We start from the raw sequence: 288,358 nt of genomic DNA on the forward strand, positions 1-288,358 counted from the left end.
CACCCCACAGGGCCTAATTTGCGATAGCCCTGTCCCCACAGCTGTTGCAAGCAAATAAGCTAAACCTGGTCACAATGGAGATCAAAGAAAACTTGTGCACAACCTCCTCTAGTCTCCTTTCCTATGACCCCTTCATCTCCGAGGCTCAGAAGGGTCCCCACTTGGCATTTTATGCTCTGCCATTATTGTCCTGCAATTCTTCATAATTTCTTTTTTTTTTTTTTTTTTTTTTTGAGAGTCTTACTCTGTCGCCCAGGCTGGAGTGCAGTGGCGCGATCTCAGCTCACTGCAACCTCCACTTCCTGGGTTCAAGGAATTCTCTTGCCTCAGCCTCCCCGGTAGTTGGGATTACAGGCACGCACCACCACGCCCAGCTAATTTTTGTGTTTTTAGTAGAGACAGGGTCTCACCATGTTGGCCAGGCTGATCTCGAACTCCTGGCCTCTGGTGATCCGCCTGCCTCAGCCTCCCAAAGTGTTGAGATTACAGGTGTGAGCCATCACACCCGGCCAATTCTTCATAATTTCATCTTTGAATTTGTGTTTTTTAAATGAAGTCTGATGGGACAGTGGAGCATGCCTAGAGGATTTAGAGCCTCAGTTTAAGTGTGTGCCAGCTCCGTGGCTGCTCCCTGCCTGTTAGCACCTGTTCGCCTCCTATGCCCAGCCCCACTCTGCAGCTGTGCTGTCTCCTGTGCCAGGCAGGACCCTGGGCCCGGGCATGGGGGAGGGGGGATGGTTTGGAGTCAGGTGCACATGCCCTTCATCATCTTGGGCAGGGCATGGCAGCAGCTCTCCCCACCCTGGGCTGGCAGCACCATGGCACATCTGGTGGGTAGCTGGCTAGAGGCCACATCTCAGTAGGGGAAAGACTCTGATCTAAGGACTCAGCACATCCTGGCATGGAGATTTAAAGACCCTTGGGGCCGGGCGCGGTGGCTCAAGCCTGTAATCCTAGCACTTTGGGAGGCCAAGACGGGCGGATCACAAGGTCAGGAGATCGAGACCATCCTGGCTAACACGGTGAAACTCCGTCTCTACTAAAAAAATACAAAAAACTAGCCGGGCGAGGTGGCGGGTGCCTGTAGTCCCAGCTACTCGGGAGGCTGAGGCAGGAGAATGGCGTAAACCCGGGAGGCGGAGCTTGCAGTGAGCCGAGATCGCGCCACTGCACTCCAGCCTGGGCAACAGAGCGAGACTCCGTCTCAAAAAAAAAAAAAAAAAAAAAAAAGACCCTTGGGGGTGGCCCATCTGCCAAAGGGTTGGGGCAGTGGACCTGTGGGAAGGAGAGGCCTGGTTTGGCTTCAACACACCCCACTCACACCCGGCGTACCTTGCCTCAGTCCGGTGTCTGACTAGAGGGGAGCCTGGGAGAGTTGAGTGCTCACAGTACGGGTCACGTAGACAATTTGACCATTGTCAGGCTCCAGAGAGTGGGAGTGTCCTCCATTGGGGGGTGGTGCCCCTGGGCACCTATGAGGGTCTTTATGAGTCTCCCTGTGCCCAGAAGCACTTTCTCACCTGTGCTGAGGGGATGACCTCTTCCTCCTTCCAATCTTCCTGGGTCTGACTTCTGTCTGTCTCTTCCGGCCGGCTTGAGGCATCCTCAGGGATGAGTCGTGAAGTAAAAATGGAGTAATTTCTGTGATTCCACACACAAGTTAAAGGCTCTGATATTTGCATTGTAAACTGACATTGCATAATACAAAGATGAATGGTAAAATTCATGCTAATAATTTAAATGTTTAATTTCTCCTTACTTAGAACCACATAAATAGCAAATAAAAAACACAGTGACAAGAGAAAAACCTCAGAAGAAAGAAAAAATAATTATGCGTGTACCTTCTTTTTTCTTTTCTTTCTTTTTTTTTTTTTTTTTTGAGACAGAGTCTCGCTCTGTTGCCCGGCCTGGAGTGCAGTGGTATGATCTCAGCTCACCTCTGCCTCCCCAGTTCAAGTGATTCTCCAGCCTTAGCCTCCTGAGTAGCTGGGACTACAGGTGCACGCCACCACACCTGGCTAATTTTTTATTTTTAGTAGAGACTAGGTTTCACTATGTTGGCCAGGCTGGTCTTAAACTCTTGAACTCAAGTGATCCACTCGCCTCGGCCTCCCAAAGTGCTGAGATTACAGGCGTGAGCCACCGTGCCTGTTTTTTTTTTTTTTTTCCAAATAGAGACAGGATCTTGCTTTGTTGCCCAGGCTGGTCTCAAGTTCCTGGGCTCAAGCGATCCTCCTGCTTCGGCCTCCCAAAGTGCTAGGATTACAGGCGTGAACCACTGCACCTTTACCTGCCCACATGTACCTTTAATGGCCCCTTTTGTCTGCTTTTTGAACAACAGGCCCACACACATCTTCATCTGGGATTGGGCTTTGTAAATTATGCAGCTGGCTTCCTCTGGCCACTCCTGATCCCTCTTAGCCTGTGGTTGATTTGTTTTAAATAGCATGTATTGTATCCTGACACTCTGTGTAACTGATTTACTTTTTAAGGTTGTTGTCTATGGTCTGCTCCTGCCACCGGAATGTGGACCCTTAGAGGATAGGGTTTTGAATGCTGGGTTCAGGGCATAGCCCCAGGGCACAGAGTAGCCCAGTACACAGTAGGTGCTCAGTAAACATCCTGGGAGTATGGCATGATGAATGCTCTCCAGCCTGACTTTGGTCCCTCGTCTTTCCACTCCCCAGCTGTCCAGGCTTCAGTCCCTCCCCTTGTCCGTTTCGCCCATTTTGGTTCCGATATCTCACATCAGAACTTGGTGGTTCCAGCATTCTTTTCCAGACCTGAGTGATTCAGCCCTTCTGCTTCCTGCCAGCCCCAGAACTGTGGGTTTGAATGACGACTGCCCAGCAGGCTGCAAGGCACTCAGCCTGGACCTCCGGGCTTCCCTCCTTCCTGGGATTCCTTAGGTCATTTCCATCGATTGTCTTTGGCTGCAACTTCTTGAGTTAATCTCTCCATGTTGGAAAGCTTCCGTTGCTGGTTTCCCCATCTGCTTCCAGCTTCAAGTCCTTTTTGGCTCCGAAACCACATGCCTGTGGTCCCAGCTACTCAGGAGGCTGAGGTGAGAGGATCGCTTGAGTCCAGGAGGTGGAGGTTTCAGTGAGCCGAGATCGCAACACTGTACTCCAGCCTGGGCAACAGAGTGAGACCCTGTCTGAAAAAAAAAAAAATCAAGAAACTTGGGTTCTGCTCTGTGTATTCCACCCAGGGCAAGTCCCTGCCCCTGTCTAATTTCCTCACTGTGTCTACAGAGTCACCACTAGCATATTTGATACCCATGTCAGAACTACTGATAGGTTCCCTCACCAATGGATAAAACACAAACAGGTGTCCCTTCCCCTGTGCTGAGACATCAGCATGGAGACAGGCTGTCTTTCAGCCACCCTACCCATTCACTTTATGCGCTTGTGCAGTGCACAACCCACACAGCTGTGTTCAGGCAGCAGTCTTGCCAATCAGCCTCCCTGAGACGTATTTTTCCAAGGCCGTAACTACTATGAGAACAGGTCTAAGCATCAATGACCCCCAGAAAACCCTTCGTGTTTTTTTGAGATGGAGTCTTGCTCTTGTCACCCAGGCTGGAGTACAATGGCGCAATCTCAGTTCATTGCAAACTCCGCCTCCCAGGTTCCAGCCGTTCTCCTGTCTCAGCCTCCCAAGTAGCTGGGATTACAGGCACCCACCACAACGCTTGGCTAATTTTTGTATTTTTAGTAGAGACGGGGTTTCACTATGCTGGCCAGGCTTGTCTCGAACTCCTGACCTCAAGTGATCTGGCTGCCTTGGCCTCCCAAAGTGCTGGGATTATAGGTATGAGCCACTGTGCCCGGCCAACCCTTCTAACCAGCAGGTTTTCTTTTTCTCGGATTCTGCAACAGGGCTGGGACTAGTGTGGGGCCTGGGGTACAAAAATCAAGACTCATATTCAGGGCTCACTGAGGATGAGAGTGCCTCCGTAAACCTTGCACACAAGGCACCTCGCTGGCCTCACCTTCACCCCGGTCTGTTCTATGGATTCCCAACAGCTATAGGAGGTGGTGGCAGTGTTTTAAAGGAAAGTGCCAGAAAACCGCCTCAGACTCCCAGAGGGCAGCTTCTTTCAGCAGCTGGGAGCCATGGAGGAGGCTGACTCTGCAAGAGGAACCCAGGGCAGGAGACAGAGTCCAGGGAGCTGGGTGCCAGGGGAGGCGCTGTGCCGGGAAGTCAGCCTTGCCTAGAAAGAGGGTGACCTGACGCCCATGGGAGGGGAGCAAAGGGAGGGCTGGGTAATCAGCCCCCTTGCTTGTGATCGAGGAGTGAAGGGAAGGCCGGGTAATCAGCTGTGATCGAGGGGTGATCAAGGGGTTTATAGGAAAAGCTGTGGGGAAGGGGGTGGGGAAGAGAGAAGGCCACGGCAGACCTGGGCTCTGCAGGCTGGGCTCACACTCTGGGGTGGACACACGGTCCAGCGAGACAGCCCGAGCGAGGCCGGCCCCCACCCAGGAGTGGCCTTCTTGGCCCCCAGTACACTTCCCTCCAGTTGCTTTGGAGACCCGGAGGCTGACACCCTGATGCTTTGAGATACAAGGCCACCTGTGAGTCAGTTACCATTGTCAACACCCGGAGAATACCAGGACGACTGTGTCACCTCCCAGATCCCAGAAACCCTTTAGGCTGTGTTTCCCAAATCTCTGACATCCAAAATCACTTTCATCTTTGCCTGTACTGATAGCTATGTGGTGTGTTTTGGAAAACCCACTCCTCTTTACTTAAATAATTATTTTCAAAGGAAACTATGCAAATAGAAAACAACTCGGTTGCCATAAACAGATGCGGATATTTTTCCTTCTGGCTGGATTCTGGTGCCCCCAGGGCTCTGAACCCAGGGCCAGCCTCTGTTCAAAGAGGAGGCCCGCAGCCCCGCAGAGGCTCTCCCCTCTCACCAGGGATGGAATCACTTTCTCCCTTGATGTGGAGGCTGTGCCCACATGCCTCATGAATGTGTCTCCTCCTCGTGAAAAACGTTCCCAGGGAGTCCTGGGCAGTGGCTGGAAGAACTACCTTTTGCGGTTGGGGAGGGGAGACCGCTGGTTCTGGGAATGTCTGGGCCCTGAACGCTCCCCCAGCCTCAGCCTTGTTCCCCCTGTCTCAAGTGAGCAGTGGCTGTCGTGACAGAGGTGTTCAGAGGCTTCACATGAGATCCTCTGAATCCGGCAATCCCGGGATCCACCCTGATCACAGGTGCAGCCTCCACCAGGCACTGCAGGAACGGGAGGCTGGAGGAGGCCCAGGCCCTGCCCTCTGGGTCTAGTTGGGGCTACGGGACACTGCAGGTCCCTAGAGATGGCATCGCTAAGGGAAGGAACAGGAGGACCCTGAGCGGGTGGGAGGGCGCTGGAGGCTGGCAGGTGGGCTTGGGGGGCTGGGCAGGGAGGGAGGGCAGTGGAATGAGCCAGGTGTGTGAGGGGGTGTTCAGGGGCCCTAGGCAGAGCAGAGGGACCAGGCCCCCAGGGTCTCCCACACCACTGAGAAAAATTAGGACTGACTCCATCAGAGGGCACCAAGGGATTCTGAAGAGGAAAAACTAACGAAGGCAGTGTTTTCAGAAGAATGCCCCGCACCTGCAGTGCGGCGTGCCCTGCGCACTCCCCTCTTCTCCGCTATTTCCTGGGGCAGATGCCGTAGGCGCCTCCATCTGCAAATGAAGAAAGGGACCCCCTGCTGATGCCCATGGTGGAGCCAGGGTAGGAGCCCTGTGGCAGGAGCATGGGCAGCACTCCCATCCCACTGCAGACGGGACTGGGCACCCCTTCCTTCTTCTGCTCTGGTGGGTGAGGTGTGCCAGCAGCAGGGCCGGCTCCTCACAGCCCCTCCCTGACCACCAAGCCACTTCCCCTGCTGGGAAGGGAGAGGAGGGGAGCTGTCTCTGCTGTCTCCTTGCACTGTGTAAAACACAGTGCACCACAGCACACACAGTACACACATGACCCACAATACACACAACACACAACACATATACACAACACACACACCACATATACACAACACAACACACACGAACACACCATGCATATACACACAAAACAGACAACATACACATACACACAAGACAACACACACATTCGCACACCACATATACACAGCACAACACATACATACAACACAACACACATACACACAACACATATACACAACACACAGACACAACACATGCACACATACCATATATACACAACACACACACACACACAACACACATACACAACACACATACACAACACACAGACACAACACACATGCACACATACCATATATACACAACACACACACACATACATACACAACACACATACACACAACACACATACACACACCACATATACACAACACACACAACACATACACAACACACATATACGTACACACAACACAACACACACATACAACACACACATTCACACACCACATATACACAACACATACAACACACATACAACACATACACAATACACAATGCACACATAACACACGACACAACACAACTCACACATACCACATATACACAACACAACACACATACACACAGCACACATACACAACACACACCACATATACATAACACACACATACACACATCACAACACAATTCACACATACCACATACACACAACACACATACACAACACACATACACACATCACACACAACACACATACATACACTCATACATACACATAACACAGACATACACACACCACATATACACATCACACACACACCACACATACCACATATACAATACACATACATACAACACACATACAACATACACACAATATAGACACATAACAAACAGCACACAACCTAAATACACACACAACACAAACATGCATGCAGCACACAACACACACAACACACAGGCACAACCCATACATACAATACAACATACACATACAACACTCATGCATACACAGAAACAACACATATGCACAACACACACACAACACACCACATACAACACACACAACACATACCACACACATACATAGACCACACACAACACATATACAGAACACACTCGTATGACACACATACACACAACACATACAATATATACACAACACACAGCACACAACCCTCATACACACAATACAAACTTGCATGCAACACACACACACAAAACATACACACACACAGAGGCACTATACACACAATGTAAAATACACATACAACACATGCACACAACATACACATACACACAACACACACAAACACACAACACATGCACACAATAAACACAACATACAACACACTCAACACATATATACAGACACACCACATAGGCACAACACATACATACACACAAACAACACATATTCTCAACACAACATACACACAACACACCACACACAACACACACACCAAACACCACACCATACACATGCACATACTATAGACAAAACCCACAGACTCCTCATCTAGTCGCTGCCCAGGAGCTACTCCACGGAGGGAGGCAGCAGCCTGGGAGAGCAGAGGGAGGGGCTGCCCTCCACACTCCCCACTCCCCCATCCCCCCTTCAGGCCCCACTTCCTCAGAGAACTCCTCTGTGCCCCCAGGCCAGGGCAGGGCTCCCACACGTGGCTCCCTGTGTGTCCACAATGACCAGTCAGGGCGGTGGCGATGGAAAGTTTGATGGTGGGATTGTTGGATCCTGTCTTCCCATCAGCTGTGCTCTCCATGATGGCAACGCCTGTGCCAGTTTTGCTATCCCCTTTAACCTCAGCCTGTGGTATAGGAGCTGGCACACAATGGGTGCCCAATAAATGCACGAACACAGAGCCCTTGGAAGAGGGGATAGGTTGGGCCTCAGGGAGCTGTGGTCCTGGTTGCCGCAATGGCTCCCAGAGGGCTGGTTCATCTCAGTGTCCAGCCCCATCCCTGACTTGGAAACCCTAGTTCTGTGAGCCTGGAGCGGGAGGAGGGGGAACATGATCAAGGCTGGGAGGCAGGGGTGTTTGCAAAGGGAAGCCCATGAGGTTGGCATGGCTTTGGCCTCCCGATCCCAGCAGCCCTCTGTCCTTCCACATCCTCATACACCAGGCGGGCCTGGTGCTTGCCCAGCCCTGCGGGCCTGTCCTCCAGCATGCCACCAGCAAGGAGGACACTGGGTGCCTGGGCTCTTGGTCCGTTCTTGCTGTGTGACACTGAGCATCTCTCTGTCTGGACCTGGCTTTCCTCATCACTGAATGGAAGGGAATGGATGCTTGGTGGCCACGGGCTTCCCCCGCCAAGGCATCTCATGGGGTCCTGGGGGCAGCAGTTGATGGGCCTGGGGAAACCCAAGAGGGGAGGACGTCCCTGTCATGGAACGGATGTGAGACAAGTTCCCCGTAGGCTCCAAGTCCAAGCTGCACACGGAGGGCACGGGCATAGCTTTGGGAGTAAGAGCCAGAGCGCACGGGCCGGACACATGACGCTGCCTGCCCGCCAGGGCCTGGGACTGCAGAGAGGAGCAGAAGTAGCCCGGCTTTGCCCTGCCCTCGAAGGGTTCCAGGGCCGGGGAGACAGACCGGCCCACAAGAAGTGACAGCACAAAGCCTCTAGTGGGCGGCTAGTAGTGCTTGCAGGGGGCGAACAACTCTGTAGCGGGGAAGGGATATTCCCCATCGTTTCTTTATTCTTTATTTTCTGTGGTTTTAGTATTATTGAGATATAATTGACATGACATAATGTTACTATTTTAAAGTGTACCATTCAGTGGCTTTTCATACATCCGCTGTGTGCTGCAATCATCCCCTCTAGCTAATTCCAACATCCACATTGTGCTGCGACCATCCCCACTAACTAATGCCAGGACAGTTCCATCATCCCAAAAGGAAACCCTGTATTTTGCAGTGGTCACGCCCATTCCCTCCTCCCTCTAGCCTCTGGCAACCACTAATCCACTTTCAGTCTCTAAGGACTTACCTATTCTGGACATTTCATATGAATAGTGTTCTATACTATGTGGCCTGTTGTGACTGGCTTTCCACTTGGCATGTTTTCAAGGTTCATCCATGTTGTAGCATGTCTCAGTGTTGTTCTAGGCCACCAAGATGTGGGGGCTCTTGGTTACCACAGCAGAGCCTGGTCCCCCTTCTAACCAGCCTGGCCCTCGGCGGGCTGGGCCCCACACAGCCTCCGTGCACAGGAGCGAGTCCAGGCTTGCATATGCACAGACACAGCTTGGGTATATTTTTAAAACAATTAGTTATGTGCCAAATTGGATAAAAACCGAGATCAAGCTGTGCGGCTTGAGTTTCCAAATGATCGGCATGTACATTTTGGGAGCTGATTTTCATGAGAAAAATCTGTCTGCATAGTGGCTGAAACTTTACCAAGGCAAGGCTCTCTCCTGGATCAACCTCATCTTTGAGAATATCCATTCAATCGGCAGATAATCGGAGCCAACAATGAGTATTTATAGAGAACTTACTAGATACCATGTTGAGCGCTTCTCGTATATTTTGTCTTCCTAACCATCCTACGGGATAGGCACCGTCATCATCCCCATTTTTCAGATGATGAAACTGAGGCTCAGAGAGGTTAAGAGATTTTCCCAAGCTCCCACAGCAAGTAGGTGGAAGAGGCAGAGTTTGAACCCAGGTGGGCCTGCCTCTGAACTCACACTCAACTCACCATATTTGGCCTCTGAGGTCGTCTTGACACTGCAACTGATTCAGCATCTACCTGTGTCTTGTGCTGGATTCAGCAGCCAGATCCTTTAAGGTGAGACACATCGTACTTTGGTAGACAGAACCCAGGATTAAAAGCTGGGAGTCCTGGCTTTAAGTTTCAGATCCAGCTTTAACTTACTTCATGACTTATGGCAAATTCCTTCCCCTACCCTCAAGGTCAGTATCCACATCCACAGAATGGGACATTTGGATGAGATCAGTGGTTCCCAATGTTGGCTGTGCATCTGAACTCCCTAACGAGCTGGTTGAAAATAATGATTTCTGGGCCAGGCGCGGTGGCTCATGTCTATAATCCCAGCACTTTGGGAGGCAGAGGCGGGTGGACCGCTTGAGATCAGGAACTCAAGACCAGCCTGGCCAACATGGTGAAAACCTCTCTCTACTAAAAATACAAAAATTAGCCAGGCCTGGTGGTGCGCGCCTGTAATCCCAGCTACTCTGGAGGCTGAAACAGGAGAACTGCTTGAACCCAGGAGGGTTCATTCATTGCAGTGAGCTGAGATCATGCCACTGCCCTCCAGCCTGGGTGACAGAGCGAGACTCTGTCTCAAAAAATATATAATAATAATAATGAATAATAATGATTCCTGGCTGAGCATGGTGGCTCATGCCTGTAATCCCAGCACTTTAGGACGCTGAGGCAGGAGGATCACTTGAGTCTAGGAATTCAAGGTTGCAGTGACAACAGAGCAAGACACTTGTCTCTAAAAACAACAACAACAAAAATAATGATTCCTGGACTCTTCCCCAAACCTGAAAATCAGGCCTGGGAGCCTTGAATCCACAGGTCGATTCACACCCGAAGCAAGCATTAGGAACCTTGCCTCCAGGGGCCCTTCAACAGCTGAGCCTCTGTGAGTTTATGGAGGCAGAAGAGACCAACCCAGTAACCATTCCAGGCAATCTGAGTCAAACACTAAACTAAATTTTCTTTAGTCAAACACTAAAGAAAATCATCTCTGAAAGAATCCAGAAGATAAAGGTTGGACCGTGGATGTTGGGGAAGTAGAAACTGAAGCTGGCTTTGGTTTATTTTCATGGCTTCATCTCTCCCTTGGAAGAAAACCACATTTCCAGCTAAACCACACTTCCTGGCCCCTTTGCAGTTAGGAGAGGCCCATAAAGTAGGTAACTGATGACCAATAAAGTAGGTAATTGATGAGCATCAGTTCCAGATACGGCCATGAAACTCCTGTGGTATCCTCTATGCTCTCTTCTTTTCCTCTTGTGTGGGGGAGGATTCCAGAGTCCCCAGGGATCCACTTCCCCAGAAGCTTGGAAATGAAGTGTTGATCTTGGTAGCATTTACAAAGGGAAGGAATTGGGGTTCCTGTGGCTGCAAGGAGCAGAACACCCCTGCTACTTGCAGTGGACTGCAGGATGAGTGAGCAATAAACTTAGATTGTGTTAAGTCACCGAGATTATGGGGCTGTTCATTATAGCAGCTAGTGGTACTCATCCTGACTAATACAGTCTGGAAGAAGTGGGACCACAGCAGGCTCTAAAAAGGCGAGTAAGATTTGGATACATGGAGAAAAGGAGTAAGATCTGGATACAGAGGGAAGAAATAGCAGGAGCAAAGGGGTGGGAGTAGGAACAGGTGTGATGTGTTTGCACCCTAGAGAGAAATTCAGCCTGATTGGCACAGAGGGCTACACTGGGTAGGAGTTGAGATCAAATATGTTCCAACTAGTGGGGTGCTAGAGCCAGCTCATACTGGCTCATGGGAGCCAACTGTTAGCATCTTTGCCCAGCTCTGTGTTCAGTGACATTGCTTTGGTAGCTTAAAATTGGCCATGGTGGGAGTATTTACACCATGGCAATTAGCAAACACCCAAGTCAGGGCTTTTTTCCTCCCTTAGTTAACCATTTATCAGCACACTGCTGACTGCGACCCACACAAGGAAAGATTCTGCCCGTGTGGGAGGTAGTGAAAAAAAGCAAAGATCCAGGAGCTATGTCTAATCCTGCTTCTTCTGGCCTCGGGCAAGTGAATGTCACTTCTTTCTGCCTCAGATTCCTCATCTGCAAAGTGGATCTAATAGTACCTCCCTCATAAGGTTGATGTGAAGACAAATAGGATCACGTATGCGGATTGCTGCCTTAATCACTTCAGCATTGATCCTGTGCACGTGGCACCCTCCTACTCCACGTCCCTGGGACTCTCCGGGGACCTTCTCTGGCCTTGGGGCAGGCCCAGCCTCCTTACAGAGAATGTCGGAAGGGCAGGGGAGCTGCTGTCTTTCAGAGCAGTCCTCAACCAGAGATGGGTGGGAATTGGTAGATAAATGCCCCAGCTTTCTCAGTCCTTGATTAGGATAATCTGAGGCACATCCCGTCCAGTTCCCAGTGAACTCCAGCAGGATTGAGCCCCAGCGTCCCTGGCCATAGCCAGTTCACCAGCACAGCCTGAATTGGTTTCTTCCTTCCCTGCCTCACTTCCCCACTTCCCACCTTGCTTCTTGGGGTCACTGCCCAAGGGAACTACCTGCTCGCTCATCCTTGTCTCCAAGGGTCAGCTTTTGGAGGACCCCAACCCAGACAGCAGCCAAGATGATCAATAACCAGAATTGCCTCTTAATGCTACTGAAATGTACACAGTGAGGCCACACCTGCTCAGTCCCTGCAGTGACCTCACAGGCAGCAGGACCCATGTACTCCACTTTACAGATGGGGAAACTGAGGCTCAGAGAAGAGCAGTGATTTGCTGAGGTCATCCCATGTCAAGCAGAAGGGCTAGCACTGGGCTGTCTATTTCCCATGGGCTCAGCTTTGAGTGGCTCTGGGCCCCTGGAGGGCCCTGAGCTGGCTGGGCAGGTGGTCCCTGCCCCTCTGATGCTCTCCCTGATGTCGGGCTGACTCTGGCCCCTACATGGGCCTGGGACAGTGAAGGGCAATGGGCTGGTAGTAAGAATGGCTAGTTATTAAAACCATCTATCACTCAGAAGGCCTGACCTCATTCTGTCCCAGGAAAGCCAGTCCTGCCTGGGCTGGCCGGGGGTTAGGGTGGGGTGGGGTGGGGCTGAGCCAGGAGGAAAGGGTGGGCAGGGGCTGTGCAAGGCCAGAGAGCAGCTTGGGTGGGATGAGGTCAGAGACAACTGCTGGGTATCTGTGTCTCCACAGTGTGAGGGTAGCCAGTGCCCCGGGGACAGTGAGAGGAGACAAGGCCAGTGCGATGCACCTTTGGGCCGTGGCCTGAAGAGGGGGCTCTTGCTCAGAAAGAAGGCGGGGGTCTCTGCCTCTAATTCCCTCATCACTGCCTGAGCCATGCAAGTGCTGAATCCACCAGATCCAGGTTCCCAAGCGCCAAAAGACAGGGATCGGGGCAAAATGGTGGCTATGACGTGAACCCTGAATGTGCCAGCGGGTGGCCACTATTAGTGAGTACCAACAACGTGCCATGCACTTGTGTTGGGCACTCAACACACATCTCATTTCACTCTCGGGTGAATGGTTAGGGGCCTGAGTCAGAATCCAGGCCCCCACCATGGCTGGCTGTGTGCTCTGGTGAGTTGCCTCACCCTGCTAGCTTTACTTTCCATTTCCACATCTGTAATGTGGAGTAACAATGGCACCCGCCTCATGGGAGGGATGTGGCGAGGATTTGGTGATGGATTGTGTTCATCACACTCAGCTTAGAGTCTGGTACGTGCGACACTTATTAATTGGCAGCAGAGATGATGACAGGGGACCCTCCCGTGTCCAGGGTGCTGTGCCGAGTGCTTTTCATGGATTATCTGATTTAAACTTCATAACCACCCTGAGGCGGTGGGACTGTGATTGGCCCCCCTCTTACAGGTAAGGAAGCCAGCTCAGAGGGATGAAGTCTCTGGCCCAAGGTCACACAGCTGCTGGATGGCAGAAGTGGGATTTGAATCTAGGTCTCTGCCTTAGAAGCCTGATTAGCAAGAACTCCTCACCCTTCCTCTTACCACCCCATACTCTCATATGAGGCTAAGAACTCACTACAGTTCATCTCTCTGGTCCTTTAAGAAACACTTCTGGGCTGGGCGCGGTGGCTCAAGCCTGTAATCCCAGCACTTTGGGAGGGCGAGACGGCCGGATCACGAGGTCAGGAGATCGAGACCAGCCTGGCTAACACAGTGAAACCCCGTCTCTACCAAAAAAACACAAAAAACTAGCCGGGCGAGGTGGCGGGCGCCTGTAGTCCCAGCTACTCGGGAGGCTGAGGCAGGAGAATGGCGGAGACCCGGGAGGTGGAGCTTGCAGTGAGCTGAGATCCGGCCACTGCACTCCAGCCTGGGCGACAGAGCAAGACTCCATCTCAAAAAAAGAAGCAAACAAACAAAGAAACACTTCTGGGTGAGGCTTTACTGGAGGCTCAGAGAGGGCAAGGGACTGGCCTGGGGCTGCAGAGCTAAATGGTGCCAGAGCTGGTCCTAGGACCCAGGCCCTCTGGCTCTCTGGCCAGGCCTCATGCCCACCCATAAGAGATCATTCAGGACCCTGGATGTCATTTCCATCTCTGCTCTGCTCTCTTAAGGTGGTGGCTCTGATCTTCCATCCCTGACCCCGCCTCACTCCTTGGTAGAAAGGTTCCAGGCCCCATGGGAGCTCAGGAAGAAGCTTCTGGGCTTTTCTTCCTAAGACCACTGAGCTGTGGGATTGAAGCTTCATTCTTTTCTCTTCCACCGATAGGTAATTTGCCTGGAACATGTTGAGCACTTTAAAAATTTGGTCACATTGCAGTGTCTGGGTTACCATGGTGACCTCACTTTGAATTTGCTTCCCAGGGGAGGCTGGTAATAATTAATACAGCACTTAGTGCTGGCTGCCCGCAGAGTGTGGGGGAGGATTCTGGAGTCCCCCGGGATCCACTTCCCCAGAGCGGGCAGTGCCTCCTCTTCTGAGCAGGATCATGGGGTTCTCCAAGGAGCAAGTGGGTGGGGGAGAGGACCGGACTGTGCTGCCCACTCCTTCGGCAGGCCCAGCAGCTGTGCTGTCAGAGCTGGTCTGTATTGGGATGGGGAATTCAGGGCTGAAGGGAGAGTGTGTGACTTGACCAGGGTCACACAAGATCCAGACAGCATCACCATTGGGCGGAAAGCTGATTTCCTAAGCTTTAGGACGGAGCTCTGGTGATTGCCAAGTTTGAGGAAGTCCAGTTCCAAAACTTCTCCCCTTCCAGAATGCCTGGAACACCGTGCACATGCCCCACGCTGGGGGTGGGGTGCAGAGGTCAGGGTGGGTGGAAGGCAGTCACTGCCCATTCAATGTGAAGTGGGTTCTCAGATGACCCAGCGTGTTGGGAACCAGGCTCAGAGGAACTTTGGCGAGGGAACTGGAGAGGATGGGATGGGGAGAGGAGCCTGAGAGGGAGGTCCTGCAGGACAGGCCTTAGACATTTCTGGCCAAGGGTGGAAGAGCAGTGAAGGGGCATTCTGCTTCTCGAGATCTTCTCCATTCCTCTCCTCCCCAGCATTTCTTGGTCTCCACCCACTACAGCTCTTGTAGAAAGAAGAGTAGAAGGGCGTGTAGCAGCAAGAACAAGAAATCTCTGTTAGGGCCGGGCACAGTGGCTCATGCCTGTAATCCCAGCATTTTGGGAGACTGAGGTGGGAGGATCTCTTGAGCCCAGGAATTCGAGAGCTGCCTGCGCAACATAGTGAGACCCCATCTCTAAAACAAAAAACAAATTAGCCAAGCATGGTGGTATGTGCCTGTAGTCTCAGCTACTTGGGAGGCTGAGGCAGGAGGATCACTTGAGCAGAGGAGAAAGGGGCTGGGTGACAGAGTGTAACTGTCTCAAAAATAAATAAATAAATAAATAAAATATAGGCCGAGCGTGGTGGCTCACACTGTAATCCCAGCACTTTGGAAGACTGAGGCAGGTGGAACACCTGAGGTCAGGAGTTCGAGACCAGCCTGACCAACGTGGTGAAACCCCGTCTCTACTAAAAATACAAAAATTAGCTGGGCGTGGTGGCACATTACTGTAGTTCCAACTACTCTGGAAGCTGAGGCAGGAGAATCACTTGAACCTGGGAGGCGGAGGTTGCAGTGAGTCAAGATTGTACTCCAGCCTGGGTGACAAGCTTGGGAGCTTCAACCATGGAAGTGGGTTTTAGTAGAGGGTTGGGGAGAAGGGGAAAGGGGAAAATGGCTTTGGTATCTTTGCTCACGTCCAAAAACAACTGAGCTTGCGATGTACCCTCAGTCTCAAAGGAAAACAAACCTGTGTCTTTAGTATGCTGCCACCAGGTGGCGGTGTAATGTGGCTACTCAAATCACAGATTAACCGCTATTAAAATATATGTCACTCATTTTTCAAAAGGATAAAAGAATTAGATTTATACATTATTTCACTTGATTTTTTAAAAACTAAGGTAACATTTTAGGGGAAAATGCCTGAGATACAGTTTGGTTCATTCTTCCCTGACCCTTAACTTTCGTCTACCTACGCTAAGCCTGGGCTTTCTGGTGATCTGTCTGTATGGTCATAGTCAACAGCCAGTGAAGCCCACCCCAAAAGTTTTCATGCCAACTCGAGAAGCCAGAAAGAGCAAGGGACACAGAGTCAGCTCTCACCCTTCCCCTTAATTAGCCCAATTCTGGAGATAGCTGCCCACCCCCCCCCCCCCCCAGGCTGCCTAACTTCCACATAGACTTGACATATATTGTGGCTCTCCCACTGGGTTTTAACTCTTTTTTTTTTTTTTTTTTGAGATGGAGTCTTGCTCTGTGGCCCAGGCTGGAGTGCAGTGGGTTATCTCGGCTCTCAGCTCATTGCAACCTCCACCTCTGTGTTCAAGCGATTCTCATGCCTCAGTCTCCCAAGTAGCTAAGACTACTGGTGCACACCACCATGCCCGGCTAATTTTTGTATTTTTAGTAGAGACAGGGACCATCTTGGCCAGGTTGGTCTCGAACTCCTGATCTCAAGAGATCCGCCTGCCTCAGCCTCCCAAAGTGCTGGGAATACAGTCATGAGCCACCGTGCCAGACCTGAGTTTTGACATGACTGTCCGCCACACCAGAAGGTTAGTCCCTCCAAGCAGAGACTGTGACTCATTCATCTGCTGCTGTTCTAGGTCTTAACCACAATGGCTGGCACATGGTTGAATGAATAAATGAATTGCTATTTCACAGCTGAGGAAACTGAAGTTCCTGGAGGGAAATAATACCAATAGTAATGATAATAATTGGCATTTGTACCTACTATGTCCCAGACATATATGAACTCTAGTTCCCACAACAATTCTAGGATACTGTTACTATGCGCCTCATGCAGATGAGGGAACTGAGGCTGAGAGACGTTTGAGATGGGGGAGGGAGCAACTGAAGGGGACACAAGTCCTGTTCAGTAGCTCATTTGGGAGAGGAAGTTGAGGGCAGGCATCACTCATCCTGCTGTTCACTTATTCAGAACAAGTTTACTGCAGTTAGATGCCCGTGTTAGAGCCTGTAGTGGGTGAGTACATAGAAGGGATGAGTGCTCATCACTGGCTGAGGCAGGAGGCAGCCTGAGTCCAAACCTCAGTGCCTTGGGCCAGGCCTGGTAGCTCACACCTATAATCCTAGCAGTGCTTTGGGAGGCTGAGGCAGGGGGATTGCTTGAGCTCAGGAGTTATGAGACCAGCCTGGATAACATAGTGAAACTTGGGCTCTCCAAAAATAAAAAGTGAAAAATTAGCCAGGGGTGGTGGCCCACACCTGTAGTCCTGATTACTTGGGAAGCTGAGATGAGTGGACGGCTCGAGCCCTGGAGTTGAAAACTACAGTGAGCTATGATCACGCCACCACCCTCCAGCCTGGGTGACAGAGCGAGACTCTGACCCTAAAAACATCAAAAACGGGCCAGGCGCAGTGGCTCACGACTGTACTCCCAGCACTTTGGGAGGCCACGGCGGGTGGATCACAAGGTGAGGAGTTCAAGACCAGCCTGGCCAAGATGGTGAAACCTCGTCTCTACTAAAAATACAAAAATTAGCCGGGTGCGGTGGCAGGTACCTGTAATCCTAGTTACTCAGGAGGCTGAGGCAGGAGAATCGCTTGAACCCAGGAGGCAGAGGTTGCAGTGAGCCGAGAGCGCGCCACTGCACCCCAGCCTGGGTGACAGACTGAGACTCTGTCAAAAAAAAAAAAAAAAAAAAAGTCAAAAACACTGTAATCCCAACACTTTGGGAGGCTGAGGCGGGTGGATCATTTGAGGTCAGGAGTTTGAGACCAACCTGGCCAACATGGTGAAACCACGTCTCTACTAAAAATACAAAAATTAGCCAGGCGTGGAGGTGGGCGCCTGTAATCCCAGCTACTCGGGAGGCTGCGGCAGGTGAATCGCTTGAACCCTGGAGGCGGAGGTTGCAGTGAGCCGAGATGGAGCCATTGCACTCCAGCCTGGGCGACAGAGGAAGTCTCTGTCTCAATAAATAAACATAAATACATACATAAAAACAAAAAACCGCAGCACCTCGTGTACAACCTGAGAGGCGGCGCCCCCAGCAGCTTTCAGCAGCTCTGTCTGCAAGGTCTCAAAAACTGCTGCCACCATCTTAAACTTAATATCCTCGCGCCACGTGGTCCAGGTATGTTTGTTGGAGGAAGAGGGAAACAGCCCTGGCAGAAGGCCGGCGAATGTCTCCTTGCATCCCATTGGCCCTCATTACGTCAAGCAGCCACCCCTGAACCAATCAGGGGCCTGAAGCATGGCCTCGTGGGTTGGTTCTGCCCCCACACGCGGGAAGCGTTGATTGCAGCTGCAGGCAGGTTGGCAAAATGGGAGGTGACGGGATGGAAAAGAGGGGGTGGATACGGAGGTGGCCACATTGTGTACTTGCTCCCTTTGCACAAAGCTGCGACCTTCCCCACCTTCCTCAAGGGAGCTGCTGGGGGGAGACAAGCCAAGAGCTCCCGGTGCAGGAGGCCCCCTTTCACCCAGCACCCTGTAGCTGTGAGAGCTTGGCCCAGGCCCAGCCTCCTCACCTGCACGGTGCTAAGGTGAGGGTCCCACTGAGGCAGAGCACGAGAAGGCACCTCGCGCACGGTAGCCCCCTGTCCAACCTGCATGATGTTCTGATTGGCCTACATCTCTCTCCACTGCCAATCCGTGCACACAGCCCCTCTCCCTAGGCCTCTGCCAGCTGCAACATGGCAAGAGGAGTCCCAGAGGTGTGGGAGACTGGCCGACTGACAGCAGCCAAAGGCTGAACCTGCTGCGCACTTCCCTGGAACGGTGGCAGGGGGCGTGTCTCTGAGTGGGTGGGGACGGGCCTCCCCCAGGTGTCAGCAGCATCTCTTGTTTTTCATGTCCAGCACCTGCTTACCATTGTGGTAACCGTATCCCAGGTTTTTCTTGGGCATGGGGTGCCCAAGTCCAGTTCCAGCCATAAGCCAGTCTGTGTCATGTTCCACAGTGACTGGTTCAGGGGTGGCCAGAGCCAGGCAGAGTCAGTCTGAGTGGCTCTTAGGACTTTTGCTTTTTTACCATTGGAGGGAACCTGGCTGTAGAACTAGAGGCTGCCAGTACCTTCTTACCACCAGGCAGAGAGTGACAATGAAGCCAACACTCAAAGGAGACATAGCTGAAGCAAGACTGGGGAGAAAATAGGTCTGATAGTGACACCTGAGCCCCTTTGTCCACCCTTCCTGAAGTCAGCTGTACCCTCTGGAGTTTTCAGTGATAAGAGCCAATTAACTTCCTTTGTTTAATCCCATTTGATTTGGTTTTCTGTTGCTTGCAACCAAAAGATCCTAACCCTAACCCTAACCCTAACCCTTGGTGATACCATCTCAGCTTTGGGGTACAGAAGAGACGGTGGAGGTGGTAGGGAAAGATTGAGATTCAGGGTCTCCTCCAAAGAGCTTCCAGGTCATGAGGACAGAACTGGACAGAGACCCCTTCCTTACAGCCAGGCTGAGTGTCAGCCCCATAAGGCCCTGGTACAAGCCTTGGAGGGTGAGGCCTCCCAGAGTGGGTGGTGGGTGTTGGTCATGGCAGCTGCAAGTGGTCACTCAGGTTCAGATGCCTTCCTGGACAGCTGGGGAAGGCAGGTGTCAGTAGCTGTGCAGACAGCACTCTAATGGAATGGGGCAACTGCGTGGCCAATATCAGGAGCAAAAACTGGGGTGCAGTGGGGGGAAGAGGCTATTCAAGGGTAGCATTAGGGACTCCCCAGAGTGACCTCTTTCTCATAGCCCCTTCAGCCCCCACCTCAGAGCCTCAGTGTTTCCTGCCCACAGGATACTATAGCACACTGGGAGGGGGTGACATCCAGGCGGCCCTGACTTCCTAGGCACCCTCAGCCAGTCTTGGGGACTTGTAGGACAATCTTGTGATTAAAATACCCAGGCCCTGGAGCAGACCAGCCTGAGTTTAAATCCCAGCTTCTCCACTTCCTGCCTGTGTGACCCTGGGTAAGGTTCCTTGCCTCTCTGAGCCTCAGTTTCCTCACCTGTGAGGTCACAGCAACTCTCCCAACCCCCAAGGATTGCTGTGAGAGTAATGAGAAGGGCACGTGGGGTTTGGCACGAAGGAGGAGCTTTGAAAACTTTTCTCTTATTGGTGGCTTCAGGACTGGGCAGGCTCTGAGGAGGAAGAGAGGCAGGAGTGCAGACTATGGATGGAAAAAGGATCCAGAAGCTGCCAGTCAGATCCTAGTGCTCCTTCCCTCATTCAGCAAACATTTATTGAGCACCTACTATGTGCCAGGCATGATTCCAAGTGCCAGGGATACAGCAGTGAAAAGAGATAAAAAGCTCTGCCCTAGCTGGGTGCGGTGGCTCACGCCTGTAATCCCAGCACTTTGGGAGGCGGAGGCGGGCAGATCACGAGGTCAGGAGATCAAGACCACAGTGAAACCCCGTCTCTACTAAAAATACAAAAAAAATTAGCTGGGCGCGGTGGCGGGCGCCTGTAGTCCCAGCTACTCAAGAGGCTGAGGCAGGAGAATTGTGTGAACCTGGGAGGCGGAGCTTGCAGTGAGCCGAGATCGTGCCAAAGCACTCCAGCCTGGGCGGCAGAGTGAGACTCCGTCTCAAAAAAAAAAAAAAAAAAAAATTAAAAAAAAAAGCCCTGCCCTCATGAAGCTGACTTTTCTGTCAGGGGACACAGACAAACTACAAAGTAAGAAAGTAAAAATAGGCAGCGAGTGGTGGCTTACGCCTGTAATCCCAGCACTTTGGGAGGCTGAGGCAGGCGGATCACCTGAGGTCAGTAGTTCCAGATCAGCCTGGCCAGCATGGCGAAACCCCGTCTCTACTAAAAAAAGAAAGAAAGAAAAAAAAATTAGGCAGGTGTGGTGGCGCGCACCTGTAATCCCAGCTACTCAGAAGGCTAGGCAGGAGAATTGCTTGAACCTGGGAGGCGGAGGTTGCAGTGGGCCAAGATCGTGCCACTGCATCCCAGCCTGAGGAAAAAAAAAAAAAGAAAGTAAAATTAAAAATACGACAGATGGTGATAACAAATAATATAAATTAAATAGAATAAAAATATGATAGTGCCAAATACTGAGAAGAGTAAAGCAGAGGAGAGGGATAGAGACTGTCTGATTAGCGGAGATGGTAACATTTGAGTGCAGATCATAAGGGGTGAATGAATGAGTGAGGCATTCTAAAAAGAGGGAACAGAACTGTCACAGCTAAAGGGAACCTAAGGAAACATGACAACTAAATGGAATGTGGCATCCTGGATGGGATCCTGGAGCAGAAGGCTATTAGGTACAAACTAAGGAAATCCGAATGAAGTATGGACTTTAGTTCCTAACAATATATCAATATTGGTTCATGAATTGTACCAAATGTACCTTTAATGTAAGATGTTAGGAATAGGAGAAACCGGGTGTGGGGTTTATAGGAACTCTCTGTACTATCTTCTCAAATTCTCTGTAAATCTACAATCATTCTAAAATAAAATGTTTATCCAAAGTGGGGAGGCAGCAAGTGCAAAGTCCCTGGGGCAGGAGTGTGCCTGACGGAATGAGCAAGAGGCACGAGGGAGAGTGGGAGGAAGGAGGTTGGAGAGGCAGGTGGAGAATGAACTGTGTTCAGGCTGCTGGGACATTCTCAGGACTCTGTCCTTTGGATGTGGAACCACTGGAGGCCTTTGAGCGCAGGAGTGACACCATCTGACTTGTATTCCAACAGCTTCCTCTAGCTGCTTTGTTGAAGCTGTGTGGGGCCAGGGACAGTGAGGAAGGCTCCTGTGGAAGTCCAGGCAAGAGGATGGTGTGCAAGACCAGGATGGAAGCCATGCAGGAGGTGAGAATCGGGCAAGTTCTGGAAACATTTTGTAGGTGGAGCTGACCGTATGCTGACAGGTCAGATATGGGGTGTGAGAGAAAGAGAAGAGTCAAAGAGAACCCAGGGACAGTCTGAGCAACTGGAAGGATGGAGCTGACATGAAATGAGACAAGGAGGATGAGGGAAAATGAGGAATGGGTTTAAACATACTGCCCCTGGCCGGGCGTGGTGGCTCAAGCCTGTAATCCCAGCATTTTGGGAGGCCGAGGCGGGCGGATCACGAGGTCAGCAGATCAAGACCATCCTGGCTAACACAGTGAAACCCCATCTCTACTAAAAAATGCAAAACATTAGCTGGGCGTGGTGGCAGGCGCCTGTAGTCCCAGCTACTTGGGAGGCTGAGGCAGGAGAATGGCGTGAACCTGGGAGGCGGAGCTTGCAGTGAGCCGAGATCGCGCCACTGAACTCCAGCCTGGGTGACAGAGCAAGACTCCGTCTCAAAAAACAAACAAACAAACAAACCAAAAAACCATACTGCACCTGAGACACCCATGAGCTGTGAGTGGAAAGGTCAGGAGTTGAGAGATCAAAGCTGGAGATTATGAATGTGGAGTCATCAGGAAAGAAACGATGTAAGCCCTGCCACCTGGGATGTGGGGTGGAGTCAGCTGGCGGAGGGGTGAATGCAGACAGACACATGCACAAAACACCATGTTATGCACATAGAGATTTGCATGCATTCGCTCACTTCATCCTTGCAAGAAGCTCCCCAGCGCACTCCTTGTCTGTTCCTCCTAAAAGACCCAGGGAGGATGAATGAAGTGGTAGGTGAAGTACTAACCAGCCCAGCGCCTGGCAGGTCCCAGTTCACGGAGTTCTTACAGTAAGCCTGTGACCTTTGGGATGTCATCATCTCCACTTGACGGATGAGGAAACGCAGGCATTTGGCCCAAGCTCTGTCCACCTAACAAAGCATCCCGGGGTTCACATCACACGCCCTCTGCTCTCACAAGGAACTCAGTTTACTGGAAGTCAGGGCCAGTCAGTCCGCAGAGCAGCGCAGCCTTAACCACAGGATTTGTGGCAAGGCTTGCCACTAGGCCTGAAGTGACCCTGCGGGGCCAATTCCTTTGGCTCTTGAGGACATTTTTGGCTTCCAGTGGGCTGCTAGAATGATGAACTCTCAGGAGAGGGAATATATTAAGTTGTCGCTTCTCACCTGGGGGCCCAGACGTATAGAGGCCTGGGAAGGCGTTAGTGTATACTCCTAGGGCTATTTTTGGTATTTCAAAAAGCCATGATAAGGCTGCACAGGTGACTTGAAAGATTGACTCTGTTTGCAGCTCCACTGGCCATGTCGGTCAATCAGAAGTTCTATGAGCAATTATACCCTGGACTAATACAATATTAGTAATGAATTAATGCATATAGTTAGTTTTGTTTGTTGGCAAAATCCTTAAGAAACTGAGCTTCTGGAAGAGAAAAATTTTAAAAAAAAAAAGGGCCTTTGTGGCAGAAAGGCTAAACTTCTTTGCTTTGAGCTTTGGCCACTGGAACTGTTGGTGTGGTGAACATTTGTGGGGTTCTTGGCCCCTCCAGCCCAGTGGTACTTTGATTTCTTTTTTGTAAAAGCTACCAGTTTCTGGCCAGGTGTGGTGGCTCACACCTGTAATCCCAGCACTTCGGGAGGCTGAGGCGGGTGGGTCACCTGAGGTCGGGAGTTCAAGACCAGCCTGGCCAACATGGTGAAACTCCATCTCTACTAAAAATATAAAAATTAGCTGGGCGTGGTGGTGGGTGCTTGTAGTTCCAGCTACTTGGGAGGCTGAGGCACGAGAATCACTTGAAACCAGGAGGTGGATGTTGCAGTAAGCTGAGATTGCGCCACTGCACTCCAGCCTGGGTGACAGAGCGAGACTGTTTCAGAAAAAGTTAAATTAAATGTTTTAAAAAGCTACCCGTTTCTGTGTGCAGCCTTGGAGGGGCCACAGCTCTGTCTCCTGCCATGAAGCCAAGGGGGCCTGTCTTGGTCTGTCCAGGCTGCTATAACAGATACCATAAACTGGGTGGCTTTTAAACAACTAAAATGTATTTCTCACAGTTCTGGAGGCTGGGAAGCCCAAGATCAAGGCATTGGTAGATCTGGGGTCTGGTGAGGGTGCCTCCTCATGGCTCACATGGTGGAAGGGGCAAGGTAGCTCTCCTGGGCCTCTTCCACAGAGCCACCCTCATGACCTAATCACCCTCCAAAAGGCCTACCTCCTAATACCATCACCTTGGGGTGAGGATTTCAACATAAGGATTTTAAGGGTACACAAACATTCAGACCACAAAAGGGCCCTGAATCTCCTTCCCTCAGCTAGTGTTCTCCAGCCCAAGGTTCAGCCAAGGGGAGGACATATGACTCAAGCTTGGACTCTTTGTCTATATCAGTTTTTGCTCTGGTGACAAACAGCCCCTGATCTCAGTGACTGAAGACCAGTAACACATATTTTTTGCTCCCATGCCTGAGGGTTGGCTTTGACATGGCTCACCTCTCATCCAGCTGTGGCCCCTGTCCCACAGAGAGAAGCAAGAGGCTGATCTAAAGCACTCAGGTGCATTTCAGGCTGCCCACGCCTGGCACACGTGATGCCCACTCACATTCCATTGACCAATGCAAGTTATATGGCCAACTCGGATGCTGAGTAGAGTGGGATGGATCAACCTCGCTGTAGGGATGGAGTGGATAATTGGGAGCAGTAGCACACATCTACCACCATCCCCCAAGACTTTGACTCGAGAAGCTTGGACACGGACTCACTCAGCCCTGGGCCCTGCTGAGCAGCTCTTGCCTCCAAACTGCCCATGCTGGCTGGCTCCTGTCTTTCCCATATGGCTTCTTCAGCCCTCTCGACAGCCCCATATGTGCATGCCCCATCCCTTTTCATTCAGTTCCTCTTTGGGCTTATTCTGGCCGCAGTCAGCTTCTGTGCCTTGCAATAATAATAATTAAAAAAAAAACCTCATAAGAAAACACATAATAACCACAAATTGGGGTGATGCTAACAGAATTCCTTTTTGGAAACGAGAGGGCTAACAATTTATATTTGCAGACAGTGTGATAAATGTGGATGACAAGGGGAATCTAGGACAAGAGCCTGGAAGGAAGCCCAGGGGCCAGAAGGAAGAAGAGACACTAGGGTCTCCACAGGGGAGGTGGGAAGACAGCAGAGACCAAGTGCTCACATCTCCACTTGGCCAGCTAAAAACATTTGAAGTCCTAGCCCCAGCTCCAGCCCCCAGACACCCGCATGCATCCTCTGAGGTCCCAGGCCCCAGCAGGATGGAGGCTTCCTCTTACTACCCTCTGGTTCCCAGTTTCTCAATCCTGACTGCACATTAGAAACCTCTGGGGAATTCAAACAAACAAAGCCTGGGTTCCTCCCCAGTCCAGTTAAATCAGGCGCTCTCAGGGTGGGCCCTGGCCATGGGCATTTTTAAGAGCTCCCCAGATGACTCTAATGAGAGCCAGGGTTGAGACCCACTGCCCTACTTCTCTTGAACTCTGCAGTGCCTGGAGAGGGATGCCAGTCCTAAGATGCCAGAGCTTGAGATTTTTCAACTGAAAACAAAAAGAATCTGGATAATGTGAAATCTTCCAATTTTTAAATGTTGGCTCAAATGTATTATCTGCAGATCAAACAAAATATGTCTGGAAGCTACTAAATAGGAACCTAAGGCTGTAAAGTGCCTACATTTTCCTATTTCTGGCTTTGCTCCCACTCCCTTGGCCTCTGGGAGTCCCGGGGCAGTGAGAACATCAGCACTGAATGTGGCTGAAGTGTTGTACTTGCGTTGGGCTGCCTGAAGCCAAACAGTTGGCCACAAGCTGCAGCAACACATGACTTACACAGAGGACAGGCTGCGTCCTCACAGGCGACCATCTATTCCTTGGTCCTAAATCACTTTCTTGAGCACTTGGCCAACTGTGATCCCACTAGACCCCTACCCCTAGGCAGATACCTCAGCAGGACCAACTGAGGGACAAGTGCCAGCTGGGGGCTTTCTTCTCACCGCAAGCTGCTCACTCCAAGTTCCTCTTTGGGTTTGTTTTTATTATTTTTGAGTTGTTGTTTTGGCTTTTAGTTACATTTAAAATGTGTTTTAAAAATCATTTTTTGTTATAAAAGTAATATTAATTTTAGATAATTTGGAATATAAAGTGTAAAGAAGAAAATGAAAATCACCTATCATCTTAATTGCCTTTTGGGTTCTGAATACACAAAGATTCTACGATATTCTGAAAGGAAGTCCCCACTTCAGTGTGATGGAAGCCCTGGAAGCCTCCAGTGGGAACCATTTGTTCCATTTCTTTTCTTTTCTTCTTCTTCTTCTTTTTTTTTTTTTGAGACAGAGCCTCACTTTGTCACCCAGACTGGAATGCAGTGGTGTGATCTCAGATTATTGCAGCCTCGACCTCCCAGGTTCAAATGATCCTCCCACATCAGTCTCCCAAATGGCTGAGACCGTAAGCACACTACCACACCCAGCTAATTTTTGTATTTTTAGTAGAGATGGGTTTCCCCATGTTGCCCAGACTGGTCTTGAACTCCTGAGCTCAAGCGATTCGTCCACCTCAGCCTCCCAGAGTGCTGGGATTACAGGCGTGAACCACCACCCCCAGCCTGTTCCATTTCTTAAAAGTCAGGACATTCAACACCTTCAAAAGGCTGATCCATCTGACCTTTAATATTTGTCAGAGACAGACTTTGAGAACCCGCCTTATTGTTTAGATCCATGTTTCTTCTTCCTAATACATAACAACAAAAATTACAACTAGAAAGAAATCTTTCGGAAAGAACCTCTGCTGGGTGGCGGGTGGGGAGCTGGCAGCTGGAGGTGACACAAGACCTCTGGCTCAGGCTGCATGTGCCCTCTGGTGGCAGCTGGGGCGTGGCTTCGGGCAGGGCTGTCAGCCCTCACGCTCAACCCAGGGGTTCTCAAGGTGGGGCCCTTGGGAACGTGTTAGAAATGCAGTTTTTCAGGCCCTCCCCCAGACCTCGTGAATGAGAAAATCTGGTGTCGGATCCAGTAATCTGTTTCCACAGGTGACTTCAGGCTGTTCTGGTGAACAAGTTTGAGAATGATTGTTCTGAGGAAGTATGGGCCTGGTACTGGAGAAATGTGCCAACATGGCCTAGGGCTCCAGGAGCAAAACCCTGTCCTCCATGCAGAGGAGGACATGCTGGTGCCAGGCCAAACGTGGCTCATGGAGGTCCCTGCCCGCACTCACCTGCACCTCTCTCTCAACCCAAAGGCTGCAGAGCTCAGAAGCCGGCAGAATGGACCTCTCAGAGCAACAGGTCCAGGCTCCTTCGAATGGGGTTTAAAAGGCCCTGCCACGTGTGTGAAGCTAAGTCTGGGATTCTTAGGAGAAAATTCAAGGTATCACAGCAGAGTGGTTCCAGAACCCTAGAGAGCCCATCCTGAGGGGAATAAGACTTGAACCTCAGGAAGAGACAGGAACTAAAAGCAAACGTTGAGATAGAACAAACAAACACCTAAAATATGCCCAAGGACGGAGGAGAGAAAAGAAGTGTGGCACCCTTGGTCGGATGGAAAGGAATTCTCTGAGACATTCAATCACCCAGATGCCTTCCAGGAGGAAATGCTTTATAATTCAGTGACTGTCGACATGAAAAACCCCCACACTGACTCACAACGCAGCAGTACTGGCTCTTGGGGAAGTCAATCTAAGGCTCCAGAGGGGTGAAGCATGGACAGGCCCCCAGCAGGCCCCTGCTGCGAGGCTTCCAAGAGAAGTGATTGTTTGCAGCACATCTAGCTGGTAAGGAAATCTTGTTGCCACCTGGCTAAATCAAGCAGGAGTTTGTAGAGAAAATCTGACAGAAAAGCAAGGTTTGAGACAGGCAGATGGGAGACGTCATAGTAAATATGTTACTTCAAATGTATCCCTCTCCTTCTAGAAACAATTCTGTTTATGCTCATCATTCTAATAATACTATTACAGAGATGCTTTGATTCAATCAAGACATGGTATTTCAGATTACATGTCTAATCTAAAACCTTAATCACTCAATAAGTATTTATTGAATAACTACTATGTGGCAGTCATTGTTCTAGGTCCTGGGTTACAGCAGTAGATAAACAAAAATCTTTGCCCTCATAGAGCTTACATTCTAATGGTGGGGAAACATAATAAAATAAGTAAAAAGGGGTAAGGCTTAGAGTTCATCTCCTGCATGGCCCCTCATCATTAAATTCTTTCTTCTTTTTTTTTGAGACAGAGTCTTGCTCTTGTTGCCCAGGCTGGAGTGCAGTGGCGTGATCTTGGCTCACTGCAACCTCTCCACCTTCTGATTTCAAGCGATTCTCCTGCCTTAGCCTCCTGAGTAGCTGGGATTACAGGCACCCACCACCATGCCCAGCTAATTTTTATATTTTTAGTGGAGACAGGGTTTCACCATATTGGCCAGGCTGGTCTCGAACTCCTGACCTTGTGATCTGCCCACCTTGGCCTCCCAAAGTGCCGGGATTACAGGCGTGAGCCACCGAGCCTGGCCCAAATTTTTAATTCTAAATTTTCAAAGCCTGTGTATCAGCTTTTTTTTGGACCAGAAGAGAGGGGGTGACAATGTTTAGAGTCTTCGTGTTAGGAAAGTCAGCTCAGGATGGGGCTTCTAAAACAATATGCAACTGAATTATCATTGACATCTTGTAAAATGCAGATTCAGATGGGTCTGGGCAAGAGCCAGACGCAAGCTCACACAGGCCACCAGTGCTGCTGGGCTGCAGTTGCAGACCACGTTTTTGAGTGTCACGACTTTAGGAGTCAGGCTGTTAAGGATGGAGGAGCCCCACAAGCAGGAATTCTTCGCCAGGTCCTGGCCTCCTCATGATTCCTTGCGGCAGGTCTGCGCTTCCACCTGGGAGTGTCCTGGATGGTTTTCAGGGTACTCTTTTGCATCATGTCACCCAATCTCCATAGCAACTCTGTCAGGTGAGGAAACGGCATCCTAGAGAGGTTAAGGGCAGTCACAGAGCCTGTGGAGGCAAAGCTGGGAGTTGACTTCCATCCCTGTCTGGAGGGCTTGGCTGGGCCCTAGGGCTCTGCATGAAAGACGAGGGGGATGCCTTTGGGTAGGTCCTGTGAGGCCTGGGAAGAGGCCAGCTCAGCAGTAAGCATCTTTGAGAGTCATATATAACCAGGCATTTATGGGGCTCAGAGGCCCTTTAATCTAAACAGGCCTAGCTACTCTGGCCAGTGGCTTTGGGGTAGGCTTCTGGTTTACCTCTTTAGTTCCCTCTGCTGTGGTGTGAATTTCAAAAGCAGCAGTGAGGGCAGCTGTTAGAAATGTTCAGCCCTCCCAGGTGGCTCTTCATAGACCGGATTAACACAGGCAGGGGAGAGGGATGGCAGGAAAAAGGATTATGCCCTTCCTGCAGGCTGGGAGTCATGAGTTGTTCATTCTCATTCCACAGGATCTCTTGGAAAGATTGCCACAGGGAGAATGAACGTAGACAGCTGTTTCCTTATGTAAAGTTGGGAGATGTCAATAGAGAGAGGTTATTCGGCCAGTCAAAACACACACAGCCCATTCTTCCTCTAAATATTTAACCATCTAGAATGGCAAACACTGCTTTATAGCATGTAATAAATTATGTACTGAGATGTGGAGCTGCTCTATGATGGTGTGAGACTCCATCTCAAAAAAAAAAAAAAAAAAGAAAAATTAGCAATGAAACTTGAAGATCTGAGTTTTCTCTCTCTTTCTCCTAGTCTGTCCCCATTAGTTCATCACGATTACAGCCTTTTGATTTTCATAGCTAATTGCTGCTTTATGATGGGCCTAAAATAAAGACAACAACTGAAGATTTTGTTGGTAGAAAAGAACGTGCCAATGAGAGTTCTGTAGGCAGACACATTCCTTCAGGGAAAGCAAAGGCAAAAGCCAAGGCAAGGCAACGTGTTCCCCTGGGGAATTCTGCTCATGATATTAAGTGTGGAGTGTCTGCAATAGCCTTGATGGCCAAGACTCAGAAAGGCTATCTAGCAATAAGGACAGAGGGTGAGGTGCCAAGAGCAAAATTTTCCAAAACTGGAGCCAAGATCAATTGTAACAATGGCCAAGAGAGGCAGTTGGCTTCTCAGAAGATGAAAACAGACAAAGCCTCTAAAAACAAGGGAGGATGATAAAAGTGGAGGTTAGTTCAGGATCTATAGCAGATAGGAAACCCAATAGGGTATTGGTCACTAAGTGGCCAAATAAGATTCTAGAAAATAGAGGGCAAGGCATTGGTGAAGGAAATTTGCTCTCAAGATTTTCTCACCAACTACCCCCCAACTCCACCCCTAATTTTCTTTCTTAGGAAACGAGGGCTGTACCAGAAAACAAGTCAGCCTTGGTTCTAATCAGATGCCAGAGAAGGGAGAGAACAAATGAGAATGGACATGTCTTAAGTACAGAAACCAAACCAACTTGAGATCCTGATGGGTCTCCCCCAAATCCTGTGTCTGCCCCCCACCCAGGGATCGGCTGTGTGTGGGGGGGCCCCCACCTGACGCAGGCTGAGATGAGAAGATAGCAACCCATTAAGCCCCACTCAGAGCAATCTACCTTGCTGTGCTCTCCTGAAAGTTAAAAAGGCAGAAAACTAGTTTTATCTGTAAGAAAATGTTTATTCTTTTGAACCCCACAGGAAAAAAAAAAAAAAAAAAAAAAAAAGAATGCAGCCAAGACCAGTATTTAACGAAGTGTCCCAAAAGGCAGCAAAATGGGGGAAACCTCAACACAAAGTCAGTGACAATTTTCCATGTTTTTGCACAAAGATGAGAAAATCTATGACAATTCTGAGTAACACTTTCATGGTGACACTTACACAAGATGATTCAAAAATGCAAAATGGCAGCAACATGCACACCTGGCTAAAGCTAGAAGTATTTTTTTAATCTCAAAATAAGATCTGTGATTTAAAGGATGATTCTTTTTAATACTTCTATTTTACTGACTTGCTTGTCCTACTTAATTTGCTTTAAATGAGACGTACATGCCAATTAACAGGAAATTTTAGAAGAACTACGTCCTTCCAGAATCCATGGCAAGGAAGCAAAACCAATTTATTTGGTTTCTTAATTTTTCCTAGTTTCCAAATACAATTTTGCATTGCCCCCCGCCCCAGTCCCTCCCCCCACCCCCACCCTGATTCTTAAACACTTCCAAAAGTTGCCTGTGCAAACACTTTTCTACCCATGTATAATACACATTTGAAACTGAAATCTTTGTGCAGAGTTTTAAGAGTCTTAAAAAAAAAAACAAAAACAAAACCCCTCCTTGGCACAAGAGCTGAGGAATAGTCAAGCTTCTTTTAAATTATCAAACACAAGATGATGAAAAGTGGAGAAAGCACAGTTAAATGAAATGAAATGAAATGGAAAAAAAAAAAAAAAAGCCTAGACCCGCAGCTTTTATTAGCCATCATCACAGTCTCTCATCCACAAACACTGCCCGGCTCCCTTCCCAGGGCGCTTTGCTGGAGGCAAGTGCAAAACACTGTGGTGCTTTCTATTCAAAGAAACAGGAGATGTGGCCGTGGTGGTAACGGACAGCCCAGCTACCCACCAGTTTTACAGCAGGATCCGCAGTGAGCTTGATACAGATAGAGGATAGATGACGGTAATGGGGAAAAAGAGTTTAAAATTATCAAGTTTCCTCTTGAAATGTCTTTTCCCAAGGCACTGTGAAGAAGACTGCTGCTAGCAATTTTCTAGGACTAAACACACTGATGGGAATATAAATATTTCAAACACAAGCCCTGTTATATTCTTACAGCTAGTTTCATCACTTGGGTCTCTTCTCAGCTTAAATGATGCTCCTTGAATCTGTCTTGTCCTTGGAGGGGCAATCCATTTTTGTTTTCTGTAATATTGACAATCACCTTCTTTAATGCAGCTATAACATCAAAGCTCTGTTAGGTTACTTAACCCTTCACCCTTAAACTAAAAGTTTTCATTATCATCTCATGTGAATCCAATGTGCAGGTTTTGCTTGCTTATTTAAGAATAAAACTAAACAAACGTAAAGGGTTGAAAAGCAAAAACTCTTCTTTTTTTTTCCTTCAAGAGGAAACTATGCAAGAATACATAAAAGGCAAAGTTGGCTACTTGAAATCCAAGAATGGTTTTAATGTGTTGGCCGAGAAAAATAAACTGTAAAGTTCTGTGAGGTCTTCTAAAAATTTACAAGAAAAACTGATGGGCAGTTCTAATCAGATTTGGATGTTATCCTTTCCCCCCTTTTTAAAAATGACAACAGATACAGTCCCACAAAATACAAGAGAAACTGTTTTTGTTTTTTTTTTTATCTTGACTGCCAGAGACGCTCCTTTGCAATGCCTTCCGGTAACCGAATGTTTGGGCACAGCACACAGCTGGCCTTCATTTCTTCAGGGGCTGGTAAACAGAGGCATTAGGGTCAAGTCCAGAGGGGCTGGTCTCCACAAATTTGGAAGAGTAGTGGGGGGAAACAGGGCTCAGGGGGCTGGTGGCGGCACTGTATGTTATGCTGGGCATGACGGCCATGACTTCGGCTATCTTCTGTTTTAGGTCCTTGATTTCCTGATCTTTCTGAAGGATTTGTCCTGTAAGATCAAAGACCCACCATTAGTGAAAAGGGAGGCCTCACCCAACACAATGCCCCCAGGGGCCAATCCCTGAGTAGTTTCGGCTCAGTGTGAACAGCTCCAGGTTCAGTGATTTATAGGGACAGGCAAACTTGTCCTATAATGGGACACACAGTACATATTTTAGGTGTCATGGGCCATATATAGCGTAATATCTTTGTCATCTTTTCTTCCCAGCCATGGAAAAATGTAAAAACCATTCTTCATGGGCACGCAGTACAGGCACAGGTGGCAAGCCAGATTTGGCCCATGGGTCACAGTTTACTGATTCTTGGCTTAAAGCTAAGAAGGGATTCTGTTCATATAAGTGTGATTGATGTAAAGAAGTCAGTTTCCAGGAACCATGTTTTGAACATGGCAGTTACCTATGACAGCGTAAGAGGGCCAGTAATTATGAACTCCGGCTCCGCCTCTTGAGCTGAAAGTTTTTTGAGAGGATAGACTATCTCTGAGTGTCAGACCAAGGAATATAGAATAACCAAGGCCTCAGACTCAGTCACAGTGATACGCTTCTGCCACCAGCCTCTCTGACAGGAAACAGAGGAAGCTCTGTGGCTGCTGCACTGTGGGAGCACGGGTGGGACCCGCATTGCTTGCCCTTGCCTTAGCAACATCACCCCATTTAGCCTTCCAGCACACTTGCCCTCACTACGCTTCAGTTTCTTGATCCAGTCAGCTCCTGCCTACCTCAGGCCACTTCCTGTCCTGTGTGTCTCCTGCTTTCTTTGCGAAGCTAGCTAACACTTGAGGATTCTGTTTCTGCTTCCTCAGCAAAACTGTCCCTGAGCCTCCTGTCTAAATTAGCTTCCTACAACTCCTAGATTCTTTTTTTTTTTTTTTTTTTGAGATGGAGTTTTGCTTTTGTTGCCCAGGCTAAAGTGCAGTGGCGAGATCTCGGCTCACTGCAACCTCTGCCTCCCAGATTCAAGCGATTCTCCTGCCTCAGCCTCCCGAGTAGCTGGGATTACAGGTATGCACCACCACGCCCGGCTAATTTTGTATTTTTAGTAGAGACGGGATTTCTCCATGTTGGTCAGGCTGGTCTCAAACTCCCAACCTCAGGTGATCTGCCTACCTCGGCCTCCCAAAGTGCTGGGATTACAGGCGTGAGCTACCGCGCCCGGCCTAACTCCTAGATTCTTAACACACCCTAAGCTCCCTTTCTGTCACTTACAATGACAAAAACTAACACATAGAGCTTCATATATGCCAGGCATGCTAAATGCTTATATATACTAACTCATTTCTTTCTTACAACCCCATGATGGGGGAATTATTATTATCCATTTTATAGATGAGGAAACCGAGGCATAGAGAAGTTGAGTGACTTGCTCAAGGTATACAGCTAGCAACAGAGCCAGGATTCAATTCCATGCAGTCTGTTTCAAGTGTACACTCCTACTTACAGCATTCTTCAATCTCTGGCAACTATTCATTTGGTGATGATCTGTGTCCATCATCTCTCTGCTGGACCATGAGTTCCATGAGGGCAGATACTGTGTCTACCTTTCTTTTTTTTTTCATTGCTAGCTCCCTATTGCCCAGGCCAGTAGAAAGCTGGAGTTCTACAAGTTGTGTATCTTGCTCAAAGTCATTTAGTTATCAAAAGGTAGGGCAGGATTTAAACCCAGGATCACTTTGTTCCAAAGCCCCACATAACTTTCATCATGCTATGTAGCTTCCTGTCTTCTAGGGACACCAGAAGAAAGACATGGTTAGTATATGTAAAAGCACCTAGAACACTTAGGAGTAGTCTTTCAGAAACTTAAATGCTGGCCAGGTGTGGTGGCTAATGCCTGTAATCCCAACACTTTGGGAGGCAGCAGTGGGTGGGCTGCTTGAGCCCAGGAGTTCAAGACCAGCCTGGGCAACATGACGAAACCCTGTCTCTACAAAAAATATAAAAATTAGCCAGGCTTGGTGGTTCACACCTGTAATCTCAGCTACTCAGAAGGCCGACGCAGGAGGATCACTTGAGCCCAGAAGGCAGAGGCTATAGTGAGGCAAGATCGTGCCACTCTACTGCAGCTTGGGCGACAGAGACCCTGTCTCAAAAAGAAAAAAAAAAAAGAAAACCACAAAAATACATAAAAAAGAAAAAGGTTGCATTTCAGTTGCATTTATTTTGAGATTGCTCATGGGTCCTATAGAAGACAATAATCCATTTGGAATATAAGAAAGCTTGGTGGTATATTTTTTTAAAGGATGTAGTAGAGATGAAAGCCATTTTGGTTTTGTTTATTATTATTATTATTATTATTTTGAGATGGAGTCTTGCTCTGTTGCTAGGCTGGAATGCAGTGGCGTGATCACTACTCACTGCAACCTCCACCTTCCAGGTTCAAGCAATTCTCCTGCCTCAGCCTCCCGAATAGCTGGGATTACAGGCGCGCGCCACCATGCCTGGCTAATTTTTATATTTTTAGTAGAGACGGGGTTTCACCATGTTAGACAGGATGGTCTCGATCTCTTGACCTCGTGATCCGCCCGCCTCAGCCTCCCAAAGTGCTGGGATTACAGGTGTGAGCCACCGCGCCCGGCCTGAAAGTCATTTTGGAACCAGGATGTATCAAATGATATAGAAAGTAGGAAGGAGAAAAGCAACGAGAGGTTTGATTTAAATTACAAAGTTGGATTCTTATTAGAATATCCTGAGCACATCCCTGGAGGGAGGGAGTGGGGAAGACAGCAGTGAAAGCAGCAGAAAGGAACTGCCCCCCTCACTTCCTTCAGGTCCCCTAAGCTTCAAGGAAGCATCAAATATCCTCCTTCTCTTTGAACAAAATAAGCCTCAGATGAATAAAATACCTAAAAGCATCTGATATATGAGCCACGTGTCTTTCCCTGCAGATTTAAGTTTGATTTCTTTAATCAGTAACCCAGAAACATACCCAGTGCTTTGGAAAAAGTTCTTTTTGCTTCTTTGTCACTTTATGAGGATTTCTGGGCTGACAGCAGAGCACACAGTCTGAGCTGGGAAGCCAAGCTCTGCTGGCTACTCTGAGGCCAGATGCTGTTTCAGTCCAGGGGGAATCTTTTCCAAGTTTGCAAAACCAAGTAAACAGGGTTGAAGCAGAGAGGGGTGGCCACTCCTCAGGGAGCTAAGCCGGGCAGGCAAAAAAAGTGAGTGTAAAGTCAGAAGCTCAGCTTCAAAGCAGGATTCCTGGGAACCTTCTTAAATGCCTTTCCTTGAGTCCACAGATTAAAGCAGTGTGACTCTCAAACTCCTTCTCTTGCTCAATCACCAGTGCCATCCCAAGCCACTCCTGCGCTTCACTAACTTCTCACGACTTCTAAATCCAACCCCTTACTCCCAAGGGTTTGGGCCTCTGTCTTTGGTTTAGGTCCAAAGTTCCACTGACTGACGAATATTTCCTACTGGGTTTCTAGGGAGTACCTTCAAATCAAAACATCTAAAACCAAACTTATTCCTTCCTTCACTCCTTCAATCTGTTCTGCTCTCCTTCCTTGCTTCCAACAACCCTGTCCTTCCAGAATTCTCAGGCACCTCCACTCTCCACTCATCGTCTGGCCCGTCTGCCCTCCCCATACTTATCAATCTCTTAGAGGACAGTGGTAGCTTCCTCACAGTCTGTCTCCACTCAGTCTCAACCCTTCCATCGGTACTTTCACATTGCTATAGGAGGGAGATTTCCCACCTACCCAGCCTGAACACATCCCCTCCTTCTTCCCTCAGGAAGATCTAGGGAATACTCTCTCTAGTATGGCTTTATTCATGGTCCCCTACCCTCCCACTCTTTCCTTCCCGGCCCCCAGCTTAAGGCTGCTGGACTGCTCACCTGAACATCCTGGCACCTTCTTTTCTTTGCTTATACTACTTCCTCAGGCAACATGTTCTTTCTTGGCATTCTCTGCTCTTGAAATTCATTCTCAAAGCCCACTCAAAGGCCCCTCCTTCACGAGGCCTTCCCTGATCTCTCTCTTCTGGCTGTTCTAGCCCCCTGCCTCTACCTCAGGCCTCTACTTTTCTGCTGGGCTCACCCTAGTTCAGCAATTCTCAAAGTACAGTCAGGGTCCACAGGCTCAAAACTACCTTCATAATAGTACTGAGATGTTATTTCCCTTCTTCATGCTCATTCTGTCACAAGGGTAAGTGGAGTCTTCTAGAAATTAGGTGGAGTGTGAAATCACAACAGAATGAATATAGAAACAGAGATAAGAAACTATCTGGCTGGGCACGGTAGCTGACGCCTGTAATCCCAGCAGTTTGGGAGGCCGAGGCAGGCAGATCACAAGGTCAGGAGATAGAGACCATCCTGGCTAACATGGTGAAACCCTGTCTCTACTAAAAATACAAAAAATTAGCCGGGCTTGGTGGCGGGAGCCTGTAGTCCCAGCTACTCGGGAGGCTGAGGCAGGAGAATGGCGTGAACCCGGGAGCTGGAGATTGTAGTGAGCAGAAATCGCGCGACCGCACTCCAGCCTGGTTGACAGAGCAAGACTCTGTCTCAAAAAAAAAAAAAAAAAGAATGGAACTATCTTTTATGAAGTCAGACATTACAGAGATCTGCTAAATGTAAAATAATGCCACTTTTTTCAGGAATTTTTTTGTTTTGGAAAATAGAGTTTTAAATAAAAAAGTTGTATTAATATGTAATATGTTTGTATGTTATTTTAAAATGAATAATAAATTACTTTGGCTGAACACAGTGGCTCATGCCTGTAATCCCAACACTCTGGGAGGCTGAGATGGGAGGATCTCTTGAGCCCAGGAGTTCAAGATCAGCCTGGGCAACAAAGTGAGACCTCGTCTCTAGAAAAAAAATAGAAAAAAAAAATTAGCTGGGCATGGTGGCACATGCCTATAGTCACAGCTACCAGGGAGAGGCTGAGATGGGAGGGTCACTTGAGCCCAGTAGGTTAAGGCTACCGTAAGTTGAGATTGAGCCACTGCACTCCAGCCTGGGTGACAGAGCAAGACCCCGTCTTGAAAATAAATAAATAAACGTTTTAAGTTTTAATTTCTAGTAGGTAAATATTGAGAGATAGAATCCACTTGAATAAACCTCTTTGGGGTAATAATTTTAAGAGTGTAGAGGGGTCCCTAAGACAAAAGTTCACACATCATGTTGTCTTCATCTTTGCCTCCCCCAGAGCTTCTAGGATAATGCTTTGCACACAGTGTGACTACTCTGTCAGTCCCCGTTGAAATATTCTTTATTTTAGAGACAGGGTTTCGCTATGTTCCCCAGGCTAGTCTCAAATTCCTGGGCTCAAGTGATCCTCCTGCCCCAGCCTCCTGAGCAGCTGGGACTATGGGCAGGCACCGACGCAGACCACCATGCCTTGCTTGAAATATTCTTTTCTTTCCACTAAGTCAACCATTTGAAAATTCTTTTCAGTACTCTATTTTATGCAGTACTCTATTTAGTACTCTATAGAGTACTCTATTTTTTCAGTATTATACTCAATTTAGTACTCTGATTGGATAGCTAATCAAGTTCTTGGACAAAAATCCAAATTTACTTTCCTTAGGTCATGCCATGCCTCTGTTCAAAAGCCTTCCAGTGCTCCCCTATGGTACTCACGGTAAAACCCTAAGTTCTTTCCATGGGCCTCAAGTCCTACACAATCTGGCTGCTGCTACTCCTGCCTGCTCTGACAACTCTCCCCATCATGACACAGGCTACAACCCCCATCCTCTGCCAGCACAGTACCCACGCTCCCCCGCAGGGCTTTTCACTTGCTGCCCCCTCCCGGGAAGTGCTTTCCTCCAGCTTTTTACACGGCTCACTCCTGCTCTCTTCCTTTGGGTCTCTGCTCAAATACTACCTACTCAAGGGATTTTCCATGATTGCCATGTTAAAAAGGGAGACCCCTGCCACATACATTCTGCCTCGCCACGACTTTATTTCCATCATTGCACCTACTGCCAACTGACATACTCCCTGCTGGCTTGTTCATCACCTGTCATCGCCAGGGCTGTATTCTCAAGGAATCTTATGGTGCTTGGCACAAAGTAGGTCTCAGTAAATATTGGCAAAGTGGATGACCATGGCCTACTCTCCAGACTTTCCCCTGCGGCTCCCTCATTCGTAACCTCTGCTCCAGTCAAACAGGCTAGCTGCAGCATGGAACACATCAAGCCCCACCAGCTCCCAGTCCTTGCCTAAGCTGTTTCTTCCATTTGGACCCCTCTACCTCTCACCATCCACCATACTGCTGCTTCACTGGGCTAACTCCTCATCATTCAGGCCCCAGCTCAGACATCAGCTCCCCTGGGGAAGGGCCCTCTCCAACTCCCCAGACTAGTTTCGTCCCTGCCTCTTTCTATGTTCCCACAGACCCCGTATATACTTCTCCATAAGCATCTTTTGATGCCTCTGCAGTTCTCTACTTCAACAACACTGAGCTCCTTCAACACAGAAATCATACTATTCTCTGTATGCCCTGCACTTGACATGTTCTCATCTCAAAATATGTCTGCAAATGAATTAATGTGATAGTTCCTATATTTCAATGTTGGGCACTTACCAAGACCCTTGAAGAGAAAACTGAAATGCCCTTTGGTTGAGAGCTCTCAGGAGAGGTCTGGCCTGTGCATCCCCGTGTGCTATCAGTCACACTACCTCACCAGGGGCCCATGCTCTCCTACCTTGGGCAATCTCGAGCTGCCGCTTTGCATCGCCCAGTGCGGAGAACAGGTCCAGCTTGATTCTCGTCTCTGCGCTTAAGCTGTTCTCCAGGTGCTGTGTTTTGTCTTGCATGGCTGAGAGGGCTGACATTAACACCTCAGTGTCCTTCTCATTTTCCTTATATTTCCGAAGCTCCTATCAATATCATCAAAACAGCAATGCTACAAGGTAGTTTTGGCATCGATGTCTATAAATTAGCCTGAAATCACAAATTAAATCCCACTATTCTTGGTCTGGCTACTAGAAAACAAAATTCTGGTGTTTCATGGGTTTAGGCAAGTGCTAAATGTGTTCATATGGCAATATGCACATACAAAAACATTTAGAAGATAATCATTTGACTGTGTTGGGCATGTGTCTAGATAACAATGGAATCTGCTTTCAAATAAAACACTTTTCTTACAGGCCTAATTCAGAACCACGGAGAACTTTTTTCCTTGCTGGCCATGTGCAAATTATTATAATGCTGTAATCAAACTTGCCAAAACTTTTCCTCAACCTGCACTAAAAATTGTAAAAATGTTAATTATTTTGACAGGGCATACTGCAGAATAAGCCCACTTGTTAACGTAGATAATATATACAGATATTTGAATTTTTTCTTTTTAACAGAAAAATTCAAACTTATTACAGAGAATTTAGGAATACAGAAAAATTCAAAGTAGAAAATGAAAATTACTCATAATACCAACACTAAAAAATTTTATATTTTAATCTTTTATGCATGTGTATCTTTTAGCATAAGTGAAATATTACATGTACAGTTTTGTACAGTCTTTTAAAAACTAAATGATTTCAACTATTGTCTGAAAATAAAATTTTTGTTGGCTATGCAATATTCCTGAATGTTTACATACCAAAATTTAAATGACTCTCCCATTGTTAAGACTGTTTTCAATTTTTTTACATTTTTATACCACTACAATGAACGTCTCTGTACATCACTCATTGGTGAGATTTTAAAATATTTATTTACCTTAGGCAGGGTTCCTAAAAAAGGTAAATACTTAAAAAGTGCAAGATCTTTTACAGAAAGTTACATTTCCACCAGCAATGTATGAAGCCTATTTTGTTGCATCCTCACCATGACTGATATTCTCATTTAAAAATTATTTGCTAATTTCATAGGAGAAAAATGATATCTAATTTTAATCTGCATGTATTTTATTATTGGTGAGTTTATATTTTTATGATCTTATCAGTCACCTGTATTTCCTCTGAATTATTTGTTCACATCCTCAGCCTATTTTTCTATATATTTGAGCTTTCCTTAGCAACTTTTATGAGCTACATATATGTTGAGAACACTAGTTCCTTATTTATAATATTTGTTGCAAAATGTGTACCTTCCCCAATTGATTTTTTCATTTATTATTATGATTTTTGCTTTGTGATTTTTTTCCATTGCTTTTATGTTTAGAAAATCTTTCCCTTGTTTCAAGGTCAAGTATATTTCCACCTAGTTTTTAAAAAATCATTTATTCTTTGTTTTTTTCTGCCATCAGCTCTTCATCTGGAATTTCTTTATATGTGGTATGAGATAAGCTTCTAATTTTTTTTCCTCCAGTCATTTAGCTATTCTAAAGCCTTTTACTGACTAATCCTTACCTTTCCCATCTGTCTCTGATGCCACCTTTGCTTTTTTTGGTATTTTTTTCAGTACTGTACTCCAGATCATCATTCTAGTCCACTGACTTGAGGGTAATTTTTCACTTGTCCCATCTGGCTCAAATTACCGTAACTTTACAATATGTGACATTAGTTTAAATGACAAATACTTGGCTAAAGTATACACAGCCCACAAAACAGCCTATATCCATAGCACTAGTACCTTTCCTCATCATTCACTGCTATGAACAGCAATCTGCGAGGCTCAGAGCCATGCAGGAGGGTCAATCCCCTGGCAACAGAAAGAGGGTTGGGCCTAAAGGAGGTATGTAAGTTCCAAAGGACACTAGTCTGGCCTATAACCTGAAAAAGTTAAATGAATCTACAGCAAGTTAAATCCTGGTATAAAACATACCAAGGGATTGTCAACATTTCTGGCTTGTATTAGAATCTGGCTACATTAACATGACTTGAAATGAGTTGGACAAGATTAGAACTTCAAATCTTTTTGTCACATAGAGATTTTTCAGATGCAATGAGATTTGATCTGCATTAAAAGGCATTATCTCTACACTGCAACACAGAGCACAAGTTTAGCATAAAAGTGGAATTCAAGTACAAGGGAAGTCTTTTGTTCCCCCCTTACCTGGACTTTTAGTTCTAGTTCTCTGATTTGGTCTTCTTTCACCTTCATGTCCATTGTGAGCTTCTTGCCCTCTGCTTCTAGTTCTCTGATCCGATTCCGTAAGGTTTCGGTGCATTCTCCCCTTTTGAAAAAGAAGAGAAGGAAATAAAATGATTTAAAAGACTATAGGTTGGGGCTAGGCACGGTGGCTCAGGCCTGTAATCCCAGCACTTTGGGAGGCCGAGGCGGGTGGATCATTTGAGGTCAGGAGTTCGAGATCAGCCTGACCAGCATGGTGAAACTCTGCCTCTACTAAAAGTACAAAAAAAATTGTCTGGGCATGGTGGTATGTGCCTGTAGTCCCAGCTATTGGGGAGGCTGAGGCAGAAGAATTGCTTGAACCCAGGAGGTGGAGGTTGCAGCGAGCCCAGATCGTGCCACTGCACTCCAGCCTGGGCGTCAGAGTGAGACTCCATCTCAAAAAAATAAATAAATAAATAAAATTTTTAAAAAACAGATTATAGGTTGGTCGCGTACAGTGGCTTATGCCTATAATCACAGCAATTTGGGAGGCCAAGGCGGGTGGATCGCTTGAGGTCAGGAGTTCAAGACTAGCCTTGCCAACATGGCGAAACTCCGTCTCTACTAAAAATACAAAAATTAGCTGGGTGTATTGACACATGCCTGTAGTCCCAGCTACTCAGGAGGCTGAGGCAGGAGAATCGCTTGTACCCGTGAGGCAGAGGCTGCAGTGAACTGAGATGGTGTCACAGCACTTCAGCCTGGGTGACAAAGTGAGACTCTGTCTCAAAAAAGAGAAAAAAAGACCCAAAAAACTATAGGTTTACTTATACTGTGGGATTTATATTTCTTTTACGCTCCAGAGACTGTCAGGTTTTAGCTTTTGGCTCAGTCTGCTCACTTCTCTGTGTCCTTTCATAATTTCAATAATACTCTAAAATAATTGGGCTGGGCATGGTCGCTCATGCCCGTAATCCCAGCACTCCTAAGGCCAAAGTGGGAGGATTGCTTGAGCCCAGAGTTTGTGATCAGCCTGGGCAACACAGAGAGACCCTGTCTCTACAAAAAATTTAAAAAATAGCTGTGCATAGTAGCACATGCCTGTAGTTCCAGCTACTCAGGAGGCTAAGGCAACAGCACAGCTTGAGACCAGGAGTTTGAGGTTAAAGTAAGCTATGATTGTACCACTGCACTCCAGTCTGGGTGACAGAATGATACCCTGTCTCAAAATACATACATATAAACAATAATTATTATTGTCTAGATGAGCCAGACACTAAGGTATTTTACCCATACTACCTTCTTCAATACTTATAACAACCTAGGGTATATTTATCCCATTTTCCAGATAAGAAAACTGAGGCTACATAGATAAAATACTAGTCCAAGGTTACCTAGTTTTCAGGTCATAGAACAGGGATAAGAACTGAGGTTTTTTGGCTTCCCAATCCAGCAAACTTCCCACCAGGCCATAAGACTTGAGACAATACACACAAAGCCAGATAGAACTGAACATGTACTATCTCCAGCAGGGGGCAGTGAACTAGAAAAAAAAATTCCCCCCACTTTTGAGGGGCTATGCATTGGGACTTTTGCCTTTCTTGTCATAAAGTAGCCACAAGCCTGAAGTAAATAGAAAAATAAGGGCACACCGTTAAGCTGCTTCTCAGGGCTATCATAAGGTTGAGCTAAAAGAGATGATAGCAATGGTCAATCCAAAGCTGGAACTATCTAGGTTCCAGAAACAGCCCAATGAAGAAAGTTGGTGTTCTCTGCCTACCAAAAAGGAAGGTCCAGTCAGAGATTTATGCCCTGAGATTTACTGAGTAAGTTATGGCAGGCCTAGCATGGTAGCTCACGCCTGTAATCCTAGCACTTTGAGAGGCCAAGGTGGGCGGATCATCTGAGGGCAGGAGTTCGAGACCAGCCTGGCCAAGATGGTGAAACCCCATCTCTACTAAAAATACACAAATTTGCTGGGCGCAGTGGCAGGAGCCTGTAATCCCAGCTACTTGGGAGGCTGAGGCAGGAGAATTGCTTGACCCCGGGTGGCAAATGTTGCAGTGAGCTGAGATCGTGCCACTGCACTCCAGCCTGGATGACAGAGTGAGACTCCGACTCAAAAAAAAAGGAAAAAAAGAATAAATGATGGCAAACAAGGACTGTCTGGGATAAGATAAATAAGCCTAACTGGAAGCAAAAGGAATTTGAGGTAGACATTGAAACCAACTTACTGATTCTCAGGCATGGGAGACACTAAGCAATATGGTTAAGGAACTGCTATGTCCTCCTGAGAGGAATTTCTCAGAAAGGGCAGGTGCTAGATGATTGAGGAGAGAGGAGAGCAGTCATCACTAGATGACTGTTCAGAAACATCTCCTGCAAGTGTAAGTGCTTCAGAATGCGGATACATCTTCAAACAAACAACCCCACATTGTAGGCAGGCTAGTCAAGGGCCTTGTAAGTCCGTATAGATGCTGATGGGCCAAGCCAGCTCAGCCATCTGCTGAGGGGAGGCAGGATCACACAGGAGAGAGTTCTAATTTGCTGTTATTTCCTAAAAGGTGAAATGATTCACCAATTATTCTGCAAATGCCAGAACCCACAAAGAAGGCTATCAACATGCCAAAAGTTAAATTATTTAACTTTAATTACAACAAAGCAAAATTCAAGGAAGAATTACAGTTGAATTATACCATGTAGATACAAATTAGGACGGAATTTAAAAGTGAAATAAGTAATAATTTACCCTCGCTCTATATCTGCAAACACCTAACTGACTCCCACATGCAGAGGGACTTCACTAGTCAAAAAAACAAAGGAAAAAGTGGTAAGTGAAGTAGAAGCAAAAAGGAAAAAAAAAGCTCTTAACTATCTAACAGTTTTTGGAATACTTGCACACAGGGGTACTTTCCAGTGGTATAGGAGGTAGTCCCCAATTTTCATTATGCCACAAATGTAATTCCATCTAGTAGAGACTTATGTTTCACTTTTTTTTCCATTTCATTTGATAGTCTGCTGATATCCATTTGAGCAGCCAGTACACAGTGCTTGGGCAACCAAGATTTCATCTTTCTTCCATTTTAAGATAAAAACTTCAGAAACACATATACCTGAGAGTGGAGAGTAATGATAGCTCTCTAAAGGGAACGAACCTCCAGATGGAATCTCTCAATGCGCTTAGTAATCATCAGCCTGACAAAAAGTGACTGGAAACCTCGTTACGAGCAGTACTTTGCCTCCCAGGTATGGGAAACATGGTGATTCCCTCATCCCACTTTATAGATGAGGTCACTGAGGGATGAAGCTGTTATAAGACAGTGCAAGCTTGTGTAGATGGAGTTTAAACCAGCTAATAAAACAGTACTTAAAAGCAATCCATCTGTGCATGATTGTTGTACATCCAATCCTGCCCAAGGCATCAGATTCCCATGTCTTTGCTGGTAAAGGAAAGCCAACCTTGGACTAAACACTCAGGTGACATGGACGTACCTAGATGCAGCAGCAAATGCAACAGCCCGGGCAGCAGTGGCTTCTTCTAACTTCTTCCTTTTTTTCTCTTCCATTAACTGTTTTTCTACAAAACTTCGGGCTTCCTGCTCAGCTTTTAGTTTTTTCTCCAACTGGCTGATATTCTGCTTGTCTTTTTGCTTCATTTGCACAGCATTATGTAACCTATATGGAAATGATTGTCATATAAAGTCTTAAAATTACAAATGCCCACTATAAACCCTTGAGAAACATCTCTTTATCACCTTAAGGCCAATTAAACAAGAGGTTTAAACAGCAAGTCAAAAATGTCAACTACCAGAATGCCTGAGGAAAACACATTGTCATTATTCCTTAATAATTCCTAAACACCAATAAACAAGCTGCCTTACAAAACAGAGATTCAGATCTAGCCTCTGCTCTATTCAATTAAGTGATCTACAGAAGGTCATCCAGAAAACAGGGTAAAACAAATTTCAAACACAGGGGAAGATAATTGTATAACTAATTCTAATGTTCCAGAGCACCCTGAAAGAACTTCACTCCCACCAAAGAACCACTGATGGGACCAGCCCCAGTGAAACTGAGGTAAGGGGTGGAAAGGGGAAGGTTTTTATTTTTCTTGAACACAATTTTGCTGTAGCCTACTACAGCTTTTCCTTTCTAGCTCAGGATGTTTGCTCACAGTGTCCCCAAATCCTCTTTTAGAGTCACAGGATGCTTAATTTCAGATAGAAATTTCAGTCATATTTCCTGCTTACTACCACTCCCAGCTTTACCGATCAGCATGAGGTGAGTTTATCATTGGGATGTTCTCTACATATCAGTGTGGCCACAAGTGCTGGTCAGAGGCAATGGAGAGGTTATTTGCCACTACCACAGGCACACATTGCTGGGAGATTTAAAAAAAGAAAAAAGGACAGACCCACACTGAGTCAAGAAGTAATTCCAGAATGAACTAATCAAAAGCCTAAAAGAATTCACACAGAAGGCCTGGCTTTTTGCCTGCCTTTTCGCCTGCCTTTTCAAATAAAATCAAAGTTCAATGTTATCTTTTAGTTCTGGCAATAAAAGTAAATATAGTCAAATCCTCTAGAAACTTTCACTCAAAGGAGCAAAATTTTCAAACTGTGGCAGAACTACTTCTTGTCAATTTTACTATCCAAAAACTCAATAACTATTTTAGATTAAGAAGTTATTAAATGAGAGAAGACAAAAATAGTAATATTAATAAACTGTTTTGTGGCAATGAAATAAGTTTTTATGGATTTTATAAACATGTTGAGTATCTGGTACTAAATAAAGTATTTTAAACATTTTATTTAAAAACCTCTCAGCGGGTCTCTGTCACCATGAATCTTGTGCTCCAACCCCTGGAAACAAAAAAAGCAGTGAAGCTGCTGGGCTTATGGCCAAAGGCCTAAAAGGTGCACTTACTTGTTCTGCAGCAGCTCATTCTCCTGCCGAAGCTGGCCCATTTCTGAGCGGATCCCTCGCTCGGTGCTCGAAAGGGAGCTGATCTGACTGCGGAGCTCTTGTTCCACTTGTCTGCTGGCTTGCAGGTCAGCCTTTAACTTTTTAATGTCTTGTTCCAGCCTAGGAGAAGGAGAAATGCAACATTTTCATCTAGGTGAGGGCACCCACAGAGCTGGGAGGGACCTGGTAGGGGTCCTGGACTGCTGGGTGAATGGCAGAAGGACCCCGCTGGCAGTTCCTGCCATCATGAGGACTCCTGTCTGCAGTTGGGTTAATTTTGTTGAGTGATTCCACCTGGGTCCCTACCTCTTCCCACTGGGGTGTAACTTTCAACTTCCCCCAAATGTGTATGAATAGTGACAGGTGAGTATGGTGCTTGTAAACATCCATCTGAGCTGCTGATAAAGGAGAAGCGGACGGAAGAGAGGATGGCTGAAGACTAAAGGCTCCCTTCCTACTGGTGGTTTTTCATGCCCTCAGCGAGGGAAATATGTCCAAACAACCAGCTCATGACCTAGCACTTAATGCTTTGAGCTATTTTGATAGATCAGAATCTACTGTCTGAGACTCTGTCCCACCACGGGCCTAGAAGAAAACTATCTGCGACGACCTCCAGAAATTTCTAGCATCCTTGCTGAATGACGTTCACACCCTCTTGTGATTGCGGCAGAAGAGCTCACGAGACTCAACAACAATGAAAAAAGGAACAAATTACATGCTCTAAGAATCGTAAGAGAACTCCATCTATAAAATGAAGCCTATCTTTTCTCCTCCATTTCTTACTCTTGTTTCACCTATTTTCTTTACTGCAGTAATAGTTTCACTTTAAGTGACAGGTATTGGAGACCTACCATGTGTATGTAGTGCTGAAAATGGTAAACAAAAACTATAAAATTGGCCAGGCGCAGTGGCTCATGCCTGCAATCCCAGCACTTTGGGAGCCTCGGGCGGATCACCTGAGGTCAGGAGTTCAAGACCAGCCTGGCCAACATGGTGAAACCCCGTCTCTACTAAAGGTACAAAAATCAGCTGGTCGTGGTGGCGGGCGCCTGTAATCCCAGCTACTCAGGAGGCTGAGGCAGGAGAATCACTTGAACCCAGGAGGTGTAGGTTGCAGTGAGCCGAGATCGTGCCACTGCACTCCAGCCTGAGCGGCAAAAAACAAAAAACAAATAAACGAAAACTATAAAATCAAGTCTCTTTTTTCGTGGGAAAACTTCACAATTAGGAACCAAGACATAGAGAGGAACCAAGAAATACATAATTTAAATGATTAAACAATAACACAAGGAAGGCCATGATTAAATATATGCTAGAAGGAATAATAACAACAGCTACTATTTAATGAGAACTTACAGGTCAGGCACTATTCTATAGTGTTTAATCCTATGAACTCATTTAATCTGTACAACTATTTAATATGCACAAAAACAGGAAATGCAACTCCTATTCCCATTTTTACAGATGAAGAACTCTAGGCTAGGAAAGGATGCAGCCCAAGGTCATCCAGGCAGTCTAGCTCCAGAGTCCATTCTCTTCACCATTAGACCAAACTATAGCCACATCGTCCACAGCATGGTAGAGGAGGTACTATGTGAGTCTGAGAAGACTGGGAAAGGCTTTGCAGAGCAGGTAGAGATTGCTTGGGCCCTGATGTTTGGATAGGATTTGGAGAAGTAGAAGAGGAGGAGGGGGCATCCTAAATGCGGGGAGAAATGTATTAATAAACTCAAAGGCAAGAACAGCCATAGACATGTGCAGGCAAGCCATTGGTCTGGCTTCTGAGAAAGGCTTGTACTGGGGAGAGAGTAGGAAAGGATACAACAGATCTGGTAGACAGGACTGTGGAGAGTGGTGCTGAAGGTCAGGTCAAGGATGGCTGCCATGTGAGGAGGAGTTGAGAATGAAAGAAAAATTAGATCTACAGAGGCTAGATCTCAATAATTTTGTAGTTATTACTTTCATTTTTTAAATCTCTTCCTACCACAAACTATTCTAAATAAATATTTATTTAGAAGAGGCTTTTTCCATTAGGATACAAACTCATAGGTAGGTAAAGTCAGTTTGCTCTGACGAGACTCTTACTCATGTCACTAATTCAACATACCAACAGAACCAAGATTTCTGAAGGGCAATGGTGATCTCTTTGGAACTGTCAGCTCCAAAGACTACGTCCTTAGAGACATGTTTTATTAAGCACTAAATCCCCAGAGCCCTCCACAGTGATCAACGCTTACTCAATAAATGTTGCCTGACACAGAGCAGCTTTATTTACATATCTACCTTTAGGCAACTTAAAAAAAACCCCAAAACCCCAAATCATAAAACACTGACAGTCACCTTGCAGGTGCAAGTAGCCAGTCCTCCCGTCCAGTGCCTGGGAGCATGGCCTAGAAACCTTTTGTTCCAAAAGCACTGCTGGGTGTCCTGACAGCTTGCTCCCCAGGGAAGGGTCACAAGTCGACATCATGCCACATTTTCCCTAGTGCTTGGGTTATTCCAGAGTTGAATGTACTCTCAGAACTGCTCTAAACAATTACATATCAGCATTTATACCATCACCATACTGTCTCTCATTCACTCCCAAGTAGCCCAAAGAATATATTCTGAAAGAGGTCAATGCTGTCAGGCTATCTTCATTAAGAAAATTTGGCTGAAAAACGTGTTAGGTAATTTGTCTTTCTTGAGAAGCTGATTTGACAGTCTGAGGATTGCGTTTTCAGTAGAAAGGGTGAGTTTTTAGGTGAAAATAGTGGCTAAGCATGCTTTAGTAATAGAGTTTAGGATCAGGGTTCTAGATTCAGCTCTGGCACCAACTTTCTGACCCTGCGCAAGGCGTGTAATCTTCCAGGCCTCAGTTTCCTCATCTACGGCTGTTATCTCTAAAGTTCCTTCCAGTGTGGGCTAGGATTTCTAGACCTGACACACTTACAGATGGCTGCTGATTTGCCTCTTTAGATTAGCAAACTGAGCTGTATCACACGCAGATGCACAGGAATCAAGTTCCACACCAGTGGAACCAGTTGCTGGGGCAAAACATATGCCACAGTTGGGAATGAAAGAAAAATTAAATCTGTAGAGGTTAGATTGCAAGAATTTTGTAGTTGTTACTTTCTTTCATTTTTTAATCTTTTCCCACCACAAACTAGAAATAAGAATATTTACTCTGAGTGAAATTTTAGAGTTCCTTGAAAAATGTAAAAATCCAATGAGCAGTTATGAGACCAAAAAGCATAAAATATCTAGAGTACAACTTCTGAAGATCAAAGAACATTATATATATATATATATTTTTTTTAATTTAACCAAGTCTCACTCTGTCGCCTAAGCTGATCTCGGCTCACTGCAATCTCCCCCTCCCGGGTTCAAGCGATTCTCCTGCCTCAGCCTCCTGAGTAGCTGGGATTACAGATGCCCACCACCACACCCAGCTAATTTTTGTATTTTTAGTAGAGACGAGGTTTCACCATGTTGGCCAGGCTAGTCTCGAACTCCTGACTTCCTTCAGGTGATCCACCCGCCTTGGCCTCATAAAGTGCTGGTATTACAGGTGTGAGCCACCATGCCCAACCAACAATGTATTTTTTAATGTGAAGCTTCTATAAAAATTTTGTCAAAGACTAATAGTGGCACAATACAACAAAAATAAAATGAAGTGGTTACAGGAATGTGTTCACTTTGTGAAAATTCACAAATGGCACACTTGATTTGTGCACTGTTTTGTATATATGTTATATGTCAATAAGAAAAGGTTTATTTAAAAAATAAAATAATCTCACAAGACACAAAACTAAAATACTTCAGGATTTTCATAACTGCTACTATGAATTTTGTAAAACTGAATTATTTTCCAAACTGCTGCAGCAAGCCTGAGAGTTAACACCAGCATTCCCAGTTTAAGAAACACTGCTCTACAGGAACACTGCCTAATGGCTAATGGCATGCAGGATAATATAAAGCAGTAAATGGCAAAATTCTCAGCAATTTAAAAAAATTTATGATGGACAATTTTTCATTAGCTGTCTACAGAAAGCATTAATTGGCCTTGAATGTCCACTACACATTTTAAATCTTTACTAAGGTAGGCAGCAAAATGATTTACCACCTGCATTGAGTTTATTTTTGATACCCAGTCACAGTATCAAAAACTGAATAAACAATGGAAAAGTATAAATAAAAATATAAATAACTCATAATCCTCTTATGCAGACAGAACTGCTCACTATTTGGTGCACCTCTTTTCTGTATTTTTTTTCTATTTCTTCATACATGTAAATATATTTAATATTGGTGAGAGAGTACCACATATACAGCTTATAAATCATACCTTCTCACACTATTAGACATTTTCCATAAATAATTAATTGTTGCCTAATATTCCATTATATGGATGTACTATACAATCCAATTTTCTCAGATACATCTCAATTTTTGCATTTGCGCAATAGAAAAATGTATGTCGTGAGTTTTGAAAGAATTATGTGTGGCCAGGTGCAGTGGTTCAGGCCTATAATCCCAGCACTTTGGGAAGCTGAGGCGGGCAGATCATCTGAGGTCAAGAGTTCGAGACCAGCCTGGCCAACATGGTGAAACCTTGTCTCTACTAAAAATACACAAAAAATCAGCTGGGCATGGTGGTGTGTGCCTGTAGTTCCAGCTACTAGTGGAGGCTGAGGCAGGGAAATCGCTTGAACCCAGGAGGCGGAGGTTGCAGTAAGCCAAGATCACACCACTGCACTCTAGTCTGGGCAACAGAGGGAGACTCCATTTCAAAAAAAACAAAAAAGAATTATGTGTTAGCAAATTGAACTGAATCAAGATAGTCAAGTGCTAGAAGAATTTATTAAACAGATAACTACTATTTGTCTTAATGGCATACTTAATGCTTTGGTGCTGAAGTTCAATACTTTATAGGTAAAATACAGATATATAACTTATTAGTGTGAAGTACAAAGACGTTTTTATTAAATGGTGTTAAAAGGTTAATGCAAAATCTTCAAATGTATTAATATGATTCTATTAAAATGTCATTAGCTGAAAGCTAAATTAAAAGCAATGATCAGGAAGAAAACGAGGCAGAAGTAATAGATTATAAGCCTTGAACCTAATCTCAGCAGACAGGGATAGAAAGAATGGAGGAAAACATCAAGCTCCTTTTATCCGAGTTAAGGGCCACACTCTTCCCTAGACTATAGAATTTTAAGGGATAAAAGAGAAGTTTTCTCCAGAAGAGCTACAATCTCATTAAAAAAAAAAAAAGGGCCAGATACATCTGAACTAAGCTTTAGTAAGGCTTAGTCAGGAAATAAATGCACTTCCTTCTTGCCTAATTCTTGTGGAACCAGTTTTCACCCTTAGAAAGGCCTGCCCTATGGCATCACCACTTTGGACACAGACAGGGCCCATTGCAAAGCTGGAGTTTATATGTACAATAAATATGTCAATTTTTGTCCAACTGTACAAGCCAGGGTTCTAAATTATTACACATCAGGTCCAGGCAACTTTCCTAGTCACTTTACTGATAATTTCAAAAGACAGCACTCAACTTCTAAGAGAGTTGTGAAGCTACCTCTGAATCCTATTATCTAACTCACAGCAAGAGCTGGGACCCACACAGCAGCACTTTCTCAGGTCCCTGTGTCAGATGCCAGGCTGACTTCAAAGCAAAATTGTCAAGTTTAAGGATCACTCTTACTCCAAACCTTAACTATATCTCACCTTCTCCCTAATCCTACCCAACCAAGATAAACTGTAATGTAAATGATTAATAATTATTTAATTTTAACAGGAAAAGATTTACATTTTAATAAAGGGTAATCTGCTAATTGACCAAAGGAATGGAGTTCAAATGTTAGCCTTTCAGACAGGCTAAATAGGAAAAATATCTTTGAGTATCTGGAAGAACACCTGGTAGTAAAATAAATACAGTATTTATTTATTGAAAAAATTTTTTTGAGATGGTCTTACTCTGTCGCCCAGGCTAGAGTGCAGTGGCATGATCTCGGCTCACTACAACCTCTGCTTCCTGGGTTCAAGCGATTCTTGTGCCTCAGCCTCCTGAATAGCTGGAATTACAGGCACATACCACCATGCCTGGCTAATGTTTGTATTTTTTGTACAGATGGGGTTTCACCATGTTGGCCAGGCTGGTCTTGAACTCGTGACCTCAAGTGATCTGCCTGCCTTGGCCTCCCAAAGTGCCGGGATTACAGGTGTGAGCCACCATGCCCAACTGAAATACAGTATTTGAGTATTAGCTTTTAGTTGAAATGGGTATTATTTTTAAGTATCTGAAAAGGTAGGGAGATACTATGTCTAAATGTTTGTAATTCTTATCTCTTGTGAATTACCTGAATTACAGCCCACACCACTATGCCTTCACTTAAAGTTTAAAAGTCTTCAGTGGCTACTGCCAACAACTTCATGGTTTTATAAAGCCTGACTTCAGCTTTATGAGGTCTGACTGAAAGCACAGGGGAAGTTTAAGGCATCAGGGCAGTAAATTTCCCCAGGAATCAAGTCTTATAAAAAAGAAGCAGACCTTTTTCTCAGCCAAGACTTCACCTAGGGGTGACTATGAGTCACAGCCCATACCCATTCCAGAAAACTACCTAAGGCTATATGTCTGTGGGCTGCAGGCTGGACCCCATGAACCCCTGGGGATTATAAGGAGCCTCAGCTTTGCTGGTTATCTGTGAACTCTAAAGAGCAGTGACAGAGAGGCTCTAGGCTCTACAATACAGAACTTACCCTGCTGCTTGCTCTGTAGGAGAAGGGGCTTCAGAAAGTCATCTCCAAGTTATATAGCCAACTAATTGAAAGGTAGGTTTTCTAACAAACCCCTCACATCAGCCAAAATGACCTACTCCTTGTTTTCCAGACATTTTCTGCCTTTAACTATGCTACCTCTTTGGGAGGAATGGCCTCCAGTTTTCAATCTTACCCATTCTTCAAGGCTCAGTTAAAAAACAACAAAAATTAAACTCTCCAGCACAAGGTGCCCAACGTCCCTTCTCCTTCTAAAACCCTAAAGCTCTCCGTGTCAGTGTTTCACATTTGGCATCAAACCATCGTCCTGTGTTGGGCTTCTTTTTGTTGCTGTTGTTCTGATGTTTAATCTTTTCCCGTGTCTGTATCGTATTTCTAACAAGACTATAAGTTCTTTGAAGCCAAGGACTGTGCTACAAAATTAGAAGCTGGGACTGTATTTCTAAAGTTTCTTCCAATCCTTATAGATCATGTCACTAATCTTCACACTGTGTCTATCTCCTCAGTGATCACAATAGAAAAGGGTCAGTGTTATGACATAGGAAGCTCTGGAAACCTATCTACAGCAGACCATCCGATTTTTAATTTAAATAGTGGCTGAAGGGAACAAGGGTAAGTAGGCGTTTGCTTTTAAGGAAGGCAGGTGCACATGAAAAGAATTAATGAAGAGCAACTGCTTCATCTCGATTAGTACCTAATTCCATTAGGAGTTCCCCTGGTACACATTAATCATACAAGACAAGACTTGTTTAAGGACCACACAGCTTCTGTCCCCAGGAGAAATACTGATTACCCTCTAAACCAACTCCTCCCCCTCTCCTTTCCAGGTCACTCACACTGTCAAGACAGCTAGCTTGGGTCATTCACAGAAAAATGTGTTTTAAGTATATGGTAGATACATCCCATCTTAAGTGAGGCCTACAGTAACGTGACCCTGTTCCAATACAGCAGGTATAAACCACAGATTTGGAAATACTGACATGAAGCTGCCTCAGATGTCATTGTAGTGACTACAAGGCATAAGTGTACAAAAATAAGCAAGAGCTTGATGACCTGATTACTAGGTGAAGCCATGTTACAAAGTACTTTATGTCTCTGCTCCAATAATCTGTCAAACACAAAAGGCAAACACATTAATTTTCCTAAAGGAATGCAAAGAGAGACAGAAAAGAGTTCTAGAGACTTTCACACAACTAGTCATTTAGGGAAATAGGGTACTTACTGACTTCTTAAAGTTCTTCAAGAATAAAGCTGTGGGTGCCAAGAACTAGTCATTTTAGTAAGGTCCATAAAGGAATCTAGCCAGATTTGACAAGTATGTATCAGCAGTCATTAATATTCATATCTTATGTAAAAGCCTGTCTGTTGTAATAAGAAAAACACCATAAGCACTTATTCAACAGAAGGTGGCTAAATAAATTACAGTACATTCACATTTGATTGTCATTAAAAAATTAAATCATTAAAAAATCACCAATGAAGAATATTCAATGATACGGAAGAATGTTCATGATAGTGAAAAACAAAAGCTACAAAACATACAGAGTATGAGCTTAATTTTGTAAAAAGAATATATATGCAAGAGAAAAATGCTGGGATGATATAAAATAGTGGTTACCTTATCTCTTCCTTTTCAAAATCAGATATAATATGCATAACTTATTTTTAACATTTTATTATTTGATAATTTTGAAAGAGGATACTGCTAACCTTCTCCCCATTCTGTTCCACATTCACTGACACTCTCAGATTTGCCCATGTCACAGGGCAGTTTCAGAACAACCCAAAACCTTAGGGAAAATCCAAGTCTCTTACTTTTTTTTTTTTTTTTTTTTGGTAGAGCCTGGGTCTTGCGATGTTGACCAGACTGGTCAAGCTAACTCCTGGACTCAAATGATCCTCCCACCTCAGCCTCTCAAAGTGTTCAGATTACAGGCGTGAGCCACCATGCCCAGCCAACATAAACTTTTTAGGTCACTCCAAAAAAGGGGAACTTAACTTTCTGATATAGAGAATGCCTCAGTTTTTTCTTTTTTTCTTTTTTGAGATGGAGTCTCGCTCTGTCACCCAAGCTAGAGTGCAGTGGCGTGATCTTGGCTCACTGCAAGCTCCGCCTCCCGGGTTCATGCCATTCTCCTGCCTCAGCCTCCTGAGTAGCTGGGACTACAGGCGCCCACCACCACGCCCGGCTAATTTTTTGTATTTTTAGTGGGGACGGGGTTTCACTGTGTTAGCCAGGATGGTCTTCATCTCCTGCCCTCGTGATTCGCCCACCTCAGCTTCCCAAAGTGCTGGGATTACAGGCATGAGCCAGTGCGCCCAGCTGAGAATGCCTCAGTTTTTAAATCTACCTCAATTATTTCCTATTCATCAGCTCCTATCAAAATAATAGTTTTTCTAAATTTAGATTCTGTAGCTGCAGTTTATTGTACTGTTTGTCCTGCTCTCTTTGGAAAGATCTCTTGGTTATATACGACACTGGCTGCAGGAGAGGAGGTCCCGCTCTGACTTGAGACGTCACTGTATCACACGTTACAAGAAACGGTGCTGCAAAGTTCAAATTCTAAGCCAGCCCTGTGATGTCTGTGAATAAGTAGGGTCGACATCCTGAGTTTTAGTGTATTTTGTGCTCTGAGAACACAGTAGAAAAATATCTTGATGTAGAAGAAGTTACCAGTCCTAGACACAGATGGAGTAAGCAGCTCTCTGCACAGTATGGTTTGAGGAATGCCAGAAGGCCCTAAATCACCCTTATCAAAAGGTTGTCCCCTCTCCTTCTAAGCGGTATGAAAGTCTCACAGTCAGGTGTGGGAATATAACAGTAAAGGGAGTGATCTTTCACTCTGGAGAGGTACAGTCAACATGGCCTGTTTTCTAGGAGCACAGAAGACTGAAGAAGAAAAGGCAAAAAGGTCCCATTAATATATGGCAGATTAGTTCATAGGATTTACCAGGTATTCCCTAACAGAAAAGTCCTTGCTAAAGGAAAGTCAAGTTTTCACTAGTGAGGCCAGAGTGTTAGAGGGAGCAAAACACAAGTATAACAGAAAAGGTGAGGCACAGAAGTTGCAAACTGGTAAGCCAATATGGCCCATAAATGTGTTTTGTTTGACCCTCCCCCTACATGATGTTGAAAAAAAAAATTTTTTTTTTAACTGAGAGGTTTCATGTAAAGATATTTTCAGCATCTCTCCAAAGTATCAGAAGACTTGGCAACATTGGGCTTACAAACCCCCATGGCAACAACTGGCTGTCCCCTTTGGAAGGGTTTATGTTCCCAAAATTCTGGGTGTCAGGTTCAGTACTGAATGAGAATGATGACGATACCAGACTTCAGAATGCTCTAACCTGCCCCACTCACTCCTGTAGGAGTCTGAATCTGCAATACTTGCTCTGGAGCAGAGTGTGGGGGGAGCAACGGTCCTTTCTAGTTCATTAATTTGTGTTTCTGTTTTGAATCTGTTGGAACACTCTAACAAGAAAAGCAAAATGTACCTTGTGATAGAGGAGAGTTGTCATTCTACCTACAAAAAAGAAAGTGAAACTTGGTTTTAATCCTGAGAGTCCCAGCTAGCTGGGAGAAAAGATCTAAGAGGAACCCAAGAGATTTGCAAAGACTGAAATATACCTACATTGGCTGGCAAAGTATCCAAATAGCCAGTTTCTAAATTATAGCATGAATAATATTTAAAGAATATGGTTCCTTTTCCTTGGGGTTACCTTCCCTTCAGGGAATCCACCCCTAACTTCCTTAGATAAAAAACTCAATTCATTATATGCCAACAGAGGTACTGACTCAGAATTTAACACAAAGCCTTTCAAGGTTTTGTAATAGTTCCTTCTCAATTCTAGTGAGTAAACTTTCAAACAGCCTATCTAGAAATCAGTTTTGATAGAATAAACTTTCGGTACTCAACATAAAAATGTGTTTTTTTCATGTTTATGTAGAAGCCCCCTCCCCAATAACCTGTTACTTCATAATTAATCCATACACCATAATCACCTTCCTGTTTGGCCTCTTAGATATGGAAACATTCGGTAAACTGCTTGCTTAAATTCACTTATGCCTAGCTTCTTAAATGCCACATGGTTTTCAAGTCACAAAATAACCCTGTTTAAGTATAAAATCATGCCTCTATTACCACATTTATATCCCAGAATACCATAGTTTTAAATTCCTGCAATGGTTAAAATAAACTCAAACTTATTATATATTAATATAAACAGAGTCAAAGTATAGGTATATAAAATATTATGGGCATAGCAGAAAATGAAAATTAATCAGGTCTGACAAAGTATATCTGCTCAGACATAGTGCTATAAAAACATAAATCAGAAACATGTTTCCACAGAGACAGAAAACACACTAAACTTACTAAATAGACAGATGGCTCTACTACTTATTTTTACCCACTTGATAATTTCCAAATAATTTAGCAGCAGCTATATCCAACATATTTAATCTACTCTAGCTAGAACATCTAAGTATCTAGTTTTCACAGTTCCCATTCTAAAATTTCATACATTTTTATTACAATTTTATCTCTCAGCTAGAATAATGCTGTTCCAGAAAATTATTTTATGCCTCACAGAGGCAGAAAGGCCTGCTGTGGTCGCCATCACTCACGGAGGGGTCAAGCTGGTGACTCTGCAGCAATCTGTCAGCACCCTGTTGTGTAGCCACCTGCAGGGAAAGCAGCTAGGGGAACCCCCAAAGCCTGAATCACTGTCTACCAAGATCAGATTTTCTTTCACAAACTACTCCTGATGCAAGTAAAATACATTCAAAGCAGAAGAGAACAAACAAATGTACCATTCTCTCTGTAGCACTAGAGAGAAAGCAGTCAAATACGTATTCTAAACCGGAGGATCTCCTTGGAGAGAAGGTTGGAACAGACACATGGATGAAGCCGGAAACCATCATTCTCAGCAAACTAACACAGGAACAGAAAACCAAACACTGCATGTTCTCACTCATAAGTGGGAGATTAACAATGAGCACACGTGGACACAGGGAGGGGAACATCACACCCCAGGGCCTGTTGGGGGGTGGGGGGCTAGGGGTGGAATAGCATTAGGAGAAACACCTAATGTAGATGATGGGTTGATGATGGGTGCAGCAAACCACCATGGCATGTGTATACCTGTGTAACAAACCTGCACATTCTGCACACGTATCCCAGAACTTAAAGTATAATAATTTTTTTTTGTTTTTTTTTAAATGTAGGATCTGAGCTGTATTTCCAGCTACCACAAAGACAAAGAATGATCTGGGGCTGGCGAGGAGAGACGGCTAGACCCACCAGGAAACATGAATAAAATAAGGCAAACTGAGATTATCTTCCCTCTTCCTGGCTGAGATGAGGCTTGTGTCTAGATTCCTTGGCCCTGAAGCACAACCAGCCCCACTCCCAGAGCAAATGCCTTTTTTGACAGCAGTGTCTCAGAGGATTTTTCTCCTCTTTTCCCTTGTAACTTCCAGAAATTCTTACACCTCTTTCAAAGCCTTGGGAAAAACTACCGACAGAGTGCTGGTTTTAAAACTCCCTGTGAAATACTAAGAAAAGGGGTTTGGAGTAAAAAGACTTTCTATTTAGAAATAAAACTGTTAATAACCTTCTCAAAAATAACAAACAGTTTGACACTGGATGTGTAGTCCTCGATTGGGTCTAATGTGATATTCAGGTTTTCTAACTTCAAAAGCCTGTGAGTTGCACTGTGATAAAATTACTGGGTGCCATCCTCCCTGCTTCCCAGTATTTTCCCTGCACAAAGGTAGTATTTATTAATTCAACAAGTATTTATTGAGTATCTACTCTGTGTCAAGCCAAGCACTGTGTACTGTGACAAACCAGTGAAAATAAGTTCCCTGCCCTTACTGAGCTTACATTCTATTATGGTATAATAAGCATGTTATAAAAACTTAAACTATACAGAAATCAACAATGCAGAAAGTAAATGTCTCTGACAGCCAACTACAATTGATCATCTGCTATATATGTCAAGTAATTTTCTGTGCACATGAGAAATATATCTACCCATATTTTTTTTTTCTTTCTCTCTCTCTCTTTTTTTTTTTTTTTTTTTTTGACAGAGTCTTGCTCTGTCACCCAGGCTGGAGTGCAGTGGCACGATCTCTGCTCACTGCAATCTCTGTCTCTCAGGTTCAAGTGATTCGCGTGCCTCAGCCTCTCGAGAAGCTGGGATTACATGAGCCCGCCACCGCACTCAGCTGATTTTTGTATTTTTAGTAGAGACAGAGTTTTGCCATGTTGGCCAGGCTGGTCTCGAACTCTGGCCTTACGTGATCCACCTGCTTTGACCTCCCAAAGTGCTGGAATTATAGGTGTGAACCACTGCACCCGGCCCTACCCGTATGTATTTTTTGGTTTTTTTTAAAGACAGGTTCTCACTCGGTGGCCCAGGCTGGAGTGCAGAGGTGCGACCTTGGCTCACTGCAACCTCGGCTCACTGCAACCTCTGACTCCTGGGTTCAAGCAATTCTCATGCTTCAGTCTCCTGAGTAGCTGGGATTACAGGTACACGCCACCACGCCCAGCTAATTTTTGTATTTTTAGTAGAGACAGGGTTTCGCCATGTTGGCCAGGCTGGTCTCGAACTCCTGACCTCAAATGATCCACCTGCCTCAGCCTCCCAAAGTGTGGACTTACAGGTGTGAGCCACCGCGCCTGGCCCCTACCCATATTTTTCAATGGATTCATACTATGCAATCTGTTTTGCTACCTGCCCCCTCCCCAGCCCACTTTAGCAAACAATCTTGGGTTCCTTTAATTACCTTAGGATGGGCTTGCACCTTTCAAGAGAATTGTTTGTTATCTTTCCCGGTTCCCCACTAAGGACTTGTCAGGGTCTTGGAGGAAGGATGGAATCGTCCATGAGAGGCCACCTGCCCCTGGGTTACCAGTCCAGGGAATGCTCACAGGCTCTGTCTGCTGAACTGACTGCTCTGTCTTGCTTCAACCCCATGGTCAGGTCCTAGCTTTGGATTCTATTCTTGCTTCATGCCTATAACAACCTTGGGCTATATGCTCTGAATCTTCTTCTCCACCTTCTGTTGCAACTTGGACCAGCACCTTTCTCTCTTGCCCTGGAGGTGGGAGCCAGCCTCATCCACTCCTAACCCTGACCCAGGCCAGTTTCCTGTAAGAGATAAAGAATGATAGAAAGATAGATAGTAAATAGCATTGGCCCCCAAATTTACTAGTGGCTTTGAAATGCTTCTCTAAGATCACAAAATAGGGACATTTAACTCTCTTCACTTTGCTCTGTTTTATAGTTATTCACACCAAATCATATCGAATCCACTGATTATAAAAAAATCAGTATATAAAAATATAGTCCTTTCTATTCAACTAATGTATAATTTTAAATTGGGTGTAGACATCTCATAATGTGGAGAAACAAAAAATAAGTACTATAAAATGTCTCCTGTAGTTTTTTCCTAAACTGTAAGACCAAATACACCAAGGAGTCTTATAAAAGTCAGAGGTTGGCCGGGCATGGTGGCTCACACCTATAATCCCAGCACTTTGGGAAGCTGAGGCAGGTGAATCACAAAGTCAGGAGTTCGAGACCAGCCTGGTCAATATGGCAAAACCTCCCTCTCTACAAAAATTAGCTGGGCATGGTGGCAAGCACCTGCAGTGCTAGTTACTCAGGAGGCTGAGGCAGGAGAATCACTTGAACCCAGAAGACAGAGGTTGCAGTGAGCCAAGATTGGACCACTGCACTACAGCCTGGGCAACAGAGCGGGACTCTGTCTCAAAAAAAAAAAAAAAAAAAAAAAGAGGTTACACAGCAGTATTAAATGCTGGTAGCTGGAAGACAAGGTTAAATTCAGAAGTATGAAAGTCTGTGAATTGCTAGTCAAGCCACATTTGAGCAATGTGTGCCATCAGGAAAGTCTAGTCACAGAAGAAAGCTGATTGTTTTTAACATTTGCTATCTTCATCGTTTCCTTTTAAGGAAAAAAGGGCAGATTTATGTTTTAAAATCATAAAACATAAATAGAAGGTTTAAGTGGGCTAGAAAGTACAACGAAGGGCAATGACACTTTGCTCACTCACCAACTTAAACTAGAAAGGAATGAGTCACAAAAACTCGTACCACAGACAACTAAACACAACACTAATCAACATACTCACTGATGACTAGAACATTATACAGCTTATTTATAGATTATGTTATCAATATATGAGCTCTAAAAATATTTCTCTAGACTCAGATTTGTTAATTTAAATTAGTACTTGCATATGAGTGTAAGTTAAACACTTCTCAGCTGGGCGTGGTGGCTGACGCCTGTAATCCCAGCACTTTGGGAGGCCAAGGCAGGCAGATCATCTGAGGTCAGGAGCTCGAGACCAGCCTGGATAACATGGTGAAACCCTGTCTCTACTAAAAAAATTTAAAAATTAGCCAGGTGTCGTGGCACTGCCTGTAATCCCAATAACCTGGGAGGCTGAGGCAGGAGAATTACTTGAACCTGGGAGGTGAAGGTTCCGAGATTGCGCCACTGCACTTCAGCCTAGGCGACACAGTGAGACTCTGTCTCCAGAAACAAAACAAAACAAAACAAAACAAAAACACTTCTCAGTGTAAACAAATGAGTTAAAAATCTCTCAAAGTGCTTCTCTATGCCTCCCTCTTCTCTGAGGCAGGTCTACCAGTTGCTTGGAGATTCCTGCAAAAATCCTGAGCAATGATTTCCCCCATTTCCTTTTAGGCTCTCAAGTCTCTAAATAAAGAGAACTAATTGTGGGAGCAAACCAAGTTATAAGTAATATCATTTTGATGTGCCTAAAATAACCAAATGAATTTGGAGCAGAATAAAAGAGCGAGTATTCAATATATTACACTTTACCCAGATTTCCATATTCTCCTTAAGAAAAGGCACTTTCCTCTTCCATGGCTTCAAAATTTCTAGGAACTCACACCACCATGGCAATGTGCACACCCCAGGACTCTAGGCCGTCCAAGCAGAATGAGGAACAAGGTTAATGGTGGCCTCTTTCAAGCCTTCTAGTTCAGGGCTTTTCTATCTGCTGCTGCCAAGCTAAGCCTACTCCAGATATAAAGAATGATTCCCATGCTGTGGGGCTCTAGGTTGTCTGGACCAGACCAATTCCCAAGTTAGCCCAATCAGAGTTGAAGTCTCAGAGCTCCTGTAAGCTTTCAAGGATACAAGCAGCTGGCCCCCTTCTATTTAGAGATAAGTAAGTACAATCATGTGTCTTTGGCAAGAGCAAGAAGTTTTAACACACAACAGCACCTCTCTTAGCAGAAAAAAAAAATTCTGAAATTCTAACCATTTTTTCCACAGATTTTAGCCATGAGATCCTAGAATCTCACTCTAGTGCCAATTCTTGGGCCAATGTTAGTTGTATTTGCATTCAAAACAAAATCTCAAAAAAATATAAAGCAGAACAAGAAAGCAAGCTGATAAAATTTTTTAAAGTACTATGGTATAACAGAAAGGGTTCCAGAAGTCAAGAAACTTCAGTTCTGGTCCTGGCACCGTCACCCTTGCTTGGTCACCCACAGCAGCCATGTAATAGCTTCTAAGGTTCATTTACTACACTGATAAAAATGAAAAACAACGGAGTTCAAGGAAGCTGATCTAGATAGCTCTTAGATCTCTTCTAGTTGCAAAAAAAAAAATCATTCTAAATTCTACTCAGTTTTACTAAGTGGTACTTTACCAAGCAAACTCGGGATACATTTTCTTTCTGACTCTTAATACCAGACACAATTCAACTACTTTAAAGGGTTGATAATATATTAAAAATAAACACTATAATACAAAAGATCAATCTGTCTTAACAAAAAAGGCAGTGGAATGGAAATAAACAGAGAAGAGACGTTTGCTTCAACATTTCCACAGATTATAGATCACTTAGTATTTTGTTACCTCAAAGAGTTAAATTCTCTCCCTTAACAAGGAAACTGAAAGACGTAACAATTGTCCACAAGAAACCACTTGGTCTTGGGCTGTTTTGAGAGGGAACCTTGTGGCAAGTACAAGCAAAATTGTTGACTCCTCTGTTTGCAGGCCTTGAAACTTCAGGACAGCAGTTCAGGTGCTACACCCTGCTCTGCCTGATCTTAGAGGGTGATTTCTTTCTTTCTTTTTTTTTTCAGAAAGAGTCTCGCTCTGTTGCCCAGGCTGGAGTGCAGTGGTGCGATCTTGGCTCACTGCAACCTCTGCCACTCAGGTTCAAGCGATTCTCCAGGCTCAGCTTCCCAAGTAGCTGGGGTTACAGGTGTGAGCCACCATGCCCAGCTAATTTTGTATTTTTAGTAGAGATGAGGTTTTACCATGTTGGTCAGGCTGGTCTTGAACTCCTGACCTCAAATGATCCACCTGCCTTGGCCTCCCAAAGTGCTAGGATTGCGCCACTGTGCCCGGCTGAACATGGTTTCTAAATGATCACACAGGCCTGCCATGAAATATTCCACCCTATGTAAAAACGAGCGTTAGACTAAGTTGAGAAAATGATTTTTATATAATTTAAGTGAAAAACGCAGGACACAAAAACTACACAAACAACTATAAAGGCATGATCTATGAAAGAAAAAATTGATAAGCTAGACCTCATTAAAATAAAAATTTCTGCTCTATAAGACATTGTCAAGAGAATAAAAAGCCTCAGACTGAGAGAAAGTATAACATTTGTAAAAGGCATCTGATAAAGGGCTATTATCAAAAATATAGGAAGAACTCTTAGAACTCAACAATAAGAAAACAAACACACTGATTTTAAAATGGGCTGAACTGGCCGGGTGCAGTGGGTCACGCCTGTAATCCCAGCACTTTGGGAGGCTGAGGCAGGCAAATCACCTGAGGTTGGGAGTTTGAGACCAGCCTGACCAACACGGAGAAACTCTGTCTCTACTAAAAGCACAAAATTAGCCAGGCATGGTGGCGCATGTCTGTAATCCCAGCTACTCGAGAGGCTGAGGCACGAGAATTGCTTGAACCCAAGAAGTGGAGGTTGTGGTGAGCCAAGATGGCACCATTGCACTCCAGCCTGGGCAACAAGAGTGAAACTCCATCTCAAAAATAAATAAATAAATAAAATGGGCCAAACTAATATCAAAAAGACAAAAAATAACAGATGTTGGCAAGGATGTGGAGAGAAGGAAACCCTTAAACACTGCTGGTGAGAATGTAAATTAATACAACTTCTATGGCAAACAGTATGGAGATTTCTCCAAGAACTACAAGTAAAACTGCCATTCGATCCAGCAATCCCACTACCAGTTAGCTACCCAAAGAAAAAGAAATCAATATATCAAAAATATACCTGCACTTGTATGTTTACTACCACACTAGTCACAACAGCAAAGATACGGAATCAACCTAAGTGTCCATCAATGAAAATGTGGTATACATTTCATTGGACAAAGAAAATGTGGTATACATACACAACGGAATATTGTTCAGTCATAAAAAGAATGAAATTACGTCTTTCACATCAACATGGGTACAAATAGAGGTCATTATATTAAGTGAAACAAGCCAGACGTGAAAAGCCTGATATTACATGTTCGTACTCATAAGTGGGTGCTAAAAAATGTGTACACATGGACACAGAGAGTTGAATGATAGACAATGGAGATTCGGAAAGGTGAGGGGATGGAAGGAGGGTCAATGATGAGAAGTTGGTTAGCAGATAAAATGTATATTATTTGGGTGAAAGTCCTGACTTGACCAATACACAATCCATGCATGTAACAAAATTGTACTTGTACCCCATGAATTTATACAAATTTTAAAAGTGGGCTAAGACTTTAACAGACACCTCACCAAAAAAAGATGCACAGATGGTAAACAAACATATAAAAAGATATAACATCATATCATATGTCACCAGGGAAATGCCAATTAAAACAACGAGATACCGGCCAGGCACAGTGGCTCAAGCCTGTAATCTCAGCACTTTGGGAGGCCGAGACAGGAGGATCACGAAGTCAGGAGATCGAGACCATCCTGGCTAACATGGTGAAGCCTCGTCTCTACTAAAAAATACAAAAACTAGCCGGGCGAGGTGGCGGGTGCCTGTAGTCCCAGCTACTCGGGAGGCTGAGGCAGGAGAATGGCATAAACCCGGGAGGCAGAGCTTGCAGTGAGCTGAGATCCGGCCACTGCACTCCAGCCTGGGCAACAGAGCGAGACTCCGTCTCAAAAAAAAACAAAAAACAAAAAACAACAAGATACCATTATCCACCTATGAGGGTGGCCAAAATCCAGAACACTGACAATATCAAGTGCTGGTCAGGATTTACAGAAACTCCCATTCATTGCTGGTGGGAATGCAAAATGGTATGGCCACTGTCAAAGACATTGTGGCAGTTTCTTACAACTAAATCTACTCTATGATCCAGCAACTGTGCCCCTTGGAATTTATTCAAAGAAGTTGAAAACTTATGTCCACCCCAAAACCGGCACATAGATGTTTACAGCTTTATTTATAATTGCCAAAACTTGGAAAAAACCAAGACGTCCTTCAGCAGGTGAATGGACAAACTTGTGGTATATCCAGACAATAGAATATTATTCAGCACTAAAAAGAAATGAGCTACTAGGCCAGGAAAAGACACAGAGCGGGTTGGGCATGATGGCTCATACCTGTAATCCCAGAACTTTGGGAGGCCGGGGCAGGTGGATCACTTGAGCACAGGAGTTCGAGACCAGCCTGGGCAATAGTGAGTTCCTGTCTCTATATTTAAATTTAAAAAAAAAAAAAAAATTGCCCAGGCACAGTGTCTCATACCTGTAATTCCAGCACTTTGGGAGGCTGAGGTGGCTGGATTACCTGAGGTCAGGAGTTCAAGACCAGCCTGGTTAACATGGCGAAACCCTATCTCTACTAAAAAACCGTCTCTACTAAAAATACAAAAAATTAGCCAGGCACAGTGGCAGGTGCCTGTAATCCAAGCTACTCTGGAGGCTGAGCCAGGAGAATCACTTGAACCCGGGAGGTGAAGGCTGCAGTGAACCGAGATCACGTCTTGCACTCCAGCCTGGGCGACAAGAGCAAGATTCTATTTCGGGAGGGGGGGAGGGACAGAAATTATAGGCGGGTGTGGTGGCTCACACCTGTAATCCCAGAACTTTGGGAGGCCTAGGCAGGCGGATCACCTGAGGTCAGGAGTTCGAGAACAGCCTGGCCAACATTGCAAAACCCCATCTGTATGAAAAATACAAAAATTAGCGGGTGTGGTGGTGGCCGCCTATAATCCCAACCATTCAGGAGGCTGAGGCAGGAGAATCGCTTGAACCTGGGAGGCAGAGGTTGCAGTGAGCTGAGATCACATCATTGCACTCTAGCCTGGGCGACAGAGTAAGACTCCATCTCAAAAAAAAAAAAAGAAAAAGAAAAAGAAATTATAGGAGACATGGAGGAATCTTAAATGCATATTACTAAGTAAAAGAAGTCAACCTGAAAAGGCTATGCAATATGATTCCAACTATACGACATTCTGGAAAAGGCAAAACTAAAGAGACAGTGAAAAAGATCAGCACTTCCCAGGGGTCAGGGGAGGGGAAGAGGAATGGACAGATGGAGCACAGAGGATTTCTAGGGCAGTAAAACTACTGTGTATACTATAATGGTAGATACATGCCATTATAAATTTATTAAAACCTGTAAGACTGTTTAACACTAAGAACGAATCCTAAAGTAAACTATGGACTAGGTGATTATGATGTGTCAATGGAGGTTCATCTGTGTAACAAATGCACCACTCTGGTGGGGGATGCTGACAATGGGAAGGCTAGGCATGCGTGGGGACAGCAGGCATATGAGAAATCTCTGTATCTTCCACTCAATTTTCCTGTGAACCTAAAACTGTTCTAAACATTAAGATCTATTTAAAAAAACACTACAAAATGCTATGATGACAATTATATATAATTAGCCTATGAGAAGACAACAAAATTTTAACAGTGATTTGTGTCATGATTGCGGGACTATTTTCTCTTTTTCTTTTATCTAAAATTGTAAAGACTTTTTTCACACTTAAAATATTTTTAATTGACCATTGAGGAAAAATTTTAAACCAACCTTATTCTAATTTATATTATTCCTTTCCAATTCAGTACTTAGTTAAAACAACGGATCTTCCTCATTGATTTTTCTGTTTTTGACTAGAATTTTTCTCATGTTGGAATCAAAACCATTTTTGGCTTCCAACATTAAGTCTGTTTTTAAATATCTTAGGTAAATAATTCAGAAATCAAGCTGGCAGAACACAGGGTCATTTTGTAAGGTATACGTTTCTAAAACCAACAGAGTACTCCGGACTGGCTTTGGCAAGTTCCCAAACTTTCTAGGAAAGGACCCTATAGGTAACACCTATTTATTCCCAGGTTCCTCACCTTCCTCCACATTTCTTTACCTTAGCAATCCACCCAGCACCTTCTGCTCCACATTCTCCTATATTTCCTCATAAAGCAGCGCTTCTTCCATTCAACCAGTTCCTTGTCCCCATATATCATTCATTGATTCAACATTCACTAAGCACTCTATTTTTATAGAGATATATTAAAAATGAAGAGAACCAGCTTCCACTCCCTGGAGCTCACAATCTAGTAAGGGGGAAAGATCTTCAAAACAAGTGACTGCTATACAATGGACGTCAGTACACTTTTTCTGTAAAGGGCCAGACAGTATATACTTTCAGCTTTGCAGGCCATAGTCTCTGTGGCAGCTATTCAGCCCTGCCACTGTAGCACGAAAGCGGCCATTGATATAATGTAAATGAAAGAGAGTGGCTGTGTTCCAGTAAAATTTATTTTTACAAAAACAGGCAGTGGGCCAGATTTGGCCTGTGTGCTATTGTAACCCGTGGTATACAGCATACTAAATAACATCCCTAGAGCTGAGAGAGCTTGAGAAAGACCTGCCAGACTGCCTGCCCTTTTACAAGGAATAGTCATCAAACCTTAACTGGACAGCCAAACCAAGCTATAAGAATTCTCCTTGAAACTGATGGAGCAGTAATGAATTTCCCCCCTAAAAGTCACTGAATTGGTTGCTCAAAAATACCAGTTCTCACCCACAGTTTTCAGACAGACATAGCTGTAGAATGTGTTGCAATTAATCTATTATTACAGTAGAGTTACTGGTTAGTTAATACAGTACTGGTTTTCAAATTTTGTCTTCAACACTTAGAAAAGGGTAGATCAACTTGGGGACACATGGACAGAAAGACTGGAACAACAGACACTAGGGACTTGAAAAGGAGGAAGGGAGGGAGGCAGTCAAGGGCTGAAAAACCTTCCTATTGGGTACTATGTTCACTGTCTAGGTAATGGGATCAATAGAAGCCCAAAGCTCAGCATCATGCAATATGCCCCTGCAACAAACCTGCATATGAACACGAGTGTACCTCCTAAATCTAAAATTAAAAAAAAAAAAAAGGAAGAAGAGATCAATTTTATCGCTAAAGCATCCCTGTGGAAGTCTGTCGGCCTGAAACTGTGCACCACCCCAAGTGTGCCTGCAGAAGCAAACAGTCCATGTACATACTGTCAGCCCTGTATGTTTGCATCAGAAGGGATCTTAGAGACCACTGAGTTCAGCCTTCTTCAACTGGATAACAAACCTACTCTTTAGCTAACAACTCAAACATGTCAGGTGTGAATCAGTCACAGTCTCACTGATATGGATCAAAATATACATGAAGTCAAACAAGAGGAAACAGAGGAGACAGTTAAGGAAGGGCAGAAGGAAGTAAGATAAGACCTCCTCCAACCAAGCTGGATAATCTGCTCAGATAGATGCCTTTCCTTTTAAATTCTTCACTGTTGTTCATCATAGAAAAACGTGAAAATGTATGAAAATAAAAAGAAAAAATAAACGCCCAATATTATCAAGGGAACAACTATTGTTAACAATTTGGTTCTTTTCCCTTTAAATCATTTTTCTACATATATTAGAAAAAATTGTTTTTCATTAAATTGCTTTCTCCTTTATTCATGAAATGCTTTGACATACTTCCCCATATTCTTTAATATGGCTCAAAAGTATGATTTTATAATATCTATATTAAAAGTTTACCAAATGGATGGACCATAATTTATTTTAAATTTCTCCAATTATCAGATATTTAGATCATCTCCTTATTTTTTATAACATTAAAAGTTGAAAATAATACTGTGGGAGCTTATAAACCTACTTAAATATAATGTTGTCTATTAGTCATTTGAAAGCAAGTAGTTCTCCAAAACAGAGTAATACCTGGGGCACTGTAGGTCAAGGCAGAGTACACATTAGTGACCACAGGAAGAAGCATACTCCTTAGGTGTAGGCATGGGGGCACTGGACCCATGTCATCATCCCCAGCTTACTGGACAATTAGCCATCTGAGTCCTTGAACTTCTCTACTAAAAGCAGATCAGATAGTAGAGTCAATCAATATCACAACCGGGACCCAAGGGCAATGGTAGCACAAGACCGAGCTCTGACTGCTTTCTCTGCAACAACCAGCAAAGAAAAAGTACTGTGGCTTGACTGCTATTACTAAACTTGGGTCAGCCTGGGCAACATGGTGAGATCTCCTTTCTACAAAAAATTTTTAAAATTAGCCAGACATAGTGGCATGCACCTGGAGTCCCGGCTACACAGGAGGGTGAGGTGGGAGGAAAACCTGAGCCCGGGGAAGTGGAGTCTACAGTTAGGTGTGATCACGCCACTACACTCCCGCCTGGCCAACACAGTGAGATCCTATCTCAAAAAAAAATTGTGTAGGAGAAAGGATGGTAAATAGCTGTGACAGATGTTTCATGTATAGCATTTACTGAATTTGTGGGATATTCCTTCTGAAATAGAAGGTCAACTAATTGGTCTTTCTCCCATGGGCATCTGGAGGAGGAGGGTTCTCTTCCACGTATTTTTTTCTGCTGGGCACAATGGCCAGAATGTCCTAACAAATGGATATGGATGCCAGCCAGGCAACAGCAATAGTATGCTTCCCAAAGTAGCCTGGGGGCTGTGAAACCTCAAGAGTTTGTATTAGTAGAACCCAGATATACCTCGCTTAGTTTAACTGCCAATCAGAAAATTAAAACAAATTAGTAATCTAGTTCATACCATTTATAATGCTGGAAAGCTTCCTTCCTAGAATAAATGGATTGCCTAAAGGGCTGCCTAAAGCAAGCCAGAGGAAGAGGAATATAACTTACTAGAAGGGGAGAGTTTCAATTGCCCTCTTGAGTTACATACACACAAAAAAGCTCCAGTTTAGATCTCAGTTTCCAAATTAAAGATCTGAGGTGAAAGGAACATATTTGTGTTTGCCTAACATAAGCCACATAAAATCCAGTAAAATTAAGTCTGAGCCAGTCAACATAATAAAATAATGTTATTCTTTTATGGCCGGGCGCAGTGGCTCACATCTGTAATCCCAGCACTTTGGGAGGCCGAAGTGGGTGGATCACCTGAGGTCAGGAGTTTGAGACCAGCCTGGCCAACATGGTGAAATCCTGTCTCTATTAAAAATACAAAACAATTAGCTGGGTGTGGTGGCAAGCACCTGCAATCCCAGTTAGTCGGGAGGTTGAGGCAGGAGAATCACTTGGAGCCAGGAGGCAGAGGTTGCAGTGAGCCGAGATCGTGCCAGCCTGGGCGACAGAGCAAGACTCATCTCAAAAAAAAAAAAAAAAATTCATTTAATTAAAATGAGAAAAGGAACATTCCTAATTAAACTCTGTGACTAACACTGTGTTTGTCCATGGATATTTGTGAAAGAAATTGCTTTTCAAACCTAACTTTCCCAGAGTTATCTATGATAATTCATATTTTAAAAACAAACAGAAAAACAAAACAAGCACAAAGTAATAAGGACAACTTTCTCACCCCTCTCCTGCAATGTGTATCTGTTTGACAGAGATTTGCATGAACAAGCACAAACTCTTCTTTTTGTGTTTATGCCAAAAGAACTTTGGACATGCAAAGAGAAAAGGACAAGGACCAAAGAAGTGCCTTTCAACACTATTAGAAGAATCAAGTTACAGGTCAATTTGTCACATGTGGGAAGTAATCACTGTCACTCCTTATTCAGAACACTGGAAGTAGCTGAAGTCAATGCTTCAACACAATAACACAAGGTGGCCAACAAACTCATGTAAAACACCACATGTCACTAGTCACAGTATCTGATTACAAACAATCCCTACAGGCCCATATGGGAGTATGTCAAGAGTACGTCAAATTTACTGGAAAGTGTTAGGACACAACATGCGCACTTACCTTACCAGTGCGTCTGGTTTGCTTAGCTGGTTATTAGGAATACAGTTTTCCATTAAGTCCTTGTGTGTACTTGGGCTCTTGCTAGTGCATTTCTGCTTCTTCTCATTTTTACTAGATGAGGAAGGAATGCTCCCATTTGTGGCGCTATGACTTCGAGGTGAGGAGTTCACAACTCCACTGGCATTTTTGTAATTTTTTGAGGAAGCAGTGCATGAGTCCTCTTTCAAGAGATTTTCTGTACTTCCCACAAGATCATTATTTAATCTTTTACTATTGATATGGTTTTCCATGTACTCAATCTCTTGTATTTTAGAGTCTACAGGTTGTAGAATATTGTTGTTATTTATTCCAAGGTTGTGTTTTTTGGCATCCTTGTCCTTTTCTTTTCCTTTTTCTCGGTATTCTATCTCTGGCAAAGTTGTGGAGAGTTTTTTGTTGGCTGGGATACCTCCGTTGTGGTGTATAAGGATCGAAGAATCCATATCAGGTAATCCTTTGGCTGCTACAATACCAAAAACAAACCAACAAACAAAAAGCCCACACCGGAGTATTTAGTTTTTTAACAACACAGATTAATTCAACAAACTATTATCTACACTTAAGAAACTCACATTAGTTTGCACACTCATTTAGAAGTAATAACCACAGTACATTACGCTAATCAAGAAGCAAATCCTCATAATTTACTAGAAGATGTAGGAAGAAAAACAGAAGAAAATCCAAATACATTTAAGAAACTCCACATTTAGAAAATCGCCATCATTTATGAAAATGATGGCCAGTAAAGGTCTAGTCTTGAAAACAAGATCAGGGTTTTATAATTAGGGCACACTTTGTGTATTAGTCAAATCAAACTCGCCTATCGTTGAGGCGAGAGGACAAAGGCAGATCCTAAGAAGTCATATTTTTTAAGTACCTGGAGTAAATGAACTGCTAAATAACTTTACTGAAAAGAAAGAGGTTAAATAAAACAAAAGAAGAGGAATAATTTTAGGATACAGGACATCTATCCTTTTTCTGGACTCTAGTGTTGAGGTAATAAGGAAGTCGGTATCCTTCACCAGACCACTCAGAAAGAATTTTGTGTATCGGGTCTACACATTCCAATTTATTAAAATCTATTTGAAGAGATATTTTTGTACCACATCAGACAAAAAGATAATTTTGAAATATATAAAAACACGACCTCAAACTTTCAACTCTCAAACCAATGGAAACCAGTTACTGCCAATTATCTATTTCTATTGGTCAAATGCCCATGAGAGAGATTCCATCAGAAATGGTTCAATTTAAAATCTGCATTACATTATACGAAACATTTAGAATACGACCTATCCATCTTGGCTCTATTCAGAAGACATCTGGCTTCTAAAGTTCAATTCTACATGTCTACATCTCCATTGTGCTTATACTTTGGTTCTTGACTTGCTTCAATTACCAATTCACACAGTTCCATACTATTTTGTTGCTGAGAATATATATTTTAAAATATGTAAAACAGGCTGGGCAAAATGGCTCATGCCTGTAATCCCTGTACTTTAGGAGGTGGAGGTGGGAAGATTGCTTGAGATCAGGAGTTCGAGACCAGCCTGAACAACACAATGAGACCTCATCTCTACAAAAAAATAATTTTAAAAAATTAGCCAGGCATAGTGGCATGTGCTTATGGTAGCAGCTGCTCAGGAGGTTGAGGAGGGAGCATTACTTTGCTCCCAGGAGTTTGAGGCTGCAGTGTGCCATAACTGTTACCGCTGCACTCCGGCTTAGGCAACAGAGTGAGACCCTCCCTGTCTCAAAAAACTAAATTAAAAAAAAAATCAGAATTAAAATATTAAAAAGATATAAATATATTTTAAAATAATAAAATAAACATATTTAAACATATAGTCTTCAGACAGTATGTAAAAAACTTCATTCACAATCTGTATTTCATTGACCAAACAAAACAATGACCCTGAGGAGAAACACTATGAGACAGAAAAAAACAAAATCCTCGCTACTTTTCCAGAAAAGAAAATTCTACCAAGAGACAAAATAATGACTAGCCTATTGAGCCAACAGCTTTAGGGTAAAGACCTACCTTCCTCGGCCTCTTTTTCTTGCTTTTGTAGCATCTGTTGCTCTGGAGGGAGAGCTTGTTGAAGAAGTTGCATGTAAAACTCATTCTCTTTTTGTACTTCCTTTTGCTTCCTTAACCGCATTTTGTAGCTTACGTAACTTTTGAAGCCAAAGCCCAAAGTTACCACAGGGTACCCAATACTAGAAAGAAGACAATCCAGCCAGTAATTGCAGGTTTAAAATGAACCATGTGTGTCTCAAGCACATGAGAATACTTATGGCTTAAAATTTAAAGATAAATTCTAATTGATGATGGTAGTTGAGAATAGCATTCACTAGACACACAAATAAATGTAATGTCCACTGTGGAAATCAGAAGCAACTGGCACACAGAACAAAACCCCCAGGAACAACAGGACTGCTAGACCATAAGAGGACACTTCCCATTAGACTTTGGCATTCTTCAAATTAATTCAAGGAGTCACCACAGTTGACTGTCAGATACAGTGGCTAATGCCTTTGAAGAAATACTGAAGAACTACCTTATGCATTAGAACTCAGGCATCTATTTGTACCCTTTTTTTTTTTTTTTTTTTTGAAACGGAGTCTCGCTCTGTTGCCCAGGCTGGAGTGCAGTGGCGCGATCTCGGCTCACTGCAACCTCCTCCTCCCAGGTTCAAGTGAGTCTCCTGCCTCCGCCTCCCGAGTAGCTGGGACTACAGGCCTGCGCCACCATGCCCAGCTAATTTCTGTATTTTTAGTAGAGTCAGGGTTTCACCATGTTGGCCAGGATGGTCTCGATCTCTCCATCTGGTGATCCATCCACCTCGGCCTCCCAAAGTGCTGGGATTACAGGTGTGAGCCACCACGCCTGGCCTGTATGCTTTTGAAAACTAAAAGGGTAGGGACTTTATGCATAGCCAAAAGTAAACGTGTTAAAAAAAAAAAATCACAAGAACATCATTTGATTTTTAATACTAGAAGGCAGGGTCAAATTCAGGTGACTACTTTAACTTAATCTTCTTGCTGCCTGACGGGTACTGCCACCAGCTATTCCTTGAAGATTGGTTCATAAACACTCTGTCATATATAAATTCTGTCATACATAAATTCAAGAATCATTTAAATAAGTATCTGATATGATCAGTGCCAACATTTGGTTTGTATCACCAAATTAAACTAGCTGTACTTAGAACTCTAATCTCTGGGATAGAAAGTTAAATATTTTCACTGAACTTATCAGCCTGCCTAACAACATTTCAAAGCCTCTGCAAACACTGTCAAGCCCATATAGGTTTCACTAACATGAAAATGTATCAATTTATAATTAGTCTAAATGTGGTCTCACTACAAACTTATGGTGACATGTTTTTTGACCAAGTTCATTTAATTTGTTTGTAAAAAGACTAAAAATACTGGAAACAGTATTTTTTTAGTTGATTACTGTTTATTTTGGTTTCTGCCATAAATATTAGTAAAAATTGGTGTGTTTAGGAGAAACATACATTAGGTGGTAAGTTCCACAATAGATATAAATAAGAATCAAGCTCATTTTTCAAAAATGTTTCATGGTTAAGATGAATAATTAATTAATAATATCTTAATATTCATTAGCATGTTATAAAGAGAAATAATATTCATTCAAAAATTATTAATAATATTATCTTACTCTTATAAATAGGCTAAGGAAATTCTGAATTATTTTAAGTTTCATGAAATAGCCATATATTTCATCAAGACCTTCTGGAATCTACCTGATTATAATAAACATAGCTAACATTCATCAGATACCTATGTGCTTGGCATTAAGTTGAATACTTTAGATGTATCACTTCAGTTCCTTTTTCCCACGACCCAGAGAGGCAGGTAAGAAAACCATGACTTAGAGGCAATGACACACACAAGGCAACACAGCTGTCAGGGGACAGAGCTGGGATTCACCCATCTGCCTAAAAAGGGGGCTCATGCTCTTTCCAACCATGCTGTACTGCTTTCTGGGTCCATGTAAACTTTCTAAGAATAAATTTACAGTTGAACTTAACATTCTACAGTGAAATGAATTATAGATAAAGAATATAATACTGGCTGGGTGCGGTGGCTCACGCCTATAATCCCAGCACTTTGGGAGGCCAAGGCAGGTGGATTACTTGAGGTCAGGAGTTCAAGACCAGCCTGGCTAATATGATGAAACCTTGTCTCTACTAAAAATACAAAAATTAGCCAGGCATGGTAGCATGCGCCTGTAATCCCAGCTACTTGGGAGACTGAGGCAGGAAAATCGCTTGAAGCCGGGAGGCAGAGGTTGCATAACAAAAAAATATATACACACACACACACACACACACATAATTTATGTAATACTTACCAGTGAGCAGCAAATGGACGACAAAGGTCTACATGAAAGTTTTTGAGATCTTTAAATCTAATGGCTGCTTCAATATAAACAAAGAGGATCCAGAGAGACACTGTAGGCAAACACACTCCCCTTTCTGTGGGAAAGCAGCAGAGAGGCAAGCATGAATGAATGATACGGTAACTAACAGATGGATTGTTTGGGAGACTAATTCAACGACAGTAACTTTCATTAAGATCTTCACCTAAACTAAATTAAAAGGCAAACTGATCCAAACGGAAAGCTTTTATATGACAAATGATTCCACAGAATCACTGACAAAAATAAAAGACAAACATCCTGGCAAAAAATATTTACAATGTATGTAAAACAAAGGATTCATAGCCCTGACATACAAAGAGCTCCCACAAATCAATAAAAGGTAACTGAAGAAAATAATTTACAAGTCGCAAAATAAGAACTATAGATGGCTAAAAAACATACAAAAAGATGTTAACTATTGATTAGAGAAATACAAATTAAAACAATCAGATTCCATTTTAACTATTAGAATTTTTAAAGACAGATAATAGCATAGGTATGGGGAAAGGTTCATTTTCATACTTGGCAATAATATAAATTGGGGCAACTATTTTAGATGGCAATTTGGCATTTAAATTTAAATACTTGTAGCTTTCCTTTACCCAGAAATTCCACTTCTTTTTTTTTTTTTTTTTCTTGAGACTGAGTCTCGCTCTGTTGCCCAGGCTGGAGTGCAGTGGTGCGATCTCGGCTCACTGTAAGCTCTGCCTCTCGGGTTCAAGCAATTCTCCTGCCTCAACCTCACGAATAGCTGGGACTACAGGCGCCCGCCACCACGACCGGCTAATTTTTTGTATTTTTAGTAGAGAGGGGGTTTCACTGTGTTAGCCAGGATGGTCTTGATCTGCTGACCTCGTGATCTGCCCGCTTCGGCTTCCCAAAGTGCTGGGATTACAGGTGTGAGCCACTGCACCCGGCCCAGAAATTCCACTTCTAAGAATCTACCCTATAGAAACATAAAAGAGCCTTGAGATAAATACATAAAAAATATTCACTGGGCTGGGTGTGGTGGTTCATGCCTTTAATCCCAGCACTCTGGGAGGCCTAGGAGGGCGGATCTCCTGAGGTTGGGAGTTGAAGACCAGCCTGGCCAACATGGCAAAACCCCGTTTCTACTAAAAATACAAAAATTAGCCGGGCATGGTGGCAGGTGCCTGTAATCCCAGCTACTTGGGAGGCTAAGGCAGGAGAATCGCTTGAACCTGGGAGGCAGAGGTTACAGTGAACTGAGATCGTACCACTGCACTCCAGCCTAGGCAACAAGAACGAAACTCCATCTCAAATAAATAAATAAATAAATAAATAAATAAATAAATAAATAAATAAATTCACTGTAGGGCCAGGCATGGTGGCTCATGATTGTAATCCCAGCACTTTGGGAGGCCGAGGTGGGCAGATCACGAGGTCAGGAGTTCAAGACCAGCCTAACATGGTGAAATCCTATCTCTACTAAAACACAAAAATTAGCTGGGCATGGTGGCACACACTTGTAATTCCAGTTACTCAGGAGGCTGAGGCAGAGGATTTGCTTGAACCCAGGAGGTGGAGGTTGCAGTGAGCCGAGACTGTGCCACTGCACTCCAGCCTGGGCAACAGAGCGAGACTTTGCCTCAAAAAAAAAAAAAAAAAAAAAAAAAATTCAACATAATATTATTTGCAAAAGCAAAAATTTATAATTTAAATGTTCATCAACAGGAAATTTTATGATAAATCTATATAATGAAATATGTTGAAGGTTTCCTAAAGAATGAGGAAGACCTGCACTGTCATGGAACGACATAAAAAAAAAACAAAATCCGGCCGGGCGCGGTGGCTCAAGCCTGTAATCCCAGCACTTTGGGAGGCTGAGACGGGCGGACCACGAGGTCAGGAGATCGAGACCATCCTGGCTAACACGGTGAAACCCCATCTCTACTAAAAAATACAAAAAACTAGCCGGGCAAGGTGGCGGGTGCCTGTAGTCCCAGCTACTCGGGAGGCTGAGGCAGGAGAATGGCGTGAACTCGGGAGGCGGAGCTTGCAGTGAGCTGAGATCCGGCCACTGCACTCCAGCCTGGGCGACAGAGCAAGACTCCGTCTCAAAAAAAAATAAAATAAAATCCATAAGTAAGAACAAGTTGTAGGTCAAAGAAATGTTTCTGGCACTGAAGTACTGTTCAAAAAATTTTTATCTTTTTTTTTTTTTTTTTGAGACGGAGTCTCGCTCTGTCACCCGGGCTGGAGTGCAGTGGCTGGATCTCAGCTCGCTGCAAGCTCCACCTCCGGGGTTCACGCCATTCTCCTGCCTCAGCCTCCAGAGTAGCTGGGACTACAGGCGCCCGCCACCTCGCCCGGCTAGCTTTTTGTATTTTTTAGTAGAGACGGGGTTTCACCGTGTTAGCCAGGATGGTCTTGATCTCCTGACCTCGTGATCCACCCGTCTCAGCCTCCCAAAGTGCTGGGATTACAGGCTTGAGCCACTGCGCCCGGCCTTCAAAAAATTTTTTTCTAAAGCACAAACTCATATTCCTTTTGTAATTAAAAACAATTTTCATGGAAGGAAAAAGCAACTTGCAACAAAATAAGATGCAAATAAAGGCAAATGTCCATTGGCTTTTGGAATCAAAATCTGCAGGCTAGGTCCATCTATATCAGGACATGACTAATGATGGGGTATTTATGAATGTGGACTACATGGGCACGAGCGGGAAAAAATCAGTGACTTTTTGCTAAGGATCTTTGGGATGAAACTAAAGAAAAATCATAGTATCTTGAAACTAGGAAGATCATTTTGTCTAACCTCCTCATTTTGTTGAAGAGTAAACCCCAGAGTCTAAACAAACTGGGCCCAAGTTCAGAGACAGTACTAAATCTGCTTCTGAGGAGAACCTCCCTTAGTCCTAGTACCTGAGTGAAGTTGACACTGGATGCTCTGTGAAGCCAGCTAATGGTCTCAACCATTCTTAAGAATTTCACACAACAAAAACAGATATTTTCTTTTTTTCCTTTTCTTTCTTTTTTTTTTTTTTGAGACAGAGTCTGGCTCTGTCGCCCAGGCTGGAGTGCAGTGGCACAATCTCACTTCACTGCAACCTCTGCCTCCTGGATTCGAGCGATTTTCCTGCCTCAGCCTCCTGAGCAGCTGGGATTACAGGCACACGCCACCATGTCCGGCTAATTTTTGTGTTTTTAGTAGAGACGAGTTTCGCCATTTTGGCCAGGTTGGTTTTGAACTCCTGAACTCAAATGATCCATCCGCCTTGGCCTCCCAAAGTGCTGGGACTGCAGGTGTGAGTCACTGTGCCCAGCCCAAAAATAGGTATTTTCACAACGTAGGAGGAAAAACAGGAACACACAGGACAATGCATTTTCAAAATCATTTCAAAATGCATTTTCAAATATTTATCTGCCTTATTCTCCATATTGATTTATAAGGTTAAAAAAGCACAATAAGCATATTATAGAAAAAATAGAAAAATTAGACAAAATACCTGTATTCTATATCTATGACATAAACAAAATCACATTGAAAGTTTTTTGATCAAGTATAATAATCATATTGTACATACAGTTTTATATCCTATTTTTTTCCCCTCTTAACCACCAGGAAAAAAGCTTATGCTACAATATTATTCTTTATAATCATATGTAATTTCATCAACCATTCCTAATATTGTCAGGAAATAATTTTAAATTTTAACAACTGTAAGAAAAACTACTCCAAGTTATAGAAATTGCACTCATCTTTGTCAGCCCAATAAAAGCAGTTTTTTGTTTCATTTGTTTAAGCATTAGTCATCCCAAATTAAAACATATTTCATAACTTAGCTATTCCAATATTCATTTCTGAGCCTAGGGCTAAAGAGGGGCCAGTAGTATTTTATGACTTTAGCTACACTGTTGCCCTGTGGGTCACCCACTGAACCAGTTCCCAATAGCTTCTATTAATAGTTATATGGTTAGTTTCTTCTCCACTACTAAGATATTACTAAAGAAATTTAAGAAATCGCCACAGCTCCTCAGAGTCACAGAATATTTGAGGTGGAAGATTCTTTAGCCATTATTTAGATTACTCCACCTTTATATAACAGAGAAGTTGAGACCTAGGGAGAGTGACAAGTGTAAAAGGCAGCTCACTCGAAACTGAGGCCCAGGATAAGGAAACACAAATTAAAAACTGGTGGGAAGAAAAAATCACTTTAATTAGAGGAAAGCAGACTGAAGAACCTTCATAGTAGCTTATAAATCAAGTCAGATATGAAAGAGTGTAAAACATGGAGAAAAGCATGCTCATTCATAGCAGATACTTTAAAAAACAGAGCTCAATTGTGTTTTCTACATGGGCCAACATCATCATCTCAGCAGTTCTGAGAAGAGGATGAATGTTGGTCCAGACAGCTTTTATTATCTGGTGCTCCCTCTCTGGTCAAAATCCTAAAGGTTGTAGCTGGGCCCAAGAATCAAGTTTCACGCAGCTTTGCAAACAAGTTTGACTCTGAGTACCGATCCTCAAATCCTAGTGCATACCAAACTCTGGCTTTCACAGTGGGCTGAGGCTGTCAAAGTATCTCATCTGATCTTAGTTTGAAGTAACAGAAGTATAGCTCTAAGAAGCAGGGAGCTCTACTCTAGTCAGAACACACCTGCAACAGTGTAGAGAACCACTGAGGTAGGCAGACTAGGAGGGTAAAAGCGCTTAAAATAATAAGGAAAAGCTGATGAAACCAGAGGTGTTCTTGCCTACAGAAAAGACTTAAGAGGTTATGACAGTGTCTTTAAATCTCTAAAGAAATGTTAACATGGAAGGGAGATCACATTCATTCAGTGTGCTCTAATGCAGAGGTTCAATGTTTGGGATTGAGGGGATGGTCTGGTAGGTCCCTTAATATTTTTTGTTTTGTTTCTTTTGTGTTTTTTGAGATGGAGTCTCGCTCTGTCACCCAGGCTGGAGTGCAGTGGTGCAATCTTGGCTAACTGCCACCTCTGCCTCCCAGGTTCGAGTGATTCTCCTGCCTCAGCCTTCTGAGTAGCTGGGATTACAGGTATGCACCACCACACCCAGCTAATCTTTGTATTTTTAGTAGAGACAGGGTTTCACCATGTTGGCCACATTGGTCTCAAACTCCTGACCTCAGGTGATCTGCCTGCCTCAGCCTCCCAAAGTGCTGAGATTACAGGCGTGAGCCACTGCGCCTGTCCCCCTTGACATTTTAAGGAAAAGTTTTACACATTCCCTTGTATTTTTCTGGGAAAACCTCTTTAGATCCTCTAAGAAATCAGCAAGCTGTGGCTTAGTCCTGATACTTAGGAGGCTGAGGTGGGAGGATCATTTGAGCCCAGGAGTTCAAGTCCAGCCTGGGCAACATAGTGAGACTCCATCCTAAAAAAAATAAATAAATAGAATCTTTTTAAAAGGAATCAACAAGCCCAAAACCAGTTAAGACATACTGGGTCAAAACGTAAGGAAGAAAATTCTGGCTAATATGAGGAAGAACTTTATTTTATACCTCCCAAAATCAGAGTAGGGTACCAGGAATGGTAGGTAAGTTCCTTGTTACTGTAGGTTTTCCATGACAGGTAAAACCACCATGTGCCAGGGATGCTGTGGGGATTCTTGTGCCAAATTAAGGGTTCATCTAAATGACATTCCTTTCAATGATGAAACTCCATGAACATTTTTTTCTTTTTTGGCACATGGCTATCTTCAAGTATACCTAGATAGAAATCACTCCAACTATTTTTTTAAAAAAAGATATATTCAGAGTGAGAGTTGGTACCCGCAGTGCCTGTAACTGAAATATCAAATCATAACAACTTAAAGTTTTGATTCAAATAATGAAAAAAAGATATATATTTTTGAAGGTATATTATAATCTATTAAGAAAACTTTAAAATGTCCACATTAAACTCAACTCTAAATAATGTATCCAAAGAAATAACCACATTAAAAAATTTGAATCTAAGGTTTCTATCCATCTAAGCAATCATTAAGACTTACCTGTGTGCCATACGTACTGAACCCATACATATGTGCTAGCAGCAAAAAAAAGCCACTGTATGGGGATGAACAGCAGGCATATTATATTTGACGTGAATGCTACACAAACAAAAAATACTGAGAAGGCCTAAAGGGAAAAAGAAAACAAAATAAAAGACACATCTTAGAACTTGTTATTTTCAACCACACGTTGTTAAATGTATGTTGGACAAAATTATTGAAACTGCTAAGAGATAACTTGGTAACTATAGAGCAAATTCACAAAAGGAGATTTTAAACATTTAAAATCAACCATATAAAAAGTAGTGGTGGCCGGGTGCGATGGCTCATGCCTGTAATCCCAGCACTTTGGGAGGCAGAGGCAGGCAGATTACGAGGTCAGGAAATCGAGACCATATTGGCTAACACAGTGAAACCCCGTCTCTACTAAAAATACAAAACTTTAGCCGGGTGAGGTGGCAGGCGCCTGTAGTCCCAGCTACTCAGGAGGCTGAGGCAGGAGAATGGCATGGACCCAGGAGGCGGAGCTTGCAGTGAGCTTGCGCCGCTGCACACTCCAGCCTGGGCAACAGAGTGAGACTCCCTCTCAAAAAAAATAAATAAAATAAAAAAGTAGTGGTTACTTTAACATTAAAGAATACTACTACTTTATGGTCCTCAAATCATGAAAAAGAACTGGATCAGAATGAACTGAGGTGGGACCACAGTGAATTCGTTTGGATTCCAAATAAATGTGGGTTACCTAAAAGAACTAGAATTTTTTTTTTTTTTTTGGAGATAGAGTCTCGCTCTGTCACCCCGGTTGGAGTGCGGTGGTGAGATCTTGGCTCTCTGCAACTTCCACCTCCCAGGTTCAAGCGATTCTCCTGCCTCAGCCTCCTGAGTAGCTGTGACTATAGGCCCGTGCCACCAGGCCCAACTAATTTTTTGTAATTTTAGTAGAGACAGGGTTTCACCATGTTAGTCAGGACGGTCTCAATCTCCTGACCTTGTGATCCGCCCGCCTTGGCCTCCCAAAGTGCTGGGATTACAGGCGTGAACCACCACCAGCCCTGAAAAAACTAGAATTTTAATACAGAAAAGTCTTCTCTCTCCTCACAAACCATTCCTAAAGAGCTTCATTCTTAAAAGACAGGCTTTCTGGAGCACAGATGAACCATAATATTAGTAAGACATATACTGATGTTATTAGGTTGGCGCAAAAGTAATTGGGGCAAAAGTAATTGCACCAACCTAATAATAATTTTAATAATGCAGTTTTCCTCTGGACACCACAATCGCCAATAGAACATGAGCCGAAACTATCTTTTTAAAGCATGGATTTGCTCTGACCAAAGCACCAGGCCTGGGTGGGAGAGTTATAGTTTTAAGATGTGGCTGTAGAACACAACAGAATTAACACATTAATCAAGGGAACAAGCCCAGGCCTATGCTTGCTCCAATCTAGCAGCTGTCTAAATGTGGTTTGGGGATTTCTGGGGTATCTTTGAGATCCCTCCAAAGGCTCTTTGAGGTTAAAACTATTTTCATAACAATACTAAGATGTTATCTGCCTTTTTTACACTCACTCATGCATATGGTGGAATTTTCTGTAAGTTACATGACATGTGATACAGTAACAGACTGACTTCAGAAGCAGATATGAGAATGTAGGTGTCTTCCATTGAGCTAGATATTAAAGAGTTTTACAAAAATGAAGCCACTGTTCTATATTGTTTGTTTTAGAAAATATAGCTATTTTTCACTTAAAAATGTAATTTCTATTAACATATAATGGGCCTATTATGTTTAAGTGAATTAATAAGTACGTATTTTAAATTTTTCTCAGTTTTAACTTCTAATACAGTAAATCTGGACAGATATAAGCCACATTAACAAAGGCTCTCTGGAGTCCTCAATAGTTTTTAAGAGTGAAAAGGGGCCCTGAGACCAAAATGTTTGAAACACTACTCTAACTCAAATCCAATCACTAACCTAGCAACAGGGAACCCACAAACACTTCAAAGCAGGACTGAGCAATTTTTTTTTTTTTAAAGGTAGGAATGGCCTTTATTGGTTGCAACGGGAAATGGAAGGGGAGGGGATATGCCACCCCCAGACTAGGTTGCTGCCCTCCAAATGACCGAGTAATTATTGCTTCCTCCACTGTTCTGTTTCACTGGAATGGGACAGCAGGAGAAAATGTAACTATTTAATCAATAGGTTTAGACAAAATAGTTTAGAGGTCAATTTCAGTTAACGGACCCTATAAGCTAATCCTAACATAGTCACCTGACTATTGCTAATAACATCTATTTCAAATAGCTGAACGGTCCCCACACACGGAAAACATGTATTAGTAAACATACCAGTCCCTGGTATCTGAAGGAATCATAGACGCTTCTGATGAAAAGCCAGAATGGCCACAGATATTCAAATCTGAACTCCAGGACAAAATCGGCTAGGAGGACAAGTGCCCACACCACCAGGAATTTCAGGTATAAAAATGTACTGCAAAATATAAAAATAACGAATTAATTTAAGGTCATTTGTGAATAACTAGAAATAGAAAATTCACTATTTCTGTTTAAAAACGACAAAAAAATACCTCTGCATATCCTGAAAACAATGGTGATAAAGCACAAAAAAGAGATGCTGCCATGGCCTATCTGCATTTTAAATGCTCTCTGGTGTTCATTCTCAGACTCAAAACTATCAAGATAAGATGATAGCCAAAAATGCTTAATTCCACTTAAGATGGAAAAAAACCATTTAAATCCCACCACTATTTTAAAAATGTGCTAAGTGTCTGACTTCAAAATACTGCAACACTCTCAAAATTACAGCTTTCAAGCTGTTCTTCATTAGAAGAAAATGTCACAGTTGAAAGGCTTCAAATTTGCTGTTTCCCCACCCCTCTACATCTGTTCGAAGAGTCTTTGAAATTCTTGATGCACATCCTTACATGCCTAAAGAATTCTGTCTTTTTTTTCCCTTTTTTCCTCTTGCCTCTGTATATAGTATTCATCTGCATTAACCAAACAAAAACCAAATGACTTCCCCAAATAGAAACAAACTTAGGGAGCAGATGCTAAATCACTACCAAGGGCTGCGAAAGCACAAAAATGTACATTAAAGAAAAAAACCCTTAAACATCTAAGCCATGCTCCAGTTTATATGTAAATGTGTGTTCCCAGTTCCCTCTGGACTTGTGTTAAACAGAAACACTCAGACAAGCCAGTTAGGACACATACGTAACCACTGCAATAAGTCAAACAAGGTAAGGACACAGAAAAAAATATTATTTTTCATATACTCCATAGGTCAATTTTCCAGTTCATTAGTTGCATAATGGACAATAGAAGTCTTTAGATTCTACTTGTTAACAAGCCTCTATTTCTGTGATCCTAATCCTGCCAATTCTAGAGGTCAACTTTAGGTATTAAAAAATATTTTCCACAATATACAAATTGGAAATACCTAAAATTCACTTTCACTTGGGACAAATACAAACATTCCAATACTGATGTGATCAAGTTAGTCATTTAAAAAACAACAAGGCCGGGTGCGGTGGCTCAAGCCTGTAATCCCAGCACTTTGGGAGGCCGAGATGGGCGGATCACGAGGTCAGGAGATCGAGACCATCCTGGCTAACATGGTGCAACCCCGTCTCTCTAAAAAAAAAAAAAAAAAACAAAAAAACTAGCTGGGCGAGGTGGCAGGCGCCTGTAGTCCCAGCTACTCGGGAGGCTGAGGCAGGAGAATGGTGTAAACCCGGGAGGTGGAGCCTGCAGTGAGCTGAGATCTGGCCACTGCACTCCAGCCTGGGCGACAGAGCGAGACTCCATCTCAAAAAAATAAAAATAAAAATAAAAATAAAAATAAAAAAACAATAAAATTGAGATTTTTAATAAATAATTTTGAAATATATTCCAATAAGATACAAAAGACATACTTGGAGGAAAAAACAAAAACAAAAGCAAGAACTTAAAGTAAAATAATAAAAAGAAAAGGAAAAAAAGAAAAAAGGAGAAAAAAAGCAGGATCCAGCATTGAGGATTTATTTTGTGCCCTTTGAAGCCATTCAGGTAAGAGATGTCAAGAACAGAAACGTGACCCTCAATGATACAGTATTCACAGTGATACATAATTTGTTATCTAGGGTGGATTTCTAATATTTATCCTTAGAACTTATTTAGGTTTGATAGTAAGTTTCTACTAAGAGGTTTGCTGTAAAGGAACCTGAAGCAAATCACAAAAGAACACAATCTTTTTTTTTTTTTTTTTTTTGAGACAGGGTCTCGCGCTGTCTCCCAGGATGAAGCGCAGTGGCAAGATCATAGCTCACAGCAGCCTCAATCTCCTGGGCTCAAGTAATCCTTCTACCTCAGCTTCCCAAGTAGGTGGTAATACAGGCGTGTGCCTCATTTGGCTATTTTTTTTTTTAATTTTTTATAGAGATGGGGGTCTCACCATGTTACCCAGGCTGGTCTCAAACTCCTGGGCTCCACCTGCCTCACCCTCCCAAAGTGTTGGGATTTCAGGTATGCGCCTGGCCAGAACACAGTCTTGAATCCTACCCACCTTTTAGTTTCATTTCACTAGAGTTCTGCTGGCCTGATGAAGACAGAGCCCTCGTAATTCTCACTCATTAAATCCATAACTGACCTAGTGGAGAGCAATGCACATTTTATTCTAGAACAAATGAGAGCCAGGCATAGTGGCTTATACCTGTAATCCCAACACTTTGGGTGGCCAAGATGGGAGGGTTGCTTGTGTCCAGGAGTTCAAGACCAGCCTGGGCAACATAGTGAGACCCCATCTGTACAAAAATTTTAAAAATTAGCCAGGTGTGGTGGCACACACTTGTAGTCCCAGCTACTCAGGAGGCTGAGGTAGAAGAACTGCTTGAACCTGGGAGGTCCATGCTGCTGTGAGCCATGACTGTGCCACCGCACTCCAGCCTGGGTGACAGAGCAAGATCCTGTCTCAAAACAAAAACAAAAACAAACAAAAAACACAACTGACTCATGCAGGTATTCGGGAGCACAAATCTAGTTTGAAACTAGATTTCCAAGGTGCCTGACTTTAAAACTAAGAGGTTTTTTCCTTGTGTCTAGAACTGTTTCTACATCTTGAAAAAGGAATAACAGCCTCTCCACCATGGTTTCAGATTATTTTTTTTTTAAATGGCATAGCTAGAAGCAGTGGCATGCACCTGTAGTCCCAGCTATTTGGGAGGCTGAGGTAGGAGGATCATTTGAGCCCAGGTGTTCAAGTCCAGCCTGGTCAACAAAGTGAGACCCCATCTCTTTCTTTTTCTTGAGACTAAGTTTCACTCTATCACCCAGGCTGGAGTGCAGTGACGTGATCTCAGCTCACTGCAACCTCCACTTCCCGGATTCGAGCGATCCTCCTGCCTCAGCCTCCCAAGTAGCTGAGACTACAGGTGCACACCACCACACCATGCCCAGCTAATTTTTGTATTTTTTTAGTAGAGACGTGTTTTCACCATGTTGGCCAGGCTGGTCTCGAACTCCTGACCTCAAGTGATCTGCCCACCTTGGCCTCCCAAAGTGCTAGGATTACAGGCACGAGCCACTGTGCCTGGCCAAGAACCCATCTCTTAAAAAAAAAAAAAAGGGGGGGCATGGAAATACAGTCATTTTCCTGATTAATCCTTTTCCCTACGGAGCTATCTCTGGAATGTAGCTGAATGAGACATGAAGGGTACCCCATCAGGTCTAGCGCTTACCATTCCCAAAGCGGAGAAGAAAGAGTACCACCAATTGCTTTCTGCCCAAAATGCCCCCAAGGCATGGCAGGATCCCAGTCAGATCCCAGTCAGATCCTGCCATGGCAACATTCCGCTTCACTATTTAGATAGCATTATCCAAAGAATGGCAGCCTGTTGAATACCTACTTTTTAATAATTCAATCATTTAAAACTAAAGCAGTTCAAAAATTACCATCTTTGTTAATGACTATTCTTTTTCAATTGCATAACTTTAAGGCGGGGTTCCTTTTGATACATTTCTTTTCAAACAACTGCTTTCATACCTTTGATGTTCCTTGACATCCAGTTCTTACTGAGTCATGGTTTAGAAATACAGATATCTAATAAAACTTGATCTTTTACAAACATACCCTCAACTTTCCTCTGGCTCTCATTTCAGGCAGGCCTGCCTCTAAAATCAAGAGAAAACCTAATTAACAAAACTGACTTTCTCTAAGACTAATCTTGAATTCTATTGAGTCATTTTAGTCTTAGAGGTTTTGGAAGTTTAAGACAGCTGCCTGATTCAGTATTCACTTAGCCCTCTCTATCAGTAAATCATGCCTCTCATCCTTCTGTAGGTACATGTACAGAAGTTAAAAGACAAGTAATCTAAAATGACTGCTCATCACAGTAAAAGCCCTAATTCCTCTCCTTTCATATTCTGAAGGTCATAAGACTTTTACCAAATCTAAAGAGATGATATTCCAAAGGATGAGAAAATTAGACAGGGATTTAAGCCATCATGGCATTCTAAAACATTTCTTTTAAACCATGAAGAAAATATGATTAAATATAAAATACTTTTATACACAGTTCATTATATGACTCATGGCTAATTTGATATTACCTTGATTCTCTGATTCAAATAAATTTGCTAATAACTATACTGTATCTTAAACAAAATTTTAAAGCATAACTGCAACAAAAAGATATTTTCCAAAATAATATATTGAAATAAGGGCAAATGAATAACATCTTCTGAGGGTCTTGTAAGCTTCTATTCTGAGTGCCAATGAAATTAAGAAGTCTTATGCAATTGTTAGGCTTAATGGTAGTGACTCTATCAAAGTGAATATTAACTATAAGATTTCCCCCCCATTCTATTCCTACTTTTGCCATTTACAACCATTTTTTACCTCAATCCATTTAGCTGTACTCTCCATCCATAGATTAATCATCTACGATTAATGAGAAGCAGTATTCAACATTCTTCTTATTCCAAGTAAAGTGCACCTTTTTTCCAGTATCTCTAGCTGCTTATCATCTAGATCATTTTCTGGAGCCCACACAATTACCACGAGCTGGCCATCAATCCTCAGTACCTCACCTTTTCCCTAGGCAGACTAATGGCCATTTAGTTCACTTGGTGCTCACTACAGAAATGAGTCTGTGGAATATTTCACTGGCCCTGCTAGTAGCCATCCATCTCAATCCCAGCTTTCCTGTCCTCTCAGTAAAGGCAACTGTGAGTCACCTTTTGCATTCAGTATCTGCCATGATACTTCCTAGACCAAACTGCTTTATCTTTTCTGTTATCCAGTATCTCTCTCTACTGGACATCACCTCTAGAACATTCATTCAGCCCCTTATCTGGCTTGTACTCTACCTGAAGTCTCATACTGCCCATTTGCTAATCAAAGTATTGGTCTCTGGAATAGCAGAATCGCTGTCATATATGAGCTTTTGAGAAAAGCAGAATTTCAGGACTTATTTAATCTAAGCCTGCATTTTAACCAGACCCCTAAGCTACTTGTGCATACAATCAAGTTTTAGAAGCACTGGTATATAATATAAATTTCTCATTGTCATGGAATTTCCACTCAATTACAGGATGTCTCAGAAAAAAAGACAATGCCCTAATCAGATAATCAGTACTTATCACCAAACTGTTGACTGTCCTCCTCTTAACTGGGAACATTCAAACTGTTCAGGGTTAGTTCTTCCATTTTTCTACATTTCTTTCTGAGTCAAAGCCAAGATCCCTGCCTAAGTACAATTAAAACTAAACGAAGCACTTCCATTGCTACTCATCCTTCGGCACAGTACAAATATCACTTCCTCACAATAAGCCGCCCTAACCCCAAAGTAAAGACTAGGACCCCATTGCATACTCACATAGCATCTTGTACTATAAGAACATTGAATCACAATGATAATTAAATAATATTTTGTGTAATTAGCTGTTCGGATGTAAAGTCCACAAGAAAAAAGGAGCTGCCCATTTTGTTCTCTGCTTTATCTCCTTAGTGCCCAGTACAGCACTCTGACTATAGGAGCTTAATTATTTTTTTTTCTCAAAAAATATTTTTTGAGGCCAGGGACAGTGGCTCACATGTATAATTCCAGCACTTTGGGAGGCTGAGGCGGGCGGATCACCTGAAGTCAGGAGTTTGAGACCAGCCTGGCCAACACGGTGAAACCCCGTCTCTATTAAAAAAATACAAAAAAAATTAGCCAGGCAGATGCCTGTAATCCCAGCTCCTCTGGAGGCTGAAGCAGGAGAATCGCTTGAACCCGGGAGGCAGAGGTTACAGTGAGCCGAGATCATACCACTGCACTCCAGTCTGGGCAACAAGAGCAAAACTCCGTCTCAAAAAAAAAAAAAAAAAGTTGAATGAATGATCTGTAATGTAGAAAAGTGTTTAGGACCGACAGTAGGACTTTTACCAAAGCACATACTTACAATGAATATAGAGGGAGAGATGATACACAGGTGACCGACTGGGAAGGTGTCTGGAGAAAGCAACATCAACCAAGATAACCAATACAGCTTCTGCCTGAAGGATTACCATGAACCTGCTCCCATCTGTTCTGAATGTTCTTCACTATGAAGAAACGAATTTAATAAGCCTTGTTCTGGGTGGCAGACTATCACTCCACTTGGCCTACCTGCCACTGGTTCTGACGACAACAGTGGTTCTCAAAGTGTCTTCTAGTAAGCCACACACTAAAGAGCTATGCAAAAATGTAAAACCACACCAGTCTTCTCACGAATTTATTAAGCTATTGTTACTTTTTTTTTTTTTTTTTTTGAGATGGAGTCTCGCTCAGTAGCCCAGGCTGGAGTGCAGTGGTGCCATCTTGGCTCACTGCAAGCTCTGCCTCCCGGGTTCACGCCATTCTCCTGCCTCAGCCTCTCAAGTACCTGGGACTACAGGCGCCCACCACGACGCCCAGCTAATTTTTTGCATTTTTAGTAGAGATGGGGTTTTCACCATGTTAACCAGGATGGTCTCGATCTCCTGACCTCGCGATCCACCCGCCTCGGCCTCCCAAAGTGCTGGGATTATAGGTGTAAGCCACCGCGCCCGGCCACTTTTGTTTCTTTTTTTGAGATAGAGTCTCACTCTGTCGCCCAGGCTGGAGTGCAACGGTGCGATCTTGGCTCACTGCAACCTCTACCTCCCAGGTTCAAGTGATTCTCCCACCTCAGCCTCTCGAGTAGCTGGGATTACAGGCGCCTACCACCACGCCTGGCTAATTTTTGCATTTAGTAGAGACGGGGTTTCACCATGTTGGCCAGACTGGTCTTGAACTCCTGACCTCAGGTGATCCACCCGCCTTGGCCTCCCAAAGTGCTGGGATTACAGCCGTGAGCCACTGTGCCCGGCAATGTAGTGTTACTGTTAAGTGAACTAATGTTTTAAATTTTTCTGTTTTAACTTTTCTTTTCTTCCTTTCTTTTTTTCCCCAAGAATTGGGATCTTCCCTTGCTGCCCAGGCTGAAGTGCAGTGGTACAATCATAGCTCACTGCAGCCTCAACCTCAACCTGGGCTCGAGTGATCCTCCTACTTCAGCCTCCAGAGTAATTAGGACTACAGGCACATGCCACCATGCTTGACTAATTTTTTGGTGTTTTGTTTTTTTTTTTTTTTTGTAGAGATGGGATGTCGCTATGTTGCAAAGGTTAGTCAACAAAGTAAGATCCTGGGCCCAAGTAATCCTCCTACTTTGACCTTCCAAAATGTTGGGATTACAGGCATGAGCCAAGCCAGTTTTAACTTCTAATACAGTAAATATTGGTAGATATAATCCATATAAACCAAATCTCTGAGATGTTCTCAATCTTTTTTTTTTTTTTTTTTTTTTTTTTTTTTTTTTGAGACAGAGTTTTGTTCGTTGCCCAGGCTGGAATGCAATGGCACGATCTCTGCTCACCGCAACCTCTGCCTCCCAGATTCAAGTGATTCTCCTGCATCAGCCTCCCAAGTAGCTGGGATTACAGGCATGTGCCACCATGTGCCTGGCTAATTTTGCATTTTTAGTAGAGACGGGGTTTCTCTATGTTGGTCAGGCTGGTCTCGAACTCCCGACCTCAGGTGATCTACCCGTCTCGGCCTCCCAAAGTGCTGGGATTACAGGCGTGAGCCACGGTGTCTGGCCTCAATCATTTTTAAGAGTGTAAAGAGATCCAGAGACAAAAAAAAAAATTTTGACAAGAAAAAAAAACTATAGAAAGTTGCGTGTGAGCCTTAAGATAAAATAAACTGGAACTACTGCTGCATTCTGCAGGCACCTCCTTGTATAAAATTCAAAAAAGGGGAGCAGGCTGAGAAGACCAATCTGTTCCATAATTCTCTTTTCTATTCTAGGCCTTCTGCATACTGCAAAGGGAACCTTTCTAGTGTCAATTATACACACACACACGTACATGTGCAGCCACTGCAATAACAAATCTAACTGTGTGAAATATGCCCTTTTTTGTTTGTTTATTTTTGTCAGACTTACTCTGTCTCCCAGGCTGTAGCGCAGTGGTGCAATCACAACTTACTGCAACCTCCAACCTCCTGAGCTCAAGCAATCTTCCCACCTTAGCCTCCCAAGTAGCAAGGGTGACAGGCATGAGCCACCATGCCTGGCTATTTTTCTTTCTTTAAAAATAAATAAATAAATAAATAAATAAGGTACGTTTCACTAAGGTGTAAGTACTTTGTACTATTTTTGTGACTTTTCTGTTTAAATCTAAAATTATTTCAAAATGAAAAGTTAAAAAGCAGCAACATATACTTGTTATTAAAAAGGTCATATAATGTATAATATAAAAGCCCTTAGTAGCCCTGCCCCAAGATGACTGCTGTTATATAATTCATAAATATAGTTTGTTTTTTCTATATAAACAAATGTGTTTCTTAACATAAACAGGTTTCTGTTTGACATGTCCTTTTTTTTTTTTTTTAGTTTATTTTATTTTATTTTATTTTTCTTGAGACAGTCTCACTCTGTCGCCCAGGCTGGAGTGCAGTGGCGCGATCTCGACTCACTGCAACCTCTGCCTCCCAGGTTCAAGCAGTTCTCCTGCCTCGGTCTCCCAAGTAGCTGGGATTACAGGTTCATGCTACCACACCCCGCTAATTTTTGTATTTTTAGTAGAGATGGGGTTTCGCCATGTTGGCCAGGCTGGTCTTGAACTCCTGACCTCAGGTGATCCACCTACCTCGACCTCCCAAAGTGCTGGGATTACACAGGCATGAGCTACCAGGCCCAGTCATGTCCACTTCTTTATATAGAAATTTCCCTTATTCATTTTAGCAGCAACATAGTGTTCCACGTAGAATTTACACTGTTGTCTGCAGTCCCCTGACTTCTCTTTCTGTACTCTTTCAACTGTGCCTTGCAGCTTTTTAGTTCTCTATTCCTCAGGTTTGTTTTCTATAAAATGGCAATAACTACTCTGCCTATTTCACACTTGTGAGGATAAAATGAGATAATTAATATGAAAACATCTGGAAAAGTTACAAGTATGATACAAATGTAAGGTGTGATTAAGCAGATTATTACTATCAATTATATGAAGCATAATTTTGATTCCCTTACGAAATGAATTTCTAATGTTTATATAATGTTAACAGGGTTTTTTTCGAGCCTGTGAGTTCTTTTCTCTCCCTCCTATGCTTCTTCACTCCTCCCCTTCCTAAACCCCACAGACTCAACACTGTTAAAAGTATTCTTGAGCCGGGCGCGGTGGCTGAAGCCTGTAATCCTAGCACTTTGGGAGGCCGAGATGGGCGGATCACGAGGTCAGGAGATCAAGACCATCCTGGCTAACACGGTGAAACCCCGTCTCTACTAAAAAGTACAAAAAACTAGCCGGGCAAGGTGGTGGGCGCCTGTAGTCCCAGCTACTCAGGAGGCTGAGGCAGGAGAATGGCATAAACCCGGGAGGCGGAGCTTGCAGTGAGCTGAGATCCGGCCACTGCACTCCAGCCTGGGCGACAGAGCAAGACTCCGTCTCAAAAAAAAAAAAAAAAAAAAAAAAGTATTCTTGAAACAGAAATTCTAAAACTCACCACCTGCATTAGGTTACAATACCTGTCCTTGATATCTCTGTGGTCTATACAGACCTTTATAAAAATGTTATACCACAAAACTGTGAAAATCTTTTTTAGCGATTTCCATTCTAGATTTTTTTTTTTCTTTTAAATTGGGGGCTGGTTGTGGTGGCTCATGCCTGTAATATCAGCACTTTGGGATTATATTAACCACCACACCCAGCCAATTCTCTTTTCGACACAGGGTCTTGCTCTATTGCCCAGGCTGGAGTGTAGTAACACGATCATGGCACACTGCAGCCTCAAACTCCTGGGCTCACATGATCCTCCCGCCTCAGCCTCCCGAGTAGCTGGGACTACAAGAATGTGACACCACACCCCGCTAATTTTTTTGAATTTTAGTAGAGATGAGGTCTCTCTCGGCTAGTCTTGAACTCCTGGACTCAAGTGATCCTCTTGCCTCAGCCTCCCAAAGTGCTGGGGTTACAGCCATCACACCTGGCCAAAAATTCTTATTACATCTGAGAAAGAAGACTCAAGCCTCAGACAGTACCTCTCTTTTCTGAGACAGGAATCCTTATTTTGGACATGAACATAGTATTCATTCTCTTTAATGTTCAATCGTTCTTGCTACAAGATAGGCAAAGTACTGACTTTACTACTCAGTCACTTATTTGGTTTTTAAAAGTGTTGGGTGGGTGCCGTGGCTCATGCCTATAATCCCAGCACTTTGAGAGGTCAAGGTGAGTGGCTCACTTGAGCCCAGGAGTTCAAGACTAGCCTATACAACTTGGTGAGACTCCATCTTTATGAAAACGCAAAAAAAAAAAAAAAAAAAAAAAAAAAAAGGCCAGGCACAGTAGTACACGCCTTTGGGCCTAGCTACTCGGTCGGCTGAAGTGTGAGGACCTCCTGAACCCAGGAGATGAAGCATACAGTGAGCTGCGATCTCACTGCTGCACTCCAGCCTAGGCGACAGAATGAGACCCTGTCTCAAAAAAAAAAAAAAAAAAAAAAATGTTTTGAAGATGAACAATGTAACAATATAATTAAAAAACAGAATGAGATTATTTCTAACCACTCCTCTGTGCTGGGTGGGAAATTGGTCCTAAACAGTTCAAATGCATCAGTGATACAAACAGATAAATAAAAGTGGACCAGTCACACCATTTTAATCACTAAATGCAAAAGCTCTGAAAAACAGAAGGTAACAGAGGAGATGGGGTGAGGGATACATTGTTTTTGGTACCACAATCCCATGACTCAAAGTGGGCATATCATATCCTTAAAGGCAGCAGAGAAAAAAATATAAAGTAATCAAGGTCAGTACTATGAACGTTTTCAAAGGCCAGGGATGACAAGTGCCTTGGAAGGCTCATCAGCTGAGATTATTTGATGTCAGTTAAATGCCAAATCAAAGATACAAAGCCTCAACATTCTCTAAAGTTGATTAACTTTTTTCAAGTTCCCATTGCCAGGATGCGACATGAGAAGCTTTGAAAAGTCACTACTTAAGTATCTGAAGAAATTCACAGTGGAAAAAGTCTAACAGGGATGTGTGTATCTACTGTTGTATGTACCTTTTTACTTATGCAGCTTGCTGGACAGCCAACTTATTTTTCTTCTGGACTTAATTCTTGAGAAAGAGCCAAGTAAAATAATTATGCCCAAATCTAGTAAGCCTGGGAATAAAGTAATCAGTATATTTGAAGAGCACACTAAATTTTATGAAGAAAAGTAACTTAATTACAGTATTTCACTTAACTATGTTTGTGAAATTTCTACTTGCCCTCCAAACTCCACAAGATGGTAGCCTAGAAACAGATAAAACAAGGTGCACATTTATATACATAAAACCCCAAAGGGTTAACAGTATCAGTGGGGAGATCTGGGAGACATGGCCAAAGAAAAAGATTCTAGGAACATAAATGCTTACAGAACACAGACTGGGTCCATGAGATATATACAAGCCTATAACCAGTAAGAAAATGAAAAAAATTATTTGTTAAACCTACCATTAAGGTCAGTCTAAATCTAGTGAGGCTCAAGTGGGGCCATGAGGAATCAATGTGAAGGAAAAGGAGACTATCACTGATCAAACAGGAAGCTTTTAAGCAAATAATGTGAAGTGAATCACATTCTCTCCTGTTCCCCTCCTCAACCCAGCAGCAATTTAAAGGGATTTTCAAAACACCTAATGAAACTAAACTGCCAAGACTGCTCAGACAGGAAGAATCATAATGAAAGTTGGAGGAAAGTGCTTTTTCATCCCAGTGTGGCCAATTTTTAAAGTGTATTTTGTGAAAACCACAAATAGAAGAGTTTAGCTAACAAACACTTCACTGCACAGGTTAATGAAAACATTTCCATTTCTCCTTCCCCAACACTCCTCTAAAACAATACAGAATCTGTCACTTTTGCGCCAGGTCCAGGATTGTTAAAGCCTACCAAGATTACCAAAATGCTTTTAGGCTATGAGGTTGCAACACAGGTATCTGGGGTTTCAGTTGCAGAACACATGTACAATCAAGGCAGCCAAGGGTCATGACAGCCTGCAGTGACTTTAATAAGCATAGCCCAAAGGAATCTAAAACTAGACTTAGAAAACATCATTAAGGAGGCAGAAAAAGCAGTCAAATGAAATCTCTGGAGATCAGATGTAGACAAGGGTCTGAAAAAGGAAATTGGGAAGTTGAGAAGAATGTAAAATTTAATCACTTTAAAAAGTCACTTTTGAGGAGCCCCAAGGACTAGAGAATTTTTCTCTGAAATAAAAATGGGAAATAATAACATACACACCAGTGCTGAGTTCTTAGTCCTAGTTTTAAGGCATTAAGCTGCAAAAATATGACAGGTACAATACTGCACTGCCTAAGCTTCACACAGCACTACAAGCAGAATCCAGTACACGAAGACAGGAAGCAGTCTTAAATACACAGTGAAGGGGTACTTCCTTCAGCTACCAGTAACGCGGATATAAAATCATTTCCAGAAGCTTAAAACATATATCTTACTTAAAATTCGTATTATATTTACTTGTATAAATAACCATTTAACTGTAGAAACTTGGAATATATGTATACTTTAAACACAAATGTTTCTGCCTCCTTCTACTTACTACATCTTATCTCCTCATTTTTGTATTATAAAGTCAGTAATTCTCTGAGGGAACGGAGTGGAAAGTATGGTAGGGTGAGAGGTGGGGGTAAACCATACAGAATCCCCTTAAGGCTTTTAAAAACTACATAGTACCCTAACCTCACCTCACCTGGAAAATCACGCCTGCAATGAGATATCACTATTGGGAATGTCTGGTGCACATGTGTCAAGGCAGACACTGGGAGAGAACCCAGTCCAGAAAACCAAAGGACCCTAGATATACAAAAGTTAGGTACTTAATAACTTATGTTCATAATTTTTAAAGTACTTTCATATCTATCTCATTTGAGATAGAAAAGACTCCCCCATTTAGTGGCAACTGTCTACTTTATCATAAAATAGCACAGAGCAAAATACAGCTGTTAATGTGTCAGGTGAACCACTAAAACAGTAAGCTAAAATTTAGTACAACAGAAATATTTTTACTTGAACAGAACTTAAAGTTCTTTGGAAACTCTAAACCACTGTACAAATTTAAGACAGTATTACTACGGCCTACTAGACTGTAAATCCCTTGAAGACAATGAGCCATGTGTTATCCTGTATCCTCCACAACTCCCTGAACAACGTAGGCACTTCATGAATGAAATGGACTAGCTTATATTCATTTATTTATTAATTTACTCACTCAACATTTATTGAACACTGAATGTCTACTCTGTGTCAGGCTCTGGGCTGGGTCAGATTTTTTTAGAACTACATCGAACTTTAGCCCCTAGTAAGATGAAAAGATCACTATTTCTATTTCCTTTCTCCTATTTTTAATTATTAACTGGATTAAAATATTTCTATAGCATGTTTCAATTTTCAAATGATGTTTCATAGGTATAAATGCAGATTACATTAATATAATGCCTAAAATTAATTTTCCTTGTATCTCACCCTGAAACAGAATTCCAAGACAGCCATGATACTCACAATAAATGATATTATTTGACAGTCACCTCAGTAACAGTTGTTGGACTGCAGCCCATGATTTAAAAGTGTCTCCACAACAGGATTTTTTAAAGCAAGACCAAACAGCAACTGACCCCTTGTTTTGGCTCCTCAACTTTTGTTTACAGTTGCACCAAATCTTACAGTATTTCCTGCCTACTTAAAAAATAAGCCATACATGTTAAACTGTGATAGTAACAACATGGTAAACAATATCTGTAAACTACACTAGGATTTATAAAGCATCTCACAAACTGTACATATCTCCTTTAGTCCTCAAAACTCACTTGAAGATGGGAGAACTGGGGCTTAAAGCTGTGGATGCCCTGTCTGCCTAAAGCAGCAGAGCGGGTATTTCGAGTCTGATCCTGGGTCTCCTGATTCCTGCAGTCCAGTGCGCTTTTCACCACAGCTGCCTCCTTCCTATGCCAAGGCTCAGAAAGTTGTACAGACTGAGAACATGAAAATAATAAGTCCATGAAAGGTTTGGCTATGAAACAGTAGACAGTGGTTATCAAAACTGTCAACACGGCCCCAGGAAAAAAACAAGGCTCTCTGTTTAATGAATCCAATATCAGCCAGATGTTGTTGAGAAACAAAATGGCAATAGATGGTGTGAAAAACAACTTAGTATAGACTTCAATTTGATGATCACCAGAAATCTGATATTCATGAATCCTCAAGCATTCTAGTTTATAATCAGTCCACTCATCCTATTTGCTTTAGAAATAACAGGAAATTTTTCTAAATCTCTTTAAAAACAGAATTGGGGGGAAAAAATCTTGTTCTTCAGTCCAATACTCCATAATATAAACCAAGAAACAGATAAGTGAGTTGAAACGCTCGTTTGATATATGATGCTCCAACCAGGAAAGACAGTTAGAAATACATTTAGGTCTTTCATTAACATTTAACTTAAAGAATGCAAAAGAGAAGTGTAAGAAGATTTAAGGCTAATGCACTGTTGATTTTTAAAATTTTGCAGATGAACCTCTGAATAACTAGCATGGAGTATTTACAATTAACCTTTAGGGTAAGAAATTCAAATTTCAAAAGCCATCAGATGGCTTTTTAATGATGATAAATCTTCATTAAACAATGAATTCACTTCTTCACATACATTCACACTTGAGTAGCTATTATGGCGCAGGTTGTAAACTGGGTCTAGTTGTTCAAGCACAAAAAATTGAAATACAGCAGAAAACATGTAAACAATATGGAACTCTCGATCTTCTTGCTATAAATGGAGGTACATCATCTTATGTTACCGTAAATAGCAGCTATTCAAATGCCACAGTTGTGCTAAGTCTACCAACTCTGTTTAATATCCCTTTCCTATTCTTATGTTACCATTAATGATAAGTTGGTCAAATAGTTTTCAATAGCCAAGGGGGAAAAACTTTCTTTAATTCAAGAATGTGTAGCGTATGTAACGTGCATTTAAGAGGCCTTTCCTCCATCTATGTGTAGGAAAAATTGTTTGCTTTTACAGTTTCAGTTAAAATGGTCAAGTTTGATTGATTCAGCATAGATTCGAATCTGTTTTATTCACTGGTCTATCTTCACTAATTAGAAGAGTTCCTGGCACACAGTACATATAACCGTTGAATGAATGAATTACTCCTATGCTCTATAGCTTATTTTATAAGAATATACCTAAGAACTTTTTACTATGACTTCTCAATGCTTTTAAACTTGAAGAAAATCCCCAGTGTTTACAACAGTCAGCTGCTTGTGGAAAGCAATCATTCCACATCAGTAAACAAGAGCATGTGCAAGGTGTACAGTTATGTTAAGACAACTTGGGTGTCATCAGCTACCTCACGTATTTCTTGAAATCCCACAGCTAGAAGAGCTAATTGTAAAGCACCATGAGGACTCAATTAAGCCTATATCCACATGCTGAGAATTCTCCTTTGTAAACTAATTACCTCTCCACCGAAATCTGTATCAAGGCAAATACCATTTACAATTAACATTCTGAGAAGAAACAGAAAACAGTCGTACACAAATCGACTTGGGGAAGCTATGATAGTAAGTTGCCCCATGAACCTGTTGTCTTTCTCTACCGGTGGACTGAATTCAACTTCTATTTAAAGGGACACTGCTTTTCTTGAGGATAAAAAAAAAAGAGTGAGTTTGGAGAAAATCCCTTTTTAAAAACGTTCAAAGCAAGCCATCTGCTTGGAATTGTCAAAACAGTATTTGCTGAAAAACTGATCATCAGACCCTTTCGAGTCTGGAGCAGGGCCACAGGGCATGATTTGGGGGTATCAGCTTCAGCCCTCGGTGCCAAGTTTGAGATCCCATATGGGAAGTAGAAGGCGAAAGAAGTGACAGCATGGCTCCAGGCCACTCTGCTGGCAGCTTGGGGGAACGAGGGGCCACAGTGGGCTCTGAACTTTGTCAGCCTCCCCCACCCCCCGCGCTGTGGTCCACGCGCCTCCTGTCTCAGGCCGGCAAACTCCCAAGCCACCGGGGGGCTCGGGGGCCAGAGGCTGCAAGTCAGAGCTCCCGGGAGCGGCCCTCTGGGCCCAGCGGCACGGCCGGGATGCTTGGGAGCGCCGGGCTGGTTGGGGGGGTCTCCGCCCCTCCCCCGGCGGGCCCGGCGCTTCCAACGGCGGCGCAGCGGCTCCCTCAGCTAGCGCCCGCCGCGCCCTCCCCACCCGGCCAGGCCGGGCCAGCCCTCGCCACGCCCCGCGCCCCCGGGGGGGACCCCCGGTGGGCCAGCCAGCTGCTCCCGGGCCAGCGCTCCTCAGGAGAGCCCCCGGGGCGGGAGTGCGGCCTAGTCGGGGTTACATAACGGGGCCGGGCCCCTCCGAGCTGGCGGGGGACCGCAGGGCCGGCGCCCGCGGAGTGGGGGCGCAGCCGCTCACCTGCCGTAGATGCCCTCGGTGATCCGGTTCCGCTTTAGGGGGCGGCGGAGCTTACTGCAGTCGGCGTTCCGCCGCTTCATCCTCCCGCTGGGGGGCCGGGCGCCCGCGCCGCCGCCGCCGTCTCTCACCTCAGCCGCCGCCGCCGCCGGCCCGCCCCGCGTCGGGCCTGGACTCTACCCCTGGGGCCGGTCACACAGACATGGAGCCAGCACCCGGGGGGAGGGGGTGGCACGGGGAGGGGGGGCTCGGAGCCTCCTCCGCCTTCGGAAACAAAGAAATGACAATTCCGGGGCCCGCCCGCCCAGCACCAGCCAGCCGCCTGCCCCGCCTCCCCAGCTCCGATGGACGGCCCGTGGGGCCAATCGAGGCCACCGGTAAACCGCTGTCGACCAATCCCAGGGCCCGCTGAGGCAAAACTGCCTCTAGAACCCGCCTCTTTGAAGGACAGAAGAATGCGCCAATCATTATGGTGTCTGGGTCCGCGGCTGAGCCTATCAGAAAGATTTAAATAGAGGCTTATAAATAGGCCCTATAAATATAACATCCTATATTACGCCTTGTTGCGAAGGTATGCTTTATTATTATTGGGTTGCGTTTCACTGTATTGTAATCCCTACTAGAGCATACCGTACGACATGGCATTGTAGGCTCTCGTCTAGCAATGTATGAAATCGGGAGGCCCGGGTTTGCGGCATGTGCGGTGTCTGCGCTGACGTGCGCTTCAGCCAGTCGCGTCATTATGTAAGGGAGCATCCCAGGAACAGCGCTGGGGACCCTTCTGGGGATGCTGGAGAGCTCGGCCAGGCCGGCCGCGTCAGTGCGCACAGGGGGTACGAATGACAAAGCAAACCCCACACGCACACAGACACACACCCTGCCAGCTTCCCGCGACGTGGTGACAGCGCGCCGGCCAATCGAAGGTGGCGACCCCGCCCCGGGTTACGTCACGGGGCGGAGCCGTGGGTGCGCGCGACGTCGCGCAGAGATGCCCGGGGCGTGTGCGGCGGTGCGGTCCGGGATCCACGTCCGCAGGCTGGGTAGCGCCGTGGGGCCTACGGGCCCCGAGTCGGCAGGACCCGCCGGGGCACTATCGCGAAGCATCGACCTCCGGGCCGGGCCGGGAGCCTGCTTGGCGGGTCCAGGCTCCTCAAAGGCGGGGACGCGGGACCGGAGACCCTTCACGATTCATACTCATTGAGCGCCGATTTTATGCCAGGCACCGTGCTGGGTAATTTGCGTGTATTTGCTCATTTACTCCTCATAACTCCCCTGCCACGTACGTAGGGCAAAATAACACTTAGAAAAGGCAGCACGGTGTTTTTTTTTTTTTTTTTTTTTTTTTTAAAGAGAAAAAGAAGTTTATCATTAGAGAAAACTGGGGAAAATATAGGAAAGTGGCCGAAAAGGAGAAAACACCCATGGGTCTCATCACATTAACACAAATTCTGTTGACATTTTATTGTATTTGCTTGTTTTCCAATTTTCCCCCATGGATGATAATGTTACTATTGCTATTAAATAGAATAGTGGTCATATACTGTACTTTAAGCATTTTTACATGTTTTAATGCAGCTTTTATAAATATTTCTGAAAATATAGCAGAATGTCCTATCCAGTAGCTTTACCAGTGTAATTCCTCAACGACAGTGGGGCAGTTAGTCTTCCAGTGCATTTTTAAAACTTCCCAGGAAGTAGATGCCATTTTGTTTTGTCCTGGGACACATAGAACTCTCTCTGGCCTGTGATCGGCCCTCCCTTAATCAACATCTACCCCAAGGAGGAGACACTTTAGTTTACACCAAATGCATTGTCCTCAATCATGATTCTGTTACTTTCTCCTGCTCACAAACCTTCAAAGATCTCCCAGTGCCTGGAAGAGAAAACCCATTCTGTTTAGAATGGCATCCAGAACTGGTCCCAATGGTGACCCACCCTCCTTTTCCAGGCTACACCGGGCAAACAAACCTTTTTTCTCACTATCCTTAAATCCACTGCAACCGATCTTTCCTCCCTGCCTCTGCCCCAACACAGCATCCCTGTCAGTGCCGCTTCTGATGTGTGGTTTCTTAGGCAAGGCATATCCATCCACTTAGGCAAAAAGCTTCTTGGAGATCAAATCTATACCCTGCAGAGATACAGTTCAGAAAAATGGCCAGAGTACTTGCTTTTTCAGACTAGGGCTGAAATTCTAGCTTGGCCACTTACTAGCTTGGACAAGTTACTAAATCTTTCAGAGTCTGTTTCCACTCAGGTTTGTTTTAAGGCTTGGAGGACAATGAGCTTTCAGAGCCAGACAAGCAGTAGGTAACAGAAAGTAACTGCTGTTAGCAGTATACTTGTTTCTCATGCCTTAACTCTACTTCAGCATATTGATCAAGTGGCACTGGGTGGCCAAGAAAAAAAACTCTCTGAGCTCAAAGTTTCACCAAGGCCTGCCCATCATCGAGAAAGGATATGAACAGAATGCTCTGTGTGGAGCAGCAGAAAATGGCTTCAGCTGCCAAGGCAGATTGGTTCATGGAGGAAGATACAGGTGGGAACCAAATGAAAATGGAAGCTTAAAGGCATTGGGGAGGGCAGGAACAGGCACATGGTAAAGTCCTGGCTTCAGACTCCATGGGAACCCCAGACTTACATATCCTTCATCCCCATGACTGCAGTGTTCCAGATTACCTGGGCCAGAGACTAAGTGGGATGGATAGATGAGTAATCCAAAGAAAAGATGAGAGGCACTAGGGACACATGCCAGCTTTCTGAGGCTCACTGTCTAGCCTACTCTTAAATAGGTTCCTGACAGGGCATCTCATGCTGTAGCAAAAGTGTGGAGTGGCTGGGAGCAATGGAGGGTGTGGCTGAGAATTACTGTTGAGCTCTAGGACTACATGGAAGCAGAGAATATCTCAGGGTGATGGCCTGAGAAACAATCTGAAGGTCTGGAGGTCTAGGTTCCAATCCCAATTCACATGGCAACTCACCAGTGTCCTTGGTTGAGTCACCAACCCACCCTGTACCAAGATCTCCTCTGGAGGTGGTGCTTCTAGTTCTATGTTTACAAGCAGATTGTGCTAGCTCCATTTTACAGATGAAAAAACTGAGGCTCAGAGGAAACAAGGTCACATAATAGGTGTGGTAGAGCAATCTAGCTCAAAACACAAGCTGAGCAAAATCTGAGCTGAGCCTTGAGGCCACAGTCATGTGCTGTGGTGCCTGTATATGGCTATTGATGGGTAGAGTTGGGGTGAGGTGATGGGAATGGCCTTCTTGCCAAGGACCCAAGAACAGGCCAGAGCAAGACTGCCCATCTCCATACTTTTCGTCTTTCACTCCTCCAGACCCAGCTCTTTTTTCCATGACCCACTCTAGCACAAGCCCTTTTGGCTCCAGCCAAGTGCCAGCCTTTTTCCTCTGAGACCTGAAATGGCCCTTTGGGATTCAGAAGTGGGCTGACCTGATGCAGGCCTCCTGCCAGAAGGCCCCAGCTCCCCACACCTTCACCAGTCAGAAAGCAGAGATCAGCAGTGGCCATTTTACAAATGAGTAAAACAAGGAAGGGAAGTAATTTGCCCTTATTCAAAAGACCAAGGCCTTCATAGGAATTTAGGCTCGTCCCTCCTTCCGGGACTTTCTGATGAAGGGATTTGCACTTGGGCTTCAGCTGAGCCCAGAACAGCTCTAGAGGCCAGATCATTAAACCCTGTTTCACATATAAGGAAATGGTATTCCCACCTCTGTCAGCCCATTCAATCACGTCAAGCCTACTAGCTGTCTTGAGCTTTGTTCCTGCCCTATAGGAATCACAGAAAAGTCCGAACATTTGGATGGCCACCTCTTATACATGTACCTGTATCCCCGAGAGAAACTTTTTTTTTTTTTTTTTTTTTTTTTGGAGACAGAGTCTCGCTGTGTCACCCAGGCTGGAGTACAGTGGTGCATTCTCGGCTCACTGCAACCTCCACCTCCTGGGTTCAGGTGATTCTCCTGCCTCAACTTCCAGAGTAGCTGAGACTACAGTTGCACGCCACCGCGCCTGGATAATTTTTGTGTTTTTAGTAGAAATGGGGTTTTGCCATGTTAGCCAGGCTGGTCTCAAACTCCTGACCTTAGGTGATCCACCTGCCTCAGCCTCCCAAAGTGCTGGGGTTACAGGCATGAGCCACCACGCCAGGCCAGAACCATGTTAATGGAAGATGTTCACTGTAGTGTTTAGAACAGGGATAGTTTGGAAGAGGACTGACCAAAGACTTTATCATATATCCTTACCATGGAAATCAGTGTGGCATGGAGGATGATTATACACAGCACTTAATATTGCAGCCACCACTCCAAGTATCAGATACATTTTGTTTTAGTCCTCACAAGAATCCTGTGAGATAGAGATTACTGGCACCATATTACAGATGAGGACACTGTGGCCCAGAGGAGTTAAGGCACTTGCCTAAGGTCACATAGAGTAACAGAGTTGGGAATTCAAATCCAGGCAGTCTGCTTTCAGAGCCTGGACTCTTTAACCACCATGTTATAGTGTTGTAGAAAGATTTTCCTGGTTTGGAAACTGCTTATGATATAGAGTTCATGAAAATAGCAAGTTACCAAACTGTATGTGCTGTGTAATCCCATTTTTGTAGGGAGAAAAACAAGGCCTAAATCGACAGAAATGGAAAAACATCTGAAAGGATATACTCTCAAAACGTAGTGCTGGTTTTTGGAGAGATTGAAATGGACATTTTATGTTAGCTTTATGCATCTGTATTTTCAAAGGTTTCTATAGTAAACTTGCCAAGCTTGTGTGATAATCATAATTGCTAACATTTATGGAGTGCTTTCTACACATCTGACACTTTATTCACTGCCTTGTGGAATCTTCACAACAACCCAGTGAGATTGACACTCTGATTTTCTGCCTTTCCAGATGAGGAAACAGGCACAGAGACACTGACTGTTTTACCCGAGGTCACACAGCTCATTCCAAAGCCAGAATTTGAACCAGGTTGCCTGACTCCAAAGCTCATGTGTGTTAAATCAATGAATGACTGACTTAGCTGCACTTTAACCAAACGTGCCCAGAGTAAGGTCACACCCTTGGCATGGACACATTTCCAGGGAGGGACTGGAGGACCTCCTACCTCATTGGTCACTGCCCATGACTGAGCTTGACTCAGGTAGGAGGGCGTGGCAGGTATTCTCAGGGAGTCTGGTTTTTACGGAAAAGTCATGATTACACAGCAAAGCTATGGGCTCTCTGACTCGATTCACCACACCTGCAGGAAGCCTGGCTGCTCAGGCCAGGACGCCGTGGTCATAGCAGCAGTTGCTCAGCTTCGTTTCCGTAACTCAGGCTGCCAGGCCTGCTGACAAATTTTCACATTTGTAATAACCCTGTGAGGAGACCAGAGCACATCATCTTATTTGACTCATACGGAAATTGAGACTGGGTGATTTAGTAACTTGGGAGGCAGAATTGCAAAGTAATTAGCAACACAAGCTGTGGTGTCAGATGGATCTGGGTTAGGTCCCAGCTCTGCCATTTATTAGCTGTGTGGCTTTGGGTACTCACGCCACCTCTCTGAACAGCAGTTTCCTCTTTTGTAAGTGTAATGATGCCTACACTCACAGGCTTGAGAGGGAGCGCTGATGAAATAACATGTGCAAAATGATTGGTTCCATGCTTGGCATTCCAGAAATGGTAGCTGTTATTCAGCCAACAAATATTTATTGAGCACCTACTGTGGACTTCCCTGGTGCTGAGGATACAACAGCAACCACAGCAGTCAAAAGTCCCTGTCTTCATGTTGCTCAGATTCTCATAGGGGAAGGTAGATAATAAACAAATACAAGGCCGGGTGCAGTGGCTCGTGCCTGTAATCCAGTACTTTGCGAGGCCAACGTGGGCAAATCACCTGAGGTCAGGAGTTCGAGACCAGCCTAGCCAACATGGCAAAACCCTGTCACTGCTAAAAATACAAAAATTAGCCCGGCGTGATGGCTCATGCCTGTTGTCCCAGCTACTTGGGAGGATGAGGAAGGAGAATCGCTTGAACCTAAAAGGCAGAAGTTGCAATGAGCCGAGATCGTGCCACTGCATTCCAGCCTGGGTGACAGAGTAAGACTCCATCTAAAAAAAAAAAAAAAACCTAAATACACGAGTAAAAATACAGACTTCGTCAGATGCTAGTAAGTGCTGTGACGGAAAGTAAAAGGGGAACACAAGGAACCCTTGTCAACGGGAGCAGAAAGGGGAGTTGATGCTGTCCTTTTAAATAGGGCAATCAGAGGCCAGGCACAGTGGCTCACACCTATAATCCCAGCACTTTGGGAGGTCGAGGCGGGCGGATCACTTGAGGTCAGGAGTTCAAGACCAGCTTGGCCACTGTGGAGAAACCCCATCTCTACTAAAAATACAAAAACTAGCCAGGTGTGGTGTCGTGCGCCTGTGATCCCAGCTACTCAGGAGGCTGAGGTGGGAGAATTGCTTGAACCTGGGAGGTGGCAGTTGCAGTGATCCGAGACTGTGCCATTGCAGTCCAGCCTGGGCAACAAGAGCCAAACTTCATCTCAAAAAAAAAAGAAAAAAAATAGGGCAGTCAGGGAAAACTTCCCTGAGAAGGGGATGGTGGAGTACAGATCCAGGGAGGTGAGGTGGGGAGCAAGCCAGTACAGTTGTTCCTTGACTTTCGATGGGGTTATGTCCTGATAAAGCCATGGTAAGTAGGAAATACTGTAAGTCAAAAATGCATTTAATACACCTAACCTACCGAACATCATAGCTTAGCCTCACCTACCTTAAACATGCTTAGAAGACTTACATTAGCCTACAGTTGGGCAAAATCGTCCAACACAAAGCCTATTTTATGATAAAGTATTGAATATCTCATGTAATGTACTGAGTACTGTACGGAAAGTGAAAGACGGAGGCGTGGTGGGATGGGTACTCTAAGCGTGGCTTCTACTGCATGTGTGTTGCTTTCGCGCCATCATAAAGTTGAAAAGCGTTAAGTCAAACCATCGTAAGTCGGAGGCCATCTGTATCTGGTAGGAGGAGTGTTTCAGACAGAGAGAACAGCAGGTGCACAGAGTGCTTTTTTCCCAGCATTTTATTATGAAAAATTTCAAACATCTACCAAAAAATGTTGAAAGACTTGTACCGTGAAAAGCCACACATCTCACAGCTAGAATCAACAATTAACATTTTACTGTATTTGGTTTTCGACTTATCGATCCTAGATCCCTTGTGCTTTCTGTAGCAGGTGACTTGCCTTGAAGATTTAAAGACAGAATATCAGGAACTATAGTCAGAAAACGGGGCCTTTTATAAGTCAGAGGGGAAGAGAAAAAATTCTGTTTTTGACAAATCTGTTGAAAGAGGCCAACTGCAGGGATACCTCCCTTTCTTAATGAAAGCCTTTCTGTTCTGTGAGGAGTGGGGTCCTCTTGTCAAGCAGTCAGTCCCTGCTGCTTCCTTACTGGGGCAGGATCAGGATGCATAGGGATTTGGAGTGCCTTGGAACCAGCTACCACCCACACTGTTTGCCAGCTGGTAAACATGCCCGTCAGGTACGGGGGTTGGCATTGCCTGGAAATCTTTAGTGTTCATCTTGCTGACATCTGGTGCCCTCAGGCAGGTAGGTGCAGTTGGTTGCCTGGTTTACAGAGCTTGTACTGGGCCCAGGTTGGCAGGGCCTTTATCCCACTGCACAGGGGAGTTCCTTCTCAGGAAACCCAGTTTATAAGAAGTACTGACTTCCAGAAATAGAGCAGAAATCAGAACCAGGAGGCAATTGTGAGAGGAATGGAGACTTCTGACCTCCGGAGATTGGGGTACCCTCCCCCTTACTTGCTGTTGGGGTAGCAGAGGGCTTAGAACCCCACGTTCCTAGACTTTCAGAATTAGAAGAAGACTTAAAAGTAATCTAGGCCGGAGGTCCCCAACCTCCAGACTGTGGCCTGTTAGGAACCAGGCCGCACAGCATGAGGGGTAGGCCAGCAGGCATTACCGCCTGAGCTAAGCCTCCTGTCAGATCAGCAGCAGCATTAGATTCTCATAGGGGCACAAACCCTACTGGGAACTATGCATGAGAGGGATCTAGGTTGCGTGTTCTTTAGGAGAATCTAACTAATGCCTGATGATCTGCAGTGGAACAGTTTCATCCCCAAACCATCCCTCCAACCTCACCCTGGTGTGTGGAAAAATTGTCTTCTACAAAATGCATCCCTGGTGCCAAAAAGGTCAGGGACCCCTGATCTAGGCTATAGCTTAGTGGTCAAACACCCAGGTCCTGAAGTTAGGCTACCTGGGTTCAAGTCCCAGCTCCACTACTTACTAGCCCTGCAACCTTGAGCAAATCACTTAGTTTTTCTGTGCCTCAGTTTACTCATTTGTAATATAAGCCTAATAGTACCCATCCTAGTGTCATGAACTAAGTTCATATATGTAAAGTGCTTAGAATGGTGACCAGCAAGTACTTAATAACAGTTAGCTCTGAAAATGTATAAAGCAAAAGTAACCAATGTTTTGGTGGTTTGCAGCCAACTTTTTTCTATGCATGTGCTAACATATTATTTTATAAGAGTGGGAATATGTTGTATATACTGTTATATAACTTGCTTTTTCACTAAACAGTATATCTTTTGTGTCAGTTTTGATAAAAGCATTTTCCTCTTGCTTTTCCTGCGTATGTTCAGAACCATCATATTGGTAGCAAGTTACATGTCCTGCAGTTTTCTTAACCAACCCCCTGCTAGTGGACATTTAGGTTAGTCTCAGTTTTTTCCTTCTGTAAATAAAGCTGCACTGGGCAAGAAGTGACAGATGCCAAATGACTAGATGACCTTGGGTCTGACCTCTCTGGGTCTTGGTTTCTTCATCTAAAATCAAAATGACAGGACTCTACTAGGTGATTAAAATCTCCTCTGATCTACATAGGAATTGTTTTCAAGACATTTCTGACAAGTAACTATCAGCCTCTGCTTGCATTTCCCTAGTGACAGGGTGCTCAGTACCTCATGAGTATTTATTTCAGTGGACAACTGTAATGGTCAATAAAGTATCCACTTTGCACTGTCCGCCTCCCTGCAGCTCCTGGCCCTGGCTTTGTTCTCTGGGGCTCCACACATTCGGTTTACACTCAGTGGCCAGTGTCTGGGGCCATTGTAGAAAGTAAGGAACCTCTAATTCCTTCCTTCTTTTCTTCCTCTTTCATCCCTTCCTCCCTCCCTCCATTCCTCCCTCTATTCCTTCCTTCCTTGACACTTACCATGTACCAGACCTTCCAGACCTTCAGCCAGGCACATGGATAGGAGCCACAGGGGAAGTTGGCTGCAGGGTTAGAAAAAAGTTCTAAGCCCCTTAAAGCTCATGCCAGGGGACTGGACTGTCCACCACTGTGGGATGGGGATGCTGAGGCTGGTGGCCTTCCTCAAATGCACTGTAGTGCCCCAGGCAGAGTCCTGGGCTGCCCTGTGAGGAAGTGACCAGAGGTAGGAGCAACTTTACCCTAAGGCTGGATGAGGATCCCCTCCAGGTTTTTACTAGAGCCAAACCCAGGCCTCCTTTCTCTTCCGACACCCACCCTTAAAGTGCTTAGAAACACATAGATTTAAATACAAATTCAAATGTAAATAATTTCAACTGTGTAACTATGAGGAGTCAGTTCTACGTGGGTCCTATCTGTATCCTCCCTAGGGCTCAGCTCCATTCTTTGGTTTCATCCATTCTCATTCAATACATTGTTGTTAAGAGCTCACTGGGTGACCTCTCTGTCATGTAGTAAGGTTTTAAAAAGAAAACCTTTTCTGAGCTTCGGTTTCCTTATTCATAAAATAGGAGTATTGATCCGTTTCTTGCTTTTCTTACAAGGTTATGGTGAAGATGACTGAAGTACAGAGTAAAGAAGGATTATGTTTGGGTGTCGAAGGAATAGAATGCCCTCTTTTAAACTAAGCGCAGCAGGAACCTATAACAGGAATGCAGCAACTACTTGTTGAAAGAATGACTTAATATTGGAAAACATACATTTCCTCCCCTCCCCATCATAGTCCCTCTGCTTCTGTGTTAACTCCGTAGACAGGCCAGCACAGCCAGCCTTGCAGCCTGAGATAAGGCCTTTGGCGGGTGTCTCCCCTATCGCTCCCTCAAGCCCTCAAGTAAGTGTTGGAGAGAGTGGTGATGCTTGGTGCTGGTGGAACCCCTGCACAGAGACGGACACAGGATGAGCTCTAAGTACCAGCGGTCTGTCCGGTGCTGCCTGCCCCTCTGGGCCCTAACACTGGAAGCAGCTTTCATTCTCCTCTTCTTTTTTTTTACCTACTACGACGCTTCCTTAGAGGATCAAAAGGGGCTCGTGGCGTCCTATCAAGGTGAGGGTTCGTTGGAAAAGTGATCACACAGGCAAATAGCAGGGGTAGGGGCGGAGGAGGCCTGTGGTTCTCCAGGGGCACAGATGTTCCTTTCTGCAAAATCCCAAAGAAAAGGATTCCCCCATCTTCTTCCATAGATTGCGCCGAAACTCAGCCAACAATGTAAGTTTTCCTTTAGAAGCAGCCTGGATATTCCTTCTTCCGTGAAACCTGCCTTGATTTTTCAGTGCAGTGACAGGCGTCCTCTTTGGTGTTCCTCAAATTCCCTCTGCCAAATGGTCTTCATAATTCTCTGCTTCTCTACTTCCCCTTCTCTCTCCTTAATGGCAAGGAATTTTTTTTTTATTTTTAAAAATTTTTTAATTTTATAGATTTAGGAATACAAGTGCAGCTCTCTTATGCAAGCAATTTCATGTTGTTGTTGGGTTTTTGGTTTTTGTTTCCTTTTTGTGGCCTCTTGCTCATTTCTTATTTCTTTTTGAGACAGGGTCTCACTCTGTCCCCCAGGCTGAAGTGCAGTGGCATGATCATGGTTCACTGCAGCCTTGACCTCCTGGGCTCAAGCAATCTTCCCACCTCAGCCTCCCAAGTAGCTAGGACCGCAGGAGTGCACCACCATGCCTGGCTAATTTTTTTTTTTTTTTTGGTAGAAATGGGGATCTCCCTGTGTTGCCCAGACTGGTCTCAAACTCCTGGACACAAGCGATCCTCCACCGTCAGTCTCCCAAAGTGTGGAATTACAGGCGTGAACCTCTGCGCCCGGCTCTCTTGCTCATTTCTATATTACTTTTCTTTTGGAAGCGTCATCCTGTTGCTACCCCCCATCCCCACCCCCACCGACCCCAGCTTTCTTCTCACTTAGGGGCTAGGAAGTCTGCACGCTCCCTGTAAATCCAGAACCAGAAGGTATGGCTGAAGGGGAGGGTAGGGTGATGGTTATTTTATATTCAGCTAAAAATATTCCCAGACTGTGATGAGACAACTGTAAATAAGACAGATGTCCACAATGGTGTGACTTCGCTTTTTAAAAAATACTGAAATGAGTTTCAGGCATTTTAGTGGGCTGATACGTTGTTGATAATGGACAGGGCCTCCTTGAAGAACGTCCCTGAGACAAAGCTGAAGCTCGAGCCTGGTTGAGTGCTTGCTTGTTCCCAGGTGGTATTAACGACCAGTTAACTAAAAGCAAAGAGAAGTCATCCTGGGGCCCATGGCAGTGACAAGTAGGACTTAGGGAGGGAAGACCTTATACCATTGAAAGGGCTGGCCCAGAGAGGAGCCCTCAGTGACAGACAAACAAGAGCTGGCACAATTTTAATTCATTTCAATCCAATACAATTCAGTGCATTCCATTCATTCAACCATGTATGACAGCCAATGTGGGATCCAGACACATGATGATTAGAGCTGGTATTTATGAGCACTTACTATGTACCAGGCACTGTTCTAAGGGCTTTACACTGAACCCTCACAACTACCCCATAAGGTGGGTACTATTATGATCTTCATTTTTCATATGAGGAAACTAGGCATATGGATGTTGAGTAATTTGCCCAAGGTCGCTCAGCTAGCAATAGCACAGCATATTTAAATTTAGCCATCCTGGATTTAGTTTCCTTACACTTAACCATTATGCATCATGGCCCCGTTTTACAGTGGGGTTGAGTCATTTCTCATAAAACCCAGTAGGTATAGCAGCCACTATTCCAACCCTGTAGATTGACTCTAGGGTCAATATTCTTTACCCCTGCACCGTGCTACTAACATACGTACAAAATGTCCTCAGAAACTCACTTTATACGGAAGCTCACAGGAGGGTCCACAACACGGGCAGGGGAGACGATGGTGTCAGGGAAGGCTTCTAGAGGGAGGTGACTGCCCCACCAGGTCTTGAAGGCTCAGTAGTAGTTACCTGTGGGACAAAGGAGGGTCATCCAAGTGAGGGCACAGTGGGTGCCATCGCGTGTGCACACACTGGAGCAGACTGAGCCTGGGCTTAACATTGCATTGCCCTGGAGCCTAAAAAGGAAGGCAAGGGGCCGGGCGAGGTGGCTTACATCTGCAATCCCGGCAATTTGGGAGGCTGAGGCTGGAGGATCACCTGAGGTTAGGAGTTTGAGGCCAGCCTGGCCAACATGGCGAAACTCCATCTCTACTAAAATTATAAAAACTAGTCAGGTGTGGTGGCACACATCTGTAATCCCAGCTACTTGGGAGGCCATTACACTTCAGCCTGGGTGACAGAGTGAGACTTCGTCTCAAAAAGCAAAACAACAAAAACAAAAAACAAAGAAGAAAGCAGGGACTGGGCATGGTGGCTCATGCCTGTAATCCCAAACGCTTTGGGAGGCCGAGTCGGGCAGATCACCTGAGGTCAGGAGTTCGAGACCAGCCTGGACAACATGGTGAAACCCCATCTCTACCAAAAATACAAAAATTAGCCGGATGTGGTGGCATGTGCCTGTAGTTCCAGCTGCTTGGGAAGCTGAGGCAGGAGAGTTGCTTGAACCCAGGAGGCAGAGGTTGCTGAGCTGAGATCATGCCACTGCACTCTAGCCTGGGTGACAGAGTGGGACTCTGTCTGAAAAAAAAATAGTAATAAATAAAAATAAAGAGGGAAGCAGTGGGTGGTAGACTCACAGGGCTGCATAAGGAGTTTGGCTTCAGTCTGAGGTCCAAATAGTAAACAGGAGTGTGACAAGTTTGGATTTGGGTCATGGAGGAAGCCATGCCAGGGCTGGTGTTGGAGACAGGGGGACATGGCTTGAGACACGAGACCAGAATGGAGGCAGTAGTGTAGTATTGACCCGAGGGCTTCAACCTTCTGATGGTGTACACACCATTTTTTGAGCATGTACCATGGTTATATGTTACACTTTAAGTATAACTTTAAGTATTGCTGCGTTAATATGTTTTGTATGTTATAATAAATACATACAAATTAGGAAAATTCAAAGAGATCAAAATGAAATATATAATATTCTCAAATTACTAATCATAATGGTGTCAATCTCCAGGCAGGGTCCATTGCTACAGTTGATGATAGTGGATGAAAATTCACTTCTCAGAGTCTTCTTGATAATTTGAAATTGTCTTGATTGACTTGTCAGATCTGGTTAGGTCAACATTTTTTTAATCTCGAATGTGACTGACAGCTTGTGTGAGGAGAAGTTTCACTCTGCCTTTTCCTTTTTGTTCACTTGGCTGCCATTATTTCTGTGCTTCCAATCTGTGTTTTTCTGCACGAGTTGTTTAAGCAATTACTTCATTTTGTGAAAGTTAGTTGAGTTAAACTTAGGTAACTTAACCTGTCAATCCACTTAATTGAATTCAGTCCTGGTAAACTACAATAGATTATTCAAACCTGCCAATTCTAAAAAGACATTTTGAGGCAATCAGGAAATATGAATACAGCATGAATATCTTATGATATACAAGAATTATTGTTAATTTTGTTAGGTGTGATAAAAGCATGGTGGATTTTGTTGTTGTTGTTGTTTTTTAAGGCTCCATCTTTTAGAGAGGCACATTGAAATGGCATGATATCTGGGGTTTGCTTTATGCCGGAAAAGAAAGAAAAAGTAGAGAAGGTTTATAAAAACAAGATTGGTCTCGTGACAATCATCAAAGTTTGGAGATGGGCATGTAGGGTCATTGTGCTGTACTCTCTGTTTTTGTATATGCTTTAAAAGTTCTGTAATAGTTAATTAAAAAAAAAAAAGAAAGAAAGAAAACACCCTGACTGAGCACTTCGGGAGGCCAAGTTGGGAGGATGGCTTAAACCAAGGAGTTCAAGACCAGCCTAGGAAACACGGGGAGACCCCTATCTCTTAAAAAAAAAAAAAAAAGACTTAAAATTTAGCATGGTGTGGTGGCATATGTCTGTAGTCCCAGCTACTAGGTAGGCTGAGGTGAGATGATTGCTTGAGCCTGGGAGCTTGAGGCTGCAGTGGGACAGGATTATACCACTGCACTCCCGCATGGGCGATAGAGCAAGACCCTGTCTCAAAAAAAATAAAAATATTTGAGATGGCTGGGCACAGTGGCTCACGCCTGTAATCGCAGCACTTTGGGAGGCTGAGGCGGGCAGATCATGAGGTCAGAAGATCAAGACCATCCTGGCTAACACGATGAAACCCTGTCTCTACTAAAAATACAAAAAATTAGCCGGGTGTCATGGCAGGCGTCTGTAGTCCCAGCTACTCAGGAGGCTGAGGCCGGAGGATGGCGTGAACCCGGGAGGGGGAGCTTGCAGTGAGCTGAGATTGCGCCACTGCACTCCAGCCTGGGCAACAGAGTGAGACTCCATCTCAAAAAAAATAAATAAATAAAAATAAAAATAAATAAATAAAACATAAAACCCTGCCATTAGTTGCAACATGATGAATATAGAGAACTGCGTATCAAATCCATCCCATTGGACCAATATTCCCTTAGGGTACCTTCCAAAGCCAGGAGACTCAAGGCTGTATGACATCCTGAGCAAGTGAGGGGCGGCTTCTGAGTGAATCTGAATATTAAATATTTGCAGAGCTGAAAACTTCGCAAAGTACCTTTAGAGGTAGAATAGCCTAGATCCATGTTTCTCAAAGTGTGGTCCCCAGACCTGCTGCCTCAGCATCCCCCAGAAATTTAGTAGAAATGCAGATTCTCAGGCCCTAGCCCAGACCTACTGATCAGAAGCTCTGGGTCTGGGGCCCAGCAATTTGTGTTTTCACAAGCCCTCTGGGTGATTCTTCTGTGCATGAAAGTTCAGGGATTCCTGGAGCTAGACTGATTCATATCTTGCCTCTGTATCCTAGAGACCTTGGGCAGATTAGTCAACCTCTTTCTGTCTCTGTTTCAGCTTCTGTCAGAGGATGATAGTACTTGTTTCATTAAGTTGTTGAAAGGATTAAATGAATTAACACACATAAAAAGTATTAGCTTTTATTATCAAAAGCTCTAATTTCTTAATTTTTAAAATAAAAATAAAACTAGAACTGCTTGTTTTCTTCCAGCTACCCTAGTGATTGTATTGAGCATTTTCTACAGTATGTGTTCTTTGCTGTAATGACTGCTGGTCTGGATGACATGTGATGAGACCAGATGGGCAGGGGCAGTGGAGGAGATCCAAGAGAAATTTAGGAGATAAAATCAGCTGTACTTGATGAAAAGAGTGGGGAGTTAAAGCTGGCTACAGATGTATGATTTGGCATAGAGAGGTATCAGTTCCTGAGATGAGAGACAGAAGGGGAGGGACAGGTTGTGAGGATAAATCAACGATGATATATTCATTCTGGGCTTGGAGTTAAGGGACCTATGAGATGCTTAGGGGAAGCAGAGAGTATCAATTACCTATTGCTTCGTAACAGCCACCCCAAACTTAGTGGCTTAAAATAATAACCTTTTAATTTATTCATGATCATGATTCTGTGGTGCAACAACTGGGCTGGGTTCAGCTGGGCAGTTCTTCTGTTGGTTTCACCTAGGGTCATTCATGCATCTGCAGTTTGGGGTGGGATGGCCTCAGATGACCTCATTCACATGTTTGGCAGTTGGTGGTTCATTGGGGGCTATTACTGTTAACAATCTCCTACCACGCAGAGCTTCCCTAAGGCTACCAAACTGGGAGACTATCCTGGGTCCTGTGCTGTGGATACCACCCAGTCCCCCATCCCCACCCCATACTCCTCACAGGCAGAGAGAGGGTCTACTAGAAGACAGAGGGGTTTTCCCAGTGACATGTAAACATTCCAAACCCTGGCACCTTCCACATCGTGGCTTCCGTCTGTCCCTTTGGGAAATCTTTGTTTTTCTTCCCAGGCTGCAGCAGGGTGAGAGTTGTGGGTAGAGTAGAAGCTGTGGAGGAGGAGGTGGTGGCAGCCTGAGGCTGCAGAGGTCTTCCCAGGCAGCAGTGGGAGCACAGTGTGGAGGTCAACCCTAGAGCATGGAGGAATGAAGCTGGGTCTGCCCTCAGAGCTGTTGGTGCTGAAGTTTCTGCAGGCCAGAGGGAGGGGCAAGAGTAGGAGGGGGTGCAGATCCAGAATCACAGAGGCAGCTGACCAGAGGAGGCAGCTGCCTATGGGGATGTTCCAGAAGGCCAAAGTGCTGTTATCCAAACAAACTCTTTGCGAGTGGTCTCTTTGCAACAGGCCTGGGGGAGAGCAGTCTTGCCTAAAGTCACACGGCTAATCAGCGGCTGGCAAGGGGTAATAGTTACTAACACTCACTACATACCCAATGCTGGGTGAAGTGACTTGCATGAGCCAGCAAGCTCAATGCTCATGGCAATCCTCTGAACAGGTGGCATTGTTTCATCCCAATTTTACAGCTCAGGAAGCTGGGACACAGGAATAGCCAGGTTCTGAACACTGACAACCTGATTTAGAGACCCACACTGTTCACCATCACAGTCACGTTATATATGCTATATAGAAAGGCAGGATGGCATAATTGTTAAACCCAGGTAGGCAGGGTTCGAATCCTCCTGCCACCATTACTAGCTCTATGACTTGGACTAGTTATAGCACCTCTCTGTGCCTCCCTTTCCCCATTTGTAAAATGGGGATAATAAATCATATCTCCTGCATGAGGCTGTTGTGGGCTAAGTGTGTAAGGCACGTAGAACAGTGCCTGGAATGTCAGGTGCTGTCTATATGCCTACTATTACAATGATGGTGAGTATTGCCTTATCTCTTGCTGCTGAACTACCAGGTTAGACTTCTTTCTGCAAGTCATGAGGCTTTCAAAAACTTTTCCTGAAGGCTTTCCGTAGAATGTACAATTCCCCTCTGGGCCCAGGCATGGGTGCCTGGGTAGCACATCCACTTCTTATCACCCCTGAACACCTTAGAGCCCATTAGCTTATCAAACCAGCAGCTGATGTGAGTGCAGAGCAGACTGTGAGAGGTAGAGGCTGACACCAATGAGGATGCTCCGAGCTGGGGCCCAGCCCTGAAGCGGGAGCCCAGATAATGAGGGGTGGAAATGGGTCTGGAGCCCAGGAGAGGTGGGAGGATGAGGGGGCAGGGGGAGGGGAGGCCTGAAAACAAATGTTATTTCCTGACCAGTTCGGAGTGCATGAGCTCTGTCAACAGCTCATGGAAACTGCTGCCCTAATTTCATCTTGTTGGCTGAGGCACAATTCCTCTCTCAGGGACGGTGTGGAGCCTTGGGGAGGAAAGTCCTGAGTGCCTATACCTGTAATCAGGGAATTGGGATCAAGGGCAGCAGCTCTGCCCGATAAAGCCCCTACCCAGGATCCTCTGACTTCCTCATCTCTCTCTTTTTTTTTTTTTTGAGACAGAGTCTCGCTCTGTCACCCAGGCTGGAGTACAGTGGTGTGATCTCGGCTCACTGCAACCTTAGCCTTCCCGGTTCAAGCAATTCTCTTGCCTCAGCCTCCTGAGGAGCTGGGATTACAGGCATGCACCACCATGCCCGGCTAACTTTTGTATTTTTAGTAGAGACGGGGTTTCACCATGTTGGTCAAGCTGGTCTCAAACTCCTGACTTCAGGTGATCCACCCACCTCAGCCTCCCAAAGTGCTGAGATTACAGGCATAAACCACCGCGCCCGGCCTTTTTTTTTTTAAACAGGTTCTCCCTTTGTCGCCCAGGGTGCTGGAGTATAGTGGTGTGATCGTGGCTCACTGCAGCCTTAACCTCCTAGGCACAAGTGATCCTCCCACCTCAGCCTCCTGAGTAACTGGGACTACAGGCACTCGCCACCACGCCCAAGTAATTTTGTATTTTTTGTAGAGACAAGATCTTGCTATATTGCCCAGGCTGGTCTTAAACTCCTCAGCTCAAGCAATCCTCCCTCCTTGGCCTCCGAAAGTGCTGGGATTGTGCTGGGATTACAGATGTGAGCTACCACACCTGGTCTGACTTCCTCATCTTTAGGGCCCCAACTCTGCCCTTATCTGGGCAACTGTCCTCTCCCCATCTTCCACTAACTTCTTTGGAATGTTCCAGAGCTGTAAAAGCCTTAGTATCAAGCCCAGCTCCTATGTGTTACAGACAGGGAAACTGAGGCCTAAAGAGGATAATGGACTTGCCTAAGATCGCTTAGTGAGGTGAGGGGAAAAAAGAGCTAGAGACAGCCTAGCCTGTGTATGGACATAGTTCCAGGCACTCAGAGCTGGGCTCTGCTGCCGGCATGCTTTGGGGCCCGGGAGTTGGTTCACTGTTGAACTACCAGGTTAGATTTTCTTTCTCCAAGCTGTGGGGCTTTCATAAACTTTTCCTGAAGGCCTTCCTTAGAATGTACAATTCTCCTCTGGGCCCGGTCATGGGCGCCCCTCACAGGCTGTCTCTGGTCCCCTTCTGTAAAATGAAAGGAAAATGGAAGAATTGCCCCACTCATGGAATCTTCAGTAAGTCTGGACCCTATGCATTATAGCATTGCTGCAAAATGGCAGATGCACTTTAACAATCGTGTTTAATAAAAGGTTGAATTTGCATACCTTAAGTGGGGCGTGCAGTCTCCAACTGAACACGAGCCTCACTGCTCCCACATGTGCATTGCACCTTCATACACAGATTTCCTGCTTGGCTCCTGAGGGAATTTGAGTAATCCCAAGAGTAACCCCTGTATAAAATGTCCCGTGGCCACACACTTCCATTCCTAAGGACAAAAGCAGGAGACAGAAACATTCCCTGCACCTCCCTCCCTGCTGTCAGAAGAGGTGCAAAGAGTTGAATCCTCCCTAATGCCCACTTCTCACCCACGCCCCAAATCCCCAGGTCCCATGGAGGTCCTTGGGGGCCTCCTGTATCCTGGTGGTGTCAAGTTGATTTGGAAATGTCAGTGTCCACCTTGTCCTCTCTGGCAGACCCTAGGTGTGTGTATTTTTCAATGGAAGTGAATTTAAATGTACTGTATAAATCAAAGACTTTTTCTGAGACTTTGGAGAGTTCCAGTAATGAGAACTTCTCATTCTTATCAAAGCCAGGGCTGGAGACCAGTGGCAGGTGAGTTCCTACTGCTGTGATTGTCCTGATGGTGTTGGTGAATAGCCACTATTTACTGAACGTTCTCCATGTGCCACGTACTGTACTAAGCACTTGAACAAAACGTTATTTTCTTCGGATTTCCCAGCACCCTTTGAGGTGGGTCTAATTACCCTTATTTAGCTCATAAGGAAAGTAAGCAACTTACAAGACCACAGGGCTATGAAGTTGAAACACGTAAATTCATATATTTTTAAAATTTATTTATTTGAGATGGAGTCTCATCGCACTGTCATCCAGGCTGGAGTGCAATGGTGTGATCTTGGCTCATCACAACCTCCGCCTCCTGGGTTCAAGCGATTGTCCTGCCTCAGCCTCCTGAGTAGCTGGGATTACAGGTTCCTGCCACCACACCCAGCTAATTTTTTTGTAATTTTAGTAGAGACGGGGTTTCGCCGTGTTGGCCAGGCTGGTCTTGAACTGCTGACCTCGTGATCTACCCACGTCGGCCTCCTAAATTGATATTTTTATATGTTCAAAACAGTCAACTGGTGGCAATTTAGTGAGGTTTAATCTAATAGGAAATGATAGAGCTGGGATCAAACAGAGCTATGTGAACTCAAAGCCTATGTTTCCCCTTCCACCTTTTTAAAAAACATTGTCTAGGCTGGGCACGGTGGCTCAGGCCTGTAATCCCAGCACTTTGGGAGACAGAGGCTGGTGGATTACATGAGGTTAGGAGTTTGAGACCAGCTTGGCCAATATAGTGAAACCCTGTCTCTACTAAAAATACAAAAATTAGCCAGGCATGGTGGGGTGTGCCTGTGGTTCCCGCTGAAACACAGGAGGCTGAAGCATAAGAATCACTTGAACCCGCGAGGCGGAGGTTGTAGTGAGCCGAGATCGCACCACTGCACTCCAACCTGGGCGACAGAGAGACTCTGTCTCAAAAAACAAACAAACAAACAAAAAAACAAAAATTGTCTACATGCAGGTTGCAGAAAATTTAAACACTAAAACTAAAAACGTAAAACATCTCCCAAACTTAGAGACAATATTCATGATGGGAAAAAAAAAAATTCTTCAAGATCTCTCTCTCTCCAGTCATTTATTCATGTGTGAAAACAGTTGGTGATTATTGATGAAATAGCATTTACAATTTGGAGCAATTATGTGCATTACATATACCATTTGATTCTGGCAACCTAATGAAGGAAGTATGATCATTTTCCCTATTTAACAGACGAGAATAAGCAGAGGGAGGGCAGATGGCGTGGTAGTCCAAGGCATAGGCTCCAGCAGACTATCTTGGTTTAAATCTTGTCTATAGGCTGACCCTGTGGCTCATGCCTGTAATCCCATCGCTTTGGGAAACTGAGGCGGGCGGATCACTTGAGGTCAGGAGTTCCAGACAAGCCTGGCCAACATAGTGAAACCCCTTCTCTATTAAAAATACAAAAATTAGCTGGGCATGGTGGCAGGCACCTGTAATCCCAGCTACTTGGGAGGCTGAGGCAGGAGAATCACTTGAACCCAGGAGGCAGTGGTTGCAGTGAGCCAAGATCTTGCCAATGTACTCCAGCCTGGGTGACAAGAGTGAAACTCCATCTCAAAATTAAAACAAAAATCTTAGCTCTACCCACCGGAGCAAGTTACGTAAGTCCTCTGTGCCTTGGTTTTTATATCTGTAAAATGGTGACAGTAATAGTGCCCACGTCAGTGTGTGGTTGTGAGAACGAGACAAGATAGTCTCTGTAAAGTGATTAAAACAGTGTAGGCACATGGTAAACACTTAAGAAATGTAGGCTGTTATAAAGTTCAGAGATGTTAAGTAACAAGATCAAGACCACACAGAGGGTGCCAGAGACCTGATTTGAACCCAAGTTTGTCTCGTTCTGGAGCTCAAGCTGCTAACCCTTTTTCAAAACTGGAATTAAACCAAAGTACTCGCCCTCTTCGCTTTGCTGGGCCCCTCCCTGCCCTCAGGTGCATCTCTTCCACTCACCTGCCACAGCAGCCTCTGCTCAGGCTCTGAGACTGGGAAAGGTGAGGGCTACCCAGGTGTTTTCTGCCAGCTGGCTCACCAGGTCCCTCACAGGTGGCAAAGGGAGGGAGGTTTGCTGTGGAGATTATGTGGTTCCCAACAACAACAGCACTGGGTCTATCTCTGCCCTCTCTTTTCTATGTATCCTGGGCCAAGTCACTTGGCTTCTGTGGCCTTATTTTCTCATGTGCACGGCCAGGGGGTTGGCCCTGATCTGCAATAACAGCAGCAATGACCTTTACTGAGTGTCCATGTGCGTCAAGCACGTATGCTTTACACTTGTTCTTATTATTAGGTTTAATAATACAGTAATTGCCACATTTGCTGAGCACTCATTATGGGCTAGGCCCTGCCCTAAGTGCTTAATTAGCTTTAGCTCCTCTAATCCTTACCTTAACCCCACACGGCATGTGTGTGTTATCCCCATTATTCAGATGAGAACATTGAGGCTTAAAGAGGCAAAGTAACTTGACCAAATACTTGTAAATGATCTCACATGTCCCTTCCAGCTGCCATTTTGTAAGACTCTAATTTCACACCACCCTAAATCTCATCTGCTTCCCCCTCTTCCTTCTCGCCATCTCCCCACTGAGCAGTCTGCCAAGATCTGACCGTGATGGCGGTCCTTGGCTTGGGCTTCTTCACCTCGAATTTGCGGAGAAACAGCTGGAGCAGTGTGGCCTTCAACCTCTTCCTGCTGGCCCTTGGTGTGCAGTGGGCAATCCTGCTGGACGGCTTCCTGAGCCAGTTCTCTCCTGGGAAGGTGGTCATCAAACTGCTCAGGTATTGGGATGGTGGCTGGATCACTTCTGGGTCATAGAGGGAATGGAGCCCAAAAGGACAGGTTCCAGAAGATCTGGGATATTGCTCCCTCTCTGTCTAGCACCAATGCTGTGCAATATTTAGGACATCCTCATGCTAAAAGATTATTCATTGTTTATCTAAAATTCAAATTTAACTGGGCATCCTGTATTTTACTGGGCAGCCCTACTCTGTGTATCACAAGGAGTCCAGGCCTACGTTCCTCCTGCATCCTTTCTTTTCTGTTATTGTTGTTTATGATTTTGTAAAGTTACATAATATAAGTTTATGGAAAAAGTAAGAAGGAAACACGTTAGACAGAGAGAAATAGACATGCCACACCTAGAGAGACGTTCTCTTTTTTATTTTGAGACTGAGTTTCACTCTTGTCACCCAGGCTGGAGTGCAATGGCGCCATTTTGGCACACCACAACCTCAGCCTTCTGGGTTCAAGTGATTCTCCTGCCTCAGCCTCCCGAGTAACTGGGATTACAGGCATGTGCCACCACGCCTGGCTGATTTTGTATTTTTAGTAGAGATAGGGTTTCTCCATGTTGGTCAGGCTAGTCTCAAACTCCTGACCTCAGGTGACCCGCCCGCATCGGCCTCCCAAAGTGCTGGGATTACAGGCGTGAACCACCACATCCGGCCTGAGAGACATTCTTTTGAAAAGAAATGACTTTCAGCCCTCTAATGCTGCTAGACAAGAAATAGCCATGCGTTTATTTTCATTAAATTACCTGTGCTTCGTTTAGATGCATTTATGTGAAATGCTAAGAACCATCAAAACTAATGTTTAATGGTGCTAGAAGTCAGAATAGTGGTTACCTGGGCAGGAGGTGGATATTGATTAGGAAGGAACACAAAATAACCTCATGGGGTGCAGAAAATGTTCTCTATGTTCACCCAGGTGATGGTTGCACATCAAACTATACACGTTTTAAAAGGGCATTGGCACTTAATGGGAGGAACTAGGCTAAATTTTTTCCTGAAACATTGTTTTGTTTTGTTCAACTCTGAATCTCTGTGCTGACAAGATGATGGTAAATGTCATCCTAGGCATCTTGGGGTCCTCTCAAGGCCTCTCAAGGCCATTCCAGCCTCCCCCTCTGAGACCCTGCTAAACCTCTGGGCACTGCTGTTAAACATTTCTCTATGAGCCAGGAACTGTGCTGAGCACTCCACAAATATAATTTTGTATAACTCTTCCAGGTAGGGATCTAACCTGGTATACAAATAAGGAAGTGGAAGCTCAGAGAGGGCAAGGCACTTGTCTCGGGCCACACAGCTAAGTGGTAGAGATGGCTCCACCTTTTTATTATAACCTTTTTCATATACTCTGGAGTGGTCAGAACATGAAACACAGTCTAGCCAGCTCCTGATTGGCCCTGGGGGAAAAAACTCTCTATATTTTTCTTTCTAAAAAGGTTTAGAGGCTTGGCGTGATGGTTCACACCTGTAATCCCAGTACTTTTGGGAGCCGAGGTGGGCAGATCACTTGAGCCCAGAAGTTTGAGACCAACCTGAGCAACGCAGTGAGACCCTGTCTCGGCAGAAAATAGAAACATTAGCTAGGTGTGGTGGTGTGCACCCATAGTCCCAGCTACTTGGGAGGCTGAGGCAGGAGGATCACCTGAACCCAGTGAGGTTGAGGCTGAGTGAGCCATGATCGTGCCACTTCACTCCAGCCTGGACAACAGAGTGAGACCCTGTCTCAAAAACGGTGTTAGGCCAGGCGCGGTGGTTCATGCCTGTAATCCCAGTACTTTGGGAGGCCTAGGCAGGTGGATCACCTGAGGTCAGGAGTTCGAGACCAACCTGAACAACATGGTGAAATCCTATCTCTACTAAAAATACAAAAATTAGCTGGGCATGGTGGCGGGCGCCTGTAATCCCAGTTACTTGGGAGGCTGAGGCAGGAAAATCACTTGAACCCGAGAGGCGGAGGCTATAGTGAGCCGAGACTGTACCTTTGCACTCTAGCCTGGGCGACAGAGTGAGTCTCCATCTCAAAAAAACAAATAAACAAAAAAACACAGTTTTAGAGTTAATTCCCACGGGGATTCAGTACACACACACACACACACACACACACACACACACACACGCGTGCGCGCACGCTCATGCACACACTGCATTCACCTGGGAAGTGACAAAGGGCACCCTGGGGGAATTCAAACGGTGGTGGCCCTGGTTTGGTGTTGCTGCCTTAGCTTAAGGTCACACCAGCCTTCAACCTTCTGCAGCACAGCAGAATGGGGCAGGAGGCGTCTACGACTGCTCCTTTTGTCTGATGTCCACAGGGACCTGTTTGTTCTTGACTCAATCCAGGAAGACGAGAAGGGAGAAAAGTCACTGGCCGCCTGAGTCAACTCTCCTGCCCCACCCCTGACTGCTTGGATCCCCCTATGGGTGACCCCTGCTGAAACTGGCTTCCTGACTGGTTCCCATCAGGGCTGTGCTGATGGCTGATGCCCAGGCCTGCCCCTGGGCACAGGGTACTCTCCCTTGGCAACACTCCAGCTTGTGCCACTTGACTTGGGACTGATTTGGTTCTGTTTTGAGTCCCTTCAGGGGAGGGGCCTATCTTATTCAACGTTGTTCTTTGTTTTCCTCACATACTAATAACTTAGCAAATAGCTATTGGAGCAAAAATGAAAATAAACAGAACCCTAAAAGTGGGATGTTTTAAAATTTTATTTATTTATTTATTTATTTATTTACAGACAGGGTCTTGCTCTGTTGCCCAGTCTGGAGTGCAGTGATACAATCATAGCTCACTGAAGCCTCTGCCTCCTGGGCTCAAGTAATCCTCCCACCTCAGCCTCCTGAGTTAAATTTTTTTACAGGTGCCCGCTACCATGCCCGGCTAATTTTTGTATTTTTAATAGAGACGGGGTTTCACCAGTTAGGTCAGGTTGGTCTCGAACTTCTGACCTCAGGTGATCCACCTGCCTAGGTCTCCCAAAGTACTGGGATTACAGGCGTGAGCCACCGTGCCTGGCCTAAAACTGTTTTTGAGACAGGGTCTCACTCTGTTGTCAGGCTGGAGTGAAGTGGCACGATCATGGCTCACTCAGCCTCAACCTCACTGGGTTCAGGTGATCCTCCTGCTTCAGCCTCCCAAGTAGCTGGGACTACGGGTGCACACCACCATGCCTAGCTGATTTTTCTGTCTTCTGCCAAGACAGGGTCTCACTGTGTTGCTCAGGCTGGTCTCAAACTCCTGGGCTCAAATGATCTGCCCACCTCGGCTCCCAAAAGTACTGGAATTACAGCCTCCTGAGTAGTTGAGACCACAGGCACACACCACCACACTAGCTTTTTTTTTTTTTTTTTAATAGAGATGAAGTCTCACTGTGTTGCCCAGGCTGATCTCAAACTCCAGGCCTTAAACAATCCTCCCACCTCAGCCTCCCAAAGTGCTAAGATTGAGCCACCATTCCTGGCCTTAAAAGTGTGATTTTTTAATGTTGTATTTTGAAATCTCTAGGACTCTCCCTAGAAGATAATAGCAATAACCAACTCCTTTATTGCACTTGACATATATCAACTCACTTTGCCCTTACCGTGGCTCCAGAGGCATTGGGTCCACCTTATAAATGGAGGCACCAAGGCACAGAGTGATTAAATAAGTTGCCCAGGATCACACAGCCAGAAAGTGGCTGAGTCAAGATTCCAGCCCAGGCAGCCTAGACCTGAGAGCGCACTCCTAACCACTGCATGTCACTATCTTAGCACCTCCCTAGCACAAACTGGCCCTTGAGGAATGAAATACTGCTGCTGGCACACATGCTCCTGAGTTAAGCCTTTGTCAATGAAATGAACACCCACTTAAAAGGAATAACTTGTCCAGCCACAATGGAACATTGAGTAACACCTTATTCTAAATTCCTGGTCCCTGTAAGACTCCATCCCCATGCCCTTTGCCCTTTTCTAATCTTCCCCTAAAGTCCTGGAGGCTTAAGCGGGCATAGTCTGCAGCAAACACTGAGGAAGCTAAGTCCAGACTTCAGAGCACAGGCTTTGGATCTAGGCCAGCTGGGTTTGAATCTCACATTTGTGATCAGCTGGTGTGACTATTTCCAAAAAATCCATTATAATCCTCTGCGTGACCCTCTGTAAAATGGGGATACTGAATGGTAAGCTAGCACGATTTTACAGAGACTTGCACAGAGGGTTAAATTTTTTAAAAAATTTATTATTATTTTTGAGATGGAGTCTCACTCTGTCACCCAGGCTAGAGTGCAGTGGTGAGATCCCGGCTCACTGCAACCTCTGCCTCCCGGGTTCAAGTGACTCTCGTGCCTTAGCCTCGAGAGTGGCTGGGATTGCAAGCATGCGCCACCACGCCCAGGTAATTTTTTGTATTTTTAGTTGAGACAGGGTTTCACCATGTTGGCCAGGCCAGTCTTGAACACCTGGCCTCAAGTGATCCGCTTGCCTCGGCCTCCCAACGTGCTGGGAGTACAGGCATGTGCCACTGCACCCAGCCTTATAGGGTTAAAATGTAAAAGAGGTGATGCTGTTACAAGCCTGTTTTACAAAATGCTCTTATAATAAATCATTATCATCACTGTTGCTGTGGTTGTAGCATCATCATCATTAACTCCCAGAGGGAGGAGGGAGTCTCAGAGCAAGGTGCTCAGGGGAGACTGGATGTCCATGGATTGTCCAGCTCAGTACCACTTCCTACAGGAAGTCCTCCCTGATGAGTCCAGTCAGCATCATCCTCTCCTTTCAATGAACCCCACTAACCTTATGTATCACAGATATTCTTAGTTGACAGGCTCATGGTGTAGCCTGTCTGGATCATAAGTACATTTTTTTTTTTGGATCATAAGTACCTTGAAGACAAAAATCATTTTCTCCTCCTGAGCATGCTCATTGGTGGAGGAAAGGAAGGAATCGTAATAGTGTTAGTAAGGCTAGTGTCTTTTCAGGAGTTGGTTCTTTGTGCCAGTCTTGGTGCTAGACACACCGATAGGAAGAATACTCCTTCACATCCCCAGGACACCAACGTGGGACACGTCTGATCATCATTCTTAATTTGCAGAAGGAGAAATAGGCTCAGTGAGATGAAATGGCCACTCCAGTAGCAAGGCTGGGACTGGAAGCCTGGATTGTCCTGATTCCAAGTCCAGTTTCTTTCCACTTCCACAGAGAGGGAGAGAAGGGACAGTGGCCCCAGATGAGGATGGGGTGACTGGATGCGGACAGGCCCGCGAGGGAAGAGTGCCCTCTGTTGAGCATCTGAATGATGGCGGCAGAAAAGAAGACTGGGCAGAATCCCCGTTGTCAGGTCCCCTGAGGGAGCAGTCCCCCCGATCATCCTCAGTCAGATGAGTATGTGTAGATCAATGCCTCATAGATGAAGGCACTGAGGCACAGAGTGGTTACATCATCTGCCAGACCACATGGCTCAGGGTGCAGAGGCCACCTTGACGGGGGAAGAGATGGTCACTCCAGTCCGCAGCATCAGCGCCCAGGTGGGTAGAAATCTTGTCTTCTATTCCCACAGAAAGTAGGTGCCCAACAGTGTTTGTTAAATGAATGAATGAATGAATGAGAGGCATCCTTCCTTCTCAGTCATCCTGGCTCTCCCTCTCTCCCCCAGTATTCGGCTGGCCACCAGGAGCGCTATGTCGATGCTGATCTCAGTGAGTGCTGTCCTGGGAAAGGTCAACTTGGTGCAGTTGGTGGTGATGGAGCTGGTGGAGCTGACAGTCTTTGGCACCATGAGGATGGTCGTCAGTAATATCCTCGGAGTGAGTCATGGTGCTGGGAGGAGGGACCTGGGAGAAAAGGGCCAAAAGCCCCATTTGGTGGGGTTTCTGGGGTTTTAAAAAATAAAGACAACCTGTAATCCCAGCTACTTGGGAGGCTGAGGAGGAAGATCACTTGAGGCCAGGAGTCTGAGACCAGCCTGGGCATCATAGAAAGATCCTCATCTCTAAAAAATATTTTTTTTCTAAATTATCCAGTTGTGGTGGCATGCACCTGTAGTCCCAGCTACTCAGGAGACTGAGGTGTGAGTTGGAAGGATTGCTTGAGCCCAGGAGTTGGAGACCAACCTGGGCAACATAGCAAGACCTCATCTCTAAATAAATAGGTAGGTGGATATATAGGTAGGTAGGTAGGTAGGTAGGTAGGTAGGTAGGTAGGTAGATAGATAGACAGACAGACAGACAGACAGACAGGCCAGGTACGGTGGCCCACACCTGTAATCCCAGTACTTTGGGAGGCCGAGGAGGGCGGATCACCTGAGGTCAGAAGTTCAAAACCAGCCTGGTCAACAGAGTGGAACCTCATCTCTACTAAAAATACAAAATTTAGCTGGGGATGGTGGCAGGAGCCTGTAATCCCAGCTACTCAAGAGGTTGAGGCAAGAGAATCGTTTGAACCCGGGAGGTGAAGGTTGCAATGAACTGAGATGGCACCATTGCACTCCAGCCTTGGGCACAAGAGCAAGACTTTATCTCAAAAAGAAAAAAAGAATCGAAAAGAAAAGATTGATAGATAAATAGATAGATGCCCAAATGAGGTTGCAAAAGTGTGGTCTGTGCAAATGTTTAAGCACAACAAACCAGTGCCTTTAACTACTACAGTATAATCCTGTCGGATTGTGCTATTCATGATATAATTATGGTTGTATAAAAGTAATTAATTATCAGAGCCTCACCAGGAGTGGGTCCAGCAAGTTTGTACAGCCAGCATCTTCCTTACAGTCCTCTGCTGTAACCCTGGCACTGAGTGAGGACATAGCCGACTTTCCTATCTCACAGGTGAGAAAGCTGATGCCTGGAGAGGGGAGGGGACTGCCCAAGATCACATAGCAAGATAGTGGCAGAACCCAAGCAAGAACCCAGAGTTCCAGCCTGGCTTAGAAGAAAGAGCACTGGACTTGGAGTAAAAGGCTGGGGTTTGCATCCCAGCTCTGCCATAAATCCCTGTGTGACTCTGGACAATTTAACCTCTTAGAGCTTTAGTTTCTTCATCTGTAATATGAGGGTAGCAGTACTACCACATAGGGTTTGAGGGAGTAATTGAATTAATCACATAAGATGATGCATGTTTACAAAAAAAAAAAACAAAAAAACTTGAAGCCCCTTTACTGTGCCTCAGTATCCCAAAGGCCTTTGGAGTTTACTCTGAGAAATGCAGGGAGCACTAGGGAGTGCTGAGCAGAGGAGAGCTGAGCAGAGGAGAGCTGAGCAGAGGAGAGCTGAGCAGAGGAGAGCTATGATCTGACTTATGTTTTCAGATAATCACTCTGGCTTCTGGGTTCAGAAAAGACTGAAGAGGCAAGGGAGGAAGCAGGTGGGGACCAGAGCGGCAGCGATTGCCATCATCCAGACTCAGACTAGGACAATAGCTGTGAGAGTGGTGGGAAGTGGTTGGATCCTGATTGTATTTTAATAGCAGAATTGACAGGATTTGCTGGTAGACTGCACGTGGGGTGGGAGAGGGTCAAGATGACTTCAGGGTTCTGGTCTGGCATGACTCAGCGGCTGCTGGTGCCATTTACTGAGATGGGGAACACTGGGGTGGGATAGATCTGGGAGGGAAAACCCGGAGTTCAGTGTCAAATGTGGTAGCGTTAGGGTTAAGGTGGGGGGCTAGAGATGTGTATGAAACATCCCAGTGGAGACACTGAATGGAAATGTACAAATCTGAAGCTTAGTGGAAAGGTTAGGGCTAGGGATACAAATTTGGGAGTTGTTACAATACAGATGGTGTTTAAAGCCATGAGACCCAAGGAGATCACTCAGGAATGAGGATAGAGATGGGAAGAAGTCTGAGAACTGAGTGCTAGAACACCCAGCATTTTGGAGTGGGGACATGTGGAAGAGCCAGCAAAGGAGACAGACTTGTGCTTAGAGAGGCAGGAGGAAGCCCAGGAGAGGGTGAGGTCCTGGAAGGCAAGGAAAGAGAGGGCCTCAGGCGGGTTGAGTGCTGCTGAGAGGTCAAGTAGGATGGAGACTGAGAAGTTGCCATTGGATTTGGCAAGGAGACCTTGGCATGCGTGGTTTTAAAGGAGGATGAAGGCAAAAGCCTGGCTTGACTGATTCAAGAGCGGGAGATGAGAAAGTGGAGACAGCATGCAGAAGCAGCCCTGCCAAGGACTTTGCTATAAAGGGGAACAGAGACATGGAGAAGAAGCGGGAGGGCAATAATCCGATAGAGAGAAGAAAACTCTGATGAAACAGAAGAGAGATGAATTGCAAGAGTCAAGCCTTTGAGTTGGAACGCGGGAGTAGGATTTTGTGCCTTTAGGCTGATGCAGGGATAGTTCATCTTAATGAGAGAAATGGCAGGGACTGTGAATAGACTGGCAGATTTGGTGGTGGGTGCCACAGGTTCAGTCTCCTGCAGGGAGAAGAGAAAATTCCTCACTAATTACTTGTATTTTCGCAGAGAAACGAGAGGCACCGTCATCAGCCTCATGTGAGGGTGGGAAGGAGGGATGGGGTTTGTGGAGAGGGAAAGTGTGGTATGGTCATCTGTGGGAGTAGAAGAGAGTGAGAGGACTGGAGGGGTGCAGCGGGACTGCAGGCTGGCACCAGGGTCCCTAGGGCTTGTAATTGGTGGAAAGTGCGTCAGTGACCAGGGCTGTGTGCAGCTGCTCCAGGCAGGTGTGGAAGAAGCAGAGTTGAACTTGCCCAGCCTGGGGTGCTGCCCAGAGTGAGCCCAAAGCCCAAGGGAGACCAGAGATGGGGCTGTTTGCAAAGGAGGAAGCATAACAGTAGCCCACGAAATCTAAGCTGGTTAAGAAAGGAGAGAGAGTGAAAATGGGGGAACCCAGCCAGGCAGCCTGGGTACAAATCTCAGCTCAACCCACACTAGCTGAATCCATCTGGGCCCCTTAGTTGACCTCTCTGTGCCTCAGTTTCCCTATCTATAGAATGGGGATAAGAATAATACTACTTCCTAGGGCTGTTGTGAGGATTGAACAAGTGAGCAAACACGTGTTCAATTTTGAACACTGTTCTAAAGCGTTTAGAACAGTGCCTGGCATGGGGTAAGTGTTGTGGCAGTGCTGTTATTTTCATCATCACCATTGCTCTCAGGCTCCATTGATTGGAACTGTTGAAGGGAGGCAATTTAAGGAAGTGAGCTGGACAGATAGGAGGTGGTGGTGGTTATCAGGTACAGTGCCTGAAACTGAGGCTACGGAGGCAACACAGTTACTGGTAATGACAAGGTCTAAGGCTTGACAGTGAGTGGCAGAAGTGTAACGTAGGGAAAGATAGACGAGCGGTCAAGGAACCGAGAGGGAAGGAGTTGGGTGGACTAAGATAATTTCTGGGAAGAGCAATGGAGAGAAAGGCTAAAGGGCAGGAGCTGACATCATCAGGGACCAAGAGGCGGCCAGGAGGCTCAGACCACAGCAAGGAAGGGACAGTGTGATGGCATCTTCTTCAAGGGAGCTGGGGATGTTTGGGGTGGAAAAGAGAACAATGGTCTTGGAGAGAATATGGAAAGGTTTTTGTTTTTGTTTTTGTTTTGAAACAGAGTTTCGCTCTTGTCACCCAGGTTGGAGTGCAATGGTATAATCTCGGCTCACTGCAACCTCTGCCTCCCAGGTTCAAGTGATTCTCCTGTCTCAGCTTCCCAAGTAGCTCAGATTACAGGCGAAAACCACCACGCCTGGCTCACTTTTGTATTTTTAGTAGAGATGGGGTTTCACTATGTTGGCCAGGCTGGTCTCAAACTCCTGATCTCAGGTGATCCACCCGCCTTGGCCTCCCAACGTGCTGGAATTAGAGGTATGAGCCACTGCGCCCAACCTGGAAGTTTGTATTTATTAATTTTTAGTTGTCTTCATTTGTGTATGTGACTTTAACCCCTAAATACTACAGTGTATATTACTTTTTTTTTTTTTTTTTTTTTTTGAGACAGAGTCTTGCTCCATCACCCAGGCTGGAGTGCAGTAGTGTGATCTCGGCTCACTGCAATGTCCGCTTCCTGGGTTCAAGCAATTCTGATGCCTCAGCCTCCCGAGTAGCTGGGATTAGAGGCATGTGCCACCATGCTCAGTTAATTTTTGTGTTTTTAGTAGAGATGGGGTTTCACCATATTGGCCAGGCTGGTCTTGAGCTTCTGGCCTCAGTTGATCCGCCTGTCTCAGCCTCCCAAAGTGCTGAGATTACAGGTGTGAGCCACCACAACCAGCCTCAGTGTATATTTCTGATGGGGTTTGGTTCTATATCCCCTACCAAATCTCATCTCGAATTGTAATCCCCACATGTTGAGGGCCAGGCCTCATGGGAGGTGATTGGATCACAGAGGTGGTTCCCCCATGCTATTCTTGTGATAGTGAGTGGGTTTTCAGGAGAGCTGATGGTTTGAAAGTGTGGCACTTCTTCTCTCTCTTTCTCTCTCTCTCTCACCTGCCACCACGTAAGATGTGCCTTGCTTCCCCTTCACCTTCCACCGTGATTATAAGTTTCCCAAGGCCTCCCCAGCCATGCCGAACTGTGAGTCAATTAAGCCTCTTTTGTTTACAAATTACCCAGTCTCAGGAAGTATCTTTATAGCAGTGTAAAAACAGACTAATACAATTTCCTAAAACACAGGGACATTCTCTTACATAACCATTGTTCAGTTAACAAAAATGAGAAATTGACATTGATACATTGTGATTACCTTATTCTAATTTCACCAATTGTCTTAATAATATCCTTTCTAGAAAAATATATATGTATATTTTGTGGTCGAGGGTTACATCTTGCATTTAGTTCTCATGTCTTATTAAACTCCATCAATCTGGAACAGTTTCTTCATCTTTCTTTATCTTTCATGACCTTGACATATGTTGAAGTTTTGAGCCAGTTATTTTGTAGAATGTGGGTTTGTCTGCCATCCCTCATGATTAGATGGTGGGTATGCATTTTTGGTAGGAATTCAACAGAAGCCGTGTGCGCCCTTCTTAGTATATCATATCAGAAGACAGGCCGTCAATTTGCCCCATTACTAGGTGTGTTAACTGTGATCATTGGGTTAAGATGGTACCTGCCAGGATCTTCCACTGCAAAGTTACTATTTTCTCCTTTGTAATTAATAAACATCTTGTGAGGAGATCATTTCCTATAGAAATCCTGTTTATCATCCAACTTTCACCCACTGATTTTAGTGTTCATTGATTCTTCCCTGAATAAATTAGTACTATAATAATTGCCAATGTTGGTTTTCTAATTCCATCTTCCCTTCAATAGTGGGCATTCTTCTGTAAGGAAAAGTTTTCACTTCTCTGTTCATCCACTCATCTCTGTATTTGTTTATATCACCATGGGCTCCTGGATTCCGGTTTGCACACTTCCATGTTCTGCTTTTTCTCTCTGCTTAATGTAAGGATTAATGAGAACTCCCTGATTCCCAGGAAGAAAATGTAACCAGAGCTTTCTTAGGAAGAATGGAGAGAATTCAGTATAAGAGCCATAAAGGTATGTCTGTGTAGTATGGACAGTTTTAAAAAACAAACAAACAAAAAGAACCTCCAAGGGCAGGAGGTGCTGCCAGACTCAGGAGGTTACTGGAACTGGCTATGAGAAGCTGCTGAGATCCCAGGTAGTCTGTGCTCTCCATCTTTTGGCTCTGTTTCTCTCTGTACATCTAACATCTCTGTACACCAGCCTTCTCTTGAGCGAAAAACGTGTCCCCTCCACCCACCCACCCACCTCCACTTGTTCCTGCATTTCTCTGTCCCAGATCCTGCAGAAAACAACTCTTTTCTCTCAGTTAGTCTCAGTTCTGCAGTCCAGGGAGAGAGAATCGGATCAGTCTCCTGGGTTATTTTTCCACTCTGGTCCGACCAGCTGCAGCTGGCATGGGAGATGGTTCACACAGTGAAAACATGGCTGTCAAGAAGAGGGGTAAATTTCAGAGGCGGAACACTCCCTGCGAGCCCGAACCTCTTCCTGCTTTGCTGCAGTCTTCATAATGATTGCTTTAAAAGACTGCATTGATATAACATCATCTCCTCTCTTCTCTGCAGCTTTGACTTGCTAACTTAACTGGTGTAGAGGAGGGCTTAGCAATGATTTTGGGTGTTTATTTTCCTCAAAACTTCAATTCAGCCTGGGTTTCTTCAGCAGGAGGGCTCAGGGGAACCAGAGCCAGGGACTAGAGTCATTTCAGTGCAGGCAGCTTAAGAAATGAATATACCAGGCCAAGAATCCCCAAGTGTTCTTCCTGAACTCCTTCCTAGTAGAGCTCAAAGAGATGAAAAACGCAAGCCTGCTTTTCAGTTCTTATCAGGGAATTGCATAGACTTTCCTCTTTGTGTATGACTGAGGGCTTTTTACCATCATTTGTTCACTTCACAAATATTTATTTAGTATTTATATATGCCAGGCACTCTTGTGGCAGTGGAAAATACAACTCTCATGGAACGTCTGTTCCAGAAGGAAAGACTGCCAATAAGCAATAAAATGGACAAAAGATATAGCATGTTAGAGAGTGGTAAGTACCACAGAGAAAAATGAAATGGAGAAAGGAAACACGAAAAGTTGAGGAGAGAGGATAACTGTGAGAGAGGGTGGCCAGGGGCAGCTTCATCTCATCAAGGGGATGATTTTTTTAGTACAGACCTGAAGGTAGTGAGTGCACAAGCCACATGGGCACCTGAGAACAGCAGCAGAACAATGGCAGGATGCTGGGAGGGCCATTTTATCACCCACGCTGTTGAGAATTGTCAGCACATGGTGATTTAAAAAAAAAAAAAGTAGGCTGGGCGCAGTGGCTCATGCCTGTCATCCCAGCACTTTGGGAGGCCAAGGCAGACGGATAACTTGAGGTCAGGAGTTAGAGACTAGCCTGGGGAACATGGTGAAACCCCGTCTCTACTAAAAATACAAAAATTAGCCGGGTGTGGTGGTGGGCACCTGTAATCCCAGCTGCTTGGGAGGCTGAAGCAGGAGAATCGCTTGAACCCAGGGGGTGGAGGTTGCAGTGAGCCGAGATTGTGCCACTGCATCCCAACCTGGGTGACTGAGCGAGACTTTGTCTCAAAAAAAAATAAGTAAATAAAAAACAGACTTTTTAGTTGGCTTTAGAATTGTTAGACACCCTCTACAGAAAAGGCACCCCGATTGCTTGCACCCAGGTGGACTACTCCCTTCACCCTGCCCTTGTTACATCCTGGCTAGGGGTCAGCATTTCAGGCAGCTGAATGACCCAAAGTGGAAACACACTAGTGGGTTTGAGGATGACAGAAGAGCAAGTGGAGGAGTGCAATAGGAGGTGATGTTAGAGAGGTCAGGCAAGAGTGGATCCTGTAGGGTCATGGCAAGAACATGGACCTTGACTTTGAGTGACATGGGAGCCGCTGGAGGCTTCTGAGCAGAGGAGTAACATGATCTGACTTGCATTTTATTTTATTTATTTATTTGATAGAGAGTCTCGCTCTGTCGCCCAAGCTGGAGTGCAGTGGCGCGATCTCAACTCGCTACAGCCTCCGCCTCCCAGGCTCCAGTGACTCTCCTGCCTCAGCCTCCCAGGTAGCTGGGATTACAAGCAAGCGTCACCACACCCGGCTAATTTTTGTATTTTTAGTAGAGACAGGGTTTTGCCATGTTGGCCAGACTGGTCTCGAACTCCTGACCTCAGGTGATCCGCCCACCTCAGCCTCCCCAAGTGCTTGGATTACAGGTGTGAGCCACCACACCCAGCCTGACTTGCATTTTAACAGGGTCACTCTGCCTGCTGTGTGGAGAACAGTCCACAGGGAGACAGGTGGAAATGAGGAGACCAGTTAGGAGGTTATTGTAACAATTTGGGGTAGTGGTGATGGTGGCTTAAACCAAGATGGGGTCAGTGGGAAATGGTGCTAAAAATCCTGCCAATTCTGGGTATTTTTAGAAGGCACAGCCGACAGCCTTCACCAGTAGCCCACTAAGTTATTAAGCATTACTAAAGTGTGATAGTCGTGATGCAAAATTAGAATATATCTAGAATGTACCAAAGACTTTAGTTTGGTATTATAAGAAGTCTGGCTACTTCATGTTGCAAATTTTATATCACTCATCACTCCCTGCAGAGTTAAAATTCCGCTGAGAAGTAGGAATCAGTGAGGTGCATGTCTATGTGGGTTTTTGGCACACCTAAGCGAACCTTGGTCAAAAGTATATAAGAGCTACTGATAGGCTGGGCCGCTGGGTGTGGTGGCTCCTGCCTGTAATCCCAGCACTTTGGAAGGGAAGGATCTCTTGAGGTCAGGAGTTCGAGACCAGCCTGAGCAACATAGGGAGATTTCATCTTTACACAAAATTTAAAAATTGGCCAGGCATGGTTGTGCATTCCTATAGTCCCAGCTACTCAGGAGGCTGAGGTGGGAGGATCACTTGAGGCTGGGAGTTGGAGGTTGCAGTGAGCTGTAACCACACCACTGCACTCCAGCATGGGCAATGGTGCAAGACTATGTCTCAAAAAAAAAAAAAAAAAAGCCTGGGCGCAGTGGCTCATACCTGTAAACTCAACATTTTGGGAGGCTGAGGCAGGTGGATCGCCTGAGGTCAGGAGTTCAAGACCAGCCTGGCAAACACGGTGAAAGCCCATCTCTACTAAAAATACAAAATTAGCTCAGCATGGTGGCACATGCCTGTAATCCCAGCTACTAGGGAAGCTGAGGCAGGAGAATCGCGTGAACCTGGGAGCCGGTGGTTCCAGTGAGCCGAGATCACATCATTGCACTCCAGCCTGGGCAAAGCCTGCTGGGTTGGGCTGGGTAACCTCTGAACACCAGTCTCGTGGCTTCAAGTCACACCTCCTAAGTGAAGCTCTGAACTTTCTCCAAGGACCGTCAGGGCTCGCCTGTGGGCAGAGGATGCCGACACTCACTGCTCTTGCTGGGTTTTATTGCAGATAGACTACCACATGAACATGATGTACATCCACGTGTTCACAGCCTATTTTGGGCTGACTGTGGCCTGGTGCCTGCCAAAGCCTGTACCCAAGGGAACAGAGGATAAATATCAGACAGCAACGAGCCCCAGTTTGTTTGCCATGCTGGGTAAGGACAAGGTGGGGTGAGTGGTCTAATACTTGGGCTGAGCAGAATGGCTCAGAAAAGGCTCTGGCTGAAAAATCTCCCTCCTTTACCAACTTCCCCTTGGTGTCTGAAGCCCTTCCATCATGATTCATTTCTTTGAGTAGTGTTTGCTAAATTCATACCTTTGAATCAAGCATTTGCTTTTAGGGACCTCTCTTCATTAATATCCACTAGAAAGGAGACACTCATTATGTGTGAGTTTAAATAAGTTTATCAAAATCCTTTGTTCTCAACTGAAAGGAGGGAATTGGACAAGTGAAGAAAGTAGGGCCCAGGGGTGAAGGAACAAGGGTGGGAATAGTAATAATGTTGTACTTTGAAAATCTGTGAAAATGATGAACTTAGACTGCTGGGAGAGGCTTATAGAAAATCGGGCAGTGAGCTTGATAATAGGCAAAGGACTATCAGGCCACGGGGTCAAATTAAAGCAGCACATTCATTAAAATAATAGTAATAATAAGCATTTGGGCCAGGTGCGGTGGCTCAAGCCTGTAATCCCAGCACTTTGGGAGGCAGAGGCGGGTGAATCGCCTGAGGTCAGGAGTTTGAGACCAGCCTGTCTAACAGGGCGAAACCCCGTCTCTACTAAAAATACAAACAAATTTGCTGGGCGTGGTGGCACACGCCTGTAATAGCAGCTACCTGGGAGGCTGAGGCAGGAGAATCTCTTGAATCCAGGCGGCGGAGGTTGCACTGAGCCAAGATCGCGCCACTGCACTCCAGCCTGGGTGACAGAGCAAGACTCCATCTCAATTAAAAAGAAAAAATAAATAAAAATAAGCATTTGACCATCACAGACCAGGTTCAGGAAGCCTGGGGTATGCAGACTTCAACCTTCTTGGCCTTTGTTTCCTTATCTATAAAATATGGTTAACTGGTATCAGCTTGAGAGCTTGGAAGGAAGACGTGACTTGCCCATCTAGCTCTAAGTGACAAGCCTGAGACTCTCCAGCCCTAGGATTCTCATCCAAAAGCTCTCAAGGCTCAGACCTTTGGAGCAGGAGTGTGGTTCTCACCAACCACCCTCTCTGGCCCCCAGGCACCCTCTTCTTGTGGATGTTCTGGCCAAGTTTCAACTCTGCTCTGCTGATATATCCAATCGAAAGGAAGAATGCTGTGTTCAACACCTACTATGCTCTAGCAGTCAGCGCGGTTACAGCCATCTCAGTGTCATCCTTGGCTCACCCCCGAGGGAAGATCAACATGGTGAGGAGGGCGCTGCCCTTGGGCGGCACTTGGGTCTAACAGGACTAACGTATTTATGCCCCTTCCCACCCCAGGGCCAGCGTGGGTTGGGAGAGGGCATGCCAGGTGGTGGAGCCATGTCTGCCTCTACAGTGGAGCTCTAGGAAGAACGCTGGGTGGTCACAGTGGGCCTGGGACTCAGGAGACTGTCCAGTGATCAAAGGCTTTCTGGGGGGAGTGGTTAAATCCATCCATGCTAACATGAAACACACCTGAGTTTGAACCTCATTTCTGCCAGTTGCTAAAGCCAGTCACCGTGAGCGAGAGTCAGCAGCAACAGACTAGACTAGAAATCGCCAGCCTCTCTCTTCCCCACAACAAATTTCAAGAATGGAACCATCAGAATCAGAAGTAGAGAAGTATATGACATTAGCCATGTGGCCCTGGTCAAGCCACTTCAACCTTTTGAGTCTCAATGGCTTCATCTGTAAAGTGGGAATTAAGAAATGGTGCATGTAAAGTGCTTAACGGGGAGTAAGTACTAGGCAAACATTAGCTGCTGCTGTTAATGCAGACAGGAAATGGTGTGTGTGAGTCTTGTGGGCAAAGATGGGTGAGAGGGGAGATAAAACAGATTCTTGTGATGATGGGGGCAGGGGGTCCAGCCGGTGGTATTGGAGGGAAGTCTGGACAGACCAGTGGTGGGGCTGGGGTGGGAGGGGCTGGAGTGGAAAGAATGTGGCCACAGATGACAGCTTCACAGCAGAATTCAGTGCTAAGAGGAAGTGAGTGGCCATGAGTTCCATGGTGACAGCAAGTCTGACATCCAGCAAGGCAGGAGTGGGTGTCAGCTCAGGGAAGCCCAGAGGTTAATCCTAGGTGAGAGCTAAGGGTGTTAGATGAGAGCAAGGCAAGGCTCCGGTTCTGGAGCAGTGAAGGACATAGCAGAGCTATGACCCAGGAACAAGGCCCAGCTTATTGGAACTGGGCCCAGTCATACAGGGTGGCACAGGTACCACGTAGCCAATAATAATAATAAAAACAATAACAATGATTTGTGTCTACTGGGCATTTATTCATGTTCTATGCCAGACACTGGGCTAAGAGCTTTATATGTGGAAACTCATTTAATCCTTACAATAACCTTATGAAGAAGGTACATCCAAAACCCCATTCTTCTAGGCCAGGTGCAGTGGCTCACACCTGTAATCCCAATATTTTGGGAGGCTGAGGCAGGAGGATTGGTTGAGGCCAGGAGTTCAAGACCAGCCCAGGCAACATAGCGAGACCCTGTCTCTAAAAAATAAAACAAAAACCCATTCTTCCCACTGCCCAGGGACACATCACTAATAAGTGCAATGGGTGCCAGGATGCTGAGCACCTGGACTTCCCAGCTCATTCCCTAAATGCTGCACAATCAAGGTAACTGTGCCCTGGGCCTAAGAGGCAGTAGTGCGCTGGCCCATCATGTCCATTGATGAAGGACATGTAGTTCCAACACAGGGGAGAGGTGGTTTCAGGATCAGCAAAGCAGGGAGGATGTTACAGGGTTGCCTTGTTCCCAGCATGCTGGTCACTTGTAGCAAGATGGTGTTCTCTCTCTACCTTGCTTTCTTTACCCACAAGCTATTTCTTTGCAGACTTATATGCACAATGCAGCGTTGGCAGGAGGCGTGGCTGTGAGTGCCTCATGTCACGTGATCCATTCTCCTTGGATTGCCATGGTGCTGGGTCTTCTGGCTGGGCTGATCTCCATCGGGGGAGCCAAGTGCCTGCCGGTAAGAGACTAGACAACTAACCCCCTCTGCTTTGGCTGAAGGCCAGCAGGGTGCTGGGACCTGATGGGCCACTGTGCAGTGCACAGCTGCATTAGGCAGGTGTTGGTGCATTCTCATGTTGGCTTCAACACCTAGTGAGGGATCCACCCTGGCTCGGTGGTGCATTTGTTAGGATGCTGGGGAGCAGGTGACAGAACCCATGTGAGCTTGCTTGGGCATTGGGGAGAATTTGTTATAAGGCTACTGGGGTGTCACAGAACTCAAGGACAGGGACTGGAGTGTTGTGGGGAGCCCAGAAGCCCCTGTTTTACTTCCTTCTTTGCTTTTCCTGAATATCTGCTTTATTCTTACTCTATGGACCTGCTTCCTCCTCTTCCACCCCACATGGTGGGATGTAGTTTTTGCTTCAAGAAAGCAGCCTGGTGGAATCTCTTGGCCCCAATCCCAAATTCTCTGGAGAAGGGGCTCTTTGGTTTAACTTGGATAATGTTGTCTTCAGCTGGGGGTGGGCACATCGTGCATACATGGCTGCTGCTGGGGAACCATGTAAATGATGTGAGAGGAGCAGCACCCAGAAGAGGGTGTTGGGCGGATGTCCAGGTCGTGTCCACTTCTGATTGTTTAATTCTTCTTCTAAGTGGATGGATCTTTCTTCAATACTCAGCAAATCCTGATCATTCCAGAATAATTCATTATAGCCAATTGGTTATAATGTGCTTCTCTAAGGTTATAATGTGTGTCCCTAAATATTTAGGGACAACAAATCTTCATGGGTTTGAAGACTTGATGGTGGGAAAAGGAGTATATTTTTGAAGGCTGGATTTTGATGAACAGTGATTATTCAGGGAGTCCATTTCAACCTGAAATTAGGAAAAACTGGCCGGGCGCAGTGGCTCACGCCTGTAATCCCAGCACTTTGGGAGGCCGAGACGGGCAGATCGCCTGAGGTTAGGAGTTCAAGACCAGCCTGGTCAACATGGCGAAACCCATCTCGACTAAAAGTACAAAAATTAGCCAGGCATGGTGGCGGGCAAATGTCATCTTAGCTACTTGGGAGGCTGAGATGTGAGAATCACTTGAACCTGGGAGACAGAGGTTGCAGTGAGCCGACATTGTGCCACTGCACTCCAGCCTGGACGACAGAGCAAGACTCTGTCTCAAAAAAAAAAAGTGTTTTGTATACACATTGGAATATTATTTAGCCATAAAGAGAATGAAATCCTGTCATTTGCAGCAACATGGATGGAACTGGAGGCCATTAAAAAATAAAATAAAATAAATAAGGAAAAACTGATCAATAGTTTGATTTGACCAAAACCAGGGCAAATCTGATTTTCATCTTTGCAAGGGGAGCAAATTTCTTTTATCTCCTCTCACTTTGAAACCCTGAAATGAAAGGAGGAAAGGCAGAAAAAAGAACACATAGCAAGTTATCATCAGGCTCAGTGCCCATCACATTCCCTGAGCCTGCTTCCTTGACTTCATCACTGGCAGGACTATTCAAAGATGATTCACTCATTCATCCATATATTCATTCATTCATTCATCATTCCTTCATTCAACACATACGTTTTAACATTTATCCTGCTTTTCAAGCTATAGTTTAGTGAGGGAAATGGATAAACACAATACAGTGTGAGAACAGCTACAGGGCACATCTAAGCTAGCCCGGGATGGGTCCGGAAATGCTTCCCGGAGCAGAGGAAACAGTTGACAGCCAAGTGTTGACAGATAAGTAGTATTAGCCAGGGAGAGACATGGGGAATGTGTTCCAGGCAGAAGGAACAATGTGTATTAAAGGTTATTGGTAAGAAGAGTGTGTGGCCCAACCAGGAAACAGACATTCTAAAGGCATAGGGTCCACCCAGGAGCATGGTGGACCCAGATCCCTGAAAGATGGGAGGTGCTCAGGCACACTTCCTGGGCTAGTTGAGGAGTCTGGATTTTTATTCTTTTTTTTTTTTTTTTTGAGATGGAGTCTAGTTCTGTCACCCAGGCAGAAGTGGCACAATCTTGGCTCACTGAAGCCTCCACCTCCTGGGTTCAAGTGATTCTCCTACCTCAGCCTCCTGAGTAGCTGGGATTACAGGTGCCCAACACCACGCCTGGCTAATTTTCGTGTGTGTATGTGTGTGTGTGTGTGTTTGCTGCTGCTGTTGTTTTTTGAGATGGTGTCTTGCTCTGTTGCCCAGGCTGAAGTGCAGTGGTGCGATCTTGGCTTACTGCAAGCTCTGCCTCCTGGGTTCACGCCATTCTCCTGCCTCAGCCTCCAGAGTAGCTGGGACTACAGGCGTCCACCACCATGCCCAGCTAATTTTTTGTGTTTTAGTAGAGACGGGGTTTTGCCATGTTGGACATGCTGGTCTTGAACTCCCAACTTCAGGTGATCCGCCCACTTCGGCCTCCCAAAGTGGTGGGATTACAGGCTTGAGCCACCACGCCCGACCTGGATTTTTATTCTGAAGACTAATGGGGATTCTAAGGAAGGAACCAGCCTGATTGAATTTGCATTTGTGCCCACATCTGCTGGCTCACGGCTGTGTGGGAGGCTGAGTGATGGGGAGGAAGGATTACTGAATGGGGATCTGGAGGTGTGGCCTCATGCTTTGTTTCTAACCAGCTGTGTTGTCTTTGGGATGGTGCTTAAATTTGGGCTAGACCAGTGGGTCTCGGTCACCCCCCAGGGGACATCTGACAATGTCTCGAGGCATTCTTGGTTGACATAGTGGGGTGGGGGCTGCTACTGGCAGCTAGTGGGCAGAGACCAGGGATGCTGCTTAACATCCCACAGTGCACAGGGCAGCCCCCATCACAAGGAACTATCAGCTGAAACTGTGCATAGTGCCTACACTGGACCCTTGCTACTCAAAGTGTGGCCCGTGGACCAGCAGCATTGGCATCACCTGGGACCTTGTTAGAAATGCTCTTAGACCCCACCCCACATCCACTAAAGCCCACTGTTCATTTCAACAAACTCCCCGATGATGTGAGTGCACATTCAATCTGAGAAGGGCTTCTTTGAGGTGAGCCTTAGTGCCCATCCCCCTTTGGTGGCCCCAGATGCCAAGGGTGTGTGAAAGGGGTGGGTAGGGAATATGGGTCTCACCTGCCAGTCTGCTTATATTAACACTTGTCCACAGGTGTGTTTTAACCGAGTGCTGGGGATTCACGAGAGCCACAGTGTGCACTCCACCTTCGGCTTGCCGGGTCTGCTTGGAGAGATCACCTACATTGTGCTGATGGTGCTTCGTGTCGTCTGGGCCAGCAGTAACATGTGGGTCACCGGGCTTACCCGCCATCCCCGTAACACTCCCCTCCAACTCAGGAAGAAATGTGCGCAGAGTCCTTAGCTGGGGTGTGTGCATTCAGGGCCAGGTGCTCAGTTGGCTTCAGTAAATATGTGTTGGCTGATTTATTCAGAAATTCTGCCCAGCCCGTACCTTGGATGGATTTATCACCTCTCCAGGCCACCTCTTCTTTCCAAATAGGGCAGCCTAGGTGTAGGACAAAGGCGTGAAATCTGAGACCCCACAAAGACAGAGCAGGTCAAATAGGCCCAAGCCAATTAAGACTGTGGTTCAGGTCATGATGCAGAGCTTTGCTGTGGATCTGCTCCCACTGCGTACTAGCTGGGCATGCGGCTTAACCTTTCTCGGCCTCAGTCACCCCATTGTAAATGGAGATAATGATACCATCTCCCCTCATAGGGCTGTTGGGATGCTACTGGATTTAATAAGCAAATGCAGGAACATGCTAAGCACAGCCCGTCCCTGAGGCCCAGAGAGGGGTGGACCTTGGCTGAGGTCTCACTGTGAGGTGGGAATGTGGGCCTCCAGACCAGAGGGAGGTGCTGTGGCCCTTAGACAGTGGACAGCAATGGTCAGTTTGACACACCAGAGCCCTGGCCATTACCTCCTGGATGTTGTGTGAATATTTTCTGGACATGGCTTATATAAAATGAAAAAGTGAATTGGGTACAATATAGGGATGGATTTTTAGAGATGAACTGATAGCATGATGATAATCGTATTCACTGATAACATTTACTACTGTTATTGACTGCTTTATAAGTGTTAGGCTTTAGGCTAAAAACCATTATATGCGTTATCTCCTTGAATTCTCACAACCGCCTACTGAGGTATTCTCAGACTCTAAGAAATGATATTTAGGAGAAGTTATCTGCCCAAGATCACTCGGTTGGAATCTGGCTGTAAAAATGGCTGAAGCAGGTGATGAGGAGCTGATGTGTTTGGAGGTGTCTCAGAGAAATCATGGAGGTGCTGGGGTTCCTTCTGGTTCTTGGATGCCTTATACAGAGACAACCGTAGCCCCAAATTATAGGGATCACATAACAGTGGGTGAGACATCCTTGCTTGGGGTGAGGAGGGGATGACCTGTGTGAAGCAAGGCGCCTCTGTCATGGGTTCCAGTGATGTGTCTGCCACTGTCTTAATAACTGTGCAATTCTAAGCAGAATCTTTCCTCCCTCTGGGCCTGAGAGTTCCCCTCTGTAAGATGAGGACTTGACCTAGCAAGGTCCCACTCGGATGCCTGTAGAGAACAGGCAGGGGAGGTTAGAAAAAAAAAGCCTGTGAAGGAAGGGAGCTCTTCAGCTCGCACCCACTATCACAGTGCAGGGACCCAGGCTCAGCGTTGCCAGATCCAATGACTTCTCAAGAGAAGCTTGAAATCTAGAGTTTTGCATGTGCTCTCCCAAGTACTGGCGGAAAATTCAAGATTGTTAGTAAGACTGTGTGGCTAAATTCTCCTTATGGGCTGTCTAGATCCCCAATTCTGTGATTCTGTGGTTCTCTGGAAGCATTGGTTCTCCACAGCGCCTGCGTCACCTGGAAGCTTGTTAGAAATGCAAGCCCTACCTGTGGCCCCACCTCAGACTTACCCAATCAGAAATCTGGGGGTGGGACCTAGCAGTTCATGGTTTAACAAGCCTCCCAGGTGTTCTCTTGCAAGCTCAAGTTTTAGAACCACTGACCTATAGCCAAAAAAGAAAAAACCAATCAGTGGTTTGCTGGTAAAGGATTAACTTAACAACTGGCTCTCCAAGAAGATAAAGCCTTGATTGGTAACACTTGCAATTTCTATGGTACAAACGCTTCCCACATGACTGAGTTCAAGCTGTCAAGGAGACATCACTGCACGCGGACTTGGGAAGAGATGAGAACAATCAGCCCACTGAGCCTGTGGGAACTGGCTCCAGCACATCTCTGCAAGTCAACTCTCATCAGGGTGAATGAGTTGAGGACCAAGAAGCCGTTATCCTCTTGCCTTTGCAGGACCCAGGCAAAGGGAAGGGCATAGTGACAGTGATGATCTCTCATCCAGAGGCCTTTGGTCTGCTGAGAGTAAAAGGTGTGGGCTTCACCAGTCGTGAAGCCAGCCTTGCAGCCTTAGTCATGGTACTCAAACTCTCTAAATCTCAGTTTTCTGTCTGTAAAATGAGAAAATAAGACCTGTGTCACAGGGTTGCTGTGCAGATTTAGCAACAGAACATAGCCCCTTTCTCTATGATGAGTGATGCTGCATCAGTATGAGGACATCTCTATGTAATGGAAAGATGGAGAGAGGATTAAGGGCAAAGTCAGAACACTTAATAGGAACTGTGGATTAGCTACTTGGTGGCATTGGGCAAGTCAGTTGACTTTGTATTAATTCCACAAACAATATTTCCCAATTTCCTATTCAGATGAGCATATGTGATTGAGTCAGCTGCTGTGATCAGAACCAGGATGGAGCATTTCTCACAAACTGTGGGATTTTTAAGTGATGGGAAGGCACACTGAAATGGCATTGAATCATGCGGTGCAGATATTCTTTTTCAATTCTCAATCCTCTGATTACATCAGGGAGAAAAGAAAGTCCCCACTTAGGCTGAGAATCTCTGCACCCTTCTAGCTCTTGTTAACCACTCTTTTGAATAGCAGAGAAAACCTCAGGCTGCCATATCTGGGAGAGATTTTAGCAACATTTTGTTTTCATTATATCTCTTTTTACAGCTACCTCCCATTTCCCTTCCATTTTAAGCTGGTAACACAGTTTTCTTTTAAACTCATTTATTTAAATGTAAAAATAAGTCTATTTGGAGAAAAAAAATTTAAATAGCATCTCTGGAATGCCAATATGGCTAAATTCATGAATGTTGTCCTCAAATGCTGAAATCTGGGAAGCATCTGGCCAAGCTTTGTGGACAGGCCTGCCTAGTTTGAATCCCAAGAGCCACCCATTCCAAGCCACAAAACATTGGAATTCTTGGTTCACTTCCCTAACCTGAACTTGCTGTCTGTGAAATAGGGACACTAATAGCTCACTCACAGGGCTGCTGTGAGGACATGTGTTGAGTGAGGTCTGGCCAGGGAAGACCCCGTGCAGGGAGACTGTTATCATGGTGATGGATTTCTGCTTCATTCATTTCTTTTTCCAGACAGCATCATATAGAATGAGTTGTGGGGTGGCAGTCAGCAGGTTTGGGTTTATCCTCTATTCTGCCACTTATTACTTAAAAAACAACAAAAAACAACCCCAACTTATATAGTATAAGCTATATCCAGAAAAGTGCAGATATCATACAAGTACCATTTGATGAATCTTCTGATATCCCTACATAACCAACACCCAGAACCTCTTCATGCCTCATTCTAGGATAACCACTAACCTGACTTCTAACAGCATCAGTCAGTTTTGTCTGTTTTTGTACATTATATATGTGATGGTTTGAATGTGTCCCCCAAATTTCATGTGCTGGAAACTTAATCCTTCAATTTATATGTTGATGGTATTTGGAGGAAGGGCCTTTGGGAGGTAATTAGGATTAGATAAGCTCATGGGGTGAGTTATGATGGGACTGGTGACTAATAAGAAGAGAAAGAGAAATCTGAGCTGGCATGCTCTTGCCCTCTCACCGTGTGATGACTTCTCTATGTTACGATGCAGCAAGAAGGCCCTCACCAGATGATGGCACCATGCTTTTGGACTTCCCGGCCTCCAGAACTGTGAGCTAAATAAATTTATTTTCTTTATAATCACCCAGTTTGATATTTTGTCATAGCAACAGAAAATGGACAAAGAAAGAAAATTAATGCAAGAAGTAGAGTTTTTGCTGTAACAGATTCCCGAAAATGTAGAAGTGGCTTTGGAACTGGGTGATGGGAATAGGTTGGAAGAGTTTTGAGCAGGCTAGAAAAAGCCTGTATTGTCAAGAATGGAGCTTAGGCCAGGCATGGTGGCTCAAGCTAGTAATCCCAGCACTTTGGGAGGCCGAAGCAGGAGGATCACCTGAGGTCAGGAGTTTGAGACCAGCCTGGCTAACATGGTGAAACCCCGTTTCTACTAAAAATACAAAAAAATTAGCTGGGCGTGGTGGTGCACACCTGTAATCCCAGCTATTCAGGAGGCTGAAGCAGGAGAATCACTTGAACCCAGGAGGCAGAGGTTGCAGTGAGCTGAGATCGTACCATTGCACTCCAGCTTGGGCAACAAGAGTGAAACTCCATCTCAAAAAAAAAAAAAAAAAGAAAGAAAGAAAGAATGGAGCATTAAAGACAGTTCTTCAGTTCTGGTGAGGGCTTAAAAGAAGACCCCAGAACTAGGGAAAGTCTGGAACTTCTTACTGGTTACTTAAGCCACTGAGATCAGAATGCTGATAGAAATGTGATTGGTAAAGGCCATTCTGATGAGGTCTCAGATGGAACTGAAGAACCACGTGTTGGAAACTGGAGCAAAGCTCATCCTTTTTATAAAGAAGCAAAGATCTTAGCTGAACTTCATCTGTGCCAGAGTGATTTATGGAAGGCAGAAAATTGTGTAGGTCAGCCATGTTGTAGAGAATGAAAGAACATTTTCAGCTGAGAAAACAAACTGAGGATGTGACCAAGCTACCAATTGATAAGAAAATTAGTACACATAGAACAAAGCCAGAGGCCGTTCATCAGGACAAGGGAGAAAAACTCCAAAGGCATTTCAGAGATCTTCAAGGCTGCCCCTCCTGTTACTGGCCCAGAATTTTAAGAGGGCAGAATGGTTTGGAATGACCAGCTGCTGCCCAGGCTGCCTTGGTCTCTGCTCCCCACATTCCGGTGCAGCATTCCTCAGCCATCCCAGCTGTGGCTCAAGTGGCCCCAGGTGTGATGTGGAAGGTGAAAGTCATAAACCTTGGCAGCATCCCCATGGCACTAATTTTGAAGGTGTGCAGAATGCAAAAGCCGAGGGGGCATTGCCTTCTTCCACCTGTATTTCAAAGGATGCTGTGAACAGCCACCACAGAGAGCCCCCTAGCAGAGCAGTGTCTAGTGGAGCTACAAGGGTGGGGCCACTGCCAATTCCCCAGAACGGGAGAGCTATCATAGTGCATTGCCAGCTTGGGAGAACTGCAGGCATGAGACTCCAACCTGTGAGAACTGCAGCATGGGCAGAGCCCAGCAAAACCGCAGGGGCAGGACTCCCCAAAGCTTCGGGGGTCCAAATTTCTAGTGTGCCCAGGAGGTGGCACATAGAGTAAAAGATCATTCTGAAGGTTTAAGGTTTAATGTTGTTTTCTATGTTGGGTTTTGTACTTTCTTGGAACCAGTTACCCTTTTTTCCTTGCCTCTTTTTCCTTTTAGAATGGGAATGTCTGTCCTATGCCTGTTCCACTGCTGTATTTTGGAAGTAGATAACTTGTTTTGATTTTACAGGCTCACATCCAGAGGGAATCTCCCATAATGAATTGTACCTTAAGTCTCACCCACATCTGATTTAGATGAGACCATGGACTTTGGACTTTTGAGTTGGTGCTGGAACAAGTTAAGACTTTGGGGGTTGTCTAAATGTGGTGTTTCATGCCTGTAATCCCAGTGAATTGGGAGGCCGAGGTGGGAGGATTGCTTGAGCCCAGGAGTTCAAGACCAGCCTGGGCAACATAGTGAGACCTGTCTCTGCAAAAAATAAAAATAAAAAAATTAGCCAGGCATTGTGGCATGTGCCTGTAGTTCTAGCTACTTAGGAAGCTGAGGTGAGAGGATCACTTGAGCCCAGGAGTTTGAGGCTGCGGTGAGCTATGGTCATGCCACTGCATTCCAGCCAGGGCAACAGAGTGAGATTCTGTCTCTACAAATAAAATTAAATAAACGTAGCTGGATATGGTGGCACACATCTGTGGTCCTAGCTACTCAGGAGGCTGAGACAGGAGAATTACTTGAGCCCAGGAGTTTGAGGCTGCAGTGAGCTATGATCATGTCACTGCATTCCAACCTGGATGATAGAGTGAAATCCCATCTCTAAAAAAAAACTTTGGGGCTATTGAGATGAATTTTGCATGTGAGAAGGACATGCATTTTGGGGGCTGGGGCAGAATGCTATGGTTTGAATGCATCCCTCAAATTTCATGTGTTGGAAACTTAATTTCTAAATTCATGTGTTGATGAAATTGGAGGTGAGGTCTTTGGGAGGTAACTAGGATTAGATAAAGTTATCAGGGTGGGGCCCCTATGATGAGACTGGTGGCTTACAAGAGGAAGAGAGACCTGAGCTGACATGCTTTTGCCCTCTTGCCATGTGATACCTTCTGCCATGTTATGGCACAAGAAGAAGGTCCTCAACAGATGCCAGCAGCATGCTCTTGGACTTCCCAGCCTCCAGAACCATGAGCTATATATACTTATTTTATAAATTACCCATTCTGTGGTATTCTGTTATAGCAACAGAAAATGAACTGAGATAATATACATTGAATCATACAGTAAGTCTGTGCTTTTGTATGCTTTTTTACTCAACATTATAGTTGTGAGATTCATCCAGGTTGTTAAGCATTGCTGTACCCTTTTTCCACTGGGATATAGTGTTGTGTCATGCTTGGGTCTTAATTCATAAAGGTGACTGAGTGACATTTTCTTCTAGTATTATTGGAAGGAAAGTTTTGTTGTTCACAGTTCCCCTGTAAACAAGAGGCAGAACACATCATGCAGGGCCACACAAAACGGTATCACCCAGGGACCAGGCAGCAGAAGGAGAGGGGGAACTGGGACTATGCCTTTATGAAAAAGAGTGGTGGGAGAGTAACTGGGTGAGGGCATCCACTAATGGCCAGGAAGTGAAAACACTTATGTTGGAGTTTGTAGCTGAGGGGTTTATGAATTTCCCATGCCTGAGAAAGCTGACTTGCAAGAAAATGAGATAAACAACTTTGGCCATTAGTGTGGCCCTGTGATAAATGAATGCCAAATAGACAAATAGAGAATCTGAGAAAAGATAGTTGGAACAAGTGTGCCATTGTGTGAATACAGCAGAATTTATCCATCCATTATTGAGGAAGATTTGGGTAGTTTCTAGTTTGGAGCTATTAGGAATATTCTAGTATTGCTCCTATGAACATTCTAGCACTTTTATTTTTGGAACACACGAATGCACTTCCATTGATTATATGCCTAGAAGTGAAATTGTTGAATTATACAGTATTCACACAGTCAGCTTTAGTGGCTACTGCTAAACAATTTTCTCTAGTAGTTTGTGCCAATCTAATCCCCAGTAGTATATACAGAAGCTCCTTTTACTCCACATTTTGCCAACACTTGGTGTTTTCCTGCTTTATGATTAGTCATTTAGGAATCAAACCTATTGCTTAAATTTTGCTATCTCTAATAACTAACTAAATGGAGCACTTTTCATCTGATTTTGGACAGTTGAATATCTTTTCTTGTGAAAAGTCTATTCAAGTTAGTTTGCCTATTTTCTATGGTGGTGTTTGGCCTTTTTCTTATTGATTTGTAGGAATTCCTTACGTATCCTGAATATGAATCCCACTTTGTGGGTTACCTTTTTCCTTCTTTCTTTCTTTTTGAAAAGGAGTCTCCCTCTGTCACCCAGGCTGGGATGCAGTGGCTCTAGCTCACTGCAACCTCTGCCTCCCAGGTTCAAGCAATTCTCATGCTTCAACCTCCTGAGTAGCTTAGATTACAGGCACATGCCACCATGCCCAGCTAACTTTTGTATAGATGAAATAATTTTTGGTAGAGACAGGGTTTTGCCATGTTGGCCAGGCTGATTTTGAACTCCTGGCCTCAACTTTGGCCCACCTTGGCCTCCCAGAGTCCCAGGATTACAGGTGTGAGCCACCACGCCCAGCCCACCTTTTACTTTCTTAATGGTGTCTTTTGAACAAGAGAGGTTCTTAATTTTAATATAGTCCAATTTATCATTGTTCCCTTTATGTTTAGTTCTTTTATGTCTTGTTTAAGAATTTTTGCAGCTGGTGTGGTGGCTCATGCCTGTAATTTCAGCACTTTGGGAGACTGAGGTGGGTAGATCATGAGGTCAAGAGATCAAGATCATCCTGGCCAACATGGCAAAACCCCATCTCTGCTAAATATACAAAAAATTAGCTGGGCATGGTGGCTGACTCATGCCTGTAGTCTCAGCTACTTGGGAGGCTGAGGCAGGAGAATAGCTTGAACCTGGGAGGCAGAGGTTGCAGTGAGCTGAGATCACGCCACTGCACTCCAGCCTGGTGACAGAGCAAGACTCCAACTCAAGAAAAAAAAAAAAAAAGAAATTTTGCAAGGTCATGCAGATGTCCCCCTGAATTTTTTCTAAAAATCACTTAATATTAGATCAATGAATTGAGTAATTGACTCCATTTTTCAGTCATTCAACAAACATTTCCCTGAGGTTTTGATAACCTGAATTGTGTTTGGTGCTGGGGAGGAAGCAAACTATTGAAGATATACAAAGATGGCAAAGATGAGGGCCTGGAGCTTGCCATGCGGATGGGGGCATGGCTGCGTGAATGGTTGGGCAGGTCGTTGTTGATATCTGCACTCACTACTTGAGCAGCAGGGTGGCAACCCTTTTTATCTTTTTAATTTATTTTTCTAGTCTGTGGGTAGTTCTTTTCAATTCTCTCCACTCTCCCATGATCTTATGAAGTAGGAACTGTCATTATTTCCCCCACTTTATAAGGAACAATCAGTAAAGACAGGTAAGATAACCAAATGACATACAAGGGGGGTCCACCCTACGAGGCTGCAGGCTTGGGGCTTTGCTTTGTCTTAAAAATGAGAAGATGAGCTGCCCACCTGTTGAGACAAGAAATAGGAAAGGCTTAAAAAACTGGCTTGTTGTATACAACTATCCGTGGGGCTGCAGTGAAGGCAGTTCCCAGGTGCAGGCTGAACCCTGGCACAATCACATTTAGCATCCAAGGGCCCCCGTAATACCTTAATCTTTGAATTGAACCCCTGGGGTTGCCTTGAAGGAGAGGGGTCCTGGAAGTATGTTCAAGGGGTAAGGATGGGCAGGGGAGATGGGTCTGAAAGCCAAGCTCTACCCCACCCACCTTGCCCCAAGAGAAATAGAACCTTCATCTTTAATTGCCTGATGAGAAAACTGGGGGCTGGCCAGACATGGTGGCTCATGCCTGTAATCCCAGCACTTTGGGAGGCTGAGGCGGGCAGATCACTTGAGGTCAGGAGTTCGAGACCAGCCTGGTCAACATGGTGAAATCCCATCTCTATTAATAATACCAAAATTAGCCAGGTATAGTGGCATGTGCCTATAGTCCCAGCTACTTAAGGCACAAGAATCACTTGAACCTGAGGGGCAGAGGTTGCAGTGAGCGGAGATCGTGCCAATGCACTCCAGTCTGGATGACAGAGTGAGACTCCGTCTCACAAAACAACAACAACAACCAAAAAAAAAAAAAAAAAAAAGAGAGAGAGAGAGAAAACTGGAGGCTCTGAGAGGTTAAGGGACTTGCCCAGGGTCTTGCAGTTAGTAAGTGACAGAGCTGGCACTTGAGCTTGGGTTTTCTGACTCCTGGTCTGGTTTATTATCCACAAGGTGCTGAGAACTAGGAATCTCCTTCCCCTCCCTCCCCTCCCACAGGTCTGCATGGCTTTTGGGGAAAATGACAGGGGAATGTACCAGCCAGGAAGAGGACCCTTGTTTTCCTCATGGCCCTTCCTGGCAGTGGCACTACTGACACCCACAGTCCTTTTTGTTCCTGATGACCTCTGCTGCCTGATGCCCAAGTGACCACCTCTGCTTTGTCATTTCTAGGATCGGCTTCCAGGTCCTTCTCAGCACTGGAACACTCAGCTTGGCCATGGCGATGAGTATCACATCTGGTCTCCTGACAGGTCAGTGTGAGGCCACCTTTCTTCCACCATTGCCCAGGACACAGCACCTACATCCAGAGCACACCCTGCCATGTGGCTGGATGTATTTGTGCCCCATCTCCTTCCCTGAGGATCACATAATTTCAGAATTGGAAGGGTCCTTAGAGGTCACCTGCTGCTGATGTGGACTGTGAGGCCAGGGAAGGGAAGGGACATCCCTGAGGTTATAAGTACAGTGAGTGGCAACATTGCAGACTTTTGAACCCAGGGCTGATGCTCACACTCAGTTTTGCACAGAAGCCTGAGAAAATCCTTACACACAAAAGCCTACCTTTTATTTCTGAGGACACCCATAATACTATTTTATTCAACAGATATTTATTCAATATCCACTATGAGCCAGGCACTGGGGACACAGCTGTGAGCAAAACAAATTCTCTGACTTCATAGAACTGACCTTCTAGTGGGGGAAAGTATTAACAATAAATAGACAAATAAGTGTCTACTATGTCAGATGGTAATAAGTGGCTGTGAAGACAGAGCAAACTAGAGAGACATAGAGTCAGTGTGGGATGGGGTGTTCTTTTAGAGGCGTGGTCAGGGAGGGCTTATCTGAGCTGTTGGCTTTTAAGCAGAGGCCCCAATGAAGAGGAGGGAGATATGCCATGCATTATTTTAGGGGAAGAACCTTCCATGAAAATAGGATAGCAAGTGCAAAGGCCCTGAGGCAAGAGCATGCTTTGTGGGTTGAGGGAACAGCAAGGAGACCAGTGTGGTTGGTGTGGAGTGAGAAGGAGTGGCAGGGGTTGAGGGCAGAATAGTAGCGAGGAGCAGGCCCTTATAAAAGATGGGAAGCCACTGGAGATCTTTCAACAAAGGAGTAAAGTATGTTGCTGCTCTTGCAATACAATAGAACAGCAAAAAATCTTGGGGAGTTGCTAATTAGCCAGTTTTACTTATATGCCAGGTGAAAATATGTGGCTATGTGCGGTGGCTCACACCTGTAATCCCAGCACTTTGGGAGGCCGAACTGGGAAGATCACCTGAGGTCAGGAGTTCGAGACCAGCCTGGCCAACATGGTGAAACCCTGTCTCTACTAAAAATACAAAAATTAACCAGGCATGGTGGCGGGCGCCTATAATCCCAATTGCTTGGGAGGCTGAGGCAGGAGAATTGCTTGAACCCGGGAGGCAGAGATTGCAGTGAGCCGAGACTCTGTCTGAAAAAAAAAAAAAAAAAAAAAGGAAAAAAGAAAAAAAGAAAAAACACATTCAGGCTGGGAGCAGTGGCTCACGCCTGTAATCCCAGCACTTTGGGAGGCTGAGGCGGGCAGATCACCTGAGGTCAGGAGTTGGAGACCAGCCTGACCAACATGGCAAAACCCTGTCTCTACCAGAAATACAGAAATTAACCAGGCGTGGTGGCATGTGCCTGTAGTCCCAGCTACTTGGGAGGCTGAAGTAGGGGAATGGCTTGACCCCAAGAGGTGGAGGTTACAATGAGCTGAGGTTGCACCATTGCCGTCCAGCCTAGGCGAGAGTGAGACTGTCTCAAAAAAAGAAAAAAAGAAAGAAAATATACATTCCATCCAGAACTGTTCACCTTTATTCTATAAGCAAACATATTTTATTGGTTAGACACCCATATACGTGTCCCTAAGCAGGAGGTGGATGCCAAATAAGAGACAAATGACATAAGACACTATGAGTTGTGTGACGTCGGGCATGTCACTTCACTCCCTCTGAGCCTTGGTTAGCTTCTCTGTAAAATGAAAGGATTATAATAACTAAGCTGGCTTCCTTCCAGCTTTAACAAACTATATGGAGGTACTTTTTGGAGTTACCTGGGTAATTTTTGAGCATGAGATTGGCTAGAATTCCTTTAATATACCAATGTTGGGCCTTAGCTTTCGGCAGAGTCTGTGTGAAGAAGCAGAGGCGGAGTAGAGTTAATTCCGTAAGTTAACGTTCAGTTCATGGCAGCTGGCAATCCAACCCTGGGAAAGGCTGCTGGATTTAGCAAAACTGCAAGGTGTCTGTTTTTAAATTCGAAATGAATTGGGTATCCTGCATTTTATTTGGCAACTCTATCCCGGGAATCACACTGTTCACTGTTACCACTGGTATGTTCAAAGTGGTACTGACTTGTACTCTGTCTTGTAAGGTACCTGGGGGTCTTATTTTTGAGACGGAGTCTTTTTTTGAGACGGAGTCTCTGCTCTGTTGCCCGGGCTGGAGTGCAGTGGCGCGATCTCAGCTTACTGCAAGCTCAGCCTCCCAGGTTCATGCCATTCTCCTGCCTCAGCCTCCCGAGTAGCTGGGACTACAGGCGCCCGCCACCACGCCCGGCTAATTTTTTGTATTTTTAGTAGAGACGGGGTTTCACTGTGTTAGCCAGGATGGTCTCGATCTTCTGACCTCGTGATCCACCTGCCTCAGCCTCCTAAAGTGCTGGGATTACAGGCATGAGCCACCACACCTGGCCCTAGGGGTCTTATGCTTCACTGGAGTCAAAAAAGATGAACAGAGGAAAAGACAATCATATTGTTCCTTTAAGAGTTAAGACCAACAGGCTTTCCTCTTTATATGTTGTTTTTGACATTAGCGAACTCGTGATTAAAAACAACTTGGGTGGCTCATACTTGTAATCCCAGCACTTTGGGAAGCTGAAGCAAGAGAATAGCTTGAGGCCAGGAGTTCAAGACCAGCCAGGGCAACATAGTGAGACCCCATCTCTACAAAAGATACAAAAATTAGCCAGATGTGGTGGTACACCTGTAGTCCCAGCTACTCCGGAGGCTGAGATGGGAGGATCAGTTGAGCCTGGAGGCAGAAGTTGCAGTGAGCTGAGATCGTGCCATTGCATACCAGCCTAGACAACAGAGTGAGACCCTATCTCAGAAAAGGAAACAAAACAACTTGGACAATGGAAGGGGGAAAAATTCCCTCAAGCAGCCAAAATTGCACCAAATGGATTCCCAGAAGCCAAGCATTTAACTTGTTAATTGACCTCTCTATTTGGAGCCTGTCTATACTTATTTAAGAAACAATCCTATCAAGCATAGTTATTGGATTTCTCAGCTCAGGTAGATTAGAAATAGCAGATTAGAGGTGGGCTAGGTTTCTAGAGGTAAAGTACACCAGCAGAAGTTAGAAGTGAAAGCAAAGAGCCTAACAGAAGAAGATAAATTCTTTTTTTTTTTTTTTTTTTTTGAGACAGAATTTTGCTTTTGTTGCACAGGCTGGAGTGCCGTGGTGCTATCTCAGCTCACCGTGTAACCTCCGCCTCCTGGGTTCAAGTGACTCTCCTGCCTCAGTCTCCTGAGTAGCTGGGATTACAGGCATGCACCACTACGCCCGGCTAATTTTGTATTTTTAGTAGAGACAGGGTTTCTCCATGTTGGTCACACTGGTCTTGAACTCCCGACCTCAGGTGATCTGCCCGCCTTGGTCTCCCAAAGTGCTGGGATTACAGGCGTGAGCCACTGCGCCTGGCTGAGAAATTCTTAAAACTGGACACAAGAACACAAAACGCTTGGGCTGCTGAGAGATTAGACCAACAACCCTCCATGGCTACACACCTTTTCCACATTATATGGCACGTTATAAGTGGGTATTCCTAGTGATAGTTCTGATTTTTTTTTTTAGAAAAAGTCTAAATATGTTTAGTGTTGTCTCAGAAGACAAAATATATTTTAGACAGATATTCCTCAGTGATGAGTAAGCCTCAGCTATCTGGAAAATTCATGCAGGTGCCAGGGATCATTACTGAGTAATTCAAGCTAACTGCGTCATATGCTGGTTGTACCCTGCATGCCAATATCACCTAAGGGAAGCACCACGAAAGGGAAATTCGAATCTCATTAAGCACTCGCCCATTCACGTTAATCACGCTGGAGCTGATCATCTTTAATAATACACAGATAAATCTATCAGGAGCATTTCCTTGCTTCCTGTGAAAGGAAGCACTCATTCCATGTGTCCCGTGAAATTCAGCCAGCTTCCAGAAGCTGGAGGAATACATATGGCCAAGCTATCTGGGCAGAGAGTAGATGGAAAATGGAGGCTGGGCACAGTGGCTCACACCTGTTATCGCACCCTTCGGAAGGCAAAGGCAGGCAGATCACTTGAGCTCAGGTGTTCAAGACCAGCCTGGGCAACATGGTGAAACCCCGTCTCCGCAAAAAATACAAAAAAAAAAAAAAAAAAAAAAAAAAAAAACGAGCTGGTTATGGTAGCACACACTTGTGGTCCTAGCTACTTGGGAGGCTGAGGTGGGAGGATTGCTTGAGCCTGGGAGTTTGAGGCTGCAATGAGCTGTGATTGTGCCACTGCACTCCAGCCTGGATAACAGAATGAGACCCCTGTCCTAAAAACAAAAAATAAAAGATACTTAAAGAGATGGGGAAAAGGAAGGGCAGGCACCAAAGCACATTATAAGCTACTTTCCTAACTACACAAGTGGAATCTTAAACTGAGGTAACCAGGAGTTGACTGGAGCCAGAGAAGACAGACCTATAGGAGCACCCAATTGGAGTCACCCTCTGTAGTAGCCTGTATGTCTTACACGGATCAGCTTTCAGGGGGCCCTTCTACTCCATCTGGGGAAGGGCATCAGATGTGTGGTTCTCATGTACTGCTTAGTGCACTGCCATTCCCAGTTCTTTAAAAAAAAAAAAAAAAAAAAGTCTACAGAATCGGCCAGATGCTATGGCTTATGCCTGTAATACTAGCACTTTGGGAGGCCAAGGTGGGTGGATCACCTGAGGTCAGGAGTTCCAGACTAGCCTGGCCAACATGGTAAAACCCTGTCTCCACTGGAAAAAAAAAAAGTTAGCTGGATGTGGTGGCAGGCGCCTATAATCCCAGCTACTTGGGAGGCTGAGGCAGGAGAATCGCTTGAAACTGGGAGGCAGAGGTTGCAGTGAGCCGAGATTACGCCATTGTACTCCAGCCTGGGCGATAGAGCAAGATTCTGTCTCAAAATAAAATATAACATTAAAATAAAATAAAATAAAATAAAATAAAATAAAATAAAATAAAATAAAATAAAAGTCTACAGAATTAAGCTGGTCCAGGAATGACAGGGCTTCCTTTTATTTGTCTTTCAATTGTGGGAGAAAAAGGATTTCTATTGAGATACTGTCATTTTGACACACAATATTTTGATTAATTTTGAGATTAAAAATCCTGTGCTCCAAAAGTTTTAACATTTAATTATGCATTTAAACAGGTTTGCTTCTAAATCTCAAAATATGGAAAGGACCTCATGTGGCTAAATATTTTGATGACCAAGCCTTCTGGGAGGTAAGATTTTTCACCTATTAATGTGATAGATTTTGAGTGCGTGAACTTAAAAACATACCTGGGTATATATGTTGACTTGCTGTTTTTGAGTAAAGTGGAAACAAAAATGAAGTAAGGAACAGCAGGAGGAACTGGAGGAGGAACAAATCCATGATATGTGTGTGTGGGGGAGGATGGCGGGGAGGTGGCAAAAGTCACCATTTTCCTGATGCCTCAAATTTATTCACAGTCAGGGATGAGACAGCTGCCACTGGCTGCACTTCCCCTTCCCATCTGCAGTCCTCAACGTAGCCAAATAGTTTGACATTCAGGTGGCAGAACCCCGCAAGGCAAGAGCAGGAAGGAACCTCAAGCCTTGGAGTCCAACCCCTGTTTTGACAGATGCTAAGAGTGGAGATATGACTTACCAAGATCTTACAGCTGGCTGGGCGCGGTGGCTCACGCCTGTAATCCCAGCACTTTGGGAGGCCGAGGTAGGTGGATCACCTGAGGTCAGGAGTTCGAGATCAGCCTGGCCAACATGTTGAAACCCCATCTCTACTAAAAATACAAAAGTTAGCTGGGCGTGGAGCCACATGCCTGTAATCCCAGTTACTCGGGAGGCTGAGGCAGGAGAATTGCTTGAAATCAGGAGGCGGAGGCTGCAGTGAACCAAGATCGCACCACTGCACTCCAGCCTGGGCGACAAGAGCTGACACTGTGTCTCAAAAAAAAAAAAAAAAAAAAAAAAAAAAAAAAAAAAAAAATTCTTACAGTGTGTGAGTATCCAGGCTGAGTCCTGAACACAGCTCTTGATAAATGATAACAGGCAGGCACAAAAAAATGTGTTGTACAGGAGTCTGAGATCGCTTAGCAAAGGGACATAGAGCTCAAACAACTCAGCAGCTGCTGAGGGTCCCGTGTTACATTGTAGTGTTTGTTGTTGAGACTGTCCTAGAAAGAAGGTAAAGAAGGCTGGAGCTCACTCGCTGCCCTCCTCCCACTCTTCTCCCTTTGACCTACACTCATAGTTCACGCAGCATTCTGATGTGTCCCCTTAGGCCATCCTCTAGTCAATGCTATGGGTATGCTGGACCAGCAGGGACCTGTATTGTCACAGTAAGTCCAGGCCAACAGAGGTCAGACTGCCGCCCAGTGTTGTACCTTTGTGAGTGGCAGAGCCCAGCCAGAACCCAGGCCTTCTGAATCCCAGGCCAATGTTTGCCCCACTCGGCATCCAAGATGTCGCTCACTAAAGGGACAGAGAAGCAGCCTTATTATGGGCCTGGACACCTGTGCCTGAGGGGTCAAGCAGAGAGAACCTGAGCAGAGACCCTGCCCCTTCTTTTCCTTCTCCTTCCTCTACTTTCTCTTCTTCTTCCTCTTCAAATAGCTTTTTGAGGTATAACTGGCAATCAGTTGTACATATTTAGGCCGGGTGTGGTGGCTTATGCCTGTAATCCCAGCACTTTGGGAGGCCAAGGCGGGTGGATCACTTGTGATCAGGAGTTTGAGACCAACCTGGGCAACATGGTGAGACTCCGTCTCCACTAAAAATATAAAAATCAGCCAGACGTGATGGCAGGCGTCTGTAATCCCGGCTACTCGGGAGGCTGAGGCAGGAGAATCACTTGAACCTGGGAAGCGAAGTTTGCAGTGAGCCCAAATCATGCCACTGCACTCCTGCCTGGGTGACAGAGCAAGACTTTGTCTCAAAAACAAAACAATTGCACATATTTAAAGTATATAATTTGATACATTTTAACGTATTTGTACACCCAAGAGACCAACACCACCATCAAAACAAGGAGCACACTCATGACTTCCACACACTTCCTCCTGCTCCTTTGAAATTCCTCCCTCCCTATCCACCTGGTTCCACCCACAGGCAACCACTGAACTACTTTCTGTCACTACAGATGGTTTGCATTTTCTGTAATTTTTTGGTTTGAGACAGGGTCTCACTCTGTCACCCAGACTGTAGTGCAGTGATGCCATCATGGCTCACTGTAGCCTCAACCTCCCCACGTTCAGGTGATCCGCCCCCGCCCACCTCCTGAGTAGCTAGGACCACAGGTGTATGCCACCATACCAGGCCAATTTTTTTTTTTTTTGGTAGAGATGAAGTTTCACTGTATTACCTAGGCTGGTCTTGAACTTCTGGGTTCAAGCAATCCTCCTGCCTTGGCCTCTCAAAGTGCTGGGATTATAGGTGTGAGCCACTGTGCCCAGCCCTCTGTAATGTTATACAAAGGGAATCATGCAGCACGTACTCCCCTTTGTCTGGCTTCTTTTGCTCAGCGGGATCACTCTAAGAATCATCCGTGTTGTTGCATGTAACTGACTTTATCAGCTTCTCTCTGCAGCTGTCAGCTCCTGGCTTCTCCCAACAGCCAATCTCTCTTTGTCCCCTGCAAGGGTTCTTGCCTATTTAGCAGAATCAGGGTACTCTATTGAAAGGACTCAGAAAATTGGTTTAATCTATTCATTCACTCCTCAAGTATTTATTGAATAACTATTCTATACCAAGTACTACGCTAATCAACCAAGGATACCACAAACAGGACAGATCTCCAGCTCAGTCACTTGAGTTGCAATAAATATTTGCTGGATAGGTCAGGTGCAGTGGCTCACACATGTAATCCCGGCACTTTGGGGATTACTGAGACAGGAGGATCTCTTGAGCCCAGGAGGCCAAGGCTGCAGAGAACCATGATCCTGCCACTGCACTCCAGCCTGGGTGACACAGTAAGAGCCCGTCTCTGAAAAAAAATTTGCTGGATAAATTAAGGAAATCCGAGGAACCCTATCTAACACTAGCCACTGCAGCAACAGGTAAACTAGAAAGAGTGTGCATTTGGAATGAGGAAACCCGATGTTAGCCATCATTCTGTAATGTCATGTATTATGTAATGTAGTGTATAATGTATTGTATTATATTATGTAATATATGTATTATGTAGGCAAGTTCCTCGACCTCTTTCACTGGTAAAATAAGAGTAGTAATCTTTGCTCTATCTACAAAAGTGATCAGGTGAGGCAATGTCTGTGACAACATTCTGTAAAATGCAAACCACCACATGAATGTGAAAGTTTATTACTAGGGATTTAGCCAACCACGAAGGAATGTGTGAGCCTAAGAGCTATCATATTGCAAGCCTACAGTTTCTGATTTTGTGCTAGTTGCTTTTCCACATTACCTGATTTTGTCCTCACAACCACCCTGCATAAAAGTAAGTATCTCGCCCAGGTGAGGTGGCTCATGCCTATAATCCCAGCACTTTGGGAGCCTGAAGTGGGCAAATCACTTGAGGTCAGGAGTTTGAAACTAGCCTGGCCAATGTGGTAAAACCCTGTCTCTACTAAAAATACAAAAAAAAAAAAAAAAAAAAAAAAAAAAAAAAGGCCAGGCATGGTGGCAGATGCTTGTAATCCCAGCTACTTGGGAAGCTGAGGCAGGAGAATTGCTTGAGCCTGGGAGGTGGAGATTGCAGTGAGCCGAGATTGTGCCACTGTACTCCAGCCTGGGTGACACAGCAAGGCTCCATCTCAAAAAAAAAAAAAAAAACAAAAAAAAAACCAGTAAGTATCTCAGTTTTGAAGATGATGAAATGGAGGCCTAGAGAGATTAAGTAACTTGCCCAAAATGACAGAACTAATGCATAGAAAAGAAGAAATTGGATGTCTTTTGGCTCCAAAGACACCCCACATATGTGTTGAGTACAGTTACTAGAGAAAAGTTATTCCACCCCCACCCCGCCCCCAGAAATCTTCTGACTTGTTTTCTCGCGGTTGAGTAGGACCGTTTATTCGGCAGTGTACCATTCTCAGCTTGCAGTTGAAAGCCCAATACCCATTAAACAGGCAAGGATGCAAACTTGCAAAGCTCATAAATCCAGAGGTGATTTAAAAAAAAATTTTTATTTCTTTGCAAACCATCCAACAAGACATTTTAAATACTCTTACTGAATTTCATGGAACTGACTGCCAGGGTTGGAAGGACATTAAAGCCAGCTCAGTCACACTACTTCACTGGTTGGCCAGACCATGCCTGGCACTTCCGGGAGGGAGCACTCACCACTCCCCAAGGGCACCCATCTCATCCTCCGATGGTTTATTAAAATGCACTCATTCATTTGCTAATTCATTCCACTACATGTATTACCCAATTTGTGACACGGTATGAAGTACCAGAGAGATAATTCTAATATAGTTATGGGTCTCCAGGAGCCAGATATGCTAATCTCCTATCCTCCTGCAGTCTACCGTGGTCCTCACCAGATACTTATTTATAAAAATTCAGTCTGTTTATTATTTTATTACCTTTTTTTTTGAGACAAGAGTCTTGCTTTGTAGCTCAGGCTAGAATGTAATGGTGTGATCTCGGCTCACTGCAACCTCCGCCTCCCAGGTTCAAGCGATTCTCCTGCTTCAGCCTCCTGAGTAGCTAGGACTACAGGTGCCTGCTACCACGGCTAATTTTTGGAGTTTTAGTAGAGATGGGGTTTCACCACGTTGGCCAGGCTGACGTGATCCGCCGGCCTCAGCCTCCCAAAGTGCTGGAATTACAGGCGACCGGCTGGAATTAGTTTTAAGAAATGCATGTCAGTGAGCCCTTGTGCTTTGCTAAGCATGAAATAAAATCCACGGTTTATTAAACTGAAATAAAAAAGGGAAAGGTTTATTCTTTTAATGAAAGCAGAACACACATGAAAGATTGTGTTATAAACTGAAGTTTTGGCCGGGCATGGTGGCTCACGCCTGTAATCCCAGCATTTTGGGAGGCTGAGGTGGGCAGATCACCTGAGGTAAGAAGTTCGAGACCAGCCTGGCCAATATGGTGAAACCACATCTCTACCAAAAATATAAAAAATTAGCCAGGTGTGGTGGTTCGCGACTATAACCCCAGCTACTCAGAAGGCTGAGGCAGAAAAATCACTTGAACCCAGGAGGCAGAGGTTGCAGTGAGCTGAGATCATGCCACTGCACTCCAGCCTGGGCGACAGAGCGAGACTCTGTTTCAAAAAAAAAAAATAAATACAAATAATGTAAAACGAAACAAGCAATCCTGGCAGTAGCTGCTGGAATGAGAGGAGGGAGAGGTCATAGGGCGGTCAGGGAGAATGGAGCATGGAGTTGTGTTGGATTTGGCTAAGCAGCAGGAAGTGCAAGGCATTCCAAGCAAGGGGCAGGGAACAGAAGCAGCACGAGTGCTCGGCAGAAAAGGCTGAAAGGTGGCTAGAGCCACTTCAATTTCATCCTTGAGGCAAATGGGAAACTCCCAAAGGTTTGAGTGGGGAAGCGATGCCTACAATGAAAATTTGAGAGTGAAGTAGAGTGATTGGATTGAGTGTAGGGCCGATTCTGAAGTAACTGCAATGTGCTGAAGATTATCCATTGACTTCTGAGTATTTCCGGGTTATTTTTAAAAATGATTTTATTGCCAAGAAATATAAACACTACTGTTTACAAAGTGTGTTAAGAGTCCCTCTTGCTGTTTTATGCAAAGTTTTAAAAACCTACTCTTGTTACAGTGGTATCACCCGTACGTCTGATTTCAAATAAATGTTCTAGAGACACAGTAAGGGTCCAACAAATGCTTGTCCAACAACACAAGGAAAGCCAGCTTTTAAAGTAAAGTACGAAAACAGGCCGGGTGCAGAGGCTCACACCTGTAATCCCAACACTTTGGGAGGCTGAGGTGAGCAGATCACTTGAGGTCAGGAGTTCAAGAACAGCTTGGCCAACATGGTGAAACCCTGTCTCTACTAAAAATGCAAAAATTAGCCAGGTGTGGTGGTGCACACCAGTAGTCCCAGATATTCAGGAGGCTGAGGCAGGAAAATGACTTGAAATGGGGAGGCAGAGGTTGCAGAACCAAGATCGTGCCACTGCACTCCAGCCTGGAGGACAGAGGAAGATGCCATCTCAAAACAAAACAAAGCAAAATCATACAAAAACATTAGCTGGGTGTGGTGGTGCACACCTGTAATCGCAGCTACTTGGGAAGCTGAGGCAGAATTACTTGAACCCCTGGGGGGAAGTTGCAGTGAGCTGAGATCGTGTGACTGCACCCCAGCCTGGGCGACAGAGGGAGACTCTGTCTCAAAAAATATATATATTAAAAAAAAAGAAGAAAAAGTAAAGTAGGAAAACATATCAGCAGCCTGCCAACAGACTCCTCTAGCCTCGCTGAGGGCCTGTGTTCTGGGAGGCAGATCTGAATTCCAGTCCTAGTTCACCCACTGGCAGGCTGGTGCCCTTGGACAGGTCACTTCTCTGGGGCTCAGTTTCTTCCTCTATAAAATGAGATCAAATCCCATGTTCTACGAGTGCTCTGGAGTCAGACAGATCTGGGTTCTACCACTGCCAGCTCTGTGATCTTGTAGCTTCAGTCTCGTCATCTCTGACATGGAGATAACAGTGACTCTCTCACTGGGTTGTTAGGGTTTAAAGGAGATAATGTATGTGAAATGTTAGCAAACAAGTGTTAGCTACCCTGATTTCCGGTTTCAGAGTTCCGTGGTCCAAGTTTACGCCACAGGCAGCGATGTTGTATGTTGGGCTGTGGTGTGGCAACACTTTAGCATTCACTGCATGCACAGCTTGCAAAAGAGAAGGCCAAAGGAGACCTAAGAAGGCTCTTCAAACACTTGAAAGACTGGCATGTAGGTCGAGCACGGTGGCTCAGGCCTGTGATCCCAGCAGTTTGGGAGGCCGAGACGGGTGGATCACTTCAGTTCGGGAGTTTGATACCAGCCTGACCAACGTGGTGAAACCCCATCTCTACTAAAAAATAAATACAAAAATTAGCTGGGCATGGTGGTGGGTGCCTGTAATCCCAGCTACTCGGGTGGCTGAGGCAGGAGAATTGCTTGAACCTGGGAAGCGGAGGTTGCAGTGAGCTAAGATTGTACCGCTGCACTCCAGCCTGAGAGACAAGAGTGGAACTCCATCTCAAACAAACAAACAAAACAAACAAAAACTGGCAAGCAGAAGAAAAATATTTTTTCTGTACGCTTCTCCAAAGAATTTAACTAGGCCCAGGGGAGGTGCAGTTTAAATTTCTAACAATCTCAACTCCCTGCCAAATGGAATGAGCTACTTCATATGGCAATAGTGAGTCCCCTGTCTTTGGAGGCATTCAAACAAAAGCCAGATGGCCATTTATCAACAACCCATGTAAAACACTATATGAAATAAAACCTACCTATCTAAGATCTCTTCCAATTCAGATTTTATTAAAGAATTTCTAAGGTCTTTGTGATGAGACATTTAGGCTAAGTTTCAAGAAATCAAGTCAAAATCAGTATGTGGGTTCATCTGCGATAAAAATGTTTGTTTTGCTTTTACAGTTTCCTCATTTGGCTGTTGGATTTTAAGAAAAAGCATCCAAGAAAAACAAGGCCTGTTCAAAAACAAGACAACTTCCTTTCACTGTTGCCTGCATTTGTACATGAGAAACGCTCATGACCGCAAAGTCTCCTTATGTACAATGAAACAAGGTCAGAGACAGATTTGATATTAAAAAATAAAAGACTAAAAACTTAGTTTAAGAGTCAATTTAATAAGTTTAAAATAAATGTTTAGTTTCATTAGGATGATGCTATCAATATTTTCTTGGTTACAGACACATTATTAAAGTTTTGGGTTAATTTTATTGACAATTCTTAAGATTCTTTCTCATGCTTAATAAAGTATGCTACCCAGTTAACTCCTGTCTACATGAGCAAAGCAGATAGTACAAAACAGGAAAATTACAAATCACTGATACTTAGTCCTTGTGGGAATCATGCTTTTATCCCAGCAGTTTTACAAGGTGGCTGGCATTCCCTGAGCATATTCTGAATTGCACTGTGGGGAAAGAGGTTGTGCCCAGTTATAGGGTGGGGGGATGCACTGCCTGAGGATTAAAAAACTAGTTCTGTGACCGTGAGGAAGTTACTTAAATTTCCATGGTCCGGGTTCCCTCCTGTGTGAAAGAGAAGGTAGACTTCAACCTCTAAGATCTTCTCCAATTTTCACATTTTATGGACTTTTGTAGAAAAAACATCAGGAGTTCATGTGGGATGACAGCAAGTTATTTCTTTGAGAAGAGTCTTGATCGCCAGGCAATATTCACAGCATAGAGACTGTCAGATGATGATGCTAGCATGGAAAAGAGACCCACACATTTAAATCACCCAGCAAATATTCTGAAGGCTAATTGTAGCACGTTATGAAAGACATTTCAAACTGTGGTTCTGAAGAGCGTATCCCATCTTGCAGAGGTGGGGAGCCTGTGGGGACAAGAGTTCCGAAGAGAAAGAGACAACCAGAGTTCCCAGTAGCTAATGTTTGTCATTCTAGTTGACCGTGCTGGTCTATTAGGCTAGTGGTTCAGTATACAGATGAAATGAAACATGGAACCCGGTTTATTATCAGAACAACTACAAAGAAATTGTCCCCTGTGTAAGACCGGAGTGTCAAATCTCTCTCCTTTTCTCCTCTCTCGTTCAACGGTGGAAGTGGTGTGACTGTGCGTCCCACCAGAACCACGTGTCATGGCTGAGTCATATCCTCCTGCCCTTGGAATGGGAGGCACAGCGGAAGAGCTTCCCACAGAAGGGATGTGGAGAGCCTGGTGCCTGGACCATGGTGCTTCTCTCTTCCAACACGTCCACTCACACCTTGGGAGACCCTCAAAAGCCACTCAAACACTACATGTTCACAGAATTTTTGGTAAAAGTAAATACCAATTATAGTGAGGAAGAATTTTGACCATGAAATATTTTAAAAACTAAAAAATGTTTATATTTCATTTAACATTTGACACAGAAGAGACCACATCTGAATAAACACATTAAATCTTCAGAGCACTTTCATTGTGGTTTTGGACCTCAGATATGACAAATACTTATACTGACAAATCCATAATTTCTTTTGTAATTTCTTTTTATTTTTACAAATTATGCCATGATAAAATTTGACAAAAATTATTCATGTGAAAGTTTGCTTTAACGTTTTATAAGTTAATCAAGTGCATACCACAATAGATTTTTGGTTGTTGTTTAAATAGGGTGTTCTCGTGATTTTAGTATTACACAACTTTAAGCTGAGACTACACTCAGAAATAAGTTTAGAAAACGGCATTACAAAAGATTGGGAGTGAACAGTAAAAAAACAAACAAACCCAAAAGCAGGGATGTTGTGCTGTGGGAAATCGGATGTTTTCACTGCCATAAGTCTTCAGTGCGGCCAAACTTAAAAACCAGCCCTCTGTGAATAAAACAAGAAATACCACATGACTCCCTGAATTTGAGAAAAGAATATGTGAGATTTTGAGAATAGTGTGAAACAAGCAACAAAGAATTGATGAGTTGTAGAAGAAAGTTTGGTACGAAACGTATCAAAACAGAAACTGATTCTAAGGTAGTGAATTCTTCCATTATGTTCAACTGTGCTATTAACCACCATATTCCCAACAACCTTAACTTTCGAGTACTGAAGACACATGTGACTTTTAAAAAGTTAACCAGTGTTTACTATGTAACCATTATATGTCTGTTTTTTTTTTTTTTTTTTTTTTTTGAGACAGAGTCTTGCTCTGTCACCAGGCTAGAGTACAATGGTGCGATCTCGGCTCACTGCAAGCTCCGTCCCCCAGGTTCACGCCATTCTCCTGCCTCTGCCTCCCAAGTAGCTGGGACTACAGGCGCTCACCACCACGCCCAGCTAATTTTTTTTGTATTTTTAGTAGAGATGGGGTTTCACTGTGTTAGCTAGGATGGTCTCGATCTCCTGACCTTGTGATCCACCCGTCTCAGCCTCCCAAAGTGCTGGGATTACAGGCGTGAGACACCGCGCCCGGCCCTACAGGTCTGATTTTGTCAAATTCATTCAACAAACTGTTTTGGTGCCAGGGCTATAAAATAAGATACAAAGCCATTGCCCTCAAATTGCTCTCATTCTTGCTAACGCAATGTGGTAAGCATGGGGGTGGTTGGGGAAGGAGACTTACATACCAAGTATTAAGGGGGCACAGAAACACAGAATTCAGTTGCCCTGAATAAGTTAGAAAAGGATCTACAGAGGTGGTAATATTTGAGATGGGCTTTTGTGGAAAAACAGGAGTTTGAATGGGAGATTGGTAGGAACAAGACCTAGCAGGATGATGAAGGCAGGTGTTTTGGGGACAGGAAACAGTACATCAAAGGCGAAAGAGGCATAAAAAAGCATGGGGCTTCCAGAAAAGCCCAGGAGACTGGTATGACAGGAATTTGCCCTCACAGAGCTTAAGTCCAGGGCAAGCTTGTCCAACCCACAAAGCACAGGCCATATGTGGCCCAGGACGGCTTTGAATGTGGCCCAACACAAATTCGTAAACGTTCTTAAAACATTATGAGATTTATTTTGTGATTTTTTTTTTTAAAGCTCATCAGCTATTGTTGGTGTATTCTATGAGTGCCTCAAGACAATTCTTCCAATATGGCCCAGGGAAGTCAAAAAATTGGACACCCCTGGTCTAGGGTTTAGGTGAGGGAATGTCTACAGTTGTCCTCAAGGCTTCAATTTAAGAGGCAAGAGGGCAACTATATGCATAAAATGATACCTGAGGTGTTAACAGAACAAGGAAGAATCTGGCCATGTTTAGGAGATGAGGAGGCAGGGAATGGACACAGTTGGCATTTGGGAAGCCAACTGCCGAGGGCGGCAAATTACCCACAGGTGCCTTAGATGAGCCAGAGTGCAGATGCCTGCCTGCATGCTCTACGGGGCAGCTGGCGCACAGTCCCAGGCACCAAATGAAATGGGAGCTATAAGCCAGACATGGCGGCTCACGCCTGTAATCCCAGCACTTTGGGAAGCCAAGGTGGGTGGATCGCTTGAGCCCAGGAGTTTGATACCAGTCTGGGCAACCATGGCAAAACCCCGTCTCTACAAAAAATACAGAAATTAGTCAGGCATGGTGGCATGTGCCTGTAATCCCAGATCTCTGCTCTTCTAGTTAATATCGGATCTACTGCTGTAACAAAGAAAAACTGAAGTTGGTTATTAGAGGCCTCTACTGTCCAAATAGCTTAAAAGAGACGCTGTAACTTCAGAATACTCGTCACAAGATATGAACTCCAATCTGAAGAGTTTCTTGGGCAAGAGCCAGGGACCAGTCCCTCCTACACTGTCAGATGGTCACCTCTGGTACTGACATCTGTCCACTCTGACTTCTGAAATAATAATTCTATGCTGCTGCTGAGTACCATTCTGTTACGAATCAGAATGGCAGGTGTCCCCTCCAAATCTCATGTTGAAATGTGATCCCCAATGTTGGTGCTAAAGCCAAGTGGGAGGTGTTAGTTATGGCGGCAAATCTTTTTTTTTTTTTTTTTTTGAGATGAAGTTTCACTCTATCACCCAGGCTGGAGTGCAGTGGCTCGATCTTGGCTCACTGCAACCTCCACCTCCAAAGTTCAAGAGATTCTTGCCGGGCGCGGTGGCTCAAGCCTGTAATCCCAGCACTTTGGGAGGCCGAGGCGGGTGGATCACGAGGTCAGGAGATCGAGACCATCCTGGCTAACATGGTGAAACCCCGTCTCTACTAAAAATACAAAAAAAACCTCACCGGGCGTGGTGGCGGGCGCCTGTAGTCCCAGCTACTCGGAGGCTGAGGCAGGAGAATGGCGGGAACCCGGGAGGCGGAGCTTGCAGTGAGCCGAGATCGCGCCACTGCACTCCAGCCTGGGTGACACAGCGAGACTCCGTCTCAAAAAAAAAAAAAAAAAAAAAAAAAAAAAAAGAGATTCTCCTGCCTCAGCCTCCCAAGTAGCTGGGACTACAGGCACGCACCACCATGCCCAGCTAATTTTTTGTATTTTTAGTAGAGACGGGGTTTCACTATGTTCGCCAGGCTGGTCTTGAACTCCTGACCTCGTGATCCACCTGCCTTGGCCTCCCAAAGTGCTGGGATTACAGGCATGAGCCACCGTGCCTGGCCAAGGGGGCAAATCTTTCATGAATGGCAGGTTAGTGCCATCCCCTTGGTGATGAGTAAATTCTCACTGTTAGTTCCCATGAGAGGTTGTTTACAGGAGGCTGGTACCTCCTCTTCCTCCCTCTCTTGCTTCATGTGATATGCTGGCTCCCACTTTGCCTTCGGCCATGACTGGAAGCTTCCTGAGGCTCTCACCAGAAGCAGATGCTAATGCTTCCTGTTCAGCCTGCAGAACCATGAGCTAAAATAAACCTGTTTTCTTTCTAAATTACCCAGCCTCAGGTACCCCTAAATAGCAATGCAAATGGACTAAAACAACCGGCAATCTGCTACAACCACTCTGCGAACTGTGTCCATTACCTGGAGTTCAATTTGCTTATAGGATACAAGGTATAACCCAAAGAGGCTGTGCATCTTGTCACATCTAAGTTTACATTTTTCTTATTTCCAAACTGATTTTACAAAATAGCAAAAATGGTGATGGAATAGAATAGGTGTGAATACCAACTGGTGGCTCATTCTGAAGAGCAACTATTAGTATTTCAAGAGAGCTTCAGAAGACATGGGAGTTTTGTTTCTTTTTTGGAGGTGGGTGGGAAGGGAAGGGGAAGGAAAAGTCCTGTAACATACATCAGATTCCTAGCCTTTTTTTGGATTAGCCACTTCTTTGATAATCTGATGAAAGCCACAGACTCTTTCCAGAAATATGCAAAACACCAATTTCCTGCATATGGAAATATCTGGTGAGTTCTCACCTTCAGAAGGCTACTGACAGAATAAAGGTTAAGAACTCCTGGCTGGGCGCGGTGGCTCATGCCTGTAATCCCAGCACTTTGGGAGGCTGAGGCAGGTGGATCATGAGGTCAGGAGATCAAGACCATCCTGGCTAACCCGGTGAAACCCCGTCTCTACTAAAAATACAAAAAATTAGCTGGGCAAGGTGGCGGGTGCGTGTAATCCCAGTTACTCGGGAGCTGAGGCCGGAGAATCACTTGAACCCGGCAGGCAGAGGTTGCAGGGAGCCGAGATCACACCACTGCACTCCAGCCTGGGCAACAGAGCGAGACTCCCATCTTTTTTTTTTTTTTTTTTTTTTTTTTTTTTAAAAAAGAACTCCTGATGCAGGCCGGGCGCAGTGGCTCACACCTGTAATCCCAGAACTTTGGGAGACCACGGTGGGCAGATCACAAGATCAGGAGATCAAGACCATCTTGGCCAACATGGTGAAACGCTGTCTCTACTGAAAATACAAAAAAAATAGCTAGGCGTGGTGGTGTGTGCCTGTAGTCCCAGCTGCTTGGGAGGCTGAGGCAGGAGAATTGCTTGAACCCAGGAGGCAGAGGTTGCAGTGAGCTGAGATCGTGCCATTGCACTCCAGCCTGGTGAGAGACTGAGACTCCGTCTCGAAAACAAACAAAAAAACAAAAAAACAAAAACCAAAAACCAACAAAGCTCCTGATGCAGAGGATTAAGAGCTGTTGAGCTATTTTGTTTGTAGGGTTTTTCAGCCAGTGACGGGGGTAGGTTATGGGGGCTGGAGGGGGTGGTAGTGGTTGGAGGAACAGTATGGGTAAAGGGCAGGCCCTAAATTTCTAGGAAAGATGAACATCAGAGAAGATTACTGATAAAAGCCTTGAAGTTTTTAGAGGTTTTCATCATCTTTTCATTTGTAATTGAAAAGGAAGGATAAAAAATGGGCTTTTCCTCCACACCTCAAATCTCACAAATTCTATAGTATCAAGGACAGAACTATAAAATATATCAGAAACCAAAATTTAAGGATAAATGGTTTTAGGCAGGCTTTCATTTAAAGCAACTGTTAGAGATCTAAGTTTAAAATGAACATCACCAGTGTTATGTAACTAAATCTTCATGAATCATAGTTACTCACTCATTAAAAGGGGGCGTGGTAGCAATCTTAAAAATTAATATATGCTCCTAAGGTTGGCAGCAAACCAACTCATCTATTTAAAATATCCTTCTCAACCTTACTCTTCATGTTTTATGAAAATAACATGGGGGAGGGGTATTGGATGAGTAATTAAGCAACTAAATATAGTAAATGATATAAAGAAGCTATTTTTTTTTTTTTAAAAAAAGGTAAGATAATGCAAAACAAACTTACCCAAAAAAGATGAAGGCATTCTGGAAAAATACAGCAATTCCAGGGTATACTATGTCTTTTTCTGTAAAAAATAATTGCAGTGTTCAGAAGGTTATGATCTCAAAACATTTAGATTCAGATATATTGGCAAATACCAGTTTTCCTGCCTAGAAGAATTGATTTTTCTTGGAATCAGGGTTGGCTTGAGTATTAAAATGACATAATGTGTGACAGAGTCTAGCATGGCTTTAGTAAATGATAGCTCCCTTCGTTCATTTAACAAACATTTACTGGGGGCATACAGTATGCTGGCCCTATTTAATGCTGAGGATACTGCAATAAACAAAACAGGTACAATTTTTTTTGCCCTCATGGAACCAGAGAACATACTGAATAAAAAGAAGATAAAATAATGCAGGAAAGGTACAGAAGTGTAGTGTGACATCGGACACAGGTGGCCAGGACGACCCCATGAGAAGGTGACACTGGAGCAAGGACACACAGGAAGTGAGGGCAGAAGCCATGCACACGCCCTGAGGGAGCATGCCAGTGTATTACAGGAACAGCCACATAGGCACAAGAGGGAAGAGCAGGAAAAGGGTAAAGAAAGAGGGCAGCTGGGTGGTGGAGACCTGGCTGTCACAGTGAGGACTCTGATTTTTACTCTGAGTGAGATGAGAAGCCACTGGGTTGTGAGCAGAAAAGTGATCTGAGCTGACATATTTTAAGAGGATCCCTCTGGCTGCTGTGCTGAGGGTAGATTAAAGGAGGCAAGAGAGGAAACAGAAGCCAGTTAGGAGGCTCTTCCAGGAAATCAGGTGAGAAATTATGATGGATTGAACCAGGGTGGTAGCAATGGAGGATGGTAAATGGTGGTTAGACTCAGGATATATTTTACAGCACAGTCAACAGGATCTGCAGATAGACTGGACGTGGGGCATGGGAGGAAGACAAGTGTCATCTTTGACAGGCCTTCACCATCTAGGGCTTTTGGCCTAAACACACGGAAAGATAGAGTAGCCAGCCATTAACTAAGATTGGAAGGACTGCTGGAGCAACATTTTTTTCTGACTGTATCTAGAAATGAAGTTGAAATTCTCATAAATTTCTACCGGAATTGTCAATGACTGCTCACTGACAGAGGCACAATAAATAGGTGAACTGTCAAATTTTTCTCATTTCAGAACAGCTTTGGTTAATCTGATTAACATAACAGATGGTTTGCATAGGTCTTCACCACCATTTCACGTTAAATAACCATTACCACTACGATGGCTTCTAAAAATGTTATAAAGCCAACTTTATAAAATTACAGATCTGCTAATAATTCTCAAAACATAACCTTGCTCCAGAAGTTTTCAAGAAAATAGCCTAAAATTATGAGATAAAGACATTCCGGTTAAAAGGGGCTCTGTATTAATAGTTGTATCTGGGAAAGAGTTATCAGTAATTTCATTTTCTTCTTTTGAGTTATTTTACATTCTTAGTTTTCTATAATGAACAAGTATTATGCAATTCCCATGATTAAAAAGGTAACTTTTTTCTCTTTTTTTTTCTTTGTTTTGTTTTTTGAGAGGGTCTCCCTCTGTTGCCCAGGCTGCAGTGCAGTGGCATGATCGCAGCTCACTGCAACCTCTACCTCCCGGGTTCAAGAGAGTCTCATGCCTCAGCCTTCCAGGTAGCTGGGATTACAAGTGTGTGCCACCACGCCCAGGTAATTTTTGTATTTTTAGTAGAGACAAGGTTTTGTCATGTTGGCCAGACTGGTCTCAAACTCCTGGACTCAAGTGATCTGCTTGCCTCAGCCTCCCAAAGTGCTGGGATTACAGGCGTGAGCCACTGCACCCAACCACATTTTAAAATATATATATGGCTAGGCGTGGTGGCTTACTCCTGTAATCCCAGCACTTTGGGAGGCCAAAGCAGGTGGATCACCTGAGGTCAGGAGTTCAAGACCAACCTGGCCAACATGGCAAAACCCTGTCTCTACTAAAAATACAAAAATTAGCTGGGCATGGTGGCGGGCGCCTGTAATCCCAGCTATTTGGGAGGCTGAAGCAGGAGAATCGCTTGAACCTGGGAGGCAGAGGTTGCAGTGAGCTGAGACTGCATCACTGCACTCTAGCCTGGGCAACAAATTTATTTATAGATACATATAAAACAGATTTTATAGCAGCAAAAGAACAACTTATAATATCATGTTAAATGCAACTGGGGGATAAAAATTATAATAACTAAAAACATAAGAAAACAGAACAAAAGGAAATAAACCAAAATATTTAAGAATGCTGAAATTATTATTACTTATTTTTCTTTTCTTTATTTTCTTTTTTTTTTTTTGAGATGGAGTCTTGCTCTGTTGCCCAGGCTGGAGTGCAGTGGTGCGATCTTGGCTCACTGCAAGCTCCGCCTCCAGGGTTCACGCCATTCTCCTGCCTCAGCCTCCTGAGTAGCTGGGACTACAGACGCCTGCCATGACACCCGGCTAATTTTTTGTATTTTTAGTAGAGACAGGGTTTCACCGTGTTAGCCAGGATGGTCTCAATCTCCTGACCTCGTGATCCACCTGCCTTGGCCTCCCAAAGTGCTGGGATTACAGGCGTGAGCCACTGCGCCCAGCCTTTCTTTTCTCTTTTTTTGAGACAAGGTCTCACTTTGTCACCCAGGCTGGAGTACAGTGGCACAATCATGGCTCACTGCAATCTCCGCCTCCCAGGCTCAGGTGATCCTCTCACTTCAGTCTCCTGAGTAGCTGGGACCACAGGTGCACGCCTCCATACTCGGCTAAATATTTATTATTTGTAGAGATGAGGTCTCCCTATGCTGTCCAAGCTGGTCTCAAAATCCTGGCCTCACGCAATACTCCCTCCTTGGCCTCCTGAAGTGCTGGGTATGCACTGCACCCACCCTCTTTATTTTCTACAATTTTGGGAACATGAATAATAAATTACACAGGACTAGGCCTAGGGGTTCACACCTGTAATCCCAGAACTTTGGAAAGCTGAGACAGGCAGATCACTTGAGCCCGGGAGTTTGAGACCAGCCTGGACAACATGGTGAAGCCCCATCTCTACAAAAAATACAAAAAACTAGCAGGGCTTGGTGGTATGCGCCCATCGTCTCAGCTACTCAGGAGGCTGAGGTGGGGGGATTGCTTGAGCCTGGGAGGTGGAGGTTGCAGTGAGCTGAGATTGTGCCACTGCATTCCAGTCTGGGTGACAGAGCAAGACTCTATCTCAATAAATAAATAAATAAATAAACAAATAAATAATACAAATATTTGGAAATATCTATTACTCCTATCAGATTAAATAATTTTAATAAAAATTTAGGAAACATTATTTTAATCTAAAAGTTACACTGTATTCAAGTAAGTGTTAAAATATGAACTAAATAGGCTGGGCACGGTGGCTCACACCTGTAATCCCAGCACTTTGGGAGGCCAAGGCAGGCAGATCATGGTCGGGAGATCGAGACCATCCTGGCTAACACAGTGAAATCCCATCTCTACTAAAAATACAAAAAAAAATTAGCCAAGAATGGTGGCGGGCACCTGTAGTCCCAGCGACCCGGGAGGCTGAGGCAGGAGAATGGCACGAACCTGGGAGGCGGAGCTTGCAGTGAGCCAAGATCACACCACTGCACTCCAGCCTGGGTGATAGAGTGAGACTCTGTCTCAAAAAAAAAAAAAAAGAGCTAAATATATATAACCTGGTCCAGTTTTTATAAATCATTAATACTGTATTTTTACTACGACAGCCACAGCAATTTTACCTGAACCATTAAATGGGTTTTCTATTTTCCTATGGCCCCTCAAGGTGAAATTTCTCCCAGGGTCTAACAGTACACCTTTTCCTGAGCTTGCCTTAAACTGGCCTTATATAGCAGAAGTATATTAAATGTTAGTTTACTTTTTTGTCTAAAAGGAGATGACATCATATTACCAGGGAGGCTTAACTGAATAAATCTCAATTCTGCGATGTTACAGCTTTGCACAGATATTCTGAAAGTCAGAACTTGTTAGGCCAAGCTTGAGGCCACGAGTTCAAGGCCAGCCTTAGCAACATAGCAAGATCCCATCTCTACAAAAAATGAAAACATTAGCTGGGTATGGTCGTATGTGCCTGTGGCCCTAGCTACCTGGGAAGCTGAGGTGGGAGGATGGCTTGAGTCCAGGAGGTTGAGGCCGCAGTGGGCCATGATCATGCCACTGTACTCCAGCCTGGGTGACAATAAGACTCTTGTCTCTTCAAAAGAAACATCTGCTAACTAGATAGATAACATATATGTTCTGCTTTTGAGATTTTTGGAAGCCAAAGAGAAGCAGTGTTTAGAGCTGTCTCATCCCTTCTAGGCTCTGGATAAGAAGAAAAAAGACTGAAGAAAGGAACACTAAAAATATACAAGACAAACAAAATCAAACACTGTCGGTGGCGGGGGGGGGGTCCCCAGATATAAATGCATTGCTAGCAGTTGGCCCATCTATAGGAAAAAAAATAACTTTAATGCAAAATTCCAGTATTCCACTGAAGTAAGTTGTATCCTATGTTTTCTCTTACCTTTAGCAACATAACCTCCAAAAAGAATCCACATAGATGCAATCAGAGATCCAAAGGCCAACATGAAACCAATGAATAGCCAAATGCGAGCACCTTGAAAGAAATAATATTTTACCAGAATTGTTTCGCGTAGGGCAGTAAAATTACCTTTCAAAAATAAAACCCAAACAGAAAAAAAACAGTGCAGCTGCCATTAAAGTCTAATGTAAGAACAGTGGAAGATGCACTAAACATCTTCATCAGTGTGGCTGTTGGCCTTTTTCTTCTTGGTTGGCCTGATAGATTTTTAAAAATTATTTATTAGTCTGTGTAAGTGCATATACTTACTTCCCCAACTGCCTACACCGAGAAAACCTATACTCAACCTTCCTGTAAAACATCTCATAAAATCTGTTTCACCATATTTAGAGGCTCATTCTCCATATGCTTTTATATGGAGCATGCTTCCACATTTTTAAAGTCCTCCTCTGCCAGGCACCATGGCTCACACCTGTAATCCCAGCACTTTGGGAGGTCGAGACAGGCGGATCACGAGGTCAGGGGACTGAGACCATCCTGACTAACACGATGAAACCCCATCTCTACTAAAAATATAAAAAATTAGCTGGGTGTTGTGTCGGGCGCCTGTAGTCCCAGCTACTTGGGAGGCTCAGGCAGGAGAATGGCCTGAACCTGGGAGGCGGAGCTTACAGTGAGCCGAGATCCCGCCACTACACCCCAGGCTGGGCAACAGGCGAGACTCTGTCTCAAAAAATAAATAAATAAATAAATAAATAAATAAATAAAGTCCTCCAAGAGTACTTTCAAACAGTAACACAGATATACAGTAAAAAATTCATATTCAGTGATATACGAATCTCAAAGCTACCATATTTCACTTTCAGGGAAGTCAGGCAGCAAAATAAATTCAAATTTACGTGACCAGAACTTAGGAAGATGCATTAAAATTATGTTAACAGAGGAGGACAGCCAACTTTCCAATCACATTAACATGTTTATGAAAATTTGCTATAAATAATAAATGGAGTCATGACTGCCTAAAATGAGTTCTGATAGGGCCTCTTTAATTAACACAAATACATGTTAATAAAAACACTGCCTAAGGCTCAATAAAGCATAGCAAATAGAATGTTATATATTAATTCCCAATTTTAAGCCCAAAACACAAAACGATAGATTCAAAACAAGCTGTTACTCATAGATATATTAAAACAAATAGAAAAGTGGTACTTCCATGTGAAATTCTCATCTTAAGGATTTAAGCATGTATAATAAGATGCTGTTTGCACTTATTTACCTGTTTGACCCAGACAACCTTCACTGTAACTATCACCTCGGACTTGTCCATTTGATACTGCATTAATCCTGTATGAATAAAATAAAACCAAGAAATCAGGGTCCATGACACCAATTACCAGAAACAATAATCAACAGTTTCTCAAATTTAAGGTTAGGCTTCAAAGTCTTTTTTATTTTTTTTAAGATACAGGGTCTCACTCTGTTGCTCAAGCTAGAAAACAGTGGCACGACCATGGCTTACTGTAGCCTTGAACTCCTGGGCTCAAGAGATCCTCCCACTTCACCCTCCTGAGTAGCTGGGATTACAGGTGTGCGCCACCACACCCGGCTAATTTTTAAAAATTTTTTGTAGAGATGAGGTCTCGCTATGTTGCTCAGGCTAGTCTCAAACTCCTGACCTCAACATATCCTCCTTGCCTTGACCTCCCAAAGTGCCACCACACCTGGCTCATAGGCCTTCAGTTCTTGAGTAAAGAGTTCATATGACTGGTCTCTTCAACCAGATACTCTCTAGAGCAGTGGTCACGGGCCCTAGACTAGCAGAATCAGCATTACTTGGCAACCTATTTGACAAGAAAATTCTTTGGCCCTAACCCAAACCTAGCAAAGCAGACACTCTGGGCATGAGGCCCAGAAATCTGAGTTCTAACAAGTCTTTCAGGTGAGTCCGGATTGTTAAAATTTGGGAATGAGGCCAGGCGTGGTGGTTCATGCCTGTAATCCCAGCACTTTGGGAGGCTGAGACAGGCGGATCACCTGAGGTCAGGAGTTCGAGATCAGCCTAACCAACATGGAAAGACCCCATCTCTACTAAAAATACAGAATCAGCTGGGCGTGGTGGCGCATGCCTGTGATCCCAGCTACTCGGGAGGCTGAGGCAGGAGAACTACTTGAACCTGGGAAACAGACTGCGGTGAGCCGAGATCGTGCCATTGCAATTCAGCCTAGGCGACAGGAGCAAAACTCTGTCTCTTAAAAAAAAAAAAAAAAAAAAAAAGGAACGAAATTCTCAAAATTTTCTTTTGGTAAGATATGAACAGGTAAAAAGATAAGTTCGCTTGCTTCTGATTTTCCATTTGTATATATCAGACATGACATGTACTCATGTATGGCAATGGCAGAGGGAGAAAATGGACCCTAGATAATCCAAATATTTCTTAAAATTGGCTTTAGAATACATTTTTTGTGCTAATTTTGTACTAACATCAAATGTTTGGAGAAATAACTATATTTCAAACAACACAATAACTTTTTGCTCTGAAAATATTATTGAATAGAGACTCAAGTGTAACATCTTGTTTTTTTAATCCTTGATACAGGCTCTAAACACAAGAAGTGTTTTACCAACTTTTCATAGCGTACCACTCTAAAGTGAGATAGGCTTGCTTTCTTTAGAAGTATCCTTTGAAACATTCCAAATGTCATGGGAAAACGTTCACAATACATCAAGTTAAAGTTACAAAACATTATACCTATGATACATATACCCATTTAGTTGTGTGTGTCTAACACTAGAATATAAGCTTCATGAGGACAGGAGCCATTGTCTGTCTTGTTTCTCATTTTCATTCTCAATGCCTAGCACAAGGCTAGGGGTTTCGCACATAGTAGGTGCTCAATAAATGTGTTTAGGTCAGGCCTGGTAGCTTGCACCAGTAATCCCAGCACTTTGGAAGGCTGAGGTAGGAGGACTGCTTGAGCCCGGGACTTTGAGACCAGCCTGGGCAACATAGTAAGACCTTGTCTCTACGGGAAAAAAAAAAAAAAGTGTTGAATATAAGAATCCTAGTTTTTTTCACAGTAATGTCTTAATGTATTCATACAAAGCTAAGTTTCAGAATGATCAAAATACTCAATTATTTTCAGTGATCTCTATACAGTACTAAATTATTTTGTATATGAAATAGATATATTTAAAAACAGGCTTCATATTTAAAAGTAAAACACAAATAAATGTTCTTGGGTTACTGGTTCCTGGCTCTTGTTTTCCTTGCTGAGCCATCTGAATAAACTTCAGAGCCCTCTGTGAGCCACCACAATCTTGTCTTCACTATTAGGGACACTTTGGAATGAACAATCTCTGTTCTCTGCTATGACTATTTTTATGTATGTTCTCAGATTTACAGAAAAGTTACTAGTTAAATAATCTTTTTTCTGAAGCATCTGGTATTTGTCAACATGATGCTCTGTAACTGGGGGCTGTAAGTGTGCTCCTGGTGTTGGGGTGTAGCTGATCTGGGCACTCTCAGTGGATCATGAGCTCAGGAGATCGAGACCATCCTGGCTAACCTGGTGAAACCCCCTCTCTACTAAAAATACAAAAAAATTAGCTGGGTGTGGTGGTGGGCGCCTGTAGTCCCAGCTACTCGGGAGGCTGAGGCAGGAGAATAGTGTGAACCCGGAAGGCGGAGCTTGCAGGGAGCCGAGATCGCGCCACTGCACTCCAGCCTGGGAGACAGAGTCAGATTCCATCTTAAAAAAAAAAAAAAAAAATTCTAACAGCATCATTATTACAGTAAAATAAATTGCAACAAAATGGAAAGAACTAGAAATAGCTGCATAATGGCTGAGTTTCAAAGAGAAAGACCACAGCCCTTTGCTATCAGTGGCTTCTGAAGTCAGACCTTTACTTCTGCGAATGAATAACTACTCTGGCAATGACCCCACGCCACGCACAGTCAAACTGGCTGCCCTTAGCCACTTGCTTTATTCTGAAAATACAAGTTACTGTGTTTACACTTAAGTAACTGTAGCATAATTTAAAAATGTGTACAATTTTCAACTTGGATTACCTGGAAGCCTGGAAGAGATGACTCTACAACCTAAATTAAAAGTCTACAGAAGGCTGGGCATGGTGGCTCACGCTTGTAATCCCAGCACTTTGGGAGGCCAAGGCAAATGGATCACCTGAGAGGTCACGAGTTCCAGACCAGCCTGGCCAACATGGCAAAACCCTGTCTCTACCAAAAATACGAAAACTAGCTGGGCACAGTGGTGGGCGTCTGTAATCCCAGTTACTCGGGAGGCTGAGGCAGGAAAATTGCTTGAACTTGGGAGGCAGAGGTTGCAGTAAGCCAAGATCACGCTACTACACTCCAGCCTGGGCAACAGAGTAAGAGTCCATCTCAAAAAAACAAAAAGATCTACAGAAAGCTCATGGACAATGGTAGAGGTCAGGCCAGGGGCTATACAGGTGTGCTGGAAGTGCTGACTGAGAACGTTGTGGGGTGATGTTTTAAATCGTGATCTAGGTGCTGTTTACATGGGTGTATACGTAATTAAAAATTTGTTGAGATGTATATATGACTTGTGCACTTTATGTATCTCAATAAATGCCCTTTTTTTTTTTGAGACAGTCTCACTCTGTCTCCTGGGCTGGAGTCCAGTGCCACGATCTTGGTTCACTGTAATCTCTGCCTCTCAGATTCAAGCGATTCCCCACCTCAGCCTCCCGAGTAGCTGGGACCACAGGCGTGCACCACCATGCCGGCTGATTTTTGTATTTTTTGGTAGAGACAGGGTCTCTCCATGTTGGTTAGGCTGGTCTTGAACTCCTGACCTCAGGTGATCCGCCCATCTTGGCCTCCCAAAGCACTGGGATTACAGGTGTGAGCCACCATGCCTAGCCAGAACGCATTTTATATTACATTTTTTAAATTATTAAGGCAGAGAGGCACAGTGACTCACACCTGTCATCCAGCACTTCAAGAGGCCAAGGCAGGAGAATCGCTTGAGACCAGGAGTTCAAGAACAGTCTGGGCAACATAGTGAGATCCTGTCTTTACAAAAAAAGAAAACTCTTTTTAAAAAATAGCTGAGTGTGGTGGTATGTGCAAGCAGTCCTAGCTACTGGGGAGGCTGAGGCCGGAGGACTGCTTAAGCCCAGGATTTTGAGACGGCAGTGAGTTATGATCATGCCACTGCACTCCAGCCCGGGTGACAAAGTGAGGCCCTACTTCTAAAACATCTTTTTTTTTTTTAAATTTAAAAAGGAAAACCTGATTCTTCTGTAGTTCCTAGGCACGATGATTGGGTGTTCATGTGCATGTATGAGATGTGCCTCCCTCAAACCTTGTTCTTACATCAGTACCTTACCCGTCTAACATGGAAAAAAAAAGAAAGGCCCACAGAGAGAGTTGATCCCTAAAGGACGCATTTATAATTAAGGAAACAAAAAAAGGCCCTTAGAAATTGAAACATGAGAACTGAAATGCAAAAATGTTTAACAGATTGGAAAACAGAATAAAAAGATAGATGAGAATTCTAAGAAAATGTATCAGCCAGGTGTGGTGACTCACACCTGTAATCCCAGCATTTTGGGAGGCCAAGACGGGTGGATCACTTGAGGTCAGGAGTTCAAGACCAGCCTGGCCAACATGGTGAAACCTGTCTCTACAAAAAATACAAAAACCAGTCAGGCATGGTGGCGCATGCCTGTAATCTCAGCTACTTGGGGAGGCTGAGGCTGGAGAATCAACGGAGCCTGGGAGGCAGAGGTTGCCGTGAACAGAGATCATGCCACTGCACTCCAGCCTGGGCGACAGAGCAAAACTCCATCTCAAAAAAATAAATAAATAAACAAACTAAAATAAATACTTTTTTCTTTTAAATTTATTGAGACGGAGTCTCCCTCTGTCGCCCAGGCTGGAGTGCAGTGGTGTGATCTTGGCCTATGGCAACCTCTGCTGCCCAGGTTCAAGTGATTCTTGTGTCTCAGTCTCCCAAGTAGCTGGGACTATGCGACACCGCGCCTGGTTAATTTATTTTTATTTTTTATTTTTTTTTGAAACAAGAGTCTAGTGGCATGATCTCTGCTCACTACAACCTCCACCTCCCGGGTTCAGGCCAGGCGATTCTCCCGCCTCAGCCTCCCGAGTAGCTGGGACCACAGGCACGTGCCACCACGCCTGGCTAATTTTTTGTATTTTTAGTAGAGACAGGGTTTCACTGTGTTAGCCAGGATGGTCTCGTACCCCTGAGCTTGTGATCTGCCTGCCTCGGTCTCCCAAAGTGCTGGGATTACAGGCATGAGCCATTGCACCTGGCCTTTTTAAAATTATTTTTAGTAGAGATGGGATTTCACCAGGTGGGCCAGGCTGGTCTCAAACTCCTGACCTCAGGTGATCTATCCGCCTCGGCCTCCCAAAGTGTTGGGATTACAGGCATGAGCCACCATGCCCAGCCAAAATAAATACTTCTTGTATCCAAAAAAAAAAAAAAAAAAAAAAAAAAAAAGATGTGGTAACTGGAAAAAAAGTAGATTTAACCCTGATTAACAGGGGAGGGAAGCCCCATGGTGACAGTGCTGTAGCAGGCTTCCAGAGTAATCAATTCATAACGAAACAGCCTGATATGGGCTTCTGGGATGTCGATTTCTAGAACAAAAGAGGTTATAATACATTGAAGAATATAATTGAGAATTTGGGAAAAAAAATAAAGATGTAGTAATACTAGAAAATGCAAGAAAACAAAAGGCAGCTAGAAACTCTAGGAAAAACAAAAAACTGAACAAGGCTACTATAGTCCATATAGTAACTGTCCAAATTAGAACTGCAGCATTCAAGATGAAATGAATCCTAAAGAAAACATACATTCTTTCTACCAACAACCACCTGAAAAAAAACAAAAAACAAAAAAACAAACCAATCAGAAACTCTAGGAAAGGTCGGGCACAGTGGCTCACACCTGTAATCCTAGCACTGTGGGAGGCCAAGGCAGGTGGATTGCTTGAGCCCAGGATTTCAAGACCAGCCTGGCCAACATGGTGAGACCTCGTCTTAATTAAAGAAGAAGAAGAAGAAAAAAAAAAAACTATAGGAAAAAACAATACTAAATAAGAAAGTCATAGCCCAAGTATGAAACAAACTAAACTATATTATGAATTTGAGAAACTGGTAAGAATACAAGAATATTTTCAAAATATATTGATAAATTTGAGAAGCACAGGGTCATGGTATTGAAACTTACACTATTTGGCACTGCAATGAATTTTGTTTACCAGTTTAAAAAATTTTTTCTTTTTTTTTTTTTCTTTTTTTTGAGACAGTCTCGCGCTGTTGCCCAGGCTGGAGTGGAGTGCAGTGGCCGGATCTCAGCTCACTGCTATCTCCGCCTCCCGGGTTTGCGCCATTCTCCTGGCTCAGCCTCCCGAGTCGCAGGGACTACAGGCGCCCGCCACTTCGCCCAGCTATTTTTTGTATTTTTTTTAGTAGAGACGGGGTTTCACTGTGTTAGCCAGGATGGTCTCGATCTCCTGACCTTGTGATCCGCCCATCTCGGCCTCCCAAAGTGCTGGGATTACAGGCTTGAGCCACCGCGCCCGGCCTCCTATTAAAATCTAAGGTCATTTCATTCCTCTGCTCAAAAACCTTCTAATAGCTTCCATTACACTTACAATGAAAGTAAAGTTCTTGGCCGGGCACGGTGGCTCAAGCCTGTAATCCCAGCACTTGGGAGGCCGAGGCAGGCTGACCACCTGAGGTGAGGAGTACGAGACCAGCCTGGCTAATGTGGTGAAACCCAGTTTCTACTAAAAATACAAAAAATAAGCCAGGTGTTGTGGCACACGCCTGTAATCCCAGCTACTCAGGAGGCTGAGGCAGGAGAATCGCTGGAATCCAGGAGGCAGAGGTTGCAGTGAGCCGAGACTGCACCATTGCATTCCAGCTTGAGCAACAAGAGCGAAACTCCGTCTTAAAAAGGAAAAAAAAAGTAAAGTTCTTATTTTTGTGACGGGGCCTTGCTCTGTTACCCAGGCTGAAGTGCAGTGGCACAATCATGACTCACTGTAGCCTCGAATTCCCAGGCTCTGGCAATCCTCCCGCCTCAGCCTCCGGAGCAGGTGGGACCACAGGCATGCCCTACCAATTTTTGTATTTTGGTAGAGATGAGGTTTCACCATGTTGCCCACACTGGTCTCAAATTCCTGAGCTCAAGTGATCCATCCACCTCGGCCTCCCAAAGTGCTGGAATTACAGGCATAAGTCACTGCATCGGGCTGAAAATAAAGTTCTTATAATGCTTTTCAAGGCCCTATGCCATCTGCCCTTCTCCATCACTTCTCTGACCTCATCAATTTGTCTCTTTTGATCTTGCTGCCACAGTTATACTGGTCTCCTTGCCGTAAAGCCTTTGTACTTGCTGTTCCACCTGCCTGGAATGAATCTCTCTTACATATCCCCATCCCCTAGTCAGTTCCTTCATTTTAAGTCTTTACTCAAAGTCACCTTCTTAGTGAGACCTTCTCTGACTCTACTGAAAATTTCTGGCCATGTGTGGTGGCTCACACCTGTAATCCTGGCACTTTGGGAGGTCGAGGTGGGAGGATCACTTGAGCCCAAGAGACCAATCTAAGCAATATGATGAGACATCCTCTCTATAAAAAAATTTTTTAAAAAAATTTCTATCCCTCCTGTTGACATCCCATATCTCCTTTCTCTATTTTTTTCTCCTTTGCACTTATTTTAAATGCCAAAAAGACATGGATTTTTCCTGTTTTATTAACTACTGTATGTCCTGTACCTAGAGCAGAGTCTGGAATATAAAAGCTTAATAAATATTGTTGGAAGAATTATCCCTTAGACAAAATACACAGTTTCTGACTTAAATGTAAAGCTACTAAACCCTGGGGGTATAAAAATAAAAGGATAGCTGAGAGAAGCTGGGAGGGGTACAGAGGTGGACAAGAACAAAGAGGACTGCTGATTTTCTGTGTAAGTCCATCTCTACTGTATGACTTTTAAATCATGTCCAGTATGTTAATCTGGTAATATTTAGAATTTTAAATCTATGCAACTATATTTGAAACATTTTTATTTTGTGGCAATCTATGTAAGTAATGCCAATTATGATGACACTTACATTAGGAAGGCTATGGTTGCTATAACACCACAGGCATGGTATGAGTGGTTGAAATCTTTCATGGTGGGATAAATAACAGCTGCATCTATGATAATCCACCAGCCTGTAAAAAACTAAAACAAAGGTGACACCAATGAGAAATTACAGCAATTCTGTATCTCACTGGCTAAAAGACAGCAAGATATTTAAGTGAAGAGATCCCTTTCAATTAATTTCAAAAATGTTCTAGCTATTTCCCACATGTAATTTGCACATGGCCTAATAGCTGATTAGGTACCCTTAAATCTGACAGCAATTTATATTTATTAACATAACTTTTATCTAAGTCTACTTCAATCATTATTTAATTTTATGATAATAAAGTCTTGTAATCTAATTTGGTAAACTAGAAACCACTTATCTTGTGGAGGGGGAAAGGAAAAAAGTAACTCAAATTCCAACTGACAGAAGCGTCCTGCTGATACATAAGCTTCCAGAGAAATATTCCCCAAAATCAAGAAAAAAGCATTCAAATTAATATGGAGAACAACCATTGTTAACAGAATTTTAGCTATCTTCTTGCTGTGAAATAACAGCTCTGAGGTTCTGCTTTTGATGAATTCCAGTGCAGTCTAAAGGTGGTTTCAGGTGTGATTTTAAATTCAATGTCAACACCAGATTACAATTTATTTGAATCTGGCTCTAGATATTTTCAAGGGCAAAGGTATTACAAAATAACCCCAAAACTTCACAAATAGTTTTTATCATCTGAGCAGAAATTTACAATAAAATTATCTTAACCAAATTCTGACAAGTAGCTTAGAAGATTTTTAAAGTAACCCCCTTTCCTATCCCCACACCAAACCCTGACTCAGTTAGCTCTGGGAACTGACATCTTCTGGCAATTATTTTAAAATAACAATTTTAAGCTAGTCAAATTACTTTTATCAGGTTACAGACAGATCCATACTCGATTGATAACATTTTTAGTGGCTAACACGAGTACATACGCCTTTCTTTCTACCCTCAGATCAATGTATTCAAGATATTTTCTTCATAGACTAAAAACGCAAAGCTTTTTGGCCAGGTGCAATGGCCTGTAATCTCAGGACCTTGGGAGGCCAAGGCCAGTGAATTACTTGAGCCCAGGAGTAGGAGACCAGCCTGGGCAACATGGAGAGACCCCCATCTCTGCAAAAAAACACAAAAATTAGCCCGGTGTGGTGGCCCTTGCCCGTGGTCCAGGCTACTCCAGAGGCTGAGGTGGGAGGATCACCTGAGCCCGGGAGGTCGAGGCTGCAATAAGCAGTGATTGCACCACTGCACTCCAGCCTGGGAGACAGAGTGAGACCCTGTCTTGAAAATAAATAAATATTAAAGCTTAAGAAAAAATGGCTTGGCACAGTGGCTCATGCCTGTAATCCCAACACTTTGGGAGGCCGAGGCAGGTGGATCACCTGAGGTAGGGAGTTCAAGACCAGCTTGACCAACACAGAGAAACCCCGTCTCTACTAAAACAAGCGTGAAACTCTGTCTCAAAAAAAAAAATTTACTCTTTAGCGCCTATGACACCTTATGATCATAAAAAACTAATAGCAGATCCCTTGAGGGATCTGAAGTGTAAATAAAAATTTTATTCTGTAAATTACTTTTACACAATGTATTTTAATGAGTTTCCTTGTTTTTGCTTTTTTCTAAAAAAAATTCATGCTAATCTTCTCTATATCATTCCAATTTTAGTGTATCTGTTTCCAAAGCGAGCACTTTTTTTCCTTAATGAGACTGAGAAGAAAGTTAACTGGATTACGGAGAAATGCAATCATATCTATTGACTGGTTTTGACCTGATTGCTTCTTAAACACTTCCTTGTACCTTAATGTACTCATTAAAAGGAGATAGAATCCATATAATGAACAAATGTTTTCTTATGCCAGTTTTACCATGCAGAATAACCCAACCACTCTGTTAATCAAATTTTAAACCATAAACTCTTAGAGTGGAACTAACGGCTCTCCATAAACAACAAAATATCAACATGGTCAAAGTGGTCAAAGATAAAATAAATAGTACATATTTCAAAACATCCTGCAGATTTCAAAACCCATAAACACAAAACGCACCAAAAAATGAGGTCCAAATTATCAATGACACTTACTAGTACACCAGCAGCAATGGAAGCAATAGTATTGCGCTTTTCCCCCCAGTCAATGCATTCTGAGCATCTCAAGCCCTCTAGAAATCCAGACATTTTTTTCAGGTCACTTAAAAACAAACAAACAAATAATTAAATAAAGTACTTCAATTTACTTGCTTCAAACCTGAAAAATAATTAATAGCTCAGGAATAATTAAAGTGAAATTACAAATGCTTTATTTTGGTTCCACACTTCTTCAGAATATTTGATTTAGTTTTTGATGAATTTCCACGTTATAACTTTGGAAAGTAACATCTGGATTCATTTAGTATCTTTTTTAATGTAAAAAATGGTTTGGGGACCGGGCGTGGTGGCTCATGCCTGTAATCCCAGCAATTTGGGAGGCAGAGGTAGGTGGGTCACCTGATGTCAGGAGTTTGAGACCAGCCTGGCCAACATGGCAAAACCCCATCTCTACTAAAAATACAAAAATTAGCTGGGTGTGGTGGTGCATGTCTGTAATCCCAGCTACTTGGGAGGCTGAGGCAGGAGAATCGCTTGAACTTGGGAGGCGAAGGTTGCAGTGAGCCCAGATCGTGCCACTGCACTCCAGCCTGGGCGACAGAGCAAGACTCTGTCTCAAAAATAATAATAAATAAATAGAAATCAATGATTTGGATATATTTAAGCAACATTAACAAAGGTGGGTCTCCAAATATTGAAAAAATTTTAACTACTGGTTGACCTCCTCCTAAAAATCTGTCACATCCCATTATTTTTAAGTAGGTATTGAATTAGTTTAGGTGGTACTTTTAATATCAAGTATATGATTACCAATCCACAAGAGCTCTTTTGTATCATTTTGATTCCAAACTTATTAGATGACTTTGATATTTACAGTCTAGGAGTACTAACATTAGTAGAGAGACAAGTGATAAACTGTGGCTCTATGTGGAAGTACAGATTCAAATGAAAAATAATTCTCTAATTTACATATTTTATCACAGAACGTGTGTTTCTTCACACCTAAATTAAGAAATTAAACATTGCACTGCAGTTCTTACCTCTACCCACATCATTTCCTTTCACTTCATTCACTTCACTGTTTTTCTTTCTGCAAGCCTGCCTTTTGGTGTCATTTCTATGTAAAGAACATCCACTTGATTTTAATATCCCTATCTCTGATCCTAAAGGGTGTTTCCAGCCAAAAAAAAAGCACAAAATTGTGATATTAATTCAGATTACAAAAATCCAACTGCTATTTAAATATAGCAGACCCAAACTGTCTTTACAAATTACATAAAACACTCCTGTAAGCCGAGCTGTACAGACCTGACTTGAGACACAGCCATGTTATCTCTATTTCAGAGTATGAAAAAACCTGAAATACGTATAACTTGAGAACACCCTAATTCCTACAGCAAACTTGAGTCCCTTAAATTACTCTGCAGCCAGCAATTATAGTTGTCCAAAAATACGACACCTTAAAAAAGAGCAACGTCTCCCATTTTTAACTTCTTTCAAAAATTAAATATTAAAATACATGATTACAGCCAGTGCTAAGATGCCTTTGGGACAAGTTCAATTTAGGAAATTCACTCATTTGATTCTTCCCCGGGAAGAACTGCAATCCAGTGTTACTTTCGGTTCAACCCAACGGCCCCGCCCCGAATCCATTTTTCTTGCACGACGACTGGCACGCTCAAGCCAGACCCCGCCCACCAAACTCTGGGAATTTTAGGTCTCGAGGGACGCGGCTGGAAGATGGGGGAGCCACCTTCAGCCCGGCCGCCCCTCGCTGAGGGAGCCGGACGGGCCACGCTCCTTTCTCGGAGCTTTGGCCTGTCCAGCTGTAAAGTGGGGGACCGGGGGATTTCCAAGAATCCTGGGATGTCCTGGGAGAGGGCGCGGTCCCGTCTCCGTCTTGGCGGGTCTGGACGCGGTCGCCTTCTCTAGGCGCCGCAGGACCCAGGAGAGGAGAGGTCTGCGGGGGCTCAGCCCCGGTCTGCGGCTTCCCGGAGGGCGGCGGCAACGAGCCTGTGCTGTGGGCACCAGCCCGTCAGACGGTCCCGGCTCCGAGGCCTCTCCAGCCTTGAAGCCGCTCCTCTCCTGCCCCCATTCCCCGCCCGACACTTACGTCCAGCCCCGTCGTGCAGTGGTTCCGGAGCCCGGTGTAGCGCCGCGCGCGGCCGCCTCACTCCACCGGTTTCAGCCAAGAAAACAAAACGTCCACGGCCTACAGACACCCGGATGCAGCAGTACCACCCCCGCGGCTAATCCGCGCATGCGGACACGGGGCGGAGGGCGGGACGCCGGGTCCGGAGGGAGCCACGCCCACCACGCCAACGCGTCTGCGCAGGCCCGGGCGCTCGCTGGCGGGGCTTTCCGCAGCTCTGGGATCACAGCTGGACGTCGGAAGTGCTAGTTTGGAGTACGCCCTTCGAGGGTAGGTTTGAGAAGTTGCTCTGTGTGCTGAGCTTTCTAAAGGAAGGCATCCGTTGGCCTTTGTACCCGTCTTGATTGAGGTGACGAGTGTTTTCTAGTACTGGGGTCGGCCCCCCAGCCGTCTCAGGTGTGGGTGGCAGGAAGAGTGCTGGGTCCCATGTGGTGCAAAAGTTGGGTTCCGGTTTGCAGCCACACAGCGCTACTCAGGACTTTTTAGTCTTGTTTATTTTCTCCGTGCCTGTTCCCGCCCCCTCGCAGTTCCACCTCTGGGAGAGGGGCGGGTTCAGCTCCAGGAGGCGGGGACTTCCCGGCTCGGTGTGGCTGGGGTGTCCCTTGGACCCCAGTGTCGGCGCGGTGACCCACTTATGGGACTTGGCCTTTCTTTGCTGTTTGTTTAAGGCAGGGTTTCTCAGCCTGGGCACTACTGACGTTTTGGGCCGGCTCATTCTGTCTGGGTTGGGAAGGGTAATGTCCCGTGCTGCTTAGAGTGTGTAACTGCATCCCCCGTCTCTACCCGGTGGATGCAAGTAGCAGCCCCAGTGAACCAAAAATGTCCCCAGACTTTGCCAAATATCCTCCCCCTCGGGGAAGATCGCCTCGCTTGAGAACCACTGTTGGAGGAGAGCCTGGGTTTTCGGGAGGTGACCGTTTACAAAGGGGAGGACGGTAAGAAGCCGGAAGCAACGATGTGTTAGCTACGTGAACGACTTGTGGCCGGGCTGGCCCCTCTTCTGGAAGCCGTCAGTTTGGGTCTCGCGTCTGGAATCGCCGTCGAGGAGTCAGATCCAGCCCCAGAGAGGGAGCAGGGTCGAGGTGTCGTTGCAGAAGGCGCCACCGGAGGAAGCACAGGTTCAACGTGCGGTCTCCTTAGCGGAGGCACTCGCGATCCTGCAAACGCCGGTCCGGGAGGTGCTCGGTACCCCTCCGTGGTGCCTGTCCGGTAGCTGGTCACTCTCGGGGGAAGGTCGTGCTACAGAAGGGCATATGCGATCACACAGAGACGGCGTTGCTGCGGCTTTGACCCTATGGTGCACCCGAAAGAACACAGAGGGTGGAGGGAGAGATCCAGGAAGAGGTCCCGGAGCAGAACCTCCTTTCACTTAAGTTAGAAAGGTGGGTCACTTGTTAAGAGCTACGCGCAGGTTCATCTGATTTACATGTACGGCGGCAGTATATGAGTGGGATGGAAACCAAGGTGACTGTTGTTTCCTTTGATGGATGAAACTTATATCCCTTTGGGTTTTTTGTTTGTTTGTTTTCGGTGGGGGGGGCATTAACCGATTAGTAGATAAAACTACATAGTCTAATCTATAGCCTATTTTTAAATGGACACGTTCTTACCACTCAGGAGGTTTATCGTGATTGTTTAATGTCTCAGGATGGAGGAATCTAGTGCAGGCAGTTCTTAATGAAACCTTTTAAATTCCTGTTAATGACTTAACATTAGTTTACCAGCTCTGAGCAGCTTTAAACAAACCTTGATTTCAGCTTTTAATAAGCTAATGACTGCGGGAGAAAAGATATTAACTCTCCTTTCTCTTTGTGTTTTTTGCCCCTACCGTTTTTTATCTTTACTGACCTTAACATGATTGTCAAATATTTATAAACATGAGTGAACATCTTTATATTACTCTCATTAATAAGATAAATGCTTAATTTGTCATTCTTTACGTTTTTGGGACTTAATGAATGTTTGTCTTTTGTAGATAAAATGGAGCTGCTAGAAATAGCAAAAGCCAGCCCAGCTAAATCTTTAGGAATAGCCAACCCTGACTTGCCAGATGGTCTCAGAACTGTTCCTATCGTTAAAGAAACAAACTGTGCAACAGCTGTACTATATGCCACAAAGTTCGAGGTAAGTACTTCAGGTGTATCCAAACAAAACCTTCCAAAAGATCTGGTTAAAATTTTTTATTTGATTTAACTTCTATCCTTCTCAGAAAGGCTAAATATAATTTGCTAAAGTCAAAGTAGCAGATCTGGAAATAGTAAACAGGCTCTCACCCATGAAAATGGGAGGGGAATGAACTTTACTTTTGGTGAGCCTGGAACTGTCCCTGAAAGTCCCACATTCTAGGAAACTCCTGAGTGCAAAAAGTCCTGATTTTCAGCAATGAGTGAGGAAAGTTGGAGATGGGAGGAATACAAAAACTGTATGGTGCCTCCCCACACCCAAAAAGAGACTGAAGACAACCCTTAAGTGAATATGGCTATTGTCTGCCTTCTGTTAACCTCTGAATTGGCAGCCATGACTTGTGGTTCACAATAATGGATCATCCATTGTTGCATCCTCTCAGAGCAATTTTAAGTTCTAAATATGTACAGTGTAAGTCCTAATCTTGCGTGTTAACAGTCTACTTAACTGTGTGCTTTGTATGTAGATAGACAGTAAACTTTGTGAATTGTGACCATGTTTTCTTAGAGTTCAGATAATGAAACTAATGACAAGTACAATACCAACGCCAGTGTGACCTAGACAATACCAAAGCCGTTTAATATAAACGGCTATGTTATTTTAATGACAGATGGAAGGACACATACAGCTGGATTAGGGAGGTAAGTAACCCAAACAGAGCATACTGCACAATATGCAGAAAAGAATTTGCGGTTGGGCATGGTGGAGAAGGGGATGTGAAAAAACATACAGACATTGAATCTAACAAGTCTGGGATGAGACAATCACGTACTTTTGAATCAATTCAAAGTGTTTTTGTTTCCCAAAATGACACCAATGGTCAATCGAAAATAGCAGCTGCTGGTGGGGCACGGTGGCTCTTGCCTGTAATCCCAGCACTTTGGGAGGCTGAGGCAGGCAGATCACCAGAAGCCAGGAGTTCAAGACTAGCCTGGTCAACATGGTGAAACTTGATCTCTACTAAAAATACAAAAATTAGCTGGATGTGGTGGCCCCTGCCTATAATCCCAGCTACTCAGGAGGCTGAGGCACAAGATCAGTTGAACCTGGGAGGCGGAAGTTGCAGTGAGGTAAGATTGCGCCAGTGCTACTGCACACCAGCTTGGGTGACAGAACGAGACTCTGTCTCAAAAAAAAAAGAAAGTAAAAAAGCTGGGCATGGTGACCCATACGTGTTATCCCAGCACTTTGGGTGGCTGAGGCGGGTGGATCACTTGAGGCCAGGAGTTTAAGACTAGCCTGGCCAACCTGGCAAAACCCTGTCTCTATCAAAAATACAAAAATTAGCCAGGCATGGTGGTATACACCTGTAATCCCAGCTACCTACTGGGGAGGCTGAGGCACGAGAATCACTTGAACCCAGGAAGCAGAGGTTGCAGTGAGCCAAGATTGCACCACTGCACTCCAGCCAGAGTGAAACTTTGTCTCAGAAAAAAAAAAAAAAAAGAAAGAGAAAATAGCAGCTGATGAACTAGCGAATTAGCTTGGGTATACCACACAAATGACCATGGGTTATCCAATCCTTCCCTTGATTGCTCTATGAAACTGAGTAAAATTACATTTTCTGATTCAGAGGTTGTAACTAAAATATCCTGTGGGTGAAAAAAAAGGGGAGATTTTGGTAACAGACGTGCTGGCCCCTACAGTGTAGAGCTGATCCTGTCAGATCTCACCAATGATCATGCTTTCTACAGGATGGCAAGTAATGTATTGAATCATGGCAATACAAAAGTGTTCCCCCTAGCTCTTAGGTACTTTGATTTGAAAAGTGGAGTTTCAAGTTGCCTTCTTGATTTCTATGAAAATTTTTATGAAACCTCAGAAAACATAAACAATTATTGATAGCATGTCCAAATACAAACTAGACTTTGCTCACCTATCTGCATATTCAGCAGACGGTGCAAATGTAAATTTTGGCAAGTTCCATTCAGTCTACAAACTTCTCACCACAGAAAAAGAAAAGGTTTTACCTGCTAAACGGCCTGCACAACTGGTATACAAGACTGCTAAAAAAGGCTGTGATTTACTTTCCTGTGATACTGAGGCTTTCACAATCAAAGTTTTGGGTTGCTTTTCAGTTTCCTCAAAACATGCAGAGATACTTCATGAGGTTTTTGACTTTGTTGAAATGAAAATAGAATCCTTCAACATGTGCCTACAAGATGGCTATCATTGTTACTGGCCATAGAGAAGATGTTAAAATGTTGGCCTGCCATCAAGTCTTATTTTCAAAATATGGGAAAAGAAGAGTGTTCTTCTCTAATTTGGAAATACATCAAGGATGAGGATGAAGAAACAAGATTATAGTACAACAGAAATATATATGCCTTTTGTCCAGAACTGCTTGATGATCTTTGAAGAAGTTATAAGGAGCGTAGAAAAGGATACACTAACTGCACCTGAGTTATTTGATATTATGTGTAAGTTGCGGCAAAAGCTCATACAGCAAAAAAAAATGACTCTTTGGAAAGAAGATTGTTTTAGAACTCAAAAAAATGTCATCAGAAAAGGGCAACCAAATTGAACTGGACTTTCTTGATTACTAGAACTTTAACTTTTTTTTTTTTTTTTTTTGAGGTGGAGTCTTGCTCTGTCATACAGGCTGGAGTGCAGTGGCACGATCTCAGCTCACTGCAAGCTTTGCCTCCCCGTTCATGCCATTCTCTTCACCTAAAATTAACCATCACAAAAGTTAAGGAGAAAGAAGACAACTTGTAGGGGAGGCTGCTATACAAGATAGTGTGTGAAGGAAGGGCTCTCTGAAGAAGTAACATCTGAGCAGAGACTTGAATGAAGTGAAGAAGTGAGCCATGTGGGTATGGAGGATACAACTTCCAGGTAGAGAGGACAAGTGTGGTATATATCAGGGTCAGCAAAGAAGCTATGTGACAGAGAAGGGTGGGCCAGGGAGATAGGGATAAGTGATCTAACTCCTGTGGAGGTGGCCAGAAGCTAGAGCATGAGGATCTTGTAGGATTTTATTCTGCAAGGTATGTACATCCTCATTGTCTTTCACATTCTAAGGTGGTACCACTCAGTGATTGAAATCCTTAAGCGTTGTATTAGTCTGCTTGGGCTACCATAACAGCCAAAAGTAGCTATTTTTTGAATTTCTAATGGTTTACTCAGACTACAAATTACTTAATAACAGGGGCTACAGTTCATTCCTGGATATATCCCCAGAATCAGGGACAGTTTCTAGAACACACTTGAGTGCTCAACAGACATAGCTATTATAGTTAGTTGAAATAGAATTGGCAATGTGGGAAATAAGAAATCATATTTTTGGCCCAGCACAGTGGTTCATGTCTGTAATCCCAGCACTTTGGGAGGCTGAGGCAGGAGGATCAATTGAGGTCAGGAGTTTGAGACCATCCTGGCCAATATGGTGAAACCCCATTTCTACTAAAAATATAAAAAGTAGCTGGGTGTGGTGGTGTGTGCCTGTGATCCCAGCTACACAGGAGGCTGAGGTGGGAGAATCACTTGAACCTGGTAGGCGGAGATTGGAGTGAGCCAAGATCATACCACTGCACTCCAGGCTGGGCAACAGAGCCAGACTCCATCTCAAAAAAAAAAAAAAAAAAAAAAAGAGGGGGAAAGGATCCAAGATGGCTGAATAGGAACAGCTCCAGTCTACAGCTCCCAGCGTGAGTGATGCAGAAGACGGGTGATTTCTGCATTTCCAGCTGAGGTACCGGGTTCATCTCACTGGGACTTGTTGGACAGTGGGTACAGCCCACAGAGTATGAGCTGAAGCAGGGCAGGGCATCGCCTCACCTGGGAAGCACAAGGCGTCGGGAAATTGCCTTTCCTAGCCAATTGAAGCCGTGACACATGGTACCTGGAAAATCGGGACACTCCCACCCTAATACTGCCCTTTTCCAACGGTCTTAGCAAATGGCACACCAGGAGATTATATCCTGTGCCTGGCTCTGAGGGTCCCACGCCTATGGAGCCTTGCTCACTGCTGGCACAGCAGTCTGAGATTGAACTGCAAGGCAGCAGCGAGGCTGGGGGAGGGGTGTCCGCCATTGCTGAGGCTTGAGTAGGTAAACAAAGTGGCCGGGAAGCTCCAACTGGCTGGAGCCCACTGCAGCTCAATGAGGCCTGCCTGCCTCTGTAGACTCCACCTCTGGGGGCAGGGCATAACTGAACAAAAGGCAGTAGAAACTTCTGCAGACTTAAACGTCCCTGTCTGACAGCTTTGAAGAGAGTAGTGGTTCTCCTAGCACAGAGTTTGAGATCCGAGAATGGACAGACTGCCTCCTCAAATGGATCCCTGACCCCCGAGTAGCCTAACTGGGAGACACCTCCCAGTAGTGGCCAACTGACACCTCATACAGCCAGGTGCACCTCTCAAACGAAGCTCCCAGAGGAAGGATCAGGCAGCAACATTTGCTGTTCTGCAACATTTGCTGTTCTGCAGCCTCTGCTGGTGATACCCAGGCAAACAGCATCTGGAGTGGACCTCCAGCAAACTCCAACAGACCTGAAGCTGAGGGTCCTGACTGTTAGAAGGAAAACTAACAAACAGAAAGGAATAGCATCAATATCAACAAAAAGGACATCCACACCAAAGCCCCATCTGTAGGTCACCATCATCAAAGACCAAAGGTAGATAAGACCACAAAGATGGGGAGAAACCAAAGCAGAAAAGCTGAAAATTCTAAAAACCAGAGTGCCTCTTCTCCTTCAAAGGAACACAGCTCCTCTCCATCAATGGAACAAAACTAGATGGAGAATGACTTTGATGAGTTGAGAAAAGTAGACTTCAGAAGATCGGTAATAACAACTCTGAACTGAAGGAGGATGTTCAAACCCATTGCAAAGAAGCTAAAAACCTTGAAAAAAGATGAGATGAATGGCTGACAAGAACAGTGTAGAGAAGACCTTAAATAACCTGATGGAGCTGAAAACCATGCCACGAGAACTACGTGATGCATGCACAAGCTTCAGGAGCTGATTCAATCAAGTGGAAGAAAGGATATCAGTGATTGAAGATCAAATGAATGAAATGAAGTGAGAAGAGAAGTTAAGAGAAAAAAGAGTGAAAAGAAACAAACAAAGCCTCCAAGAAATAGGGGAGTATGTGAAAAAACCAACTCTATGTTTGATTGGTGTACCTGAAAGTGATGGGGAGAATGCAACCAAGTTGGAAAACACTCTTCAGGATATTATCTGGGAGAACTTCCCCAACCTAGTAAGGCAGGCCAACATTCAAATTCAGGAAATACAGAGAACGCCACAAAGATACTCCTCGAGAAGAGCAACTCCAAGACACATAATTGTCAGATTCACCAAAGTTGAAATGAAGGAAAAAATGTTAAGGGCAGCCAGAGAGAAAGGTCAGGTTACCCACAAAAGGAAGCCCATCAGACTAACAGTGGATCTCTCAGCAGAAACTCTACAAGCCAGAAGAGAGTGGGGGCCAATATTCACATTCTTAAAAAAAAAGAATTTTCAACCCAGAATTTCATATCCAGCCAAACTAAGCTTCATAAGTGAAGGAGAAATAAAATCCTTTACAGACAAGCAAATTCTGAGAGATTTTGTCACCACCAGGCCTGCCTTACAAGAGCTCCTGAAGGAAGCACTAAACATGGAAAGGAACAACCGATATCAGTCACAGCAAAAGCATGGCAAATTGTAAAGACCATCAATGCTAGGAAGAAACTGCATCAATTAACGAGCAAAATTACCAGCTAACATCATAATGACAGGATCAAATTCACACATAACAATATTAACCTTAAATGTAAATGGGCTAAATGCCCCAATTAAAAGACACAGACTGGCAAATTGAATAGAGTCAAGACCCATCAGTGTGCTGTATTCAAGAGACCCATCTCACATGCAGAGATACACATAGGTTTAAAATAAAGGGATGGAGGAAGATCTACCAAGCAAATGGGAAAAAAAAAGCAGGGGTTGCAATTCTAATCTCTGATAAAACAGACTTTAAACCAACAGTAACTATACTACAAGGCTACAGTACAGCATGGCACTGATACCAAAACAGAGATGTAGACCCATGGAACAGAACAGAGCCCTCAGAAATAATACCACACATCTACAACCATCTGATCTTTGACAAACCTGACAAAAACAAGAAATGGGGAAAGGATTACCTATTTAATAAATGGTGATGGGAAAACCGGCTAGCCATATGTAGAAAGCTGAAACTGGATCCCTTCCTTACACCTTATACAAAAATTAATTTAAGATGGATTAAAGACTTAAATGTTAGACCTAAAACCAGAAAAACCCTAGAAGAAAAACCTAGGCAGTACCATTCAGGACATAGGCATGGGCAAGGACTTCATGACTAAAACACCAAAAGCAATGGCAACAAAAGCCAAAATAGACAAATGGGATCTAAGTAAACTAAAGAGCTTCTGCACAGCAAAAGAAACCACCATCAGAGTGAGCAGGCAACCTACAGAATGGGAGACAATTTTTATAATCTACCCATCTGACAAAGGGCTAATATCCAGAATCTACAAAGAACTTAAACAAATTTACAAGAAAAAATCAACCCTATCAAAAAGTGGGTGAAGGATATGAACAGACACTTCTCAAAAGAAGACATTTATGCAGCCAACAGACACATGAAAAAATGCTCATCATCACTGGCCATCAGAGAAATGCAAATCAAAATGGAAATGAGATACCATCTCATACCAGTAAGAATGACGATCATTAAAAAGTCAGGAAACAACAGGTGCTGGAGAGGATGTGGAGAAATAGGAACGCTTTTACTCTGTTGGTGGGACTGTAAACTAGTTCAATCATTGTAGAAGACAGTGTGGCGATTCCTCAAGGATCTAGAACTAGAAATACCATTTGACCCAGCCATCCTATTACTGGGTATATACCCAAAGGATTATAAATCATGCTGCTATAAAGACACATGCACACGTATGTTTATTGCAGCACTATTCACAATAGCAAAGACCTGGAACCAACCCAAATGTCCATCAATGATAGACTGGATTAAGAAAATATGGCACATACACACCATGGAATACTATGCAGCTATAAAAAAGGATTTCATGTCCTTTGTAGGGTCATGAATGAAGCTGGAAACCATCATTCTGAGCAAACTATTGCAAGGACAGAAAACCAAACACTGCACGTTCTCACTCATAGGTGGGAATTGAACAATGAGATCACTTCGACACAAAGCAGGAAACATCAGACACCGGGGCCTGTTGTGGAGTGCAGGGATGGGGGAGGGATGGCATTAAGAGAAATACCTATTGTAAATGACTAGTTAATGGGTGCAGCACACCAACATGGCACATGTATACATATGTAACAAACCTGCAAGTTGTGCACATGTACCCTAGAACTTAAAGTATAATAATAAAAAAAAAAAAAAGAAAAGAAATTGGCTAGGTGCAGTGGCTCACACCTGTAATCCCAGCACTTTGGGAGGCCAAGGCAGGCAGATCACGAGGTCAGGAGATGGAGACCATCCTGGCTAACACAGTGAAACCCCCTCTCTACTAAAATTACAAAAAATTAGCCGGTTGTGGTGGCGGGCACCTGTAGTCCCAGCTACTCAGGAGGCTGAGGCAGAAGAGTTGTTTGAACCCGGGAGGCAGAGGTTGCAGTGAGCCAAGATCAGGCCACTGCACTCCAGACTGGGTGACAGAGTGAGACTCTGTCTCAAAAAAAAAAAAAAAAAAGAAGAGACACCAGAAGTATAAAAGCAGAGGACAGGCCATATGAGGACGCAGGAAGGAGGCAGCCATCTGCAAGACAGGAAGAGAGATGTCACCCAGAAACCAACCCTGCCGGCACCTTGAACTTCCAGCGTCCAGAATTACAAAGGAAATAAATTTCTGTTGTTTAAGTCTGAGTGGCTTAACAACAGTTTAAGCTGCTGTTATGGTAGCCCAAGCAGACTAATACAACGCTTAAGGATTTCAATCACTGAGTGGTACCACCTTAGAATGTGAAAGACAATGAGGATGTACATACAACCTCCTTCCCCTGTGTTTGGAGGGTGGCTTCAAATTCTTTCTGTTTTCTGTGCTGTGTAGGAAAAAAAAATCTATAAAATTCTGTGAGTTTGTAATTGATAGATTGGTCCTCTTTCATACAAATAATGCTTATAGTTTAAAAGTCCTAGAAAAATAAATTCACAGTCACATTTTCTGTATGCAACTACATTTATGTAAGTGAAAACTTGGTAGTTTGTTTAGCTTGTTCATTTTTATTTTTCAAGTATTATGTAAACAAAAAGAACCTTGGTCTGCCAGAATTTTCAAAGAAAATTGGCAAAACAAGATTTCCCATAGTAACAACCATACATACAGCTATATTCAGTGACTAAATGGTGTTTATGCTTTTCTTAAGCAATGGAGTTCATTTTGACCAATTGTTAAGAAGTACCTAAGAAAACTGCTTATTCATTTTCCACATCCTGTTTGGCAAAGTGTGACATGTAACAATAGAAAACAATAATATAATCCTGGGATGCATATGCAATCAGTGCACAGAGAGCTGTGGTATCAGCTTTCAGAAGAACATTTAAACACTGCCACACACTGTCCATCTGTTGTCCTGCAATCAGGTTCTGCCCTTGGTCTCAGTGGAAGCCTGAATCACAAGCACTGCCACGTTCACAAAGCTGTTAATTCTTCAAAACACCAAATGGTACTCAAAAAGGGAAGTATAGGCCAGGCATGGTGGCTCACACCTGTAATCCCAGCACTTTGGGAGTCCAAGGCGGGCTGATCCTGGCCGACATGGTGAAACCCCGTCTCGACTAAAAATGCAAAAATTAGCCGGGTGTGGTAGCGCATGCCTGTAGTCCCAGCTACTCAGGAGGCTGAGGCAGGAGAATCGCTTGAACTTGGGAGGCGGAGGTTGCAGTGAGCTGAGATTGTGGCACTGAATTCCAGCCTGGTGACAGAGCAATACTCCATCTCAAAAAAAAAAAAAAAATTATACCATCTGAAGACTCTAATGGTATAATCTAATTAAGGTTCTTTGAAGCACATGATTGTAGTCATGTCAAAGCAGTTTCTATGAGCACACTGTTATCTGTTAAAAAAGCAAACAAGGCTGGGCACAGTGGCTCAGGCCTCTGATCCCAGCACTTTGGGAGGCCGAGGTGGGTGGATCACTCGAGGTCAGGAGTTTTAGATCAGCCTGGCCAACATGGTGAAACCCCATCTTTACTAAAAATACAAAAAATTAGCCAGATGTGGTAGGTGCCTGTAATCCCAGCTACTTGGGAGGCTGAGGCAGGAGAATCGCTTGAACCCAGGAGGCAGAGGTTCAGTGAGCCAAGATGGTGCCATTCCACTCTAGCTTGGGTGACAGAGTAAGACTCCATCTCAAAAAAAAATAATAAATTAACCTTAGCTTACTGGATGACCACCATCATATATGCAGTCTGTTGTTGACCAAGATGTTGTTATGTGGTACATAGCTGTATTTTATTGTTGTGTTCTACAGTGCATAATAAATGGTGAGATTCTCCTCAAAGAGTGGCAGAGAAAGGGTTCAACTCCATTTTCTGTGACACCAGCATCTGCGCAGAACATTGGATAACACCTCTAAAATGACAAAGTGTTTTCTAGGCCAAATCTCCTATGATACCAAACTTCTCATAATGGTACAAATACAAAGTTTTTTTAAAAGAGATATTTATTTCATTGTTTGGTTCCAGAAAGAAAATTCTTTATGCTTTAATACTGAAAGTACTTGGTATAATGACTGAATATTAAAAGTTTAAATGAGTTTTTATTACATAAAGCAGTATTCTTGTTCATTCTGTAGATAAAAACTTTTAGGTTTTGAACCTACTGAGAGAATAATTAGAACTAATTCTTTATGTCGTAGGAACAGAAACCTCAGACAGCCCTGAGAGGAGGACAGCAGGAGCCAGTCTCACAAACACAATGACAGGGCCTTTCAAAAAGACTTCTCCCATGAGAACACTAGATGCTGGCTGGGCACGGTGGCTCACGCCTGTAATCCCAGCACTTTGGGAGACCCAGGCAGGCGGATCACAAAGTCAGGAGTTCGAGACCAGCTTGGCCAACATTGTGACACCTAGTCTCTACAAAAAATACAAAAATTAGCCGGCATGGTGGTGCACGTCTGTAATCCCAGCTACTCAGGAGACTGAGGCAGGAGAATCACTAGAACCTGAGAGGCAGAGATTGCAGCGAGCCAAGATGGTGCCACTATACTCCAGCTTAGGCAACAGATCGAGACTCTGTCTCAAAAAAATAAATAAATACATTGTGAGATTATGCATTTATGTAGTGTAAATGTTTTAGGTATTTGTTTAAGCAAAGCATATGTTAAAGGTTAAAAGCCTTTAGAACACTCTGCCCCCAAATCCTGCAAGCGTTTTCTTTCCTCCCATCCAGTTAGGTAAAGCTGCTTGCCATCTCAGTGTATTCAGTCAGCTTTTAGGAGATAGATTATTTCTGATGAATGAGGATCCTGCTGCTTCATAAGTAGATGTTCACATTCATGTCTCACCACGGTCTGCCTCAAATCTATTTCTCTGGGCCAGGTATGGTGGGTCACGCCTGTAATCCCAGCACTTTGGGAAACTGAGGTGGGCAGATCACTTGAGCCCAGGAGTTCCAGACCAGCCTGGGCAATATGGAGAAACCTTGTCTCTACAAAAAATACCACCACCAACAAAAAATTAGCTGGGCATGGTGATGTGTGCCTGTAGCCTCAGCTACTTGGGAGGCTGAGGTGGGAGGATCACTTGAGACTAGGAGGTTGAGGCTGTAATGAACCATGACTGCACCACTTCACTCAACCTGGGCAACAGGGCAAGACCCTGACTCAAAAAAACTACATCTCTAACTTTATTTTCCAAAATTCTCCACAATAAATCCTTTGCTCTAGTCAAGCTATTTATCTTCTATCCCCAAATTTTAAAATGGGCATTTCTAATTCCAAGTTTGCTAAGACTTTTGTTTCTCTCTAAAATATTACTTTCCCTCTGCCTGTTCCCTTAAGACCTACGTGAGATTCTTTTTCATTTGTTCATTCAGTAAACACCAATTGAATGCCAAATGAAATACACTGTCTGGAATGCCGGGGTAGAGTAAGAACAAGTTTCTGCCCTTACGTAATTTATATTCTGGGAGGAAACGCATTAAAAATAAATTAAAACCTTATTTAATTACAAGTGTGATAAATGCTAAAAAGAGGAGGCACAGGAAAGCAAGATAACCTATAATTGGGGGGAAACCTGTCTGGGAGATCAAGAAGGCATTCCCATGCATTGTTGTGACAACCTTTTTGGAAGGCAATACTGCAATGTATTGATGACCCAGCTCCTTCGACCTAGCAGTTCCACTTTAGGAATAAAAGTAACATAGCAATAAAAGTAATACTACTTAAAGCAGCATGTGGCTTTGGCTCCCAGCGAAGTTTCAGGTGTTACAAAGCATAATACCCCTCCAAGCCAGGCTGCCCAAAAGGTCAAATCTAGAAACTAGTCTAGTGGACTGAGGAAAGCAAGTGAAGGTAACTTGACATGCTATAAAGAACTGTTCAAGTGACTGGACTCATTGTGAGATGTCTGATGCATTCCAGAGAAGTCAGATTTAGGTCCAATAGCAAAATACAAGAAGTCAAGCACCTGAGGGCCTCCTGTGAGATCTGGATGGGGCAGCCAGGCACGGTGGCTCACGCCTGTAATCCCAGCATTCTGGGAGGCCAAGGCTGGAGGATCATTTGAGCCCAGGAGTTCAAGATTAGCCTGGGCAACATGGTGAAACCCCATCTCTACAAAAAATACAAAAAAATTAGCTGGGCTTGGTCGTGTGTGCCTGTAGTACCAGCTACTGGTGGGGGCTGAGGTGGGAGGATCACTGGAACCCGGGAGGTTGAGGCTGTAGTGAGCTGTGATCACACCACTGCACTCCATCCTGGGTGACTGACTGAGAAGCTGTCTAATAACAACAACAAAATCTCAATGGGACCCAGCATGGTGGCTCATGCCTATAATCCCAGTGCTTTAGCTGACTGGGATGGAGGATCTTACCTGAGGCCAGGAGTCTGAGACCAGCCTGGGCTATATGGACTTTACCAAAAACTCTTTATAAAAATTAGTCAGGTGTAGTTGCGCATGCCTGTAGTCCTAACTACTCAGTAGGCTGAGGCGGGAGGATCATTTGAGCCCAGGAATTTGAGGCTGCAGTGAGCTAGGATGACGTCACTGCACTCAGGCCTGGACAACAGAGCTCGCGAGACTCTGTGTATTAAAAAAAAAAAAAAAAAAGATCTTGATGGAAGACTTTCAGGAAAAACTTATCCATTAATAGCGTTTAACAAAACAGTCGCTGAACATGGGAGCAACGTTCAGAGCTGATTACTCGGAGCACATTCGTTTTATTGGCCCAAAGGGTTGATATGTATCCCCCTTCACCAATGGAAGGTGGTCTGCAACTCCCCGTTTGTGGCCTGTTAGGAACCAGGCCGCACGGCAGGAGGCAGGCGGTGGGTGAGTGAAGCTTCGTCTGTATTCACAGCCACTCCCCATCGCTTGTATTACTGCCTGAGCTCCACCTCTCGTCACGTCAGCTACAGCATCAGATTCCCACAGGAGCGAACTCTGTGCATGAGAGGCTCTAGAGGGCCACTCCTTATGACAATCTAGTACTTACTGATCTGTCACTGTCTCCCATCCCCTCAGATGGGACCATCTAGTTGCAGGAAAACAAGCTCAGGGCAAGTTGTATAACTATTTTATTACATATTACAATGTAATAATAATATAAAGTGCAAAATACATGTAATGCACTTGAATCATCCCAGAACAACGCCCCCACCCCCGACCGTGGAAAAACTGTCTTCTATGAAACTGGTCCCTGCTGCTGAAAGGGTTGGGACTGCTGCTCTATAAGATCCCATTTCACTGGTTGTAAAAATAATGGTTTCATTGCATTGTACCTTGAAGTAAAGGTTATTTGTTGTCAGGATGAGGATCAAACAACTAATCTTTTCACAGGGCCAGACGAGTGCTAAATCTCCCAAGACATGACCTGTGATCATTTGGTTGTTGAGTCGAAGTTGCAAAAATTAAGTATGATCAGGTAGAGGCTGTGAAAGGATTTGGGGGAGTAGGACAGAAAGTAGACTGCATATAACCTTCAAAAAAGAAACCTCTTACAGCATCAGTAACTTAGCCTTCTGTAGTATTTCTCCTTTTTCTGTCCTGGACCCAGTTGACATTCTCCAGTTATTCCACTGCCCATGACTGTGCCATCACCGAAGTTAAATTCCCTGTGAAGTTTGTGTAACATAATCCATATATGGTTAATAACGGTTCCTCTGATGTTAAGGCGGGTATGGTTGAGATGGCTCATCTGACTGAGTAGCAACACCCTGTGAGCAAAAGTGTGCATGGAAGAGTTATATTTTGTGCAAAGCAGAGCAGTCCTCAAGCAATACAGGTGGCCATTAGGCATGGATGTGACTGTCTCATTCTCAATTACACAGAGGCACCAATTGGTTCTTCTGTTGTAGTGACATCACCAGTAATTGCACCTGTATGACTTATCAAGAATAACATTGGCAAATACATATCTGGATTTGTGTGTTGTCCTTTTGCTTGCCCTAGTTTGAGTAGACACCCCAAAAGCTGAATGATGTGATACAGAACTATTCGGCTGGGTGCGGTGGTTCACGCCTGTAATCCCAGCGCTTTGGGAGGCCGAAGTGGGCAGATCACAAGATCAGGAGTTCGAGACCAGCCTGGTCAACATGGTGAAACCCTGTCCCTACTAAAAATACAAAAAATTACCTGGGCGTGGTGGCAGGCGCCTGTAATCCCAGCTACTCAGGAGGCTGAGGCAGGAGAATCACTTGAACCTGGGAGGCGGAGGTTGCAGTAAGCTGAGACCACGCCACCACACTCCAGTCTGGGCAACAGAGTGAGACTCCATCTCAAAACAAACAAACAAACAAACAAACAATTCATAACATCTCTCTATGGTGGCTGTAATGGGACAGAGTCATCGGCTTCCCTGGTGAATATTACACATAGCATCTTCACATACTAGGTCTTCATGGCAGGGCATAGATGTGTTAAGTTTATCAAGGGTGCCTCCTGTGTAGCACTGCAAGCCTGGTATTTCCACAATACAGCTACCAACCTAGGAAACCATCACTAAGAGGAGCAGTAGGAAGAACAGCTGACTTACACCAAGGCTCAGTAATTGCAAACAGTGGAGTGAGCTCCCATGGGGTGATGGTTCACCCAGCAGCAGGAATTCCTTGGGACAGCCTGAAAACGGGCATGTTTGTTGATCTGTTAATTGCCTTGAATGCTTTACTGGTGACTGTAGCTATGATTCTATAGCAGCCCTAACAGAGATGTCTAATCTCAACTAATCTCTGATCTAAGATCAACAGCTATGTCATCTGTGTCAAAATCATTCAGAGCTGCTTTTTCCTCTTTGTAGCTCTCACACTTTGGATGTGCTCCTCTAATCCTTTCGGAAAGACCCCCACCACCATTGGAGGAAACTCCTGGAGCAGTGCTGGGGTTTTCACTGCAATCAGTTGCTCCAAGTTCGTCTTGTACATGGCTCTTCGACCTTGGGCTTGTGGATTAGGGGCCTGTGGAGGAGCTCTGTGACTGCTCTGATATCTATGGATAGTTCTGAGGCATTGTATTTAGTGAAAAAACTGGAAACCATATGCATGTCCATGAATTAAAAAAGGGGGATAGGCCGGGCACCGTGGCTCACACCTGTAATTCCAGCACTTTGGGAGGCCGAGGTGGGCGGATCACCTGAGGTTGGGAGTTCGAGACCAGCCTGACCAACATGGAGAAACCCCGTCTCTACTAAAAATACAAAATTAGCCGGATGTGGTCACGCATGTCTGTAATCTCAGCTACTCAGGAGGCTGAGGCAGAAAAATTGCTTGAACCCAGGAGGCAGAGGTTGCAGTGAGCCAAGATTGTGCAGCCTGGGCAATAAGAGCGAAACTCCATCTCAAAAACAACCAACCAACCAAAAAAGCAGGGGATAGACTAATTTCTAGTACTTCTAGACTATGGAATGTGATACAGCTGATAAACCAAAACACATTAGATCGATATGATTTATCCTAAAGGATGTTGATTATAAGTTTCAACTTGTTTAGAATGAGCCCATATTCATCAAAAATTCTGTATGCACCAGATGTGGTGGCTCACGCCTGTAATCCCAGCAGTTTGGGAAGCCGAAGTGGGCAGATCCCCTGAAGTCAAGAGGTTGAGAGCAGCCTGGCCAACATGGTGAAACCCTGTCTTGTGGAGGAAAAGTTAAATATTAAATTTGAACTCAATTGGACTTGAACACAAGGAATGGTTACATGCCAGAAATCTGTCCCTGGGCACTGGCTCAGGAACACATGGACTATACTGATTGTTCTTGATACATACATCATCTGCCTCGAGGCGATAAACAAAACCTTGAAAATAGGCTGACCTTTCCGTGTTCCTTGAGTCCAGTGACAAAAGGCCCTTGTGCCTGGGCCTCATGCCAAAGAGAATACTATAAAAAGGTCAGACCAGGTGCGGTGGCTCACGCCTGTAGTCCCAGGATTTTGGGAGGCCAAGGTGGGCAGATCACCTGAGGTCAGAGGTTCGAGACCGGCCTGGCCAACATGATGATACCCCATCTCTACTAAAAATACCAAAAATTAGCTGGGCATAGTGGCAGGCGCCTGTAATCCCAGCTACTCAGGAGGCTGAGACAGGAGAATCCCTTGAACCTGGGAGGCGGAGGTTGCAGTGCATGCTATTGCACTCCAGCCTGGGCAACAAGAGTGAAACTCCGTCTCAAAAAAAAAAGGTCAGGGTCCCAGACTATGCTGAAGCTGCATGAGACCTCTCCTCCTCTGTGTGTGGACCAGTGGCCGACTCTGGAACCCAGGCTGTTGCTTCCCGGTCTGGTGATGAATCCTCGATCATCTGGTGAGTGTATATACGCTGATTGGTTTTTTTTTTTTTTCCCTCACTGCTGTTTACTCAATGCACCTTCTCTTTTATACTTAAATAAACCTAAAGTACTTTACAATCTGCACTTGCTGTGAGTGCTGCGTGTTTGCTTTTACCTGTGCACTCCCCACACAGAACATGTCTCTACTGAAAAAAAAAAAAAAAAAAAAAAAGCCGGGTATGGTGCATGTGCCTGTAATCCCTGCCACTTGGGAGGCTGAGGCATGAGAATCACTTGAACCTGGGAGAGGGAGATTGCAGTGAGCTGAGATCATGCCACTGCACTCCAGCCTGAGTGAGAGAGTGAGACTCCGTCTCACAAAACAACAATAGCAACAAAAATTAGCCAGGCGTGGTGGCGTGCACCTGTACTCCCAGCTGCTCGGGAGGCTGGGGCATGGGAATCACTTGAACCAGGAAGGCAGAGGTGGCAGTAAGTCGAGATTGCACCACTGCACTCCAGCCTGGGCAAGAGAGTGAGATTCTGTCTCAAAAAAAAAATAATAAAAAAAAATAATAAATTCTATATATGGGTATATTTGACATGTCAAAGAAAGCTATGGAAGTGCACTCATTAAAATGTCAACATTGGTTACCTCTATGATATGAGGAAGAAGGATGGAGACCTCTTCTAGAGGATTCTATACCTCTAGGGAATGACTGTTAGCTTTTATACATCTCTACAAAAAATTAATAAAATTAGCTGGGCGTAGTGGTATAGGCCTGTAGTCCCAGCAGGCAGCTGAGCTGGGAGGATCACTTCAGCCTGAGAAGTCGAGACTGCAGTGAGCTGTGACTGCACCACTGCACTCCAGCCTAGGCAAAAAAGCAAGACCCTGTCTCAAAAAAAAAAAAAAAAAAAAAAGCCAGGTGTGGTGGCTTATGTCTGTAATCTCAGCACTTTGGGAGGCTGAGGTGGGTGGATCACCTGAGGTCAGTTCAAGACCAGCCTGGCCAACATGGTGAAACGCTGTCTCTACTAAAAATACAAAAATTAGGTGGGTGTGGTGCACGCCTATAGTCCCAGCTACCCAGGAGGCTGAGGCAGGAGAATCGCTTGAACCCAGGAGGCAGAGGTTGCAGTGAGCCAAAATTACGCCATCGCACTGCAGCCTGGGCAACAGAGTGAAACTCTGTCTCAAAAAAAAAAAAAAAAAAAAGGATAAAAGGAAAACTACAAATTCTACTGAATGTTTTATTTTCCTACTGGTGTGGTAATAAATAACCACAATGTTAGTGGCTTAAAACAATGCAAATTTAATATCTCATAGTTCTACAGGTGAGGAGTCTCACCAGGTTAGAGTCAAGGTGTCAGCCACATTTTGATTCTTTTTGGAGGCTCTAGGGGAAGATCCCCACACTTGCTCATCCAGGTGTTGGCCGAATTCAGTTCTATGATGTAGGATTGAGGTCTGTTTCCTGGCTGTCAGCTGGAACCCACCATTAGCCCCTAGAGTTCTCTCCCTGCCCTTGCACATAAGCCCCTACATTTCTTTTTTTTTTTTTTTTTTAATTATTTTTTTCTTTGAGACGGAGTCTCGCTCTATTGCCCAGGCTGAAGTGCAGTGGTGTGATCTCGGCTCACTGCAACCTCTGCTTCCCGGATTTAAGTGATTCTCTTGCCTCAGCCTCCCAAGTAGCTGGGATTCCAGGCACACGCCACCTCGCCCGGCTACTTTTTGCATTTTTAGTAGAGATGGGGTTTCACCATGTCAGCCAGGCTGGTCTCAAACGCCTGACCTGGTGATCCGCCTGCCTTGGCCTCCCAAAGTGCTGGGATTACAGGTGTGAGCCACCATGCCCGGCCCTACATTTCAAAAGCAGCAACAGGGCATGGAATTCTTCTCATGCTTTGACTCTTTCCTGAGATTAGATTGGGCCTACCCAGATACTTCAGGATAATCTCATCTCCATATTCTTAACCTTAATTACATCTGCATAATGCCTTTTGCCACCTTAAGGTAACATATTCACAGGTTCCAGGAAATTAGGGAATGGACATGTTTGGGAGGCGATTGGTTTGCCTACCATAATGAAGGACATAAACAAAAAACCCCAATTTAAATGGCACACTTAAAACTTGTTGCGAGAATCACTTGAACCTGGGAGAGGGAGATTGCAGTGAGCTGAGATCATGCCACTGCACTCCAGCCTGAGTGCACATTGAAAATGCACTCCACATTTTCTCAAAATGTGACGTTTCTCTATAACTCGCTTGGTTACAACATTGTCACATTCTTAGATGGGAAGATTTGCTATTGTAAAGATGTTATTTCTACCTAAATTAGCCTACAAATTCAGTGCTAGATGTTCTAATAACTAAAGTTGAATTTTTTTAATTAGGTGAGTGGATACCCTACCTTGTTTTAACCCGAGTGACTCTCTCCTAGCAGAGAGCCGGACAGACTCCATTTTAGTTTCTTTACTTGCAGCCCCTTTATCCCCCTTAAGGGAATAACTAGTGCAAGCTGACTGCAATCACATCCAAGAATGCACCTGCTGATAAGATATTGAGGCAGGCTGTACCAGCAGCTCCTGGGAATGTGCCTGGTGGAAGACACCTAAAGCCCCTGCATTTATCTCTTAGTGATAGTTTAAGCCCCTGCACCTGGAACTGTTTATTTTTTGTAACTGCTTCTATAACCAATTAATTTTTTAAAACTTTTTGCCTATTCTGCTTCTGTAAAATTGCTTCAGTTAAATCCCCCTCCCCTATTTAGACCTTACTATAAAAGAAAATCTAGCCCCTTCTTTGGGGCCGAGAGAATTTTGAGCGCTAGCTGTCTCCTGGTCACTGGCTAACAAAGGACTCCATAATTTTTCTCAAAATGTGACATTTCTCTATAACTCGCTTGGTTACAACATTGTCACATTCTTAGATGGGAAGATTTGCTATTGTAAAGATGTTATTTCTACCTAAATTAGCCTACAAATTCAGTACTAGATGTTCTAATAACTAAAGTTGAATTTTTTTAATTAGGTGAGTGGATAGACGCTCAGAGAATATATAGTGTTTAGAGAAATAAAGGAAGGTGACATCCTTAGACTTTAACTCAGGTAGACCGCATATGTTTTTGAGACAAATACACCAGCATTCTGCACCAGAGCTAAGTCATGTTTCCCACTGTTTCCAAAATCCTGTTAATATCCAGGATTTGCTGGGCACAGTGGCTCATGCCTGTAATCCCAGCACTTTGGGAGGCCAAGGCAGGCAGATCACTTGAGGTCAGGATTTCGAGACCAGCCTGGCCAACATGGCGAAACCCGATCTCTGCTAAAAATACAAAAAAAGTTAGCCGGCGTGATGATGCACGTCTGTAAACCCAGATGCTTGGGAGACTGAGGCACAAGAATCGTGTGAACTCAGTATGCAGAGGCTGCAGTAAATCCAAGATCGCACCACTGCATTCCAGCCTGGGCACTAGAGCGAGACTATCTTAAAAAAAAAAAAAAAAAAAAATTAGGATTTTTCTGGTCACCATTTTTTAGGCACACATTGACTGATACAATGAACTATCTACAGAGACTCGTTCCATCCTTTCCTATTCATAACCAAGAGCTCAAGACTGTATCATAAGCATAGTTTAGTTCCCCTACCACATCATTTTTATACTTGTCAAATGTGAAACTCGTGTTATTATTATTGTTTGTTTTGAGATGGAGTTTTGCTTTTGTTGCCCAAGCTGGAGTGCAATAGCACGATCTCGGCTCACTGCAACCTCCGCCTCTCAGGTTCAAGCAATTCTCCTGCCTCAGCCTCCTGAGTAGCTGGGATTACAGGCGCTCGCCACCATGCCCAGCTAATTTTTGCATTTTTAGTAGAGATGGGGTTTTGCCATGTTAGCCAGGCTGGTCTCGAACTCCTGACTTTAGGTGATCCACCCACTTCGGCCTCCCAAAGCGCTGGGATTACAAGCGTGAGCCACGGCGCCGGGCCTCGTGTTATTTTTCTGTCCACTCACACAGCTTTATGAGAACTTTCGGCAAAAGTTTCTGATGGATGGGCATTGTATCTTTATTGTCTTGAGATATAGAAAAACTGTTTAAGAACTACTTCCATCATGATGCATCCTCAGGAGATGTGGATGAACTGCGGACATGTGGGATGAAGATGAATAAGAGATGAGTGAGTTTGTATCTCCCTCTAAAGAAAGTGGCTTTTGTCAAAATGTACTTGTAAAGAAATGTATAGGCTGGGCAAAGTGGTTCACGCCTGTAATCCCAGCACTTTGGGAGACTCAGGCGGGAGAATCGTTTGAGCCCAGGAGTTGGAGACCAGCCTGGACAACACAGTTAGATTCCGTGGCTAAAAAAATAAAAAAAATAGCGTGGTGGTGCATGCCTGTAGTTCCAGCTCTTCGGGAGCCTGGGCTGCAGTGAGCCATGAGGGTCCCACCACACTCCAGCCTGGGCGAGTGAGATCCTGTCTCAAAAAAAAAAAAAAAAAAAAAAGCAATTAATCCACAATTTTCAAGGCTATTGTTATGCTTTATTACAACAAGAAGTGTTTGAAATGCATCCTATTTGTAGAACCCTAGAAGTAAAATAGTCACCTTTGTTTACACTCTTACACCAAACAGTTTTTGGAAGAGGTATCTCAGACTTCATTCTCATGCCCAGATTAAAGGTCAACTGTGAGTCCTTTTATTTTGTCTCGACCTTATTACCTTCCCAGCCAAAACAAGGAAGTAAAACACCTTTTCTACGTTAATACTGCATTTCCAGGGATCTTGGGGTGTCCCGGGGGAGGGCGCAGTCCCCTCTCCGTCATGGCGGGGTGTGGACTCGGTCGCCGTCTCCCGGCGCCGCGGTACCCAGGACAGGAGGAAGAGGCCAGGAAGGGTCCAGGGAGGCTCAGGCCGGGTCTGCGACTTACCGGCGCGTGGCTGCAACGACCCTGTGGGCACCTGCCTGTCAGACGGCACCCGCTCCCAGCCCTCCGCAGCCTGCGGCCGCTCCTCCCCCGGCCCTACTCCCCGTCCGGCACTGTCGTCCAGCCCCGCCCGTGCAGTAAGGCCAGAGCCTGGTGTAGCGAAGCCAGAGTCTGGTGTAGCGCCAGGCGGGACCGTCCCATCTTAGAAGTTTTCTGCCCCGCAATTATCTCAGACGGGGGAGAGACAGAAGAAGAAAAAAAAAAAAAAGCCAAGGGCAACGGGACACCCGGATGTACCAAGCACCGCCCCCTGGAGCCCCATCGCGCATGAGCACCGTGGAGGCAAGGGCGCGACTTGGGGGAGGGATGAGGCAGGGCGGTGATTGGGCGAAAGGAGAGCCACGCCCGCTACGGAACGTCTCTGCGCATGCGCCGGGGGCCAGCTTCTGGTACTTTCGACGCGTCTGCTGACGCAGGTTCTCAGTGCGCGTCCGGACGTCGGAGGTGGAAGTGTTGGAGTTCGCTGTTCGAGAGTGGGTACTAAAAGCTCCTTTTAGTCCTACGTTCCGAAAGGAGGGCGTCTGTTGGGCCTTTCTCTCAGTCGTGAGGGAGGCGTCGACGGCCTGCGGTAAGTTTTCTGCTGACGGGGTCTCTCAGGAGTGAGCGACGGGAAACGTGCCGGGCTTGTGTTTGGGGAACGCAGCGTTTCGCTTCGGGGCTGCGGCCTCGGCGCCAAGCAGAGTTTTTAGGGCTGATTCCCTTCGCCGCGGCCGCCGCCCGCGCCGTGGCTCCGCCTCCCGGAGGGCCCCAGACTGTGGCTTCCGGGTGGCCGGGCGCCCGCTTCCGCGACGCGACTCGTTTTTCTCCCTGGGATTTTTAGGAAGTCGTGAGTTGAGGCTTGCGGGATCCTTTCCGGAGAAAGCGCAGGCTAAGGCCGCAGCGGAAGATGTCCAACTACGTGAACGACATGTGGCCCGGCTCGCCGCAGGAGAAGGATTCGCCCTCCGCCTCGCGGTCGGGCGGGTCCAGCCGGCTCTCGTCGCGGTCTAGGAGCCGTTCTTTTTCCAGAAGCTCTCGGTCCCGTTCCCGCGTCTCGAGTCAGTTTTCGTCCAGGAGTCGGAGTCGGAGCCGGAGCAGGAGGTCAAGGTCCCGTTCCCGAAGGCGCCATCAGCGGAAGTACAGGCGCTACTCGCGGTCATACTCGCGGAGCCGGTCGCGATCTCGCAGCCGCCGTTACCGAGAGAGGCGCTACGGCTTCTCCAGGAGATACTACCGGTCTCCTTCGCGGTCCCGGTCCCGGTCCCGTAGCAGGTCGCGCTCTCGGGAAAGGTCGTACTACGGAAGGGCGTACGCGATGGCGCGGGGGCGGCGCTACTACGGCTTTGGTCGCACAGTGTATCCGGAGGAGCGCAGCAGATGGAGGGACAGATCCAGGACGAGGTCGCGGAGCAGAACCCCCTTTCGCTTAAGTGAGAAAGGTGGGTGGGTCATTTACCTTTCTGGTTTTGGTAATGTGTGGTGACAGTATACGAGGAGGTTAGGGAACCAAAGTTGCTGTGTAGTTTCAATATTAGTTCCTTTGGTGCTGGAAATCTTTTTCGCTGGAGGAAAGAGGGAGGACATTACTTGTAGTTAGTGGACAGCATTTTGTCTCTTCAGGGTTAAAGGTCAATCGGATGTTAAATGGCTCAGGATGTAGGGAACCTTTTTTCCTATTGGCTGACTGTTTTTGGTGGTGGAGCCTTTTAAATGTTATGATTAAGTTAAAGGTTTTAAATTTATAGATTGGGAAGAACAACATCAAAACACGCTGCCTTTTAGTTGACATTATTACTGAATACAATTGAATTGTCGAGTATCTTAAATGACTTAGGAGGCCGGCACGGTGGCTCACGCCTGCGATCCCAGCACTTTGGGAGCCGGAGGCGGGCGGGTCACTTGAGGCCAAGCGTTCCATACCAGCCTGGCCGACGTAGCTCACTATCTCTAGTAAAAATACAAAAATTAGTCGGGGGTGGTGGTAGAAATACACTTGAGTGTATCAGTATTGGTTCAGTGGTTGTGATAATTGTACCATATAAAGAATCTGTTGCAGAAAACCGTGGTTTTCAGAAATACATCTTTGAAGAAAAAGCGAAATAATACCACTATTAAGTAGAGAAAATTAGTTACAACAAAAAGACAAAATAGTAGAACGCTCAGGCCTTTAGTCAGGAAAACTGAAAACTAAGATTATTTAAGAATTTTATTTCAGCAAGAAGTGAGCTGGAGAGTTGAGTTTTCAGTGAATAAAGTTACACAGTTGTCTCTCTGTTCACTCGGGGGATTGATGCCAGGACGCATATGGAACCCTCACGCACGCTTGGGGTTTAGAGTCTCAAATACTGTGGTACTTTCTATCTGCATTTAGTAGGTAGAAAAAAAATCTAACTATAAAGTAGACCAGCGCAGCTCAAACCAGTGTTAAAGGGCAACCTTACTTTACGTGTTATAAACAAATGACTTAATACATTTAATACCACAAAATAACATGCTTATTTTGTAATTCTGAGTTCTCTTGGGGGGAAAAACTACCAGATGAATGAATTTAAAAAAAATTTTTTTTTTTCCAGATCGAATGGAGCTGTTAGAAATAGCAAAAGCCAATGCAGCGAAAGCTTTAGGAACAACCAACATTGACTTGCCAGCTAGTCTCAGAACTGTACATGTAACCAAAGAAACAAGCCATGGAATAGGTGTATCAAATGGTGCAAAGCCTGAAGTAAGTATTCTAGGTTTGTCCCAACAAAACGTTCAGAAAACCAACTGTCAAATCTGATAAGCCACTTACTATTTACCTTAGACTATACTTTTTGGGAAGTCTAGTTATGTATATGATGTGCTAAATTCAGAGTAGCAGATCTGAAGATAAGCAAGGTCATACCCATGAAAATGGGAGATTAATGAACTTTAGTGGCAGATCTGAAGATAAGCAAGGTGTCATACCCATGAAAATGGGAGATTAATGAACTTTATTTGGCCGTGCATGGTGCCTCTTGCCTGTAACGAGGCAGATGGCTTGAGTCTAGGAGTTCAAGACCAGCCTGGGCAAAGTGGAAAAACCGCGTGTTTACAAAAAATACAAAAATTATCCAGGCATGGTGGCGCATGCCCGTAGTGCTGGCTGTTTGGGAGGCTGAGGCAGGAGGATCTCTGTGCCCAGGATACTAAGGTTGCAGTGAGCCAAGATTGCACCATTGTACTCCAGCCTGGGCAGCAGAGTGAGACCCTGTCTCAAGAAATACATTTAATTTTTCATTTTCAGTTAACACTGTACTCTTATAACACCATTAACATATTGTAGCTGGTACTTCGGTGATTCTATTACCAGGTTTTCTAAGCTATTTACAGTGCGTAGCTTTCATTTGCAGCATTATGTTCCCACAAATCTGTACTCAGCATATACAGTATAGTTTATCTGCTTTATTTCTGTCTTATAGAAATCATGAATGTGGTCTGCAGACATTGATGAAGAAAATCTGTTGGTAATTGATACATGGTCTAAAGCATCAGAGGTTTAATTTGAAGTTTTGTTCACACTGAAAACTTAGTTTTCTTTGTTGGTTAGATACATGTGCATGCTAGAATTTGGGACAGGTACTATTTGCATAAAGTATTAAAGTCAATTTTTAAAGTAAGCAAAGGTACACGTTGTAATGGTGGGGCATCTGTGAAAAAGATGTCCCTTTCATAATATATGCAATATATTCCAGATGTTTTGAGAGATTACAGAAGAGGAGGCCTGCTTCACTTGCAGATAAGTTTATTATAATTCTCCACAAATGTGCAGGATGTGCATTAGCAAATTGCACTGTACTTTTCACTCCAGCCTGGGTGACAAAGCGAGACTCCGTCTCGAGGAAAAAAAAAAAAAAGATGCTGTATCTAAATGAATCTGTGTAATTGGGCCCAGATGTGGGTTTGCTTAGTATTAGTAGACAAGGTCTTTGTTCAGACGATTAGGTGCCTAACTGGCAAATGTCTTAGCTTCTTAAAGCTAGGTATTTCTGATGTGGCTTTACTTTTCAAAAGTTAACTTGATTCAACCTGAGAAAACTGATTAAAAAACTAGTTTAAAAATTACTTAAATTTGTCAGCAGGGAAGTCAAATAATTATGAGAAGAACGTCTTAAGCCTAATATTAAATCAGTTTTGTTAAGGGGAAAACTTAATAATTCTGTTACTTCAGCTGTTGAATATATGGTTAGATCCAAGTTGATTTTTGTGTCTACAACTAAATTTTGTATACAATTAGATTATTTTTTAATATAGGATTTAGAAACCAAGGGTATGTGTTTTAAAATTACACTTTTTCTTGACCTGTCTAGCTGTCAGAAAAGGTAACAGAAGATGGAACTAGAAATCCTAGTGAAAAACCTTCCCAGCAAAGAAGCATAGCTTTTAGCTCTAATGTAAGTATGTCCAGGCATTGATCACTCAAAAATTGGATTTAGGATGTGTTTGCATCTTTGTGTTTTTATCTTCGTGGTGATAATTGGGGGCCTACTGACACAGTTTTTAAATAGAATTAAAATCGTTTGTTTTTGAGCCATGTTTACAAGTGGCCATTACAATGGGTTCATAACCTATCTGACATTCACATTCGTTTCGATATTTTGCCTTTAAGTGTCTCCCCTTTTTTATTGAAATATTTTAAAGGGAAATCTTTAGAATACTCCTTAATCACAATGTTTTAAAATACGGTTTCAAAAATGAAGCCCCCAAATCATTACACCTTGTGTATGTCCAGTGTTTCCCTGCTGCCCCAGTGTCTTCACTTTACATTTTGAATCAAGCTACAATTAAGGTTCATACTATGTTTGGTTGATAATATCTTTTTTTTTTTTTTTTTTTTTTTTGGAGAGAGTCTCGCTCTGTTGCCTGGGCTGGAGTGCAGTGGCCCAATCTCCGCTCACTGCAAGCTCCGCCTCCAGGTTCACGCCATTCTCTTGCCTCAGCCTCCCGAGTAGCTGGGACTACAGGCGCCCGCCACCATGCCCGGCTAGTTTTTTGTATTTTTAGTAGAGACTGGGGGTTTCACCGTGTTAGCCAAGATGGTCTTGATCTCCTGACCTCGTGATCCGCCCACCTTGGCCTCCCAAAGTGTTGGGATTTACAGGCGTGACCCACCGCGCCTGGCCTCTTTCTTTTTTTTGAGATAGTCTTGCTCTCACCCAGGCTGGAGTGCAGTGGTGTGATTTTGGCTCACTGCAGCCTCTGCCTCCTGGGTTCAAGCGATTCTCTTGCCTCAGCCTCCCGAGTAGCTGAGACTACAGGCGCATGCCACCACACCCAGCTAATTTTTGTATTTTTAGTAGAGACAGGGTTTCACTGTGTTTGCCAGGATGGTCTCCATCTCCTGACCTCATGATCCGCCCGCCTCAGCCTCCCAAAGTGTTGGGATTACAGGCGTGAGCCACCACGCCCAACAGTTGATATCTCTAAGGCTTGTACATGGGATTATTTAATGTACTTTTTTGTGTGAAAGTATATAATTACATGTTTGGGAAGCTGACTGAATTTGTTTTTTTACAGAATTCTGTAGCAAAACCAATACAAAAATCAGCTAAAGCTGCCACAGAAGAGACATCTTCAAGATCACCAAAAATAGATAAGAAAAAAAGTCCATATGGACTGTGGATACCTGTCTGAAAGGAGAAAACTAATGGCTAAGTTTGCATGAAAACTGCACTTTATTACAAGTTAGTGTTTCTAGCTAGCATTATCCTATCCCTTTGAGCCATTCAGGGGTACTTGTACATTTAAAAACCAACACAAAAAGATGTAAATACTTAATACTCAAATATTAACATTTTAGGTTTCTCTTGCAGATATGAGAAATAGCACAGATGGACCAAAGGTTATACACAGGTGGGAGTCTTTTGTATATAGTTGTAAATATTTCCTTGGTTATGTAAAAATGAAATTTTTTAGACACAGTAATTGAACTGTATTCCTGTTTTGTATATTTAATAAATTTCTTGTTTTAATTCTTAGTCTCTATTTTATATGTAATTACCTAATGGGTCTTTGTAGAGATACAAGGAGGCGTGTGTTGATTAAAGCCTTGTTAATCTCAAGTCCAAGGCTCACTGGCCCAACGTGGGATTTTGAGAAATGCCGAATCTCAATCAAGTCCCTACTCTAGACCTGCTGAATTAGAAACTGAATTTTAACAGGATTCCCAGTTGAGGTCAATACTTCAAACTTGAAAAATTGCCCTAAAAAATTTATGGAATACTGGGCTTCAAGGCAAGAAACTAAGCCAGAAAGAGGAGAAATAGAATCCCTCATTAAGCTGTAAAATCTGTGTGGTGTATTTAACATTTATGCCTTTGAAAGTATTCTAAATAAAATTTTTTTTTTTTTTTTTTTTTTTTTTTTTTTGAGACGGAGTGCAGTGGCGCGTTCTGGGCTCACTGCAAGCTCTGCCTCCCAGGTTCACGCCATTCTCCTGCCTCAGCCTCCCGTGTAGCTGGGACTACAGGTGCCTGCCACCACGCCTGGCTAAGTTTTTTGTGTATTTAATAAGAGATGGGGTTTCACTGTGTTAGCCAGGGTGGTCTCGATCTGACCTTGTGATCTGCCTGCCTCGGCCTCCCAAAGTGCTGGGATTACAGGCATGAACCACTGTGTCTGACCCTTCAGCACATAAAATTTTAAGAAGTAGGTATTATACTTGATGAACTGGAAAATATAGACGGCTGGTCTAAATAAGTGGACTGATTTTTATGGATGGACTCTAATTTTTAGAGAGAGGGTTTCTTGCTCCATCACCCAGGCTGGAACGTAGTCAGTCACAGCTTGCTGCAACTCCAGGGCTCAGGCAATTCTCCTGCCACAGCTTCTGCCATATAGGCTTATGCTACCGCACCTGGCTAATTTTTGGGGGTAGAGATGAGTGGGATTTCTATGTTCCTAGGCTGGTCTTGAACTTGTGGCTTCAAGCAATGCTGCTCCTGTGGCGCCCCCAGAGTGTAGGGATTACAGGTGTGAGCGACTGTGCCTGGCCTAAAATAATAGTTTGACCAAATGTTTTAACTTTCTTACAAGGATATTTGGTTTTTTTGAAGGATGGCATTTTACAGAATGTTATTAGGGATCAGTCTCCATCTCCATGGTTTTTTTTTCCCATAAATGCACTTGGGCTGTGCAGTATAGAGCAGGGGACAGGAAAGCACCTGTAATTGTGACCACTTCTGGGGAAGAGGAGGGACTACGGTGAATTTCCAGTAGCCATTGTCACCTTCCTTTCACTGCTTACATAGCTTGCAAGAAAAATTAGCACTCTGCTGCTGAAGCTCCCAAGGTCAACTCTAGGCTTCACATTAAACACAGAAAACACAAGTGAATAATACACAGATAAACGTGAAAATAATACACATTTCAAACATTTCTTTACCAATGTGCATGGGCCTGGCCAGGTGGCAATCTGAGCTGGTCTCTTAGACTCTGCGTCAGTTTCCGTAGCAGCGCCCAGGATTTGCGGTCTCTGCGCTTTCGCCCTGAGGAGGAGCGTCTTCAGGTGGGGTGGCTTGGCCTCGGAGGCCCTGGGCCGACCACCCAGTCCCAATGTCTCCGCCTCCCTCTCCCCCGGCATCGCATCCTTCTCTAAGACAGACGTGGACAGACCTAGCCGCAAATGCCACTACTTCGCTACCCCCAGGCAAGTGCCTGCCATCCGTCTGGTCAGTCACAGTGTCTGCCCTGCCCTGGCAATGCTTCCCCCCACTTCCGGTAACAATTAAGTGGAACCCTGGGCCTCACTTTTCCGGACGAAACGTAACCCGGCCTTTCCTGGGGTACCTCTAGAGCGGAGAAGACGGTCCCCGCCCCTGGCAGTCCTGGGGTGTGTCTGATTGGGCTAGGCCTCTGCGCAGGCGCATTGGGTGGAGAAACCTGGACGTGTATGGGAGATACGAGGATGCAGTGAGCCATGATCTCAGCCTGGGTGACAGTGAGACCCTGTCTCAAAAACCTATCCCCCTCCTTCCTCTGATTTCCTTAAATGCCTTTCTTTAGGGAAGCCAGCTCACCACTTGAAAAGTCAGTTTCCCCTGTTACAGCTCTTCATACATTTTCACTTTGCAGCACTTACATAAATGTAATTAAATAAGTGTAATTGCTTGTTTAACGTAGTTAATTTTGAACCCAAAATTTTGAACGGATCTCGCTCTGTCACCCAGGTTGGAGTGTAGTGGCGTGATCTCAGCTCACGGCAACCTCTGCCTCCTGGGTTCAAGTGATTCTCCTGCCTCAAACTCCTGAGTAGCTAAAATTACAGGTGCCTGCCACCACGCCTGGCTAAGTTTTGTATTTTTAGTAGAGACGGTTGGTTAGGCTGGCCTGGAATTCCTGACCTCAAGTGATCCACCCGCCTAGGCCTTACAAAGTGTTGGGATTACAGGCATGAGCCACTGAGCCCGGCCTAATGTAGTTAATTTAAATGACATTTCTTGACCTCTATTAAAATAGCAAATACTTGGCCAGGCACTGTGGCTTACTCCTGTAATCCCAGCACTTTGGGAGGCTGAGGAGGGAGGATTATCTGAGCCCAGGAGTTCAAGACCAGCCTGGGCGACAGAGCAAGACCCTGTCTCTACCTCTGACTGTGCCACTCCCCAAAATTAAAGTATTAGCCGGGCATAGGGGCAGGTGCCTGTAGTCGCAGCTACTCGGGAGGCTGAGGTGGGAGGATACTCTAGGAGGCAGAGGTTGCAGTGAGCCAAGATTGTGCCACTGCACTCCAGGCAAGGCAACAGAGGAAAACCTTGTCTCAAAAAAAAGCAAATATGGCAGAGTAACAGGATTGCTTTCTATGTTATAGATGATTTGATAGAGCAATATTATGGGTATTTACATTCTTTAAGAAAACAATGTTAATTATAAACCAGGCATGGTGGCTCATGCCTGTAATCCCATCTACTCAGAGGAAGAAGCTGAGGATGGAGGGATGACTTGAGGCCAGGAGTTCGAAATCAGCCTAAATAACATAGTGAGACCCTGTCTCTTAAAAATAAAGTCAATTATAAAGTTATTTTCAGTAAGATCCCTTATCAGAGGTTTTGAAAGTTGTATTATTAGGCTTATGTATGCTAAGTAATTACTGCTTACAAAGTTGTAGACTGGGTAAGAAAAACCAAAGAGTGAAGCATGCCGGGACTAGCAATAGGGGGATCCATCACTACTACTATCCCTAAAGAGGCAAAAGAAGGGAGCAGCAATGGGAACCCATAAAGTGTAGGGTTAGGCCAGGTGCGATGGCTCACACCTGTAATCCCAACACTTTAGGAGACCGAGGCAGGTGGATCACCTGAGGTCAGGTATTCGAGACCAGCCTGACCAACAAGGTGAAACTCTGTCTCTACTAAAAATATAAAAATTAGCCGGGTGTGTTGGAAGGTGCCTGTAGTCTCAGCTACTCGGGAGGCTGAGACAGGAATGTTGCTTGAACCTGGGAGGTGGAGGTTGCAGTGAGCTGAGATCACACCACTACACTCCAGCCTGGGCAATGGAGAGAGACTCTGTCTCAAAAAAAAAAAAAAAAAAAAAAAGAAAATGTAGGGATAGAAGATAGTCTTCAGACAGAAGTGGTGCCTACAGAAATATGCCAAATCCATAATCCAGCTAGGGAATAAATACCTTGACCTCATTTCTTCCAAACCTTTGATCTTATATAGGTACTATGCACTGGTAGGACCCAGGAAGACAGAGGGCAAGAGAGTTTACTAATGCAGTCCATTCAGGCCAGCACTCAGGGGCACAGAACATGGAGACCAGTGGAGAGTAGTTCTAACAGGGCAGACAGAAAATATCTAGCACAATTTTTTTTTTTCAACAGGATATGGCAACAATTTAAAAAATTGGAGTCTTATAAGAAATCTGTTCAAATTATATTTATACATATTAACAACAGAACCAGTGATGTGTCTAATTGAATTTTTCTAGATGCTGGAAGATCTTCCATCCTATATGCTAGTCTTTACAATGTGACATTGGCACTCCTTCAATCTAGAAGTAGAGTCTGTTTCCCTAATCCTTGAATCTGTGACTATGGAGGGAGAGACACTGTGTGAACTCTGAGACTAAGTCATAAAAAGTGAAACACAGATTCCACCTAGTTCTCTTGGGATACTTGTTCTTAAAACCAGCCCACATGCTTTGAGGAAGCCCAGGCCAATGGAGAGGCCAGCTGTGGGTGTTCAGGCAGACAGCCAACATCAACCACCAGACTTCTGAGTGAGGAAACCTTTGCAAGGATTCCAGCCCCAGCCTCTAATCTGACTGCAACTGCATGAGAGACCCTGTGTGAGAACCACACCAATTCTCAGAACTATGAGAGATAATAATAAAGTAATACTTATGTTAAAATACCAAGTTTTGGGGTAATTTGTTATGCCACAATAGAGAAATGATACAGTTCAGAACAGGTTTTTTTTTGTTGTTTGTTTTTTTGAGCCAGACTCTCACTCTGTCGCCCAGGCTGGAGTACAGTGGCGCGATCTCAGCTGACTGCAATCTCCGCCTTCCAGATTCAAATGATTCTCCTGCCTCCGCCTTCCGAGTAGCTGGGACTACATGTGAACACTGCCATGCCCAGCTATTTTTTTTTTATTTTTAGTAGAGACGGGGTTTCACCGTGTTGCCCAGGCTGGTGTCGAACTCCTGAGCTCAGGTGATCCACCCATCTCAGCCTCCCAAAGTGCTGGGATTACAGGTGTGAGCCACTGCACCCAGCCCAGTTTTTAAAAATCATACATATATTATCATGTTGCACAGAAAAGTAATGTTGAAAGTCCTGTGGATATTCTTAATACATCCTTATAAAATCAGAGTTGTTGAGCAATTTTTACCACACATAATCTTTCCCTTTCCTTTCTATACTGCTTTTTTTTTTTTTTAATCACTTCCAGAAACTTCTTTAGTTAATTTATGAACATTTACTTTTTTTTAAGGTCAGACTTGCAGATTTTAATTTACAGTATAAACAAATTGGTAATATAGAGCTCAATTTTACTGGCAGGAATGGAGAAAAGAATGAATAGGAATTTTTTTTTTTTTTTCGAGACAGGGTCTTGCTGTGTCACCCAGGCTGAAGTGCAGTGGTGCAATCAGGGCTCACTGCAGCTTTGACCTCCCAGGCTCAAGCAATCCTCTCACCTCAGCCTCCCGAGTAGCTGGGACTACAGGCGCAGGCCACCACGCTTGGCTAATTTTTTATTTTGTAGAGATGAGGTCTTGCTATGTTGCCAGGGCTGGTCTTGGACTCCTGGGCTCAAAGGATTCTCCTGCCTTGGCCTCCCAAGTGCTGGGATTACAGGCTTGAGCCACTGTGCCAGCCAGGATTCTTAATAACAGTAAAATAAGAAGGATACAAGCACTACTCTTCCCCAATAACTATTGGATTTCCTGGAAAATCCAAGAGTGACAAAACCACATATAATTTTTTTTTTTTTTTTTTGGATACAGAATCTTGCTCTGTCGCCCAGGAGTGCAGTGGCGTGATCTGGGCTCACTGCAAGCTCTGCCTCCCGGGTTCACGCCATTCTCCTGCCTCAGCCTCCCGAGTAGCTGGAACTACAGTCACCCGCCACCACACCTGGCTAATTTTTTTGTATTTTTAGTAGAGACAGGGTTCCACTGTGTTAGCCAGGATGGTCTCGATCTCCTGACCTTGTGATTCGCCTGTCTTGGCCTCCCCAAATGCTGGGATTACAGGTGTGAGCCACCATGCCCAGCCTAAAACCACATTTAATTGTTTTAATTTTCTTTTTTTTTTTTTTTAGACGGAGTCTTGCTCTGTCATCCAGGCTGGAGTGCAGTAGCACAATCTCGGCTCACTGCAAGCTCCACCTCCTGGGTTCACGCCATTCTCCTGCCTCAGCCTCCCGAGTAGCTGGGACTACGGGCGCCCGCCACCACGCCCGGCTAAGTTTTTGTATTTTTAGTAGAGACGAGGTTTCACTGTATTAGCCAGGATGGTCTCGATCTCCTGACCTCTTGATCCTCCTGCCTCAGCCTCCCAAAGCGCTGGGATTATAGGTGTGAGCCACCGCACCCAGCCTGTTTTAATTTTTCATTTCTGGACTTGTGGTGATGTTGTTTTTCCATATTCTATTAGATAAGAAACTGGTTTTTGGCCGGGCGCGGTGGCTCACGCCTGTAATCCCAGCACTTTGGGAGGCCGAGGCGGGCGGATCACAAGGTCAGGAGATCGAGACCATCCTGGCTAACACGGTGAAACCCCGTCTCTACTAAAAATAGAAAAAATTAGCCGGGCGCAGTGGCGGGCGCCTGTAGTCCCAGCTACTCGGGAGGCTGAGGCAGGAGAATGGCGTGAACCCGGGAGGCGGAGCTTGCAGTGAGCCGAGATTGCGCCACTGCACTCCAGCCTGGGTGACAGAGCGAGACTCCGTCTCAAAAAAAAAAAAAAAAAAAAAAAAAAAAAAAAGAAACTGGTTTTGTCTTGTGCAGATTTAGGCCAATTATGCAAGCTGTATTTATTCTAGGAAGCATCACTTTTCCACTGAATCTCATTATAAATTTTCTATTCTTTTTTTTTTTTTTTTTTTTGAGACGGAGTCTGGATCCGCCGCCCAGGCGCGATCTCGGCTCACTGCAAGCTCCGCCCCCCGGGTTCACGCCATTCTCCTGCCTCAGCCTCCCGAGTAGCTGGGACTACAGGCGCTCGCCACTACGCCCGGCTAATTTTTTTGTATTTTTAGTAAAGACGGGGTTTCACTGTGTTAGCCAGGATGGTCTCGATCTCCTGACCTTGTGATCGGCCCGCCTCAGCCTCCCAAAGTGCTGGGATTACAGGCGTGAGCCACCGCGCCCGGCCTATAAATTTTCTATTCTGTTCTGCTGATTTATGTGTCATTTCCTGTGTATCACATTGTATTCATTACTAAAGCCATTTATTAAGTTTTAATTCCTCATAAGGCAAGCCTTTCCTTGGTTTTTTTTTTTTTTTTTTTTTGGTTAATTTTTGTGACAGGTTCGTTTGGTTGACTAGGCTGAAGTGTGGTGCCCTGATCACAGCTCACTGTAGCCTCAAACTCCTGGGCTCAAGCAATCCTCCCACTTCAGCCTGCCAAGTAGCTAGAACTACAGGTGTACACCATCACGTCCAGCTAATTTTTCTAATTTTTTGTAGAGGCAGAGTCTCACTGTGTTGCCCAAGGTGGTCTCGAACTTCTGAGCTTAAGTGATTCTTTTTTTTTTTTTTTTTTTTTTTTTTGAGATGGAGTCTTGCTCTGTCGCCCAGGCTGGAGTGCAGTGTTGCGATCTCGGCTCACTGCAACCTCCGCCTCCGGGTTTACACCATTCTCCTGCCTTAGCCTCCCGAGTAGCTGGGACTACAGGTGACCACCGTCACGCCCAGCTAATTTTTTTTTTTTTTTTTGAGACGGAGTCTGGCTCTGTCGCCCAGGCTGGAGTGCAGTGGCCGGATCTCAGCTCACTGCAAGCTCCGCCTCCCGGGTTTACGCCATTCTCCTGCCTCAGCCTCCGGAGTAGCTGGGACTACAGGCGCCCGCCACCTCGCCCGGCTAGTTTTTTGTATTTTTAGTAGAGACGGGGTTTCACCGTGTTCGCCAGGATGGTCTCGATCTCCTGACCTCGTGATCCGCCCGTCTCGGCCTCCCAAAGTGCTGGAATTACAGGCTTGAGCCACCGCGCCCGGCCTAATTTTGTTTTTGTATTTTTAGTAGAGACGGGGTTTCACCATATTAGCCAGGATAGTCTCCATTTCCTGACCTCGTGATCCACCCGCCTCGGCCTCCCAAAGTGCTGGGATTATAGGCGTGAGCCACCACGCCCGGCCCCGGCAGTTCCCAGCTTGACTTTTCCCTTTGGCTTAGTGATTTTGGGGCCCCAAGATTTATTTTCCTTTCACACATGTGTAACTGTAACATAAATTCCCAGAATTATGATAGCTGAGTCAAAGAGTAAATGCCTTAAGTTTTACAGGTACTGCCAAATTGCCTTCCCTAGGGATTGAATCAATCTTCAGTCCTAATCAGCAATATGTGTAGGATTCATCTTTCTTCGGTCTTAACAACACAGTGTGTTGTTGAACTTTTAAGATTTTTGCCACATTATTTTACAGTTCCAAAAAACAAAACAATGACCCACTGAGATTCTGATGGGAATAATGTGACATTTATAAACTCATTTGAGATACTCCTTTGTGATATTGTTTTTAAGATATTAAGTCTTCCAACCAGAAAATAGCTTATCCGCCATTTATTCAGATTTCATTTACTTCAAAGTATTTTTTTATTTTTATGTTACTGTTTACATTTTGTACCTAGATATCTTTTCATTTTAGGGATTACTTTTTCATTTCTGTATCTAACTAGTAGTTGTTAGTGCAGAAAAAAATAATTTTTATATATTCCTCTTATATCCAGCACCTTACTGAATTATCTTAATAACTTTAGCACTGTTAGTAATTCTGGCATTGCCTCTCCACTGAGCATGTAAGAGTAAACAAGATGGGTGGACCCTGCTGTTCTCCAGTAATAATGCTGATGAGGAAAGTAGAAAATGGACAGACAAAAAGAAAACTTACGCAATTGGAAAGAATTAGTGTCAAATGACAGTACTAAAAGTGAGACGGTAGTCAGGGAAGACCTGCCTCTTTTTTAAAAAATTTATTTTTATGTCTGGGCACGGTGGCTCACGTCTGTAATCCCAGCACTTTGGGAGGCTGAGGTGGGCGGATCACGAGGTCAGGAGTTCAAGACCAGCCTGGTCAACATGGTGAAACCCTGTCTCTACTAAAAATACAAAAAGTAGCTGGGCATGGTGGCAGACACCCGTAATCCTAGCTACTCGGGAAGCTGAGACAGGAGAATTGTCTGAACCCGGGAGGCGGAGGTTGCAGTGAGCTGAGATCAGTGCCATTGCACTCCAGCCTGGGTTACAGGGCAAGACTCCGTCTCAAACAAACAAACAAAAAAACCACACACACACAAACAAAAATTCTTTTTATTTGTATTTTTTTAAATTTAGAGACCGATTCTCACTTTGTTGTCCAGGCTGGCCTTGAACTCCTGGGCTCAAGCAATCCTCCCGCCTCGGCCCGGCAATTTGCTAGGATTGCAGCCATGAACCACCACACCTGGCCAAGACCTGCTTCTTGGAGAAGGTGACAACATGCTAAGCTCTAAACGGAAAGAACTTTCCATTTACGGGAATGAATGGCACTACAGGTTCTTCCTGCCCACTGCAGACAAAACCAATTCACTGAGAAGTGCTACTGCAGTATAGAGTTATATTAATGTGAGGCTGGCCTCAGGGAAGAAGGGTTACCACTCAAGTAAGTTTTCCTGAAGGGTCAGCTCAGAGGTTGGGGTTTTTCAGCTGGTTTGGTGTGGGCAGAGCAATAGGGAATGGGTGCTGCTGATTGGTTGGAGATGCAATCACAGGGGTGTGGACTACACTCCTCAACAGCTGAGTCCGCCTTTTAGGGGAGGAGTGGGGCAGAAGAAGCGGTTGGGTCATGAGTCACGAGTCCGGGTGGGGTCAGTTAGTTGCCAGAATGCGAAAGTCTCAAAAATGCCTCAAAAGACCAATCTTAGGTTCTACAATAACGACGTTACCTACAGGAGTAATTGGGGAAGTTACACATCCGATGTCCTCCGAAACAATGGCTGGTTATCGTTTACTACATTTTAGCAGAATTCACCCCTCATATTCCTAACCTCCCGGTCTTTCATTAATTTCATAAAGGCAGTTTCAGCCCCCGAACAAGGAGGGGGCCTGTTTAAGGGAGGGACTATGTTCATCCTTGCTTAAAAGTTAAACTATAAATTCTCCCATGGTGAGCTTCGTTTATGCCCAGGAATGAGCGAAGATAGCCGCCCTGCGAGGCTAGAAGCAAGCTGGAGTGAGCCATGTTAGATTTCTCTCACTGTCTTTGAAAAGGCGGTTTCCAGGAACAGCGTTCAGCGTAGGGGAGTTTCTATTAGACTCCTTTTGGTCATTTTTTTCTAGTCCTCTGATGCTGAGCTCTTCCCAACTCTTTTCTTGGCGACTCAACTCCCGCTGTCTTTGCCCACGCGGCTTCTCGCCGCTGCGCGAGACTCTCCCCAATCCAAAATATTTCACAGCTAAGAGGGTCCCAACTTCCGGAGGCCGCCCGGAAGGGGCGGGGCTTATGGTAGCTTATTTGTACGCATCGGCCCGGTTGTCTGAAGGCTGACGGAAGTGCTGTATGTTGTTGCCGGAAGTGGGAAGAGAGAAAGGTTGTGATGGCGGCTGTCGCTGCATCCGAGGTGAGTTCGAGCGACTCTACACCGGGGGTTTTGTTGGTGAGGGTTCCGGGGGGCGGCCTGGAGAGAGGTGCAGGCGAAGTCTAGTTTCGCTTCAGGGAGGCTCAGACACTGGGATCAAGTCGGCGGTGGAGGCCCTAGGCCCAGCCTGTGGGGACCGGCGGGGACTCGGCCTGGGCCGTCCTGGGAGAAGCCGAGCTGGCTCTGCCTGAAGCCAGTTCTCCTTGCCGCAGGTGCTGGTGGACAGCGCGGAAGAGGGGTCCCTCACTGCGGCGGCGGAGCTGGCCGCTCAGAAGCGCGAACAGAGACTGCGCAAATTCCGGGAGCTGCACCTGTTGCGGGTGAGTAGTCTTGGAGGCCGGCTCAGATCCGTCACCTGGCCAAGCCTTTGCGCTTTTGTAGAGGGGACGAGGAAGCCACACCACTGCGTCTGACAGACCAACAGAGCAGGATCATCTGAGAGGAAAGCTCTGTTCGGTGGTACTCAACCCTGGCAGCACATGGGGATCGTTATGAGAACTTTTGAAAATATACCTGTTCACTCCAGCCCCCCTCCTCCCCACATCCAATTTAATGTATCTGGGTTAGGTTTGCGAGTCTCCATTACTAACAACCTCCCTGCTCTGTGATTCTAACAAATTCTTCATTTTACCTAGGGAAATATGTAGAGCTAGAGACAGGAAGAAACTTGTATCAGTAAGAGACCTGGTTCACTTGATTTAAAAAATAATCTATCAGAATCTGTTTGAAAAGGGAGAAAATAATCATCTGTCTCTAGGACTTCTGGGGGGAAAGAATAAAAAGAAAATTAAAAAAATAATGGGAAACCTTTGAAAGTCTACAGCGTGGTAGTTCAGCCAGTTGATAGGGAATCGGATGTCTAAGTGCCCTGGAAGTGCAGAGGAGGAGAGATGAATGCAGTTTGTGGGTCTCCGGGGGTGCCTCGTAATAGGTGACACCTAAACTACTGTTTGAAAGCCAGACAACTAAAGGAGTTAGAGAAAGAGAATCCAAGCAAAGGGAACAAGTTCAAAGAAAATTTGTATTAGGGATAAGAGTCCAGCAAATAGCTGGCTGCAGTTGGAGCACAGAAAGAGAAAAGCAGCCCCTATTTCAGCATGGAGTGACCTGACAGGCCATGGGTTCACAAAACCCTAAAATCACTCTGACTGTTGTAGTGAGACAAAACAAAGAAGACTTCTCGAATCACAAGAATGACCACATATTTCTTTATTCTGGCTAACACCAGTGACTGTTATTACCAAATACAGCATTAGTCTCACTCCGTTACTTCTGCCTCCTTTATAAAAATTTAAGATACCTAATTGTAGAAAGCCTCTGCTTTGTGACAGTACCCAATCCAGATCCTTAACCCTCCCCCCAGTCACCTGATACAAACCCAAATCCTGGAACGAGCCCCTCCTAACGCCCTTTCACTCAAATGCCCACAGTTCCCCTTGGTTTGCTCTCTTCTTCTATGCAAGAGACTCAACTTTGTTGGCCATAGGTGTGTTCTTGGTGTCTTTAATTGCAGGGTTTTTCCAGAGCCAAGAATATACTAGGGATGGTAGTTGGGGGGAGTATCTCTTTTTGCCTAGGGAAAGTTAATCTAATAAACAATTAAAAAGACATGCTTAAATATTTAGAGTGATTGTGTAAGGAACACATGTTTGGAAATTAGGAGGCAGGGCTTCATGGACAAACTGCCACCAGCTTATGACCTAAGAAATGTCTAACTTAAGTTTTCCTTAAGATGATATACTCATTTTGTTTTATACAATTAGGTTTGTTTAAAAATGGACACCTCTCCCCGCTACCCCAAGCTTCAAAAAAAAAAAAAAAGACTCTTCAATAGTACTTCAAATTCCTTTCATTTTTCATTTGCCAATGTAAACCGTGAAAATATTTTTAAAAGGAGGGGAACTTGGAAAGCATTAGAGGCATTAAGATAGGTATTAAATCCTCTAACCCAAATTGAGGCATTTTTCTTGAATTAGGATTAAAAGATAATTGAGGCCCGGTGTGGTGGTGCATGCCTGTAATCCCAGCACATTGGGAGGCTGAGGCGGGCAGATCACTTGAGGCCAGGAGTTCGAGACCAGCCTGGCCAAACTGCAGAACCCTGTTTCTACTAAAAATACAAAAAATAAGCCAGGCATTGTGGCACATGCTTGTAATCCCAGCTACTTGGGAGGCTGAGGCAGGAGAATTGTTTGAACCCTGGAGGCGAAAGTTGAAATGAGCTGAGATGCTCCAGTACACTCCAGCTTGAGTGACAGAGTGAGACTGTGTCTCAAAAAAACAAAAAAAAGAGTGTCTTTCACATCATGCGATGTAATTTTGTTTTTTGAGGTGTCTTGCTCTGTTACCCAGGCTGGAGTGCAGTGGTGCAATCTTGGCTCACTGCAACCTCTGCCTCCTGGGTTCAAGTGATTCTCCTGCTTCAGCCTCCCGAGTAGCTGGGATTACAAGTGTGTGCCACCATGCCCGGCTAATTTTTGAATTTTTAGTAGAGACGGGGTTTCGCCATGTTGGCTAGCCTGGTATTGAACTCCTGACCTCAGGTGATCCACCTGCCTCAGCCTCCCAAAGTGCTAGGATTACAGGCGTGAGCCACCGCGCCTGTCCGATTTAATATTAATGCCAAATAAAGTCTAGTTAAGTGCCACTGTAGTATGGTCCCCAATGTTGTGAAACCTTGTTCTGATCCAATAAAAAGGGACCACACAACTCAATAGAGGCAAAGCTGATTTTAACCCCCAGGGCTGTGGAACAACAAACCAGGGCAACTCAACACATTTTTCTTGATTACATAAAAATGTAGACCCTATTAGGCCATTCCCTGGCTTAAAATACTATGATGGCTCTCTGTTCCTTTTAGGATAAAATGGGGTCACCTTATTAATATGTCCTGCCTGACCCTCCTCAAAGAAGGCAAAATGTATCTGGATTTATTTTCATGTTTTAGCTGACAGACTTCTTGTGTTACGGTTTTAGAATGAAGCTCGTAAATTAAATCACCAGGAAGTTGTGGAAGAAGATAAAAGACTAAAATTACCTGCAAATTGGGAAGCCAAAAAAGCTCGTTTGGAGTGGGAACTACAGGAAGAAGAAAAGAAAAAGGTATTTTATCTTCATAAGTGATTTAGTCAATCATTCTGTTGTATCAAGACACTACAACATGGTGGTTGAATACACTGGCTCTTAGGCCAAGCTGCCAGAATAGAAATTCTGGTTCTGTTCAGTACCGACTGCGACACCTTGGGTGAGTTTATTTGACTTCTCTGTACCTCTGTTTTCTCATCAATAAAACAGGAACTGTAACAATAATTACTTGAGTTCATTATGAATTCAGTGAGTTAATGCATGTAAAACATTTAAAACAAGGTCTGACACCTGATTAACACTCAATAAGTATCATGTGCTCACTTATATACCATAGTGTATTCCCATATTTCCTTTAAATACTATTAGGGTGGCCGGGTGCAGTGGCTCATGCCTGTAATCCCAGCACTTTGGGAGGCTGAGGCAGGCAGATCACTTGAGGTCAGGAATTTGAGACCAGCCTGGCCAACATGGCGAAACCCCATCTCTACTAAAAATACAAAAATTAGCCGGGCATGGAGGCATGTGCCTGTAGTCCCAGCTACTTGGGAGGCTGAGACATGAGAATCCCTTGAACCTGGGAGGTGGAGGTTGCAGTGAGCTGAGATCACACCGCTGCGCTCCAGCCTAGGTGACGGAACCAGTGAAACTCCAACTAAAAAAAATACTATTAAAATATTGGTTAATATTTATTGGATCTTTCTTGATGTAAAGTAGATCAAATTATTGCTTGTATCATAATTGTAGGTGTCAGCTTTTTTCTTCTTTTTAGGAATGTGCATCAAGAGGAGAAGACTATGAGAAAGTGAAGTTGCTGGAGATCAGTGCAGAAGATGCAGAAAAATGGGAGAGGAAAAAGAAGAGGAAAAACCCTGATCTGGGATTTTCAGGTCAGATTGACCTTTATTGAACTTTATTGACTGGCCTGTTAGTCATTTCCTTCATTGTTTCTGGTTTCAAGAAAGGATGTGCCTCTTGTGCTTCATGGGATATTCTTGATGAGGCCTAAAGACCAAGAAAAGTACAAATACGTCTCTTAGGACAGAAGTTAAAAAAAAAGGCTGTGCTTCAGTTAGCCGGGTTTTTAAATACTTGATGGTAAAATTTATCAAAGTCTGTTTGTCAGCATCTTCAGGATAGAAGCTATGCTTAGAATAGTGTTTTGGGCATATATTACTTCACACAGATTGAGTGTCCCTTGTCTGAAAATCTGAAATCCAAAATGTTGCAAAATCCAAAACTGTTTGAGTGCCAACATGATGCTGTGATGCTCAAAGGAAATGCTGATTGGAGCATTTCAGATTTTGAATTTAAGTATAATGCAGATATTCCAAAATCTGAAAAAAAATCGGAAACACTTCCGATTCCAAGCATTTTGGATAAAAGATATTTACCTGTGATAATTTAGATTTTTCTCTCAATAGGAAGGTCCAAACAAGGAAATATATTGTCTCGGATTCTCATTTTGTATTTTTAGATTATGCTGCTGCCCAGTTACGCCAGTATCATCGGTTGACCAAGCAGATCAAACCTGACATGGAAACATATGAGAGACTGAGAGAAAAACAGTGAGTCCTTTTTTCATCCTGAGCTGATGTGGATATATTTGTGTATGTATACATAAATAGAAACATACTTCACTGCTAATGTATGGGTTATTAATAGCTGTGTAAGGGTGGTCTCTTGTTTTTTCTGGATTTTTTTTTTCTTTTGAGACGGAGTGTTGCTGTCTTGCCCACGCTGGAGTGCACTGAATGGTGCGGTCTCAGCTCACTGTAACCTCTGCCTCCTGGGTTCAAGTGATTTTCCTGCCTCAGCCTCCTGAGTAGCTGGGATTACAGGTGCCCGCCACCATGCCCAACTAATTTTTATAGTTTTAGCTGAGATGGGGTTTCACCATGTTGGCCAGGCTGGTCTTGAACTCCTGACCTCAAGTTATCCGTCCACCTTGGCCTCCCAAAGTGCTGGGATTACAGGCGTGAGCTACTGTGCCTGGCCCTTTCTTGCCTGGCCCTTCCTTGGTTTTTTTCTTTTTTTTTTTTTTAAAGAGACAGTGTCTTGCTCTGTTGCCTAAGCTGGAGTGCATTGACACCATCATAACTCACTGTAACCTCAAACTTGGGCCTCAAGGGAGCCTCCCACATCAGCCTCCCCAGTAGCTAGGATTACAGGCATGTGCCACGATTCCTGGCTAATTAATTTTTTTGTAGAGACGGGGTCTCACTGTGTTGCTCAGGCTGTCTCAAATTCCTGGCCTCAAGTGATCCTTTCTCCTTGGCCTCCCACAGGGTTGAGATTACAGGTGTGAGCCACTGTGCCAGGCCTAGTCTGTGTTTTGACAGCACTGTTTGTTGCTTACTTCACAGCAATTAAATTAATCACCTGTTTTTTGTTTTTTTCTTAACTGGGCATTCTAAGACTGGTTGCTGATTGGTTAACACTCTGATTGTTGTAGTTACTTAGATATTATTTCAGGAGGCAGAATGCTTTAGTGCTGGGGTTGGTAAACTTTTTCTGTGAAGGACCAGATAGTAAATATTTTCAGCTTTGTGGGCCATATAATCTCTGTCACAGCTACTTAGCTGTGCTGCTGCAGTGCAAAAGCAGCTGCAGAGGATTCATAAGTGAATCCTCTTTTCATAAACAGGTGGTGGGCTGCTGTAGTTTGGCAGCTTGCTTTAGTGGAAAAGGAAATAACCTCAGGATGGAGCTCTAATCCCAACTCTGTCCCTAGCACTTTGTGACATCTGATAAGTCCTGGAGCCTCTCTGCCTGTTGGCTCTTTGATCTGTAGAGTGAAGGTGTTGGAGGAGTTGATGACTTAGGTTCCTTTCAATTCTGTAATTTTTTATTTTTTATTTTTATTTTTATATTTTTTGAGACAGAGTCTTGCTCTGTCACCCAGGCTGGAGTGCAGTGGCACAATCTCATCTCACTGCAAGCTCCACCTCTCGGGTTCAAGTGATTCTCCTGCCAAGTAGCTGGGATTACAGGTGCCCACCAGCATGCCTGGATAATTTTTTTATATTTTTACTAGAGATGGGGTTTTACTGTATTGGCCAGGCTGGTCTCGAACTCGTGACCTCAGGTAATGCGCCCACCTTGGCCTCCCAAAGTGCCTGGATTACTGGTGTAAGCCACTGCACATGGCCCTATTTTTTTTTTTGAGGTGGAGTCTTGCACTGTTGCCCAGGCTGGAGTGCAGTGGTGTGATCTTGGCTTACTGCAACCTCAGCCTCCCAGGTTCAAGCAATTCTCCTGTCTCAGCCTCCCAAGTAGCTGGGATTACAGGTGCCTGCCACCACACCCAGCTAATTTTTGTATTTTTAGTAGAGACAGGGTTTTGCCATCTTGGCTAGGCTGGTCTCAAACTCCTGACCTCGTGATCCGCCTGCCTCAGCCTCCCAAAGTGCTGGGATTACAGGCGTGAGCCACCGTGCCCAGCCTCCACATGGCCCTATTTTTATTCTTTTAATTAAAAAAAATTTTTTTTTGAGACGGAGTCTCACTTTGTTGCCCAAGCTGGAGCACAGTGGGGCGATCTTGGGTCACTGCAGCCTCCACCTCCCGGGTTCAAGTGCTTCTCCTGCCTCAGCCTCCCCGAGTAGCTGGGACTACAGGTGTGTGTCACCATGCCCAACTAATTTTTATATTTTTAGTAGAGACGACAGGGCTTTGCCATGTTGACCAGGCTGGTCTTGAACTCCTGACCTAAAACGATCGGCCTGCCTTGGCCTCCCAAAGTGCTGGGATTACAGACGAGAGCCACTGCACCCAACCTGTATTTTTTTTAAAGAAAAAATTAAAGTAGGATCTCACAGTAAATACATGTGTATATTTTCTTTCTTATTGTGTATAGTAGTTTAGTTTGAAATTTGAAAATGGGGCATTTGCTGGGTGCAGTGGCTCAAGCTTGTAATCCCAGCACTTTGGGAGGCCAAGGCGGGAGGATCACAAGGTCAGGAGTTCGAGACCAGCCTGGCCAATATGGTGAAACCCCGTCTCTACTAAAAATACAAAAATTAGCCGGGAGTGGTGGCGGACGCCTGTAGTCCCAGCTACTCGGGAGGCTGAGGCAGGAGAATCGCTTGAACCCAGGAGGCGGAGGTTGTAGTGGGCCGAGATTGGGCCACTGCACTCCAGCTTGGGAGACAGAGCGAGACTCTGTCTCAAAAAACAAAAAAAAAAGGCCGGGCGTGGTGGCTCAAGCCTGTAATCCCAGCACTTTGGGAGGCCGAGACGGGTGGATCACGAGGTCAGGAGATCAAGACCATCCTGGCTAACATGGTGAAACCCCGTCTCTACTAAAAATACAAAAAACTAGCCAGGCGAGGTGATGGGCGCCTGTAGTCCCAGCTACTCCGGAGGCTGAGACAGGAGAATGGCGTAAACCCGGGAGGCGGAGCTTGCAGTGAGCTGAGATCTGGCCACTGCACTCCAGCCCGGGCTACAGAGCAAGACTCCGTCTCAAAAAAACAAAAAAAAAAAACAAAAAAACAAACAAACAAACAAAAGAAAATGGAGCATTTATAGTGTTACCGTAAGTTCATTTTGCTGTCTTTTCAGTGGAGAAGAGTTTTTCCCAACATCCAATAGTCTTCTTCATGGAACACATGTGCCTTCCACAGAGGAAATTGACAGGATGGTCATAGATCTGGAAAAACAGTAAGCATTCAGTAGAGCAGCCTGACGTTGTAAATACTTCATGACAAAATGCACTTGGAATATGCACCTAAATCTGATGTGCTTAGAACGAATGCACAAGATAGAAATTATACTTGCTAATTTTTGACCTGTCTATAGTGGTTTGGGGATGGATAGCAAGTATGGGTTGAATATATCTGATTTGGAATGGAGATGCAGAATATTGATGAAATTGAATTGTTACTATTGAAGAGGAAAGGTCTAAAAAAATGATCCTTCTTTAAGTGTTTTACTTTAACAACCACTCCCCTGTTTGATTTGAAGAAGCAAGAATGTTGTGGTAAATGTTCTTCACTTAGGTTTGTGTTTCTTAATACTGATAGAGGTGACTATTAGGTAGAGCAGAATGAAGAGCAGAATGAAGATGAATTTATTGTATTTACTGGATTTCACAGTTCATATTCATAGTGTCCGGGCTGGGTGTGGTGGCTCCTGCCTATAATCCTAACACTTTGGGAGGCTGAGGCAGAAGGGTTGCTTGAGCCCAGAAGTTTGAGAACAGCCTGGGCAACATAGCGAAACCCTGTCTTTATTAAAAAAAAAAAAATATATATATATATATATATATAAAAGAATTAGCTGGGCTTGGTGGTGTGTGCCTGTAGTCCCAGCTACTTGGGAGACTCAGTCAGGAGGATCACTTGAGTCCAAGAAGTGGAGGGTGCAGTGAACTGTGATTGCAGCACAGCACTCCAGCTTGGGCGACAGAGCGAGACCCTATCTCAGGAAAAAAAAAAAAAAAAGTGTCTGGCACATATTATGCCCTCAGTATTAGCTGTGGTTATTATTTAATATAATTTTTTTTTTTTTTTTTTTTGAGACAGAGTCTCACTCTTGCCCAGGCTGGAGCGCAGTGTCATGATCTCGGCTCACCACAGCCTCTGCCTCCCGGGTTCAAGTGATTCTCTTGCCTCAGCCTCCTGAGTAACTGGGACCATAGGCATGTGCCACCACTCCTGGCTAATTTTTGTATTTTTACTAGAGACAGGGTTTTGCCATGTTGACCAGGTTGGTCTCAAACTCCTGGCCTCAGGTGATCCACCTGCCTTGGCCTCCCAAAGTGCTGGGGTTACAGGCATGAGCCACTGCACCTGGCCTATTTAATATTGTTACAGTTATCTTCTTTTTTAGAAAATGTATGTAAATTTTTTTTTTTATAGTGATGGATTCTCCCTATGTTGTCCAGGCCCTGGTCTGGAGCTCCTGGGCTTAAGCGATCCTCCCAGAGGACCTTTTGGGAGGCCTTGTCCTCCAAAAATAGTGGGATTACAGGCATGGGATTACAGCCGCCATGCCCAGCCAATAGTTATCTTCTTTTAAGTGGTTCTTCAGTATAGTCAAGTTCCCAACAAGGGATCATTGCTCTAGCATTCTGAAGATGAATTTGTTGTATTTACTGGATTTCACAGTTCATATTCTGAGTTGTGCCATTAATTCAGTTTCAACTTGAACTTGATGAAAACTGGCCTGGTTTCCTCCAGCCCTCACAACGTGTGCTAGTCTAAATGTAGATTTTATTCCTGTTTGGTCATGTTTTATTAAGATCAAAAGAGAAGGCAATTTTGAATTTTGTAAATTTTCTTCTTTCTCCAGGATTGAAAAACGAGACAAATATAGCCGGAGACGTCCTTATAATGATGATGCAGATATTGACTACATTAATGAAAGGAATGCCAAATTCAACAAGAAAGCCGAAAGATTCTATGGGAAATACACAGCTGAAATTAAACAGAATTTGGAAAGAGGAACAGCTGTCTAATCCCTTCAAGAACTGTTTATAGAAGCTTGAGAATGGGGTAAAAATTTCTGCTAGCAAAATCAAGTTCTTTTTGAAATTTTATCAGTAATCCAGAATTTAGTAGTCTATGCCTTCTCACTCAGCATTTAGAAATAAAAATGTGATTTCTTAAACATATATCCTTTCATGTATATTTCCACATTTTTGTGTTTGGATATAAGATGTATTTCTTGTAGTGAAGTTGTTTTGTAATAATCTACTTTGTATACATTCTAATTATATTATTTTTCTATGTATTTTAAATGTATATGGTTGTTTAATCTTTGAAGCATTTTGGGCTTAAGATTGCCAGCAGCATACATCAGATGCAGTCATTGTTGCTATCATTGTGGAATTTGATAGAGTCTAGACTCAGGGGCCACTTGGGGTTGGGGACTCCAAAGCCACGGACAGTGATGAGGAAGATGGCAGTGGCCACTGGAGGGCTGGAGCAGTCTCTCCTTATGGCGGCCTGTGACTGAGGTCAGGGAGGAGTGGAGCTATTCTCCCATGATACTGACCATGTGCAGTTCCCTTTTTAAAAAGCAATAAAATGCTTTGGATTAGAATTCCTAACATTTTAAATCTGTTATTTAAAACAAATATTTGTATATATACATTTGTTCATACACATACATGCTTCCATTCTACAAACACTGAAAGATTGTTCTATTATGGGAAATTCCATACACCCAATACCCTTGGTGAATCCCATATACCCAGTACCCTGTTCAACAATCATCAACTCATGGCCAGTCCTGCTTCGTCTTTATTTCCATTTACTTTTTTCATGACTCTTACTTTGATGCAAATACTAGATGTGTAATTTCATCTATAAATATTTTAGTATATATCTCTGAAAGATAAAAACTTAAATGACCACAATACTATTATCACTGCAGTAGATATATTTTTATAAAACTCCAGATAGAAAGATTGCTGTTTTTTCTATATGTTGAATTATGCTAAATATCTAATTGGGACATTTTAAATTCAAAGAAATCTGAAGCTCAGAAAATTTCAAATATTGGCCGGGTGCGGTGGCTCATGCCTGTAATCCCAGCGCTTTGGGAAGCTGAGGCAGGTGGATCACTTAAGATTAGGAGTTCGAGACCAGCCTGGCCAACATGGGAAATCCCATCTCTACTAAAAATACAAAAATTAGCCGGGCGTGGTGGCGGGTGCCTGTAATCCCTGCACTTTGGGAGGCTGAGGCGGGAGAATTGCTTGAACCTGGGAGGCAGAGGTTGCAGTGAGCCAAGATCATGCCACTGTACTCCAGCCTGGGTAACAGAGCAAGACTCTGTCTCAAAAAAAATTCAAATACTTCAACTTTAGTGTTTAAAGACAGCATAACATATGATGCCACTGGTGATTAATTATTCTTTTTAAATTAACAGCACTTTAGAAAAAATTTCTGTTCTCCCTTTGTTTCCTCTCCTGGCATTTCTTTTTTTTTTTTTTTCATATCCACCTGCAACGTGAAAAAGGACATAACAGAAGGTTATTTATTTTTCTGTAGAGATGAGGTCTCACCATGTTGCCCAGGCTGGTCTCAAACTCTTGGGCTCAAGCTGTCTTCCTGCCTTGGCCTCCCCAAAGTGCTGGGATTACAGATGTGAGCCACTGAGCCCAGCTCCTCTCCTGCCATTTCTATGTGCATTTAATCACAGATCTATCACAAAGCCTTGATGCCTCTGAAAATACTCTGACTATGTTTCAATCTTTTTATTCCCATTTCCACTACCTTACGTCGTCTTTGATCCTGCATATCACAATAGCCTTAAAAAACACCTTAAAAATATTGTTGAATAGAATATGGCAATGTATTTAAAGGAACAATTCACTGTGACTCAGCAGGGTTTGTTCTAAGAACGCAAGAGTAGTGTGTAGACTATGAGTTGCCTGGTTTAATTTGTTTTTGAGACAGTCTTGCACTGTTGCTCAGGCTGAAATGCAGTGGCATGATCTCAGTTCACTGCAACCTCCGCCTCCCAGGTTCAAGTGATTCTCCTGCCTCAGCCTCCTGAGCAGCTGGGACTACAGGCACGCGCCACCACGCCCGGCTAATTTTTGTATTTTTTTGGTAATTTTTGTATTTGTGCCCAGGGTTTCACCATGCTGGTCAGGCTGGTCTTAAACTCCTGACCTTGTGATCTGCCTGCCTCTGCCTAATTTAATTCTTTATTACCAACCAGCACCCAGATTTTTTTGTGAATTTGTTGTAATATTTCCAGGTAAACGCTTGGTTCCCCAGGTTGACTTACTATTATAGGTGGTCAGATGTTATAATTCTGGCTAATAGGACACAAGCTAAATTTATCTTGAGAAACCTTTTCTTTCCTGATATGGGAAGAGGTGGCTACTTCTCCCTTTCTCCTTCCTTCCTCCTTGGATCACATCCAGGAGGCCTGGAGTTGCAGAAGCCCTTTTGTATCATGAAGTAGCAAGCATGAGGACAAAAGTCAGCATGAAGAGGAGAGTGGAGCAGAGCTTGGTTTGCGGTGCTGAGCCTCTGCACCTAGATGCTCACTACTTTTACACTTACTTGCTGTTGAATAAATGTATTAGGTTGGTGCAAAAGTAATTACGGTTTTTGCCTTTTTTTTTTTTTTTTTTTTTTTTTTTGAGGTGGAGTCTCGCTGTGTCACCCAGGCTGGAGTGCAGTGGCACAATCTCAGCTCACTGCAACCTCCACCTCCCGGGTTCCAGTGATTCTCCTGTTTCAGCCTCCTAAGTAAACTGGGATTACAGGCATCTGCCACCACGCCTGGCTAATTTTTGTATTTTTAATAGGGATGGGATTTCGCCATGTTGACCAGGCCTGTCTCAAACGCCTGACCTCAGGTTGTCCGCCAGCCTCAGCCTCCCAAAGTGCTGGGATTACAGGCATGAGCCACCATGCCCAGCCTTTGCCTCTACTTTTAATAGCAGAAAACGCAATTATTTTTGTGCTAGCCTACCCAAGGATGGTTCAATTTCAGGGCAAATGTCAACAAATTAAATGTAAATGATAGCAAACAATAGTTTTTCTCCACTCAAGTACCTAGAAATGGAGAAGGGGGGGGAAATAAATAGTCCACTTATAATAGCAACAAAAATGATATTCAGGCACAAATTTAATGAGAAAGCACAGGATCTATGTGAAGAAGATTATAAAATCTGATTGAGTAAACAAGGCCGGGAACAGTGGCTCACACCTGTAATCCCAGCACGTTGGGAGGCTGACGCGGGTGGATGACCTGAGGTCAGGAGTTTGAGACCAGCCTGGCGAACATGGTGAAACCCTGTATCTACTGAAAATACAAAAATTATCCAGGTGTGGTGACATGTGCCTGTAATCCCAGCTACTTGGGAGGCTGAAGCAGGAGAATCGCTTGAACCCGGAAGGCAGAGGTTGCAGTGAGTTGAGATTGCACCACTGCACTCCAGCCTGGGTGACAGAGTGAGACTCGGTCTCAACAGCAACAACAACAACAACAACAACAACAACAAAAACAGAGTAAATAGGAGACTTCTGCATCAAACCAAGATGGACTAACAGAGAATGGGTTTACCTTCCCAGTGGAGCAACCAAAAAAACAAAAAACAAAAAAAAAAGGATGGCATATATGAAACAGCAGTTTTCAAGATACTGGAAATGAGACATGGAAGAAGAGTGACACCCGGGGGAAAGCCAGCTGTGATCACACCAGCTTGCTGTCTTTGGAGAACTTTTAGGCTGTGTAGGCTGTGGTGTGTGGAGAGAACCCAGAGGAGCCCAGTAGACACCCTTAGTTAAGAGCTAGAGCTGAAAGTCTAGAGGAACCAAGGCAAGAGCTCGCAGTACAGAGCACTGGGGAGAAGACAGCTACAGGGATGTCTTTAGAGGGTCCCCTCAAATACCAGGCAGCATACTGATCAGCATGGGTATGCAAGGAACTCCGAAAGGCGAGGGAAAGAACCACCTGAAAGGATTAGAGGGGATAGTACCTGGCACTCATGGCCAGGGATAGTGCTGTCCCCACCAGCCAGAATGGAAAAGTTCACAATTCACGGGGCATTGGGTAGAATACTGAGAAGGTTCTTGCCTCAGCAGTGGAAAATAATTAGCCCTAGGCTAAACACTGCTTGAGTCTTGCCCAAAAAATCTTCAAAGACCTGAAAGAATCCAACTGTCTGCAAACAATTTAGCTGCATTCCAGAACAAAGACCAAGAATAATTATAAAGAAACACAGACACCTTCAGTACCCAAGAACGTCACATTCACAATGCCCAGCATCCCATAAGAGAAACAGGAAAATAGGACCCATAAGGTGAAGAAAAATCAATCCATCTAACCAAGAACTGACACAAATGTTAGAAGCAAGGAGATTAAAAGTTACCACTGTACTCCATATGATCGAAAAGTTAAAAAGAGACACGGGATACAAAAAAGACCCACACTGAGATTCTAGACATGAACACCACAATTTCTGAGAGAGGAAGTGTATGGCATGAATTTGACTGCAGATGACATATCACAGAAGGGATTAACGAACTTGAAGATACAGCACAGAAACCATTCTACGTGAAGCACAGAGAGTAAAAAGAATGAACAAATAGGAACAAAAGCCGCCGTGAATCGTGGGATCCTGTACATGTGATCTGGAGCTCCTCAAAGGTAGAAAGGCAGACACTGCTCCCCATGGAAGGCTCTGGATCTCAGATCCGATCACTGTTCAAATATGAGCAAATATGAGAGGTGTACAAAAGATATGTTAGCACCAAGTTGAGGCTTTCTCCTGGACACTGAATGGGCAAGAGTGAGGAAGAACTGCAAAGGGCCTACTCAGGTGTGCCTACCTGCGAGACACATCTAACCCTTTGGAAAATGCTGTGCCCACAGGATGGAGAGCTTTTATTTCAGTCCTTCCTATCCATGGGACTGACAAAATTGGGCACCTAAACAAGGAAACAAAGCCTATTTGCAGGGAGGTACAGGAGAGTGGTGGAAATGGAAATGGGGGTGTTCTCTCTCTCTCTAGGTGGATGTGGCTGGGGACAGGGATGATGTCAGGCCACCCTTGACTCTCACCTGACTGCTGCTGGGTCCTTGTCAGCCATTGCTTATTCCAAAGGAAGAAGGGCGGCACTGTTCGCCTCCAACTGCAACAGTCCCAGCTAATTCTGCTCCTCTCATGGTGCTCCCCTCTGCCCTGCTCCTGCCCATCAGGGCAGGGTTGCCTCCCCATGGGCCCTTTTTCTCCAAGGGTGTGACATCTTGGTGAAGATGCCTTCCTCATTAGCCCACTTATTTTAAAGACCTCTACAGAGATGTGGGGGCTTCATATACGACTTGACTCAACACGGTTCTCTCACTCGGAGGCGCAGTTGCACAGCTTTCGGCCAGGTGGTGGAGCTGAGCACAACAAAATGGTCTCATCGTTAGAATGGCTTGCAGTAGAGCATCATGTTCTGGGATGGCTCTGGAGGGAGTGTGCACCCCTGGAATTCTCTTCAGGCCTTGGTGACATGGGGGCGATGATAATACTAACCTCATGGAATTATTGTTGGGAGTAAGTGGCTAATCCATGGGAAGTGCTTCTCGAGGTGGGCTGGTGCAGAGTCAATGTCCACAAGTGTTGGCGGCTCCTGTGATCATCATCGTGTTCTCCAATAGTTCTCGCTCTTACTCTCTCCTTTCTCCGAAGCACTCCAGTAGCTAATTAAAAGCACAGACTCAGGTGCCAAATGGCCTGGATTCAAATGCCAGCTCTTCCATTTGATGGGTGAGAGATCTCCGGCAACTCACTCTGTTAGTCCACTTGCGCTGCCATAACAGAATACCACAGACTGAGTGGCTCAAATAACAGAAATTCATGTTTTCACGGTTCTGGAAAACAGGAAGTTCAAGACCAACGTGTGGGCAGGGTTGGTTTCTGGTGAGATCCTTCTCCCTGTCTTGCAGATGGCTGCCTCCTCCCTGTGTTCTCACATGGCCTGTCCTCTGCTTTCACACTCCTGGTGTCTCTTCCTCCTCTTACAAGAACACCAGTCCATGGCCGGGCGTGCTGGCTCACGCCTGTAATCCCAGCACTTTGAGAGGCTGAGGTGGACAGATCACGAGGTCAGGAGTTCAAGACCAGCCTGACGAACATCGTGAAACCCTGTCTCTACTAAAAACACAAAAAGTAACCAGGTGTGGTGGCGGGCACCCGTAATCCCAGTTAACTCATGAGGCTGAGGCAGGAGAATCACTTGAATCTGGGAGGTGGAGGTTGCAGTGAGCTGAGATCACGCCACTGTACTCCAACCTGAGCGACAGAGGGAGACTCTGTCTCAAAACACCACCACCACCACCACCACCACCACCAACAAAAACAGTCCTATTAGATTAGGGCTCCACCCTCGTGACCTCACTTGACCTTAATTATTACCTCCTGAAAGTCACTGTTTCCAAATACAGTCACATTGGGGGTTAAAACTTCAACAAATAAATTAGGGGGACACAATTCAGTCCATATTATCACCCAACCACTTTGTGCCTCAGTTTCCCCAGATTTAAAACGTGTTATTAATACCTACCTCAGAGGGTTATTGTGAGCATCAGATGAGTGTGACGTGTACAGACCAGTGCCTGCTTCAAAGCGGGCATGGTATGAGTTGTTATTTTCATTTTTTTATTATTACGTTTTTGAGACAGAGTCTCACTCTGTCACCCAGGCTGGAGTGCAGTGGTGCGATCTCGGCTCACTGCAACCTCTGCCTCCTGGGTTCAAGAGATTCTCCTGCCCCAGCCTCCCGAGTAGCTGGGACTATAGGTACCCACCACCACACCCAGCTAATTTTTTTTTGGTATTTTTAGTAGAGACGGGGTTTCACCATGTTGGCCAGGCTGGTCTTGAGCTTCTGACCTTGTAATCTGCTCGCCTCGGCCTCCCAAAGTACTGGGATTACAGGTGTGAGCCACTGGGCATGGCGGATTGAATCATTTTAGTAATAATCGCTTGATCTTAGCCAAAAGGCTGAGAAGCCATATATAGTCATCATACAATCAGTAAGTAGTGTCATCCTCATGGACATTTCCTGCTTCCATCTGCTCTTCTTTCCTCACCTCCAAATCAAGGTAATGCCAAAGTGAACTTTCAGAAATCATCAAGGGGGGTAGAATTCCCATGTAACTTGCTCCCCGCTCGTGAAAGTGTTGGCGGTTTTCTCAAGGAGAACTAGCAGAGACTTCTTTCTGCTAATCTGATGGTTTGAAACAATAGGACATCCAGGAGCTTTGAAGCCTCCCTTCCCCAGGATCTCTTCTCCTGCAACACTCGGCCAGGTAGCAGTAGCTAAGTGATGCTTTGCAGTGTACTAGCCTTATTCCCCTGGGGCTCTCTTTATAAGCTCATCACTTATGCAAGATTAATTTTACACGCTCCCTGGTTGGCTTCTCCAGTCTGAAGCAGTTAGAGTCAAAATCCAGTTTCTGAGAAATGGCGACTCCCTGCAGAACCCAGGGATCTGAGGGCGGGAGGTTCTCCTTGGCTTTTTGCTGGAACAGAAGCAGCACTTCAGGTCAGTTTGTTAAAAACAACAATCCAAAATATCTTTTAAAAATGTTCACATTTTAAGATCAGACGCAGTGGCTCATGCCTGTAATCCTAGCACTTTGGGAGGCGGAGGTGGGTGGATCACTTGAGGTTGGGAGTTTGAGACCAGCCTGGCCAACATGTTGAAACCCCGTCTATACTAAAAATACAAAAATTAGCTGGGTCTCTTGGCACACGGCTGAAGTCTCAGCTACTCAGGAGGCTGAGGTGGGAGGATCGCTTAAACCCAGGAGGCGGGGGCTGCAGTGAGCTGGTATTATGCCTCTGTATTCTAGCCTGGGCAACAGAGTGAGACTTTGTCTCAAAAAAAAAAGTTCCTTTTAGATGAAGCATCTAGCTTTGGATTCAATCTTGTCCCTGTGGATGGCGTTGTTGGGTTTTTATTTGGAAACCTACAGGCTGTTGGGAGCTCTACAGGCTGGAGGGACCACAAGAAATTGGGAGATACTGACATCTCACCTGTCTGGTGCATGAGTGTATGTGAGTCAGGGGGCAGATGTGTGTGTTTTTTCAGTTGGAAACGGTCCACTGGGGAGAGATGCAGAGAGAGACGCAGAAAACACCCAGGAATTTCAGAAATACACCCTAAAATGTGTGGAAGGTATTCACCACACACATGTACAGGTTAAATGTAAAACATTTAAAATATATCACAATTTTTAGAAAATCTTGTCTTGGCATTTCTCTTTCTTTCTTAATTTTTAGAAAATCCTGTCTTGGCATTTCTCTTTCTTTCTTTCTTTCTTTCTTTCTTTCTTTCTTTCTTTCTTTCTTTCTTTCTTTCTTTCTTTCTTTCTTTCTTTCTTTCTCTTTCTTTCTTTCTCTTTCTCTCTCTCTCTCTCTTTCTTTCTTTCCTTTTTTTTTTTTTTTGAGACGGAGTCTTGCTCTGTTGCCCAGGCTGGAGTGCATTGGCCCGATCTTGGCTCACTGCATCCTCCACCTTCTGGGCTCAAGCATTCTCCTGCCTCGGCCTCCTGAGTAGCTGGATTACAGGTATATCCCACCATGCCCGGCTAATTTTTTGTATTTTTAGTAGAGAGAGGAGATGGCCAACATTTCACCATGACAGCCAGGCTGGTCTCGAACTCCTGACTTCAGGTGATCCGCCTGCCTCAGCCTCCCAAATTGCTGGGATTACGAGTGTGAGCCATTTCTCATTCTTATTACTATAGTAGGAATCTTTGAATAAAGACCAGCTTAGCCCTCTCCTGCTGCTCAGAGGCCTTTGTGTTTAGTGACAGAGCATTCCCCTTGGGAATCTGGGAAAAATTAAACAGCTCCTCCAAGTGAGCACAGCAAAGGTTTATCACCCTCTTATGGGATTGGAGAAGCATAGTCTCAAAATCAAATCTTTTTTGTGTGTGTTTGAGACAGGATCTCACTCTGTCACTCAGGCTGGAGTTCATTGGCACAATCATGGCTCACCATAACCTTGAACTTCTGGGCGCAAGTGAGCCTTCCACTTCATCCTCCCGAGAGGATTGGACTGCAGGCATGCACCATCATGCCCAGCAAAGTTTTTTCTTTTTTTTTTTCTTTTTTCTTAGAGACAGGGTCTTCCTGGTCTTGAACTCCTGGGCTCAGGCCATTCTCCACCTGGGCCTCCCAAAGTGCTGGGATTACAGGCTTGAGCCACCTCGCCTGACCCAGTTCTGTTTTTTTTTTTTTTTTTTTTTTTTGAGATGGAATCTCACTCTGACACCCAGGCTGGAGTTCAGTGATGGGATATCAGCTCACTGCAACCTCCGTCTCCTGGGTTCAAGCAATTCTCCTGCCTCAGCCTCCCGAGTAGCTGGGATTACAGGCATGTGCTACCACGCCTGGCTAATTTTTGTACTTTTAGTACAGATGGGGTTTCTTCATGTAGGCCAGGGTGGTATCGAACCCCTGACTTCAGGTGATCCGCCTTCCCTAGCCTCCCAAAGTGCTAGGACTATAGGCATTAGCCACTGTGCCTGGCCCCAGTTCTGTATTTTTAAAACCCAAGCAGCAAGCATTCCACCAGAGGTGTTGTTATGGGAGAGCCTTAAAAAGAAAAAGGTATTTTTCCGAGTTATAATATAAATCCATAGTCATTGTATAAAGTTACTTCCTCTGATTTTGAAGAGAGGGATGGAGGGAAGTATGAAGTCTTATTGGTTTATGAAATACTTAAGTATGGGAACCACAGGACTACTTATACCTCTTTTAAAAATACTAAGATAAAAGTTATAAACCATAAACTACACACTCTTGAGTCTATATTCGTTTTACATACTTGTGAATCTGTGTAACCACCAACTAGCTCAAACTGTAGAGGGATCCCCCAGGACATCTCCCAGTCAAACCATCCCTCAAAGGTAACCACTATTCTGACTCTTTTTTTTTTTTTTTTTTTTTTTTTTTTTAAAACAGTCTTGCTCTGTTGCCCGGGCTGGAGTGTAGTGGTACAATCTGGGCTCACTGCAACTTCCACCTCCCGGGCTCAAGTGATTCTCCTGCCTCAGCCTCCTGAGTAGCTGGGATTATAGGTGCACACCATCACGCTGGCTACTTTTTTGTATTTTTAGTAGAGATGGGGTTTTGCCATCTTGGCCAGGCTGGTCTCAAACTCGTGACCTCAGGTGATCCATCCACCTTGGCCTCCCAAAGTGCTGGGATTATAGGCATGTGCTACTGCCCCTGGCCCTCACTTCTTTTATAAGCATTTTTTTTTACTCTTATTTTTCATAGAGATGGAGTCTCAACATGTTGCCCAATGCCATGAACTCCTGGGCTCAAGTGATCCACCCACCTCAACCTCCTGAGTAGCTGAGACTACAGGCATTTTTTTAAGTGGAAAATTCCAGAAATATGTACTGACTTCTATCACCTTGGATTCGTTTGCCAGTTTTTGAGCTTCCTACGAATGGAATCCTACAGTATTTACTCTTTTGAGTCTGACTTTCTTTGCTCAGCATTTTGTCTGTGAAGTTTGTCCAGGCTGTGTGTAGGACTAGCTTCAACTTTAAACTGCTTTCCAGCTTTGAGACTGTCTGATTCTGTAAGGAAGGAGGAAATGAGGGAAGAATAAAATTGGAGAGATCCTTGATGTCGTTTTAGAGTTGATGACTTCAGGTTCTTCAGGAGAATGATGATTCCTTTGAAAGGTGATGTCTTCAATGACTCGTCCCACGATGGTGTGGCTTGTCCGGAGGCGCGGGGAGGGGCAGATCACTTGTCTCTTTGACAGCTCTTTAGATTGAGAGGAGCCGTCTTCTTTAACTGTTCTCTGAAGCCACAACTTCAGGTGGGCTTGATTTAGAGGACAAGATTCTGGGCTGGGCGTGGTGGCTCACACCTGTAATCCCAGCACTTTGGGAGGCTGAGGCAGACGGATCATCTGAGGTCAGGAGTTTGAGACTAGCCTGGTCAATATGGCAAAACCCCATCTCTACTAAAAATATCAAAATTTGCTGGGCATGGCCGCGCGCGCCTGGAATTCCAGCCACTCTGGAGGCTGAGGCAGGAGAATCGCTTGAACTTGGGAGGCAAAGGTTGCAGTGAGCCGAGATCGCACCAGCCTGGCCAACAAGAGTGAAACTCTGTCTCAAAAAAAAAAGAAAAAAAAGAAAAAAGAAAATAAAATTCCGGACTTTGAGCTGATGCTGAAAGAAGGGATGAGACTGGTGGTTTTGAATGAGGGAGGGTGAATGTATTTTGTTTGCATATGGGAAGACTATAAATGTTTGTGGCCAGAGGATGAGCTGTGGAGGATTGTAGTTTCTGAGGATGGCCACACCAACATCGGTGCCCTTCTTGCAATATGGTGCTGATGGTCCTCCATCAGGAAGTGACATAGGAATTTCCTGGGACTGCTGTAGAAAGGTACCAAGGCTGGGCACAGTGGCTTATGCCTGTAATCCCAGCAATTTGGGAGGCTGATGTGGGAGGATCACTTGAGTTCAGGAGTTCGAGACCAGCCTGGGCAACAAAGCAAAACCCTATCACTATAAAAATACAAAAATTAGCTGGACATGGTGGCACGCACCTGTAGTTCCAGCTACTAAGGAGGATGAGGTGGGAAGATGACTTGAGCCCGGGAGGTTGAGGCTGCACTGAGCCGTAATCACACCACTGCACTCCAGCCTGGGCATTGGAGTGAGACCTTGTCTCAAATAAAGGGGTTTTATGATGTGAAAAAAAAGTACAATAAACTGGTGGACCAAACAACATAAATGCGTTGTCTCACTGTTCTGGAGGGCAAAAGCCCTAAACCAAGATGCTGGTAGGGTTGATTTTTCTTTTTTTTTTCTTTTTTCTTTTCTTTTCTCTTTCTTCTCTTTTCTTTTTTTCTTTTCTTTGCTTTCTCTCTTTCTTTCTTCTTTCTTTCTCTTTCTTGCTTGCTTGCTTGACAGAATCTTGCTCTGTTTCTCAGGCTGGAGTGCAGTAGGATGATCATGGCTCACTGTAGCCTCAACCTCTGGGGCTCAGGTGATCCTCCCACCTCAGCCTCCCGAGTAGCTGAGACTACAGGTGCGCACCATCATACCTGGCTAATTTTTGTATTTTTTGCTAGAGACTGGGTCTCACCATGTTGCCCAGGCTGGTCTTGAACTCCTGACCTCAAGCAATCTTCTTTCCTTGGCCTCCCAAAGTGCTGGGGTTATAGGTGTGAGCCACTGTGCCTGGCTGATATTGTAAAATATTTATCTGGTCTCTGCCCCTGGTTCCTGAGACAGAGGTACTAAAACCTATGTAGAAGAGGCACTAGGAGAATCTTTTGTTTTAATATTTAGTCTTTGACCCCAGTTCCTGCCACAGAGTTGCTAACGCCTTTGTAATTTTCTGAGTGATAGAAGCATCTGACACAAAGCTCCTAAATCCTTTGGAATTTCCTGGGCGATAGGAGTAGCTTTCGTTTTAGCGAAGTGACTTGGTGGGCTCCTGGATAGCCTCAGATGGGGACTGGTTGCCGGGGGAACTAAACAAGTGATTGATTAGAGGGTTAGCACTTTCAATTCCTCCCCCTAGTCCCTCTTTCCTTCCTCCCACCCCCAGACCTCAGGGAGGGGAGGGGGGCAAAGGGCTGAGATTGAGCTGATCACCAGTGGCCAATGATTTAATCAATCATGCCTACATAGTGAAGCCTTTATAAAATCCCAAAAGGACAGGGTTCAGAGAGCTTCCCAACAGCTGAACACATGGAGGTTCCTGGAGGGTGGCGCCTGAGAGAGGGCATGGCAACTCTGTGCCCTTTCACTACCTTGCCCATTTGGCCATTAATCTCTATCCTTTGTCACATCCGTTATAATAAACTGGCAAATGTGTTCCCCTGAGTTCTGTGACCTGTCCTGGCAAATGAAATTGAACCCAGGGAGGGGGTAGTAGGAACTCCAATTTATAGCCAGTTGGTCAGAAGTGTAGGTGACAACCTATTACTTGCAATTGGTATGTGAAGTGGGGACAGTCTTGTGGGACTGAGCCCTTACCTGTGGGATCTGATGCTGTCTCCAGGTAGACACTGTCAGAATTGGGTTGCATTCTAGGACATCCAGCTGGCGTGGCCACTTAATTGATTGGTGGTTGGTGGGGAGAAATCTCCACAGATTTTGGTGACCAGGGTCACAGAATATTATTTAGCCATAAAAAAGAATGAGGTACTGGCTGGGCACGGTGGCTGACGCCTGTAATCGTAGCACTTTTGGAGGCTGAGGCGGGTGGATCACCTGAGGTCAGCAGTTAGAGACCAGCCTGACCAACATGGAGAAACCCTGTCTCTACTGAAAATACAAAATTAGCCAGGCATGGTGGCGCATGCCTGTAATCCCAGCTACTTGGGAGGCTGAGGCAGGAGAATCGCTTGAACCCAGGAAGCGAAGGTTGCGGTGAGCTGAGATTGCGCCATTGCACTCCAGCCTGGGCAACAAGAGTGAAACTCCATCTCAAAACAACCAACCAACCAACTAAACAAACAAACAAACAAAGAGAATGAAGTACTGACTCATGCTACAACATGCATGAACTTTTAAAACATTTTGATAAGTGAAAGAAGTCAGACACAAAAGACTCCAAACTGTAATATGGATTTGCCTATTTTGGACATTTCATACAAATTGAATCTTAAAGACAACAAGTCCATTAGTGGTTGCCAGGGGTTGGGTGAGGTGGGGTAGTGACCTCTTATGGGCATGGGGTTTCCTTTTGGGGTAATGAAAATGTTCTAGAATTATATTGTGGTGATGGTTGAACAACCCTGTGAATATGTAAAAACCACTGAACTGTGCATTCTAGAAGGGTGAGTTTTTTTTTTTTTTGAAATGGAGCCTCGCTCTGTCACCCAGGCTGGAGTGCAGTGGTGCGATCTTGGCTCACTGCAAGCTCTGCCTCCTGGGTTCACGCCATTCTCCTGCCTCAGCCTCCCGAGTAGCTGGGACTACAGGTGCCCGCCACCACGCCTGGCTAATTTTTTTGTGTTTTTAGTAGAGATGAGGTTTCATTGTGTTAGCCAGGATAGTCTCGATCTCCTGACCTTGTGATCTGCCTGCCTTGGCCTCAAAGTGCTGGGATTACAGATGTGAGCCACTGTGCCCAGCCCCTAGAAACGTAAGTTTTAAAGTAAGTGAATTATGTCTCAATAAAACTGCTATGGTTTCTGTTTGTAACCATACTGTGACAAGACTTCCACTGAGTTTGGAAGGTCTGCTTGATATGTAGGCTGTGTGGTCTTTGCAGAATTCACTTGGGTATGATTTTTAGGGGGCCCCTTGAGAAGGCAAAGACAAAGCAGCCAAAACAGGTTCCCAAGAGACACATGTGATTGCCCATGCAGAGAAAGATCAATAAATCAATTAAATTATTCGTTTAACAAGCTATATTGAGCACCCATTATATGCTAGGAAGTGGTTTAGAACCTGGGCTACATCAATGAACAGAACAAAGATTCCTGTCTTTGGCTTACGTTCTAGCACAGGAAGACAGACAAATAAAAAAGAAACAGTGAATAAGTAAATGATATACTATGCCCGAAGGTTTTAAATGCTATGGCAAAACGAAAACATAGAACTAGATACAGGAATGTGGCTGGTGTGTTTGAGAAGCAGCAAGGAGGTCAGTGTGGCTGGAGTGGATCCACATGAGCAGAGAAAACAGAACTTGAGCTTGAGCTTCAAGTAGAAATGCAGCAGCTCTGAATTCAAGGGTTGATGTTTTTTTTAGGTTGGGGGGATGCAGCTTCTCACATGGGCAGCTCTAAACCACTCCCTCTGGGGCAAGTGGCAGCAGGTATGGATCGAATGATATAGCAAGAATTTGTGACTTCCTTCCTGCTATTCCAAGGTGTGGGGGAACCAGCCAATCTAAAGAAAAAAGAGGCAGATACAAAGATCTAGCATCTGTACAAGATTTTGCCATACCTGGGAAAGTCAACAGTAGTAAGGAATGGCTTTGGCTGTGAGCAGCAGAAATTTCAACTAACGAAGGCTTGAAAACAGAGGAGATTGTTTTTCTCACAAAAAATATACAGGTGGGTGATTGCTCAGTGGCTGGACAAGATCATCATGGCCCTAGGCTCAGTCTTTTCTGCTTGGGGATCCTGAGCCTATTAGCCTGTTGCCTTTGTCCTGGTTGCCTGTGGTCACCAGACGGTGACCCAGCACTAATCATTATGTCCTCATAGCAGTGCCCAGTAGGGAGCAGAGGGGTAGGGGTATAGATGTTTCTCTGGCGGCTCTGCTTATTCTGGAAATCTTTCCTGGTGTCATTGACTAGAACAGAATCAGGAACTGTATCAGCCCCACGCTGATGTGCAGTAAACACCCAGTGGGTTGGCTGGGGTTTGCTCATTCAGGCTGGGCTCAGTTGCGTGTGGCTCTAGGCTTCAGGTCCATTTTGGGTGGGCTCTGTGGGTCTCATTCTGGGGCCCACTAGCACAAGGAGGGTACACCAATGGCACAAACACATTTCTTTATTTTTTGAGACAGAGTCTCACTCTGTCCCCCAGGCTGGAGTATAGTGGCACAGTCTTGGCTCACTGCAACCTCCGCCTCCCGGGCTCAAGCGATTCTCCTGCCTCAGCCTCCCAAGTAGCTGGGATTACAGGCACGTGCCAGCACACCTGGCTAATTTTTTATATTTTTTGGCAGAGACGGTGTTTCATCATGTTGGCCTGGCTGGTCTTGAACTCCTGACCTCAAGTGATCCACCCATCTCAGCCTCTCAAAGTGCTGGGATTACAGGCGTGAGCCACCACACCTGGCCACAAGCACATTTCAAACCCTCGCTTGACATTATGAAATGTCCCATGGGCTGGAGCAAGTCATATGGCTAAGCCCAAAGTCAGAAGGGCAGGAAATCCACTTAGTCTTCTATGAAGACATGATAAGGGGTACGGGTATAATTCCCCTACTGAGGACTGAAGGCCAAACATCCTGCCTTTCCCGAGACCAGTCAACAGGATTTGGGATTGCCATGAATAGCTTAGTCCAAGCACAACTTACGGACTTATACGGTGTAGTGGTTAAGAGCGTGGGCTGTAGAGTTGAACTTCTAGGATCAAATCCCAGCTTCTCCCCCTGCTAGCTATTTGTCCTCGAGCAATTTGTTTCTGTCTCTGAGCCTCGGGTTCCTCATCTGTAAAATGAGGGTAGTTATGGTACTACCTCTTAGGGTTGTTGTGATGATTATATTAATATGTGCTTCTAGGCCTGGCACGGCGGCTTATGCCTGTAATCCCAGCACTTTGGGAGGCCAAGGTGGGTGGATCACCTGAAGTCAGGAGTTCGAGACCAGCCTGACCAACACGGTGAAACCCCCCCACTAATAAAAATACAAAAATTAGTCAGACATGGTGGCGGGCACCTGTAAGCCCAGTTACTTGAGAGGCTGAAGCAGGAGAACTGCTTGAACCCAGGAGGCAGAGGTTGCAGTGAGCCGAGATTGTGCCACTGCATTCCAGCCTGGGTCACAGAGCGAGACTCCATCTCAAAAAAAAAAAAAAAAAAAAAAAAAGTGCTTCTAAAATTACCTCGCACATGGTAAGGCGCCATAAGTGTTAGCTCAGATCCTCTGGGGTAGCTAAGGTCTTGGTACTTCTGCTGTCCTCGATAGCGATAACATCCTAACCAGCAAGGAAGCAGGGAGGAATGGCAGCTGGACAGGCAGGACCTGTGTCTGCCTCAGTGTGTCCTGCCAGGGAGGGCCCCTGTCCTGCTCTGTGTCTTTCTCATTGCTCACAAACAGCTCCGCAGCTAATGTACCACAATTGCTTTTTCATTAGTGGCCGCAGAATTCACATCCAGTAGCTCTAGACCGCTGAGGTTTGCAGTTAATGGTGGTCTCGCACACTGAAACATGAAGCTGAGCAGTTTACGCCAGCCTTGTTAGGATGGAATCAGTCCCTTGAATAAAGAATGCCGCTTCATGACCTGCTCTTGAGTCAAGCTGAAAGGAGAAAGAGCATCTCCCCCGATGTCCCACGTGCCGGGGCTTCAGTGTTCTCAGGGATTCCAAGTGTGTTCATTCCAGAGAATTCTCAATCAAAGCACGAACTCAGGCAGACACATTTTCACACCAGCAAGCCCACAGCATGTGTGGAAGAAAGGGGGGTTGGATTTGTGTAGATCTAAGTCAAACTAATTAGCTGTCAGCTGCATCACATCTGGAGATCAAATATAAATTTTTGGCCTCAAAGACCATTCCGGTCCCTGTCATTTCCGTTCTCCTGGTACCAGGCCATCTTTTGTAGCATGGCCCTAATGTGTTTCACTATGCTGACAAAAACCCTGCGCTTGCTAAGCATGGACTCCCAAGTCATCTGCAACTGGTGACTGTAACACCCTTTTACTTTGTAAGAGGTAGAGTTAGAGACCCAAGTCTTTTGCTGGGACAGATAGGTAGGAGTGGGTAATTTCACTTCCGGCATGTCGGAATGCAGTTTTCATGGAGGAAAACAGAAGTGCTTTTGTGGAAATTTTGAATGCATGGTGGAAACCAGTGACAAATTTGGGTTCATGTAAATGTGATGTGAGAAACGAAAACCAGAGGTGAGCAGGAGCTCTCCGCTTTAAGAAGAGGCTTTCATTGGTTTCTACCAGGTGTAGCAAATATTTAACAGTTGCCTATGAATGGGGTCCTTCACCACTGATACAGTGTGTCCAGAGATCACAGACTCTGGGGTCTGACAGGAGCTGATTTGGACCCATCTCCTGCTGAATTTCATCAGCTGCCTCAGCTCGGACCCGGTGTGGATTTTGCTTCTCAGGAGAGGTATGTGCGTCTGGCAATGGGAAAGTGGCCAGAGAACAGAGCCAGCAGCAGTTTTATTCTATTTAGATTATTTAAAGTGTTTTTCCCCTAGTGGAAAATAATCTGTTTCTGGTTTAACTTGATTTAAAATCACTGCCATGTTATTGTAAATAATGTGACACCTCATTTCTTGAAAGAAGCTTGGAATGTGGTTATGGAATCCCAAGTGTGTGAATGACAAATTGGCTTTGTGAATTTGATTCTTCTCCATGACAAAAGATAATGCAATTTTTTGTATATTCTAAAATCAAAGCAGTATTTGGCATAGGGTACTTCTAGGAACTATCCACTAGGTGGCAGTATACTTTTAGGTTTTTTTTTTTTTTTTTTTTTTTTTTTTTTTTTTTTTTTTTTTTTTCCGTGCAGCCAGTGGTTCCCATGGTGTGGTCCTTGGAACAGCAGCATCCAGGAATTTGTTAAAAGTGTGAATTCTCTGGCCTCCACCCAGACCTACTGAATCAGAAGCTCTGGGAGTGGGGCCCAGTAATCTGTATTTTTTTTTTTTTTTTTTTTTTTTTTGAGACAAGATCTCACTCTGTCGCCCAGGCAGGAGTGCACTGGCACGATCTCAGCTCACTGCAACCTTTGCCTCTATTGTTCAAGTAATTCTTCTGCCTCAGCCTCCTGAGTAGCTGGGATTACAGGCGTGCACCACCACACCTGGCTAATTTTTTTTTTTTTTCTTGTCGGAGTCTTGCTCTGTTGCCCAGGATGGAGTGCAGTGGTGCGATCTTGGCTCACTGCAACCTCCATCTCCCAAGTTAAAGTGAGTCTCGTGCCTCAGCCTTCTGTGTAGTTGGGACTACAGGTTCACGCCACCACAACCAGATAATTTTTGTATTTTTAGTAGAAACAGGGTTTCACCATATTGGTCAGGATGGTTTCCATCTTCTGACCTCACGATCTGCCCGCCTCAGCCTCCTAAAGTGCTGGAATTACAGGCGTGAGCCACCAAGTCTGGCCTGTAAATAAAGTTTTATTGGAACACAGCCACACTTATTTGCATATTGTCTGGCTACTTTCAGCTTACAGTGGCAGAGTTGACAGATGGCCTAAAATGTTTACTATCTGGCCCTTTACGGAAAAAGGGTTAGATAGATGAAGAGGTTATTTAGCAAAGCCTTGAGGAATTGGGTCATTAGCTCCAGGACAGTTGAGGGACCCGAGGTGGGAGACATTGAGTAGTGAAGTGGCCAAGAGTGTTTTTGAGGGGTGGGGAGAGAGTAGGAGCAATATGGAGAAGATAAGAGGCTTCGGTAAGGCGTAGAGAGGAGGCATCGAGATACTTTCAAATGACATGCCAATGCCCACAAATCAAATACCAACCAGCAGACCCACCAATTAGGATCACCTTGACTCATCTGTAAATAACAACTATTTATTCCATCTGTAATCAATGAAGATGATTCCTGTTGGGATTTTAATTTACATCTGTTTTAAATTTTCATGCACTTTCTTTCAAAGGACTTGTGAGTGTGCAGATTAAAAGTGCAGAGGAAAAGAAGACATTTGCCAATAAAACAGAATGGACCACATTAGAAAAACCTCTTTGCATTTATTTCCATCTTTAGTACCAGCTACTGCACTGGAATTTCTTTTTTTTTTCTTTCTTTCTTTCTTTTTTTTTTTTTTTTTAAAGACAGAGTCTCACTCTGTTGCCCAGGTTGGAGTGCAGTGATGTGATTTAGGCTCACTGCAACCTCTCCCTCCTGGGTTCAAGAGATTCTCCTGCCTCAGCCTCCTCAGTAGCTGGGCCTACAGGTATGCATCACCATTTCTGTATTTTTAGTAGAGACAGGGTTTTGCCTTGTTAGTAAGGCTGGTCTCAAACTTCTGACATCAGGTGATCCGCCCGCCTTAGCCTCCCAAAGTGCTGGGATTGCAGGTGTGAGCTACTGCGCCCCGCCTGGAATTTCTTAAGCAATATTTTCCAGGTGTTTTGAGCCTATTTTGTGCTGGGTAATTTTCATATATTGCATTTATCGAATTTCCACAACACTCTGACAAATACACATCAATTCTTCTGTCTTTCAGAAGAAGGCAACAGCTCAGAGAAATTAGGTAATTCTCGGCCGGGCGTGGTGGTTCACACCTGTGATCCCAGCACTTTGGGAGGCTGAGGCAGGTGGATTGCCTGAGGTCGGGAGTTCAAGACCAGCCTGACCAACATGGAGGAAACCCATCTCTACTAAGAATACAAAATCAGCTGGGTGTGGTGGCTCATGCCTGTAATCCCAGCTACTTGGGAGGCTGAGGCAGGAGAATCACTTGAACCTGGGAGGCGGAGGATGTGGTGAGCCGAGATCGAGCCATTGCACTCCAGCCTGGACATTAAGAGCAAAACTGTCTTAAAAAAAAAAAAAAAAAAAAAAGTCAGGTAACTCTCTAAGGCAGGCCAGCTGGACCCTAAATTTGAACCCCATGAACCAATCTTGGCATTAGTCAGAGCTGAGTCCACTGCTCCAAGCTTCCTCCATCTTGAATGTCTTCCTAATTGTGCTATTCTTGGTGTTCTTTTTATAGACTGGTAGCTAGGCCTTGCAGTCTTACTTACGTTATTATATTATTATCCTTCCGAGTAGGACCCTAATGAATTAATCATATAGAAATGGTTCCCTATTTAGTCAATTAAGTTAAATTGAGGCCTTTAGTGAGAGGAGCCAGAAGCCTTGGCCCAAGTGTAGCAGTCCCAGTCTGTGGGACTAAACATCTGAGAGAACACCTTGGTCACGAGGCAGAGTGACCAAGGGCGGGAGGCTGCTCTTCAGAACAGACGTACCTGCCGCTTGCCGTTGTCGGGCCATGGGAAGGAAACAAGACAAAAATCAAACTGCACCTTCAGCACAATTTGTTAGATCCAGGGCTACTTTTTAACTCTCAGTGTTGACCTGTAGAGGAACACATTACTCTGCCTAGGAGTGGGCTCATGATCCCACCCCGAGACTCGCTTTGGCAGCTGAAAAAAGGTCCCTTTTGTGAGCAGAGTCACACTAGGGCATCTGGAAATAAACGTGCTGGGGCACGTGGATGTTTTAGTCCCCAGCGCTCTATGTTTGTTGTTTTGGGAAGTGTTGACAGGTGCACAAGGCAGAAGTAATAACAAAAGTGTGTGTGGGTGCTCTTGGGGAAAGGGAGCTAGGCTGTGTGTGTGGTTTTTTTTTTTTTTTTTTTTTTTGAGACAGACTCTTGCTCTGTTGCTCAGGCTAGAGTGTCATGGTGCGATCTTAGCTCACTGCAACCTCTGCCTCCCAGGTTCAAGCGATTCTCTTGCCTCAGCCTCCTGAGTAACTGAGATTACACGTGCCCGCCACCATGCCCAGCTAATTTTTTTTTTTTTTTGTATTTTTAGTAGAGACGGGGTTTTGCAGTGTTGCCCGAGCTGGTCTCGAACTCCTGTGGCTCAGGCAATCTGTCCACCTTGACCCTCCAAAGTGCTAGGACTACAGGCGTGAGCCACCGCCAGCTGTTTTTGCATCGCTGTAAATGAATACTTGAGGCTGGGTCATTTATAAAAAGAGGTTTAATGGGCTCACGGTTCTGCAGGCTATATAAGAAGCATGGTGCCCACATCTGCCCAGCTTCTGGTGAGGACTTCAGGAAGCTTACAGTCACGGTGAAAGATGAAGGGGCAGCAGGCATGAGAGTGGGAGCAAAAGAGTGAGGGGGGCGGTTCCAGACTTTTAAACAACCGGAACTCATGTCAACTCCTGGAGCAAGAACTCACTTACCACCAAGGGGATGTCGATAACCCATTCATGAAGGATCTGCCCCTGTGGTTCAGTCATCTCCCACCAGGCCCCACCCTCGACATTAGGAATCACATTTCAGCGTGAGATTTGGGGTGAACAAACAAACATCCAAACCATATAGAAAGATATCCCCTGGGTCTCAACACCCCCCTCCAACTCTCATTTTTTGCAAGAGGTGTGGAAGGTGAAGTAGGGTCGTGGCTTATGAGCATAAGGTGTTGGTAATTAGATCCTTCCTTGGCCTCAAGTCCTCACCATTTCTCAACTGGCCACGCTGTTGGAGAACAAAGGCGTGGGACAGGCCTTTAGGATCACATTACCGAGGGGGAGGAGGCAGTTTCAGAGGACACATTCCCGGGCATTGTTTACCTGTTTACGGGGATCGCTTGGAGGGCTCCAGAGAGCCCACTCCCAACAGGTGACCTCCAGCGCTGTGGGTGAAGGGGTGAACATGGAAGCTGATGGCCCTGACTGCCAGAGGAGCTGCAGTGGGGTCTACTGGACGGGCAGGCCTGTGTGGGATGGAATGAAGCTCAGGGGAGTGGCAAGTCCAGAAACAATTATGACACAGGAGGGACTAAATATGATGGGGGGGGGAGGATCAGGAAATGTAGAAAAGATGGAGAGGGGTCAGATATGGTGGCTCATGCCTATAACCCCAGAGCTTTGGGAGGAGAAGGCAGGAGGATGGCTTGAGGCTGGGATTTTGAGACCAGCCTGGGCAGCATAGTGAGACCTCATCTCTATAAAAAGTAAAAAAATTAGCCAGGCGTGGTGGTGCATGCCTGTAGTTCTAGCTACTTGGGAGGCTGAGGTGGGAGGATCACTTGAGCCTGGGAGGTTGAGGCTGCAGTGAGCCATGATCACGTCACTGCACTCCAGCCTCAGCCTGGACAACAGAGTGAGACCCTGTCTCAAAAAGCAAACAGACAAACACACACCAAGCGGGGGCCCAAAGAGCCACTCCACTCACACAGAGAAAACGTCACACACAGGAGCTCATTTTCGGCGCGTGAGAGCCCTATGACTAGGCCCTGTGGTTGTCCTTGCCCTCCAGACAAGGGAGCAAAGGCCCAGAGGTTTACACTACGGGTTCCACACCACGCTGCTGTGAGTGGCAAGGTGGGGATTTGAATCCAGCCCTATCGGCTACCAAAGCCCCATTGCTCATCCACCAAGTCACAGTTCCTCTCAGCCCTGCCTGCTCATTAAGGCTCTTCTCGGAGGCCCCAGGAGCCCGCATACCCTCTCCCAGTGCCCCTGCCATCTGCCCTGACTCCCTGCCTGTCAGAGCTTGGATACCACGTGGTATTTGGTCTTCTCCCGTAGATGCTTCTCCCCTACAGACCTGGCCTAGATAGGCAACCCTTTGCCAGCCTGGCCATGCCCAGCTTGGGTGAATGTCGACTCATGTTATCCTGTGAGCACGCCGTCCCTGGGCACTGTGGTGGATGTCTGGGCCAAAGAGACTGGGCCAGGGTCCTTGAGGGCTCGGACTGGAGCAGGGGCCCTCACATTCCTGCTGCCTGCCAGCACTGTCTCCAAATGCCTGTCAGGTTGTAAAGGCGAAGAGTTGTGCATAACAGCTGCAGAAATCAAGCTGGCTCGGAAGAGCTCAGCCTGCAGATAGAAGAAAATGTTTCTTTCTTCCAGCAAGAAACAAGCTGCAAAGAACTCGTAATGACCAGAGCGGGGCCCTGCTGGCTTTGCTCTGGGTTTGGTGAAATGTCTGAAGATATTTTTCCAAAGACCTGGATTTGGCCAAACTGGAACCTTCGGCAAATGCTTTCTTTGCCTTAATTTTTAAAGACAAGACTATTTGGAAGGCGATCTCCTTTGCTGTTTCAGATTCGTTTACTCTTGACACATCACAAGGAGCCTGCTGGATGAGAGCTGTTTATAGGAGTGGATTTTAGCAATCAGAGGCTAAAGCAAGCAAGGTTTGGTCCACCCCATTAAGCACACCTCCCTCCATCCTCCATGCGGGGAGAAAGCCCTGGAAACAAGGGACTGAGGCTTGGGATCCCTGGTGGAGGTCAGGGAGCACCTCCTCTGTCACCCCTGGGCACCTTAGAGATGCAAAGGACCCTCTCTGGTCTCCCAAAGCCTCCTCACTTTTCTCTTCTCTTGGATTCTAGAAATGCTGCAGAACCCAAAGCCACGGACCCCAGAGACCTACGAGACAGTGTGGGTCTGATGCGCCTTAGTCTCACGTTGCTCAGGGGGTCTTCCCTTCCTCTCAGCTCCTCCCAGCTTCTCCTTCTGCACTGCCCCTTGGGAGGGCCTTGTGAGTGGCTCCTGTGGCACTGACCCAGGACCCCAAGCTCTGTAATTAGGCCCAGAGCCTCCAGTCTTTCAGCTCCGCCCTGGATGCAGAAACAGAATCCCAAAGGATCTTTGCTCCTGATTTCTAGGCTGTCTCCCTGGAGCCTGCTTTGCCCTCCGTGAGGCTCTGTGTCCCTGGTGGAGGCGCAGGCAGTGTGTGGCTGGCTACACTGCTCACTGCAATGGCTATAGGAGGTGAACATGGGATCAACCCTCCCGGGTTTGCTCCTTCGCAGTAACGCGTGGCTCTGAGAGCAGCATTTTGAATACACTCAGCCTCTGTATTTTGGCTTCATGTTGGAAAAATCTGCAACAATGCCTTCTGAGTCAATTCCACTGGGGCTCTGGTGACAAACCACTCTGGTTGTGTCTGGTGGTTTTCAGGGTCCCCAGAGCCCTTTGATGGAATTATAGCTGCTTCTCTGGGCCATTGCTGTTTCTCTGCCCCTGTTTCGATCAGCCTCTGTTTCTCTTTCTCTCTGTCAGCACGGAAGGAGCTGGAACCAAACTGGAATGTGTGCTTGGGCAGCCTCAGTCCTGAGTGCCCACGAGCTGGTGTGTCTTGGCAATGATGGCCCAGCAGCGCCCTGGCAGAGCCAAACAGATGAATGGGTAATTAAACCGAGTATTTCCCTACTGATGCTTATTTCCCTGGTTACAAATTTATTACTTAATTAAAGGGTATTCACAGCCTGCCAAGAGATGCTAGATCTTTCTTTCCTGTGCCAACAAATAGTTCCTCTTATACCCCTCTTTTGCCCTCAGTTCTGCCTCTCTCTTTTTGTCTAGCTCTCTCTGTTTCTCTCTTTCTCTCTCACATACCCACATCCACACCCACGCCCACAGAGTCTTAGATCAAGTAAGAATACTAGCTGTTGGTAATTTCCTTGGTTAAGACTCTGATAGTTTTTGCCCCAGGACAAGTTAGTCCCAGCTCTTTTCTCCAATGGCTATTTAGTCCTGTGGGCTTGAGGTTTGGGTCCAGGGAGAGAGGAGTCAAGGGAGTGGTGGCTGAGGCCATGCTAAGACTGGCAGGACCAGTGGGGACATGAGCGCCCCTGACTTCCCCATCGTTGCTTCCAGGTGGGCACTGCCCCGAGGCGGCCTTCTCTCCTCTGCCCCCTCAGCCGCTGCTCCCTGCAGACTTCCCCATTCCTTCTGTTTTGCCAAATCTGAGATGAGCCTGTGTGCTTTGAAACACAGCAGACTATTGTTCCAAAGACAATAAGAAAGATTGGGAAATGCAGTGGCTGTCACTCCCCAGTGCCCTCAAGTTAGAATTCGTCGTGTGTGTTCAGAGGGCTGTGAGGAGATTGCGCCTCCCAAGGTAGGACAAACAAAAAGGAGTTAAGAGGGAAAAAAGACAAGAGCTGGGATTAAGCACCCCAAAAAGACGATAAACTAGGCACCTCCTCCCTTAACCTCCCGTGACAGATTTAAAGCTTCGTTAGTGGCCCACAAGGGGTTCTCAAGCAGCTACTGCCTCATCATCATGGCCATTAACCAGCGTGCAAATGACCCGCTGAGGGCCCTCGACCTGTCATGGCGCTGTCACCAGTGTGGTTTATGGCTTCTGAGCACCAGGTCCCTGATGGGCAACATGATCCTTTGCTTCCCTCATCAGAGCAAATCTGGACTTTGGAGCTCGTAAATTCAGCGGGGTGTCCCAGGGGCTGGCTGACATCTTGGAGGTGCCGGGTGAGGATTTATGGGCCCAGACATAGTTTTGGGGGAGCCACAGGTTACCAGTGCAGGCGTTAGAAGATGTGGAGTTGCCCAACACAGCAAACGATGGCCACACTGGTGGCTCAAAGACAGCGAGGATTAGTCAGCATGGGAGACGGTGTGTGATCCCTTAGTGGGACTGGTGGCCGCTGCTGTTTACCCAGGCACTGGGCTAGGAGCCCTCTATGCTCTGTTTTCCTGCCCTCAATACGCAGGTAGGGGGCTGAGCTGGGATCCTGACTCCCAGGCTGCCCAGTGGGGTGCAGTGAGTCCTCACTGCCCAACAGCTCTTCCCAGCTATTCCATTCCCAGGCTGCCTCCACCCCCACCCCGCTCAACCCACCCCGGCCAACAACCTCTGGCTTGGTTGTATTAGCAGAGACATGGATCCTTAGGGTTCCTAAATGGCAGGTCTCAGGGCCGGGGCAGGGGCACTGCCTCTCCATCCAGATTCCATCTGCTCCGTGCCCTGGTTGGTCCCCACCACCAGCCCTCCAAATTCCCATCCCTGCTGGCACTCATTCATCCTCTGGAGCTAGGCTGCCCAGTTCAGCTTCCTGCTCCGTCACTCACCGCTGTGTGCTCTTGGACACATCTCTTAACCACCCTGGGCCTCATTCTCTCATCTGTAAAAGGCAGGTTTTTACAGAAGTGCCTACATCATTGTAGGGTTGTTGTAGGATTACATGCGATAACCCATGTAAGTGCCTGGCCCGTAGCAAATGGTTGATAAATGTGAACTTTCTATTTATGTTATCATCATCATTGTGCCAGCTCATCAGACACTACCTACCAGTCCTTTTGGTGAGACGGCCTGCCTGGTGTCAGACTTAATGTATGTGTCTAGCTCTTTTTTTTCTTTCTTTTTTTTTTTTTTTGAGATGGAGTCTCGCTCTGTTACCCAGGCTTGAGTGCAGTAATGTGATCTCAGCTCACCGCAACCTCCACCTCCAGGTTCAAGCGATTCTCCTGCCTCAGCCTCCCGAGTAAGCTGGGATTATAGGCTCCCCCCACTATGCCTAGTTAACTTTTGTAATATCTGTAGAGATGGGGCTTTGTCACGTTGGCCAGGTCGATCTCGAACTCCTGGCCTCAAGTGATCCACCCACCTCGGCCTCCCAAAGTGCTGGGATTGCAGGCGTGAGCCACCGCGCCCAGCTATCTAGCTCATTTCTGGGAGCCCTTAAAGACCTCTGTGTTCCTTAGGCATTGCATGTAGGAGGAGCACAGACAAGGCTTCAGTGTCGAATTGACGTGGATGTTGGTCCCCACACCTCCAGGTCCCCAGGTTCCCTGAGTCTTGTAGCCTGGGAGGGGCAGGCGGGGTTTCTTGGTGACTTGAGGCCGCATACGAAAGGTTTTTCCTGATACTCGTTCCTGGTTGTTTGCAGGTGGGAAGGCTGTGGCCTGCTGGTTTGAAAGGTGTCTCCCAGCCTGTCCTTCTGGGGCGCTGGGGCGTCTTCCCTGAGGCCTGTCCTCTGGGCTGTCACGCTCCCTGCTCCATGCCTCCCTGACATTACCATCTGCTTAGAACCTGTGTGCACCTGCCCCTCCCCTGCCCCCACAGTCCCTAGGAAGGAGGGTGGCCGCATGGGCACCAGAGGTGTGCCAAGCTCTGGTTGGGGGTGGCTGGGGTGTGCCTTTGCTTCTGGCCCACTGCTTGCATGCATTGTTTATGTAGACAAAAGAGAATAGATTTTTGGTTTCAAGGTGTGATCCTGCCTGGCACATCCATCAGGTTCCGCTGCCCCCTCTTTCTGTTTCTCCCCTTCTCATTTCCGCCCTGGGCTGTGGAGGGGAAATAGCAATTGTGAAAGGGCCACTTGTCAAGATAAAAATCACACTGCTCAACAATGCTGCTGCCCTGGCCGCTGGCAGCCTCAGGGATGTGCCAGGGGGCAATGCCAGGGGTCACCACCCAGGGTGGAGGGCAGAGCTGCCCTGCCTGGCTCTAAAGCCCAGCCCTGCCTCCTATTGGCTGTGCTACCTAATTGTGCTGTGCCTCAGTTTCCTCATCTGTCGAATGGGGATAATAACAATTCCTACACTACAGGGCTGGAATGGAGGATTTGGTGAGTTCTGTCACAGAAAGCGTCCAGGACCCTGCCTGGCGTAGAGGAAGCCAGTACTGCATGTTTGCTGTTTTATTAGGAATCAGGATGGGGTGGGGTGGATGGGCCCCATTTTTGTGGGAAAGTCCAGTGTCCACTGGGAGCTTGGGTGAGACCATTTACCATCTGGGATGGAAATTTCTTCTGAATCACCCAGGAAACTTCAAAAAATTCATCCCACAAATATTAATTGAGTGTCTACTCTCTCATCCATAGGCATGGTGTTGAGCAGCTTGGGCACTGGGCTGGGCTGGCCTGTGCTCAGCTCCGGGCTCTACCACCTGCAGGCGGATTACTGGACAACTGACCCCACCTCGCTGAGTCTGTTTCCTTATCTGCAAAATGGGAGCGGTCCCAGTCCCTGCACTGGGGGGTGCTGCCAGGATGGAATGGGAGGGGGTGCTGCCAGGATGGGATGGGAGGGGGTGCTGCCAGGAGGGGATGGGAGGGGGTGCTGCCAGGAGGGGATGGGAGAGGGTGCTGCCAGGAGGGGATGGGAGAGGGTGCTGCCAGGAGGGGATGGGAGGGGTGCTGCCAGGATGGGATGGGAGGGGGTGCTGCCAGGAGGGGATGGGAGAGGGTGCTGCCAGGAGGGGATGGGAGGGGGTGCTGCCAGGAGGGGATGGGAGGGGGTGCTGCCAGGAGGGGATGGGAGAGGGTGCTGCCAGGAGGGGATGGGAGGGGGTGCTGCCAGGAGGGGATGGGAGGGGGTGCTGCCAGGAGGGGATGGGAGGGGGTGCTGCCAGGAGGGGATGGGAGAGGGTGCTGCCAGGAGGGGATGGGAGGGGTGCTGCCAGGATGGGATGGGAGGGGTGCTGCCAGGAGGGGATGGGAGGGGTGCTGCCAGGAGGGGATGGGAAGGGTGCTGCCAGGAGGGGATGGGAGGATGCAGCTGAGCTCTGAGACTTGGTTCTTCCCTGGGCTCCTCGGCCAGGTGCAGAGGCTGCAGCAGTACCTGCTCTGGAGCTGAGCGAGGACAGGCAGCTGGCAGGGCACCAGGACACAGCCCAGCTTCGGTGTCTCTTTCTGCGGAATGGAAGTTTTGGTGGTGCTGTTTCTCTAGAGTCCGACTAGGCATGACCTTACACCATCTCATGACGCTGGCATTTGTGTAGAGCTGACGTGGCATTTGCCAAGTGGCCTTGGTGTTTCCCCCTGTGCAAGAAGGAGCAGGCCCGTGGCTCCTGCGTTTCTCACTGACTGCAGCAGCCTGAGCTGTCACGTGGCCGCCGCAGCCCCAGGAAAGGCATCTGTGGACACGCAGGGATGGGGCCCTGGCTGATGGCGCAGCTCCATTCCCTGTTGACGTCCCTTTGTTCCCGGGCCAGACCTGACGCAGGCGGTGACTGAAATGCCAAATCAGGGTTCAGCGTTACCCCAGCAGGGCTGAGTCTGAGCCACAGGAAAGCCAGTTCCCTGAGCCAGATTAGACCCGGAAGGGGGGAGTTTGGGGCGTAGCTGGCGTAGCTGTGGGGGTGTGCCCAAGATGTCTTGGTGGAAAGATTTTGGAGTGTGTGTGGGTGTGTGTGTATGTGAGTGTGAGTGTGGAGAGTGTAGACATGATTGTGGGTGCGAGGGTGTGGGTGGGAGTGTGTGCGAGCTTGGGTGTGCTGTGGGTGTCTGTGTGTTAGTGTGAGTGTGGAGAGTGTGTACCTGATTGTGGGGGTGAGGGTGTGTGTGTGTGAGAGCATGGGGGTGTGTGCCGTGGGTGCCTGAGTGTGAGTGTGTCAGTGTGAGTGTGGACAGTGTGTACCTGATTGTGGGTGTGAGGGTGTGGGTGTGTGTGAGCAAGGGGGTGTGTGCCGTAGGTGTCAGTGTGTGTCAGTGTGTGGAGTGTGCGTGAATACATGCGTGAGAATGTCATGAGAGTGGGTGAATGAATATGGCTGTGTGTTAGCACGAGAGTGTGCATATGAGTGAGAATGTGTGATTATATGACTGTAAGAATGTGTCAGTGTGTGTGACTAAATGACAGTGTTGGCCTGGTGCGGTGGCTCACACCTGTGATCCCGGCACCTTGGGAGGCCGAGGCAAGTGGATCACTTGAAGTCAGGAGTTTGAGACCAGCCTGGCCAACATACTGAAACCCCATCTCTACTAAAAAATACAAAAATTACCCGGGCATGGTGGTGGACGCCTGTAATCCCAGCTACTCAGGAGGCTGAGGCAGGAGAATCACTTGAACCTTGGAAACAGAGATTGCAGCTGAGATGGCATCACCGCACTCCAGCCTGGGCGACTGAGTGAGACTCCGTCTCAAAAAAAAAAAAAAAAAAAGATTTACCAAAGATCATTTACAAAAAAAAAAAAAAATAGTAAGAGCGTGAGAATGTGAGACTGTGTGTCAGTGTGTGTGTGTGCTAGTGTGAGTGTGGCAGTGAGTGCGTGAGTGTGAGCATGTGTGTTCTAAGTGTATGAGTGCATCAGTGTGTGTGAATATATGTGTGAGGGTGTGCTATGAGAGTGAATGTGTGTGTGCACTAGTGTATGTCAGCAAATGTGTGCTAGTGTGAGTGTGTGTGCTAGTGTATGTGTGTCAGTGCAAGTGTGTGTGCTGTGGGTGTATGAGTGTGTCAGTGTGTGAATATATGGGCGAGAGGGTGTGCTATGAGTGTGAATATGAGAGTGGATATGTGTGTGCTACTGTGAGTGTGCCAGTGAGTGTGTATGTGTGTGTGCTAGTGTGTGTGTCAGCGAGTGTGTGAGTGTGAGCATGTATGTGCTGTGGGTGCATGAGTGTGTCAATGCGTGTGAATATATGCATGAGGGTGTGCTATGAGTGTGAATATGAGAGTGGATATGTGTGTGTGCTACCGTGAGTGTGCCACTAAGCATGTGTGCTAGTGTCAGTGAGTGTGTTCTAGTGCATGCTAGTGTGTGTGTGAGTGTGTGAGCATGAGCGTGTGTGTGCTGTGGGTGTAGGAGCATGTCAGTGTGTGTGAATATATACGTGAGAGTGTGTTATGAGTGTGTGGATGAGTGTGGGTGTGTGGATGAGTGTGAGAGTGAATATGAGTGAGAATGTGTGTGTGTGTGTATGTGTGTGTGAGGAGGAGTGTGTGTGCACATGTCTGAGGGTGTCCGGGGGATTGGTATGAGAGGGACAGAGAAGAATTATGTTGGATCTCCCAGGGCGGAAAGAAAGGTCCTCCGTGGGCTTTATCCCCGACTCCTGTGGGTCCCAGGGCTGTCCTCATGCTGGCCCCCAGCCCGGCCACCTGGGTCCTGGCAGCAGCACGTCCCTCGGTCTCCTCCTCCTGCCCTTGCCCCCAGCTCTGGGTATACAGGTTTTTAGGCCAAGTTCTCGGGATCACCCCCACGCTGCCCTCCTTACAGGGTGAAGCCCTACTTCTGCTCCCCCTGCCAGGGACAGTGGGGCTCCTCTGGGACAACCTGTCAACTGGGCCCTCAGGGCGCATCCGGGGAGCAAGGGTTCTGTCCTCGGTGGGTCAGTGGAGCCACCAGAGCCTTTTTGCAAATGGGCCAGTGGTGGTGGATGGGAGTAATTTTCTCTGGAATTCTTGGGAGGGAGGTGAGGCTGAGCCACCCCGAAGCAGACACCGAAGAGGCAGGGGTCCTCCATGAGACCATCCCACTGGGGTGGCGCCGGGACCCTAGCGGACTTTTGAGGAGAGTCCCAGCCCAATGGGGACAGCCGAGCCCCTGGTCTTTGGGCTTTCACGGATTTGTAAAAATCCACCTTTCTCAATCTCAGGACAACTTGAGGTGACAGCCTGTTTATTTTGCCAGTTCGAGGCATCATGTCATAAAAGGAAGGACATTAAAAAAAAAGCAAGCAACATATGCCAGTTTAAAAAGCAGTATTTTCCAATAAAGAAAAGTTGATAACTTTACTAGAACATTTTTTTGCCTTCAGCCAGTGAAAATGTTTTCAGAGTGGAGAGTGGGGAGGCATCTTTCCAGGACCTAGGGGTTGGGAGCCACAGTGGGGTGAGCCCAGCAATGGGCAGGGACCACCAGCCGTGCAGTTTCCACACTGGGGTGGTAGAACCCTGTGTGAAGCAGTGAGTCCTGTTATGTGGCAGGGGGAAGGGGACAGAAACTGGGTGGGTGCAGTACCTGACCCTGCTTCAGGAGGAGGGGATGTTGGGCTGGAGTCTGCTTCCCCTGCATATAAGTCCTGAGGCCACCACTTAATTCCTTGCTGTGTGACTTTGAGAAGTTACTCAACCTCTCTGGGCCTTCATTTTTTCATTTGCATAATGATAGTAGCCATCTTTCAGGGTCGCTGAAATCATTCAGTGTTTTAACACAGAGCCTCAAGAACAGTCCCTGGCACACAGAATTCGATCTCTCTGTGTTATTATTATTACTATTATTAAGAGGGCTGCTTCCACTTTTTGGAAGGATCTCATGTACAGAAGGAATCACACTTTGTGTGGCTTTGAAGGGCAGAGCAAGCCCCCTGCAAGCATTTGCTGTGACCCAGGCTCTGTACCAGACATTTCTTTTATTATTTTTTTTGAGACGGAGTCTTGCTGTATCATCCAGGCTGGAGTGCAGTGGTGCCATCTCGGCTCACTGCAACCTCCACCTCCTGAGTTCAAGTGATTCTCCTGCCTCAGCCTCCCGAATAGCTGGAACTATAGGCGCCACCACGCCTGGCTAATTTTTTGTCTTTTTAGTAGAGACAGGGATTCACCATGTTGGCCAGGCTGGTCTCGAACTCCTGATCTCAGGTGATCTGCCTGCCTTGGCCTCCCAAAGTGCTGGGATTGCAGGTGTGAGCCACCGCACCTGTCCTGTACCAGACATTTCAAACATTACTTTGCAGCAGGGTCTATCAGCCTCCTTCCACAGGTGAAGAAACAGACTCAGAAGGTGAGCGATTTCCCAGGGTTGCATAGATAGGAGGAGGTGGAGCTGAGAGAAGGCCTGGGTTGGTCTGACTCTACAGCCCCCCGTGGCATTCTGTAACAGCTGGACAAGACTTTAAGTTTCCCTGTATGGAGGATCACCACTGTCTGGTCAGTGCTAACACAGTGCCTGGTGCAAGTGGGCACTCGAGAAATGCGCTCGGAGAATGAATGATGGCAAAGCAGTGAGGTCCCCGGCAGTGGAAGTTTTCAAGCAAAGAGCTACCATAGACGGCACGCATGCATTAGGGACTCACTGACCTGTCCTCAGAAGTCCCTGCCTGCCCTGGATCCTGTGAGTCTGTATCCAGACACACAGAGAAACTTCCCGTGGCTGAGGGCATTTCTGAAGCATGTGTTCAGCTGGGAGCCCCTGACTTAACCCTTAGAGTTTGCTGGTCTGTCGCTCCCTGAAGGCCCACGGAGCAGCCAGCTAGCTCCTTGTTACTGCACAGCCAGGGACACCTACCTTAGTACCATGTACAGCACCATCTCCATCTGTGTCTGACAGGTGACTTCTGTCACCTTCCTTGCCACCCAGTTGGGATCTCTGCATCGAACCACGGGACCTTGGGACACGTGGGGACTTTGGATTTGGCCACAGCCTCTAAGTTGGTGTGCTGGAGCTGATAGTAGATACCGAGATCCAGTCGTTCAATCTTCAGGCGTTTCATGAGCCAGCAGCATTAAAAATCAAATTATAGACTGGGTGCGGTGGCCCACACCTGTCATCCCAGCACTTTGGGAGGCTGAGGTGGGAGGATCACTTGAGCCCAGGAGGTTGAGGATGCAGTGAGCTGTGACAGCAACGTTGTGCTCCAGCTTGGGTGACAGAGTGAGAGCCTGTCTAAAAAAAAAAAAAAAAAAAAAAAACCCAAAAAGCAAATTATATAAGCTTACAATTGGATTATATTTAAAAAGACAATAAGTGTTCAAAACTCCCCACTTCCTAATGATTTTTCTACATTTTGCTATTTTATACTCTTGAGGTTATTTTACCTAGTGTTCAGTGACTTCAGATAAGTAGCTTGAAATTGGCTGTGGTGGGAGTATTTACACCACAGAAACTGGCAGACACTGCACATCACCCCATCCACCCCATGAGCTGGTTGTTAGACATTTACGAACACACCATAGCTTCTGCCTGCCCTAACTTTTAGGAATCTTGTTGACAATGGGTGTGTACTATTCCAGAGAAATTATGAGACCAACAGCCTCATGTGCTCAGGAGTGGGTCTTCCTAAACAACTGATTTCATTTCTAGCTCCTGGACACGGAATCATGTTAATATCCCTCCTCTTCTTTGCCTTCACTGCTAGAAAACTTAGAAACAAATTTGAGTCCCACCTCCATCAAGTAGCACAGTTTATATTCTGCATCCTGGTGCCATTTCTAGTACCTTATTTTCCTCCTTGTGTTTCTTCTTTTACTTGTCATCCCCTCCCCTTTTTAAAATTTTTTTGATTCTTTGGCTGCAACAACAGAGGAGATGATTTAGTGTATGTGTTACACTCAGCCACCACTGAGAACAGAACTATTCCAGGCTGTCCCAGATCCAGGGCAGAGGACCAAAGGGACTGCTTCGGTGACCAAGGGGGATCTCTTAGAGGTGCTCTTGGTGATCAGATGGTGATGGATGTTCTGGATCCATTGAAAGACAAGCTGTAGACAGTAGCATGCAGTCCAACGGTTATGCCAGTGTCCCCAGCTGCTGGCACTCCTTAGGCTTCCATGGGTACACAAGCTGCACTTCTGCCCTTTCTTCTTTTGTGTTTTAGCCTATATTTGGCTCTCATGGCACGTAGGTTTCTAAGAAGATGACACTAAGGCTAAGAGAACATTTAAAACATATTATTTATTTATTTATGGCCAGGCACGGTGGCTCACACCCGTAATCCCAGCACTTTGGGAGGCCGAGGCAGGCGGATCATGAGGTCAGGAGTTCGAGACCAGCCTGGCCAACATGGTGAAACCCCATCTCTACTAATAATACAAAAATTAGCCGGGTGTGGTGGCGCATGCCTGTAATCCCAGTTACTTGGGAGGCTGAGGCAGGAGAATCGCTTAAACCTGGGAGGTGGAGGTTGTGGTGAGCCGAGATGGTGCCATTGCACTCCAGCCTGGGCAACAAGAGCAAAACTCCGTCTCAAAACAAACAAACAAACAAAACAAAAAACCCACACCATATTATTTATTTATTTTTGAGATGGAGTCTTGCTGTGTTGCCCAGACTGGAGTGCAGTGGTGCAATCTCTGCTCACTGCAACCTCCGCCTCCCAGGTAAGTGATTCTCCTTCCTCAGCCTCCTCTGAGTAGCTGGGATTACAGACGCATGCTACCATGCCTGGCTAATTTTTGTATTTTTAGTAGAGATGGGGTTTCGCCATGTTGGTCAGGCTGGTCTTGAACTCCTGACCTCAAGCAATCCACCCACCTCGGCCTCCCAAAGTGCTGAGGTTACAGGCGTGAGCCACCACGGCCTATTATTATCATTATTTTAAGAGACGGGGTCTTGGGATGTTGCCTATGCTGTTCTCAAACTCCTGGGCTCAAGCAATCGTCCCACCTTAGCCGCCCAAGTAGCTGGGACTACAGGCACACACTGCCATGCTTGACTTCTCTTTTTATATTAAAAAAGTAAAAAAAAAAAAAAAAGCTTTTATATAGGAAGATACAAAAAATTGCAACTTGTATTGCAGTTTTGTTGAGGTATAATTGACATATAATACACTGCACATATTTAACGTGCTCAATTTGATAAATTTTAACATATGTATGTACCTGTTAAACTATCACCGCAATCAAGATAGTGAACAGCTCCATCACCCCTAAAGGTTTCCTCATGTCCTTAGCAATCCATTCCTCCTGTCCCCAGGTTATCTTCATTTGCTTTCTATTAAGATACATTAGTGTGCATCTTCTGGAATTTTGTATAAATGGAGTCTGTAGTATGTACTCTTTGTTTTTTTTCTTTTCTAGTTTGGCTTCTTCTTTTTTTGAGGTGGAGTCTTGCTCTGTCGCCCAGGCTGGAGTGCAGCGGTGCAATCTTGACTCACTGCAAGCTCCGCCTCCCAGGTTCACGCCATTCTTCTGCCTCAGCCTCCCGAGTAGCTGGGTCTACAGGCGCCCCTCACTGCGCCCAGCTAATTTTTTGTATTTTTAGTGGTGACGGGGTTTCACCGTGTTGCCCAGGCTAGTGTCAAACTCCTGACCCGCCCGCCTCGGCCTCCCAAAGTGCTGGGATTACCAGTGTGGTCACTGCACCCAGCTCTTCATTTTTATTTTTTGAGACGTGGAGTTTCACTATGTTGCCCAGGCTGGTCTTGAACTCCTGGGCTCAAGTGATCCTCCTGCCTCAGCCTCCCAAAGTGCTGGGATTACAGGTGTGAACCACTGCACCCAGCCCTTATTTTTATTTTTTTGAGAGACAGGGTCTCACTATGTTGCCCAGGCTGGTCTTGAACTCCTAGGCTCAAGCAATCCCCTGCCTCAGCCTCCCAAAGTGCTGGGATTACTGGTTCGAGCCACCACACCTGGCCTAATTTGTTTCTTTTCATAGCAGAATAGCATTCCAGCATAGGGGTATATCCCAATTTGCCTCTCCATTCACCTTTTGATGGATATTTGAGCTATTTTCAGTTTTTGGCTGCTGTGAATAAAACTGTAAATATTTGGGTACAAGTCTTTATGTGCACTTATGCTTTCATTTTTCTTGAGTCGATATCTAGGAGTGGGATGCCTGGGTTGCATGTTAGATGTGTGTTTAACTTTTAAGAAACTGCCAGCTTCAGTTTATTTTTTATCATACAGTATGATCTTGGACAAAAGCCACCCAGCATGACCTTTAACCTCTCTGGGCCTCAGCTTTGCTTAGAACTCAATGATACCGCTTCTTTGGAATTCCACCTTCACAGAACTGTTGCACGACAGATAATACGGTCTTTGAGAAGACGCTTAGGGCTCTCAGGAAGGACAGAGACCTCCAGAGAGCCAGGAGGTTATTGCCACCATCATTGCACCCTCACAACCTTTTCATTAGATCGCTCATCTCCCCTGTGGACCTGAGGAGGGTGCTGGGGTGGGGCGGGGGCTACTCTAGATTCCCTCCAGATTTTTGTTTGTTTGTTTGTTTTGAGACAGAGTCTCGCTCTGTCGCCCAGGCTGGAGTGCAGTGGCGTGATCTCGGCTCACTGCAAGCTCTGTCTTCTGGGTTCACGTCATTCTCCTGCCTCAGCCTCCCGAGTAGCTGGGACTACAGGTGCCTGCCACCACACCTAACTAATATTTTTGTATTTTTAGCAGAGTCGGGATTTCACCATGTTAGCCAGGATGGTCTCGATCTCCTGACCTCGTGATTCACCCACCTCGGCCTCCCAAAGTGCTGGGATTACAGGCATGAGGCACTGCGCCCGGCCTAGATTCCCTCCAGATTTTAAGATGCCCAACTCTCCCTGGCCTCTGAACGGTGCTGATGCTGTCATAGGTTGTACAGCTTTTGAAGACAGATGTGAACACCTGGCAGCTGGCACAGCCCTTGCTAAGCTGATGCTTTCCTCCTGTGGCATGTGAAACGTCCTAATCAGGTTTCTATACCCCCCAGTGAGCTGGTGACTCCTGTCCCTGGCTCAAAAGCAACAGGCAATGTGAAATGACAGAAACAACCCAGCGCCCCCCTTCAACACACCAAAACCCTCCAACATCTAACAACTGGCTTAGTGAGCTTTTTTTTTTTTTTTTTTTTTTTTTTTTTTTTGAGATGGAGTCTTGCTCTGTCACCCAGGCTGGAATGCAGTGGCACAATCTTGGCTCACTGCAACCTCCGCCTCCCGGGTTCAAGTGATTCTCCTGCCTCAGCCTCTCTAGTCGCTGCTATTACAGGTGTGTGCCACTATGCCTGGCTAATTTTTGTCTTTTTCTAGTAGAGACGGGGTTTTGCCATGTTGGCCAGGTTGGTCTTGAACTCCTGACCTGAAGTGATCTGCCCGCCTTGGCCTCCCAAAGTGCTGGGATTACAGGGGTGAGCCACCACACCCGGCCCCTACAGTGAGCATTTTTGCAGAGGACTGGAGACAGGGGATGGAGACTTTCCTCCTTGGGGTGGACTCTGTGGCCCCGTGGCTTTGCTCTGAGGTTTCGCCGCTTCTGATATTTCTGTGCCCTGGGTGATGGTGGGACTGTCCTCGGTGAGTCTGTGCAGGTGGAAGGAGAAGGGGGAGACTTCTCATTTGATGTGCAGCAAATGCATTGGACTCGGGTCATGGTGGGATTTGGGGAATGCGTTGGGGAAGGAGTGGGGAGGCTCCATGGCCTTGCGGGTTGTAGGGGATTCCATAGCAGGCTTTCACTCCTTAAGAAGGGCACGGGGCATGCAGATTTTGTTCCACTCTGCTGAGCCTCTCAGAGTGACTGGTCTTGCTGGGTGCTGGGCAAAGGCAAGCCGGGGAGCTAGGAAATGCCTCCTCCTGCCCTTGACGTGTGAAAAGCATTGTACGCACCCCCGGAGCTCCAGCTTCAGAAAGAAGATTCTGTTCAAGTCGAGTCAGTTTGTCCAATCTCTTTGCCTGTACAACTGCAACTCTTCAGTTTTGTACTAGTGATCGGGGTGGAAGGAGGGGCGGGGAAGGAAGGGACCGTGGAGGGAGGAATAACGGAAAAAAAAAAAAAAAGAAAAAGATTTGTGTCAGCAAAATGACAGAGCCAAGCTTTTCATGTGTTTCTGGGGAAATAGAATTTGCAGAGCTTACGCTTGACTGTAAATCAAGGCGTCTGTTCCAGGCTGCTGTCAGCTCTGTGTTTGCTCTGGGGGGCTGGGACTTAGGTGGGATTCAGAGCCAGGCAGGGTCTGCCCTGGCACTGAGCTGTAGATGTGAAAACTGTCCCAGATACAAGGCCTGAAAGAAAACAGAAACTGGCTAAAGAAAATCAGGCTGGAGGTGGGTGGATGGGGTGGGGGTTGTGGTGCAGGGCAAAGCTGTTTGCTAAACCTAGGGTAGTTCCCTCTCACACCAAATCCAAACTCAAGTTCATGTTCTTTGCTGTAGGCAGTAAATGTCTGAGCCTTCTCTTTGCCAGGTGATGTGGGAAGAGGTTGGTGAAACCTGGAGGATGGATGGAATGAAAGGGGGAGCAATTTGAGAGGGCCAGGGTAGGGCCAGGGGAAATTCTGCCAGCAAAATTAGATTGGTGGAGGGCTTAATGAGTTTGGAAAATGTTTCGCAGAGCTGCTCCAGCTGGAAAGGCTCTCTGGGAGGTGCTGAGACGGGAACTGGACAGCATCTTGCTTCCGTGGAGCGAGAGGTGGGGGTTTTCTAGCTTTCAATTGGATGAGTTATTTTATAAAGTTGAACTGGAAGGAACTAGCAGCCTCTGCCCCCCTTCTCTTACCTGATTAAAACTCCACCCATCCCATCCTTCAGGGAGCCCTTCCCCTCCCTTCTACGATCTTAGAGATGTTTGGTGTCTATCAGTACTGACATGTGTATTTGGATTTCAGTCCAACTTTCTTTCTTTCATGTTTTTTTGCTTTTGTTTTTTTTTTTTTTGAGACAGAGTCTCACTCTGTCGCCCAGGCTGGAGTGCAGTGGTGCGATCCTGGCTCATTGCAACCTCTGCCTCCCAGGTTCAAGTGATTCTCCTGCCTCTGCACCCCGAGTAGCTGGGATTACAGGTGCCCACCACCACACCTGGCTAATTTTTGTATTTTTTTTTTTTTTTTTTTTTTTTTCTGAGACGGAGTCTCGCTCTGTAGCCCAGGCTGGAGTGCAGTGGCGTGATCTCGGCTCACTGCAAGCTCCGCCTCCCGGGTTCACGCCATTCTCCTGCCTCAACCTCCCGAGTAGTTGGGACTACAGGCGCCCACCACCACGCCCGCCTGATTTTTTGTATTTTTAGAAGAGACGGGGTTTCACCGTGTCAGCCAGGATGGTCTCGATATCCTGACCTCGTGATCCGCCTGCCTCGGCCTCCCAAAGTGCTGGGATTACAGGCGTAAGCCACCGTGCCTGGCCAATTTTTGTATTTTTAATAGAGACAGGGTTTTGCCATGTTGGCCAGGCTGGTCTCGAACTCCCGACCTCAGGTGATCCATCTGCCTTTGTCTCCCAAAGCTCTGGGATTACAGGCATGAGCCACTGTGCATCACATCATTGCTCAGTTCCCTTCGGCAAAAGGTTGTCGTGAGGATAACAGTACTTGGCACTCAGTCAGCGCTCCACCACCCTTTTTTTTTTTTTTTTTTGAGATGGAGTCTCAGTCTGTCACCAGGCTGGAGTGCAGTGGCACGATCATGGCTCACTGCAATCTCTACCTCCCGGATTCAAGCAATTCTCCTGCCTCAGCCTCTGGAGTAGCTGGGACTACAGGTGCGCACCACCATGCCCAGCGAACTTTCGTATTTTTAGTAGAGATGGGGTTTTACCATGTTGGCCAGACTGGTCTTGAACCCCTGACCTCGTGATCCGCCCACCTCAGCCTCCCAAAGTGCTGGGATAACAGGTGTGAACCACTGCGCCTGGCCTCCATCACCTTTTAGTCATCACTGATACTAAGACAAAGGACAAACTGAGTCCCAGAGAGGCTGAGGCCTTGCTCCAAGTCCCACAGCAAAACTGCTAAGTAGTGAGCCTACGGCAGCCAGTTCATGGCGCCCAGGCACTGGAGGCCTGGGGCTGTGCACCGTGTGCTCAAGAGGGTGGGTGTGGGAGAGGCCAGGTATAGCCCACACACCTTTCTTCAGTTTCTCCATTTACCAAATGAAGACAATGGTCCATGTCCACCCCCAACCCTGGGGCAAACATTGTTGCCTGCTCAGGTGGGAAAGCAGTTATTTTCGTGTTTAGGGGCCCTCCAGGTGGCCCTGGACCCTTCCAGAAGCAGTAGTAGCAGGAGCCTACCCCTATTATATTCCTCTTCTCGAATTGCTCTGGGCACAGCACCAGGAGGCCTTGGGAAACACACGCGCACGCACACGTGTCCCCCTTTCTGGTTCCCATGAAACACATCTCCACCGGCACAGTTGGCCGAGGATGCATGGCTCCATCCCTGGGTCTGCCTTCCTAAGGGAACCCGCCAGGGAAAGGGACATGGCTCACCCTCATGGGTGGGAGGCTCGAGGAAGCTGCTTGAGAGCCTAAAGTTTTTCCTTTGCTGACTGGTTCTGGAGTAAGGGCAGCATGCTTGCTGGGCTATGAACGAGAAAAGGCACATCAGAGCCTGGATCTGGGCAGGGAGGCAGGACAGGCCGGGGCTGGAGCAGGAGGCCCATGGACAGGGCCATGGGGCTGGGCTGTCTGCGAGGAGGCTGCAGCTTGGGTGAGCACAGCTCTGACCACGTGAAGACCCTGGAGAGCCCTGGCCCGGAGGCTGCCTCCAATAGAGCTGCTTTTGTGTTAAGATAACTGGACCCCGGTCTCAGGAGAGCAAGCTGACTCTGCGGCGAGAAAGGGTGGAGAGATGAAGGAGGGGTGCAGCAAGGCTCGGGAAGGCCTTCACACGTGAGGCAGGGCGGTGAGGGTGGTGAGGAAGGTGAGGACTGTGGGAGGGCATTGTGCAGGCAGCTGAGGTGGACCTCAGGGGCCTGCCAGGCTTTGAGGCTACATGCCTATGGCCAAAGGCACTTCACCTTGCTGGGCCTCAGTTTCCTCTTCTGTAAAACAGGAAAATAAAATACCCACCTCATGAGGTGTTGTGATGGTTCATGAAATGGTGCAGGCCAAGACTCAGCATGGTGCCTGGAGGGCGGGAATGCCATACTAAATCAGCTCTTCGTGTGGAGACTTTGCCATGTGCCAAGTCCTCCACTAAGAACCGAAACCTGTGTAGTCACATTAAATCCTTACAGCCGCCCAGGGAGAAACGTGTAATTATCACCGACTATGTTTTACATATAAGGAAACTGAGGCACAGGTCACTGGCTCAGGGTCACATGAGGCCAGAGATGGGCTCCTGACCATTGTCCCCTGCTGCTCTGCCTCCCTGGTAAGTGGTTGAAGGATGAAACTGTTGTTGTTTTTGCAAAGGCGAGAGATGGAGGATTAGCTGGAATCTGTTCTCTGGCTTCAGTAGGTGTCCATATATTTTCCTCATGTCACATTCTCAATAGATGGCGTATTCTACCGCCTTCCGGAAATGCGGTGAGGGCCTGAGGTCCTGTTTCCTTCTGCCAGTGAGCTCGGTTCTCAGCGGGAAGGATGGGCAGACAACCGTATTTTACACCAAGTGATAGTGGGTTGACCTCACTTATGCTTAAAAATTTATAACGTTCCCATCCAGAGCTTTCCACTGATGGCACATTCCTTCACTAGACACTGCAGTGTGGTTCACAAAAATGACTCATGCTTTCATGCCACAGGCAGGGAAAAAAAATCTTCCCTAGAACTCCCAAGACCAGTAAAGAAGCAGCCCCAGCAGAAATGCTGCAGTGGGTCCAGCCCCGAGTGGTGGAGGATTCATGTTCCTGTAGATTACTCGCACCTCGCCACGGAGCCCTCTCCTGCAGGTATCGGTGACGGTCACTGGCCTTTCTCCTGCACAGTTACCAAAGGACAGCAGTGATGTAGTGAAGTCTTTCTTTTCTGAAATGATGTTTTAGACAAAGAATAGGATACCCTAATAGTATTAATTCTAAATTATAATTTAGAAGTATACATTCTAATATAATTTTTTTTTGAGACAGAGTCTTACTCTGTCACCTAGGCTGGAGTGCAGTGGGCAGTGGGCAGTGGCGCAATCACAGCTCACTGCAGCCTTGACCTCCTGGGCTCAAGTGATCCTCCCACCTCAGCCTCCCGAGTAACTGGGACTACAGGCGTGCACTACCACACCCGGCTAATTTTTGTATTTTTGTTTGTTTGTTTGTTTTGTGGAGATGGGGTTTCACCATGTTGCCCAAGCTGGTCTCAAACTCCTGGGGTCAAATGATCTGCCTGCCTCTGCCTCCCAAAAGGCCAGTATAATTCTATATCTAATATAATTTAGAAAAGTGTAGTTTCCAGATATTTCAAAAATTTGTTTCTAATGTTCCTAAATATTTCTAAGAGATGCAAATTTCCTTTCCAGGCTCAGTATGGGTATCCTTGATGGAACAGGACCAATTCTCTTCTTGACGGCATTTAAGTGTCACCCTGAATCTTGATTTGGATGGAAGGTGGTGAGCAGCTGGGAGGTTCTGTACATTGTACCAATGCTTTACCCTGGAAATTGCTTTTACAAGGCAAGTAACGAGAACCTTGCTCTAATGCAAGTGGAGGCAAGGACTGTGTTCTAGTCCGCCGAACATTGCTGCCTTTTAGCAAATGTATTTAATTTCAACAGTATTTTGTATTGTAAATAGTGCTTAAATCTTACATTTTGGTCAAGGTGGCGCTTTCTAACTTTTTAAAGAATTACTAGGTTGTGATGGTTTATTTGTCCATTTTTCCTACTAGCCAACCAGCTCCTTCGGGTAAAGCTTCTGTCTTCTGCCTCCTTTTATTCCCACAAGTTAGCTAAGGCCTGCCACAGCTCTACAATAATACAAAAAACACTCACTGGCCAGGCGTGGTGGCTCACGCCTGTAATCCCAGCACTTTGGGAGGCCAAGACAGATGGATCACCTGAAGTCAGGAGTTTGAGACCATCCTGGCCAACATGGTGAAACCCTGTCTCTACTAAAAATACCAATATTAGCCAGGCATGATGGCGGGTGCCTGCAATCCCAGCTACTCGGGAGACTGAGGCAGGAGAACCACTTGAACCCGGGAGGCAGAGGTTGCAGGGAGCCGAGACCGCGCCATTGCACTCCAGCCTGGGTGACAAGAGCGAACCTCCATCTCAAAACAAAACAAAACAACAAAACAAAACAAAGCAAAACAAAGCAAAACCAAAGAAAAACACCTACTGAGCCCCTGCTGTGTGCCAGGCTGTAGTCCAAGTGCCTTATCCTAAAAGGCGTGTTCTATTATTATTATTATTCCCACTGTACAGATGAGGAAACTAAGGCGCAGAGGGGTTAGGTGCTCAATAAACGTTTGTTGACTGAATGACAGAGTCTCAGAGGGATCTGCTAGCCTTATAGTACTAGTGGCAATTGCTTGAAACGACCCTTTTTCCTAGCATGAGTTTCTAAGCTCTGCAATGTCAGAAAAGAAATGCTGCTTATTGGTTCCTTAAATGGTTCCCTTTCTTCTGGAAGCATCATGTAAGCGTTAAGGACAAGGGTTCTAGAATCAAAGTATGGCTGGGTGCGGTGGCTCATGCCTGTAATCCCAGCATTTTGGGAGGCCGAGGCGGGCGGATCACGAGATCGGGAGATCGAGACCATCCTGGCTAACACAGTGAAACCCTGCCTCCACTAAAAATAGATAAAATTAGCCGGGCATGGTGGCGGGCGCCTGTAGTCTCAGCTACTCAGGAGGCTGAGGCAGGAGAATGGCGTGAACCCAGGAGGCAGAGCTTACAGTGAGCCGAGATCACGCCACTGCACTCCAGCCTGGGCGACAGAGCGAGACTCTGTCTCAAAAAAAAGAATCAAAGTATATGAGTCCAAACCTGGCTCTGCCATTTACTAGCTGTGTGGCCTCAGGCAAGTTATTAAAACTCTCTGGGCTCCAGTTTTCTTATCTGTAAAATGGGGATAATAATAGTACCTTCCTTTGAGGGTTGCTGTGAAGATTTAAAAACATGTATAAAGTGCTTAGAGAAGGGCCTCGCAGTATTCTGAGTGATACCTGGTGGCTTGTAATTACACTGTCTGCGGAAGCGAGAAACACAGAGAAATAGGGTACAATTTGTGGGTCATTTGCCCTATTATGATTAAAATTCCTATTTTTACCCCAGTGCTTTCAGACTTGAAGACTCTGGTCTCAGGATTGGAGGTCTGCCTGGTCACAGTAACATTTATCTTGGGAGGGCGCTGCTTGCCAGTGCCTCCCTCTCCCTTTCCATCCTCCCCATCTTCATCTTCCTCTTTTTCCTTTTTTTTTTTTTTTGAGACGAAGTCTTGCTGTGTCGTCTAGGCTGGAGTGCAGTGGTATGATCTCAGCTCACTGCAACCTCTGCCTCCTGGGTTCAAGCAACTCTCTTGCCTCAGCTTCCCAAGTAGCTGGGATTACAGGCTCATGCCACCACGCCCAGCTAATTTTTATATTTTTAATAGAGACAGGGTTTCACCATGTTAGCCAGGCTGGTCTCCAACTCCTGACCTCAGGTGATCCGCCCACCTCAGCCTCCCAAAGTGCTGGGATTACAGGAGTGAGCCATCACACCCGGCCCTTCCTCTTTTTCTTCCTTCCATAAAAATTTAGTGAGCGCTTGTTAGGCCCTGCGTAAGGAGCTGGGGACACAGCAGGGAAGAGAAACGGGCTTGGTCCCTGGCTGAAGCAGCTTGCATTCCAGCAGGAGGGGCAGCCTTTTTTTTTTTTTTTTGAGATGGAGTGTCGCTCTGTCACCCAGCCTGGTATGATCTTAGCTCACTGCAGCCTCCAGCTCCCGGGTTCAAGCAAGTCTCCTGCCTCAGTCTCCCGAGTAGCTGGGATTACAGGTGCCTGCCACCATGCCTAGCTAATTTTTGCATTTTTAGTAGAGATGGGGTTTCACCATCTTGGCCAAGCTGGTCTTGAACTCTTTACTTCGTGATCCACCCACCTCAGCCTCCCAAAGTGCTGGGATTGCAGGTGTGAGCCACTGCTCCCGGCCAGCATTGTTTTAACAATCACACAATGGCGCTAACATTGTTTTAACAATCACACAACAGCAGTGATGGCACAGATGCAGGGCTGCCATCAATGACACATGTGGGGGATGATGAGTCCCCTCCTCGCCAATTCTCTGCTTACCAAAGTGGGGAGGTGCACGGCCTGGAAGCTGGCAGCAACAGCCAGGCCATGCTGGAGGCTGTGCTGAGGAGAAGGCCTGGCTTACAGAGCAATGATCAGAGCTGGCCCTTGGCCATGTGCCTAGCTCTGTTCTAAGCAGTTTCTGTATATTAATTCATGTAGTCCTTACATCAAGCCTATGAGGTTTCTGAGATTATCATGCCCATTTTACAGGTGAAGAAACTGAGGTCCACATTCAGCAACTTGTTCTCACAGTCAGCAAATAGCAGAGCTCAAAGGCAAGCACAGCTGTGAGAGTGCCAGGATCAGTGCTTGTGACTGCTACATAGGCTGCCTCCTGCCTGGAGACTTCACACCCAGAGTTGGGGGTGGGTTGGTGATGGAGAAAGGTGAGACTCCAGAGTGAGGATGCTATAAAGTGTAGCTATGCAGGCAGAAGTGGGAGGGTGGCTGTTATAGCCAGAGTCAAGAATACTGAGCATATTGTAAAACTGCAAGGAGGCCTGGAGTGGAACCCTCACTCCTTCCTGGGTTGGAGTCTGTAAGTGCCTTGAAGGCAGAGGCAGTGTCTTTAAGGCCTTTGTGTCTCCCTCTTCACCTAGCAAACGTCATGCACATGGAAGATGCTCAAAAAACGATGCATAGTTGAATTTCCAATCAGTTCCCACTGACAATAGGATTTTATAGGTATTTCATGTGCTGAACATCTTGAGAGCAGGTAGTGATTGTAAAAGGTCCATTGTAACCCCCTTGATGTAGTTTGGATGTTTGTCCCCTCCAAATCTCATGTTGAAAGACGATCCCAGTGTTGCAGGTGGAGCCTGGTGGGAGGTATCTGGATCATGAGGGCAGATCTCTCAGGAATGCCTTTGTGCTGTCTCCATGGTAATGAATGAGTTCTCCCTCTGGTAGTTCATGTGAGAGCTGGTTGTTAATTAAAAGGGCTGGAACCTCTCCTCTCTCTTGCTCCCTTTCTTGCTGGTGACATGCCTGTTCCCGCTTCACCTTCTACCATGAGTAAAAGCTCCCTGAAGCCTCACCAGGAGCCAAGCAGATGCCAGTGCCATGCTTTCTTTTTATTTTATTATTATTTTTTTGAGATGGAGTCTCATGCTGTCATCCAGGCTGGAGTGCAGTGGTACAATCTCAGCTCACTGCAACCTCTGCCTCCTGGATTCAAGTGATTCTCCTGCCTCAGTATCCCGAGTAACTGGGACTACAGGTGCATACCACCATGCCCAGCTAATTTTTGTATTTGTAGTAGAGATGAGGTTTCACCGTGTTGGCCAGGCTGGTCTTGAACTCCTGACCTCAGGGTGATCCACCCATCTTGACCTCCCAAAGTGCTGGGATTATAGACTTGAGCCACCATGCCCAGCCATCACCATGCTTTCTATACAGCCTGCAGAACCACGAGCCAATTGAACCTCTTTTCTTTATAAATTACCCAGCCCTGAGTATTCCTTTATAGTGATGCAAAATGGATGAACACACCTCTGATGTCTTTCCTCTTCCAGGAGAACTTTCCCAATGAAAGAAAAGGAATGAAACTATGCCTGCTGTCATTCCCAACTTCATACTGGGCCCTGTACTAGGTAATTTATACCAGTATCTCATACAGTGACACAGACATGTATATTACATGACTTTTCAGTCTCAACGAAAACTTGTGATATGGTTTGGCTCTGTGGTCCCACCCAAATCTCGTGTTGACTTTTAATCCCCAGTGTTGGAGGTGGGGTCTGGTGGGAGGTGATTGGATCATGGGGATGGTTTCTAACGGTTTAACTCCATCCCCCTAGTGCTGTCTCAGGATAGAGTTCTCATGAGATCTAGTTGTTTAAAAGTGTGTAGCACCGGCCAGGCATGGTGGCTCATGCCTGTAATCCCAGCACATTGGAAAGCTGAGGTGGGAGGATCATGAGGTCAAGAGATTGAGACCATCCTGACCAACATGGTAAAACTCCATCTACTAAAAATACAAAAATTAACTGGACATATTGGCAAATGCCTGTAGTTCCAGCTACTTGGGAGGCTGAGGCAGGAGAATCACTTGAACCCAGGAGGCAGAGGTTGCAGTGAGCCAAGATGGCACCACTGCACTCCAGCCTGGTGACAGAGCGAGACTCCATCTCAAAAAAAAAAAAAAAAGAAAGGATAAAAGAAAAGTGTGTAGCACCTCCTGCTTTGCTCTCTTCGTCCTTCTCTGGCCATGTAAGATGTGCCTGCTTCCCCTTTGTCTTTTGCCATGATTGTAAGTTTCCTGAGCCTCCCCAGCCATGCTTCTGCCATGACTGTGAGTTTCCTGAGGCCTCCCCAGTCATGCTTCCTGTACAATCTGCAGAACTGGGAGTCAAATTAAACCTCTTTTCTTTA

The 288,358-nt window shown here is 45.2% G+C and overlaps 5 protein-coding genes and 1 non-coding gene across 14 annotated transcripts; 4 read left to right on the forward strand and 2 right to left on the reverse strand.

Annotated features, from left to right (window-relative positions):
• Positions 1-32,083: 32,083 nt before the first annotated feature.
• MACO1 (macoilin 1) lies at positions 32,084-101,269 on the reverse strand. The gene is made up of 11 exons (XM_007979992.3): positions 100,988-101,269; positions 84,337-84,478; positions 81,989-82,115; positions 75,943-76,066; positions 73,600-73,778; positions 71,520-72,021; positions 46,438-46,596; positions 45,004-45,186; positions 41,512-41,632; positions 39,218-39,392; positions 32,084-32,559 (listed from the first exon to the last, which is right to left on the reverse strand). Exons 1-11 carry the CDS (start codon positions 101,065-101,067, stop codon positions 32,357-32,359), a joined length of 1,995 nt encoding a protein of 664 aa, XP_007978183.3. The 5' UTR covers positions 101,068-101,269; the 3' UTR covers positions 32,084-32,356.
• Positions 101,270-101,974: 705 nt separating this feature from the next.
• LOC103225358 (RH-like protein) lies at positions 101,975-167,185 on the forward strand. Of its 6 annotated transcripts, none has more exons than XM_007979984.3 (10): positions 101,975-102,215; positions 122,917-123,103; positions 128,739-128,889; positions 137,987-138,134; positions 139,213-139,379; positions 140,999-141,136; positions 144,277-144,410; positions 154,181-154,260; positions 159,473-159,546; positions 166,881-167,185. In XM_007979984.3, exons 1-10 carry the CDS (start codon positions 102,197-102,199, stop codon positions 166,905-166,907), a joined length of 1,125 nt encoding a protein of 374 aa, XP_007978175.3. In that variant the 5' UTR covers positions 101,975-102,196; the 3' UTR covers positions 166,908-167,185. The 6 variants fall into 6 exon arrangements, with proteins under 6 accessions (XP_007978175.3, XP_007978181.3, XP_007978177.3 ...); XM_007979983.3 differs by lacking the exon at positions 101,975-102,215 and adding an exon at positions 110,906-111,340; XM_007979988.3 differs by lacking the exons at positions 101,975-102,215; positions 159,473-159,546 and adding an exon at positions 110,891-111,340.
• On the reverse strand, positions 167,073-192,662 carry TMEM50A (transmembrane protein 50A). Of its 2 annotated transcripts, XM_007979981.3 has the most exons (8): positions 191,566-192,662; positions 189,450-189,555; positions 187,316-187,428; positions 179,454-179,521; positions 178,157-178,249; positions 173,619-173,679; positions 168,698-168,783; positions 167,073-167,673 (listed from the first exon to the last, which is right to left on the reverse strand). In XM_007979981.3, exons 2-7 carry the CDS (start codon positions 189,540-189,542, stop codon positions 168,738-168,740), a joined length of 474 nt encoding a protein of 157 aa, XP_007978172.1. In that variant the 5' UTR covers positions 189,543-189,555; positions 191,566-192,662; the 3' UTR covers positions 167,073-167,673; positions 168,698-168,737. The 2 variants fall into 2 exon arrangements, with proteins under 2 accessions (XP_007978172.1, XP_007978171.1); XM_007979980.3 differs by having other exon boundaries at positions 167,073-168,783.
• Positions 183,457-183,560, forward strand: LOC119626490 (small nucleolar RNA U13). The gene has a single exon (XR_005242646.1). It is a non-coding gene; the product is annotated as a small nucleolar RNA U13 (small nucleolar RNA).
• A 22,438-nt stretch (positions 192,663-215,100) lies between the features above and the next one.
• Positions 215,101-220,678, forward strand: LOC103225354 (arginine/serine-rich protein 1). Of its 3 annotated transcripts, none has more exons than XR_005243389.2 (5): positions 215,101-215,277; positions 215,530-216,127; positions 217,262-217,410; positions 218,129-219,100; positions 220,224-220,678. XR_005243389.2 is itself a non-coding variant. In XM_007979979.3 (5 exons), the coding sequence occupies exons 2-5, from the start codon at positions 215,596-215,598 to the stop codon at positions 220,338-220,340; spliced, it is 882 nt and encodes a 293-aa protein (XP_007978170.3). In that variant the 5' UTR covers positions 215,101-215,277; positions 215,530-215,595; the 3' UTR covers positions 220,341-220,678. The 3 variants fall into 3 exon arrangements, 1 of the variants encoding a protein (XP_007978170.3); XR_005243411.2 differs by having other exon boundaries at positions 218,402-219,100; XM_007979979.3 differs by having other exon boundaries at positions 219,017-219,100.
• Positions 220,679-230,841: 10,163 nt separating this feature from the next.
• On the forward strand, positions 230,842-240,811 carry SYF2 (SYF2 pre-mRNA splicing factor). Its single transcript, XM_007979994.3, has 7 exons — positions 230,842-230,971; positions 231,202-231,309; positions 233,966-234,091; positions 234,846-234,963; positions 235,551-235,641; positions 238,640-238,738; positions 240,371-240,811. The coding sequence occupies exons 1-7, from the start codon at positions 230,948-230,950 to the stop codon at positions 240,534-240,536; spliced, it is 732 nt and encodes a 243-aa protein (XP_007978185.2). The 5' UTR covers positions 230,842-230,947; the 3' UTR covers positions 240,537-240,811.
• Positions 240,812-288,358: the final 47,547 nt, after the last annotated feature.

Source organism: Chlorocebus sabaeus, chromosome 20 (assembly GCF_047675955.1).
Source record: "Chlorocebus sabaeus isolate Y175 chromosome 20, mChlSab1.0.hap1, whole genome shotgun sequence".
Classification (NCBI taxonomy): domain Eukaryota; kingdom Metazoa; phylum Chordata; class Mammalia; order Primates; family Cercopithecidae; genus Chlorocebus; species Chlorocebus sabaeus.

Excerpts from the sequence above, each read along its gene's own strand:
- MACO1 (XM_007979992.3), bottom strand. The coding sequence starts at position 101,067 with ATGAAGCGGCGGAACGCCGACTGCAGTAAGCTCCGCCGCCCCCTAAAG. Across the intron at positions 84,479-100,987 it reads ACCGAGGGCATCTACGGCAG|TACATTTTTATACCTGAAAT; the intron begins GTGAGCGGCTGC and ends TATATTTTGCAG. Across the intron at positions 72,022-73,599 it reads AGAAAAAGAGGCCGAGGAAG|CAGCCAAAGGATTACCTGAT; the intron begins GTAGGTCTTTAC and ends TTGGTATTGTAG.
- TMEM50A (XM_007979981.3), bottom strand. The coding sequence starts at position 189,542 with ATGTCTGGATTTCTAGAGGGCTTGAGATGCTCAGAATGCATTGACTGG. Across the intron at positions 178,250-179,453 it reads AGGTTGTCTGGGTCAAACAG|GTGCTCGCATTTGGCTATTC; the intron begins GTAAATAAGTGC and ends ATTTCTTTCAAG. Across the intron at positions 168,784-173,618 it reads AATGCCTTCATCTTTTTTGG|AGGGCTGGTTTTTAAGTTTG; the intron begins GTAAGTTTGTTT and ends TTTTATTCACAG.
- LOC103225354 (XM_007979979.3), top strand. The coding sequence starts at position 215,596 with ATGTCCAACTACGTGAACGACATGTGGCCCGGCTCGCCGCAGGAGAAG. Across the intron at positions 216,128-217,261 it reads CTTTCGCTTAAGTGAGAAAG|ATCGAATGGAGCTGTTAGAA; the intron begins GTGGGTGGGTCA and ends TTTTTTTTCCAG. Across the intron at positions 217,411-219,016 it reads CAAATGGTGCAAAGCCTGAA|CTGTCAGAAAAGGTAACAGA; the intron begins GTAAGTATTCTA and ends TGACCTGTCTAG.
- LOC103225358 (XM_007979988.3), top strand. The coding sequence starts at position 111,193 with ATGAGCTCTAAGTACCAGCGGTCTGTCCGGTGCTGCCTGCCCCTCTGG. Across the intron at positions 123,104-128,738 it reads GTGGTCATCAAACTGCTCAG|TATTCGGCTGGCCACCAGGA; the intron begins GTATTGGGATGG and ends TCTCTCCCCCAG. Across the intron at positions 154,261-166,880 it reads CACATCTGGTCTCCTGACAG|TTTCCTCATTTGGCTGTTGG; the intron begins GTCAGTGTGAGG and ends TTGCTTTTACAG.
- SYF2 (XM_007979994.3), top strand. The coding sequence starts at position 230,948 with ATGGCGGCTGTCGCTGCATCCGAG. Across the intron at positions 231,310-233,965 it reads GGGAGCTGCACCTGTTGCGG|AATGAAGCTCGTAAATTAAA; the intron begins GTGAGTAGTCTT and ends TTACGGTTTTAG. Across the intron at positions 238,739-240,370 it reads GTCATAGATCTGGAAAAACA|GATTGAAAAACGAGACAAAT; the intron begins GTAAGCATTCAG and ends TTCTTTCTCCAG.